Below are 239,166 nucleotides of genomic sequence, written 5' to 3'. Positions count from 1 at the left end.
AAAGGGAAAAGGAAAGGGAAAAGGAAAGGGAAAAGGAAAGGGAAAAGGAAAGGGAAAAGGAAAAAGGAAGGGAAGGAAAAGAAGAAGGAAGGGAAGGAGGGAAAGAAATAAAGGAAGGGAGGGAAGAAGGTAGAAAGCAAGGAAGAAAGAAAGAGGGAGAGGGGAAAAAAATCAACACAACAACAACAAAAAAAACAAAGAATAAGGATTACAAGAGAATATTATGAAAAGTTATATGCCAACAAACTGGACAAACTAGAAGAAATTGATAAATTCCTAGAAACATACAACCATCAAAACTGAATCAGAAAAAAAAGTAGAAAATGTGGACATACCAACTACCAACAATGTGATTTCATCTGTAATAAACAAACAAAAACCTCCCAACAAACAAAAGTTCAGAATCAGATGGCTTCACAGGTGAATTCTACCAAACATTTAAAGAAGAGTTAATACTTACTCTTCTCAAACTATTCCCCCCCCCCCAAAAAAAATAGGAGAGAAGGAAAAGCTTCCAAATTCATTCTATGCAGCCAGGATTACGCTGAAACCAAAAACAGATAAAGACACTACCAAAAAAGAGAACTACCGACCAATATCTCTGATGACCATAAATGCAAAAATTCTAGCAAACCGAAACCAACAATACATTAAAAAGTAAAGATCCTTCTTCATGATCAATTGGGATTTATTCCTGGATGCAAGTGTGGTTCAATATTTGCAAATCAATCAATATGATACATTACATCAACATCCTGTTGTTGGAAGGATAAAAAACAATCATTTCAGTAGATGCAGAAGCAGCATTTGACAAAGTACAACATCATTCAGGATTTAAAAAGAAAAACAAAAAACCTTCAACAAAGTAGGTTTAAAGGGAGCATACCTCAACATAATAAAGTTCAGATATGAAAAAGCCACAGCTAACATCTTACTTAATGGGGAAAAACTGAGAGCTTTTCCCCTAAGAGCAGAAACTAGGCAAGGGTGTCCACTCTCACCACTTTTATTCGTCATAGTACTAGAAGTCCTGGCCATAGCAATCAGAAAAGAGAAAGGAATAAAAGGCGTCCAGATTGGTAAGGAAGAAGTAAAACATTTACTATTTGCAGAAGACATGAGACTATATATAGAATACCCAAAGACTCCACCAAAAAGCTAGAACAGATGAATTCAGTGAAGTTGCAGGATACAAAAATCAATATACAGAAATTCATTGCATTTCTATATATTAATAATGAAGCACAGAAAGAGAAATTAAGAAAACACTCTCATTTACAATTGCACCAATACCTAAGAATTAACTTAACCAAGTACTTGAAAGACCTGTACTCTGAAAACTATAAAACACTGTTGAAAGAAATTTAAGAGGACACAAATGAATAGAAAGATATTCCATGCTCACGGACTGGGAGAACAAATATTGTTAAAGTGTCCATACTACCCAAAGCAACCTATAGATTTAATACAATCTTTTTCAAAATACGAATTGCATTTTTCATGGAATTAGAACAAATGATCCTAAAATATGTATGGAACCACAAAAGACCACAAATTGTCAAAGCTATCTTGAAAAAGAAAGAACAAAACTGGAGGTATCACAATTCCAGATTTCAAGATATACTACAAAATTGTAGTAAGCAAAACAGTATGGTACTGGCACAAAAATAGACAAATACATAAACAGAAAATAAAAGAAAGCCTGGAAATAAACCCACACTTATATGGCCAATTAATCTTTGACAAAGGAGGCAAGAATATGAAACTGAAAAAAGACAGTCTTTAACAAATAATATCAGGAAAAGCTGGTATTGGACAGCTACATGCCAATGAATGAAACTGGACCACTTTTTACACCATACACAAAAATAAACTCAAAATAGATTAGAGACCTAAATATGACTTCTCAAACTATTCTAAAAAAATAGAAATGGAAGGAAAACATCTACACTCATTCTACAAGGCCAGCACTACCCTGATTCCAAAAGCAAACAGAATCCACTAAAAAAAGGAATACAGGCCAATGTCCCTGATGAACACGAACACAAAAATTCTCAACAAAATACTAGAAAATCGAATCCAACAGTACATGAAAAGAATTATTCACCGCAATCAAGTGGGATTTATTTCGGGGTTGCAAGGGTGGTTCAGTACTTGCAAATTAATCAATGTGATATACCACATTAATAAAGGATAAGAAGCATATAATCCTCTCAATAAATATAGAAAAGAATTTGGCAAAGTACAGCAACCGTTCTTGAGAAAGTCTCTCAACAAAGTAGGGATAGAGGGAACATACCTCAACATCATAAAGGCCATGTATAAAAACCCACAGTTAATATCACCCTTAATCAGGATAAAATTGAGAGCTTTTCTTTATGGTCAGGAAAAAGACAGGTAGGTCTACCCTCACCACTGTTATTTCACATAGTACCGGAAGTTCTAGCCTCAGCAATCAGACAACAAAAAGAAATAAAAGTCATCCAAATCAGCAATGAATAAGTCAAACTTTCATTATTTACAGACAACATGATACTCTACATAGAAAATCCAAAAGGCTCTACCAAAAAATTGTTAGAATTGATATATGAAGTTGGTAAAGTCACAGGATGCAAAATCAATGTACAGATATCTGTTGCATTTCTGTACACAGATAATGAAGCAGCAGAAAAAGAAATCAAGGAATTAATCCCATTTATAATTGCACCAAAAATCATAAGATACCTAGGAATAAACCTAACCAAAGAATAAAAAGATCTGTACTCTGAAAACTATAGAACACTTATGAAAGATAATGAAGATGTTACAAAGAAATGGAAAAACATTCCATGCTTCATGGATTGGAAGAACAAATATTATTAAATTTTTATAGTCTAGAAAAATCTATATATTTAATGCAATCCCCATCAAAATACCACCAACACTTTTCATAGAACTAGAACAAACGATCCTAAAATTTGTATGGAACCATAAAAGACCCCAAATAGCCAAAGCAATCTTGGAAAAGCAGAGCAGAGGTGGAGGTATCACAATTCCAGACTTCAAGTTATATTACAGAGCTGTAGTGATCAAGACAGTATGGTACTGGCACAAAAAGACACATAGGTCAATAATGGAACTGAAACCCAGAAATGGACCCACAATAGTATGATCAACTAATCTTTGACAAAGCAGAAAACAATATCCAATAGGAAAAAGACAGTCTGTTCAACAAATGATGTTGGGCAAACTGGACAGCAACATGCAAAAGAATGAAACTGGACCACTTTTTTATACCATACAAAAAATAAATTCAAAATAAATGAGAGGCCTAAATGTGAGACAGGAAACCATCAAAATTCGAGGAACACAGGCAGTAACCTCTTTGACATTGGCCATAACAACTATTTTTTAAGTTTTAACTGTGACCCGTTACTTTTTAAAATTTTTTTTATTAACATATAATGTATTATTAGCCCCAGCGGTACAGGTCTGTGAATTGCCAGGTTTACACACTTCACAGCACTTCATCATAGCACACACCCTCCACAATGTCCATAAGAGGAACCCTCTTATACTGTTGGTGGAAATGCAGACTGGTACAGCCACTCTGGAAGACAGTATGGAGGTGCCTCAAAAAATTAAAAAATAGAACTACTCTAGTAATCCAGTAATTGTACTACTAGGTATTTACCCAAAGGTTACAAAAATACTGATTCAAAGGGATACATGTCACCTTGATATTTATATAGCAGCATTATCAACAATAGCCAAATTATGGAAAGAACCCAAATGTCCATCAGGTCATGAATGGATAGACAAGATGTGGTGTGTACACACACACACACACACACACACACACACACACACTCTGGAGTATTAGCCATCATTCAAATGACAAATGAAATTTTGTCATTTTCAAAGACATGGATAGAGCTAGAGAGTATTATGCTAAGTGAAATAAGCCAGTCAGAGAAAGACAACTACCATTATGATTTCACTCATATGTGGAATTTAAGGAACAAAACAGATGAACATTGAAGGGAAAAAAGAGAAAAAGAGACAAATCAAAAATAGACTCTTAACTATAGAGAACAAACTAAGTGCTGCTAGAAGGTAGGTGGGTAGGGATGGGTTAAAGGAGTGATGGGGCTTAAGGAGGGCACTTGTTGTGATGAGCACTGGGTGTTGTATATAAGTGACGAATCAATAAATTTTATACTTGAAAGGAAAAAAAAAACTGACCATAGAGAAATCCTCAATAAATCTCCAAAAGGAAGCAATATACATGAAATTAATTTCTAGTTTTTTTCATTGAAATTAAGGACAAAATGGAAAAAGAAAAGAAGAGAAAAAAGGAGAAAGAAAGAAAAACCAAGATCTATACATGGAATTTAGGGCACAAGGGAGAGAAGAGACAAGATATTTACTGAAATAAGATGATCTTTTACTACTGGAATCACACATAATAAGAATATTTTGAGTCATAACTCTTGCCTGACATTTGTAGAAAAGATAGGGGAAAACAACATTGTTGTTGGTCTATATTATTTGGTTGCATCATATTTCATAACATGGGCTTGATTTGCTATAAGTCCCATTATGTGTTCATGATTCAAAAATATAATTTCAGGTTCTATTGTATAAACAGGTGGATCATTGCAGGACCCTACAATATTGACAAATATCATTTCTCTGTATAGCAGTCAATATGAAGAGATAGTTCACATAAATGCGAAGACTAAAGAATCAACAGCAGATGTTGTTAATTACTACATAAAATGAAAATAAACATAGGAAATGAATTTGTATTTTTTAAAAAAGACCTAAATATGAGACCTGAAACCATAAAAATTCTAGAAGAGAACACAGGTAGTAATTTCTCTGACACAAGCTATACCAATATTTTTCTAGGTATTTCTCCTAAGGCAAAGGAAACAAAATCCAAAATAAACCATTGGGATTACATCAAAATGAACAGCTTCTGCACAGTCAAGGAAAAAAATCAAAACTCAAAGCCAAACTTCAAAATGGGAGAAGATATTTGCAAATAACATATCTCGTAAAGGGTTAGTATCCAGATTATATGAAAAATGTATACAACTAAACACCAAAAGAAAAAACAACAAATAATCAGTTAAGAAAATGAGCAAAAGACCTAAACAGATATTTCTCTAGAGAAGACATCCAGATGGCCAACAGATACATGAAAAGATGCTCAACATCATTCATTTTTCAGGGAAATGCAAATCAAAACCACAATGAGATATCACCTCACACCTGTCAGAATGACTAAAATGAAAAACAAGAAAAAACAAGTGTTGACATGGATGTGGAGAAAAAGAAACTGTCATGTACTGTTGGTGGAAATGCTAACTGGTACAGCCATTCTGGAAAACAGTCTGGAGGTTCTTCAAAATGTTAAAAATAGAATTACCATATGATCCAATAATTCCACTACTGGGTATTTACTCAAAGAATACAAAAACACTAATTTGAAAAGGTATATGCACCCCTATGTTTACTGCAGCATTATTTGCAATAGCCAAGATACAGAAGCAGCCCAAGTATCCACTGACTGTTGAGTGGATAAAGACGTGGTGTGTGTATATATGTACATACACATACACACACATGCACACACACCCCACATAGGAATGAGTTTGCATTTTAAAATGCATTATATATATACATAATGGAATATTACTCAGAATAAACAAATCTTGCCCTCTGAGACAACACAGAAGATATTAGGCCACGTGAAATAAGTCAGACACAAATACCATATGATTTCACTTTTATGTAGAGCCTAAAACAATAAAACAATAAGTTAACTAACAAAAAGCAGAAACAGATCCATAAATACAAAACAAGTGAAGAGGAGTGGGAGATATAGGCTCTCAGTTATAGAAAAAGTCACGGGGAGGGGTGCCAGACGGTAAAGCATCCAACTCTTGATTTTGGCTCCGGTCATGATCTCAGGGTTGTTGGATTGAGCCCTGTATGGGGCTCTGTGCTCAGCATGGAGTTTGCTGGAGATATTCTCTCTCCCCCTCTCCCCCTCCCCCTGCTCATTTATTCTCTCTCAAATAAATAAAATCTTTTTTTTTTAATATTTTATTTATTTATTTGACAGACAGAGATCACTAGTAAGCAGAGAGGCAGGAAGAGAGGGGGCGGGGAAGCAGGCTCCCTGCTGAGCAGAGAACCCGATGCGGGGCTCGGGGCTCGATCCCAAGACCCTGAGATCATGACCTGAACTGAAGGCAGTGGCTTAACCCACTGAGCCACACAGGTGCCCCTCAAATAAATAAAATCTTAAAGAGAAAGTCAGGATAAAATGCACAATATAAAGAATATAGTCAGTAATATAATAATAATAATATTGTATGGCGACAGATGGTAGCTACACCTAGGGTGAACACAGCATAACATATAGATTTGTTGAATCACTATGTTGTACACCTGAAACTAATGTAATATTCTATGTCAACAATACTTCAAAAATAACCTTAAAAATTAACTACTGCTTATATTTTTCTCAGGTACAAAAAAAATGTTATTAGCTAAATATGAAAATGTGGGGGAAAAAACAAAGGCATTCAGCAAAGGTAGTTTCCTCTCTACCTGAGATGAAATTTCAGTCTCAAGTGTACTTTGAGTCTTTTTTGGGTACACTGATGTGGAGAGCTCATTCTTAGATATAGTCAGTTCTACTATCCACTCAGAAATTATGTTAGTAATTGACACACCAATCTTATTTAAGCATAAGACATCTCTTTTACCTCTAACTGAAGCCTGCCTTGAGATATATGCTCTGGGGACAGAGTGGAGGCAGTGGTGAAGATTCTTCCTTCAAGGAGGAAAATACAGACTGTAAGAAAAGAAGTCTAGTTATCAGGGGAAAGAGTAGTAGTAAAGGAGAAAGAATAACTTTAAAGAGAGTACAGCTAGTCCTCAACTTACAATGGTTTGATTTTTGAGTTTATAGCAGTCATAAAGCAATACATGTTCAGTAGAAATTGTACCTCAAATTTTGAATTTTGATCTTTTCCCTGACTAGTGATATGCAATAGGATACCCTTTCATGATGCGAGACAGTAGCATGAGCTGCAGCTCCCGGTCAGCCATGAGATCACAAAGATAAAAAACAATTTTGTACCCACACAACCATTGGTTTTCACTTTTGGTACAATATTCATCACATGAGATATTCAATACTTTATTTATTTATTTATTTAATTTATTTGACAGAGAAAGAGAGATCGCAAGTAGGCAGAGAGGCAAGCAGAGGTGGGGGGGGGGGGGAAGCAGGCTTCCTGCTGAGTAGAGAGCCAGGTGCGGGCCTTGATTCCAGGTCCCTGAGATCATGACCTGAGCTGAAGGCAGAGGCTTAACCCACTGAGCCACCCAGGTGCCCCTCAATACTTTAAAATAAACTTTGAATTAAATGATTCTGCCCAGCTGTAGGCTAATATAAGTGTTCTCAACACTTAAGATAGGCTAGACTAAGCCATGATGTTCAGTAGGTTAAGTGTATTAAATACATTTTTATTTTAGGGTACTTTCTATTTATAGTGGATTTGTCAGGGTGTAACCCCATCGTAAGTCGAGGAAGATCTGTATTAATTTTTTTTTAAAGATTTTATTTATTCATTTGACAGACAGAGATCACAAGTAGGCAGAGAGGCAGGCAGAGAGAGAGCGGGGGAGGCAGGCTCCCCACTGAGCAGAGAGCCCGACTTGGGGCTCGATCCCAGGACCCTGAGATCATGACCTAAGCCGAAGGCAGAGGCTTTAACCCACTGAGCCACTAAGGTGCCCCGATCTGTATTAATTTAATGGCAAATGTCATGTGGCAGTATTAGGAGGTGCCGAAAAGGGAAAACTTTAATACATTTAGAGAGAGGATTTTAATTCCTTTTATTTGTAGTAGAATTGAAAAGGGATCTGTGAAACCAACAAGAATATCTTATTTTCCTCCACTAAAACTCTAAGCCCTCTATTACATACCTCAAACTGAAAAGGCCTCCTGTCATGAATTTTTATGTGTCTACTTAACTGGGCCATGGGACGTCCAAATATTTGGTCAAGTGCTTATTCTGGAAGTTTCTGTAAAGGTATTTTTAGATGAAATGAACATTTAAGTTGGTAGACTGTCCTTCCTAATAATGGTGAGCCTGAGTAGAACAAAAAGGCAGGCCTTCCTCTAAGTAACAGAATTCTTCCTGCCTGACTGCCCTTGTTTGAAGTGGTACATCAGCTTTCTTCCTGCTGTTGGACTCAAATGGAACCATCAGCTATTCTTCAGTCTTGAGGCTGCCTCTGGACAGGAACTATGCCATAAACTTCCCTAGTTCTCACTGGGGAGAATTTGGAATTAGACTGGAACTAAACCATTAGCTCCTTAGGTCTCTGCTTGCTGACTTACCAGGTGAATCTTGGGACTTGCCTGCCTCCATGATCACGTCAGCCAATTCCTTATAATAAATCTATCATCATCTCTCTATCTACCCATGCACACACACACACACACACACACACACACACACACACACACACACTGTTGCTTCTGTTTCTCTGAAGAACCCTGATTAGTATCTCCCTTCAGAGGAGCTTCCTTATTTTCTTTAGGGAAGTAGTTCCTTAAATCCTAAGCAGAGAAGCTTTCTGGAAATAAATAAGCACCAGTCATCCTACAATAAAATTAGGGGTGCATGGAAATGTTTTGCTGCAAGAATATTCATAATGATGCTGCTTATAATCATAGAGGAAAAAATATCCAATTGAGACAGATTAAAATATGATACTTCTCCCAAAAGGCATAGTATATGATGAAAATTTGTGGACACAGATGAGCACTCAAAATTACTAAGTGAGAAAAAGCAGATTATAAGAACAAGTCTGGAAATATTCCCATACACACTTAGGGAACATGTTGTATGTATCTTAAGAAAAAAAGAATGACCCAAAAAATCTTAAACCATTTTCAGCACACTGTGGTAGTGAGGTATGCAGAATCCAGGGTGTCCCTGATGTTTATACCCTTGTGTAGTTCCCTCCCCTTGAGAATGGGCATGACCTGTGTCTTGCTTCTAACCAACAGAACATCACAAAGGTGATGGAATATACATGTATGTGATTATATGATTAAGGTACATAAGATCACAGGTCTTGACACTTGGCTGGAGTCACTCACTCTCCTGCTGGCTTTGAAGAAGCAAGATGCCATGTTACAGGCTTCTTATGCTGAAAGGCCTGTACCTAAGGCAGGTACCTGAGGGAAACCTCTATCTGACAGCAAGAATCTGAAACTCTTGGTCCTAGAACTACAAACAACTAAGTTCTGCTGCCCAAAGCAGGTCAGTCCCCTGCTGAACCACACATAACACAGCTGTCCTAGCCAACACCTTGGCTACAACTTTGTGAGTTCCTTAGCAGAGGACCCAGCTAAGATGTGTGTGGACTCTTGGTTCACAGAAGGTATGGGGTAATAAATATGCATTGTTTGAGGCCACCAAGTTTGTGGTAATTCAGCAAAGAGAAATAATACAAGGAGTTTGAGCATTATTATTCTACAAGTGTTGTGTATATATTGAAGAATAAAACAAATGAGCATTTATATTGGTGTCACTGAAGACCAGGATTTTCTATGGGTAAAAAAGGAAATATAGGGGCACCTGGGTGGCTCAGTGGGTTAAGCCTCTGCCTTCGGCTCGGGTCATGATCTCAGGGTCCTGGGATCGAGCCCCGCATCGGGCTCTCTGCTCAGCGGTGAGCCTGCTTCCCTCTCTCTCTGCCTGCCTCTCTGCCTACCTGTGATCTCTCTCTCTGTCAAATGAATAAAAATTAAAAAAAAAAAAAAAAAAAAAAGGAAATATAGATGCAGAAAGAGATAAAACCCTTATAGTACTAAATTTGCATCAAAGTTGCTGAACTTGTAATGGATTTTATCTTCAAAAAATGTACTCCCTAGATCTGACTACTGAAAAGGCCCATAATTAACAATCCCTTGCCTCCTGATTGTGGTCTCTATTATTTCTCATGAAAAAGAGGTATGGATACTTGAAGAAATAAATGATTCCAAGGTTGGGGCAGGAACTGTACAGGACTGGCCTAGAGACCTTTATAATACCAGGGAAAATAAACTATTAAAAACAATGAGGACGGGGCGCCTGGGTGGCTCAGTGGGTTAAAGCCTCTGCATTTGGCTTAGGTCATGATCTCAGGGCCCTGGGATAGAGCCCTGCATTGGGCCCTCTGCTCAGCAGGGAGCCTGTTTCCTCCTCTCTCTCTGCCTGCCTCTCTGCCTGCTTGTGGTCTCTGTCAAATAAATAAATAAAATCTTAAAAAAAAATTAAAAAAAAAAACAAAACAATGAGGACATGTCAAAAGTATTAGTACCTGGAAAAACTGGTTGTTACCAGGAAGTAGTGAAATGTTCAAAGAAAGATTGGAACATACCAAACAGATACAGGAACCACCTTAAAGAATATCTTGCTAACCAACTGTGGGACAATTTGAGCTTCACAACAAATAATGATAGTAACACATTATAAACCACTGGATATAAGAAGAATCCAGACCCTGGGGCTAATAATACATCATATGTTTATAAAAAAAATAAAAAAATTTATTAAAAAAATAAGTAACAGAATAAAGAAAAATTAAAGAGGATATGTAATTCACAAACTGTAAATATAACATGAATCTGTTACATGTTATACTAATATCTAATATGACATATGTAATATAATAGGTATATTTATATACAATATAAAGAAAAATTATCAAGGGCCTATTTATTTTTGAAATTTCAGACAGGTTTAAGATTCTCTCACATATACCTTGCAAAAATTGCCAACTATTGTCACTATGTAACATACAAATCTTTGGAAAATGAACAGAAAACATTTTCTGTGTTTAAAAAAAAAAGAAGAAGAATCCAGAACTCATAGTGATATTAACTTATCAGTCAGGAGGAAGGTAAAATCCTTACAATAGATTGACAAGTGAGGAATATAGAAAGAATGACGGAGCTAAAAAAAAATATTCTACTTGGCAACAATTATAGTAGTAATTGGTTAAGGCAAGAAATATCAATGGATGCCATGTTTCTAATTACAAATTCCAACATGCAGATTCCCCCCCCCCCCCCCCAACCCAACAACACACATACACATCCAAGCAATTCTTGGATATCCAGTTCTTGAATACCAGCTGGGTGTCTTACAATTCAACTCAATTTAGACACTCTCTGTCTGGTGATGGTATCAGATCCCATAGGACCCACCCCTACAACCTTCGATGCCAATCCTAATTCCAGGATATCACCTGTGCTTCTTACTGACCTTCCATAGATTGGATGTTCCCACGATCCCCTCCTTGAGTTTCCTAGAGTGGCTCACAAAACTCAGAGAAACATTGTGCTTACCAGATCCCCAGTTAATTATAAAGGATATAACTTAGAGGGCACAGAGCTTCCAGACTCTCTCTGGCACACCACTCTCACCAAATCTTGACCTGTTCAACAACTTGGATGCTCTCCAAACCCTCTCCTTTGGGTTTTTATGGGGTATTATATAGCAAGTTTGGTTAAATCATTGGCCATTGATAGAACTCAAAATCCAGTCCCTCCCCATCCTGAGGTCAAGGAAGAATGGCTTAAAGTTTCAACCTTTTAATCCTGCAGTTGTCTCCTCTAGCAACCAGCTCCCTGTCCTTAGGTGCAGCCCAAAACTCACCTCATTAACATAACAAAAGACAGCTTTATTGCGCTCATCACTTAGGAAATTCCTAATGTTTTAGGAGCTCAGGTCCAGAAATGGGACAAAGATGTATTTATTATAAAGCACAATATCATAGATGCTAAAACTAGTAAATGAAAGTCTGATGAGGAATGGGATATCTACATAGATTCAAAGTATCTTCCCATTAACTATTAATTATTAATTAACTTTGAAATGGGGAAATTTGGCAGACACTCCACTAATCAAGTGATCAGGTTTTAAAATCCTGATATATTATACTGAGAAGACTACAACATCAATTCTGTAGTGTGTCTGCAAAAATGTAGAACTTGAATAAGAGAAAATATTCTACAGTCTACAAAGTAACTGGTTTATATTCTTCAACCATTTCAAGGTCATTAAAGACAAGGAAGTGAGACACTCCAGATGTAAGGAAACAGAAGAGCAGTGACAACTAAATACAAGGTGGGAACTGAACTGGAACCTGGACCAGAAAGTAAAAATGCTGTAAAGTGTATGATTGGGACAACGGAGACTACATGAACACAGAACTTTCAATGAAATCATAGTATTGCAATAATGCTAAACATCCCGATTTTGATCATTGTTGTGTAGTCTGGCAAACACATGACCTTGTTTATAGGATATATGCGCTAATGTACGTAGGGGTAAGAAGGCAGTATCTACAACCTCCTCTCGAGCGACTGGAAACACAGTCAGGCTTTTATCCTCCTTCTCCTTTGGGAAAGAAGACAGAAGACAGCTGGACAGTTGACAAAGCACGGTGGAGTTTCTTTTTATCAATTATTCCAGCTGATTAATTAAAAAGGAATGATAGACTGTCATCATTTGGAACCCCCAATGAAAGAAGAGGTAAGCCTTATTAAAAAGAAAACCACAGGCCCAAACTGGTGTCCCTTAGGCTAAGTCCAAAACCAGAGCTCAATATGTAAGCCAATCGCTGTTTCAATCTCCCCAGGAATATAGTCTCAAGAGGTCAATGGGGAATTTTCTGATGAATCTGCCTCATGGGCCCTCTCCATCCCCTAAAGGAAGAAGGGGTATAATCCACATTGTAAGACTCCACTAGCCTCCACCCCAATCCCTCCTAAATCCTCCCCACTGTTCCCAAGGGAAAATTCATCTTGCCTGGAAAAATCTTTTTCTTCTGCTAGTAATGTTCTTGCCCCACTCTCCTTATAAAAATCTTCTATTTTGTACATCTCTGAATTCCTTCCTACTTGCTAGATGGGATGCAGCCTGATTCATAAATCATTTAATAAAGCCAATTAGACCTTCAAATTTCCTCAGTTGAATTTTGTCTTTTAACGGATTTGGTGGCAGTATAAGGATCCAAAGTGAACTTCTAGCAGCATTTGGGGATGAGAAGACAGACACACATGGTACCTGGGAACCCTCTGAATTTGCTGTTTTTCTTGTCATTTCCAAGGGTAGTAGGTAAATTCCTCTCAGTTCTCAGCTGTGCTCTGTTGTATTAGAGCTCTCAATCTAATTGGCTTTTCTTTATAGGGCAGGTCAGCTTGTAGGGGCACACAGTGATACCCCAAGTTCAACTGACCTGGCATATTTGCCCAGAGCCCCGCATGGCTCTGCCCAGAGCTTCATTGAGTTGGTGGTTCTGCCCAAAGCCCAACGGAGCTGGTAGAAGGGTCTACCCAGAGCCAAGCCCCTACACTTTCAGACCACAATTCCCATAATGGAAAACCAAGTTTCCACAGGAATTGTTGGTGGTGCACCCAGGGTTTTCTTGTGGCCTCCAGGCCACAGGAACATCTCTAGGTTACTACTTACACATTAAGGTGGACATGTTTATTTGCTTTGTTGTGTATATAAAGGAGCAGGGATCTCAGAGGCCAAAAAGTTGCAAAAATTGGTAGGCATAATATCCTTCTTACTGGGGGAAAAACAGAGAGCTTTTCCCCTATGGTCAGGAACACAGCAGAGCTGTCCACTATCACTACTGCTATTCAACATAGTACTAGAAGTCCTAGCCTCAGCAAACAAACAACAAAAAGAAATAAAAGGCATCTGAATCAGCAAAGAAGTAGTCAAACTCTCACTCTTTGCAGATGATAGGATACTTTATGTGGAAAATCCAAAAGACTCTACTCCAAAACTGCTGGGACTCATACAGGAATTCAGTAAATGGTCAGAATATTAAGTCAATGCATAGAAATCAGTTGCATTTCTATACATCAACAGCAAGACAGAAGAAAGAGAAATTAAGGAGTCAATCCCATTTACAATTGCACCCAAAACCATAAGTTATCTAGAAATAAAACCTAACCAAAGAGGCAAAGATTCTGTACTCAGAAAACTATAAAGTATTCATGAAAGAAATTGAGGAAGACCCAAAGAAATGGAAAAATGTTCCATGCACTTGGATTGGTAGAATATTGTGAAAATGTCTATGCTACCTAAAGCAATCTACACATTTAATGCAATCCCTATAAAAATACCATCAACTTTTTTTTTCAAAGAAATGAAACAAATAATCCTAAAATTTATATGGAACCAGAAAAGACCCTGAATAGCCAGAGAATGTTGAAAAAGAACCAAAGTTGACAGCATCACAATTCTAGACTTCAAGCTCTATTACAAAGCTGTAATCATCAAGAGACACACAGACCAATGGAAGAGAATAGAGAGCCCAGAAATAGACCCTCAACTCTATGGTCAACTACTCCTCAACAAAGCAAGAAAGAACATCCAATGGAAAAAAGACAGTCTCTTCAACAAATGGTGTTGGGAAAATTGGATAGCCACATACAGAATAATGAAACTGGACCATTTCCTTACACCACACACAAAAATAGACTCAAAATGGGTGAAAGACCTCAGTGTGAGACAGGAATCCATGAGAATCCTTGAGGAGAACACAGGTACCAACTTCTTCGACCTCAGCTGCAGCAACTGCTTTCTAGAAACATTGCCAAAGGCAAGGGAAGCAAGGACAAAAATAAACTATTGGGATTTCACCAAGATAAAAAGCTTTCACACAGCAAAGGAAATAGCCAACAAAACCAAAAGACAACCAACAGGATGGGAGAAGATATTTGCAAATGACATATCAGATAAAAGGCTAGTATCCAAAATCTATAAAGAACTTATCAAGCTCAACACCCAATGAACAAATAATCCAATCAAGAAATGAGCAGAAGACATAAACAGACATTTCTGCAAAGAAAACAACCAAATGGCCAACAGACACATGAAAAAGTGCTCAACATCACTCAGCATCAGGGAAATACAAATCTAAACCACAGTGAAATACCATCTCACGCCAGTCAGAATGGCTAAAATTAACAAGTCAGGAAATGACAGATGTTGGCAAGGATGCGGAGAAAGGGGAACCCTCCTACACTGCTGGTGGGAATGCAAGCTAGTGCAGCTACTCTGGAAAACAGTATGGAGGTTCCTCAGTAAATTGAAAATAGAACTATCCTATGACCTAGCAATTGCACTACTAGGAATTTACCTTGAAGATACAAATGTAGTGATCCGAAGGGGCACGTGCACCCAAATGTTTATAGAAGCAATGTCCACAATAGCCAAACTACGGAAAGAACCTAGATGTCCATCAACCGATAATGGATAAAGGATACACAATGGAATACTATGCAGTCATTGAAGAAAAAAACCCGAAATCTTGACGTTTGCAATGAGGTGGACAGAACTAGAGAGTATAATGCTAAGCGAAATAAGTCAAAGACAATTATCACATGATCTCTCTGATATGAGGAATTTGAGAGGCAGGGCAGGGGGTCTTTGGGGGAAGGGAGGGAAAAAAATGAAACAAGATGGGACCAGGGAAGAAGACAAATCATAAGAGACTTAATTCTCGGGAAACAAATTGAGGGTTGCTGGGGAGTGGGGGAGGAGGGATAGAGTGGCTGGGTGATACACACTAGGGAGGGTATGTGCTATGGTGAGTGCTGTAAAATGTGTAAGCCTCATGATTCACAGACCTGTACCCCTGAAGCAAATAATACATTATATGTTAATAAAAAAAAGATTGGTAGGCATAGGTTGAGCATTTAAAGGCAACAGAACACTAGTTACATCAAGAAGAATCCCATGACAGGATAAATTGGTCATAGAATGGGTTAGATTGACATTAGGTCACCCACGAACCACAAGGAAATTTCCATGCAACAAGGTACACTATAAAACACACACAAAGCCCAACCCTGTGGCACATCTCTTTTAGGTATAGTCTGGCTCTGAGAAACCCACAGTCTTAGGTAACGGGATTTTTTTTTTTTTTTAATATCCTTGCAGTTAGCTAATGGAATTCTTAAATGCTAGAGTAATGCATGCCACCTTCCTACACACCTGCTTATTTTGTGTCTAAGAACTATAGTTCCAGAAATCTCAGTTATCTAGCAAAAACAGCAAAATCTCACTAAGCTTGTCTTGGGTCTTCTGGAACTCGGCTTGGTAACTGTCAGGTTGGGGGCTTCAAAATAAGGCCAGACAGAAATTGAGTTTCACTTCCTTTGCAAGTAGATATGGCTGAACAGAAATGTGGGTTAACTCCATTTGCATCTAGGGTTCTACCAAACTCCTCCCAGCCCTCAAGGGTATTACAGCCTAGAAATAGAATGGCCAGTATGGGGAACCGTTCCAATTAGATAAGATCATTTAAAAAATGCCCTTTAATGAAAGGGTTCCCAAATTAAACAGAATGGGATACCTGTTTTAATTGGCATGCAGAAGCCTCCAAAAGGTTTCAGAATCCCAAAGTAGTTCCACTGAAAGATTCATTACAAAAAGCTAACGAAAAAGAGACAATGGAAAAAAAAAAAAAAAAAAGAGGCAATGTGGCTCAACTAAGACTATAAAACTGATGTAATTCTGGGCGCCTGGGTGGCTCAGTGGGTTGAGCCTCTGCCTTCAGCTCAGGTTGTGATCTAGGGGTCCTGGGATTGAGTCGCGCATTGGGCTCTCTGGCTGGCAGGGAGCCTGCCCCCCACCCCAACCTGCGTCTCTGCCTACTTGTGATCTCTGTCGAATAAAATCTTAAAAAAAAAACTGATGTAATTCCTACCGCTCCCCTCTACCTTTGAGCATTCATCCTAGTTATCCTCTGTCTAAACTGTCTTTCCACTCTTAAGAGACTATTAAATAGTAACATTTAAAACTAAGACCATTCAAGGGCACCTGAGTGGCTCAGTCGGTTGGTTAAGCCTCTGCCTTTGGCTCGTCATGATCCCAGGGTCCTGGGATCTAGCCCCGCACTGGACTGCCTGCTCAGCGGGGACCTGCTTCTCCTTCTGCTGCTCCTCCTGCTTGTGTTCTCTCCTTCTCTTTCTCAAAAATTAATAAAATCTTTAAAAATAAACCCATTCAAGGGGCGCCTGGGTGGCTCAGTGGGTTAAAGCCTCTGCTTTCGGCTCAGGTCATGGTCTCAGGGTCCTGGGATCGAGCCCCACATCGGGCTCTCTGCTCAGCAGGGAGCCTGCTTCCTCCTCTCTCTCTCTGCCTGCCTCTCTGCCTACTTGTGATCTGTCTGTCAAATAAATAAATAAATAAATCTTTAAAAAATAAAAAATAAAAAATAAACCCATTCAAGACTACTGGAGATCCTCGTCAGGCATCTTTCACTCCTTGGTCAAAGTCTGAACTAAGGGTCTTGGTTAAAGAATTTCCTAAACCCAGAGAAGATCCTCAAGACTCTTTGTAAATAGATCCGTTCCTCAGCCCAGTCAAAAGATGGAAATAAAAATTCCCTTCACTCCTTCCTTCCCAAATCCAGACCCATTGGTTATTGATCCTTTATCTCCTAGAGATAACTATTTCCTTCTTGCTTGTATCATTTTATGTCCAAATGAAGTAGGAAAGTTGAAGGGACTCCATTTTAGAAAGGTCCCATCTCTGCTGTTTTTCCATTAGGCCCTATTCACTCATGTTCCATGTTTTGCCTCCGAACAAGCCAAAGAAGCTGTCTTCCCACTTCAAGGGGTGATGAGGGATAGAAGCAGAAAGATGTTCACCTTTAGCCTGGAAGGCTGACCTATAGCCTGCATCGTCCTGATAAGGACCAAAAGCAGGCTGGTTGCTACATTCGTAAGGGGTCTCATGACTGCCTGTACTTCTCAACAATAGTGAATATCGAGCTCAATGATGAGCACCAGAGAAATCCTGCAAAAGTAGAGTTATGAGTAGAAATTCAAAGAAAACATTTATGATCTAACACTCCCTTCATGTCCTCTCTCCTTTAAACATTAAGCGAATAAACAACCACCAGCTTCATAAAGTAAAAGTGTTGCTCTTTCTGCCCACGGGTCCTGTCCCTTAAATAAACTTACTAAAAGTTGCTCCGTAAAGTGTCTCAAGAATTCTTTCCTGTTGCCTCAATGATCCCGCAATAGGCAGAGGCCAGAAAGTTAATCACTGAGTTTTGTCCTAGGCCCCAAACACCTGAAAACACTTAAGAGCCAGAGCAGGGGTGCCTGGGTGGCTCAGTCATTAATCGTCTGCCTTCAGCTCAGGTCATGATGCCAGAGGCCTGGGATCCAGCCCAGCATGGGGCTTCTTGCTCAGTGGGAGCCTGCTTTTCCCTCTTCCACTTCCCTGACTTTTGTTCCCTCTCTCACTGCAGCTCTCTGTCAAATAAATAAAATCTTTAAGGAAAGAAGGAAGGGAAGAAGGAATGTGGGAGGAAGGAAGGAAGGAAGGAAAAAAGGAATGTGGGAGGAAGGAAGGAAGGAAGGGAGGGAGGAAGGAAGGGAGGGAGGGAAGAAGGGAGGGAGGGAGGAAGGGAGGGAGGGAGGAAGGTGGAAGAAGGAGAGAGGAAGAAGGGAGGAGGAAGAAGGGAGGAGGGAGGTGGGAGGAGGGAGGTGGGAGGAAGGAAGATGGAGGAAGAAAGAAGAAGAGCTAGATCCTAAACATGTCCCAGGACATTAGCTCCAAACAAACCTCAGCTGACGCTGGCATCAATACCTTGTCTTCGGTATTTTATGGAATAACACCTACTGTTTACCTGACACTTGCCTTTGCCTGGGCCCTACCCTGGGTTCCTGGAGGAACATGCACCCTAGACTCTCCTAATATAAACCCCTAGCAATGATGAGACTCGTTCTTCTCTCCTTTCTGAGTCTCCCAGATTCTGTCTACTATTATCTGTCACACTCTTCAGTAAGCTCCGTTTTCAGTTTCTCTGGCTCACATTTGATTTCTGTTCTGTGTAAAGCCAAGGAATGGTCCTGGCTGGTCCGTTTAGACCCTCCCTGGGTCCTGGGACTCAGCCTGCCCACACCACGAAGAATGTGGCTTGGCTTTCTGCCTGCCTGGGACATGCATGTTGTCAGTTCTTTCATTGCCTATGTTTGGGAGTGACTTTAAATCTTGTAAGGATAGTAACTTTTACTAAAATTAACAACTTTGAGCTAAATTTTGTCTATAAATTTGAGGTATATATTTCTAGTGAGGGATCACTGATTACACTGTAAGTAGTTCCAATTTTTGCAGCTGGTAAATCAGTTGATAAGTTAAAAAAAAGTCATGCAAGACACTGGTAAAATATGCAAAATAGGTATAAAGAAATTCTAAAGAAAGAAAGAAATAACCAACACCTAAACAGCCATCCTTACTCCCACATCAGGCTGTATCCATCACACATGTAAACACAACTACACAGAGCACCACACATAAACCATTTCCCTTTTGCTCACAATAGAAAGTACAGATGACTTGATGAGTACCACCAAACATTTCAGCAGATAATTTTCAACTTACCTCGGCATTCAGTGTCACATGCATAAAAAATACTCTAATTCTTCACAGGGGCTGCTAGTGCTCTAGGTTACATCTTCCTTAACATTGTTTCCTAGCTTCCATCTTATCAGAAGTTTGCATATCCAGGCATTTTCTGTGCTATAATTCATTACTTTGTTTTAATTTTTACAAAACATATTTCAATAGTGGCCCCCAAGACTGGTTATTTGACTTGACAATCCAAGCAAAAAACTGGTCTTGAAAATCTATTACTCATTTTTCTTTTAATTTATAAGTTTTGTTAAAGGAGAATAGATTACAGAGAAGGCAAGCAGTTTTTGCGCTATAATATTAAAAGCATTCTATGAGAAAGTAACTAGTACAACATGAATAGAAATATTTTAAAGAAAAATAGAGGGAGTGGAAAAACTAGCTATGCAGAAAACTTGTCATCTTATAATTGTTTTGCTTTTCAATGCCCATCATGTACAGGATTCTGTGATCAATCCCCGAAACAGAGTTCACAAAATCTGAATTAAGATTGGTCTGCAAAATACATTCTCCCCTGGCCTACCTTATTGGCTCTACAACAGAGCCTACACTTTTTTACATGTTTTACACCTGCGCGCACGCGCACGCGCGCACACACACACACACACACACACACACACACAGTTAAAATGGTAGTCTTTAGGAAGGCATCAGGGAACCATATGAATTTTAACTCCCTTACATCTATGTATTTCCATTGTGATGTTCTAATTTGCCCTAGAGAAAAAGTCTGCTTTCAGATCTGTAAAGAAATCTCAATGATTATGATTATAAATACAGCTTGGAATTTCTATCAGGTTTTTAACTAAAGGCATAGAAAATACATTGCACATGTAAGACTTTCTTTTAAGGAAAAAAAAAAAAAAAGGGTGAGTCTTGCTAGAAGGTGGCAGAGTAGGATCCTGAGCTCTCTTCCTCCCACAGACTCACCAAGGCAACAATTACAGTTGACCCTTGAACAACATAGGTTTGAATTGCATGGGTCCACTTCTATATGGTTTTTTAAAAATAGATGTGGTACGATACCATAAATCTTTCTTGTGATATCCTTAATAACGTTTTTTTCTCTAGGTTGTTTTATTGAAAGACTACAGTATATGATACATATAACATACAAAATATGCATTAATCATCTATTTACATTATTGTTAATGACCTGATACTGGCAGAGATCTTCCATAGCTAAAAGCATAAAGAGAAGGTCACATTAAGAGGGGGAAGAGAGGGGCATCTGGGTGGCTCAGTGGGTTAAAGCCTCTGCCTTCGGCTCAGGTCATGATCCCAGGGTCCTGGGATGGAGCCCCACATTGGGCTCTCTGCTCAGCAGGGAGCCTGCTCCCCCCTCTCTCTGCCTACTTGTGATCTCTGTCAAATAAATAAAATCTTAAAAAAAAAAAAAAAAAAAAAAAGAGGGGGAAGAGAGGAGAGACACAGTCGACAACCAAACCTTTGGTGTGGGAACCCATATGGTGAAAGAAAGCCCCTATCATCGGGCTTTGAAAATCCTCAGAACTTAACTCTGATGATCATAGAGGGCTACAGGAAACCAAATCTCTGCTCTTAAAGGGCCAGTGCACTGCATCAGGTGGCCCAAGGCTCATCAGTTTGAAAAGTGTTTGGGATATACATGAAGGAGTACTAATTTTAGGACATGTGTCAATGGGTCAGGGACCTACAGGAGCTTTCTCTGGGATGAGGCGCATCCTTTCAGTTTAGCTAGTCTGACACTTGCAGATACCAGTTTTGACACTCTCCATCTACCTTGCTAGCTCCACTTGCGTCATGCAGGTATTTTTCTGCAGAATTGCCCCAGCAGGTGCCTCCCCAAATCAGGTCTGGACCCACCACACTGCAGGTGGGTGGGGCAGTCTCTGTTGGAACCTGTGTCTCTCCAGAGCAACTACTGCCCTATCATACCGAGCAGGACTAGAGCCCCTCCAGAGCTACTTCTGGCCCCGAGAGTGGGGGAACTAGCTCCATCTACCAGCATACTGACAGTAATGATAGCTAGGCCTACCACTCAACCTTGCCAGAAGCTAGCCCAATCCACTAGTGCAACCTCAATAGCTGCAATGAAGACCTCATTCAGCTGCATCAGGAGCTAAACACACCCAACAGCATTCCTACAGTGACCGTAGCTAGCCTCTCAGTCAGTTGTACCACAGGCAAAAAATGCTCATCAATGCACCTGCAGCAAAGTTGGACACCATAGACAACCAGCCTGAGGACTAACTGTGCCCATGAGCACATGTGCAGCAGCTGCAGCCAGGCCATCCATTCAGCTGGGCTGGGATCAAGCCCTGAAGCCATACTTCACAGCTGGGCTAAGGGCTGGCCCTTCCCACCAGAGGACCAGTAGCAGTCATGACCCAGTCACAAGAGGAATGCACACATAGTCCACACAAGGGGTGCCTCTGGAACCCTTTGCGGACTAGCAGTGGGATTGCTACTGGGCCTCACAGGACATGTTCTACATAAGACCCCTACTTTCAAGACTAGAAGATAGCTGACCTACCTAATACATAGTAATGAATAGAGTGAGGCAAAATGAAGGGACAGAGGAATATGAACCATATGAAAGCAGACAAACCCCAGAAAAAGAGCCAAATGAATTGGAAATAACCAATCTACCTGATAGAGTTCAAAGTCACAGTCATTAGATGCTCACCAGACTTGATGAATTCAGTGAGAACTTCAACAAAGAGATAGAAAATATAAAAAAGAACTAGTGGGGCACCTGGGTGGCTCAGTGGGTTAAGCCTCTGCCTTCGGCTCAGGTCATGATCCCAGGGTCTTGGGATCGAGCCCCACATCGGGCTCTCTGCTCAGCGGGGAGCCTGCTTCTCCCTCTCTCTCTGCCTGTGTCTCTGCCTACTTGTGATCTGTCAAATAAATAAAAATCTTAAAAAAAATAAAAAATAAAAAAGAACTAGTAAGAGCTTAAGAATATAATAACAGATATGAAAAATACACTAGAAGGAATCAACAGCAGATTTGATGACGCAAAAGAATAGATCAGTGATCTGGAAGACAAGGTAGTGAAAAGCACCTAAGCTGAACAGAAAAAAGAACTCCAAAAAATGAGGACAGGTTAAGGAAGTTCTTAGAAAACAGCAAGCATAACAACATACACATTATAGGGATCCCAGAAGGAGAAGAGAGAAGGAGGCAGAAAACATATTAGAGGAAATAATAGTTGGACATTTCCCTCTCCTAAGGAAGGACACAGACATCCACGTTCAGGAAGCACAGAGAGCCCCAAATAAGAAGCCCAAGAAGACTAACAAGACACATAATAATTAAAATAGCAAAAATTAGAGATAAAGAGAAAATCTGAAAAGCTGCAAGAGAAGATCTAACAAGTACAAGGGAAAACCCATGGGGCTATCAGCTGATTTTTCAGCAGAAACATTGCAAGCCAAAAGAGAGTGGCACCATATAATCAAAGTACTGAAAGGGGTTAAAAATACAGCCAAGAATACTCTACATGGCGAGGTTATCGTTCAGGATTGAAAGAGTTTCCAGACAAACAAAAGTTAAAGGAGTTCCTCACTACTAAGCCTATCCTTATAAGAAATGTTAAAGGGGGGATTGGGAGGGAGACAAACCATAAGTGACTCTTAATCTCACAAAACAAACTGAGGGTTAATGGGGGGAGGGGAGTTGGGGGGGTGGGATTATGGACATTAGGGAGGGTGTGTGCTATGGTGAGTGCTGTGAAGTGTGTAAACCTGGCGATTCACAGACCTGTACCCCTGGGGATAAAAATATATTATATGTTTTAAAAAAATAAAATTAAAAAATAATGTTAAAGGGACTTCAAATGGAAAAGAAAAGGTCATAACTAGATATAAATTATAGAAGGAAAAATTTCACTGGTAAAAGCAAATATAGAGTGAAGATACTAGATCATTTATAAAGCTAGTAGAAAGGTTAAAAGAGAAAAGTGGTAAAATCAGTTATACCTACAAAAATTAGTGAAGAAATACCCAATATAATGAGATGTAAAATATGACATATATATAAAATGTGGGAGGGAAGGGAGTAAAACTGTGGTTCTTTTAGAATGTGTTTGAACTTCAGTGACCATCAACTTAACAGACGACTATATACATAGAGGTTATATACGAACCTCATGGTAACCACAAACCAAAAACCTATAATAGATACACAAAAATAAAGAGAAAGAAATCCAAGCACACTAAAGTAATTCTCTTCCCTGTGAAAGATGACTAAGGGGAAAGGAACAGAGAATAACTACAAAAACCATCAGAAAATGATAAACACAATGGCAATATGTACATACCTATCAATAATTACTTTAAAAGTAAACTGATTAAGTGCTCCAATCAAAAGACATAGGGTGAGTGAATAGATAAAAAGCAAGACTCATCTATATGCTGTCTATAAGACATCCTAAACTAAAATGATAAAGACTGAAAGTGAAAGGGTAGAAATAGGTATTTCATGCAAATAGAAAAAAAAAACCCTGGGGTAGCAATACTTAGACAAAATACACTTTAAAACAGATTGAAACAAAAAATAATCATGGCCATTTACATAATGATAAAAGGATCAATTTAACAAGAGGATATAACAATTGTAAATATCTATGCACCCAACACAGGGCACCTAAATACAAAAAGCAACTATTAACAAACATGAAGAAAGAAATGGGACAGTAATACAGTCAAAGTAGGAGACTTTAGCACACATCGATAGAAAGATCATCCAGACAGAAAGTTAATAAGGAAATAGTGGCTTTAAATGACACATTATATCAGATGGACTTAACAGATACAGAATATTCCATTCAAAAACAAAATACACATTCAAGTGCACATGGAATATTTTCCAAAATAGATGTCATTAGGCCACAAAATAAGTACCAGTAAATTTAAGAAGACTGTACATCATACCAAACATCTTTTTCAACCATAGTACTATGAAACTATAAATCAATTATAAGAAAAAAAAAAACTGGAAAAAACACAAAACACTTGGAGGCTAAACAGCATACTAGTATACAACTTAAGGGTCACTGAGGAAGTCAAAGAAGAAATCAAGGAATACTTGGAGAAAAATGAAATTGGAAAATACAAAATCTTTGTTCAAAATCTTTGAGACTTAGCAAAGAAGGAAGTTTATAGCAAGATGGGCTTACTTCAAGAAACAAGAAAAATATCGAATAAACAATCTAACTTTAGGGGCACCTGGGTGGCTCAGTGGTTAAAGCCTCTGCCTTCAGCTCAGAACATGATCCCAGGGTCCTGGGATCCAGCCCCGCATAGGGCTCTCTGCTCTGCAGGGAGCCTGCTTTCTCCACTCTCTCTGCCTGCCTCTCTGCTTACTCGTGATCTCTGTCAAATAAAAAAAATAAAATATTTTAAAACAAAACAATCTAACTTTACACCTAATGGAATTAGAGGCAAAAAAGCGTTAAGTCCAAAGATGGCAGAAGAAAGGAAATAGAAGTAGAGGAACAGGAAAAATAAATGAAATAGAAACTGGAAAAAAAAAAATAGAAAAGATCAATGAAACTAAGAGCTGGGTTCTTTGAAAAAATAAGCAAAACTGATAAGCTTTTAGCCAGACTTATTAAAAAAAAAAAATAAATAAAAGCCAAGACTCAGATCAGAAATGAAACAGAAGTTACAACTGATATCACAGAAATACAAAGGATTATAAAAGACTACAAGATGTTGTATACCAACAAATTAGATAAAGAAAATAAAAATTAAAAAAAAAAAAAAAAACAGATAAATTCCTAGAAACACACAATCTCCCAAAACTGAATCAGGAAGAAACAGAAAATCTGAACAGACCACTTACTAGTAATGAAATCGAAGCAGTAATAAAAAACTCCCAACAAACATAAGTCCAGGAGCAGATGGCTTCACGGTTGAGTTCTATCAAACATTTAAAGAGCTAATACCTATTCGTCTCAAACTATTCCAAAGAATATAAGAGAAAGGAAAGCTTCCAGTTCATGCTATGAGGACTGCATTACCCTAACACCAATATCAGACGGACACTACAAAAAAGGAAACCACAGACTAGTATTTCTGATGAACATAAATGCAAAAATCCTCAACAAGATATTACCAAATTGATCTCAATAGTACATTAAAGGATCATTCACATAATCAAGTGGGATTTAGCTCATTGATGCAAGGATGATTCTATACACATCAATGAATCCATGTGATACACCACATTAACAAAATTAAGGATTAAAACCATATGATTATCTCAATAGATGCAAGAAAAGCATTTGACAAAGTACAACATTATTCATGATTTTAAAAAAAAAAAAAAGTCTCAACAAAGTAGGTTTAGAGGGAGCATATCTCAATATAATGGAGGCCTTCTGTGAAAAACCCAAAGCTAACATCACAGGCAATTGTGAAAAAGTGAAAGCTTTTCTTCTAAGATCAGGTACAAGACAAGGGTGTCCACTCTCATCAATTTTATTCAATATAGAACTGGAAGTCCTAGCCACAGTCATCAGATAAGAAATAAAAGTCAGCCAGATTGGTAAGGAAGAAGTAAAACTGTCACTATTTCTAGAGGACGTCATATTATACATAGAAAACCCTAAAGACTACAGCAAAAACTCTTAGAAGTATAAATGAATTCAGGGAAGTCTCAGGATACAAAATCAATATACAGAAATCTGTTGCATTTCTACACACCAATAACAAAATAACAGAGAAATTAAGAAAACAATCCAATTTACAAATGTATCAAAAAGAATAATTTCCCTAGGAATAAAATTAAAGAGGTGGCATACCTGTAGTCTGAAAACTATAAGATATTGAGGAAAGAAATTAAAAACAATACCCAAAAAGGGAAAGATATACCATCCTCATGGGTTTTAAGAGTTAATATTGTTAAAATATCCATACTATTCAATGAAATCCATAAACTTAGAGTGATCTCTATCAAGATATTACTACTTGTAAGGATAGCTAAAATTGACAACACAAGAAACAGGTGTGGTGAGGATGCAGAGAAAGGGAAAAACCTCTTGCACTGTTAGTGGGAATGTCAACTGCTGCAGCCACTCTGGAGAATAGAATGGAGTTTCCTCAAATTGTTAAAAATAGAACTACTTTACGACCCAGGAATTGCATTACTAAGTATTTACCCAAAGGATACAAAAATACAGATTCAAAAGGATACATGCATCCTGATGTTTATGGCAGCATATCAATAACAAACTACAGAAAGAGCCCAAATGTCAATCAACTATTGAATGGATAAAGAACATGTGGTATATTTATATACAACACAATATTATTCAGCCATCAAAAAGAATGAGCTCTTGCCATTTGCAACAACATAGATGGAGCTAGAGTATATTATGCTAAGTGAAGTAAGCCAGACAGAGAAAGACAAATACCATATGCTCTCACTCGTAGGTGGAATTTAAGAAAGAAAACAGATGATCATATGGGAAGGGGAAAAAATAAGGAGAGAGGGAAATAAGCCATAAGAGATTGTTAGCTATAGAGAACAAACTGAGGGTTGACAGGGGAAGGTGTGTAGGCGGTGGGCTAAATGGGTGATGAGTATTAAGGAGGGCACCTGTTACGATGAGCACTGGGTGTTGTAAGTGAGGAATCACTGAATTCTACTCCAGAAACAATACTGCACTATATGTTACCTACCTAAAATTTTTGAGAAGTATTTTTTTCAAAGAACTAGAATACTAAAATTTATATGGAACCACAAAAGATCTCAAGTAGTAGCCAATGTTATCTTGAAAAAGAAGAACAAAACTGAAGACATCACAATCTCAGATTTCAAGTTATATTACAAAGCTGTAGTAATCAAAACAGTATGGTACTGGCACATAAATCAAGAAGAGAAAGCCCAGAAATAAACCCATACTTACATTGTCAATTAGTCTACGACAAAGGAGACATGAATGTATAATAGAGAAAAGATAGTCTATTCAATAAATAATACTGGGGAAACTGGACAACCACATGGAAAAGAATGGAACTAGGCAAACTCCTTATATCATACACCAAAATAAACTTAAAATGGATTAAATATCAAAACATAAAGGCTAAAACCATAAAACTCCTGAAAGAAAACATAGGCAGTAAACTCTTGGAAATTGACCTTAGCAATATTTTTCTGAATCATTCTCCTCAGTATGTGGAAACAAAGGAAAAAAAGTATTGGGACCGTATCAAACTAAAAAGCTTTTGCACAGCTTAGAAAACCATCAATAAAATGAAAAGGCAATGAACTGAATGGGAGAAGATATTTGTAAATGATATATCCAGTAAGAAGATAATATCCAAAATATATAAATAACAACTCAACTCTAAAAAACCAAATAACCCAATTAAAAAATTGGGAGATGAACTGAATAGACATTTTCCCCAAAGACATACTGATGGTCAACAGGCACATGAAAAGATGCCTGACATCACTAACCATCAGGGATACATAAATCAGAACCACCATGAAATATCACCTCACACCAGTCAGTATTGAAAAGTCAAGAATAACAAGTGTTGGTAAGGATATGGAGAAAAGAGAGCCCTTATAAACTATTGGTGGGATAGTAAACTGATCTAAATGTCTACTGATAAATGGATAAAGGAGAATTGGCATATGAACCCAGTGGAATATTACTCAGCCATAAAAAAGAATAAAATCTTGCCATTCAGGATAACATGGATAGACCTAGAGGGCATTATGCTAAGTGAAATAAATCAGACAAAGACAACATATACTTTATGTGTGGAATCTAAGAAACAAAATAAAACAAAAAGAAATTAGACTAAAAAAGTACAGAGAACAAATTGATGATTGCCAGAGGGGAGGTAGGTGACGGGATAGGTGAAGTGGATTAAGAGGTACAAACTTTCAGTTATAAAATAAATAAGTCTTGAGGATGAAAAGTACAACATAGGAAATATAGTCAATAATATTGTAATAACTTTGCATGGTGACAGACATTAAATACATTTGCCATGGTGAGCACTTAATAAAGTATATACCTGTTGAATCATTACATTGTACACGTGAAATTAACAGGTCAATTATACATCTATTAAAATTTTTTTTAAAGATTTTATTTATTTGACAGATCACAAGTAGGCAGAGAGGCAGGCAGAGAGAGAGGAGGAAGCAGGCTCCCCGCTGAGCAGAGAGCCTGATGCGGGGCTCGATCCCAGGACCCCGGGATCATGACCCGAGCCGAAGGCAGAGGTTTCAACCCACTGAGCCACCCAGGTGCCCCATATCTATTAAAATTTTTAAAAATAATTTTAAAAAATAAAATTTTTGAAAGAGAAAGAAAGAAGCATACTTAAAAAGGGAAAGATGAATGCTTTCATCCAAATTTCAATCATGTGGATTGGGTTTTTTTTTTAACTCGGGTATTCAGGAAGTGATATGCTTATTCATTTATTGGAAGAACAAACATTAAAAGATTAATATTTACCAGCTTCATTTAGAGATAATTTTTTCACCACTGATTCCTGAGGAGTAAGACATTCAGAGTTTTTATCAGAGGTTGAATCAAAGTCAAGTGTTAAGGCATTAAAATGATTTTCACAATGGTTATTCAAATCCTTGGTAGAGAAGTGCTCCCCTTTCCTGGTCTGTGATGCCCAGGATGTAGAATTCTGACAGCTCTCAGGTCTTGGCCTTGAGAGGTGTTCAGAACTTGTGAGTGGAACAGGATATGTGGCATTCTCGGGAGAGCGGAGATGAGAAATGGATGGGGTTCTTGGAGACCTTATTTGAGGAGATGTAATGATGGCATTGTCTCTCGCGGTACTGGAGAAGAAAGTGTTGGGCGAGGGAATAGGAGTGGTCGCCATGTTCTTCAGAACCTCTTCAATATCTTTCTCAGTGTTAATCTGTGGACTATCAAAATTGCTCGACTGGTATTTGAGAATCTGTCGAACTGGATCTGAAATGTCTTCTCTCTTTTGGATGGCTCTGATTTTTCTACAGATGCTTTCCACTGGGTTATGCCGCTTGTCAGTGACCTTCCTCACAGCGGCCATTGTTGATCTTCCTCCAATCATGCAGGTGAAGTGGCTAAAGTGCAGGCAGAAGTAGACATGTTGTTGTTTTTAAGTTAGCACTGTCCCAACAATAATCTAGCAATGCTATTTAGTCCTAAATCATCTGTGGACAGATTAAGAGGTCTTTAAACAATTGGTTTAAACAACTTTCCATGTGTTTAATTGGCACTCAAATTTCCTGAAAACAACCACAGCTAACACAAAGTATGTGCCATGTGCCAGGCATGGTACTATATTCTTTATATGTATCAACTCATTTCATTCTCAAAACAACCCTATGAAGTAGGCATTACTATTATCTCCATTTTGAGGTAAAGAGAAAATAAGACACACCCAAAGTCACCCCAGATAAGTGCTGGAGCCGGATTTGATCTCAGGCAGTCCTACTCGAGGCTGGACTCCTAACCATACTGCTTTTCATTTATAATAATATGTCACATATGATGGTGAGGGTGAAGTTGCTTACAGTTCCTGTTGGAGTACTGTTCTGGTTCTCATCTAATGAGAATTTACTATATATGCCTTGTGGAAAGAAGTCCAAAATTTTGCCTAGGCAAAGAGTTACAGTAGTTTGAATAGTTACAAATAGCTAGAGTGTTAGAGTTCGAAAGTGATGATTTTTAGGACCTTAAGATTTCCATTCATAGATCTTTCTTTAAAAATCCCCTCATAGAAGATGAACAAAAGGAAGAGAAATTTTAGAAGAACTATAATTGGAAGGGGTATTTGGAAATACTGGTATTTAGAAGAAGACACCCAAAAATCCTCACAATCTGGCTTCAATTTACTTCAAGAGGACAATGAAGCTCCTACCAGCAGAATCCTTTACTAATCAGTCATGATCATAACCTTTGTGTTGCCACTTGACAATACCCTCCTCTCCATATACTCAAGGGTTATTTTTCAACGCCAAGCCTAAAACACATTCCTCTATGGCAATTCTGGAATTGGTGTATACTCTTTGGAATCTATTCTTTCTGTTCTCTCCTAGGCTTTATAACTGCACTTCATGTTTGCCATTTAAACTTTGACTTCTATCCTTTGATTGTTTAAACTGTGTATGCATGTTGTTTCCTCAAAAGCAATTTTAATTCTTGTATTCAAAAACCATGATGTGATTTTTTTTTTCTAGGTACACAATACATTGTTACAAGCATCACTGGTAATCCGCAGTCATATAGGATATACACAAATACCAGGCTTGTAGACCTTTCCCCCAGCTCCCGCCAGTGTGGACCCTCAACTCCTCACAGCTACCACCTTTTCTGGAGAATTTCCCCTGGCCACATGGGAGATGTTCTTCATCTCTCCACTGGGAGGTAGGAAGTGATGTAGAGGGAATGACAGAAGAGAGCAAAAAGTCTTGTAAGACTGATTAGGTATCTACAAATGTTCTCAATATGAAAGAACTGGTTTTCCTTTCAAGAGTCAGAGAATGGAAGCACAGGTTGGGCATGAGGCTAATAGAAACCCTAAAACTGGAACTTCAAACTCTCAGATCCTGTCTACCCTCCTTCTTGGATACTAAGGTGGGAGGCTGTTCAAGCCCCAGGGAAAGGCTTTGCCTTGTGGGCATTTGTGACTGAGCCAGATTAATGTTTCTAGCATAGAAGACACGCATTTCTATTTGTTTTTCCAAGGCATTTTTCTCCTTTTATCATCTGTTTGCAAAACTTCCATGACTCACCTAAGTGACCACTCCATGGTTTATGAACTAAAGAGTACACTTAAGACCTTGGCTCTTCATGAGCTAATGAACATTCTCAAAAATTGATTTGTTTTGCTTTTTCTAATATAAAGCAGAACATCGGAGTTCAAAAAGATGTGATAAGGATTTTGAAATTTGGGCCACCTCCTCCATATATGGCCTGGAAACTTCTCCCGTCTATCCCATCCAAACCTCTTTTACAGTTTTAGATCTCAATAGAAGAGATTAGCTGCAATCTGCCATAACATTTAAAAACACAAGTCGAGGGGCGCCTGGGTGGTTCAGTGGGTTAAAGCCTCTGCCTTCGGCTCAGGTCATGATCTCGGGGTCCTGGGATCGAGCCCCGCATTGGGCTCTCTGCTCAGCAGGGTGCCTGCTTCCCTTCCTCTCTCTCTGCCTGCCTCTCTGCCTACTTGTGATCTCTGTCAAATAAATAAATAAAGTCGAACTTGCGCAATAACGATCTTTGAAAAAGTACTAACTGCAAATTAAAAACTGGAAGTTAGGGGGCACCTGGGTGGCTCAGTGGGTTAAAGCCTCTGCCTTCAGCTCGGGTCATGATCTCGGGGTCCTGGGATCGAGTCCCGCATCGGGCTCTCCGCTCTGCGGGGAGCCTGCTTCCTCCTCTCTCTCTCTCTCTCTGCCTGCCTCTCTGCCCACTTGTGATCTCTGTCAAATTAAAAAAAAAAAAAATAACTGGAAGTTAATTATATTTTCAGGGTCAGCTGCTTGGAATCTTTTTTTTTTTTTTTTTTTTTTTAAAGATTTATTTGAGAGAGAGGGCACACTCGTAAAAGGCAGAGGCAGAAGCAGACTCCCTGCCGAGCAGGGAGGCAGATGTGGGGCTCCATCCCAGGACCCAGAGATCATGACCTGAGCCGAAGGCAGATGCTTAACAGACTGAGCCACCCAGGCACCATTGGAGTCTCTTTTAAATGGATTTTCCTTTTTATTTCCCTCAGTTGATCGACTATTTACAGTGTAAAGATGGCACACTTGTAGAAATCCCAAAGGGAAGTGTTCATTTTTTAAGTTTATTATTTTTAGTAACCTCTACACCCAACGTGGGGTTCTAACTCACAACCCAGAGATCCAGAGTCACATGCTCTTCTGACTGAGTCAGCCAGATGCCCCAAGAAATGCTTTTTTAAAAAATTCTCTGAACCTCAGTTGTACTCCATATCACTCAGCCCTTTAGGCACTCAATATTTATTAAGTACCTAGAAAGTGCTAATACCTCTGCTCCAGAGAGTATCTACTCTCCTAAGGCCTGTAGTCTGCAGGAAGTTCAGATACAAACCAGTAAGCTACTGGGAATACACATTAAATCCAGGATGCCCAAGAAAATCTGAATTTCAGGGGTGCCTGAGTGGCTCAGTGGGTTAAGCCTCTGCCTTCAGCTCATGATCCCAGGGTCCTGGGATCAAGCCCCACATCAGGCTCCTTACTCAGTGGGGAGCCTGCTTATCCCTCTCCCTGCCTGCTACTCCCCTTGCTTGTGCTGTCAAAATCTTTTTTAAAAAAATCTGAATTTCAGATAAAGAGCTGATTTTTTTAATATAAGGAGGTCACAAAAGTTGCACAGGAAAAACTTATACTGGAAAATCATTTATCTGAAATTCAAATTTCACTGAGACTCTTGTATTTTTATTAGATAAATCTAGCAACCCTAAAGCCCAGAGATAACTCTATCATTACACACTGGGAAAGAAAAGCGCCAGGGGCTCTGGGAGCATATAATAGAGGGTTATCCTAGTTTGGGAGTGAGGATGGAAAAATTAAGGGCCTCTCTTTTGCATCACGCACCATGCATAATGCTATATTGTTTGCTAAGTCTGTAGTTATAAACAGAACACTGGGACTGCAAATCTGGGAATTTCCATTTAGATTCAATTCACTGAATGTAAAATAATGTTAGAGATTATCTAAACCAATTATTTCATGTGTTTTATTTCTCATTGATTGAACTACGCCTCATTGTTATTTCTAGAATCTGAGTCTCGTTATTGTTATTGCCTGAATTGCTTTAATATATACAGTAAACCTCTTTAGTCAACACTTTTCAACCACCTCCCTGATCCAAAGCAATGATTAAAAGCTTCTGAGGCCTGGAAACATCTATAAAACAATGTGATTTGTGGGGGCAGGGGGGCTGAGTGGCTCAGTTGGTTAAGTGTGTGCCTTTGGCTCGGGTCATGATCTTCAGGTCCCAGGATGGAGGCTCAGCAGGGAGTCTGCTTCTTCCTCTCCCTCTGCCCCTTCCCCGTGCTTGTGCTCTCTCTCTTAAATGGATAAAATCTTTAAAAAAATTTTTTTAAAAATGTGACTTCTTACCTAAAGTAAGTTTATTCATTAGATATTTAATTTTCACCAGTGATGTAACTGCAGAGTTCTAGGCATTTATACTCTGAGATTTAACAAAATCTTCTATATTTGTTCTGACTTCCTAAAGGAGTCAGAATAAATTCACTATGTATGTACAGTATAGAGAATATTTCATATTTTTTTAGGAATAGACAAACATAAGGGCATAATTTGTATTTTTCAATATCCATATTCTTCAATCACTAAAAAATAGTTGGATTTCTTTCCAAAAAAATAGAGATACAAAAGTAACATCCTTGAAAAAAGATTTGAGTTTAACTCAAAAGCTCTTTAGAAAGCCTCCTGAATCAAACTCTAATTCAAAAGATTATGTTGACAATGTAATTATCTTACCTTTACTAACCATTTAAGTATTTTCTCCCTTTACTAATAACTATTTCTTGAACATTAAACTTCCAAACTTTAGATGAGGTAGACATATCTTAATAATCATCCAATACTTAATTATGAAATTTGGACAAATATTTCACCCAAGTCCCAGTTGGAGATTTAAGGCAAAACTCTTAAGTAAAGGATGTAAAAAATTTTTTTACAAATATCTGTGTATGTATGTAGATAAACAAATTCCTTTTGCCAAAAGAGGCCTTCACTAACAGATGGCAGTAAACTCTTCATGGAGACCGAAGAAACAGTCACTGAGATGTTCCCAGGAAAGTCATCTTTAGTGAGCCTAGTACAAGGGCAGAACATGATTTTCGACTTGACCAGTAAATTTTATATGTGCCAAAATTTTACTGTTTTTAGTCTCTTTGTGACTAATATGTAGTGTGATAAAATAACACTTACTTTTTCTTGTCCTAAGATAGGTGACGGCAGCTGTTAGTCAAAATGATTTGCAAACCACAAGTCCCAGATTTAGTAATTGCTCAGCGAGTCTCATCAGCAAACCTGTTTGATTACTAATAAATGCAAGCTGGCACAGAACGGGACTCTCCCCTCCCACCATTCACTTAACCGTGTTATATTAAGCTCCTTGGCTGGGTCACACCAAACTTATTATAAACATCTCATACTGGAACAATTCCTGAAATAGCATAGTTACACATACGCTTCTGAAAACTCCCTGGGCTCTTTTGTTTGGCTTATCATATGAAGTCTGGTTTTCCTCTCAGAGACTCGGAGAGAACCTGAAATCTCTAAATGCAAGAATTCAGGTGATCCTCGGAGAGGGAGACAAACCACAAGAGACTCTTAATCTTAGGAAACAAACTGAGGGTTGCTGGGTAGTGGGGGGAAGGGATGGGTGACTGGGTTATGGACATTGGGGAGGGTATGTGCTATGGTGAGTGCTGTGAATTCTGTAAGACTGAGGATTCACAGACCTGTACTCCTGAAGCAAATAATACAATATATGTTAATAAAAATATTAAAAAAAGAAAAAACCTCAGGTGGTCCCATGTTCTTGGGGGTCTACAAAACCCCGTAACTGCTTTCCACTGACACACATGCCCAATGACTAAGGCTGGAAATGACAGTTCAGGAACTTAGGTATCTAAAAGGCCCCTTTGAAAACAATTTAGGGATTGGCTTGTGGTAAAAGCAGCATCTCTGGGGGGGGGGGGGGGGCCCGCTTTTTTTCCCCAAAAGTATGGGGGGTTTGGGGCTGGGGGTGAGGAGAAGACGGAGGCTACCCCTGGGATGGCTTTTCCCTGCTTAGAAAAGGACTTTCTTGGCCTTAAACGACTAAAGGGCAGCATCTGCCAAACTTTAGCTGTTTAGTTGGGGGAAAACTCACCACCTTATTTTCACTTTACCAGCACTCTAAGAACCGTCTTCCGAAAACAGACCGCAGAGCCGAGGCCCGCAGGATCAGGCGAGGGGCTGGAGCTAATCCTGCCTGGCTTTATGGGGCAAGCGCAGAGACGAGCTTCAGCTGGAGGAGAGCGAAGCCTGCGATCAGCGGCACCTGCCGTGTTGGTCCACGCCGAGATCTTGGGAATGGGAGGGGGAGGAGAGCCGGAGAGGAAGGGGGACCCCTGCTTGGGCCAGAGCGAGGCCATTTTGGTGCACTCCCCGCCGCGGTAATAACAAAATAAACATCACCCAGTACATACCGTCTGTAATCAGGATGGGAAAAAGTCACTTTCTAACTTAAATTCCCTACGTTTCTGTTGGGCCAAGTGCTGGACGGTTTCTAAAAACACTAAAGACATCCTCGTGACCTCTTAAGGGACCGTCTCCGGTTGGGCAGACGCAGTATGTCGACTACACAACGTGCAATAATTAAGCAAAGAAGTGCCCGAGCGGTACGTTCAACCCCGCGGAGGGCAGCACCGGGAGAGGCCCGCGGGAGCTGAGAAGTGTTTTCCAAGTAGGTGGACTCCGCGAACTGCCCGGCAGCCCTGGGTAAACAGAACCGCGAGGCAGGTGGGAGATTGTAGAAGACTGAAATGCCAAGTCTGCTTAGGGAAGATGCAGGCAGATTCAGACATGCAGGACATTTCTTTGTAAGGCCATTTCCCCTCCAAGGGGGAGGACAGACATCTTGAAAACAAAAACAGCTTCAGGGTTCTCCACATACAACGTGAAACATCCTAACTGGAACATTTTGTTCTCAAGCTGTCTGCTCTGCTTACTGCCCCCCTGGGCTTCTCTAGCCAGACCCTGCCGTCCCTGATCACATGCTTCACAGCCTGGAGCACGGGTGATTTCCTACTTCTCTTCTATTTTCTCTCTTCCTCACCCCGCCTGGGGGGTTCTGAAAATCTATTTTTGTGATATCTAGATTTTTATATTTACTCCTGTTCCTGTGGGTCATTTCTGTCCCCAGAGAAGTGGGTGACGTGTAGTAGTTCAGAGCTGGGGCTCTGGATTCAGATACCCTGAGTTCAAATCCCAGCTCTGCCCAATTGGTTTTGGGACCTCGGACAAGTTACTGAACTCCGTGTTTCAGTTTATTTGCAAAATCAGCAATGAATGACCTCCTAGGTTTGCCGTAGGGATGTAATGAGATAGCACATGTATGATGCACCTTCTGAAACTCCTTTAACGTATTCAAATATTAAATGTACTCTTGGGATGCCTGGGTGTCTCAATCCGTTGGGCGCCTGCCTTCAGCTCAGATCATGATCCTAGGGTCCCGGGATGGAGCCCCACATCAAGCTCCTTACTCAGCAGGGAGCCTGCTTCTCCCTCTGCCTGTTGCTACCCCTGCTTGTGCTCTCTCTCTCTCTGAAATAAATAAATAAAATCTTAAAAAAAAAAAAGTACTCTTAAACCACAAAAGAGTACCCAGAAAGAAATAACCAATTAACCCATTCCTTTCACTGACTTGCTCTGTTTAATTTCCCATAAAGTGGACTATCGTAACATCTATGCTTGTGACCGTCTTATCAATCCACAGATACCGAAACTAGCTACACCCAGAGAGATTTCCCTCCTAGTCATAAAGGAAGCCAGTGGTGGAGCCAAAAATAATATTAAAATTCTGAATCCACTAGACCATATCACCTGTCTGGCAAACTGTACTCTTACTTCCTGCTCCCGGAAGTGTATTACACCTGATGTTTCTCAAAGTAGTGAAAGGAAGAGCCTGAACCATAAATTCCAATGCATGTGCAATGAATTAGATGAATATATTGTTCCATTACTTATTTACTGTTTGCCTCATAGGATTCTAAGAGAATGTGCTCATATCGTGATCTCTGCTGTGGACAGCACAAGCTGGTGATGCCTGTGCCTGTCCCAAGGCAGCCAGAAACATTCAGTCTCCACCAAAACAGCTTCTCCCACCCAAACACGTGCTTTGTGAACAGAGGAGAGAGTAGAAAGGGATAAAATGCAGACTCAACAACAACAAACAACAACAAAACAAAACCAAGACTAGACTACGGGTTTTGAATACTCTAGAGAGAGTTGATGATAGCATGGTGTTTACTTGCCAAGTCATATCCCTTTAAGGCACGCTGACCAGGCTGGGCCCCTGATGTTGCCAGACCTGAAAGTAACTGCCTGTCTTGTATCCGAGAACCCCTGAGGGACGCTGCAAAGAAATGCAATCTTATTTATGTACATGAGAAAAAAAGAAAAGAAGAAAAAAATTTTTAAATAATGCATATCCCTTTTTTCTTCTTCTTCTTTTTTTTTAATTTATGAGAGAGACAGAGAACACAAGCAGGGGGGAGGGGCAGATGGAGAGGGAGAAGCAGGCTCCCCACTGAACAGGGAGCTGGTTGTGGGACTTGATCCCAGTCCCTTAACCGACTGAGCCACCCAGGCGCCCCGCATATCCCTTTCTAACTCAGTCTTTAATGTTGCTAGACAATAGCCAGAAGCTCGGTCTCTGAGATTAACTCTGCTTAATCCAAGCGACTCACTTTGTCCAAACAAAAGTAGATTGGAGGGGGTGGAAGAAGGGGGGGCACTATTAGAAGAAAGGAAAGAAAACTGTTTAAAGAAGACTCCTTCAGTATAGCCAAACATAACATGCATTTTATTTTTCAAAGCCCACTCTATGTAAAATGCACTATGTCTTATAATATACTCTGTAATGCTCTTATATTCTATGTGTCATCATCTTTAAATTTCTTTTAATTAAACTTTAGTAAACAATATCAACGTCTTCAGGAAGCCAACTTTCGTAAAGATACTATCCCGGAAAGAAAAGGATTAGAAAGTAAGTGATCTATGGGTCCCGTTCTGAAGTGAACATTTTGAAAAAAAAATTTGGCGATTCCTTTTTGGAGGGAAGTGGAAATAAAGCAAGGCTCTGAAGATACTACCAAGATGCATACTAGCTGAATGAAAATCATCTGCTGCATTTCCACATCTACCCAGATGCAGAGCAGGAGTAACAGTTCTCGCTTGGCTCTGTACTTCTGTACCTTCCGCTGGCTCTTGCTGGGGATGGTAATGGCTTCCTAAAGCCATCATGCCAACACCAGGGGGTGCTCCCTTCTTCCTATTGTTTCTCTTAACCCTGCCCACACCTTCATGGATGAAAATCTTTTCAGCCTCCCCTTTTAAGAAGAAAGTGCCGTCTGTTTGCTAAGGGACTTTGACTGATATAGGCGAAGAGATAATTTTGGTTTTCATATAAATTTCCAAAGCCCAGAATGGTTTTTATCCACATTACACAAAAGACACTTCCCTTTTTTTTTTTCTTTTTTTAAGAGTTTTTTGTTTATTTGAGAGAGAGTGGATGAGCTGGGGGTACCGGCAGGGGGAGAAGGAGAAGGACAAGCAGACTCTGCTGTGCAGGGACCCCGATATAGGACTCCATCCCAGGACCCTAGGATCATGACCTGAGCTGAAGGCAGAAGCTTAACTGACTGAGCCACCCAGGGGCTCCCATAGTACCTCTCTTAAAATATTTCGGATTTGTTTTTAAACTCTGTGTAGCCTTTTCTTTTGGTTGTGTACATATAGATAATTGAAAGAAGGAGATTTGACTAAAAGAAAAAAAAACAACTTCTTCAACCTTCTTTTTGAAAATTTTGGTAGCTATTGCCAAATCGGTTTCCATAGAGATTATATCAATTTATCATCTCGCCAACAATCTGTGCGCCTGCTTTGTTCCCTACATTCTTATCACACACAATGTGTTGATCTTTGCCAATCTTATAGGTGAAATATGGCATCACGCCATTTTAATTTGCATTTCTCTACTTATGACAGTTTCATGTGTTAAAAGCATTTATATTTCTATATTCTGTTTGTTTGTATTCCTTGGCCATTTGTCAACACGTGCTTGATTTTATAAATTTACAAAAGTTCTTTGTATATTAAGAAATTCATTTCTTTTTAACATGCATTAGCAATTTATTTGTACAATTGTCATTTCTATATTTGGTTTTTGCTAATTTTTGCCATGCAGACTTTTTTTTTTTAAATACAGTTAAATTTCAACTTTTCTGTGTGAATTCTGAGTTTGTGTTAACCTTAGGAAGGCCTTCCTGACTCCAAAATCACAAAAAAAAAATTTCCCATTTTTTTCATAGTAATTTCATGATTGAATACATTTGAATTGTGGTATCTAGGGAAATAGGATTTCACCTTCATTACTTTTCAAATGGCTACCAAATTTTTCTAGGAATTTAACCTACAGATATATTTACATATATTTACAAATATAAATATAAGACTGTATTTATTATATTATTTTGTTTGGAATGGTAAAATATTGAAAACAATCTTTTCATCCTTCAAAAAGATACTGGTTATATAAATCACAGTTCATTCACACATTAGAATAAAATACAGATGTTTAAAAGAAAGATATTTTATAAGTGCTAATATGGAATCCCAAAATTATGTAGTCAAGTTATAAATTGATTCTAAGATAAAGGACAGTACTTACATCCTTTTTTATTTTGATTAAATCATTTTGATTAAACACAAAACAAACATACACATAAATACAGAAGAAACTAGAGAAAATGATAACCTTGGAAAGTAAAAGTGGCAGTTTAAGGAAGGGGTAGAAGAGAGATTTAATTATTTATACCATATCTATGTAAAATATCATCATTTTAAATAAATACTAAAAAAAAAGAATAAAACAACAGACTTTTAAAACTCAAGTCATTATTTTTGGGTGGTTGATCCATTACCTTTTCATGTAGATTTGTAAGATATTGTCATTTACAGTGTTGAAACCTGCTGATTTTATATTTTTTAATTTTTTTTTTTAAGATTTTATTTATTTATTTGACAGGCAGAGATCAGAAGCAGGCAGATAGAGAAGTGGAAGCAGGCTCCCTGCTGGGCAGAGAGCCTGACATGGGGCTCGATTCCAGGACCCTGGGATCATGACCTGAGCCGAAGGCAGAGGCTTTAACCCACTGAGCTACCCGGGTGCCCCAGAAACCTGTGGATTTTAAAATCAGCAAAATTCTTTTTTAACATGTGTATGAAAATGTGGATCAGTAGCACCCTCTGCTGGTAATGAGCTGAAATTCAAGACCCGGATCATTAATAAACCTACCTAAGATTTCTCTTGTGCTCTACTTTGTGATTATTTTCGAGTGCTCAAATAGTATGTCATAAGAATGATAACATTTTATATCACAATTTTAAAAAATCACTGTCGGAATTTGCTAAAGTTAAAAAAAATCACACCTATTTGTAGTGGTCCATAATTCTAAAGTTTTAAGTAATGTGTGAGTGCAGAACTCCACTTTTCATATGGGAATATTGAGAATAAAATAAAAACTACTTTTAATAATAGTTATTACCAATTTGTATAAAAGTGAGCATGACTGTGTATGTTTGTCTTGTCAGTCTGTATATTTTCCTCATGTTCTCAGCATTATAATTAATTCATTTGACAAATATTGACGACTTTGTTTTCCAAGCATGTCTTAGTTCTGAGGACACACAATGAACAAAAAAGACAAACATCTTGCTTCATGGAACTTGCTTCCTACCAAAGGAGACATAAAGTTAACATAACTGACACAAATATACAGTATGTTACACTCTGATAAATACTGAACAAAAAAAAAAATAAAGGGAATATGATGAATGAGTTTGGAGAAAGGCTTGCAATTGTAGATAGTGAGCCATGGAAGAGCTCATTTTTTTTTTTAAATACAGTTAAATTTCAACTTTTCTGTGTGAATTCTGAGTTTGTGTTAACCTTAGGAAGGCCTTCCTGACTCCAAAATCACAAAAAAAAAATTTCCCATTTTTTTCATAGTAATTTCATGATTGAATACATTTGAATTGTGGTATCTAGGGAAATAGGATTTCACCTTCATTACTTTTCAAATGGCTACCAAATTTTTCTAGGAATTTAACCTACAGATATATTTACATATATTTACAAATATAAATATAAGACTGTATTTATTATATTATTTTGTTTGGAATGGTAAAATATTGAAAACAATCTTTTCATCCTTCAAAAAGATACTGGTTATATAAATCACAGTTCATTCACACATTAGAATAAAATACAGATGTTTAAAAGAAAGATATTTTATAAGTGCTAATATGGAATCCCAAAATTATGTAGTCAAGTTATAAATTGATTCTAAGATAAAGGACAGTACTTACATCCTTTTTTATTTTGATTAAATCATTTTGATTAAACACAAAACAAACATACACATAAATACAGAAGAAACTAGAGAAAATGATAACCTTGGAAAGTAAAAGTGGCAGTTTAAGGAAGGGGTAGAAGAGAGATTTAATTATTTATACCATATCTATGTAAAATATCATCATTTTAAATAAATACTAAAAAAAAAGAATAAAACAACAGACTTTTAAAACTCAAGTCATTATTTTTGGGTGGTTGATCCATTACCTTTTCATGTAGATTTGTAAGATATTGTCATTTACAGTGTTGAAACCTGCTGATTTTATATTTTTTAATTTTTTTTTTTAAGATTTTATTTATTTATTTGACAGGCAGAGATCAGAAGCAGGCAGATAGAGAAGTGGAAGCAGGCTCCCTGCTGGGCAGAGAGCCTGACATGGGGCTCGATTCCAGGACCCTGGGATCATGACCTGAGCCGAAGGCAGAGGCTTTAACCCACTGAGCTACCCGGGTGCCCCAGAAACCTGTGGATTTTAAAATCAGCAAAATTCTTTTTTAACATGTGTATGAAAATGTGGATCAGTAGCACCCTCTGCTGGTAATGAGCTGAAATTCAAGACCCGGATCATTAATAAACCTACCTAAGATTTCTCTTGTGCTCTACTTTGTGATTATTTTCGAGTGCTCAAATAGTATGTCATAAGAATGATAACATTTTATATCACAATTTTAAAAAATCACTGTCGGAATTTGCTAAAGTTAAAAAAAATCACACCTATTTGTAGTGGTCCATAATTCTAAAGTTTTAAGTAATGTGTGAGTGCAGAACTCCACTTTTCATATGGGAATATTGAGAATAAAATAAAAACTACTTTTAATAATAGTTATTACCAATTTGTATAAAAGTGAGCATGACTGTGTATGTTTGTCTTGTCAGTCTGTATATTTTCCTCATGTTCTCAGCATTATAATTAATTCATTTGACAAATATTGACGACTTTGTTTTCCAAGCATGTCTTAGTTCTGAGGACACACAATGAACAAAAAAGACAAACATCTTGCTTCATGGAACTTGCTTCCTACCAAAGGAGACATAAAGTTAACATAACTGACACAAATATACAGTATGTTACACTCTGATAAATACTGAACAAAAAAAAAAATAAAGGGAATATGATGAATGAGTTTGGAGAAAGGCTTGCAATTGTAGATAGTGAGCCATGGAAGAGCTCATCAGAAGGTTGACTTGAATAAAGACCTTTGGAAAGTGAAGGAGCTAGTCAGAGGAAATGCATCCAGGCAGAAGAGCAAGTACAAAGGTCCTGAGGCATAAATTTGCCTGGCAAATTAGGATTTCACAATTGTAGATAGTGAGCCATGGAAGAGCTCACCAGAAGGTTGACTTGAATAAAGACCTTTGGAAAGTGAAGGAGCTAGTCAGAGGAAATGCATCCAGGCAGAAGAGCAAGTACAAAGGTCCTGAGGCATAAATTTGCCTGGCAAATTAGGATTTCACCTTTCAACAGCAAGGAGGCCAGTGTGACTAAAGTGAAAAGAATAGAAAAGAATAGTAGGGAATGAGGTTAGAGCATCAGTGGAAGAGAAAAATTATGTAGGGCCTTAGGATTATAGAAGGACATTAACTTCTACTGAGTGAGATGGGAAGCCATTGGAAAGATTTTAAGGAGAGAGATAAGTGCTCTGAATAAATGTGTAAATTGTAAAGGGTCAAGTGTAGAAAGGGTGAGATTAATTAGATGTTTATAACAATAACCCAGGCGGAGAAATGACAATAAGGAACCATAGGTAGGCTTGAGTTTGTAAAATGGTGGAGGAATAGGAGACCATAGTTTTGTCTGGTCTAAGAAATTCAGCTAGACAGCTATCAAATCATTCTAAACACCTATGAACTCTATCAGAGATCTAAGAAAAGAATTTCTGCAATTCCACAAATAGAAAATCCACCACTTTCTGCAAGGTAGGTGTGGAGAATTGAATCAAAGGCAAAATATTGGAAGATAAACTGTGGGTTGCAGGAGTGTCTGGAAGCCAGCTATTGGAAAGTGATAAAGCAACAGAGTGCAAAATCAGATCTTTCAGAAATCTGCTGTAATGAGAGGTGTCCTGTCTGAAAGGCACTCAGGTGGCAAAGTGGGGCAGAATCCCAGCTGGGACAGTGTAATCTCAGGATCTCCGAGGTCACAGGAAGACCGGGGGTGCCTGAGCATGATGGAGTTTTCAGGCATTGGAGTGGGGAAGCTGGCTGCAATCAGTGAGCCTAGGAATGGGCTCTCAGTTTAGGGTTGCCATGTACCCCACACTGCAGCATGGTTGGGCAACTGCTCTCCAAGCAGGGGTCCAACAAGTGGAAGAACTGGTGAGACAACCCCTGCTCTGCCAGGAGGAGTGGTGTGGGTGTGCACCACGGGAGTGTGCAGGGTTTGGAGACTCGAAGTGGGTCCCATGCCTGAGATAGAAACACTGGGTCACTAGGCTGGGGGAGCATGCAGTGCTGATGGAGACCAGGGAGACATGGGGTCATGAACTGCTTTTCCTTCATTGACTGCTTTTCCTCTTTGGAGCACTGAGGAGTGGTGAGTGTGAACTTTTGACTCTAAGGCCAGAGATTGGGAGGCTGCCATTTTCATTCTCATCCTCTAAAGTGGCACAGAAAGCCTTCAGGGACCAAAAGCCACACAGAGGAATCCTGAGCCACTTACACTGAGCCAGGCCCCCTGGCAAGGGCAGTGCAGTTCCACCTGGGGCAAAGATACCTGAGAATCAACACAACAGGCCCCTCCCCCAGAAGCTCAACAAGAACTTACAACTAAAACCAAGTTTACCGACCACACAGAACTGCAAAACTCCAGGGCTAAGGGAAAATAGTATATAGAATTCATGGTTTTGTTCTCATAATTCTTTAGTCTTTTAATTTTAATTTTTTTCTCTTTCCTTTTCAACAAATTTCTTATTTTGTCAATTCTTTTTTTAAGAGTCTTTTTAATTTTTCATTTTTACAGTTACATTCTATCCTTTCATTGTACATAATTTTGTTTTTGTATATATAAAAGTTTTTCTTTCTTTATAATTTTGGAATGCAATTTCTTCTAACAGACAAAAGTACACCCAGAATCTAGTGTATTGCTCTGTTCTCATCACCGATCTGATTATATTCTCTATTCTTTAAAATCTTTCTTAATTTTCATCTTTATAGTTACATTCTATCTTTTCATTGTGTTTAATTTTACTTTTGCACACATAAATTATTCTTTCTTTACAATTTTGGGATCCAGTTTTCTAACAAACACCACAATACACACAGGATCCAGTGTATTGCTCTGTCCTATTCACCTGTCTGATTATATTCTCTCTCTCTCTTTAAATTTTTACTTATTTATTTATTTGGTTTGGGGTCTCTTCTGATTTGTTTAGTAGGGGTTGTTGTTGCCATTTCAGTATTTTGTTCTCTCGTTCATCCATTCTTCTCTGGACAAAATGACAAGATGGAAAAACTCGCCTCAAAAGAGAGAACAAGTGGCAGTACGGACTGCCAGGGACCTAATCAGTATGGACATAAGTAAGAGGTTAGAACTAGAGTTCAGAATAACAATAATAAAAATACTAGCTAGACTTGAAAAAAGCACAAGACAACACTAAAGAAGCCCTTTCTGGAGAAATAAAAGAACTAAAATCCAATCAAGTTGAAAAGGCTAATAATGAGGTATAATAAAAAATAGAGGCTCTAACATCTAGGATAAATGAGGTAGAAGAGAGAAGTAGTGATATAGAAGACAAAATGATGGAGAATAAAGAGGCTGAGGATGAGAGCTAAATGACTAGTGGATCATGAAGAAAGGATTCAAGAGATAAGTGATACTATAAAGAAAAACAATATCAGAATAATTGGGATCCCAGAAGAAGAAAAAAGAGAGTGTGCAGAAGGTATATTGAAGCAAATTATAGCAAAGAACTTCCCTAATCTGAGGAAGGAAACAGGCATTTAAGTCCAGGAGGCACAGAGAAAACCCCTCAAAAAAAAAAAAAAAAAGGCCAGAGATTGGCCTATACCTTGACATATAACAGTCAAGCTTGCCAATCTCAGAGACAAAGTAAAGACCCTGAAAGCACCTCGGGACAAGAGGTCCATAACCTACAAAGATAGAAACATTGGACTGGCAGCAGATCTATCCACAGAGAGCTGGCAGGCCAGGAAGGATTGGCATGATATATTCAGGGTACCAAATGAGAAAAATATGCAGCCAAGAATACTTTATACAACAAGGTTGTCATTCAAAATAGGAGAGATAAAAAGTTACCAGGACCAAAAAACAAAAAACAAAACAAAACAAAAAAAAAAAACAAAAAACTACAAGAATCTGATCACTAAACCAGCCTTGCAAAAAATATTAAAGGGGATCCTTTAAGTGAAGAAAGATAACAAAAGTAACATAGACCAGAAAGGAACAGAGATGATATACAGAAACAGTGACTTTATAGGTAATACGACGTCACTAAATTCATATCTTTTGACAGTTACTCTGAATGTAAATGGACTAAATCCCCAATCAAAAGACACAGGATATCAGATTGGATAAAAAAGCAAGACCAAAACCCATAAGATACCTAGAAATAAAACCTAACCAAAGAGGCAAAGATTCCGTACTCAGAAAACTACAGAACGCCCATGAAAGAAATTGAGGAAGACAGAAAGAAATGGAAAAATGTTCCATGCTCATGGATTGGAAGAACAAATATTATTAAAATGTCTATGCTACCTAAAGCAATCTACACAATCAATGCAATCCCTGTCAAAATACCATCAACTTTTTTCACTGCGCTGCAAAAAATAATCTTAAAATTTGTATGGAACCAGAAAAGATCCCAAATAGCCAAAAGAATGTTGAAAAAGAAAACCAAAGTGGTGCATCACAATTCTGGACTTCAAGCTCTATTACAAAGCTGTAATCATCAAGACAGTATGGTACTGGCACAAAAACAGACACACAGATCAATGGAACAGAATAGAGAATCCAGAAATACACCCTCAACTCTATGCTCAACTAATCTTCAATGAAGCAGGAAAGAATATCCAATGGAAAAAAGACAGTCTCTTCAACAAATGGCGTTGGAAAAAGTGGATAGCCACATGCAGAAGAATAAAACTGGATCAATTTCTTGTAGCATACACAAAAATAGACTCAAAATGGATGAAAGACCTAAATGTGAGACAGGAATCCATCAAAATCCTAGAGAACACAGGCGGCAACCTCTTTTGGCCTCAGCTGCAAGAACGTCTTGCTAAACATGTCTCCAAAGGCAAGGGAAACAAAGGCAAAAATAAACTTTTGGGGCTTCGTCAAGATAAAAACGTTTTGCACAGCAAAGAAAACAGTTGACAAAACCAAAAGACAACTGACAGAATGAGAGAAGATATTTGCAAATGTCTTATCAGATAAAGAAGGGCTAGTATCCAAAATCTATAAAAAAAACTTATCAAACTCGGGGCACGTGGGTGGCTCAGTGGGTTAAAGCCTCTGCTTTCGGCTCAGGTCATGATCCCAGGGTCCTGAGATCGAGCCCCACATCGGGCTCTCTGCTCTGCGGAGAGCCTGCTTCCTCCTCTCACTCCCTGCCTGCCTCTCTTGCCTACTTGTGACCTCTGTCTGTCAAATAAATAAATAAAATCTTTAAAAAATAAAAATAAAAAAAAAAAAACTTATCAAACTCAACATCCAAAGAACAAATAATTGAATCAAGAAATGGGCAGAAGACATGAAAAGACATTTCTCCAAAGAAGACATACAAATGGCCAACAGACGTATGAAAAAGTGCTCCACATCACTAAGCATCAGGGAAATACAAATCAAAACCACAATGAGATACCAGCAAACACTGGTCAGAATGGTTAAAATTAATAAGTGAGGAAACGAGAGATGTTGACAAGCAAGGAGAATGCTCTTACACTGTCTGTTGGTGGGAATGCAAGCTAGTGCAGCCACACTGGAAAATAGTATGGAGGTTCCTCAAAAGTTGAAAATAGAGCTACCGTATGACCCTGCAATTGCACTGCTAGGAATTTACCCCAAAGATACAAATGTAGTGATCCAAAAGGGCACCTGCACCCCAATGTTTATAGCATCAATGTCCACAATAGCCAAACCATGGAAAGAGCCCATCAACGGATGAATGGATAAAGAAGATGTGGAATATATATACAATGGAATATTACTCAGCCATCAAAAAATGAAATCTTGCCATTTGCAACAACATGGATGGAACTAGAGAGTATTTTGCTAAGTGAAATAAGTTAATCAGAGAAAGACAATTATCATATGATCTCACTGATAAGTGGAATTTAAGAAACAAAACAGAAGATCATATGGGAAGGGAGGGGAAAAATAGAACATGATGGAATCAGAGAGGGACAAACCATAAGAGACTCTTAATCATAGGAAACAACCTGAGGGTTGCTGGAGAGGATGGGGGTAGAGGAATGGTGTAACTGGGTAATGGGCATTAAGGAGGGCACGTGATATAATGAGCACTGGGTATTATATAAGACTGAAGAATCACTGAACTCCACCTCTGATAATACACTCTATGTTAATTAATTGAATTTAAATAAAAAACTAAACACAAAAAAAATTGTTGAATAATCTGTGAAAGAAAAGAAATCATAGATAGATAGATAGATAGATGATAGAGTTATGTGCTGCTAAAAAAGACACGATATACTGGTCGACCCAGACCTACTGTGGGGTACAAGAGTATCAGAAGAGTGAAGAATGACTTCAGGATTTTGGACTGAGCAACAGGAGGACTGTAGCTGTCATTAACTGAGATGGTTTAGAGGGAGGAAGGAATCTCAGAAGCTCAATTTCAGAATGTGGAGCTTGAGGTGTTACTAAATATTCAACTGGGGGTTGTCAAATAGGTGATGGGTGTATGGTTTGGATTATGGGGAGATCAATTACGGATTACGGCTCACAGGTATAAATATGGGCATCCTCAGTATCAAGGTGGCATGGAAATCTTCAGGTTCCATTGAGATAGCCAGCCAGTGAAGGTAAGCAGAAGGGAGAAGTCTGACCCCTGAGCCTCAACATGTGTCAACTTTTAACAGCCAGTGTGAGGAGAGGAAGTAGAGCCAACAAGAGACTGAAAAGGAGCACGGGAAAGGTGGAAGGCAGAGAATGGAAAATCCAGTGAGTGCGGTGTCCTGGAAGCGAAGTGGGGAAAGGATTTCAAAGAAGAGAAATAGCTAGGAAATGACCTTCGATTAACCATAAGGGAGGAAGATATTGGTGACTTGACAAGAGAAATTTCATTATGATGTGTTCCAAAGTAAATAGTAGGAGAAAAATTAGAGTGTCTGAATATGGACACTGCTTTTTTTTTTTTTTTTCTTTTAAAGACTTTATTTATTTGAGAGAGAGATCGAGAGAGCAGAAGCAGGAGGAGGGGCAGGGGGAGGAGAAGCAGACTCCCCATTGAGCAGGGAGCTGATGTGGGACTGGGAACATGACATGAGATGAAGGCAGAGGCTTAACTGACTGAGACACCCAGGCATACCTGGACACTGCTTTTTAAGCATTTGTTGTGACTTCTATACAACATTGTGTCTATAGTTAACAAGATGGTGTTGCGTACTTAAAAATACAGGAGGCTACCCTTGCCTGTGCCTGCCCCAGCCAGTGGTTCTCCACTCACCTGCATCCAGTGAGATGCACCATGCACGGAGGTGGGCATGGGCAGAGAATTGGTGACCAGCCTTGGACTGGGGCTGCTGTGCCTAGCGCTGCTCCTTCCTATGCAGATCTATTCAAACCAACACCTGCTGTAACACTTTCAAGGAACTCCTCCCAGAATACCTCGACTGTCATAAATCTAGCTAATACCACCACCGTGGCAACAGGGGGTGCTCTGCTGTCAACGGCCAGTCTCTGCGTGATCTCCTTCTTCCTTCTACATCTCTCTGTGAAGAGACTTGGACCAAGAAACATCTATACTTCTCCATCTTCTAAAGACAATCCAGTGTTGTCTAGACAACCTGTGACAAGGGAAAAACAGGTCTTCATCGAATCTGCTAATTCCATACCTTATTGTGTTGACACAGAAAATACGGAGGATCCCAAATCTGATTGGTTTGAAGAATATGTGAAGTGTTTACTGTCTAGGTGATGTCTTTTAAATCTACTGGAGTTTCATGTATAAGATGAAGAGACAACATCCAAGATTGATTAAGAGATGATTTCTTTAAATGTCACTTAAGGGGCGCCTGGGTGGCTCAGTGGGTTAAAGCCTCTGCTTTCGGCTCAGGTCATGATCCCAGGGTCCTGGAATCGAGCCCCACATCGGGCTCTCTGCTCAGCGGGGAGCCTGCTTCCTCCTCTCTCTCTGCCTGCCTCTCTGCCTACTTGTGATCTCTGTCTGTCAAATAAATAAAATCTTAAAAAAAAAATAAATAAAATAAATGTCACTTAAGAAGTATGGACATATAAAATTCTACCTTGAAAATGAGAATAGATTTTATCTTAGCTAGATATAAAGGATGGGATGTGAACAGTTCCTGTTTTCATTTGGTTCATTAAATCTTTAAGGCCAGGAAACAGGCAATACAAAAAGCTTCCATGATTCTATTTATATGTAAACTAGAAGAAATTTCCAGGTGTGCTGTAAATCCTCAATGCATTGCTTTAGCTGTCCCAATTTAATGCATATGTACTCCAGATAAAGTTCTACATTGTTAAAAAAAAAATAATAATAAAATAAAATAAAAGTTTTACAGTGTTAAGCTGTCACTGTTTCTTGGGAAATGAACTCTCTTCTCTGAGAATTGCATTTTTAAAAAAAATATTTATTTATTTATTTGACAGAGATCACAAGTAGGCAGAGAGGCAGGCAGAGAGAGAGGAGGAAGCAGGCTCCCCGCCAAGCAGAGAGCCCGATGTGCGGCTCGATCCCAGGACCCTGGGATCATGACCTGAGCCGAAGGCAAAGGCTTTAACCCACTGAGCCACCCAGGAGCCCCACTGAGAATGCATTTGATTTTTCCTATAGTAACTGACATGTGCCAGGACAATGATGGATTGGAATCTACCCTTGACTGAAGTACAAGGAATATATTTTGCTTGTATACTGATCACTTACTGCTATTCAACAAGAGGGCCAGATTCATTTAGCTAAACTGATTCCAAAGATTCGAAGTACACTGACCTCAAGGAATTTCAAAATGCTTTTTATTTCTGCAGATGTTGAATACTTTTTACAATTAAAAAAAAATGATCTTTTACAAAGGTAAAATTGACAAATCTTGAAATTATAAAGGCAAAACACGTGCAGGAACAAAATCTTAAATCAAGTATTCTGGAGTGAAGACTGGAAGCTTGCTTACATTAAATTCCAAAAAATTTTATGCTCTTTCTGTAAATATATGCTTTTTAAAACTCTGAATCAGAATAGCTACATTTGGAACACTTCCTGTTAGTTAATATTTTTAGATAGAACCTGGTCCTAAGTCTAAAGTTTGTTTGATTGTGGAAAGTAAATCTTTTCACAACTGCCTCGATGCATGGAAAGCTTTTTAAAAAAACACTAAAAGGACTTTTGTGTGCATAGTCATGCCCTGATGCTTAGATGTTCTAATCTCTTAATACAGCCACAGTAGTCTTGATAACCGAAGTCCTTTTTTCCCATGTTTAGGAACCAACACCAGAACAACCATATCCAACAGATGTCAAGTTACTGTGTGTGGGAATGAACATTCTGTTTTGTTTCACACCTGAAGGCTGTACATCTATTTTGGATCATATATTGTGTTTGTATAATTACGCTTTGATTCATAGTAACTTCTCACATTATAGAATTGCTCTGCATTGAACATAAACTATAAATAAAAAAGAAATTTCTGAAAGAGCAAAAAAAGAAAAAATACTGGAGGGTAGACTTCATGTAAAGTACTCTGATGACCCCCCTCCAAAAAAGGAGGGACCCCTGGGTGGCTCAATTGCTTAAGCTTTCAACTCTTGACCTCAGGGTTGTGAGTTTGAGCCCCACATTGGGTGTTAAAAATAAAATCTTTGAGGGCACCTGAATGGTACATTCAGTTAAGCCTCTGCCTTCGGCTCAGGTCATGATCCCAGGGTCTTGGGATGGAGACCTGCGTCAGGCTCCTTGCTCAGAGGGTCTGCCCACACACTCCCCTGCCCACCACTCCTTCTCTCTCTTTCTCAAATAAAATCTTTAAAAAAAAAATAAAGAAAAGGGATATAAGGAAATTTTTGAAGGTAATATATATGTTTATTATCTTGATTATGGTGATGGTATCACAGGTACATTCATGTGTCCAAACTCATCAAATTGTAAATATTAAATATGTGAAGTGTTTGTAATATTCACTATACATCAATAAGATGGCAAAAAAAGAAAAAGAAACGAAAAAGAAAGGAGTTTGCTATAAAAGGAAGAAAAGAAATGGACACCACCAGCAGGAGAAACAGAGTCAAGGGAGCTTTGGGCTTTGTTGTTTTTTATAGGGGAGAGAAATAACGGCACATCTGCACATTTATGGGAATGATCCAGTCCAGAGGGGGAAAATGAGACTGCAGAAGACAAAGCTGGGAATGGCATACCCGTCCCTTAGTCTGTGTCAGGGGATAAGACCTAGGTCCTGGGGACTCGGGCTTAGCTGGCTGCAGAGGCAGCCCATCCACAGGCCAAGGGAAGGCACCACATATGGGCACAGACACAGATGGGCAGGTACAGAGGAGAGATGGTGAATGTTCTCTTCTGATTGCCTCAGTGATCTCAGCAAAGCCAAAAAGGAGGGAGTATCTCCTCTTTGAGGAGAGAGGAGAAAGTCTAAAATAGCCTAGGAGAGAGCACGAGAGACTGCATTCGGGGAGCACAACGAGGGTCGTGACTTATCTAACAAGTACCACATGAGATGTGAGAAAGAGTGAGCAGAGTTGAGAGGGCTGTAAATCAGTGATGCAACAACGAACTAGGTAGGGAGACTGAACTAGGTAGGGCGAAAACACAGGGACCTAAGGATGGGCATGAGGGACAAGGCAGCTGGAGGAGGATCGGGGGTAGAAGATCCCGGTGGGGTCAGAGAATGGTGAAGGTGGGGGCTGGAAAGGATGAGCTCAAAAGTTAGATGACACTCAAGTACAGAATCCAGAGCCTGAGATATGACAGGGCTGAGGTGACTGGTAATGACAAGGCCAAGGGTACGGCCATGGCAGTCAGGGGCTATGGGAGAGTGTTCTAGTAACTATGTAAGCCCAGAGTGTATTTTCTTTTTCCAAAGGGAGGGCTCAGATGGCATTTAGTGACTTAGGTGCTCTGTGTATCTGCCTTGTGTATCCTTCCAAAAAAAAGCCCTTGAGTGGTTCAGGTTTCCAGATTATACACTAGAAAACCAGAGAACACACAGAAGACCTTTTTAAATGGAAGAAGCTATTTCATTCCTCCCAAATGTGCAATCATAAATACTTGAACTAGAGCCCTATTTTGTTTGCAGGGCAAACATGTTTTATTTCTCCTGCCTGGCAGGTAAGAATTAGTGTTAAGTTTGTGTTACATAAATATTGCACTCACTTTCTTGTTTTTATGTTATACAAAATGGAATCACTTATTCACCATGACTTTCCCCCCATAAAACGACTCATGAAGTAACTAGCACACAGAGTTGAATAATAAATTAAACACTCAATGTAAAACCGGGGCATGTTCTGCTTACCTAAATCAACAGATTTGGCTTTGACATGTTAAGGGAAAAATACCATTCTCAGACAAGAGATTCTGCTCTTGAAAATCAGTGAGCAGGTATGAAACTGTTACAAAGGTAGAATGATCCTGACCACTATAATATATGCCAGCTCTGAACAGGTCATAAGAGGAAGACATCATTACTGACATCTTTATTAAACCTGTTTCCTCCCTTTGTCCATCCATAGTCTACCATATCTTGCTGGGACAAAACTGGGCTAAATTTCCTGACACTCAACCAGGTGCTTTTTTCTTCTTTTTTTTTCTTTTTAAAATCAGCAATGACCACAGAGTGCTGAGATTTATTCTTTTCACTGATCGGGTCAGAAGGGGCTCACAGGGGCGCCTGGGTGGCTCAGTGGTTAAGCGTCTGCCTTCAGCTCAGGTCATGATCCCGGGGTCCTGGGATCCACCCCCACAGTGGGCTCCCTGCTTGCTTACTTCTCCTTCTTCTTCTCCCCATTTGTGTTCCTTCTCTCATTGTATCTATCTCTGTCAAATAAATAAATAAACAAATAAAATCTTTAAAAAAGAAAGAAAGAAAGAAAGGTGCTCACAGGGCACACACAGATTCCTTGGCATCTCTGCCAGGACAAGATGAGCCCAAAGTATGTCTGAGGTTCTGTGGACACCTGCAGGCGCCTGCTCACCTTACGTTATGCTAAATGCCAAACACAGGTGCGGAGAGGGCACTGTGGAAAAGAAAAAGAAAGCAAAATACCCTGTGACTTTATTACCATTTGTGAAAAATCACAGTAATATATTTTGTTTTATCTTGGAGGGAGCCTCTTTGGGTCAATCTGTTGATAAATTCTTTGCTTCTGAGTGAATCAGCTGAGATAGAAACGTTCATTTATTTGAACAAACAGACAGGGTCACAAAGAAACACTGGTGACCCTCTCTATCGTATCTATGACTTGGGCTTTCTTCCTCTCTTGAAAAACAACCCTCCTGCCCAAAGAGGCCGATTTCCTCAGAGTCTGCTTAGTTGCTTTTAGTGGGAGTCGGGTGGGTAATTTCATTCCTGTAGATTATGCTTAATAAGGTCAAATTAAGCCTTTCGTGAGCATTTTCAGCTTCTCGTTTTGCTCATGTTCTCACCATCCTGCCCATCAAGGCCTTCTGACTGCACTTGGCTCGTTCTTCCGCTCTAAGTAAACCCCAAGACCGGCAATGCAGCACAGCGCTACAGAGCAGGAACTCCGTACCTGGTTTGCCTAGGGCCTTCTCGAAACTCTGCCTCTTGGACAAGTGACTTAACCCCTCTATGACAGTTTCCTTATCTGAGCATACAACAGTACCAGTAAATAGGAAAATACACAGAAGACTGCCTCGCTCCTAAGAGGCATTCTGAAACTTAGTTATCTTATTGCCAAAAATATATCAGACACAATAGTAGTTTTCCTTAGTTTCTCTAGGTCTTAAACATTTTTATCAGTTATCTGTGGCTGGGAAGCAAATCACTCGGGGTTTAGAGGCCCAGATTGGTAAGCATTGATTATCTCATAGTTTCTGTGAGTCAGGAATCTAGGACCTTTAAACTAGGTAGTTTTACTTCCAAGACCACTCACCTGATTACTGACAGGCCTCAATCCCTCTCCACATGGGCCTCTGAATGGGGTTGACTCATAGCGTGGCAGTCGCCGTTCCCCAGGGTGAGCAATCCAAGAGAAAGAGAATCCCACACACGCATCCTGAGAGGAAGAGAGAGAGGCCAAAAATAGCATTAGTCTTTTAAACCTAATTTTGGAAGTGATGGTCCATCTCTTCCAACTTTATTCATTAGCACCAAGTCCCTAAATCGAGCCCACACTTAGGATAAGAGTACATAAAGACAAGAACCCCCGGGGATGGCCTACCATACCGCCGATTGTGAACTGATTTAGAAAGTGTCCCTAAAACCCACATAAGGCATTCAATAAGCTAATTTGCCAAGACCTGGTTGATGGAGGAGAGAGGATAGCAGAGAACCTGGCCTTTTGCAGACAGGGCTGATGACCACTGTGGGGTACCCACAAAACAGCACGTCAACTGATCACCCCTGGAGATACAACTTAAACAAATTGGCATGTATATAATATTAAGCCAACTACACTGAAGTTTTATTCTGTTCTGTTTTGTTTTGATTTTGGGGGGAGGGAGTGGGGCAGAGGGAGAGGAAGAGAGAATCCCAAGTAGCCTCCACACACAGCATGGAGCCCAACATGGGAGTCAATCTCACACGGTGAGATCAGGATCTGAGCTGAAATCAAAAGTCGGATGCTTAATTGACTGAGCCACCCAGGTGCTCCTGCACTGGAAGTTTTTTAAAATAAATTACAGACTTTAAAATACCCTCCTGTAAGATTTTCTGCAAGTCCTACCAAAGTCCTACATCTACAAAACCCCTTAATTTAAAAAAAATATGGCAATAAATAAAAGCATAAGGGAAAAAATCAAAAGCAAATGGTAGAGCTTACATATTTCTCTAACTTACGTGAGTCTCAAAATGGAAAATCCAGACAAGTGGAATGTCTGTGTTGAATCTCACTCACAAGCAGCTCAAAGCTTAAAGTATTTTGTTGACTTTATAAAGCTCCCTTTGGCAGTTTGAAAAGCTGGAGTGGCATTTCTGCTTCAGAGAGTTCTGAGGAGTCGGTCTTCCATCAGCTCTCAAATACAACTGAGGAAAAGGGAGGCATCCAAAACTGATAAAATGGGAGTAGCATGAAAATTTTCTATAAGTTTAAAAACAAAGTTTTAAGTAAACGAAAGCATATTATACATGCTCTAATCGCAAATATATGGAAAGAAAAGGCTGAGTAATAAAATTTTGCTTTTTTTTCTATTTCTATTATTTCCAAAACAAAACTAAATTGGTAGTATTATCATTGCTGTTTTACCAATGATGATGCTGAAGCACAGAGAGGTTAAGCAACTTGCCCAGGGTCACACAGCTCATAAATAGTATATCTGGGATTTGAAACCAGGCAGTCTAGCTCCAGTGTCAGCTCTTTTAGCCTCCCTCCTCTGCTGCCAAGGAAGAGAGTAACAGGAGGAAATGAAATCAGGGAATTCTACATGGAAGAGATGGCCTTTAAGCTAAGTACTTCCACAAGAACAGAATCCTGTGTAAGAGCCATTTCTTTTTTCCAAAATGGTAGGAAAATGTCTGCATCAAGAGAAGGCCCACATCATTAGTGTTTTCTAAAGTCACTACTGAGAGGGTTTATGGGAAATTTAGAAAGTTGGTGAATAGCAAGATAACAGATTACAGCCGTTTACCATTATTGTTCTGGACATTATCTTCTTCTGGAAGGGAATCCCAAGGTCTTAATCAATACAAATTCCTATTTGCTCCTCAGTTTCAGGAGATAAGAACTACTTTCATATTATATACACATCTGTGTCAGAAAGTAAGTAGCCAGATTTTTCTGATACCAGGCATCCTTTTTGTAATCAAATGCCGCACTGTCAAAGAGAACTTTCTGTGATGGTGAAATGTTCTGCATTTTGCTCTGTTCAAGACAGTTGCCACCAGCCACATGTGGTCATGAGACCCTTGAAATGTGGATCGTGGGACTGAAGACCTGATTTTTTTATCTTATTTTAATTAACTTAAATTTAAATTTCAACAGCCACATGTGGGCTGCATAGATAGTAATATGAATTCAAATTCTTCACAAACCTCTCTGGGGCGGCCTCAGGAAATGGGTGGTGTATAGACGGGTCTGTTGAGTTCTGAAGAACTGCAGCTTTGTGGGCTAATCTAACAGACAGGATTTGTTTCAAGACTGGAAATGGCTTTCCATAGCCATTTCCTCAAGTTCAGGAAATATAAAGTTGGAAGATAACTGAATTCCAACTTCCGAGCTTTCTAGAGTGAATTTTATTTATTTATTTGTTTTATTAACACATAATGTATTATTTGCCCCAGGGGTACAGGTCTGTGATTCATCAGTCTTACAAATTCACAACACTCACCATAGCACATACCCCCCCAGTGTCCATAACCCAGCCACCCTATCCCTACCCCCCACTCCCCAGCAGCCCTCAGTTTGTTTTGTGAGATTAAGAGTCTCTTATGGTTTGTCTCCCTCCCGATCCCATCTTGTTTCATTTCTACAGCGAATTTTAACTGCTCATTGACACTGAAAGTCCAACGTGGAAAAGCTCTATTGAGGGGCGCCTGGGTGGCTCAGTTGATTAAGTATCTGACTCTTGATTTTGTCTCAGGTCATAATCTCAGAGTCCTAAGATCAAGTCCCAGGTCAGGCCCAGACTCAGTGAGGAGTCTGCTTGAGATTCTCAGCCTTCCTCTCCCTCTGCCCCTCCCGCTGTTCTCTCTCTCTCAAATAAATAAATTATACACACATACACACACACACACGTATGATTATATGTATAATTATAAATATTATATATAGTTTTTATTTTTAAGATTTTATTTATTTGACAGACAGAGATCACAAGTAGGCAGAGGCAGGCAGAGAGAGAAGAGGAAGCAGGCTCCCTGCCGAGCAGAGAGCCCGATGTGGGGCTTGATCTCAGGACCCTGGGATCATGACCTGAGCTGAAGGCAGAGGCTTTAACCCACTGAGCCACCCAGGTGCCCCTATATATAGTTTTTTTTTAAAGCTCTATTTAGGAGCACACAGGTGGCTCAGTTGGTTAAGCAGCTGCTTTCAGCTTGGGTCATGATCCCAGGCTCCTGGGATGGAGTCCCATTTTGGGCTCCCTGCTCAGCGAGGAGCCTACCTCTTCCTCTCCCTTTGCCCCTCTGTGCTCCCCACCTGTGCTCTCTCTCTCTCTCAAATAAATGAATAAATCTTAAAAAAAAAAAAAACACACCTCTATTTAAAGCGTGTGTGTGTGTGTGTGTGTGTGTGCGCATGCACACACACACGTAGTTTAATAAACAATTTTTTGAAATGCGATAGCCATGTAAAATAGAGGACAAGTTGTACCTTAATTTTGAACTTTGGAGTTTGGAGGAGGTGTTCACTGGTGTGAAAAATGCATCATTTAAAGGTAACACGCTTGGTTCTGAGTGATCAGTCCACAGCTCAGGATCCGTCTGTGCTTGAAGCTGTCCTACTCGTGCAGAAACCACACGCAGGTGTGAGCATCTGGCTCCACTGTGCCTTTCTGAAGAGTCGTGTCTGTGCATTTACATATGGAAACACTGATTTTATTATAAATTACTTTCCCTTCGGCTTTTCTTTATCATGTGTGTTTGTTTAAATTACGTGTGTAGATAGATCACCTCATGTATGGGTTTCATTTTAGGACAGTAAAGGGAGCATCATTAAATATTTGCAATAAAAAGGATACCTTGGGTTTCGAGTCTCCAGAGCCTTTGCGCTGGCGTGTGCTGCTGGTTTTGGTGGTTCTCGTGTCAACACTTCAAGCACGCTGTCATCTTTGGAAACCCTCGCTGTCGGGCGGGCACGGCCTCCTTGGGAGTTTTCATTCACGTGGAGCTGTTGGTCAGTTTAGACCCTCTGTTTCTGCTCAGGGTACAAACTCTTGGGATGTGTGGGCATTTTGTAATGATATATGTATTCCCCACGACCCCCTAACTTTTCTGAAAGTCATCTTGTAGCCAGAGGAGATAATAAGTTTCATTGCCCACATTCAAGTACATATTTATGATCCAATTAGTCCAAGATTCATCTGAGGTGACAATGTTTAAGTTTTAATAACATATTCCTAAAGCTCATGTATCCTATGAGCTCTAAGTTTGATAAACACTGGTCTATCCAACTTTGACTGTAATCTTGATCACTGTTAATAAGAGAGATCTACATAATAGAGACCGGATAAATCTGTGAAGAAAAATAACTATGACTTGATTTTTGTTTATTATATCCCAATCAATATTCACATCATTTTAAACTATTTTTCTTTTTCTTCCTCCTTCCTTCCTTCCTTCTCTCCCTCCTTTCTTTCTCTCTCTTTCCTTCTCCTCCTCCTCTTCCCCCTCACCCTCCTCCTCCTCCGCTCCTCCTTTCTCCTCCTCCTTCTTCTTCCTCCTCCTTCTCCTTCCTCTTATTATTTTGATCTATGTCAGAAAGGATATTTTCCTTCTTTCCTTTCCCAGAGTCCAGTTTGTAGAGAACTTGGCCATTGTGGTTCTGCATGCCATCTTCCACTGACTACAAAATACTTCGGTCTCTCCTATGCTTCTTTGAATCAGCTTTATTCTCATGTTGGCTCCCTCATTCATGAATTAAATCAGTTTTTTGCTTCACGCTTATTCTATATTTGTGCAGGAGTCATGTTATTAGCTTTTGCAATCTATACTTGGAAAGTTTGGGAGGTCACGGAGACGTCCAAGTGGAGTCACTTGCTGGGACTAATTGAACTACCTTAGAATTGCACCACATGGGTTGCTTAAATGCAGTCATGTGTCAGTGGAATTTTCCTCTGCTGACTCTCTTCCTCTGTTTCCTTTTCTTCTTTCCATTCTGTATATTTGTTTTTTCTTTTCTTGGCCAAATCTGTTAATCTGTCCACATCTTGTGTAACTGGCATTTGGGGCCATTTCTCTTCTTTGCTGGGTCCAGGAACTAGTGGGTAAAGGACAACTGTATGCTGGAAATTTTTTTTTTTTAAAGATTTTGTTTATTTATTTGACAGAGAGAGATCACAAGCAGGCAGAGAGGCAGGCAGAGAGAGAGAGAGGAGGAAGCAGGTTATCCACGGAACAGAGAGCCCGATGCGGGGCTCGATCCCAGGACCCTGGGATCATGACCTGAGCCGAAGGCAGAGGCTTTAACCCACTGAGCCACCCAGGTGCCCCGTATGCTGGAAAATTTTTAACAATTGGTTCTTTGAGGTGGCCGATGCTGATTTTCCAGTGTCTACTGATTTTTGTGGTACAAATACTTCCGATATGGCCCATGATAAGCTAGCAGTGTGATGTCACCGAGCGCCAAGTTTACTAAGCACAATCCTGTAAGCCAGCTGCAGTACAAAGCTGGTCATACTCCTGAGTATATTTCCAAGTCATTGGAAAATAGTGGTTGGGCTACCTTCTAGCCTACAACATGGCCCAGGAAGTAGTGCGTAATGGACTTCAAAGCTGGTCAAGAGAGCACCCTGTGTATATGTGAGTCTGTGACACACATGGCTGATGATTTACTCCTCGTTATTGGCAGTAATTATTGTAACGAGAGTCTGGTTTTATCACCTGCTCCTTTGGTAATCTCTCTCATGAAGATGAGGATCAATTTTCTGTTGGGTGAAATGCGACAGACAGAGAATATGGTCTGTTAGCCTGCTTTGTTTCTCTGTTCATCTATTTGTGGGCACAAATCAATTAAGAAAGTATTTTACATCCACTGGGAAGGAGAATAACTCTTTGAGATCTAACCAAGGAGTTTTGTGTCTCTGTGTTGGCTTTTCACTTCTACCTGTGAATGAGAACTGAAAGTACAAATTCTCAGATGCCTGTGTGTCTATCATTGAGAATAGTCTAACTCTTTTTGATGAAAGCTGAAATATTAATAAATTTGATTATAAAGCATTAATAAATTAGAATATATGTCTTTAAAAATAGGATCTGGAGCAATTTCTTAAAAGATTCAATCTGCCAAAACTCAATTAGAAGAAATAATGATATGAACAGGCCTACATCTATTTTTTGTGAAAACTGAATAAATAATTAATAACCTTCCTACATCTAGATGGGTTCACTGGTAAATTCTAACAAACATTTAAGGAATAAATTATACTAATTTTCTACAATCTCTTTTGGAGGATAGAAACAGAGGGAGTACTTCCTAACTCATTCTATAAGGCCAGAATTACCCTACTACCAAAACCAAAGACATTACAAGAAAACTGTAAACCAATATCTCTTATGAAATAGATGCAAAAATCCTCAAAAAAATCAAATCAAATCCCAAAAAAGCCTAAAAAGAATTATATGCCACAACCAAGTGGTATTTATCCCAAGTATGTCAAGCTGGTACAATATTTGAAAACCAATTGATATAACCCATCATATCGACAGATGAAACAAGAAAAACCACATGATCATGTCAATAGAAGCATGAAAAATATTTGACAAAATCCAATTCCCATTCATAATAATAATAATAATAATAATAATAAAATCCTCTCAGGAAACTAGGAATAGAGGAGAACTTTCTCACCTTGATAAAGATCATCCTACAGATAATATTATAGTTAATGGTGAGAAACTTAAAGACTTCTCACCAAAATCAGGTACGAAGCAAGGATGTTGTCTCTCGCTATTCCTTTTCAACATTGTACTGGAAGATCTTGATAATACAGTAAGAAAAGAAAAAAAAGTTTTACGGATTGAGAAAGAAGATAAAATCGTCTTTGTTCACAGATGACATGATCATTTGTGTAGAAAATCCAAAAGCATCTACAAAAAAGTCCTGAAACTAAGTGATTATAAGCAAGGCTTCAGGATACAAGGTTAATATTAAAAAGTCAATTGCTTTGAACCAATGTATACCAGCAATGAACAAGTGGAATTGGTAATTTTAAAATGTAATGCCATTTATATTAGCAGCCCAAAATGAAGTACTGAGGTATAAAATTAACGAAATATATACGAGATCTACCTAAGGAAAACTACAAAACTCTGATGAAGAAAATCAAAGAAGAACTAAAAGCAGCGGTCCCCTCTTATCCACAGGGAATGCATTCCAAGGCCCCCCCAGTGGATGTCTCAGACCACAGATAGAACCAAACCCTACATATACTACATTTTTATTATATGATTATAACAATATGCTGTAATAAAAGTTATGTGAATGTACACTCTCTCAAAATACCTTATTGTATTTTACTCACCTTTCTTGTGATGACATCAGATGATAACATGCCTATATGATGAAATAAGTAAGATGAATATGAGGCATTGTAATGTAACATTAGGCCTCTGTTAACCTTGTTTTATATTTTAAACGTTTTTTTATTATGTTCAATTAGCCAACATATAGTACATAATTAGTTTTTGATGTTATTAACCTTGTTTTAATCAAAATTTTAGAGGTGTAGTAGCTCTGGGAGACGAGAAAGTCTAGTTCAGTTGTGTCAAAGGGCAGTATGCATACAGTGGCTTAGGCACTTACTAAAATGCAAATGTTGCAGCCTTACCCCCACACTTCCCTCCCAGCAGTTCTGACTCAGCAGATCTGGGATGCAGCCTTGGGTAAGCATCTTTATAAAGAGTCAAGGGTATAACTGTGTAAATGAATGGCTTCCTGAGAGTAAAAATAAAGATTATCCAGATCTTAGGGTGTTAGTCCTCATTTGAAGACCTAAGGAAATGACAAGATCTTAGAAGGAGAGAAACTTGTGAACCATATTAGGTCTTCAGGTGTTTTGAAATGGAAGGTCTGAGCAGGTGGTAAATGATAGTGTTGAGAAGCCATATAGGAGAGTGACTTGGACCTAACTTGATTTAGGATTACCAGTAAATTGGTTTGACTAAAGCAGAGAATATTTGGGCAGGGGTGATTAGTGAAAATTTGCTTTAGGTAATAGAAAACATCCTACAGAGTAAAAAAACAAAACAAACATTAGATGGGAGAAATTGAAGGCAATAATAATAGCTAATGTTTACTGAACACTTACTATGTGCTGGGAACATTCTAATTACTTTACATGTATTAGCTCTTTTGGTCCTCATGACAGCTGTAGGGTTCTTAATCCCCATTTCACAGGTAAGGAAAATAAGATCAAGACAGGTTAATATGTCCAGATGTCACACAGACACCAGTTAATGTCCAGCCAGGAGATGAAGTTTCAAAGTGAGGCATTCTAATGAGTGTTAAGAGCAAAAGACAAATTTGAGAAGTAGTAAAGAAAAAAAAATTACAGAAATTATAAATGATGAAATTGGTGGAGAGTGAAGGAAAGATACAATCTGAAGTTGACTGGCAATTGTTTGGGCTAATAGTTAAAGAGTACTGTTACTAAGAAAGATAGGAAATGCAAGAGGAGTCTATGAAGCATGCAACATATGGTAGGCCTGTGTGTGTGTGTGTGTGTGTGTGTATTGAGAAAAGGATTTGAGAGTAAATATAAGTTAATTATACATAAGATAAAAATTTCCAACTGAGTTGGAAATGCCTCTGGATCAAACACATGGGAATGTACATGGGAAATATGAGTAAAGTGTTCTTGAAGCAAGTGGCACAGCAGTATAGGTGTTGAAGGTAAGGAATGCTTTCAGTGGTAGTAATAAAATACCTGACCAATAGGGACAAGACAGTAAAGACACTGAATTATATCATAAAACAGAAGTTTTGAAGGTGGGCGATTCTGGATTTGACAAGGGGCCTCAACAGCACAGGCTCTCTCTCTGCTTTGCCATCTTCAATATATTGGTTTTTGATCTTGGGTTTGTCACTCATGGTTGCAGAATGGCTGTTGGCAGATCCTTGAAACATACATCTATAAACAAAATTTAAAATTGGAGAAGGGAATAGAACCAGTATGCTCTCCTTGCCTGATTTTTTTTTTTTGCTGTTTTCTGATTAGAAGGTACAATCATTCTTAGAAGCATTTAGATAGTCCCCTTAGGTCTTATTGACTAGAACTTGATTCCTTGGTCCTCCCTAGCTCAAGAGAGTATGGGAAAACAGGTATATTGAAAAGTAAAATGAGATTGTCATTGCTGCTTTAGATTAGTAATTATTCATCCCCCAGGACTAAGCATATTCTGTGCCCCCATTCTAGGAAAAAAATCAGGGTTTTGTTAGAAGAAGAAAGTTGGGGGAGGGAGGAGGAGGAAGGTCTTTGGGTAGTTAAATAACACTATCAGCTGAAGAGCAGATGAACTCACCTATGGAGAGCATTTAAAATCAATGGGAAAAAAGTTGAGGACAAAGGATGAAATCCTGAAGTATAACAATATCTAAAGAGTTATTAAGAGGTAGAAGAGGACACAATGGGATTGAAAAGGCATAATGTGAAAATGTCTGCTCTCAGTTGAGAACCAAGGGTCTCTACAGCAAGTCTTCAGGAAAGCCTGTAAGGGGACAATAGTAGTTGAAATGGATCTTGAAGATTAGATATCATTGAGGCAAGCAAGCTGGGGGAAAAGAAATTCCAAGTAGTGTTATGTAAAAGCAATGATGGAAGATTTCCAGTGTGTGTAGGCACACAGCATGCGCTCCAGTCTGGCTCACGTGAAGGCAAATGAATGCAAGTCACATTCATTTTTTTTTTTTTAAGATTTTATTTATGTATTTATTTGACAGAGAGAGACATCACAAGTAGACAAAGAGGCAGGCAGGGTGAGGGGGAAGCAGGCTCCCCACTGAACAGAGAGCCCGATGAGGGACTCGATCCCAGGACCGTGAGACCATGACCTGAACCAAAGGCAGAGGCTTAACCTACTGAGCCACCCAGGCACCCCTACATTCTTTTGAGTAGGGGGAAAATCAATCAGAATTGAGGGCTAGGAAGATTACTGATCACCTGTGTTGGGTGGATTGGGGCGAGGAGAAACTGAAGGCCATTGGAGAGGGATAACAGTAATTCGGGGGAGGCATAACAAAATGACTAAAGTAGGGCACGAGAGCGGGGACAGAACGGGAAGACTAGGAGAGCATGTGGAGATAGAATTGGGAAATCTTGGTGATAGTTGGGTGTGGGAGGCTCATAGCTTTCTCTCCTACTTTAAATGCTATTCATGAAGACATGAACTGTATTAAAGTTTGGAGCCTGGATGATTGGGAGGATGTTGATGGCATCAGCAGAAATAAGGAAGACAAGAGGATGAGCAGGTTGAAGAGGGAAGATTATGTGCTTGAACTTGGACCAGCTGGGCTTGAAGTAACAGTGATGAACCAGATATGGGCCTTTTTGGAAATGAAGTTCTGGAGATCAGGAAAAACATTAGAATTAGAGGCTTAGTTTTGTAAAATTATCAGACTAGATGTGACAGTTGAACTCACCTAGGGACAGAGCATAAATCAAGGAGATTTCAAGTCAGATACAGGTGGGATCACTATCTTGCCTAGAGCTAGAAAGCATGAGAAAAAAAAAAAAGTTGGGATTATAATAAAGGAAAAAGGACCTGCTAGACAGACTGGAGAAATTCAGAATAGCACAGTATCATGGAAGGAAAGGTTTCAAGGAGAGAGTGGCCAGAGTTATGAGTTAGTTTGGAAGGTACCCTGAGAAGCTATAGAGAACTAGTGGGAAGATTTACAACATCCTTTCAACATAGATGGAAACTAACTTCTTTATAAAGGATCTGGAAGAGGTGTGCCTTCTGACTCAGTTGGTAGAGCATGCAACTCTCAATCTTGGGGTTGTAAGTTTGAGCCCAACATTGGGTATAAGTATTATTTTAAAAGTATTATAAAAAAATAAAAATCTTTAAAAAAACAATCTGGAAGAAAGGTTCCATAAATTCTCCTGAGATTTTTTTTGTTTTGTTTTTAATTTTTTCAATTTTAAGTAAACTCAGTGCCACATGTGGGGTTTGAACTCATGATTCGAAGATCAAGAGTCATACACTCCACCAAGTAAGCCAGCTAGGCACCCCAGAATTTTTTCTTGGTTAATAAGTGATGCAGTTTCAATATTCTAGAGTATCTTTTGTTGTATCTTCACTTTACATCCTTATTACTCACAGAAAATGAACAGCTGATACTTATTCTATGGTGACTGGGGTTGAAGGATTTATAGGAGATACGTGGGGTATATAAGGAAGCCTCTAATGCTGGGCACTATACATGTATTAGCTCGTGTCTCTTAAAACATACTTCCAAATTAGCTATTCCTTTCCTTATATTAATAATTAAAAAAAAAACCTCAATCTGCATTTCAGAGAGATTAAATAACTTGCTAAAGTTTGTACATTACAAATCAGTGCAACTGGAGATACAAATTTATGTCTGGATCTAAACCTGTGTTTTCCCCTAATCTATGTCATTTGTTTGAAGATCACTTATTAAATAGCCCCTTGATCTTCTCTTAACTTAGTTTGGAGATTGCTGTAGGACTGGGCTTGGGTCTGATTTGAAGAAGAATCAAACTAAAAACAATGTGAAAGAGTTGTAAAAACATTAATCTTTTTTTCCTCTTTAGCCAGAAATAGTTTACCCAAAGATTAAGTTACTTAGTGGCAGTTACTTAGTGGCAATGACTACTTCTTCCATGGTCAGTGGGAAGTCTTTGGGTTTTTACCCTTTCCCTCCTGGGCTACCACCACTCCTGGGCATAAGGAATCACCCAACCAATCCAATAGGATTTTCTCCTATTTTTGATGAGGTAGCCAACTCTCTCTGATATAGTGAGTCTAATTTTACATGGGGATTAAGTTCTAGAATATATATATATATATATATATATATATATATATATTTATAGAATATATATTTTATATAATATTTTCATTTTATAGAACATATAAAAATTTTATAGAAATATATAAATTTTATAGAATATATAAAATTTTTATAGAATATATAAAATACATGTGTACATATATTTCATGTGCATATGAAATATAAAAAACATAAAACTTTGCAATATATTTCATTTTGAGAAATAAAGAGAGTAATGATTTTGTCCTCCTAATTTGTAAAGTAGAATTTTAGAGTAGAGCTCCCTCTATGCTTTTTGACAGAAAGCATCATTACGTTCTGTTCATTCTTTTCCCAAGTCCAAGGAACTAAGAACATTTCTGTTTCCCTTCCTCTAGATAAGATTTAATAAGATTCAGAAGAGAAATTATACAAGTAGTTGTTATATAATTTTCATAATGATTACAACAACAGACCTTGTTCATAACAATGATGACAAAATGGAGCTCTGGGGCTCTGAAGTCAATCTCAAAGTTAGTGTCTCTGGGGACTGTTAAAATTCTGTCTTCCGCAAGTGCAGTCCCAGGCACTGCCTACTGGTAAAGATATGGAATACTTCAAGTTTTGACAATTCAGCTGCCTTTAATATCTTTTAACTGTGACTTTCTTGAAGGGTAGTACTGCTGGCAGGTTACCAATCTTGGTTGAGGGGCACCTGGGAGGCTCAGTCAGTTGGGCATCTGCCTTAGGCTTGGGCCATTATCTCAGAGTCTTAGATGGAGCCCTGCATTGAGCTCTCTGCTCAGTAGGGAGTCTGCTTCTTCTTCTCTCCCTCTCCCCTGTTCATGCTTGCTCACTCTCTCTCTCTGCCTCCTTCTCTTTTGCTCTCAAATAAATAAATAAATTTTAAAAAACCAAAAAAGAACCCCCCAAAATCTTGGTTGATGATGACCTTCTTCATTTGGAAAAAAAAAAAAAAAAGCATTTTTGGTGTCTCAGAGGGAGGCTTTAGGAGCTTACATGTATCAGTGAGGGAGAATGTGGGACCCTCCTCTCAACATTGGAGGGCAGACATAGCCAGATCATTCTTATGTCCTTCTGCGGATGTTAAGTCCCTAATTCCTCTTTCACTTTAAGTTTCTCTTAAAGCTCTTTATACCCCCTTTCTCCCCTGTTGCTAACATTGAGTAAGGGACAGGCAGAGCTAGGTAGGGAGAGACAGGTAGGGGGCTACATGATCAGGCTCACAGAAATCTCAGAAATGCTGAGGCCTAATGAAACCAGAGATAAAGGAACATAACCAGACCACCTGGTTTGTCTTATTAAATATCAGAGGTAAGATATTCGAAGGCGAAGTAATCATGGTGCTATCAGTGGTGACACCAAGATCTAAGTTCCCTGGTCAATTTTCTATAAAAGCCTCACCGTAAAATCCCTCTGTGGCAACCCACTCGTGACCCTTCTCCCTCTAGAAAACTATCTTTCTGTTCTCACCTTCCCTTAATAAACTAACACTTCACCCTTTTCTGTCTGTGAGATTCATTTTTCAGCCACACAACATTTCTGGTTCATCCCACTTCATCCATTGGAAGATGAGGAATGTGGCCTCTGTCCTTATGTCCTGAGAGACTTATCTCCCTTGTTTAGCCCTCCTCTCTGATAAAACACAGAGCACCTCTTGGCCATGTAAGAGGGACCTGCTCGGCCACTGGTCTTAAAGACTCAACATGACAACTCAAGTGACAGGCTTCTGGGAACTACTCGGTCAAATCCCCCTTCCTTGTGGGAAGGGAGTGTTGGCCCCATCCTAACCAGCTCACTTATTCTCTTATCTTGTACTTTTTTTCTCAAATGGTTTCTCCTTTTCTCTGGGGATTCTGTGTCTGTACTTGGGCCTCATCTACTGATGGGTCATCAAGTATATAGGAGAAAGGAAGCTTGGGGGATTTACTGCCAAAAATAAGCCAAACATTTAATAGGGGTTTTGCTTACCAGAGCCTTGGTGTGAGCAAAATGAATGAGGGTTCCCTATGAGAACTCCCACCAGTTTGCACCCTTGACTATGGTTGAACTATCTAACATATTTCACTCGGTGCTAGTCCAGAGGAAGGTGGGAGCCGGGTGTAGGTCAGAGTGGCTATTCCTGCCAGCCAGACTTTCCGGCATCCTGGGGGTGTTAGGCCACTCTCTCTCTTTAGGTCAGATCACCAAAGGACGCCTTGGCTAGGGGACAGAGAGCTGATGTGCAGGGATGTTTTCATAGTCACCACTCTGTAACAGGTGTGGGGTAGTACCAGAATCGTGAGATGGGAAAGAGGCTCTCCTTCACAGGGACTCCTCTGGACTCTGTACAGCAAAATTGGGTAATTTCCCCTTGTAAAAATTTTCTATCATCTTCCATGGGCTAAAAACGGCAGGTTCTTCAAGGCAAAGTAAAATAAGGCGTGACCTTGGTGGCACGACCTCCAAGGCAGGTCTCTTCTTCGGTTCCTAAGGACCTTTGGGATGCCTTTTAATCCACTGGAAACTATTTGGATTGCAAAATTTAGGAAAGGACTGAGCTCTGGTAGCACTACATGGCCTCAGTGGGATCTATCAGTTAGATCTCTTCTGCAGAAAACAGGGTTTTACATCAGGACTCCGGCCTAAAGTCCTCTTGCAGAGTATGTCTGCCCAAATGTGTCTGGCTAAAAATGGCCTCTGACATATTAGGTGATAATTGCCCAAACAGGCTCCTCATAATAAACCCAGATTGCTGCAGGAAACACAGGCCCTCCCTAACTAAGGGGGCACTGACTCTCTCTTTCTCACTGTTCCTCCTAAAGGATGTGGGGGTTTCTCCCCCATTCATTTCCTGGGTTAATGGCTATAATTGGAACCAACTGTCTCTGATTAGTCTACCTCAGGATGGAGACGTTACAGAATATTCCCAGGCAGATGCCGAAATTCCCTTTCTGTTGGGGCATGTTTTCTGTTTTCTCCGGCTGGACAGACTGCCTAATTCCACTTGTTGTTGGAAAAACAAACCAACAAAAATCTGCGTCTGCTCATTTGTCCGCAGTGACAGGCTTTTGGGACCAGGAACATTCTCTCTCCGCCTTCCAGCAGCCCTCTGCCTCTTCTGCCTTCCCCTCCCCGTTTCTGCGACACCTTGGATGCACCTGCCTATACCACCCACCTCAGACTCCCCCACGAGGGGGTCTCAGGTAAAAAAGAACAATGGGGAACAAAATGACTTTTAACAGAGGATCCAGGTGGAATATAATTTGGTATTTAAGCTAACTTAAGTTCATTGGTTTAATGACAATAGATAGGTCTTTAAAGTTATCAGTATTAAATGTGAAACTTTTATTCTACCAAGATTTACTGAAGGTCAAATAAGCTCATGTTATCTCTGTTTCAGTTTGTTAGCAAAAAGATGACTTAAAATCATGGTTAATTGTCTGTCTTTAAGTTTTCATAGGTAATTGTTATGGTAGCTTTCAAAGTCTTTGGTAACCTGGAACTTTAAAATCAAGTTTTGCTTGGATGATAAGTAGGATTAAATTCACTGGACATTTAGGTCTTTTCCAAATAGGATAAAGTGCTAAAGCATTGATTACTGGACATAGGTTTTTGCTTTTGACTTATTATTGCAAAGACACTAAGGATGTTTGGGGCTGTTGGTAAACCTGCTTTTGTGCTTAACTAGTTCATAAATTTGCCACCTAAAGAGTTCAGGTATAACAGTTCACAGTTGGTTACTACTTAGTTTTCACTGGAGACTTAAGTTTCTAAGAGTTAAAATTCTGCTAAATGGAATTAAGGCTGATGGAAATAAGGGACGCAACTGTGTATGGAGAAAAGTAGGAGATATGTAAGAAAGATATAAGGAATGGGAGTGCATTTTTGTTGAAGGTAAAAGAAGGTAATTTTGTCCTAAATGCGATAGTTGTCTGGAAAGAAATGGCTTGGGATGAACGCAAACCTGAATGCAAAGGAAATTCGTAGAAGGTTTGTGAAGGGAATCTTTGGAAAGGAATTTTAGGTGTGATCAGGATGGATGAAGATTGAAGTAAATGGGATTTTTAAAAGCACATTGCTATAAGACTGAAAGTCTGCTTTCTCTCAATTAAAAAGACAAAGTTTTCCTGAACTGTTCATCTGTTCTTGATAAGAAAATGTAAAAAAATTGTTTTCCTCTTTTCTTTGTCCAGAAAACCCAGTTTCTATATTTTGCCTTTATTAGGTCTTTAATAATCCCTAATCCTATTTAGGCATGTGCTTTAAAATTTTCTAAGGTTTTGGGGTGCCTGGGTGGCTCAGTCAGTTAGATGAGTGTGTCTGTCTTTGGCTCAGGTCATGGTGTTAAAGAATTTTATTTCCTTTAGTGCCCATGGTTCTTGGTCACAGCACTTTGAACAATGAAGGGGTAGAGCAGATGAAGAGTGGTAGGCAGCAAAGCAAAGTTTACTGATGATACATTAGCCACCAGGGAAATTCAAATCAAAACCACATTGAGATACCACCTCACACCAGTTAGAATGGCCAAAATTAACAAGGCAAGAAAAAAATGTTGGAGAGGATGTGGAGGAAGGGGAACCCTCTTACACTGTTGGTGGGAATGCAACTTGGTGCAGCCAAGTTTGGAGAACAGTGTGGAGATTCCTCAAAAAATTAAAAATATAGCTGCCCCATGACCCGGCAATTGCACTACTGGTTATTTATCCCAAAGATACAGATGTAGAGAAAAAAGGGCCTTATGTACGCCAATGTTCATAGCAGCAATGGCCACAATCGCCAAACTGTGGTTAAGAGCCGAGATGCCCTGCAACAGACGAATGGACACAGATGTGGTCCATATATGCAATGGAATATTACTCAGCCATCCGAAATGATGAATACCCAATTTTTACATCAACATAGCTGGGACTGAAGGAGATTATGCTGAGTGAAATAAGTCAAGCAGAGAAAGTCAATTATATGGTTTCACTTACTTGTGGAACATAAGGAATAAAATGGAGGACATTAGGAGAAGGAAAGGAAAAGCAAAGGTGGGAAACTGGAGGGGGAGACGAACCATGAGGGACTGTGGACTCTGAAAAACATACTGAGGGTTTTAGAGGGGAGGGGGCTAGGTGGATGGGTGAGCCTGGTGATGGGTATTAAGGAGGGCACGGATTGCCTAGGGTGCTGGGTGTTATATGCAAACAATGAATCTTGCAACACTACATCAAAAACTAATGATGTATTGTATGGTGACTAACATAACACAGTGAAAAAAAAATTTTTGTTTATTTATATAAAAGCTTACTGATGATAGACATTGAGGAGGGCACAAGATGTAATGAGCACTGTGTATTGTATAAGACTGATGAATCACTGACCTCTACCTCAGAAACCAATAATACATTATATGTTAATTGAAATTAAATTAAAAAAAAAAGGAATTTACAAAAAAAAAAAAAAAAGTGAAGTTTATTGAGTTAAAGTACAAAGCTCCTAAAGGAGGATACCTGAGAGGGGTGCTGATTTTCTATTAAATCCAGGGGTTTTATGGGCTCTTTGCCATGGCCTGCTTTAATCTGATTAATCCCCATGTGCCTGTCACCCAATCAGATTTTTGTCTACGTGGGAATGGGTGGAGGGCTCCTTTCCAGGGTGGTGTAAGATCCCGTTAAGGGTGGTTTCCTCTTGGTGGTGGAGGGGGGCTTGTCTCTGCCTGCCTTTCTTCAGATTGGCCTTCATTCCTGGAATTGAGCTAGGCCTCGGGCTCCCTGTTCAGTAGGGAGTTGGCTTCCCCTCTCCCACTGCCTCCCCCATGTGCATGCCTGCCCATGAATGCATGTTCTCTCTCTCAAACAAGTAAATAAAATCTTAAAAAAAAAAAAAAAAAAAAAGCTTTCTAAAGTTTTAACAAACTTCCCCAAGATTTAAATTATAAATGAAGTCTTGTTAACTAATTAGGCTTGTTTATTTGGTATGTTGCCTTCTGGTATAAGGTCATCATCACTCAATATTTTGATTATTAAAGTGTTATGTGTCATCGAAATACCTGAATTTCCTTGTCAATTGTATTATAATGACCTCAGATACAAAGTCCATTTCTGAGATCATGTATAATTGTTCTTACTCCTTGCAAAATCTCATCTTCAAGGAGATGACTGAAAGGAATTTTAGGATAAATACAGGGATTCAATATCTTTAAGATCATAAAACTAAAATGCATAAGAATTTCCAGAATTAAAAGCTGCATTCAAAAAGAATGAGAATTAGTAACATGGGACTAAACGAACTAAAAAGATTATTATAGTTTTGTGACTCTTGCTTGAAACACTGCTGGATCTTTAATGTTCACTCTTCCAGATTAAGGAAACTTTCTCTTAAGATATCTATGACTTGGGGCGCCTGGGTGGCTCAGCGGGTTAAAGCCTCTGCCTTTGGCTCAGGTGATGATCTCAGGGTCCTGGGATCGAGCCCCGCGTCGGGCTCTCTGTTCAGCAGGGAGCCTGCTTCCCTTCCTCTCTCTGTGCCTGCCTCTCTGCCTACTTGTGATCTCTGTCTGTGAGATAAATAAAATCTTTAAGAAAAAAAAAAGATATCTATGACTTGTAGAAATATGATAAAGTATTCCTTTGTGAACAAATTCAAGCATTTAACTTTTCTCTCTACCTGAACCCTCTGAAATTTAAAAAGTCTCAGTAAGTATTCTTTCTTCCATGGCAATCATAGTCATTTACATAAGTTCAATCAATAATAATCTGTTCTCCCTGTAACAGGGCACCCTTGTAAATATTGGTTATTTTGCCAAGGCTTTGACTGAAATGTCATATTTGAGAGAGACATGAATAGATTCAGATATGACCAGACAGCTTTAGGGAACTAAGGTTGACTTTATGAAACATGGAGCCATAAATCCCCTTAGAAATGTCAGCCTAATCCCTTGCCTACAGAGCTCCCAGCAGCCTCATCAGGTGAGCAAAGAATGTCACTTCATGGCAGGTGTAGGAACATCAGGATATACTGGGGACTTTGTGAAGAATTCCCCCAAACCTACAGGTATTGCAGGCATGTCTGATGGCAAGTAATTGGCTTGGTTTCTGGCCTAGAGACTCTACTAGAAGTTCAATCTAGATTCCTTATAAAAGTTCCAGCAAAGCAGACTTACTTTCTTTCTTTTCTTTCTTTCTTTCTTTCTTTCTTTCTTTCTTTCTTTCTTTCTTTCTTTCTTTCTTTCTTTCTTTCTTTCTTTTTTGCAAAGCCAACTTTAAAAGAGCTACAGGGCTGGGGCACCTGGGTGGCTCAGTTAAGCCTCTGCCTTCAGCTAAGTCATGATCCCAGTTTCAATGGATCAGGAGTCTGCTTCTTCCTCTGCCCCTCCCCCTGCTCATGTTCTCCCTTTCTCTTTGTCTCTCTCAAATAAATAAATAAAATAAGATAAAAGCAAATCTATTTGGCCAATTGCTATTCTTGTTCAGCTTATGAAGTAGGCCAGGTTTTTTTAAACTGGACTTGTTTTGCAAGCAAATCAGTTCTGATTTGGCTATCTCTGATTAAACATGAGTAAATTTATGTTTCAATAACCCACCTTTGTGGATGTTAAATTCCAGTTCTGATTGTCTTTAAATGTTTGTTGTTTGCCTAAACTAGACAACTTGAGGTCAGCTTCAAAAAATTGCCCCAAAACTCTGTATAGACAGTTTTTGTGCCTGTTGCTCTATGGGCATGCAAGAGGATCCCTCAGCCTCCTTCAAGGACCCTTCCACTTATTTATGTGAAACAATTAAAGATCTCCAGTTCTTAACAAGGGCATGTAATCCCCTTATCAGGTAATCCATATGATAAATTTAACCATTTTATGGACTATAATCTAGCTCACCTAGGCCTTTAAATGTACTATCTTCACACCTGAAATTATTAATTTAACTCTAGGGATGTCCTTGACTCTTACTTGTTGATCCAACTGATCCACAGGATCAGATAATATGTTTTCAAATGTTTTCCTTTGAAAACATATTGTCTTCCAAAAAAGGCCACAAGTTCTCCCCATTTCATTAACTTAAATGACCAATCAGAGAAGCAAAATAAACTTTTCCATCCAATTAGCTGTTAGCACCCTACTAGATGCTGGTGAATAGAGACTTGTCCTACCTGCCTCCTGATTACGACAACATCATCCTCATGTCTGAAGGAGGAACCATAGCTTTTGCCTCCACCATCCAAGGAATTCCAGGCACGACAACAGATTTACAATTGAAATAACTGAAACAGTTTGCATCTTCTTAGTCGAGCCTTAAATGATACCTCACAGACATTAGATGCACTCAACGCAGAATTAAGTCAAGCCAGAGTGGGGCTTCTCCAGAACTGGGCCGCTATTGACTATCTACTATTGCTACATCATTTGGGGTGTGAGGAGGTTCCTCCCATGTGTTGTTTTAACATTACAGGTAACTCCTACAACGTGTCCCATTTCATAGAGGACATTTGTGATCAAGTGAGTAAGATACGGATGCCCATTGGTCTGTTTAACCGACTTGGTGATTGGGGATCCTTATCTAAGGGATGTGATCATAATTTTGAACCTACTACTTATTTTATGCACATCCTTTTGCATGTGGTGATGTATGTACCATTTGCTGTCCATCACGGCCCCTAGAGCCATACTGCAGGCCCCTGGACCGACCCATAAATAGATTCTAACTGCCACACAGCCGGCAGCCTCATTCAGTGGGAAGCAGCCAGAGCGGTCGTCCCATTCTCTAAAGGCAGTTAGGGTTACTACTGCAGAGGGGAGGAACGAGTAAGGGACAGGCTGGGCTAGGCAGAGAGAGATAGGTGGGGGCTACGCGCTCAGGCTTACAGAAATCCCAGAAATGCTGAGGTCTAATGAAACCAGAAGTAAGGGAACATAACCAGACCACCTGGTTTGTCTTAAATATCAGAGACAAGATATTTGAAGGAGAAGTAATCGTGGTGATATCTTGGTGGTAACAAGAAGATTTAAGTTCCTTGGTCAGATTTCTATAAGACTGACCATAAAAGCCCTCTGTGGCAAACCACTGGAGACCTCTCTCCCTCTAGAGAGCTTTCTTTCTGTTCTCACCTTCTCTTAATAAATGTCTTCACCCTTTTGTTTCTGTGAGATTCATTCTTCGGTTCTGCCAGATAAGAACCCTCTAACCCTGTAACAATATCAAAAGTATCCTTAGGAAATCATTGACAGGCATGCTCTAGAATTTACATATTAATCCATTCAGGTCTATTGCCCTATCATGCTCTTTTCCCTTACCATGTGTTATTTTCTTACAAAATTTACTACTTACTACTTGATTTTAAAAAATAACATTTTTTACGGAGATAGAATTCATGTATTATACAATTCATCTATTTAAAAGGTATTATACACTAGTTTTAAGTATATTCACAGAGTTGTGCAACCAGTACCACAATCTAATTTTAGAACATTTTAATCACCCCCAAAAGAAACTCTGTACCCATTAGCAATCACTCCTCATTATCCCCTTTCCCTAGATTGGCAACGACCATCTGTTTTCTGTCTCTGTGCATCTTTGTATTCTAGACATTTCAGAAGAATGGAACCGTACAATATGTGGTCATTTGTGACTGTCTTATTTCATTTCATGTAATGTTTTCAAGGTTAATGCATGTATGTCGGCATGTATCAGTAATTCATTTTTTTATTGCTAAATAATATTTCATTGTATAAATCTATTCATTAGTGCATGGACATTTTGCTACCTGAATAAATGTTTATTTTGTTTCCCACACTAAAATATGAATTTAATGTGCCTAAGAACATTTTTTTACCACTTACTTTATGCCTAGAATCTTGCCCAGCATTGGAAATGCAATGGGATCAATACATTAGTTGAATGATTTAATCATTCATTCGCCTAACCAACATTTGCATAGCGCCGTCCCCCCCATTTGTGTTCAACATTGGGATCTGTGTTCAAGAATCTCATAATCTCATGAAGTATCACCTGTGCAAACAAATACTTAAAAGAAAATGGATTTTAATAAAGGTATGAACAAAGCACAGTGCGTAGAAAAAAGGTTCAGTTTTGCTTGAGAGACTCAGCAAGGACTTTCTAGCAAAGACAGAAGGTTGCCAGAGTGAGCCATCAACCAGGACGGTATTTAGGCAACGCCGGGGAGCCTAACCTAGAAAAGTAGCAGTGCTGGAACTCTCGTGCAGTGGGGAGGCATCCTACAGAGGATGAACTGGGCCCGCAGGCAACGTTCAAATCAGAAATAATTCTATACACTCAAAGGATTCAGGATTCTTTTTCCAGATCCAGAAGAAACTGACAAAAATGGTGGCATCTGAGGATAGGCTGTATAAGTGAAACAGTGGGAGAAGGGAAGACTGGAAAAATTTAAAAACCAGACACATGTTCTTTCCATTGGAAAGCAGGTTTAAAATGTTCTGGCTTTTGATGATGGGAATCCACTGTACAATGCCGAGCAGCACGTGCGGGAAAGTTACTCTGGGGGCAGCGGGAAGCGAGGCGGGCAGGCAGCCGGCTAAGAAGGGAGTGGCAGTCAGGATCGCTTCCTCGCTCTCCTCGGCATCCCGACACTCGCAGGCAGTAACCGAGGGGTAACATGTGCAGACGTGTCGGAAACGCGGGCACCCCCGGAGCAGGCGGTGAGGGAGGCGGGAGCGGGCGCTGAGTCTGCCTCTCCGCGCTGGGAGAGACTCTGCCGTCCGGGGGCGGTCTGGGGGAAACACAGCCTCCTCACTCTTCCTGCTGATGCAATCTGCGAGAGAGCCCGCGATCTCGGCGGCGGGAGGGCCCGGCTGCAGTCCCGGCCGCCACGTGTCACCGCCGCCACCCCGCGCTGCCCTGGGCATCCATTCCCTCCGCCGCCGCCGCGCGCTCCAGCCGCCCGCGCACCCCGCCCGCGCACCCCGCCCGCGCCTGGGACGCAGCCGGCTCGCCCTCCGCGCGGTCGCAGCGGTCCCCACGGCCCACGGAACCATGAAGGTAACTGCTTCCGATTGGGGCTGTGTTTTACAAAAACGCGTGTATGCACTGAGCCCGCGAGTCCCCAGAGACACACAGTCGGCAGAAAGGGGACCGAAGACCACCGTGGTGTGTTTCCGCGCAAACGGTTTCCGTACCTTCTTTGTCCGTCCTCGCGGGTCGGGACCTTCCATTCTTTCCTTTTCAAACTTGCTCACAGGATGTGCCTCCTCAGGCTTTTTCACCGCGGCAGGGGTGAGCGGAGACGAAAGGCGGCTCGCAGCTCCCTGCCCTACCTGTTTCGAAGTTTGGAAAGGAAGAGGAAGCTTCTTTCAAAGGGCAAGAAGCACAGGAGGTGGGGGTTCGGGGGACGAGGTCTTGGGGTGTTTGTGGCGGCAAAGAGGGGTTTCCTGGTGGGTGTATGTGATGAAGGAGGGAGGTGCAGAGCCAGGGGATGAGGGTGGGACAAGGGAAGGAAAGCTGCCTCATCGCTATTAAAAGCAGAAGCCTCGTCTTTAGCTTGTGGAAATACAAGCTTCTACGAGCTACAAATCATATTAGCCTAAGGTCATTCTTTTATGAAACTGAGTGAGCCGCCCTAATGGGTTTTCATTCTTATGCTAATCAAGGGTAATTAGCCTAGCTGCCTATTCTGATGGTTTGGGTGTAGGAAAAACACCGGTGTCTTCCTGTTCCTGCACCTTGGAAAACTGCAATGACGTTAAAAACTGAAGAGCAGCTTTTTTTTTTTTTTTTTTTTTTTCTTTTTTAAAGGAAAGTAAAGGATGAGCTGGGAGCCCTGCCATCTAACTATCTTGGGAGGGGGCGCCTGGGCGGCTCAGGTCCCGATCCCCGGATCCTGGGATGGAGGACCGTGTGGGGCTTCCAGCTCATCGGGGAGCCTGCTTCTCCCTTTGCCCTCACCCCGCTGGTGCTCTCTCTCTCTCTCTCTCAAATAAATGAATAAAAATGTCTTGGGAGGAAGAGATATGCAACCTGAACTTTTAGGAGAAATAAACCCACGTTTACAGGTTTTGAAGGAGAAAGATTGAAATAATGGTTCTCAACTGCACTTTTCCATCCATCCCCATCCACAATTCCACTTACAAGAAATAATATGTAAATGGTGCGTCTCACCAAACAAAAATTTCTGCTAAGATTAATGGGGAACTGAGTGGAAACACTGTTTTTGTGTTGAAATGAGATCATGCAAATGTGCTGTGGTGAAAAATTTAGCAGCCTTTCCTTCCACAGTCAGATATTTTACTTCTGCCCTGCTCATTCCTGTCTAATTTCAAATGAAAAATACACTCTGGTCACATATAGGGTAGTGAGTAAAAGGAGAAAATTATGAGAATAAACACTCTTGCTTTTCCAGGTTTCCCTGTGCTATGTGGAGTTGTAGTTGATTATGCATTTTTGTAAATTCATGCTTACCTTAATGTGAGTCCAAAAACCCCTATCCCTTTTACAAGGTACTTTTTTTTTTTTTAACAAGGTACTTTTAACACAGGAAGTAGAAGATATCTTCAAGTAGTCTCGTATCTCTTTTCTGGTATTTCACTGAGATTGGGAATGAAAAGACTGTTTTCTAGGCATGATCTAAGAAGTACATGAGGTTCCTTTAAGTTCGTTGTTGCTATGACAAACACTTTTCTACTTTCCTTTCACCTATTATTATTTTTTTAGATGTTATTTGCACTTGGCACCAAAATAGGCTCTGTCCTTCGCACATTTTCCAGACATGGCTCCCTTCCCTGGGAGCATATATTTTAAGATGGACACATAAAGCATGGGCCACTGAATAAGAAAATTAGCATATACATTGAATAGAATGTATATAAGAATAATAAGTACATGTTATGATTGACTAAATTAATGTGGAGATTGAAAAGAGCCATATCTCTGAAGGAATAGAGACAAGAGAAGTCATTGTCACGGATGTATAGTTAAGTGAAGGAAGTGAGAGGGCTTGACAGGCAACAAGGGCAGGGAAGGCTGTTTGTGTGTGTGCAGAGGGCAGGACCTGGGGCCTGGCAGGGAGAGGGGTTTACTTTTCAGACACAGGATGTGGCCCCTCAGGCAAGGCTCAGGGATGCATGGCTAGTGCAGGAGGCATAACAAAAGGGCATTGGTAGAAACTGGTGCTGAGAAAAAAGGAAAAAGGGAGGGGAAAAAAAGACAAGAATTTAATTTGGACTTATATTTCATTTAGTGAGTTTCCATAATAGACCATTTCATTTGATTTTAGAACTACAGAGAGAAAGGAAAGAAAGAAAAATTTCCATTTGTATGCAAGAATTTCTCTTGCTCGTTGAACCCTGAGAAGGTCTAATGATTTGAAATGGGTTTAAAACCTTATGAAAGAAAGTTGAAAATAGTCATTTGATAATTATAGAGATTTATGCTAAGAATGAAAAACAAGTTGTGGTTTTCTTCAGTAGTTGTGTTGTAAGGGCCTGTTTAGCCAAGCTCCATCCTGACCCTGCCCACACACCCCCCCCCCCCACCTCTTTCTGGGAACTTACTTAAAAACAAGTCCTGGAAACCAGTTCCAGGTAACAAAGCCCAAACACAAGGGTGGGTCAGGCCAGGTGAAGGTATTCAATCAGTGGGAGTGCATACTGTCTCCCTAGCTACCAAGGAGTATGGGCCCCGCCCTTTGGGTGCCCTTTGGGCGCCAATTCTGACCAAGGTGATAGGCTAGTTCAAATATCTACTATAGGGTAAACTGTAATTCAATTGGTCACTTATGTGTGACCTAGCAGGACTGTGCAGCTTTCTCTGTGTTACAGTCTCATTGGTCACATGTGCATGGCCAGGCCCAACCACATGGCCTTTGCCCTTAAAAGCTAGTCTGTAAAGAGGAGAGAGGTCGCCTATTTGCAAGGGATGGCCCTGGCCAGTCAGTTTGATTCTGGATGCTTAGCGCGAAATAAAGCTTTGCTTGACCTTCGCTTTGTATCAGTCTCGCTCCTTTGACCATGGACCCAACAGTGTATTTTCCCATTGTTTTCATAAATTTAGATTTTATCCCTTATTTCAGGTCAAAACTTTGAGTTCTGTAGGGGATGAAAAGTAACTTTCCCTCTACCCTTCTAGGATCTTGGCTGAGACTCCCTTGTAATAAAACACAGATTAACAGGAGAAAAACAAACAAACGTTTAACAACATGTGTACCTTCTATATACATCTAGGAAAAGTAACTTCCCAAAATGGCCCAAGCTACCATCTTAAATATCATCTTCAGCTAAAGACAAAGGAAAGACGTTGGAGGTGTGGTGAGAGGGGGAGCCAGCCTGGGAAGTTTTCAGGCAAAGCCGAGTAAGTAAGGAATGGTTGCAGATTTAAATCAGTACCTTCTCCATTGATGTGTTTTGACATTTAGTTATCCTTCTTTTCAGAGAAGACATACCCTGTACAGGGGTGGGAGTCTCCCTGAAAAATGGAGGTTTCCCTTACAAATGTAGATTTCCTTCAAATTCCACTTTGTTTTCAGAGATTGCCCTGTGTCTGACACCTCTCAAAAATAACCAGTCCAAAATAATTATTATGCCAAAGAGGCATATTTTTGGCATGGCATATTCTACTCCCCTTAAGCTTCTTATTTCTAATATTAAGATACAAACCAGTGAAGAGTTCGATAGTAGTGTTATTAACCTGAGAAGCCTGGGCTTGGGAGTAACAGTTTCTGTGCATCAATGAAAACTTGTTTCTAAACTGTCCATCTTTAGTGTTTGGGTTGTATCTTTTGAGGTTTCATGTTGTCTGCTTCTTCAAATGACCTCTTCTCAGTGGGTGTAGGAAGATGGAAATTAAGAGCTTTCTTTTTCTCCCTTTAGGCTTGGCAACCACAATTCCTATAGATGACAGGTGCCACCCTAGGGAAACCCAGTGGAATGTTCATCCTTCTGCCTAAGCGGATTTGGTTATCATATGATGGAGAGACTCTAGGAACTTCTATGATAGACATTATTATCTGAGGCATCATCTACTTTCTGTATAGTACTATAATTCTTGCTGAGCACAGGAGGAAACTGTCTGGTCTGCTCACTTTCCAGTTGTAAATGTGGGCAGTCTGTGTGTAACTTTATTCCCTCAACAGCTGTCCAAATGCTTTAAACACTGATGGGCTTTCCGAGCCTCTGTAGCCCATTTGGTAATACATGTCTGTGTCCTTTCCGCTAATGCCTCTGACATTGCATTTTGCTTAAATCAACTGAGATATAAATGTGAGGTGCAACTCAGGTTTTGTAAGTGTTTCAAAATTAAGCATTTGGGATGCTCTGATTTACAAATTGACTTTGCAAATATTTGCAAACATTTTAATCCTAAAATCTAGTCAGGTTCACCCCAGCAATAGTGAATGCAGAGCCAAAAGCAGAATCTATAACATCAGATTCAAGTGCCAGTTGGACCTAGGCTTCTTTTTTTTTTTTTTAAGATTTTATTTATTTGACAGACAGAGATCACAAGTAGGCAGAGAGGCAGGCAGAGAGAGAGGAGGAAGCAGCCTCCCTGCTGAGCAGAGAGCCCGATGCGGGACTCGATCCCAGGACCTTGAGATCATGAACTGAGCTGAAGGCAGAGGCTTTAACCCACTGAGCTACCCAGGCACCCTGAGCATTTTTATTTTAAAGATAACTTAGAAATCAGATCACCATATTAATACAGCATAGCCCATCACATAAATGTTTTTCTCTTGTCATACTGGCTGTGCTTTTTTTGTGAGAGAAGCTATTTTGCAAAAACATTTCTTGTGTTTGGTGATTACTGGGAGAGAGAAAATCTTAAAAAGATATTCATGCTCCCCAACAATACAGGAAAAAAGTCAAAGAGAAAGAAAAGGGAAGAAAAGTAAAAAAAAAAAAAAAAAAAAAAAAAAAAGGAAATTTTAGTACCACAAGCAATAATCCAGAGAAGTTGTACTGGAAAACACATGATTCTTTGTCATTGAAAAATTGTCAAATACTTATGAAATCCAGCTAGTTCCCTTAACAGTTGTCATGTCGTTCATCTAAAAAGAAACAGTTTATTAGATCTTTATTTTGATAGGTAGATCTGAATATTTGATCAACTGCATTTATAGTCTATCCTAATCCAAGAAATGCTTTTACTATTTTAACTGTAGGTGGTTATTTGTCTTAGGAAGCACTAAGAAGCCTAGGTTGTAATTAGAACATTCAAATCTGTCTGACTCCTCGTAAGTTTAGACAGAAGGAGCACCTGTTGGGATGTTCTAGGCCAAACATGCCACAGATATCTCTTGCATGACCAAAAAGCTCTCCACACAGTTTGGGCATGAGGACAAGGATGGATTTGCACAGGGTGATGGCTGAGCAGCTGTTAGCATTCACCACCATTACAGTAAAGGATGATTTTGCCTAGTACATTTTATTGTAGCTGATTCAGATTCACAGTTATATTGTTTTGATTTTAGCACTAGATATTAATTCAGGAATCTGAAATCACAGTAAATGTTAATTTGAACTTTGAAGATAAAAAGTAGAGTTAAAATGGAGCCATAGAATTTATGGTGGAAACATAATGCATTCCTCTGGGATTCCATGGTTTTCAACGCTGTGAATGTTAGGTCTACTTGCGAGTTTAGTGCTGGCATTTATAGAAGAAATGCCATCAACGCTTGAAGAAGGACTTCTTTGCTTTAGTAAGATAATGATGCTTAATATTTCTAGATGCCATATAAATTACATAACATTGAATTGTAACCTCAGGACATTTGTGTTTTGCATTGCAACTATTATTAACCTCATTTTACAGACAAGAAAAATAACGATCAGAATACTAGAATCACTTAAGATCACAAAGAGCAAGGGTGCCTGGGTGGCTCCTGCCTTTGGCTCAGGTCGTGATCCCGAGTCCTGGAATTAAGACCCCTGTCGGGCATCTGGCTCTGTGGGGAGTCTGCTTCTCCCTCTGACCTTTTCCCCTCTCATGCTCTCTCTCTCTCTCTCTCTTTCAAATAAATAAATAAAATCTTTTTTAAAAATCACAAATAGCAGAGCATAAAAGAAACTAGATATTTTGAGTCCCAGTCCAACATGCTATCCACTTTACCAGTGCTTCTAGGATCTCTTGGGTCTGATATCATGTTGGAAATCTTATGAAAAGTATAAACAGTCTCTCCAGCAAAACATACAAATGCACATAGGCATACAATTTTGCATCTCGTTATTTGTTATTGAACCAGGACAGTGGAGTCCATATAGCATGGGAAACTGAGGGAAAATACTGAAATGATCTAGTTATTTAGAGCACTAGAGACCTATTGGCTCTTGCCTCTGTAGTGAGCCGAAGTATGAGTATATATACATATGTGTGTGTGTGTGTGTGTGTGTGTGTGTACGCATTTATATATATATAAACACCTTTGAATATTGAAAAACCCCAAATAATCATCTGCCTATAGCTCAAACAGAAAGGCAGTTTCCTTGTTTTTTAGCAGCATGTGAGTTATCAGTTTCTTATGTTTTATTTCATAAAGATCTAAGGTGTATAGTGTAGGAAAGGAATACAAATTTTTTCCAATACCCTCTTAGGTTCTGTACCTGAGGGCATGCAAATTAGACTAACAAAAGACAGATTAACAAGAGAAGAACAAGTTTATGAGCTCCTGTAGCATACATGCACATGAGAGAAATTCAGTGATGAGTAACTCAAAAGGGTGGTTAGGACTTGCACTTATACAGCATCTTAATGAAGAATGATAAACTTGTAGAAAAGTAACAAGGGGGGCGCCTGGGTGGCTCAGTGGGTTAAGCCGCTGCCTTCGGCTCAGGTCATGATCTCAGGGTCCTGGGATTGAGTCCCGCATCGGGCTCTCTGCTCAGCAGGGAGCCTGCTTCCCTCTCTCTCTCTCTCTCTCTCTGCCTGCCTCTCTGTCTACTTGTGATCTCTGTCAAATAAATAAATAAAATCTTTAAAAAAAAAAAAGTAACAAGGATAGGGGCATAGGTTTTAGGCTTCCAAGTGCCATCAAACTGGGGGCAGGTGAATACCTTGGGGGAATCGAAGGAAGTAAGGATTGTTTGTGCAGGTCCATCTCACTGCTGACTTTCTGTCTTAATGCTGTAAAATTTTTCTCAGAAGTATCTGCTTTTAGTCAGAGAAGGGAAGCTCCAGGAAGGCTTTTTTTCTGCATCTCTTGGATCTCAATTGCTGTTAGCTCAAGGTAATCCTTATGTCAAAGGGGCATATTTTGGTCTCATAGGATTCATAGAATAGAACTTGATTTATAGAATCTGCATCCTAATAGCTTTGGTCTCAATCTAGTTTTGAAGTGTGTGCATGGTTGTTTGGTTAAACAGGGTTAATACATAATTTTTTAGTAGAGTTTAATAGTTTTGGGTGCCTTGTTTTCCTATTTCTTAGATATAATTCCTTACCTGTTAGTGCCTGTCAAAGGGGCAGGCCTACAAATCCATGTTCCTACCAGGTGACCCCACCTCAGCCACAGCTGATGTAAGAAGGGTGTATATTTGACCCAGTGTCAACCATCTCTTACTTCTTATTCTCTCGTCTCCCCACTCAATGATATCCTACCCTGTGGATTCTCTTTTCTCTGTACCTATATGTTTTCTCTTTCCCATTGCTAATGGGTTGATTTATGCTCTCGTTGCTTCTTGCTTGAGTTACTTCTGGCTTCTCAACTGGTCTCAAGCTAATTTTCCTACGGCACTATTTTAATTATGTCATTTGTTCTCTCAGAATACCTCTATGACTTGCCTATTGTCTACTGAATTTAGCTTCTAATCTGTTCTCCCATCACTTTTCCATCTGTGCACTCCTTTATTCATAATGGGGGATTTGCTGTAGCTCAGAATGAGCTCTTACATTTCCACATACTCCTTCCTAACCCCTTTCTCCCCATTTATGCCTCTCCATGTCTGTCCCTCCGGTGCACCCCTCCCTATGTGGCTCACTCCCCAGGCACTTTTTGAGCACGGTGACTATTTTCATAGAAAAATGAACACGGATGGAAGGTGAAAAGGTAAGAGTAGTGCCACATTTTGAAGTTAGGATATCTCATATCATACAGACACTGATCACACCCTGCAGTCTCTCTGCACTCACCCTTCCTCTCCTCTGGCCTGAATCTTGCCCCATTGTTGCTGCTTTACAGGTAGTAGCTGAGTTAAATCATCTATGACTTCTAGGCTTCATAGGTCAGATTAATTGTGCTTTTTACCTCTTCCTTTTCAAACAGCAGCTGCATCTTTCCATATCTGGATTTGTTTGGAGTCAAGCTTTAACTGACTCCCAAAAGATAAAGGTCTATAAACACATAGAGAACAGTAAGTATTTACGTGTTTTAATGCCTATTGCCAAACTCCTTTTTTACAGAACGTCAGTGGTGAAACTGTGTAGATTGCAAATAGACTGTAAGTGTAAACAGACTATAAATATTTCTGGGGAAATGAATAGCAGTATGAACTGAAGACCACAAAATTCCTAACAAATAAACCCAGCAATGCCACTCGGCTAAATCACTAGTTTTCATATTTCGGCAGTTTGTAATGGGAAACTCCCCTGTCATATCCCAAGGAACTGACTTAGAATATAGAACAGAGTCATGTGTCTGGGAATGTTAACCAATTCCAATACTGTTTAACATGTTCTTTTTTGTTGTTGCGAACAATGCAGTTCTTAAGCAATCTAATTAATGCATACACTGACAAACAAATCCAACAAAAGAGGCACTTAGAGGCAGTGTTCATTGAATACTGGAATTTTGAAAGAAAAAAATCTATTAGGTCATGTTCAGCATTTACTTCTGCCAAAGAAGGATTGTTCTTTCAAGTTTATTTTTCTAGCTTTCAATTCTATTCCACTTAAATACCTCGACAACCAAGACTTTTCAAATCTTCTGTGGACAGTTCTCCTGCCTAGTATATTCGCTGTGTAAAGTTTCCTGATAATTAACATATTTCTTTTTCCTTTTGGTTATACACATCCACCATTTATGCTTGGCTCTGCTGACTCATTTGCCACAAGTCTTTAAGCTTTTTTAAAAGATATCATATAACATTATGTATGCTTTCATTGCTTGGTTTTAAGATACAACGTCGTTTTTGTTTTTTTTTTTTTTAAGATTTTTTTAAAGATTTTTTTAAAGATTTTAAAGATTTAAAGATTTTTTTTAAAGATTTTTAAAGATTTTTTTAAAAGATTTTAAAGATTTAAAGATTTTTTAAAGATTTTTTTAAAGATTTAAAGATTAAAGATTTTTTTTAAAGATTTTAAAGATTTTTTTTAAAGATTTTTAAAGATTTAAAGGTTTAAAGATAAACCCACATATTGACCAGATGTATTTGAGAGAGAGAGAGAGAGAGTGCGAGCGAGCGCACCTGGTGGGGAGGGAGGGGCAGAGCATGACGTTGGGCTTGATCTCATGACCCTGAGATCATGACCTGAGCCAAAACAGAGTTGTACACTCAACTGACTAAGCCACCCAGATGCTCCATAAAGTCCAATGTTATTAACTAAACTGGCATTTCTTTTCAGTAACATTAGTTAGGAATGTCAGTCATTCTGTGAATATGTAGATAAAGGGCGTCAGTGAGTTTTATGTGCATTAATAATTTCATGCCTCTTAACATTAACGTCATCAGTATTGGTCAACCAGGCTCCTTCTTTCCTCTTGACCAATGTTCCGAGAACATTATTTACAGGAACCCATTAGTCTACCACTTTCTGTTAAAAGACAACATAGAAACTGGGATGGAGGGGTCATTTGCAACTGTATAAACTTAATTACATAAGATAATTTTTAGTATGAAATTATGAGTTATTATTAACCCACTTATTTTTTGAAATATCTGTTTAAAACATTATTTGTAGGGACACCTGGGTGGCTCAGTGGGTTAAGCCTCTGCCTTCAGCTCAGGTCATGATCCCAGGGTCCTGGGATAAATAAAAAATAAATAAATAAAATAAGATATTATTTGTAATATTTAATATTTGAAATAATACAGCTTAGAGATCATTCTTTGTCTGTAGGATCACACAATTGGTATCTTAAATTCAAGTAAAATTTATTACATACCTTAACTGATATATAATGTTACATTTATTTCTTATTTATCTATTTAGTTGACAATAAATATGAACAAAAGCAAAAAAAAATTTTTTTTTAAAGATTTTATGTATTTATTTGACAGAGAGAGAGGGATCACAAGTAGGCAGAGAGGCAGGCAGAGAGAGGGTGGGAAGCAGGCTCTCCACTGAGCAGAGAGCCTGATGTGGGGCTCGATCCCAGGACCCTGAGATCATGACCCGAACTGAAGGCAGAGGATTTAACCCACTGAGCCACCCAGGCGCCCCAACAGCAAAAATTTTTTAAAAAGTATTGATATCCTTTTCCACCCTATATTAGTTTAATTTAACTTAAATTATCTATTTAAATGATCTATTTAAGCTAAATTAAACTGTATAAACTGCTTTAGGATTGAAATATTTGGTTAATATGTTAATATATTTATATGATATGTTTTAGGACTTATGTGATTCACTAGCTTAATTGAGAGCCTTAAGTAATTTTGGTATAACAAGGAAAGTAAGAATTCTGTCTTTTCTACTGAGGAAAAATTTTCCAGTGAACACAGAGGAAAAACATGATTTTACTTTTAAAATAATTTGATGGGGGCGCCTGGGTGGCTCAGTGGGTTAAGCCTCTGCCTTCGGCTCGGGTCATGATCTCAGGGTTCTGGGATCGAGCCCCGCATCGGGCTCTCTGTTCTGCAGTGAGCCTGCTTCCTCCTCTCTCTGCCTGCCTCTCTGTCTGCTTGTGATCTCTCTCTCTGTGTCAAATAAATAAATAAAATCTTTAAAAAAAATAATAAAATAAAATAATTTGATGATCCATCCTTTGGGATAAATATAATCAAAATGTTTTACTAAAGGATGGATCATTAGATTATTTTAAAAGTAAGATGAGGGGCGCTGTGTGGCTCAGTTGGTTAAATGTTTGACTCTTGATTTCGACTTGGGCCATGATCTTGAGGTTGTGGGTCAAGCCTTGCATTGGGCTTCATGCTCAGTACAGAGTCTGCCCAAGATTCTCTCCCTCTCCCTCTACCCTTACCTTCCCCACTATATGCATGCTTCCTCCCTTTCTCTCTCAAAATAAATAAATAAATAAATAAATAAATAAAAGATCATATTTTTCTTCTATGTTTGCTGGAAAATTTATTTTATTTTATTTACATTCAGTTAATTAACATAGAGTGTATTATTAGTTTCAGAGGTGGAGTTCAGTGATTCATCAGTTGCATATAACACCCAGTGCTCCTTACATCATGTGCCTGCATGAAATAGATTTAATGGTTCAACATCATTATTAATATTTAGTTTAATTGGAAATGCCTTGTATTTCCTTGTAAACATTGTGAAATGATGTATGAACAAGAGTATTTATTGCAGCAATGTTTGTAATAACTAAAGATTAGAACTCACCCACATATTGACCAGATGTAAAAAAGAATGAGGTAAAAAAAAAAAAAATCAGTGGAGAGAAGAATAAGCAGGCTCTCTATATATACAAGAGGAAAATCTCCGTGAGACTTTTCACTGTACATGTTTACGTATTTGATTTTTGACATGAGTTCATTATATTCAAAATAGAAATGAAAAAAAGAAATGGAAATGCCTTGTAGTGGACTTGACTCAAAAGCCATTCTCAAGAAAATCTGAAATTTTGGGAAATTCAGAAATACTGGGTAATTCAGCATAATTCAGTTAAGACCAAGGATATATATCTTAACAAAATTTCAAACTTGTATTTAATTTTAATTAACTGAAAATGCTTTATTGAGAAGGCAGGTTAAATACAGCATGCACACCCGATTTTACAGGACCTGTTATATCAAGAGTACACAAACTTTTTCAAACCTAAAATTTGTGTAATAGGGACAAGCAAACAATGATTGATTTGAGTTTCATTTGATTAAATACTTACATAACTCTTATTAAGGCTATTAGGCTTTGTACTGGGTTAATGGGCAAATGGAGATAATTCGAGCATTATGTTTACTCTTGAGAAATAACTATGCAGGGAGAGAAATGTATAAAAACAAATGCAATAAAGAATAACGGTTGCCACAAAGAAGTCTGCAGAAGGTACAGACGTGCTTAACAGTGATGAGTCAGAGGAATCAGGGAAGGCTGTCCAATGGAGAGGAAGTTTGAGCAGAACCACGAAAGAAGGCTAGATGGACAAGGAAGGGAGCGCATCTCAGGCCAATACATGTTCCACTTGTATCCAACCCCAGCTTTCCAGAAGTGGATTCAACCACGATTGACTTACCATAGAAGAATGTGAGGAAACATATGTCCAGCCTCCTGCCAGACCACTGGTAAACACAGAGAGCCCTGAGGACATCCTCCAACACCCTCCAGGGAACAAACTGTTGGAACTCATAACATTGGCAACCTGGCCACTAGTGACATGCGTCCTGTTACACCTTTTTCACAGTGCCCACATCCACCTTCACTCTTTCTTGGTGCTCTTTGTTTTCTGTCTTGACTCAAGCCTCACTGGACCCTCCCACTCAAATTTGTCCATAATACCCTTTGCAACTCAACATTAGTTGCAATCACCTTCCCTAAATATAATCCTGCTCCTCCTGGCCTTAGGTAAGGTCACTTCCCTACCAACCTCTAGTGGATGTTGCTCAATTTCTCTACCTTCTGCTCTCAGAATTAGAGGGATGCTGATCTCCTTTCCTGTGCCCAATACTGTTTCCATGTCAGGCTCCTCCTGGAAAACCTCTCTCTGCTACTCACACCATCAGTCTGTGATACCCGATCTCTTCCCTGTAACTATCACTGAAAGACGGCCTGGTCAATTTGCCCCCGTTGCTCACTGAAGATTTTAGCCTTGGTTCCTGCTTCTCTCTTAGAACTACTTTAATTTCTCATCTCCTTGAACCTGCTACACTCCCCAGATGTCACCCACACCTATGGCCATACCCTGGACTTTTGGATCACACTAAATTACAAGTCCTGTGGGTTATTTTTGTCCAAGATATAGCTGACATTTTTACAAATCTCTCCATTTTAGCTGCCGTATGCCCAGTTCGAGCCACTGTCTTCTCTTCACTGAGTATGTTTTCACACACCTCCATCTCCCACCCCTAATCTGTTCTCCATAGAGTGGAGTAATGACATTGCTCATCTGCTTAGAAAAATTCCTGAGCCCCTACCTTATGTTTTGAATAAAACTCAAGGTTTCTGCTATGCTTTAGAAGTCCCAGAGGAATCTAGCTCCTCTCTCTTTGTAGCCTCACCTTGTTACCGTTGTGGCCACCTCCTGTCATCCCCCCAAATTTCTCGTCGAGGCCTTTGCCCTTGCTGATGCCTCCACTCAGAAGGTTCTCCTCCTACTCCTCATCTAGCTAGCATCTTATCGCTCTGCCAGCCTCAGATTGAATGTTGCTACCTCAGAGAGACCCTCAGGACCCCCTGTGATTCCCAGGCTTTCAGAGCACTAACTGCAATCTACAATTAGTCAGTGGCATGATTACTATTGTGGTTTTGGGACTGATGTCTGACTCTCCCTCTGGGTCATACATTTCTTGAAAGAAGGGAACATATTGCTTTTTACTACCATTCAACTATATGTATTCTGCTTCCTGGCCCATTATACATGGTTGGTGAGTGTGGTAGGCTGCAGAATGGCCCCTCAAAGATGTTCATGTCCAAATCCCCAGAAACTTCTCATTATAAAGGAGATATTGCGGATGTGATTAAGTTACGGGTCTTGAGATGAGGAGGTTATCCTTAATTAGCTGGGTGGGCCCAATGTAATCACATTGGGTCTTTACAAGAGGCAGCAGGATGGTCCTGGTCAGAGGGAGATATGGTAATAGAAGGAGAGGGGTGTGTGGGGTGGGGTGGGGTGGAGAGAGAGAGGGAGTTAGATTTGCATATGCTTCACTGCTTGCTTTGACCATGGGGGAGGAAGGGGCCATGGACCAAGGAAAGGAAGTGGCTCCTATGGCTTCTCAAGGTTGGAAAAAGCCAGAAAATAGATTCTCACCTGACATCTTCCAGAAGGAATGCAGCCCTGCTAACACTTTGACCTAGAACTTGTGACCTCTGAAACTGTAACATAATAAATTTCTGTTCTTTTAAGCCACAAAATTTGCAATAATTTGTTACAGCAACAATAGGAAATTTATCCAGATTTTGGTACCTGGAAGTGGGGTGCTGCTATAACAAGTATCTAAAGATGTGGATGAGGTTTTGAATTGACCATTGGGCACAGAACAGAAGAACTTTGAGGAGCATGATGGGGAAAAAAAAAAAGCCTAGATTGCCTTGAAATGGATTGCTGGTAAAAATATGGAAATTAAAAGTACTGCTGCTAAGGACGTAGAAGGAAGTGAGGGACATGGTAGAGAAAGTGCAGAGGATCTTACAGAATATCTAAAAAGTCATGGACTATTGGCAGAAACATGGGTATTAAAGCATTGCTGATGAGGGTCCAGAAAACCTTGAGGAACATGTTCATGGAAACCAGAGGACAGGGGATCCTTGTTATATCGTGGAAGAAAGCTTAATGGAATCATGTATTACAGTTATGTGGAAAAAAGAACTTGTATGTGATGAAGTTGGATATGTAGTTGAGATTTTCCAAACAAAATATTGACTTTTCTTCTTTTTTAAGATTTTATTTCTTTGAGAGAGTGAGCACGTGCGCACATGAGCAGGGGGAGGGGCAGAGGAAGAAGCAGACTCCCCACTGAGCAGGGAGCCCAATGCAGGCCTCTCTGCTGGAACTCCAAGATTATGACCTGAGCCAAAGGCAGACACTTAACCGATGAAGCCATTCGGGTCCCCCCAAATACTGGCTTTTAAGCAAAATATTTACCTCCTTGCTACCTCAGATACTGTAAAGCATTTATTAAACAAATAATTTAAGAGTGCCCACCATATAAGCATCAGGCACTGCTGAAGGTCTTGAAGCCATGAGGATGAAGAGTTGGCAAAGTCACTGCCCTCGTGGCCCTTGCAGGTAAGTCATGTGCAGTGGTAGTTATAGACTGGGGTCACACTGCCTGTGTGGCCTGGCTTTGCTCTTGAATGACCTCTGTCGGGTTATTTATGCCTCAGTTTCTCCATTTAAAAAATGGTGGTAATAATAGTACCTACCTCATAGAGATGCTGTGAGGATTATATAAAATAACAAGTCTAAGTGCCTGATCCAAAATGAGTTTTACTTAAATATCACACTGTACCCTCATAGAGTACCCAATACTTCAGTTAGTGGTGTCATAGGAAGAAAATAAGATGAAATTATGTTAAAGTGACAGAGTGGAGGGGAAGCTGGGACTAATTCCTACTGGCTGGTCAGGGGAATCTTCCCAGAGAAGGTGAACTCTGAGCCAAGAACTGAGTACCCTCCCCCCCCCACACACACACAAACTATAGGGCGATCTTGAGGTAGAGTGTCCCATAGAAGGAGTAACAAATGACACTTCCTGGGTTCTTAGACTTCTCTATTAGTTTGATATTAGACCTCCATGACGGATCCTCTAATTTTTTTAAAGTTTTATTTATTTATTTGTGAGAAAGAGAGAGATGAATCCCAAGCAGGGGAGGAGGGGCAGAGGGAGAGGGAGTCTTAAGCAGACTCCTAGCTGAGCACAGAGCCTAATGTGGGGCTTGATCTCACCACCCTAAGATCATGACCTGAGCTGAAACCAGGAGTCAGATGCTTAACTGACTGCACCATGGAGACCCCAGTACTGACAGGTACCTCCCCATTCCAAACAGACATGTTGGGTATACGCAAAAGAATCTTCTAAACAGTAGCAAAACCAATTCTGCAATCTTTAGCTCCTTACTTGCCTCTAATTTATATTTAAAAGAAGTTTGGGGGTGTCTGTGTGGCTCAGTCGTTAGGTGGCTGCCTTAGGCTCTGGTCAGGATCCCAGGGTCCTGGGATCAAGCCCCACATTGGCCTCCCTGCTCAGTAGGAAGCCTGCTTCTCCCTCTACCACTCCCCCTGCTTGTGTTCCTTCTCTCGCTGTCTCTCTCTCTGTGATAAATAAATAAAATCTTTAAAAAATAATAAAATAAAAAGTCTGGAGAGGAGTGCCTGGGTGGCCCAGTTGGGTAAGTGTCTGCCTTCCCTTCAAGTCATGATCCCAGAGGTCCTGGGATCCAGCCCGGAATCAGGCTCCCTGCTCAGCAGGGAGTCATCTTCTCCCTCTGCCTCTGCCTGCTGTCCTCTCTCTCTCTCTCTCTCTCCTCCCACCTCCAGTCTCTTTCTCTCTCTCTCCCTCAAATAAATAAAACCTTTAAAAAAGGGGGAAAAAGAAGTCTGGAGATTGAGCAGGCAAGGAAGAAGAGTATTAGCTGGGGAAAAAAAACAAACAAACAAACAAAAAAACCTGTTACCTAAGCAAATGTGCTTGCCATTTCCCCTTTTCTACCCCAGAGGAGGGAGGGGTGGTTTTTCCATCTTTCCAACACAATACTCTCCAAACACTTTGTGAGGAGATTCGTAGGTTCCTTTGCCTTAAGGGTATGGAGTGGAGCCTGGAGACTCTTGAGAGCACGGGATTTGTGTTCCCTGGTCTATTGGTGTCGAGGGCAATACCAGCCTCTGACTCTCACCTGGGACAGTCCAGGCTGGCTGCTGCTGCCTCTCTCTACAGAGAGTCAAGTAAGGATTTGCCATGGGGTGCCTGGGTGGCTCAGAGGGTTAAACCTCTTACTTCGGCTCAGGTCATGATCCCAGAGTCCTGGGATCGAGCCCCATGTCGGGCTCTCTGCTCAGTGGGGAGCCTGCTTCCCCCTCTCTCTCTGCCTACTTGTGATCTCTCTCTGTCAAATAAATAAATAAAATCTTAAAAAAAAAAAAAGATATCTGAAAGTGACTGGAAACATAACTGGGTCAACCTGATCTCCTCATTAGGGAGGTAGATTCAAAAGTGGGTTTGAAGGGCAGGCATGAGAGAAAAGTAAAACTCTCCCTCATTGCACTCTGTTAATGCTGTTCAGTAAATGGTTGTACTGATTTTCATCAAAACTCCTTGCTCCTGCCACATCTTTTAAAATCCCTGGTGCCTCTCTTCTGGGTGTTTCTGAGATTCTGTGAGAGAAATCAGCTTTTCAGTCGCATTTCCTTCATTGAGCAGTGTGGTTCAAGTTTCTACACAATTATTTATTTGTCCATGATCACCTTAAAAAATATTGCTGTTTCGATGAGTTTCTGGAAAGATGTGGAGAAGGCGCATTTGTTCAGTCTACCACGCTTAATTGGAATCCCAAGCAAATGTTTTAAGGAGAAATGGTAACATTTTCGGTCATTTCAGTACTGCTACTTATTTGTCTATATAGATCACCTTGAACTCTCTTCTTTTTTTCCCCCACAATGGGATTTTTGGTCATTTTGTCATCATCAAAGAGCTGAAATTTAACTAAAAATGAATGCCTGTTGTTTCAGAGAAGAATTTTAATAAGAGGATGAAGATTATAACTTAGAGTTGAAATGGATGGGGTTTGGAGACTGCATGTGGTTTTGATTATTCTGTCTCACATTTTACAGATGAGTGAGAAGTTTTTGTTTATATGCGTAACTATATACATTTTATATACATTGTATTTATATATTTGGACTCTTGGACACTTGTGTCTGGCTTTCTCTGACCTTTATCCCATGGGCCTTTTCCCTTTGCTGATTTTGCTGTGTGTTCTTGTTTATCCTGTAATAATTCTGAGCTGTGGGCATGGAGTCCTGTGAGTCAGCAGGTCACCAAACCTCTTCCAATTTTCTCCTCCATAAAATAGGATTTATAGTAATCCTATCTACCTTATAGTGTTGTGAGTATAAAATGTATGTGGAACTAAGAGCCTGATGGAGGATACATCTGATAGAGGGTGGTTGTTATTATGGAGTGTGTTAACCATTCGTTAAAGAGCATCTTGTGTTTGTTGGTGTATGCTCATGCCTTTTGTCAGGTGACAGTGACCTACAAATGAATTAACTCTCAAATCTTTGATGACTCATTCGATGGGAACAGCAGGTTCACAAGCCAGTTTATAAGGATTCCTGCTTCTTTCACTAAAATGTGTGTGTGTGTTCACTACCTCACAAGTATTAAATAATTTGGAACTTATTTTATGGTCTGAATGTATCCCTCCCCCCCCAAAAAAAGTCACATGCTGAATGTCACCCCCAAAGGGTATGGTATTAGGAAGTGGGGCTTTTGGGAAATGACTAATCCTTCATGACTAGGATTAATGCCTTACCAAAGAGGCTGTAGACAGATCCCTTGCCCCTTCCACCATGTGAGGACACTGAGAAGTCTGTAACACAGAAGAGGGCCCTCACCAACCAGGACGGCATTGTGCTTCTGGATTTCCAGACTCGAGAACTGTGCAAAAGAAATTTCTGTTGTTTATAAGCTCTCGGTCTGTGTATTCTGTTCTAGCAGCCCAGATGGACTAAGACACTTTTCCCTTGTTTTCCGCCCTCTTCTCTTCATGCTTTCCTGTGATGTGTCCCTGGCAGTCTGCACAGTAAACACATTCATGGCAGAAGGTTATGAAGTGGGGAAAGCACATGGAGTGGATTTTGACAGAAACTCTGGAGGTTCTCTAGTTGTGACTAATAGGAACTATTAGAACAAAATGTACCAAAGATAAAGCATAAATCCACTCCTTCTACAATTATATTTCTCTTCTTTTTAAACATTTTATTTATTTACTTAGAGAGAGAAAGAGCACGAGTTGGGGGAGGAGCAGAGGCAGAGGGAGAAGCAGGCTTCTGGTTGAGCAGGGAGCCTGATGCAGGACTCAATCCCAGGACCCTGGGATCAAGACCTGAGCCAAAGGCAGATGCTTAACCCACTGGGTCACCCAGGTGCCCCTATAGTTGTATTTCTTACAAAGTTTGTCCATTGGCTGTGTTGAGGTGGAGGGAATGCTTCTGAATATCTCATTAAATAGACCAAAGATCTGTCAGGGAGGTGATAGCTCTTCGGATAAAGAAAGCAAAGCACTGAGAAGGCTTCGGGGCTGGGATGGAGCATACCTCGATGCCACAAGGACCAGACTGCGTGACAGCTGACAGAGTACAAATTAGACTCCAGGCAGAATCCCAGGGGCGACTGGCTCTGTGGTTCCAGATTTAGAACAGCCTTGTACTCAAGGAGTCCTCCGTTCTTGAGAACTGTGCATTCATGCCTGCGTATGTAAACACCATGCGGGGAGACTGGAGGCTTCATAGTGAAACCTGGCCTGCCCCCCTTGTCTGCCAGCCATTGGGGCAGCGCCCAGAATCGCCCCATTCACTGTCTGCTCCTTTTTTTTCTGTGTCAGGCCCCAGAGGGCTGGAATATACTCCAGAAGGGCACCTTTCTTCCAGTTCCTCCTGCTCCAACCTGTGTCATACATTCTCAGGAGGATGATAGCACCTTTGACTTCTTGAATCCAGTGCCTTAAAAAGACTCCCCATTGCCCGTAGAATAATAAGGCATAGATGTTCCTTAATAATCCTCACACGACCTGCCCCAAATAATTCTCATTAATCTCTTTTATCTTCTACGTCACGCAGTTTCCTGTGACTAAACCATACTTCCTCTGTACGGCTGTCTGCTTTAAAGAGCTGTGTGGTGATGCTGCATTGCACTGTAGACCTGTTATAGGCTATTTTATTTGGCCAGAAATAATTTATGACCAATAGGCTGTTATTCTGATGTTTTGAAGTAGCTGGAATCACCACAACAAAAAACACCAGGTAAACATAAAACACACAGATGCTAACACTTTTAAAACTGTCTCTTCTTTATGACAGAAGATAGATTGGTAGAGAGAAGTGCAGTTCTTTACTGTTGAGCCTGTTTTTACACAACAGGTGATTGCAGCATTTTAAAGTCATAACTTCTGCTTTTACTTTCATTCAAATGCACAAGCTGAATTGCTATTTAGAAGCTATCTGTGGTGGGATGCCTGGGTGGCTCAGTGGGTTAAAGCCTCTGCCTTCAGCTCAGGTCATGATCTCAGGATCCTAGGATCGAGTCCCACATCCAGCTCCTTGCTCAGCAGGGAGCCTGCTTCTCTCTTTGCCTCTGCCTGCCCCTCTGCCTGCTTGTTCTCTCTCTCTCCCTGACAAATAAATAAATAAAATCTTAAAAAAAAAAAAGAATAAAAGCCATCTGTGGCAAAACTTTTGCATATTAGAAGCCTTAGGATATGTCTGTTTTGTAAATTGAGACTGTCATCTATTGGGCTTATTACTTATACTGGGGAGAAAAATGTTTGCCATCATCATTAGTGAGAAAGAGCTTCCATACCAATTTTTTAAAGTAGAGAAATAAGTTAACCAGACTTTTTTGAGGAGGTGAGTTTTAAGTCACTTGAGGACTATACCAGATCCAAACAGTAAAGGATTTCCAGTAGAAGATTACTCCAGTAATCTGAAGAAAGGCAAACAAAGAAACAAACAAAAATACTGGCTCTCCTAGTACAATGGAAGAAGGTCTGGCCACACTGAGTGGTTGGTTCGCCAAGAGGATTTATGGAGCATCTAAGGTCAAACCACCACTTCTCAGCCAGGCAGCAGGGTTTTCAGGAAACCATGCCACAAGGTTTGGTTTATAGACAAGTGAAGTATCTATGGAGCCTTTCTTCTCTCTAAAATTATAAATAATTCCAGTTTCACAGATGCCAAATTTTCTCTAAATCCTTTCAGATTCATACTGATGAATCTTCACCGTAATTATTAATTATAACTACCATTAATTGAGAATTCACTGGGTGCTGGCATGGGCTTTGCGTGAATTTCTCATTCAGTGTTCATGAATAGCATTTCACAAATGGAGAAACTGAGGCACAGAGAGGTGCAGTAACTAGACCCAGCTTGCCAAACTATGAAATCTGGCAATGTCACCCCAGACTCTATGTGCTTCACTGCTGTATTATAGGGTCTCTTTATAAGCTTGGTAACCTTCCGTTAGAATGAAGAAACAACTGTGACATACTCTATTCAATGGTTTGCAAAATGCTCTAGCTTACATAGTTCATTTTTACCTCTGCAGGGAAGGTATCTGAGGTTCAAAGATACAAACGTGAGGTTTAGAGACATCAAGGTCACATCTCTACTAGATAAGGGAGCTGGAGCTTGAAACAAAGTCTTGTAATGAACTCAGAACTCATGGCTTAGTAAGACTCAGAAAAAAGTTCCAAGGGGACTACACAGAAACTAGAGGGGATTAGCAAAATATCTTATTAATAGATACAGGCAGTTTTAGCAAGGAGGGTTCAGTATATCTATGACACAGAGCCTGAACATATCACCTCATTGAAAATCTGTTTTTTGATTCTTCTATGCCTAATACAATAGAGTTTATATAGGTACCAGTTTTCTGTTCTCCCTCTCCCTCTCTCCCTGTGTGTGTGTGTGTGTGTGTGTGTGTGTGTAATATATCAGTTTATAATATATCAATTTTTTTGGATTACCACAATAAGTTTAGCTGACATCCATCATATCAATTTTTACTTTAAATAAAAAACATGGTGGATTTATATATTCAAGCAGTTTATTCAGAAAATATTTTTTGAGGTTCGCACATTGGCCTGGTTATGTATTAAGTATTGGAAATCCAAAAGACCGGCGTCTGGGTGGCTCAGTTGTTAAGTGTCTGCCTTTGGGCTCAGGTCATGATCTCACAGTCCCGGGATCGAGCCCCCACATCAGGCTCCTTGCTCAGCGGGGCGTCTGCTCCCTCTCCCTTTTCCCCCCCCTCCCGACCCCACTTACGCTCTCTCTCTCTCCCCCCAATAAATAAAATCTTAAAAGAAAAAAGAAAGAAAAGCAGAAAGAAAGAAAGAAAAAAGAAAGACACAATGAAGTCGGTGCCCAGCAAACAAGCAGGGCAGTAATCTAGCATTACAACTGCTCTAGCAAGTATAAGGCTAAACTAGCATCTCCAACCTCCAATCACAGCCCTGGGGATGCAGGAGGACTTCCTGAAGCAGTATGCAAGTTAGGAAGCTAATCAATTTCCAGGTTCCTAACCTTTAAGTCTTTCCCAGTTCCATCCTGCAGGAACACATTCAAGGAGGAAGCATCTTGCTGGTTCTCTTTGCTACCTCCCATTACATAACAGCCCTTCTCCGAGTCTACAAAGAAGAAGCTTTTCTTTCATTCACTCTGAATTGTCTGGCAAGCCACCAGAACATAAAGAAATCGATGGATCACGTTATAGTGTCAGAAAAACCTTGTCTAATCAAGTCACCATAAAGCCACTGCCAGGCTTCCTGTCTGTCTTACCGCTGCTTCTCTCCCACTCGGGGTGAAGGATGGCATTAGAAACCAGAAGTTTTGGTGTGCGTTGACATAGTCTCCATTCAGACTATGTTAAAGATGGAAGCAGCAGGGGCAATGCCATTTTGTTTAAAAATCTTGCCTCTTCTGTGCCTTGACTCTGGTTTGTGAATCATCAAGGCTGGAGAGGAACGCTGAAGAGGGCGGTCCTTATTTCATCCAGGTGACAGACGCATGGCAGGCCTCCAGGCTTTATCTCTCCATGTTAAAATTAGAGTATTTGAGGTTTATTTAAAAAAACAGATCAGGAATGACAAATCTGTGGGTTGTGCCCTTGTACTACTGTCATGGTAGACTCTCTTCCCATCTGTGTCTCTGTCGCATATTTAGAATGTTCTCAAAGGGGTATTAAATACTCTGTTTACTTCTGATGGAGAATAGCATATCTAAGAGCAAAAGAGACGTAGCTAAGAGAAGTTAGTATTTTATGTTTTCTTGAAGATGTGTTACACTCACAGGAAAAGCATTTTTTCTTTCTTTTTATATTTTTTAAAGATGTTGTGTATTTATTTGACAGAGACCACAAGCAGGGGAGCTGCAGGGTGAGGGGAAGGGAGAAACGGCTCCCCACTGAGGAGGGAGCCTGACAGGGGGCTCGATCCCAGGACTCTGGGATCATGACCTGAGCCGAAGGCAGACACTTAACCGACTGAGCCACCCAGGTGCCCCAGGAAAAGCATTTCCATTAACTTTTTCCAAAAGATTAGTGTATCCCCAAATACCACATTTTCCTTTGTGCTTATCTTTTGCTCAGTGTCAATCATCAACCACATCTCATTCCTCCCCCTATTTACCACATAATTAAACCAATTTATCTTAGTGGTCATATATTGTGGGTTCCGCTGTAAATAATGCACTTAACAACCATGAATAAAACTTAATACATCTGGGTTGTAGCCCAGAGCCTTTTCTTCTTGCTGTTAATTTCCTCCAAGTAGATTAACCTGGACTCTTAGCAACACAACAGCTACTTATGGGCTGGTGTAAAACAAAATGTTCTCTAAAGCAATCCAGGATATAATACTCTGGATTTTAAAAAACCAGTCTCATTTAATTAGGATTAATTTCTCCCTCTCAGAGTTCATATGTGATTCTATTTTGGTAAAAAGCAAAATTAAAAGCTTACTTATTTCCAGATGTGAAATGCTATTTCTAGTCTAGATTCTATCTGGAATCCTCAGGTGTCTGTTCCTCTTCGTCCATCTGTCACTTCTGTTTAGGGTACTACACGATGACCCAGAGTTTGCCATACTCAGGGTTTCTTCTGTGTGCAGAGGAAAATGGGAAGTGCAAATGAGGGTGAGAGGAAGGTCAGGAAGGGAGAGATGAAGAAAGAATCTCAAGGGACAGCTGCAGAAGGTGCAGATCCCCACACGTAGACTGAGCTCAGCACTTGAATGGCCTTAAACCTGTTTCAGCTTTAACAATAGATTTTACTTGGGCAATATTTGCCCATTCTGGTGTAACTTATGTGACTCTAGTGCTTAACAGCTGCTGTTGAAGCTAGTGTTCTTACTCAGTTCTGTAGTGTTAGAATATCCTTTGTTGAAGATGTGAATGAAGTGTGCATGTGCATCGACTGTTGAATTCACTTTTGTGCCATTTTTGTAAATACAATAGTTTTGCACAACCTCTCACAAATGTCTGTATTAATTTCACATATTAAAAAGTAGATGATGTGCCAACCAGAAGCACAAGAGTTCCTACACAAAACTCTGTATGTCATTAGAGCTTTTCTATAGTAAGAGTAGTTTACAATCTTGGGCTTATAGAATACCAAACAAATCTTTGCTTAGTCTGTCATAGACTTAAGCTTTTTCATTTGTTATTAATATCTATGACATTCAGTGGCCTTGTGCAGATATGATATGTTGCTTAGGCATATCTTTGTCCTATGCAGAACATTTCATTTTGACTTTTATGAAAATTGCAATTCATGTAATTTATATAAACTTTTTTAATGTAGAAACTTTTTACTTCCACAGTCAATTTGGGGACACTAGAATAAAAGGCTTCGATACTCTGCCAAAAAAAAAAAAAAAAAAAAAAAAGTGTGTGCGCCCAGGTTCTGTAACAAAGAACACTGTGTGCTGGAAGCTTTGGTTATATGTGAGTTTTCTTTACTAGGTCAGAAAAATTGCTTGTATTGAACTCACATGGGTTGACCTGGGCACCCAGTGCTCCGCCTCGGTATCAGTTGATCACTGTGTCCTGAGCTTTCCTCGGGGAGCGGAGGGGCAGCTTCACCTCTCCCAAGGGGCTACCTGTGCAGCCTTCTGCATTTGCCCTCTATGAGCAGGCTGTGGTTGTGGCACTTGATGTGAACTCGGTTAAGAAGATTTACAGATTATGCCAGCCAGTATTAATTGATAATCCTTGCAAAAAGGAAAACTGGCCTTAAAAGATATCTGCAAACAAAACAAACACAAACAAAAAATTAAAAGCATAAAATCAGAATAAAGAAAATATTGGAAACGTAAAAACAAGGATCTAACAAAAATAAGACAGCCAATATTTTTTCAGTTATTACAAGTTCTCCATTTTTCATGTTCCAAGATAAAAATATTAATAATTTAGGGGTGCCTGGGTGGCTCCATTGTTAAGCCTCTACCTTTGGCTCAGGTCATGATCCCAGGGTCCTGGGATCAAGTCCCGCATCAGGCTCCCTGTTCAGCGGGAAGCCTGCTTCTCCTTCTCCCACTCCCCCTGCTTGTGTTCCCTCTTTCATTGTCTCTCTCTGTCAAATAAATAAATAAAAATCTTTAAAAATATATATTATGATTTAATCAGAACTGATAGCAGTGGGCCATAGATTTTTGGCGTCATCAAGACTGTTTAAGAGGGATTTATATCTACTGTCATTAATGATTACTTGGGTCTTGTGCATATTGGGCCTTTAGCCAAGGATGGTATAAGAAAACAACCGTAACTTGGAAGACATTTTAAAATGTGAATTACTTCATGATTATGTCATCTTTTTTACTACTATTTGTGTGTATGACTTATAATGTATTAAGTTATTTTCATAAATAACTAAGCAAACATGTTAGACTTGTATGCTGCTTTGGTTAACATTGCTGTGTAACCAAACAACCCAAGGTATTGTGGCTTAAAACAGCAATGTACTATTATCTTTCATGATCTGTGGGTCATCTGGGTTCAGCAAGGTACTTTTAACCTGGGGTTTCTTACGTGGTTTCAGTCAGAATTCTGGAAGCTCTGCGGGGCTGGATGTTCAAGATAGAACTCATGTGGCTGGCAGTGGATGTTGAATGTTGGCTGGGAGCTCATCTAGTTTTTTGTGAGCCCACACATGGTCTCTCCACGAGATTCGAGCTTTATACAGAATGGTGTCTGGATTCCAAATGGGGGAGACACAAATGCCTTCCAAGAGGAAGGAAGCGGAAGCTGCCAGGTCAATGAAAGTATGCCCCTAAAAATGGAACAGTGTTACTTCTACATTTGTGCCATATTCTGCTGCTCAGCGGGGAGCCTGCTTCTCTCTCTCTCTCTGCCTGCCTCTCTGCCTACTTGTGATCTCTGTCTGTCAAATAAAAAAAAAGGGGGGGGAGGGAAAATAAGCCACCCCATGATGGGGTTGGGCAGAAGAGTATATATAACGGAAGATAATATTATGGCCATCCTTGAAAAATACAGCCTGCCATAAATGCTAACGTTTTTCCTGATGGGGTGTATAATCATAACATTTGGACTACTGGAATAACTCAGAATTATAGGTAAGATCACATACTTTGTGGTCAAACCGACTTCACCTAGAGTTCTCCGATCTTTGGGAAATTTAGCTGACCTCTCTGAAAATTGAGAAAATAGAATCTATGGGGTGGGGTGGGGACACTTTTGAATATTAGATAAGAAAATGTATACCCAAAGTGCCCAGAATATCATAACTGGCTGGATTAGTAGCAGATATTATTATGGTTTTGAGTTGGGGAGTGACTGGTTTAGAAAAAGCTTTTCAGAGCAAGCGCTCAGATGATAGCTTGGAGGATGTATCAGATAGAGAAGGTGGAAGATCAAGGATGGGGCCAAGGGGACCACTGGGGAGACCACCATCAGGTGAGGACCATCAGGGAAGGAGAGAAGCAGGAGAAGAAATGTGCAGGCAGAAGTCTCAGTGTGAATTGGTGACTCACTGAATGGGGTGAGAAAGGGAAGGGAAACATTTAGAGCTACGCTTTTTTGCTTCTGAGATTGAGGTTTCCTAGACAGTAAGTAAATTTTATTAAGAATCTGGTCTCATAAAATCATCAAGTCCTAATGGAACATCATTGTGTGAAAGTCATATTTTTTGGTTTTTGTTTTGTAAATCAATTCCTTTTATTGGTAAAATTATTGTTTAAAGTAGAAAGCATGACATTAAAGATGTCATATCATTATATTTCAAATAAAGTTAGCTGTTATGGGTTGAATTGGGTCCCCCCCAAACGATATGCTGAAATCCTAAACTACCTGTGAATGTGATCTTATTTGAAAATAGGGTCTTTTCAGATGTAATCAAGTTAGAGTGAAGTAAAGCTAAAATAGGAGGGGCCCTTAATCCACTATGACTTGTGTCCTTATGAGAATAGGGAAATAGAGACACCTGTAATCTCCCCTCAGAGACTGAAGTGCTGCGGCTGTGCACCAAGCAACACCTGGGGTTACCAGAAGCTGGAAGGGAGGGAGGGGAGGATTTTCCACTGCAGGTTTTAAAGGAAGCCAGGCCCTGCCCACACCTAGCCCCCAGAACCCCAAGACAGTGTGCATGTGTTTAAAGATTTATTTATTTATTTTAGGACGGGAGGGGCAGAGGGAAAGGGAGAGAGACACTCAAGCAGACTCTGCACTGAGTGTGGAGCCTAATTTGGGCCTCCATCTTTCAACTGGAAAGATCATGGCTGGAGCTGAATCCAGGAGTCCGATGCTTAACCAACTGAGCCACCCAGGTGCCCCCTTATCTGTGGTTTTAAGCCAGCCAGTTTATGGTACTTTGTTACCATAGCCCTAAGAAACAGATATAGTAACTATCTATATATACTACAATGTTGTATTCATTTTACTTGGTTAAAGGGGCATGGCATTAAATAAGCCCAACTAATCCTTTTGTCAAGATTTCTTTCCCATTCGCCTTTCCAGAGATGTGAGGTGGGGCTTTCTCAGGACAGCTAAAAGCTGTGACTCGTCTCTCTGTGCCTTCCAAATTGCAAGCAGAAACTTGTAAATCATAGGTATGCAATTTGAGAACCAAACTGGGCCTTTTAAAAATATTTCATTAAAAACAAAAAGAAACAGGGGAGCCTGGGTGACTCCGTGGGTTAAGCCTCTGCCTTCGGCTCAAGTCATGATCTCAGGGTCCTGGGATCAAGCCCCACATCTGGCTCTCTGCTCAGCAGGGAGCCTGCTTCCCCCCACTCTCTGCCTGCCTCTCTGCCTACTTGTGATCTCTGTCAAATAAATAAAATCTTAAAAAAAAAAAAAAGAAAGAAAGAAAGAAACAATGAGGGTGCCTAGGTGGCTTGGTCAGTTGAGCATTGACTCTTGGTTTTAGCTTAGGTCATGATCTCAGGATCATGAGACCAAGCCCAGAATCAGGCTCTGCATTCAGTGCAGAGTCTACTTGGGGTTCTCTCTCTCTCTCTCCTCCCTCCCCCACCATACTCTGTCTCTCGAAAATAAATAGATAAGTCTTTGGGTAAAAATCCCTCAAACGGCTAAATACATATTTTTAAGGTTCCCCCCCATATAATATTGTTCTGATCATTAATATATCTAATCAAAGAGCTACCTTTAAGTGACAAAGAATCATGATTTTTAAAAATTAAAAGTAGAAATGTAACAGTAGCTAATGCTTATTGAGCAATACCAAGATGCTAAGTATTGCTGGGTCCTTTATACATATCTTCATGCTGAATCTCATCACTGCCTTATTCCTCTGATTTTACACGTGAGACTCAAAATAGGTAATTTGCCAAAGGTCATACAGCTGATAATTGATAGAGGCAGGGTACCAACCCTCCACTAGGACCAAATACATGACAATACTAAAGTCTCCACTGAGACGAGAGCCACATGTGGCTAGTAAAATATAAAAGAAAATTAATTAAAATTAAACAAAATTAAAAATTCAGTACCTTGGGCACACTAACCACGTTTCAATGCTCTGTAGCCCCATATGGCTTGGTATATGTAGAAAACATTTTCATCATTGTAGAAAGTTCTGTTAGGGAGCCCTGGTCCAATCCCTTAACAGCATACATTGAAAACCCAGTTAAGGGGAGAGAAGGAATAGCAGAAGGAAGAGGACAGAGGAAAGAGAAAGATTTAGAGTGAGGGAGAGACTTTTAGTGAAGAAAGAAGCCTACGGTATAGGAGTCCAGTGGGCTCTGAGGACATTTTTAGTCTGTTATATTGTAAATGTCGGCAGTGGAAATTCCAAAGCATATTAAAATATACTTTAAAAATTAGAGAGCTACAATATAACAGATAAATCTCAACTGTGTGCCTGGCATTGAGTGAGGGAGGACTTCTAGGTTGACAAATAGGCATAAGTTACCATCATAAAAATTAGAGCAACAATAATCAAATAATTAAAGTATAGCAGTTATTTTGAAGTGGAAAAAATTCTATGGAAATAAATAGCAGAAGAGCCCATGGTAACCTTGATAGGGTTCAGGGGTGCCTCTCTGAGGACAAAGTGCCATATAAACTGAGAAAGGATTAGACAACCATCCAATGGCAGGGGGGCTTTTTAAGGCAGATGGCCAGCTGCAAGAAGGCCTGGTGTGAAGAAGGACTCAAATAGTTAAATGTGTGGCTGGAGAGAGGGAGAGCAGCAAAAGGTGAGCCAGGGAGTTAGTTGGGGCAGGAATCATAATTTGGGATGGGTGGGAGAGCTTGTTAAAATATTTGTCATAAGAGTGATGAGTGGGTATTTTTTAGCCTACAAGGGATATGTTCAGATTTGCATCTGGAGAGGATTTCTGTACATGCTAAGGATGCTTTAAAAGGAAGCAAAGTTGAAGAATGGGGAGGCTACTTGGAAGCTGTTTGGTACTGGGATGGCAGAAATATGTCTGGAGAAATGGCGACTGTCAGGATATTTGGAGCTAGAATGTATAGATATTGGCAATCACTTGGTTGTGTTTGAAGGACAACCTTCAGGTTTCTAGTTAGGGCAACTGCCTTGGGTAGGAGTCTGCAACCTACAGCCAACTGGCCAATCTGCTCTGTCTTATTTTTGTAAATACAGTTTTATGGGAAACCAGCCATGCCCATTCTTTTACATACTGCCCATGGCTGCTTTGAAATACATTGACAGATCTGAGTAATTGCAGCAAAGACCCCATAGCCCTAAAGGCTAAAGTATTTACTATCTGGCCCTTTAAGAAAATGCCAACTGAGATAAATGATCATTATTTTCATTTATTGAGGTATTAACACTTACTGAACAATGTTCTAAATAATTTTCATATGGTATGTATGTTATGATACTCCATCCCAACTGGCAAACATGAAGTGTTGCTGTTGTCCCATTTACAGAGACACGGATGTGACATTTTCACTCATACCCATAGCAGCAGTTACCACCTCCATGCCACGGACTCCTCAAATGTTGACTCCTAAACCAGACCTCTCATCTGAACTTCAGACAAGTATATCTCCAACAGCCAGTCTCAGAGATGGCCCAAAACTCAGTATGCCCCAAACCAGATTCCTGCTTATCCCCTCAAACCACATCGTCTTTCAGTGTACCATTTTTCTTAGTGAATATCACCAACCAGAAGAGCAAGCCAGAATTGAAGGAGCCTTTCTTGGCACTTCTCTCTCCCTGTTCCTTCTCTTGTCCATTCTATTGAAAGATTGCTGAAATCTGGCTGCTTCTTTTCATCTGAGTCACCTACCACCTGCCAAGTCCATCTTATTAATAGGATCATCATTTATGTGGGTTCTGTAATAGCTTTCTTATAAACCCATTTCACTTCACCAATCTTCAAACTGCAGCCAGAGTGTGCTTTCTATCCTGTCCACTTCTACCTCCATTCCTCACCTAATCTAACCTTTCCATGGCTTTGCTTGTTCTTAGGATTCCTATCAGTTTTTATTGTGTTTTCATGTTGTTTCACTGTTTTTGATTTACTCTACAGATAATGGATAGGAAAGCAAAAAATCATTTTTTTTAAAGATTTTATTTATTTATTTGACAGGCAGAGATCACAAGTAGGCAGAGAGGCAGGCAGAGAGGGAGAGTGGAAAGCAGACTCTGCCAAACAGAGAGCCCGATGCAGGGCTTGATCCCAGGACTCGGGGATCATGACCTGAGCTGAAGGCAGAGGCTTAACCCACTGAGCCACCCAGGTGCCCCGCAAAAATCATTCTTGTCAATAAATTCTGAATAATAATTCAGAATAAATAAATAATAATAAATTCAGAAATAAATTCTGAGGGTGAAGGTTCAGTTAATTTATCTTCTCAATTGTGGAAGAAGCTAGTTTCATATCCATTACAAATTGATGTCACTGTTTCTGACTCAGAAATGTGTCTGTTCTTCGAGTAAGTTTTAACATCTGCCTGGTAACTTCATTACAGGAATTAATACAAGACTACAGACTATAATACAAGTTCATTTTATATGTATGTGACAGTCATGCTTTTACCTTTATCAGGGAAATTATCCTTTAACTCTATGAGGCACTATGCGTGGTTGGCTGTCGGCCAATGCTCCCAGCCTCCCCCCGAACTCTGTGCTTTCTCCACTCCAGCCCTGGCTCTCTTTAGTTTCCTGTAAGCACCATGTTCCTTCTCCCCTCAGAGAGGTCCTTTCCTGGAATTCACTTTCACCCCAGATGTTTTTTCATCCCTTCTTGTAGTAAATATGTTTTATCTGCCAGGTCTCTAATTAAGAATCCCTGGCTGGAAAGCCTTTCCAGACCTTTCCAAGCGGGATACATTCCATTATTAGAGGCTGGTAAAACACAGGTGGAGCTTGTTACTTTTGCAGTTTTACATTGTAGAATTTATTGATGCTTTCCAACAAAGTAACATTTTTCTAGATGGCTGCAGGCATTGCATGATAATGGGATGGAGGTAGGCTCACACTGCATCCCAGCACTTAGCCCAGAGCCTTTGCTTTCACAAATGTTAACTACAAAATAAATATCTTATATTTTTGGCTGTAAATACTGCTCAGGAGAGCGGTGGACTGACAAAATATGTTTTTGGGAGCCATTACCACATAGGGTCAGCCATGAAAATGCACAGGAAGCATGGGGCACCTGGGTGACTCAGTGGGTTAAAGCCGCTGCCTTTGGATCAGGTCATGATCCCAGGGTCCTGGGATCGAGCCCCACATCAGCCCCACATGGAGCTCTCTGCTCGCCAGGGAGCCTGCTGCCCCCCCCCCCCGCCTCTGCCTGCCTCTCTGCCTACTTATGATCTCTCTCTCTGTCAAATAAATAAATTTTAAAAAGAAAGAAAGAAAATGCACAGGAAGCAAAACCATTGGGCTGAGCAAAATGAAGGCTATTAGGAGCCTTGTTCAGGTGAATGACTGGACAGGAATCCAACTGCAGCCACTTGAAGTGGGAAGAAGTAGAAGCAGTTAATACAGATGCCCTTGCGCAGTTTGGCTCTGACAAGATGAGAGGTACAAGTGGCACTGTGGTAATTCTTTAATAACCTCATTCTTGTATTATATATGCTTTCTTGACTGAAAAGCAAGGATTTACAAGTAATATGTAAAATAGCAAGAAAACTGGAGCTGTGTAGTATCTACCTTTAAAACAATTAGACTTTTAATGCTCCTCTGGTGTAGTCAGTTAAATCAAGCTTTTGAATGCAAATCAATTGTTAATTCTTCAGCCGAGGGTTCCTTATTTTTAGGCATGGGGACAAGGTTGGAAAATGGCAGCCTTAGAGTTTAGTCTGTACTTTCTATTTTTAATTTGATTTTAAATTTCTTCAAAGAGACTGGTTTCCAGGGATCTGTGACCTGCCTGGGCTATCTGGTCTTTGGAGCTTCATAAGAGGCTTTTCTATGCCTTTTATGAAAGGAAAGGAGGAAGGGAAAAATGAATGTCTTCTGAGTTGATAAGATTAGAGCTATATTGTCGAGAAGGCTGTATGAAATCAATTCTAAAACCAGACCAGATTTAACCGCACTTACCCAGAATAAATGGCCCTCCTCCTTTCCAAGAACAAATCAGCCTAAGTCACCACTTCCTATTAGTTCTGAAGCCCAGAAAAGCTCGTAACTTAGGCTGACGTTGCCCTAAGAGAACACAGCAGAGGAGGCAGTAGCTTCCTTTTCCCTTTCAAAGGTCGCTTTATCAACTCTCTTTATAAATATTGCGCTCACGGGCTTACATCAGAAAGCTCGAATCGATTGGGGAGCTCTCCACAGTCTATTTTTGCCTGAAAACGCTGAATAGGGTGGGTCTAAGTAGCACTGGGGCAGAAAGAGCTCGTAGAGATATGACTGAGCCTGGGAGCCCTGCTACACCCCGCAACAAATCCACTCGAGTAGGTGGTGCAAAGAAATTGAAAACCCAGACTGACGTTTTCCCTCATCAGTTTGCGCGTGCGGGTGGGTGGCAGATGAGAGCAGTGCCCGGCTGCCAGTCCTGGGCCGCAAACTGCCTTTAGTCGGTTTGTGCAAGGAAACTCTCCCCTAATGTAAATTAATTTCCCCCAAGGTGGCCTTCGCCTTGGCCGAGGGGCGTTTCCGGGCCGCTTACCCAGGGGTTGTTTGGTAAATAAGGACGCTCATGAAGTGCCTGCATTTGGAAAGGCGCTCGCCTGCGGCGCGCATTCCGGCGCCCCAGCCCGGGACCAGGTGGAGGGGACGAAGGCTTTGGTTTTCCCCACTGAACGGCGAGAAGGACCCGACGGGTGGAGGCTCCTCCTCCAGGGATGCTGGAGGGACTGCGTCGTTCCCTGCGCCTCGCCCTGGCGCGGGGCCCCCGGCTGTGGCAGCCCGCGCCGCGCAGTCCGTGCGCCGGGGCTTGGCTGCGCCGCCCGCTTTCGCGTCCAGCCGCGCGCTGCGTGCCGCCGCCGCTCTCCGCAGCCCCGCGCTCCCGGAGGCTCCCCATGGCCAGCCCGACCTGCGCCGCTGCGACCCTCGCCCGTCAGGTACCTGAACCCGGGCGTTTGTGGAAGGGGGGCGGAATGGACCCGGGGTCTCCGAAGCCAGCCAGCCTGGTCGGGCGCAGTGCTGGCGTTTCCTGCATCATCCTGCTTCGCCGCGCATCGCCGTCGTCTCCACCCAGCCGTTTCATCCTTCCCCAACCCTAAGCGAAATCTAGACCTCCAGCCCGCAAACTCCGCTTTGGAGAGGCCCCTGCCCGCCAAGTCTAACGGCCAGCCGGTGACCCGCTCTGGAGCGCGGCGCGGACAGCCACCGGGAACGCGAGGGTCGCCATGGAAGCCGCTTTGGGGGAGGAGGGGGAAGCGGAATTTCTGGGTGGCCAGAACTGACAGCCACATCCTCCGTGCTTTCACCACCCCCAAATATTTTGACTGCAGCCTTCTGCCTCCTTGGATCCCTCCCTTTCCCCCCCTCTCTCACGTAGCTATTTAGCAGATTAGGATTTTTTATTTTTTTCTTTTCTTTTTAAAGGTCTGCACCGTTCCCCAATTCATCCCACTTCTATTGTGTTCTTAAGTATCTTTTTTATATTACTGCCTAATTCCCTGAGGTTTTGTCCTTAACCTGTGAGGTTTGGTGTCCACGCGCCTGCATTGCAGGACCCTGTCCTTGGAGAAAATGGTTCATTCTCGTCCTCATCCCTTTTCCAGTCTAGCTATTGTGCGCGAGTGATTGACAAGACCACGAGGCTGAGCGCGCCCAGGAGATTTTTCTATAAATGGCTTAAAACCCTAGTCTAGACTATTTACTCAGATATAAGGGGGGACAATTACCTTCTTGTTCTTTGCTGGTGAGCCCTGGCTCTGTAGGGCGACCCTGGAATTTAACCGGTTGCCCTAAGCCAGCGGTGGAGGACGAAAACAGCTGCGTCGTCCGGAAGGGTAGAAAGTGAAGGACAACACTCCCAGGACGCTCTCCTTTGGGGCTGGTGCCTGGGTGCTTGAGCCTCCTTTCCCTGTTTGCTCCGGTACCTGAGCGGAGCCCGCGGTGGGATGGTAAGCGATCCTGATTACCCCAGGCCGCAGTTACCCACCAGGCTTTACTTAATGAATTTAATTCTTCTTTAAGGACTGCAATAACGGATGCTCCCCAGAATGTACTGGAGAAGCGGGATCAAAGGAGGTGGTGGGGACTTTCAGGGTAAGTTATTTGCCAGAGGTTAAGTGAAACAGCAATCAACTGAATAAATCTATTTCTTATTGAGATTTGGGCAATTTTCACCTGTGGGTTATATAGTATTTTAGGTATGCTGCCATACATTTTAAATTCCATTCTTGGGGGGGGGTATCATTTGGGGAGCAGTAATATCTTCACACCTAAAATTACCAGGCAGTTAATTGTTTATTTCATTTCATGAGTCATAACTTTTTCTTGGAAAACGATTAATTTGTAAATATTCACCTAGAGGTTTATCTGATCGTATAAATAAGTGTAACCCTTCACTAGTGGAAAAAGTTACATTTACCATTTTTCTCTTTAAAGCAACACCTAACATTTTACAGTAAATGTGTTGTACTTCCTTACTTTCTTTATGAATTACGGGGTTTATATATTAAGTAATCTCATATAACTTCCCAGGCGACTAATGAGGAGAAAATGAGAATCTTGTAAAAGCACTTTGAAAATCATAAAAATTCAAAGATAGGGTGTATTATTATTTTCTCTATGAATCATTATCTCCACCCCACCCCACAGCTTTCCACCAACCAGGGAGGGTTTTTCTCCTCTTTATGTCTCCCTCTACTCTCCTGCCTATTTCAGTCACTGTCAATTGTCATCCGTAGCACAGAGCGTCCTAATGATCTCACATCCTGGCAGGGTTCAGAGAGGGAGTGGAAACTTGACTCATTAATTTCCCACACACCCAGCTCTTACTATGTGGTAGGCATTGGAAATCTGAGGATAAATTCAAGATAAGGTCTGTGCTCTCAGGATTAAAAATGATAATAAGAGATAGATGATAGATAAGAATATAGTAATTTCCTTACTAGGATAAGTTTTTGAGTTTTATTTGTCCATAATATTCCTAGTCCTTTAAAAATAATATCCTCTATAGCCTTTTTTTAATATTACTTTTTTTTTTAAAGATTCTATTTATTAATTTGACAGAGATCAGAAGTAGGCAGAGAGGCAGGTAGAGAGAGAGAGGAGGAAGCAGGCTCCCCACGGAGCAGAGAGCCCGATGCAGGGCTCGATCCCAGGACCCCGGGATCATGACCTGAGCCGAAGGCAGAGGCTTTAACCCACTGAGCCACCCAGGTGCCCCTCCTCTATAGCCTTATAGCTGATCTAGTCTACTCATCTAGTTTATGAAGGCCAAGTTCAGATACACTCTGGGGACTTAGATATTGAGATATGGATTCTAGAAAGAATGAAATAAAACAGACTATTTGATAATCTCTCAGGGTTATTTTATAGAGTAGTTATATTCCTCAAAGGGTATATAGACGAATGTGATTTTTTCCCAAAAGGCCTTTATATTTTTATACATAGAGAATTTTTATGAAGTTAAAATTAATTCATAGTGTTAGGGTCCCTGGGTGGCGCAGTCCGTTGAGCGTTGGACTCAGGTCCTGATCATGGTGGTGGTTGGGGATAAGGGTCCATGAGCCTGCACTGGGCTAGAGCTCAGCGAGGAATCCATCCGCTGGAGTTTCTTCCTCTCTCTCTCTCTCTCTCTCTCTCACATAAATCTTTTGAAAAATTAGTTCTTAATATAAATAATCTATTTGTTGAATTTAGATTTCTGTATATTAGGTTTTAGTTAAAGGGGGAGTGTACTGACATTCTCCACTTGTATTTACATATTAAAATGTGCTGTAATGGTGATTGTATTCACAGTGCATATGTAATGAGGCAAAGGAAAAATGAAATTGATAATTTTGGGGGGAAATGGTGGGTTTTATAGGACCATTGTTGCTTTTGACAAAAAGCAAAGTTTTTTTTCCTTTATTTTCTCCATTTGTATTTTTAAGTTGCCTTTTGAGTTTCTCATTGAATTTTCATACTGCATCCCTTCCCCCATCTTGATACAGTCCTTTTAAAGTGAGGTTGCAGTTTCCCAACAAGGCCCAAAATTGAGATGCCTTATTACTGGAGAATCCTACAGAATCTTTCTATGGACTTGAGAGCCTTCTGTGTTTCAAAGAGACCAGCTGTCTGTTTCTTCCACTTTCCCCTCCTCAGTAGCTCTCCACAGAGTGTGACACTCTAAATCTGCAATTCTCCCCTTTCTACATTTCTATTAGACTAGATTTGATCTTCTTAAGGATTTATCTGTTTATTTGAGAGAGAGCATGAGCCAGCAAGCTGGGTGAGGGGCAGAGAGAATCCATAAGCAGAACACCACCTGCCCCACTCAATCGACTGAGCCACCCAGGCACCCCTCTATTAGATTTTAAAAGAATATCTCCAATGAACTTAGCACCTAAGGCTTTCCAAATAGAGTAAGAGAATTGCACTTACTGTAGAACAAAGTTATGCATTTTCTGATACACTTGTAATGCAGAGATAGCTTTTAAACATTTATGTATTGTGTCCAGTGCAGAGAAGTACAGATATGAATTTGAGTGGTGAACAAGAGATGTGGCCTGAATGCTGGCTAACACAAGCCCTCGGGTACAACCAGGTCACATCAGCCTGCTCCAGGCTTCCCCATTTCAGAGCAGATGGTAGCCAAGCATGAATTTTGAGTTCGGAAGTTGCTGTTTTTAATATGCTTTGTTTTTGTCAATTATTTCTTGTCGTTTCACAATCCAGTCATTGTGGTCTTCCAGATTCTTCCACAAGCATATGGCCAGAAACATCCTGACTTTGAAGTTATCAGAGAACATGGAGCATCAGAAGGTGACAGGTTAATTATGTAGAAGAAAGTGTCGTTTTACAAATACTGTTATTTTTATCCATCTTTGGAAAGCAAATGCAGAAAAAGGTTTCTAAACAGTGATTGAAAACTGTTTGCAAAATGTGTTTCTTGTATGCCAAACAAAGATTTTTTTCCCCCTTAGAACTAGATTTCACATCTACTCCAAACCAGTCACAAACCTTCAGCTAATATTGGTTATTTTTGAATTTCATTCAGTTTACTGGTTGTTTTGATTTAATATTCTTAGGTAATTTCTCTTGGAGCTCAGGTTAAAAGCTGTTAGTTTTAGGTTCTAGAATTAGAGAAGTTTTGTTTTCCTTTTTGTTTTGGGGGGTTTTTTTGGTTTGTTTTTTGTTTGTTTGTTTGTTGTGGGTTTTTTTGAGAGAGCACATGCACATTGGGGAAGGGTTGCCTAGGTGGGCAAAGAGAGAGGGGGGAGAGAAAATCTTAAACCGGCTCCACACTCAGCCTGGAGCCCTCTATGGGGATCCATCACATGATCTCAAGATCACGACCGGAGCCAAATCAAGAGTCAGATGTTTAACTGAGTCACCCAGGCCTCCCAGAAATTGTTTAAAATGACAGACATTAGACTTCTTGATGAAATTCTGAAGGCACTCAGTTGTGTATTACTTTGAAAAACTGCATATAGGGCAATCCTTATTTACAAATTAGAAAATCAGAGCGTTGCTATTCCTATCGCTAATAAGTCACATCTTACAAAAGGATGTAGTAGCTTACTAAAATAGAATACCTGGTAATTTAATCATTTGTACTCAATTTCCAGGAGCTTAACTAGTAGTATCAAGTTATAATTAAAAGAACATTAAGTCCAGCATAAAAACACCTTTATCTTTGCCATTAATTAACTTGATCTCACAGGGTCAGTGGATCCCTGTGAGTGGTGAGTAGTCCTAGAGGTATTTTAAGGACAGTTCAGAAAAGTAAAAATTATGTACTGGGCTACTGGACCATGATCATTCTTAAAGTTGGTTCTTTAAGGATTTTCATTAACAAAAGGGTCTTTTATGAAATACAGCAAGTACACAAGATTTTTATAAAAACTACAGCAGTCTGTTTTGTTGAGAGATCTTAAACCATGAAGATCAATCCATGTTTAGCAAAAAAAAAAAAAAAATTTTAAGATTTTATTTATTTATTTGACAGAGATCACAAGTAGGCAGAGAGGCAGGCAGAGAGAGAGGCAGAAGCAGGCTCCCCACGGAGCAGAGAGCCCGATGCAGGGCTTGATCCCAGAACCCTGAGATCATGACCTGAGCCGAAGGCAGAGGCTTAACCCACTGAGCCACCCAGGTGCCCCAATGTTTAGCAAAATTTAGAATACAATTCTTAGCACATATTTGATGTGTGTAATAGTTACTGTGCTAAACGAGAGTCCAGCATAATCTAAAGAAATGACTCCCTTTTCCAGTTGTTCAAATTAACTAAAAGATTTTATAGAGCCAAACCAAACATTCTGGGGGTTGGGATGTCTATATAGAGGGCTTGTCTGAGCAACTGCTAGGCAGTTGGAAAAGCTGAGGATACCACCAGACTGCTGGGCCAGATGGGGCATTACATACTTCCTGCAGGAGGAAGTTTCCACACTTCCTCCAGGAGGAGGAAAGGAGTGTGATAAACTGGCTACACCATATGTCTGGTGTGATAGGTGGAGGAAATGATAGGGAAGAAAAAAAGAGGTGATGGTGGGAAAGCATCTTTGGCAAGTTTAGTCCTTCCATGTTAAACAGAGGCATGTAGACAAGAATGCTTAAGAACTGGTCAGCATTCAGCCGCTGGGTCAGTGTGTACCCCTAGTACAGCCCACCCATGTTCCTTATTGACTTGATGTTCCTTGATGCTGTTTGCAGTTCTCTGACCTGCCTTGCTAGCCTCCCTTGCAGCTAGATAGTTAGTGTGACACATGTCTGACCAATAAGGCATTTGGGAATTCCTGGGGAAATTTTGCTCTTGCGATTAGAGGGAACAGACTTGGCTGCTGTTATCCTTTTCCTCCCCTATCTTTGGACCTTGAAAATCATGAAAGCTGAAGCTACAGCTATAATGAGCTTTCTTTTGATTCTGAGGAGAAGGCTCAGAAAATCAAAGGGCCTTGAGATGCTGGGCTACCGCCAGGCTTGGCTCCTCCAGACTGATGTGAGAAAACCAACTCCTCTTTCTGTGCTTGACTTACTTGCAACTGAACGCATTGCTGAGTGATAAGTAGATGGTTAATACAGGACATGAGTGAGAGGTAGAATTGATAAAAGAAGTTAGTGCCATACTTGGGGTACTTGATTTTGCAGCTAAATTTGATTTGGACTTATCTGTAGTCATTCAGCTACTCATGGACACTGAAGATGGTGATCAAGCATGTGATTATGTTCCGAGATGACAGGGAAGCGATACAGGATAGTTGCTACTGAGGGGATGGTAGAAATTGAGAAATCAGACCTATTAAAGAGATTCTTGAAAGTACACGTGTCTCAGTTACTGATGGAGAAGCTGAGGGCTGGGAGAATGTTGTTGAGAATGGTATATTATCTTGAAAGTAATGAAGATGTAAAGGAAAACATGCACAATGGATTTTTATTGGAGGTCATGTCTGGGAAGTGGGAACATGGTGGCCAGGGAAATATTGGAAATGTTAGTGATTTGTTTATTTTTTGAATGTTGGGAATTTTAAACTTTTCATTTTTCTTCGCTTTACAGTAGAATTTAAAAATAAACATGCATTCCTCTTATAAGATGAATTAAGGATTAAGAAGGAAAGACGTAGAATGTAATATATCAGAAATAGGGATCAAGCTTTGGCAGAAACATGTGGCCTATTTTAGATACATTCAGTTTGAGATAACTAAGGTCCTGTGATTATGAAATAATGTATGGCTTTTGGTAAGATTTCACAAATGAGACTTGAATCTCGTAAGTGGTTCTCAGCCTTTCCAGTGCCTTGGAATCTCCTGGAGAGCCTTCAGTGAAAATTGATGTGAAGTCCCACTCCTGAGTTTCTTTCATTTTTTTCCTGGAGTTTTTGTGCATCTTGGCTACAGCATGGGCAGTGGCATTTCCTTAAACAAACAAACGAAAAAACAAAAAACAAAAAACTTCCCAGGTGAACCAATTCAGCAGCCAGTGTTGGAAACCATTGTTCCTCGCTGTTGCTGAAATCTTCAAGGGAAATAGTGTAGAATGGTTCTGAGCCCTGAGTGACCAGTTAGAATGTTGTGGGTAAGTTTGAATGAACAACCAGCCACTCCCCTGCCCTTTCCCTGTGAGGTTCTCGTTCAGTTCTGGAATGGAGTGTGCTTTAGTGTTTCTAAAAAGCTTCGTATTTAAATCCAATGTATAGCCAGGGCCAAGGATCTCTGATGCAGAGGAGGAAATGTAGAGGCTTAAGGAAAAAACTCAGTGTTACCCGGATTTTTGTATTTTGCCACTGTCAAACTATCTTTCTCCCTATTCCTGTTTTGCTCCTTCATATTTTTAAAAAATTAAGAAAGAATGGTAGCCATACCTCTAGTATTATCCCTGATGGCTACTTCAAATTGCCTGGAGTAAAGGTAAACTGGGGTTGTTTTAATTGTTAGCAGCCTCTTTGGTAAAGGTTCCTGGGGAAATAAGGAAGGTGAGGTACAGTTGTTTTTTTTTTTTTTTTCAAAGCTTATTTATGAAAGAGCATGTGTGCAAGTGGGGAGTGGGGAAGAGGGAGAGAGAGAATCCTCAAGCAGATTCCTTGCAGATCCCAATGTGGGGCTCGATCCCAGGACCTCAACCGAAATCATGACCTGAGCCAAAATCCAGTCAGACACTCAACTGACGGAGCCACCTAGGTGCCCAAGACAGGGTACACTCTTAATTGCACGGAGTCAGAACCCATGGAGAACTGGAATGTTGGTCAGTATAGCATGAAGTAACTAGTTTTCTTGGCCCAGAGCTTTCTGCTGTTCCAGCAGCCACAGTGCCTCTGTGACATCTTCCGCCACTCCATTTTCCCCACATTTCCTGAATTCCCGCCACACTGAGCCTTCCCGGTTCTTTGAACATGCCAAGTCTATTCCCCTCTCAAGGCCTGGGCCCTTGCTTCCTCTGCCTCACACACTTAGCCTCTAGATATCTACATGGCCTACCTTCTTTTTTCATTCAAGTCTCTGCTCAAAGGACACCTCATCAGAGAGGTCATTCCCAACCCTTCCACTAAAAATGCGTTTTTCTTCCCCACACTATCCTTTTAAGCAGCTTTCATTTTCTTCACAGCACTAATCACCTCCTTACCTCTCTTTATCCACTTAATTCTTTTTTTTTTTTTTTAAAGATTTTATTTATTTATTTGACAGAGAGAGATCACAAGCAGGCAGAGAGGCAGGCAGAGAGAGAGGAGGAAGCAGGCTCCCTGCTGAGCAGAGAGTCCGATGCGGGGCTCGATCCCAGGACCCTGAGATCATGACCTGAGCCGAAGGCAGCGGCTTAACCCACTGAGCCACCCAGGCGCCCCTCCACTTAATTCTTTATACTGTTTCCCTGCACTAAGAGAACAGGACTTTACTTGTTTTCCTCCCAGAGATTCCTTTGGGCCTGTAACAATGGGTACACAGTAGCTCAGCAGATAATAGGTTGGGTGAGTAATACTTGCTCACAGCGGCTGCTTCCTGTCTGTCCATCGCTGACGTTGAATTTGCTGAGGAGGAGGGACTGAGCCACAGGCATGTTTGCATCTCTTGTGCTTGCTTAGTGCAGTGCCTGAACCATTGTGCTTGTGCAGTCAGTGTTCATTGAGTGAATAAAAAGGCAAAATACTAAGAATAATAAAGCAGATATGGAAGAAAGAGCAAGGGAAGGAAAAATAAAAAAGCTGTTTGATATGAGGCCATAGTCTTGTTTTTAAATATTATGTAGATTGTTATTGATACAGAGTATATATTCCATGGCCTATTGGTTTCATGGCAGGTGGTTATTTATTGGAGAGCTTAGAAATCCTGAAAGCTGTGAGGATCATGTATAGTTGATTTCTTGTTGATTAGCTCATGGGAGAATAGGTTAGCTAATGAAAGAAATAACAGGGAAGGTGATCTTTATTTTACTTTTGAAGAACCATACAAAGTATTCGTTCTGTCATTAGGGGGAAAGTCTGAGGTCTGTTGCCTTTGCAATATCGAAGACATACCCCAAATTCAGCAAGCAGGAAAAACTCACATCTTCTACTCACACTCTCACTTTTCCATCTTTACCGACTCTCACCTTTCTGTTCTGGGTCTTACTATTTTCCCCTGTTACTGAGAAATTTTTATTAGTAGTTTTAATAGGTGAAAATTTGTATTGTTTATGTAACTCTAGTGATATGGTTACAGATTTTTCTTAGCCCAAGGCTAAGAAAAGCCACTAAAAAGGCCCACTAAAGCCAAGTCCCGAGTGCTTCGTTGTGCAAGAGCACTGTGAAACCATTCATGTAATGAAATGTTTATGTTAGAATTTCACTCATTTTAAACCCTGGCCATCTTCTGCGCATGAGCCTGTCATCCCTCAGGGAGTACCTGAAATCAGCCGAAAATTATTTTCAGCATTTAAGATGTACTGTATTGTGTGTGTGAGGCACTGTGCTAGGGTTAGAGATTTCACTGGAATATCTACTCAGTTCTTGTCCAAACAGTCTAGAGGGACTGGCAAACTTTTTAAGGGGTCGAATAATAAATAGTTAGGCTTGAGGACCATAACGTTTCTGTCATTATTCATGGACGATGCCATCGTTAAAGCTAAAAGAACGGTGTGACTATATTCCAATAAAACTTTTATTTACAAAATAGACCAGAAGGCTGCATTTAGCCTTTTGGTGAAATTTGCCCAATATCCTATTTGGGGGATGAGGTCTAGAGGATAAAGGGAGAGAAACGGGATTCAGGGAACAAAATAATTGAGCTGGAGTGTATCCCTTTAAATAAATTCTTTTTCTGCACTCAATAAAGGGTTTTAAGTTAATTTACTTACTTGGATTAAATAGTGGTAAAAGAAAGTCCATTTGCCTCCAAATTTGGCATTTTATTGGCATATTCCAAAGTAACATTACTAAATCTGAAAATTACAGTAATATGTTATCTTTAGTGCCTTAGGCTTCCCTGTAATGTGAGCTTTTTTGTTGTTTTAGAATACATTCAGCTGAATATTATTATAAAAATAAAACTGATTATCATTCATAATATATCAAGTGACTGAGGCATGTGTAAGGCAGTGAATTAGAAGCGATTGGATTTTTTTTTTTTTTTTTTAAGAGCATGTGCATGAGGCAGGGAAGGGGAAAGGGAGAGAGGGAATCTTAAACAGGCCCCATGCCCAACCTGGAGCTGGCACGGGGCTCAATCTCATGACCCCGAGATCATAACCCAAGCTGAAATCAAGAGTCAGAGGCTTAACCGACTGAGCCACCCAGGTGCCCCTGGATCATCTTAATATAAGGATAAGAGCTGATGATCTAAAGGGAACTTCTGTACTTGATTTTGGGGGGCAGTGAGTACTCTTATGGAGTTTGACCTTCCTTACAACCTGTTAACAAGTTGAACCTGTCCCTGGTTAATATTATTTTTACTGATCAAAATGCTCCTTCCCCTATGGTTTGTTGGCTGTCTACGGCTGATGTGAGGATAGAGATGGTACTGTGATCGGGGTGTGTGTGTTTGGCCATTTGTAATGCGCAAGCTTGGCTTTGTGGGGAGTTGTTGTAATGGTTCTGTGTGAAGTTGTTTCCTATTACTCTTATTTTTCTTGCTTTCAATAAGAGGTCTTTTGTTCACTGTTTCCTCAACATAGAATAGAGGATTTATATCTTGGTGTACATTTGCTACTTCTCTGTTTTCAAAGAGGAAAACATTTGTTTCATTCTCTTCCTTTCTTCTCTGATGTACCCAGGGGGGTTTGAAGGCTTGTGCCAAGAATTCTTTGAGGGAGCTGGAGTACAACCATCACTAAGAGATTCTATTCTTAATGACTTTAATTTTAGTTTAACAAATCATTATGAGTATTGCTATCATTATTCTAGAAGACACCCCTTCCCTCATTCCTGAGTGCTTGATAGAAGTCCTGTGGTGAGAACAAGGAAGGCATGTGTTCTTTTTCCATCATTTTACCTGTTCTGCTATTTTGTCCCTGTTTCTAAATATCACTGGTCTTTATTTATTAGTCTGTGTACAGTAGAGATTTTAAATAGCAAGCCAGATTCTGAATGCCAACAAGATTTGTTTGGCTCACGTAGTGTTGTTAAATTTCTGAGTTAGTTGCCAGCATTTAAAAGTCAAATGATTTCACTTTTTCGTAGCCAGTGACCTAAATTTTGTCTTTTCACCCTCTGTATTATGCAGCCAGGGGATGTCCAGTAACTTTTCTTTAATGGTGCCGATTTTTCTTCCTCAGGCGAAAGATCTAATAATCACACCAGCCTCCATTTTAAAGGAAAAACCAGACCCGAGTACTCTGGTTTTTGGAACTGTGTTCACGGATCACATGTTGACGGTGGAGTGGTCCTCACAGTGTGGATGGGAGAAACCACGTATCAAGCCTCTTCAGAACCTGTCCTTGCACCCTGGCTCCTCAGCTTTCCACTACGCCGTGGAGGTAAGTACAAGGCAATCAGTGATGGTGATGTGCTAGGTCTTCGCTGTGAGTACGAAGTTGCTCTTCTGGATAAACTAGCTTTGGGGCAGGATGGGCTTTATCAGATTAACTCGAGGAAATCATAAATGTCTTCAAAACTTTTTCCATAGACAGTTGGACTGAAGGTAAGTCTTATCTTTCAGATCGTCTTGAACTTTTCTTTATATCAATAAAAAAATCATTTGCAGCAAATGCAAGGATGGTAGATAAGACAATTCGCACTCAAGGGCGCCTGGGTGGCTCAGTGGGTTAAGCCTCTGCCTTGGCTCAGGTCATGGTCTCAGGGTCCTGGGATCCAGTCCCGCATCGGGTTCTCTGTTCAGCAGAGAACCTGCTTTTCTTCCTCTCTCTCTGCCTGCCTCTCTGCCTACTTGTGATCTCTCTCTTCCTCTGTCAAATAAATAAATAAAATCTTAAAAAAAAAAAAGTTCGCACTCAAAAATCCAGGACTGTTAACATTTTAGTGAGTCCCTTGTCAGATTTCCTAATGACTCCGGTGTCATTGAATACAGTATTACAGTTCGGTCTTAGGGCTTCCTGCATGTTTTTAGGACCAGCATTAACATGTAGGTATACGTGTTAAGAGCCTTCGGGCACGAGTGAAATAATTATAAGCATAAAATGCTAAATATGTTGAGAATACGTTCTCTAGTCCTTGTTAGGATGCACCCTAAGATCCACAATACACTCCTCATTCCCTTCACCTGCATTTTATTTTCCTTGTTTTCAATGTGTTGGACATCTTTCCCAGAATATTGGGGTACTGGAAATAAGCAGTGACCTACCTATTAAGGGAGTAAAAATAGTAGATATTCCCAACAATAATGGTAAAATTACTCGTGGTTATTAAACTCCGGCAATGTGCTCTGCACCTTATGTGGGTCATTTCATTTAATTATTTTAAGTGAGAAAACAGTTAAAGCATTTAGGTTCTATAGTCAGACTTCCTGGCTCAGATGCCGTCTCTGTTGCTCCATAGGGAGCTCTATGACTTGGGAAGCTTATTTAAAATCACTTTGTGCTTCCAATTTCTTTACTTAGAAAATTGAGGTAGGGATAATACTTACCTCAGAGTGCTATTAGGAGGATAAGGTAAGGTAATTTGTTTAAGCATATACAGCCGTTGTTGGTGCATAATGAGAGCCCGGCTGTTAGCTATTGTTGTTAACCCTTAAAGCAGCCTTCTCTTTTATATTCTCAGGTTCAGAAAAGTGAAGTTTCTCAGCCAAGATAACACAGTATTATGGGAGGAGACAGGGTTCCAATGCTGAGTATTACTCCCTGTGACATCATTCCTAAACATAGACACTAAAATTATGAAGAGGCCTGTCCAATTAACGTGTTTAAAATTATAAACTTGGGGGCGCCTGGGTGGCTTAGTGGGTTAAGCCTCTGCCTTCTGCTCAGGTCATGGTCTCAGGGTCCTGGGATCAAGTCCCGCATTGGGCTCTCTGCTCAGCAGGGAGCCTGCTTCCCCCTCTCTCTCTCTGCCTGCCTCTCTGCCTACTTGTGATCTCTCTCTCTGTCAAATAAAATCTTAAAAATAAAATAAAATAAAACAAAATTATAAACTTGAATAATTTGGAAACCTGTTCGATGCCCAGATGTCTTCACAGGATGTTGTGTCTTTAGTTTCCATCCCCAGCTCTGTGTCCTCACTGTATCAACTTGGATGAACTCTTTCGTTATTTGCTCCAAGCCTCAGTCTCTTCAACTATAAAATAAGAGTGGTAGTCTCGCCTTTGCCTGTGTCACAGGGTATAATAAAGGGAAGTGCCTAAAAAATTGAAAGAAGGAATATGGCAAATCTTAGGGCAGTGGTCTCAAACGTAGCACATGTCCTTTCCTCAGAGTTTTTGATTTACACCAAATTCCCATGCCATGTTTATGCCCGCCACTCCAGGGACCACACTTTGAGAACTGGAAGTACATGAGAAAGGATTAATGTGATTTTTTTTTTTTTTTAAAGATTTTATTTATTCTTTGACAGAGAAACACATATCAAGAGAGTGAACACAAGCAGGGACAGTGGGAGAGGGAGAAGCAGGATCCCTGCTGAGCAAGGAGCCCGATGCGGGGCTAAATCCCAGGACCCTGGGATCTTGACCAGAGCTGAAGGCAGATGCCTAATGACTGAGCCACCCAGGCACCCCAGGATTAAAGTGATTTTTGAAAGCTAAAAGCAATATTGAGGGCCACTGGCTTTTGAAAACTTGTTGGAAATCTAATTAGTTAGAATGCTAGTTTGCTTGGTTTTACCAATTTAGATTTTTGTGACCAGGATAGTTTAAAAAATTTTGTTTAATTAATATTATCCTTTGTTAAGTAAAAATTGAAAACTTTCCTACATTCTTTTTTTTAAATTTTTTAAAAAATTTTATTTATTTATCCAACAGAGATCACAAGTAAGCAGAGAGGCAGGCCGGGCCGTGGTGGGGAGTAGGTTCCCTGCTGAGCAGAGAGCCTGGATGCGGGGCTTAATCCTAGGACCCTGGGATCATGACCTGAGCCGAAGGCAGAGGTTTTAATCTACTGAGCCACCTAGGTGCCCCAAAAGTTTCTACATTCTTACTGTTTCACTTACAATATGGATACAAGAAGTATTTTGCATGAACTGGATCATATATTACATCAGTTGTCGATTGCAGTGTAACAGATTAATGGCTTAAAGCAGAAATCATCATTTTCTTTTTCTCTTCCATGCTTCTGGAGGTTGAATAGGATGGTGTAAGGGGTTCTCGCTTGGGGTCTCACACGTAGTTTCTGTCAGATAGTGACTGGGGTTGGAGTCCATTTGCCTGGGTGGGGAAAATCAGAAGGATGGGGGTGAGAGCTGAGGCTCTGCCCGCATCCCTCTTTCTCCATGTGGTCTCGAGTATGGTGGCTTCAGAATAGACTCGGTACATGGCACCATGGGCTCTAAGCTGTGTGTCTCAAGACACCGAGCCCACATGGAAGCTCTAGTTCTTTTTATGTCCTAACCCCCAAATCACACAGTGTGACTTCTGTCATAACTATTACCGTGGCCATCATAAAGACCTGCTTATATTCAAAAGAAGGGGATCCACCTTTCTTGACGAGGAACATCGAGGTTCTAGAAGAGCAGGTAGGACTGAAACTATTGTGTGACTGTTTTTGGAAATACAGCCTGTGACATGTATCAGTGATAAATGGGGAGGTAGAGGAATGCATTTAGTTTGCTTTTTGTAGATTGGGCTTTTAGGTTTAGTAGACAAAAATATTAGGAAATTGTCATAGGGATTTAGAAAGTGTGATTGCCTTGCACAGAGAAACTGAATCCTGGAATTTTCTGAGGCATATTCATTTGATTTCCTATTTTTACTTGCCTGTGCAGTGGATGTTGAGTGTCTACTCAGTTCCCTGGGAGTGCAGTGTGCTTAGGACAGGATGGCGAGCAAACTGCCCTCAGTATGTGCTTTTTTTAATCTTTTAACCCCCACTAACAGGCAGATAGTTTATCACAAAAATTTTCTTCCCAAATGTGTTTGAAACATTCATGTTTTAGGCTTTTTCACAGGTCTGCTCTTTCTCTTATACTGACCCACTTATGGACACTACATTATTGGACACTACCCAGTTTTTAAGTTCAATAATAGTTGTATTGTTTTAACTCCAAAGTGAATATGAACAGTCTTCTTAAAAGTTGTTCTCCTCCTTTCATAAACCCTATTGATTTTAGTGTCCATTTTATCTTGAGATCTCCAACTACATGTGGTTTTTATTAATTATGAAAGTATTCTTTATTTTTATTTTTTAAAGATTTTATTTATTTGATAGAGCACAAGCAGGGGGAGTCGCAGGCAGAGGGAGAGGGAGAAACAGACTCCCTGCTGAGCATTGAGCCAGGTGTGGGGCTCCATCTGGGACCTCTGGGACCCTGGGATCATGACCTAACCCAAAGGCAGGTGCTTAACTGACTGAGCCACCCAGGTGCCCCAAGAAAGTATTTTTTAATAGATACATATGTGAAGATTTCAAATAGCAAAATAAGAACCATGACTAGAGAACTTGGATAAAATAGGAAACTTGATAATAGTTCATTTTCAGGTTTAGATAGTCAAAACATAATTTGACAAAAAGTGGGTAACATATGTACTATTATTTAATGAATACTTACAAATGAGTGCTTTAGATTGTATATATCTCTAACACTATAGTTTTGCCTCTTTTTGAAATTGGGTGTCAATGGAAATGTGTGTGTGTGTGTGTGTGTGTGTGTGTGTGTGTGTTCGTGCACACACACACTAGTATTATTTGAGCTCAATATTATGTAAGAACTATTCATCCAGGACCAACGTGAGCATCAGTGGGGTCTGGGACAAAAGTGCAAATAGAGACCCGGTGGTTCACCCACTCTCTCTGCCTGTCCTGGCTCCATCCTGTGCCACAAGAAGCCTCACACACATATGTGTAGATACCTATACCATGTGCGAATAGATGACCCTTGGCCATCCGTTGGTCTTAAGCTTGGGCACACCCCTGGTGGCTACCTGTTTTCAGTAGGGTGAGCCTAAGGAGAGTCATTCAGGCTCTGAAAATGGGATCAGGGCCATTTGGGCAGGGAATTAAGGGAAGTGGGTCCTTGGAGCCTGGTCTAAAAAAATGGAATTCAGGATTTAGGTGACTGCTTGCGCCAAGGAAAGGTCATATCACAGCTGGAGGAAGGCAGAGGTGAGAGGCTGTCTAAAGTGGGCTCAGGGCAGAGGCCCAAGTTGCTTGGGTCCAAGTGTGGTAGGGACCACATTCAGGTACTCCTGTAACAACAGTATGCCATTATGTGAATATATTCAGTCTATTTTTTTTTTTTAAGATTTTATCCATTTATTTGACACAGAGAGAGAGATCACAAGTAGGCACAGAGGCAGGCAGACAGAGGGGGGAAGCAGGCTCCCTGCTGAGCAGAGAGCCCAATGCAGGGCTCGATCCCAGGACCCTGAGATCATGACCTGAGCAGAAGGCAGAGGCTTAACCCACTGAGCCACCCAGGCGCCCCTATTCAGTCTATTTTTGATGGACATTTGGGCGTTTTTTTTGTACGAACATCCCTATATATAGTATGCTGGTGTACTTGTTTGCAAGTTTCTTTAAGCCGTTCTCAAAGTGTGGTTCACAGGCCCCCTAGGCCCCCTTTCAAGGGGTTGCCAAAGTTAAAACACTTCACATTAATACCAAGACTGTGTTTTTCTTTTTCATTGTGTGTTGACATTTACAGTAAGACTGACACCAGCTTCTGCTAGTTAACCATTTTACTCTTTACTACCAAGTGTGAATGTATAATGTCAGCTTTGCTGAAGAATGTTCTTGGTGAAGTGGTAATAATTATTTTATTAAATTTTGAGTAAATGGCATTTTAATCTGTGTGATGCAATAGCATCTTTGCCTCAAGCACTTCTACATCCTTAAATACTACAGTTACCTCAAGGAATAGTAGTTGTGTGATCCACACGTATGTGTGTGTGCCGTGCACGCTCATGTTGTGAGCGGAATCGGCTCCTTTTTTCACCCAGAACCAGTTTACTTGAAAGGACAAAGTATAGTTATTCAGACTTGGGCATTTGCAGGTGTCTTCTTGAAAATGAACAAAATGAGTCTGCAACTTCAAGCAAAACAGAGGACTGTATTTGTTGCCATTGATCAAATTCTAGCTTGCTTTTTTTTTTTTTTTTTTAAGATTTCATTTATTTATTTGACAGACAGAGATCACAAGTATGCAGGCAGAGAGAGGGGGGGAAGCCAGCTCCCCACCAAGCAGAGAGCCTGATGCGGGGCTTGATCCCAGGACCCCGAGACCATGACCTGAGCCAAAGGCAGAGGCCCAACCCACTGAGCCACCCAGGTGCCCTTCAAATTCTAGCTTTCAAGTAAAAATTAGGATTTTGGAAAATTTGTATCCACCACCACTAGCTTGAGCCTTTCCACTACTAAAGAATTTTTGGATGATGTTAGTGGTAATATTAACAGATTTTTTAAAATATGTTTTATGGAAAAGGTGTTAACCTTTGGAAGATCTCCATAACTTGAACCAACATTTTCCAAATAACCATTGTGTGACATTACAAATTTATGCATGAGTTAAGATCCATTCAGAATGCAAGACAGACTGTGATGGCTTCTGATGTGTCAGTTTGGCTAGTCTGAACTGCAACCCCCAGAATCTGACTTTTAGTCTCTTTTTAGTTAGAATACCGACAAGACATTCCTTTGAGTGTTGGAGGATAGAGGGAGGCATGACCATTTCATGGCATACACATAACCTTCTTCTAAGTATTCAGTCAAGTACTGATCTAGGTGCGGTGGTGAAGGAATTTTGTAGATGTGATTGAAGTCCCTAATCAGTTGACTTAAAATTACTCAAAAGGGAAATTATCCTGGGTGAACCTGAGGACACATAGCTAGACCCAGCTTTCTTTTCCTCTGTCTCTCCCTTTCTGATTGCCGCTGGTGGGTCAGCTGCCACTCATGCCTGCAGGTCCCAGCCTGTTTGTCATCTTCTGTCCCCGATGGCCTTTCTTACAGATTTCGGACTTGCTTAGCCAGCCACCACATTCGCATTGCCCAATTTCTTACAACAAATCTGGTAATAACATAGGTATCTCCTGTTCTGCTTCTTTTGTTGAACTCTGATACACTATTTTAATAAATTAACAGGGTATAAAAACTTCATTGATAGGGCTTCAAATTCCTCACTGCAACTAATCTTCAAGGAACCACCACTTGTCAACTTTTTTTTTTTAATCTTTTTTTTTTTAATATTTTATTTATTTATTTGACAGAGAGAGAGAGATCACAAGTAGGCAGAGAGGAGGTAGAGGGAAGCAGGCTCCCCGCCGAGCAGAGAGCCCGATGCGGGGCTCGATCCCAGGACCCTAGGATCATGACCTGAGCCGAAGGCAGAGGCTTAACCCACTGAGCCACCCAGTCGCACCACTTGTCAACTTTTGAAGTAGGATCAGAGAACAGCAGCGACAGTTACCTGAAAAGGCTATCAAAAATACTTCTCCCTTTCTCAACCACGCATCTGTGTGATTTGGGGATTTTCTTTGTGTACTTCAACCAAAACAATATACTGCAAGAGCAAAAGCAGGTTATAAGAATCCAGTTGTCTGGGGTGCCTGGGTGGCTCAGTGGGTTAAGCCTCTGCCTTCGGCTCAGGTCATGGTCTCAGGGTCCTGGGATCGAGCCCAACATCGGGCTCTCTGCTCAGCGGGGTGCCTGCTTCCCTTCCTCTCTCTCTCTGCCTGCCTCTCTGCCTACTTGTGATCTCTGTCTGTCAAATAACTAAATAAAATCTTTAAAAAAAAAAAAAAAAAGAATCCAGTTGTCTTTCATTAAGTCACCCATGAAAGATTTGTAATAATGAAAAACTGTCACACTTAACAATAATCTTTTTGGAAAATATAGGTAGTCTTCATTAAAATATGTTAACATGTCATGGTTTATTACCTGTTAAATTTAATAGTTCACTTCTAATTTCTAATATGGTAATTATAGAATAACAGCACATAAAAAGCTTTTGGGGGTCTTTATAAGTTTTAAAAGTTTGTACTTGATCTTAGCCAAAAGGCAGAGAAGTGATAATAATTTTTAAAAGTTTAAAGACATCCTGATGCCAAAAGATTTGACAAATACTGGTTAAGGATATACTGAGGAATAGCACTGCCAGTCATCAGATGTATCTTTAATTTTACAAGAAAAGGGAAACTATTTTCTGTAGTGGTTTTAACCATTTTATACCCACAAGCCATGAATAAGCATTTTTATTGTTCCAAAACCTGGCCAACTCCTAATATAATCAATTTTAAAATTTTAGCTACTTTCGTGTAATGGCATCTCATTATTGTGATATTAATTTCCAGTACTCTAAGAGGTTGAACACCTTTTCATAGGGTTACTGAGCAATTGGATATCTCCTATTTAGAGTGCCTGTTCAGGTCTTTTGCTCACTTTTCTATTGTCTTTTTGATTTGTGGAAGTACTTTGAGTATTTTAGGTATCTTCTTCTAAGGTCTCTTACTCTTTTTGTAATTTTTTGATGACAAGAAGTATATTTAAATCTTAAGTGGAATTTATAAATCCTTGCTTTATATTTGGTAGTTTGGGGATCTTGTCTAAAGATTCTTTTCCTACCTTCAGATCATAATGGCATCTTTCTCTGTTATTGATTTTGTCTTTCACAGGAGGGTCTTTACTCCTAGAAGCTGGTTTTTATGTAAGTAGGGGTCCAATTTGGTTTTTTCTCCCAGTGGATACCCTGCTGAATAGCACCATTTAAAAGGGACTGTTCTTTGGGGCACCTGGCTGGTATAGACGGTTAAGGGACCGACTCTTGGTTTCGGCTCAGATGGGTGATCTGAGCGTCGTAAGATCAAGGACGGTGTCGGGTTCCATGCTCAGTGCAGATTGGGATTCTGTCTCCCTCTCCCTCTCTCCCTGCTCCCACACATAAATAAATAAATCTTTTTTTTTTTTTTTTTTTTAAAGTACTGCTCTTTTTTCTCTCCTTTTTTCCCTGCCTCCTCTATCACATTTGGGTCTGCTTCTGGATCTCCATTTTCATTGCATTGTCTATCTGGATCTCTCTTCTGTTCTGTGGTTTTACTTGTCCATCTGCACAAATATCACACTGTCTTAATTTCCAGTTCATTGAGTCTTGATGTCCGCCTAGGACAAGTCCTGTTTTCCCTTTCAGGAGTGCTTTGTATCTTCTCAGCCATTTGCTTTTCCATATCACTCTTAAACTCAGTTTATCAAGTCAGTCAACTTTTGTAATTTAGTTTGTTCAAAGAAAATAAAATGCCCTGACCTGATTTTCATTTGGATTACATTGAGTATATAAATCAGTTTGGGAGAATCAGTATCTTTATGATATTGAGTCTTTGGATCCATGAGTGTGCAGTAGCTTTCTACATTTAGTTAGGCCTCTAATGACTTGATAAAGTTTTATGTTGTCCTTATGGATCTTCTCTTCTTTTAGGCCCTCCCCACCCCCAAATAGTCCTCTCTTAAGTCTATCATAAATAGTGTTTTTATTTTCTGTTACATAGGAACATAATTTTGCATTTGGTTACCTTGCCTAACTAAATAATTTCAAAGGAGGATGTTGGTTTTTCTGGATTTTCTACATATTTAATCTTATCTATGTTTCATAATCTGTGACAGTTTTTTTTTTCTTTTCAAACCAATGCTTTTTACATGATTATTTATTTGATATATTTGCCTTATTACGCTTGTATAGTATTGAATTAAAGTAGTCACAGCAAGCAATTTGTGATGTTCCCACTCTGAAAAGGAAGGCTTTAAATTTTATCATTAAGCACAATATTTGCTGCAAGTTCATTGTAGATATTCTTTATCACTTACCAAAGGGTCCTTCTTAGTTATCTGGGAAACTTAGAAAAAAAAAATCTCAAAAGAATGTTCAGTTTTATCAGTTGCATTTACCACATCTAATGAGATGATCATATTGCTTTTTTCTTCATCAAGGCTATGAATATAATGAATCTCATTAATTGATTTTTCTAAATGTTAAATCAACCTCTGTTCCTGAGATAAGTCCAACGTTGTCATGCTGTGTTATCCCTTAGTATATTTTGCATCTGTGCTGCTTAATGAGAGTATCATATAATTTTTACATATACTTGAACCCACATCAGGTGCCTACAATTTTAAAATTAAAGTGAAGTAAATGAAGCAATTAGAACCCTATGAAGTCACTTTCTTTAACCTCTGGTAAAATTTAATTTAAAACTAATTTTGTATCTACTGATTTTGTTTTATATTTACTAATTAAAATTTATTAATTTTGGGGAGCCTGGGCAGTTCAGTGGGTTAAGCCTCTGCCTTCAGCTCAGGTCGTGGTCTTAGGGTCCTGGGATCGAGCCCCACATCGGGCTCTCTGCTCAGCAGGGAGCCTGCTTCCTCCTCTCTCTCTGCCTGCCTCTCTGCCTACTTGTGATCTCTGTCAAATAAATAAATAAAAATTTAAAAAATAAAATAAAATTTATTAATTTTCTTAAAATTAAATAAAATTTAATTTTGTTTTATATTTACTAACAATATAACCTCACCAGCTTTACTTTAGAAAGAATTTGTATGACATTTTGCTAGCTATGTCTTTTTGCTTCAGGTATGTTTCAGATGTTCTCAACTGAGTCCAAAATCTGACAACCTTCTCTTTTAACTGAAGCTTTACCCCTGTTCCATTTAATAAGTTAAATATTTGCCCTTAAATCTAATCTAGTGCTTTGAAATTGTGCTATATGATTTAGATTTCTTTTATCACGTGAGCTGAGCTTTAAGACTATAAGCTTCTAAGGGCCCAGCTGTCCTTCAGTTCAATAAATTTTCTAAATTCCATTATTTTTCTTCTTTGACTCATGCTTTATTTAGTGATGAGTTTCTTCCTTTACAAAATGTTGACATTTTGTCATCCTATTTCCAATCCTGATTTCTGGTTTCTGGTTGGAAAATGTGTGAAAAGAGCATGCATTTTGCAGGTGCTATGTGCAGGGTTCTCTCTGTCCACTAGCTTAGTTTGTTGTTCCTGTTGTTCACATTAGCCGTATCTTTGCCAAGTTTCAGCCTGTTTGTTCTATCAGTTATCTAAAGAACCGGTGCTAAGATTTCCCACTAAAATTATTGATTTTTCTATTTTCTCTGTGTTTATTCATATGCAGCTACTTCAGAGTCTTTTTAACATCTCTGCCCAGTGGTTCTTCTGGCCTTGGCATTTTGAGAAAGTGCCCCGCCCCTACCATGGGATGGCCTTGAGTTGCTGGGCTTCCGTGATTTGGGGGACTAAACCAGCCCAGGTCACATCTAGATTACCTACAATCCAGAGTTTGAATGAGCCAGATTAAATGAAAGGAGGCACATGTGTTTAGGGCGGCAAGAGTGGGTTCTTTGCGTCCATGTTCATTAACTGGGCAGTTAGCCCACGTTGTGTGATTGGTGACGTGTTCTCCCCACCTCCATGGAGGTGTTATTTGGCAGTATGGCTCCTGCAAAGGAAAGGGTAACTTTGAATTCCTATCAGATTTTGGTACGAAAAGAGTTTGTTTTTAGTCCAGTTCCAATAACCAGCCTGTCAACTGTTGTCTTGTCTAGATTTAGAAATCTTTGGTCAACGTCGAGAGCTTGGCATGATGAAGAAGATGAGTGCCCATAGAAAAGCCAGTCTTTTTTTTTTTTTTTTTTTTTAATTTGACAGACAGAGATCACAAGTAGGCAGAGAGGCAGGCAGAGAGAGAGAGATTGGAGGAAGCAACCTCCTTGCTGAGCAGAGAGCCCGATGCAGGGCTCGATTCCAGGACCCAGGGATCACGACCTGAGCCAAAGGCAGAGGCTTTAACCCACTGAGCCACCCAGGTGCCCCAGAAAGCCAGTCTTTTGAACACAGAGATTGTTTTCATTTTGTTATCCCCTAAGATTTATTTCTCCTATTATCTTTAGTTGTTTGAAGGACTGAAGGCATTTCGAGGAGTAGATAATAAAATTCGACTCTTTCGGCCAGACCTCAACATAGATAGAATGCACCGATCTGCTGTGAGGGCCACTCTGCCGGTACGTAAATTTAGGAGTTTCTTTTGTGTTTCTCCAGATGTGATGAGTCACTGTGATTTTACCACAAAACAAATCCTTTCTGAATACAGTTGACCCTTGAGCAAAATCCCTCCAAAACTTAACCAAGTGCCTACTGTTGACTAGGAAGCCTTTCCAAAACATACACAGTTGATTAACACATATTTTATATGTTATACGTATTGTAGACTTGATTCTTGTAACAAAGTAAGCTGTAGAAAAGGAAGTGTGATTAAGGAAATCACATGGGAGAGAAAATTCGTTTATAGAAACTATATATTAAAAAAAAAATCCACATGCAAATGGACCTATGCAGTTCAGATCCATGTTGTTCAAGGTTCAATTATAGTTAGATCAATATTCAGTACAAACCATGAGAACTCTTAAGGTACGTCTCATCTACTTTGTAATGAATGAGGTAAAAATACAAGGGGATAACTAATACCACTTGGCAGTTCCACGATCTGTTTCTTCATAAATGTTCATGGGGGGTTGGAAGAAAAATATACCTCAAACTAAAATAAATATGAGGATCCTATGAAATTATAATATGTGAAATGGGAAATAGGGTGTGCCACACAGGTATTTTAGGAGTATTTTTGCCCAATTGCTTGGGACACTAGCAAGTTTGCAGTGATTTAATTATTTTGATATTTTAGCCCAAGCTTTCTTTTTTATTAAGAAAATGATATCAAAATGGATTGTTATGGCCATTGGTGACTATCTATAACATCGTTAAACAGCAGAATTCATTATATGGTGGGTTGGATTTAGATCCTATGGCTCACATCTAGGTAAGAGGTGTCATCAATTACTGCCCTTCCCTGATATGTGACCAGGTTGCCTTTCTGAACTGTAGGAGTCTTTTTCTTCTTTTGCAAATTTTGCATACCTAACTTTCAGGAGCCCAGCCCAAGCTGTGCTTTGAAGAAGCCCAAGTAACTACTCCATTTTAGCCAGGATCTTCCTTCTCCTCCCTATTTTTGTAACCTATGCTTCACTCACCTCCTTCAGGGGCTATAATATAATGCCAGAAGGGAAATGAAGGTACATTCTTTGGACTAGTTTCACTCTTGTGCCACTACAGACAAATTACCAGGAAATACTTTAAAGCGGGGGCAGAAAGAAAGGGAATTAATATCTGTTGGACCTCAGCTCTGCCATAAACTGTGTTATATGGTTTTACATTCCTTCTCTGTTTAATCATAACAGTAACCCTCCAGAAGGTATGTGTTTAAAAAAAAAAAAAAAAAAGTATGTGTTGTGCGTTTTAGTAGCACCTTTGTACCTAGAAGAAAACTCAAGCCTCAAGAGCTTAAATGATTGGCCTAAAGTCACAGAGTAAAGGGACAGGGCAAGAAATTGGGTGCAAGATTTTTTAATTCCTAGTCAAGTTCTGTTGTCACTGAATCTTCAGTGACTTAGAGTGACGATATGTCCTGTATGATTGGCAATCCTGAATTCTATATCCTTAAGCTGCGATTGCTGTTCTAAGTTCTCATTTAAGTAGGCAGTTCTTAATGTCATGAGTTCTACTTAGATATGTATTTCTGAGTCATTTCAACCCTGGATAACCCATGACCTACATCTCTGAAAGTATGTTTCTTTGCCCTGTTAAGTGAGTAGAAACTAACTTATTTTATAAACTGTCACCCATCTAATATATGAAAACATTTTCCTCCTTAGAAATAAACTCTTTGCCTTTGCCCATTTTTCTCTTGGGTTATCTGTGTCTTTCTTACTCATTTTCAGAATATCTTAACAGATTCAACTTATGATACTTGGTTAGTTATGGGTTATGAGTAACTTCACCCAATTTGTTGCTTCTTAGCACAGAGTCTGCTTAAGGACTCCCTCTCTCTCTGCCCCACCCTGCCACTCTAGTGCGTGCTGTGCTATTTCAAATAAATAAATAAATCTTTTTTTTTTCCTTAAGATTTTATTTATCCATTTGACAGAGAGATCGCAAGTAGGCGCAGGGGTAGGGGGAAGCGGGCTCACTGCCAAGCGGAGAGCCCGATGTGGGGCTTGATCCCAGGACCCTGAGATCATGACCTGAGCCGAAGGCAGAAGCTTAACCCACTGAGCCACTCAGGCGTCCCTAAATAAATAATTTTTTTTTTAAAGATTGTATTTATTTATTTATCTGACAGATCACAAGTAGACAGAGATGCAGGCAGAGAGAGAGGGAGAAGCAGGCTTCCCACTGAACAGAGAGCCTGATGCAGGGCTCGATCCCAGGACCCTGAGCTCATGACCTGAGCTAAAGGCAGAGGCTTAACCCTCTGAGCCACCCAGGCACCCCTAAATACATAAATCTTAAAGAAAAAAAAAAGCAAAACTCTTTTTTACCTTAAGGTGACAGAGGTATTTTTTGATTTTTACTTTATAAAAGTCTTAATGTTTTATCACATTTAAATGTATAATCCAACTATAATTGATATTTGCTATGGTAAGAGATAGAGATCCACTATTTTATCTCCTCCATGAAGATAATCCATCATCCCATCACAATTTTGGAGAAAAAAATCAGGAAAAAAATTGGTTTTATTATTACTTCTTTTTTTTTTTTTTTAAACATTCTAAAGCTTTCATGAGGATCATTTCTTATAACTACAATGTAGGATAATCTCACTCTTCATTATGTTTTCCATTCCTTCAGGTATTTGACAAGGAAGAGCTTTTAGAGTGTATTAAAGAGCTTGTGAAATTGGATCAAGAATGGGTCCCCTATTCAACATCTGCTAGTCTGTATATTCGTCCCACGTTCATCGGAACTGAGGTACAAACTGACTCCCTGTTTCCGGGTGGGCAACTTATCATTGTTTCTTCATGTGAGAAACTTCTAGGATATAGTTTGATAGCCCCCAATAACATAAATAACTCCTTTCTCCTGATTATCAAGACCAGGTGTCAGCAAACATTTTCTTTAAAGGGCCAGAGGGTAAATATTTCAGGTTTGTGGGCCATATAGTTTCTGTCGCAACGACTCAATTCCAACATTGAGGTACAGAAGCAGCCATAGTTACCAATGTAGATGAGTCAAGGAATGAGCAATGAGCAAGGCTATTTGTCTTCCCTTACTCAAGATTCACCAATATTTCCTTATATTTTCCTGAGTTTCCTCAGAGTAATTCTTCAGTGTAATGTCTCTTCTCTTGGCAGCAGTTCTCCAAGGTGGAAGTGGTAATGATTTTGAAATTTGGAGGAGGGAGAGCTGCTGCTTTTTATTTTCATTTTCCTGAAGTCTTGGGATTACCAAGGAATGGGAGTAGAAGTCCCTCTTCCCCCACAGGAAATGTTGAAAATGAAGTTCACAATGGGTGTTAGGGAAGGACCGTGAGAGCTAGAGTCGTAGCTTTATACATCAGGATGATAAGATCTGCTGGTAGGTCGCAGTCTACTGGTTGGTGCTCTTGCAAAAGGAGGACGTGCCTGGAGAAGCTAAGCCACTTGCGTGGGTGTCCTGTAAAGACCCTATTACTTGTCTCCTTCCTCTTCTAGGCAGCTGTGGTCTTATGGAGAGTGGGTGGTATGGAGGGATAATGGAGGGGGGAAGACTGAGTGTGGGTAGCAAATGAAGGGGCTGTGGCATATGGAGATTTTTAGGAATAGGGAGAAGATGGCGCTCTTTTGCTGTAGTCTAGACATTCTGCTCTCTACTAGGTAATTATATGCTTACCAGTTTCTCTATTCTGACATCTGAATGCCAGAAGTATGGAAATATATAAGGCCATGGAAAAAATACCTAAGTGGTATTATGAATCCAGACAATGAATTTCATGAAGTGCAGTCTCCCTAACAAATTTGGAAGAATTGGGACAATTACAAAAGTTATCTACTCCTTATGTCTCTTACATTTTAGTATTAATAAAGTTTATTTTTAATTTTCTATTTTATTTACATATTTTATTTTTAGTGTTTATATTTTAGGATAGGAAGAAATAGTTTTTAAAAGTCTGTTGAAACATTGTTACTACTCTGGAAGCACTGTCTTGTGTTTATTCTGAAGTACTTTCCCACTCTAAGATCTGATTCTTCTATTCTGAGTTTGTTGAAAGTTTTGTTATGAATGGATGTTAGGTATTGTTGATGGCTTTTTCTAAATGTCTTGACAGAATTATATGTTTTTGTCCTTTATTCTAAATTATATTTGTTATATTCAGTTTTTTGGTGTTAAAACAACCTTGTGTTCCTGGACTAAATCCTACTTGGCTACCATGAATAATTCATATTAAATCTTGTATTCAGTTTGCAAGCATTTTGTTAAGAATTTTTGTCAATGCTCCTAAAAGGTATTGGTCTATAGTTTCCTAGTGTATTTTGTTCTGTGATTTAGTAAATTGTTCAGAGTCCCAGAATCCTATAATCTAGAGTTAGACAAGTTTATAAACCTGATTTTATAGTCTAGCCTGTTGTCACAATTATCCTATTGGTGGTCTTCAACTTTTTGCATTTGAATCACCCAAGTTTGTTTGTTTGACTGATGATTGATTGATTGACTGGGGAGGGAGAGGGAGAAACACAATCTTAACCAGGCTCTACCCCAAGTTGGAGCCTGACACAGGGCTCCGTCTCTCAATCCTGAGATCATTACCTGAGCCAACATCAAGTCAGATGCTTAACTGACTACTGACAGCCATCTGGGTGCCCCCACTCTGGTTTGTTTGTTTCATTTATTTTTTTATTTTTTAAAGATTTTATTTATTTGACTCAGAGTGATCACAAGTAGGCAGAGAGGCAGAGAGAGGGGGGGGGGAAGCAGACTCCCTGCTGAGCAGAGAGCCCGATGTGGGCCTTGATCCCAGGACCCTGAGATCATGACCTGAGCTGAAGGCAGAGGCTTAACCCACTGAGACACCCAGGCACCCCCAGGTATTTTTTTAAATACACATCTTGACCCCAGTCCACAGAGATACTCACTGAGTAGATCAGAATGGTGTTTCTGATGGTGGGCGGAATTTAGGAACCTCAGTGACAAAAGCCCGGCCAAGAAGTTCTCTCCCAGTAGACTATCAACTTAGCTATTTGATCATGCTTTGGACCCCAGAATCAAGAATTTTTCAAAATCTGCTTTACAAGTGTAAGTTAAGAATTGAAGGAAATAACTGCTATCATGTGTAAGTCAACATTATTTATATTTGGTTGGTATATTTATACATATATTTATATCAATATTTACATTATAAATATAAATATGTTTATAAATACATATAAATATATATACAGGCAGAAAAGACAATCACCTATAATTCAGAAATGAGCATAATACAAATAATGTTCAGTAAAGCATTGGATTTAAACATTTGTACACCACACAGATGTCTTACAGTCTAGTCTGGTAAATTAGCACACACTGACTTTTCATGGTGGATGCATTTGGTAAGTGAGGTGCTGGCTCGAGGATTAGGCCCAGTGGCTTCCAGTCCACTGGGACTCTTTCATCAGGGATGGCTAACTTTTGCTGGCCTTTTTATGTTGCTTGATTTCATGATGGCTCTGCTTTGTCACTGGCTTCACAGAATAATTGCAGGCTTACCTCTGTATCGGTTATCTGATGTTTTGGTCTTGTCTTCTGCTGGCTAACATCCACATTATTTTTGTTTCCAGTTCTTTTCATGGTTAGATGAATTGATTAAGTGGGTCTTCAATCCAGGAGGTGTTTTGACTTCTTTGAATGAGCAAATAAATATATGTTGGGGTGATTTATTAAGTGATCTCACCCTGCTTTGATCTCATGTGCCCAGTGTCTAGTCCTGGGTGTGGGACCCCCCTGTGAGTGTCGAATAGTCCGTGTTCTACAACCCACTCATCTGTATTGAGCTTCAGCCCAGAGCCAAATAATTTAAGTCTGTGGAGCCAAGATCAGAGACCCTGCATTTAAGCAAACGTTCCAGGGATTTCTTTACTACTTTCAAGAGTATCACCATCTCAAGCCTTGGGAAAGAATTAAGTATATGGCTAGCAGTCTTTAAAGCTTTATTTGCTCCTGGGATTGCCAACTGGCACCAGGTAGAAATATTTACATCTTTGAAAGCTCAACTTCGTCCCAAGGGCACGGTGTCATTTTCACTTTCAGGGGCCATGATACAACAGTCCAGTGTTAATTATTCCTTCTTATGCCCAGTTTGATTCGGCAGCAGCCATGTGATAAGAGAGTGGTTCTCCTATCAGCTTACGAATTTCATTATGTTTGCAAAGTGTTCTGCTTCTTCACATGTTTATCATTAACTGACCCTTCATTTTTACTGACTTACATAGGTAATATCTACGTATGAATGTTTTTGTGCAGTTCTTCATATGTCTTCCAGACTTATTCGATAATAATTGATTCCATTACTAAAAGCCTGTTAGATTTAGGATTATGATAAACAGAATAGTATTTTATTGGGACATTTATAATTATCTATTAGTATATAACTACTGGGTAGAACTTGCCAGTAAAATATACCAGGCTGCCTATGAGTAGAAATTTTTTTAAAAAATTTTTTCCCATAAAATTCACATTACTAAACAAAATGCTGAACATTAATACATAAACCTCTTGGGAAAAAATTTAGAGAGTAAAATCATTCACGTTACCAAAAGATTTCTCATTAAAAAAGGAATTTGAACATCCCTTTACTATCTTCTAAAATGTTTTTTTATAGGTAGTTAAAAACTTAAACAGAAACTAAAAGCTGGAGTGCCTCAGACTACTGCTGATTATGTGTCAATTGGAAATTAAGATAAAATCTGAAAGCCTACTATTTAAATAAAGAACATTTACATGAACAATTTCTAGATTTTCATTTTATCAGACAAGAAGTTAAAATTACATGGCTATCAGAATCAGTATGGGATACCGAGCAGCCTTACCTCTAAAGAAGCTGGGTTTTGCTGATTTTAACATCTATTTTATCCAGCTTCACTCTGTTTAGTAACTCCAAGCAGGTACAGCTATATGAACGTACAAACAGACACAGGCTTTATTTCCTTAGTGATTCTAATAAGTGTACAAGTGCTTTGACCACAGTCTATAACAAAATAGGCACAACCATGAATTCTGAAATCCCGTGTGATCATGCTGTTCAGCCTTTCACATTTCCAGTTTTTCTCAGTGTCCTCTCATCCCACTGGAGATGATTGGAGAGGTGACAGAGTGAGGCTGCACTGGATAGTAGCAGGGCTGAGGATCCGTGTCACGGAGAAGAATCAAGTTTGATGGTGGAGGCACAGCCCACTCGGCCCCTTTGACCAGGTCCCAGGCTGAGGCCACAGATCTGCAAGCCACCAGCAGATTTGGCTTTTTCAGCTGTTCTCCTAGACAGACTGTCTTTGGCTCATGCAGAAGGCGAGGAATCCCTCATATTCAGTTAACTCGTACTTTTTTTTTTTTTCTTAAATATATATATTCAAAGATTTTATTTATTTATTTGACAGAGACAGAGAGAGAGCACAAGTAGGCAGAGCGGCAGACAGAGGGAGAGGCAGACGCAGACTCCATGCTAAGCAGAGAGACGGATGCAGGGCTCCCTGGGATCATGACTGAGCCATCCAGGCACCCCTTAACTCCTACCTCTACATTCAGAGTGCCCTTACATAAATCTCTGGAGCTGAGCCCCACTAGAGAAGCAGTCTGCTTTGGTTAATTGCAGCCTCAGACGCCCAGAATACAATCTGAACAGTGCAGAGCATTTTCAGTCCCTTCACATAAACAGTTTCCCCATTCACAACTTCTGGAAATCTTTCAGAATGACATTTTCATTAGCGCTCCCATTTATAAAACTCCTGCTGCCAAAGGGTCCAACCCTTCATTTCCGGTTCACTGCATGGGCTGCTTAAGGACATAAATTTCATAGACATGTCTTTCTTTTCCTTTTATCACCTTGTAAAATCTTCATATTACACATGTAATGTAACCTATAATCGTAACTGTTCCCGTGAAAAGAATTCCCTTTATTCACTGCCCTTACTTATGCATATATATATTGTATCTTACCATCATTTCTCTTTACAATTAGCCTCTATAAATGAAAGAATGTGAACAGATTTTAAAACTAAGGGGCACCTGGGTGGCTCAGTGGGTTGAGCCTCTGCCTTCGGCTCAGGTCATGATCTCATGGTCCTGGGATCGAGCCCCACGTCGGGCTTTCTGCTCAGCGGGGAGTCTGCTTCCTCTCCTCTGTCTCTCTGCCTGCCTCTCTGCCTACTCGAGATCTCTCTCTGTCAAATAAATAAATAAAATCTTAAAAAAAAAAAAAACTACCTGCCCCACCTGTGCCAGGTCCCTTACTGGGATTCCATTTCCCTGTCACCTGATCCAATACTGCAGCGAGAAGTTTGACAACATAGAACCCAGGGAATTCTTGAGTTAGTGTTTCCCAGCAAGATGCCCTTGGCCCATCTTACTTTCCCAGTCCGGGAAAGTTCTGCTGCTTTTCAGGGAAGTCCTAATTCTTTTTGATGAAATGCAGTCACTTGTTGGACACTGTCACCAACCCCTGCCATTATGAAGCTCTCCTAAGTCTCAGGCACGGTGCTTGGTGCTTTCTGTGCACTGGCAAACCCTGTGAATAGGAGCTCCTCGTGGCATTTCAGAGATGAGGAAACTGAGTCCCAAAGCAATGAAATAAGAAGCCTGCGTGCTCAGCCTCTCTGCCATGGAGCTGGGTCTAGGGAAACAGTGCTGAGCAAACGAGACATTTCTGCTCTCTGGGAAATCCGTGTCTGGTGCAGCAGTCACTTTTCATAATAGAAACTCATGAAATGACTGTGTACTGCTAGAGGGAGGTCTGTGCTGTGGAGAAACAGGGTGTAGCTCAATAACAGTAGTTAGTGTGGAAATATAATGGATGGGGCTACTAAGGTCTTTCCTGTCTTGTTCTCATATCAGTCCACCTTTGTGTCCATTTCCTTTCTTTCTCTGAGCCAGCAGCTTTCCTGCTCTTAATTACATTTGACCTAATCACTCCAGATATTATAATGTGTTATATATTCTGTATTATATAACACACACTATCACACAAAACACACCTGTGTTATATAACACACTTCTACGATCTTACGTTCAGTTACCATACTTCCAAGTTGAGGGATATCAGTTTTCACATGCAAATTTGCCATTCTGTTTCTAGGATTTTATTTTTATTTAAAAAAAATTTTTAGGGATACCTGGTTGGCTCAGTCAGTTAAGCTTCTGCCTTCAGCTCAGGTCATGATCCCAGGGTCCTGGGATCAAGTCCCCACATCAGGTTCCTTGTTCAGCAGGGAGCCTGCTTCTCCCTCCGCCAGCCACTCCCCCTGCTTGTGTTCTCCTGCTCTCTCTCTCTCTGTCTCTGATAGGTAGATAGATAGATAGATAGATAGATAGATAGATAGACAGACTTTTTTAATTCAGATAAAACTCTCAGGCATCGGGGCACCTGGGTGGCTCAGTGGGTTAAGCCTCTGCTTTCAGCTCAGGTCATGATCCCAGGGTCCTGGGATCGAGTCCCGCGTCAGCCTCTCTGCTCACAGGGAGCCTGCTTTCCCCCTTCTCTCTCTGCCTGCCTCTCTGTCTACTTGTGATCTCTGTCTGTCAAATAAATAAATAAAATCTTTAAAAAAAAAAAACTCTCAGGCATCATGCGTAATGATCCAATTCTTGCATATATTGCAAATTGATCACCACAGTAAGTCTGGTGAACAACCATCACCATACATAGTTTAAAAATTTTTTTTCTTATGATGAGAACTTGAAAGATTTACTCTCTTAGCAACTTTCATATGTACAATACAGTGTTATTAACTATAGTCACCATGCTGTTTGTTACAACCCCAGGATTTAGTTATTTTATACCTGGAAGTTTGTACATTTTGATCTTCTTTACCCATTTCTCCCACCCCCTTCCCCTGCCTCTGGTAACCACCAATCTGTTCTCTGCATCTACAAGCTTGTTTTATGTGTTTTCATTTTTGTTTTAGATTTTGAATATAAATGAGATCATGTATTTCGTTGCACATTGTGCCCTCAGGGACCATCCATGTTGTTGCAAGGCTGCATTCCTTCTTTATTCATGGTAAAGTAGTATTCCATTGTATCTATAGACCACATTTTCTTTCTTTCTTTCTTTTTAATTTTATTTTTTCAGTGTTCCAAGATACACTGTTTATGCACCATACCCAGTGCTCCATGCGGTCCGTGCATGCCCTCCTTAATACCCACCACCAGGCTCACCCATCCACCCGCTCCCCCTCCTCTCTAAAACCCTCAGTTTCTTTCTCAGAGCCCACAGTCTCTCATGGTTCTTCTCCTCTGATTTCCCCCAATTCACTTTTCCTTTCCTTCTCCTAATGTCCTCCATGTTATTCTTTATGTTCCACAAGTAAGCGAAACCATATGATAATTGACTTTCTCTGCTTGACTTATTTCACTCAGCCTCATCTCCTCTAGTCCCACCCATGTTAATACAAAAGTTGGGTATTCATCCTTTCTGATGGCTGAGTAATATTCCATTGTATGTATGGACCACATCTGTATCCATTCATCTGTTGAAGGGCATCTTGGTTCTTTCCACAGTTTGGCAACTGTGGCCATTGCTGCTATGAACATTGGGGTACAGATGGCCCTTCTTTTCACTACATCTGTATCTCTGGGGTAAATACCCAGTAGTGCAATTGCAGGGTCATAGGATAGCTCTATTTTTAATTTCTTACGGAATCCCCACACTGTTTTTCAAAGTGGCTGTACCAACTTGCATTCCCACCAACAGTTTAAGAGGGTTCCCCTTTCTCCACATCCTCTCCAACACTTGTTTCCTGCCTTGTTAATTTTCGCCATTCTAACTGGTGTAAGGTGGTATCTCAATGTGGTTTTGATTTTAATCTCCCTGATGGCTTATGATGAACATTTTTTCATGTGTCTGCTAGCCATTTGTATGTCTTCTTTGGAGAAGTGTCTGTTCATGGTTTCTGCCCATTTTTTGATTACCTGTTTTTTTGGGTGTTGAGTTTGATGAGTTCTTTATAGATCTTGGATATCAGCCCTTTGTCTGTGGTGCTATTTACAAATATCTTCTCCCATTCTGTGGGTTGCCTCTTAGTTTTGTTGTTTCCTTTGCTGTGCAGAAGCTTTTTATCTTGATGAAGTCCCAAAAGTTCCTTTTCACTTTTGTTTCCTTTGCCTTGGAGACAGTAGACCACATTTTTTTTATCCATTCATCCTTCAGTGGACACTAACTTGGCTATTGTAAATCCTGTGCAGTAAGCCCAGAGTTGCATTTATCTTTTGGAGTTAGTGTTTTTGTTTTCCTTGGATAAGGACCCAGAAGTGGAATTGCTGGATCATATGGTATTTCTATTTTTAATTTGCCTGGGAGTCTCCATACTGTTTTCCAGAGAGACTGCACCAATTTAATTGCCTACCAGCAGTGCACAAGGGTATATTTCTGGGATGTTAAAGGAGCTATTTGGGGGAGGGAAAACTATCTGGTAACAAACTCAAATAGTACCAAAGGCATGTAAAAGTAAGGAAGCTTCCTTTCACTCTCATTCTGATCCACAGTTCCACCGTTTGCCTCCTTCCAAACAATTCCTGTGACCACCTTTTCTTATATCCTTCTAGATGCCCATATTCTTACCTCTACCTGCATACATGTGTCTGTACATTAACTGTTAGCCTCTTTTTTTCAAAACTGGCAATAATTCTTTGCTCAGGTTCCCAGACTCAAAGATTTTTACACACACATTCACACACACACAGTTTAAAGAAAAGAATTAAATATGAAAATTTATGCACTTAACTCCCAGTTAACATTAGAATATGATTAGTACAGTTGGGATTAGAAAGTGACTAGTACAATTGAAACCTTTTGTATATCTTTCTCTGTTGATTTCCCTTCCCTCCCTAGAATCAATTAACCATGTTGTGCCATGTAGTTCTTTCTTTATTCTCTCCTCCTTTTACCTCCTGCCCCCAAATACAGGATTGTCTTATTATGGATGGGTAATTGGCATGTTTCTAACTTTTGGCTCTTATAAACAAAGCTGCTGGGCACATCCTTGTATGTGTCTTATAATTGACCTTTGTACTTGCATCTCTTTGGTATTTACTTAGGAGTTAAATTGAATAGAAGGATATATGTGTTTTGCTTTACTAGATATTGCAAAACAGAGTTCCAGATTGTTTTTACCAGTTTATTCTCCCACCAACAATGTATGAAAATTCTATTTGCTTCATATCCTTGCTGACACCGGTAGTATTGTGTTAATTTTATCCACTCTGATATATGAGTCTTACCTTCTTGTAGTTTTTAATTTTTATTTCCCTGAGGGCAAATTATGTTGAGTACCTTTTCATATGTTTATTGTGTATTGAAAATCCTTTTAGGAAATATCTTTGCCAGTCCTTTGCCATTAAAAAATTCATTTGTCTTTTCAATTTTTTTAGAGTCTTTGTATATGCTAGGTGTAAATTCTTTGTCAGAGATACATTTCACAAGTAGTAACTTTCCGTTCTGTGACACATCCTTTGTCAGATCAATGTATTGCAAATAGTGTTCTAATCTGTGGCTTGTTTTTTCGGCTAGTCTTGCTTTTTCACTCTCTTACTGGTATCTTTTAGAAAACATCAGTACTGGGTCACCTGGGTGGCTCGGTCAGTTAAGCGTCTGACCCTTAATTTCAGCTCGGGTCATGACATCAGGGTCGTGGGATTGAGCCCCACATCGGGTTCTGTGCTTGGCACAGAGTCTCTTTGAGATTCTGTCTCTGCCCCTCCCCCACTGTATAAAATAAATCTTTTTTTAAAAATGTTTCTTTGTAATGTAATTAAATTTATTTTTTTCTGTATATTTTGTGGCTTCTGTGTGTTTTAAATTCTTCCTTACTCCACGGTCATACTTCTGTTTTAGAGTTGTGCTTTTCCCTTTAGATGAAATCCATTTGGAAATGAACTTTGTATGAGGGAGTCAATTTTATTTTTCTCCATATGGATACCACGTTATTCTGTTACTGTTTATTGAGTGGTCTATCCTTTCTTCCCTGGTAGACAGTGCCAGATGTTCAATATTAAGTCTCCATAGAAGAAGACTATTTTTGGCTCCCCAGCTGTACCTTCTCTCTCTCTCTCTCTCTCTATGTATGTGTGTATATATATATACATATATATGTATATATATATATATATATACATATATATGTATATATATATATATATATATATATATTTGTGTTTTTGTCTGTCTCTTTTTTATTTAAATGGCAGCCATACTATGAACAATTTTGTTTGTATTATTGTTTTTGCATTTACAATTTGTCTTAGAGATTCTTCCACATCAGTACGTACAGATTTATCTCTGTTTTACCCATTTTCTTAGCTGTAAGGTATTCCTTCATACATATGTATCTTTTAATTGAATACAGGATGTCATAAATTATAAGTTACCCATTATTTTATGCACTGAAATGGAAAAAACATTGCTAAACTATGATGTAGTACTCTACTGACAATCCTGACTCACTCATGAATTAATCATACCAGCCTTTTATTATTATTTTTTTAATGTGTGTTTTCAGAGGACATCTGCAATTCTTCCTGCCATCGTTTGCACTGCTTGGCTTGTGATAGGCATTTTTATTTTTGCATGTAGCTTAATAACAGAAACTAACACAGCTTTATCTTCATATGGATTTCTTCCTCCCAGAGGTTCCATGAGAAGACTGGATGTTGCTTTGCAGGAAAATATTCAGTTGCATTTTTTCAGTGTTACTACAAATGTTTGTTTGACTGATATCAAATATATGTCCAGCTCTTGTCTTTGCACTTTCTGTTCAGTGATTTCTCTTTTCAATGCCAAGTCATATTGTAACTTTTTAAAGACATTTTAAATGGCAAACTCAGCATGTATGGCATCACCAATGCCCATAAGCCATTGGAAGTACCATCAGTATGAATAGCTAATTCCAAGTCTGGTAATGCCAGCTTTCCCATGAGTGCTACTTAGCCAATAGCAATTGTAAAATGCTGAGTCTGGATTTCAGACATGTTAAATGTGAGAAAAAATTGATATCTTAGAATCAATGAAATATGGTAGCATAATTTATGCAAAGAGTGTCCTGTTCATCACCCATTATGTTGATAGAACAAACATAAGAAGTATTATTAGTAAATTGAATAAAATGAGACCGTTAAATTTGGGAATCTTAAAAATGCAGGCTTTCTACAAGGAATTTTTATGTTGTAGACAAATCCCCTAGTTCACATGAAGACATATATTCAAGGATATTTATTGCAACTCCCAAATTTTCTGACAGATTGGATGTGAATGTGAAAGGAGAAAGGTCAAGTTTTCCTTTAGGCCAGAGCAACTGAATAGTGACAATTTGTTGGGATGCGGAAGAGTGAGGGAAAAGGTTTTTCTTCCGTATTTGTTGGAGCAATGATGGGTAGACTCTAGAGTTCAGTTTCGGGCATGGTAACTTAAGCTTGAGTTATCAAGTAAGTGGGCAGATCTACAAGTCTGAAATTTGGGGGAGAGTTTGGGATTTAAGTAATACCTTCTTAGTGTTTAACATATAATGCCTTTAGAGTCAAGGGAATATGTGAAGTTATTAAGAGAAGAAATCTAGATACTAGTGAAAAGAAGGTGAGGACTAAGCCCTGCAGCATTAAGAAGAAGGGGAGATAAAAAGGAATCAGCTAAGAAATCTGAGAAGTAACAGCCTGTAAAGTGGAAAGAAAAACAAGAAGTCTTGGTATACCAGAAGCCAAGTAAAGCACATGGAAATAATGATCAGTTGTGGTAGATCCTGCCCACAGGACCAGAGACATGAGGCCCAAGAATTGACTATTGGATTTGGCAACATGAAGGTCCTTGGCGAGATGGTTGTCCTGGAGTGGGACATGTGGTAAAGGGAATGTGTTTGTTTTTGATGGGAGCTACTACTACATATTTCTAAGCTGATGGAATGATCCAGAGGAAAGAGAAAATTGACTGTTACAAAACTAAAAAGATTTCCCAGGCTCTACTTCTTCATGGTTCTACTTCTGAGGGTGACGGTTCAGGCAGGCAGTGATGTGTGACTAGATGAAGGGGACAGAAGTAGAGCACATCCATTTCTCTGCTTCACGGCATCACACAATGTCCCACAGGATTTCTGCATACTTGCCATTATAACCTCCTCTCTCCCCTTTCTCTTTTGAATCTATAACATTCTGACTTTTGACTACCCCCCCCCACCCCCACCAACTCCCACTGAAATATGCTTGTCAAGATCACCAAGGACCTTCACATTGCCACAGCCAGTAGTCAGTTCTTGGGGCTCCCTTGAGTGTACCGTTCAGCTCACTCAGGATCTCACTTGGTCGGCTGGGTTGAGACTTGCCTATTGGGGGAGCATCTTCATTGCCAATGTCAACTCCCTGTATTGGTCTGAGTGTCTCTCTATTCCAGGCCCATTGTGTCCTTGGCCCAGTCAACTGAACCAAATTAGATGGAATCACAAAGTCAAAGTCTGAGTGCTGAGGCTAGGTAGTGAGGAGATCCTGGTTTTGAGGCCATTTTTGATACAAGAAAAATGCTCCTGTAGCATTTTCCTGTCCTCTAAAGAAAGGGGTCAGCAAACTTTTCCTATGAAGTCAGGTAGATACTCATGTTTGCCTTTGTGGTACAGAACCTCAGTAGACAACCCATAAATGCATGAATGCATGTATTCCAATAAGACTTTAAAAAACAGGAAGCGGGCTGAAGTTTGCTGACCCCTGATCTAGTCATTTCAAAAAGGGAAATGAAGCATGGTGTTTCTAAGAATGACTCATTCTGGCTCTTCCTGGGTACTTCCCTATCAAGTTTTCTTGACCACTTGTTTGTAATAATCCATGCTAAAATTTCTGTTTAGGGTTGATTTCAGATATGCCAAGCTGTATATATATACCGGATGCTGGTATAATAATCCTGTCTTTTCCCCAAGTGCTCATTTGCCACAATTCCAACACTGAGTGTTGAGTGTAGTTTCCGTGGTCCCATCTACAGTCCTCCTAATGTCGCCTTCAGGCTTTGCGTTTTGGTAAATACTGAATTTATTTACCACTATTACTGTTAGAAATGAGTAGGTATAAAAACAAAAATAATTGCTGTTTGTTGGATGGTTGAAAAAGAGGAGGCTCTGGGTGCTTTCCACAGTTTATCTAATTTACCCCTTATATTGATGCTGTAAGCAGTCATTATGACTGCGTTTATATAACCTTAGACAGGTAGTTGTTCTTTTTTCCTTATCCTAAGTTTTCTTTTAACTATGTGCTTTCTGAATTTTAAGGTCATTCTTATTTAAAAACTACAGAAGAGTGCTATCCTTTCTTTTTGTCAATGTTGAATATATACTGTCTTTTATAGCAAGCCTCAGAATATTCTGGACTTTAGCCTCCCTCATGGTATTCTTTGAATGTCCACATACGAATTCGGTTAGTTTAGGAAATAAGGCAGGGGACAAAGGAACATTTTCTCTGTGGTATCAATGCAACATAGGAGGTTTAGTATCTTTTTTTTTTTTTTTAATCAAAGTAATTCAGATTTGGCAAATAAGTTATCTAGGTTGTTTTCACAGCTCCTCTCTGTAAACAACTTCTTATAATGTAGTAAACCTGGTATAACAAGGCACAGTATTCTGTGTAGGGGACGGAGATGGCCTTGCACATCACTGATTGTGCAGATTAACAAGAGGTAGAGAATTACAGAAACATTTGTAAGCAAGTGTAATGGACATTTTATCTAAATGCACAGAAGTGCAGGGTGCTGTGATCGCATGTAACACGAGTACCTGACTTTGTAAAGAGGGCTCATTTTCTGAAATGACATTTAAGTTGAGATTGGAGGGTTTATATTACTTAGGAAGGAGAGGGGATGTCTTAGTGGGCTGCCGTGACAGAATACCATGGAGTGAATGTCTTAAACACTAGAATTTATTTTCTCATAGTTCTGGAGGCTGAAAGGTTAAGATCAAACTGCCATCAGGGTTAGTTTCTGGTAACGGTCTCCCCATCGAGGTCTACCTCACTATGTCCTCACAGAGCCTTCTGTGTGTGAGGGGGGAGTGGGTTGGGGATCGAGTGGAGAACTCGTGCTCTAATGTCTCTTCCACTTCTTAGAAGGACACCAGCCCTGTTGAATTAGGACCTCACCATTTTGACTTTGTTTGACTTTAATGACCTCCTTAAAAGCTTTAGCTCCAGAAGTAGTCACATTGGGGTTGGGGCTTAAAATTGGAGGTAGACACATTTCAGTCCATAACAGGGAGAAGGAGAGTGGTCCAGGGGGAGTAGTTTAGGAAGACATTGTAGAGGCAGGAAAGTGAGGGGGTTTGAGCATGAGGTACGTAGAGTGTGAGGGCCATGCTGAAGGCTGAGATAGAAACAAGAGATGCCTTGACTTGAACTCTTTCCAGAGTAAGAAATCTTGGGTACTTCTTGTTTTAAACTTTGATATTACAAAAAGAGGTCTGGATTAAGAGTAGAAGATCTAGAGCTTAATAATTGAGACCTTGGGCAAATTGTTTGGAGCCTCAGTTTCTTCAACATAAAAATAGAAATTAAAACCCTTAACTTCCTGGCTTATTGGATTAGATGAGGCAATAACTGAAATGTCTTAGAAACCAAAAGCTATACAATTATTGAGGATTTTTTAATCATTCACCAAACCAACTCATTTTTCCTACAAAAACTACATGAATTTATTATCCCTCTGGTTTTTTTTTTTTGTTTTTTTTTTTTTAATATTTTATTCATTCAACAGAGAGAGATCACAAGTAGACGGAGAGGCAGGCAGAGAGAGAGAGAGAGGAGGAAGCAGGCTTCCTGCTAAGCAGAGAGCCCGACGTGGGACTCGATCCCAGGACCCTGAGATCATGACCTGAGCCGAAGGCAGCGGCTTAACCCACTGAGCCACCCAGGCGCCCTATCCCTCTGTTTTGTAACTCACACACTGAAGGCCTTACCTGGACCCCTAGTCCTCTCCATATCTCTTCTAGTGCCTCTAAGCCCAATATTCTTCACTGTTTTCCCCTCTAAAACAAATTATGCTCTTTTTAGAATTTAAAAAAGAAAAAAGTCATGACACTGTTTTTGAAAAATGTTCTTGTTATTCCCAATTATCTTATTTTTTTTCTGTCCTGTGTTCGTCTTAAACAAATGCTTAAACAGAATTATTCTCAAGCCTCCACACGGCTGCTGTGCTTCTCAGCCCCTGGGACATTTTCTGCCATCGTTCACATAACCTCTGAAATTCTGCCTTTTTATATACTAATTTTCTGACTGACTCAGAAGTGGTGATTTTCCCTGGAATTGGTCACTTTATTTTCCATCACACCCAAGGGGCTTGTTATTTTGTGCAGAATATATATGTACTTAATACTTTTGTATATGTGTTTGTGAGGTATAATATAAAGATGAGTATTTTTTCATACACCTCAGAATTTCAACTTAAGTCAATGTGGTCCCTTGAGAAGTGACATACTTCGCATCCATGAGATTTTATATTCCTCATTTCCCATGGCTTTTATTTTTTTTTAAGCCCTCAATTCCTTATATATTGAAATAATCTGGAAATTAGAAAAAAGAATAAAAAATGTTCATAAGGAAATGAGACTTATTGAAACAGTTTCACAGCTTATCAGATGTTCTTATTTTCTCTTTATTTATGTGGCTTTTGCTTTATTCAAACGGAAGCCCGACCAGGTCATTATAGATGTATGTTTCTTAGCATTTAATGAATATTATGGAAGAAATTGCTATTAATTGTAGTGGTAGCACAGAATTTAAATTGCTTTCCAGAATAGAAGGGAGAATTAAGACAAACAGATAATGGTTCCTAAGGCTAGAAACAGATAGTCGCCAAGCTCCCTTCCTAATGCAGTTACCTATTTATTTTCAGTCTTGAAACAGTGTGGCCATTTGCAGTAAAGTCACAGAGTTCTTTTCATGAGAAGACGATCAATATAAGTAATCATTTAAGGATGAAGGTGACCAAGCTGTGATCAACACTAGTACTTGAAGTACTTGTAAAAAAACAAAAAAACAAAAAAACAAAAAACCATGAGTTGGCTTTGCTTAAATTTCAGAAAATAAAATATTAGTACACATAAACACATTATCTCTCAGCATTGAAAACTTCTCATCTATAATTTACCTCCTTGCTAAGAATAAAAGTGTTACTTAAAGGTTTATTGATTTTTTTTTTTCCCAGAAAGAGATTTCATGCCTAAGATTATTCCATTTTTCCATCTGTGCTCTCTATACCACCACCTAGTGGAGGAAATGCAAGTTTACTGTCAATTAAAGTCAGGAAGAAAATGAGTAAGATGAAATTTATCCCACATTTCCATGATGATGAGGTATTGCTTCTAGTATAACGCAGGTTGTGAAAAATACATGAGTTAAGAGTGATAAAATTTCAGACATTTGTGTGGTTTTTAATAAAATGCTTATCAGTTTGTCCACGAATAAGCTATTTTATTCAGAAACTTAGAGGATAGATAAATTACTGAGGTTTTGTGCTGCAGATTGGATTTCCAAGTTGTGTTGGGAAGTTTCTCTTTATTACTCAAGAGGAGGGTCCAAAACCTTTTCTTTTTAAGTATTAAGCTTCAAAGCTCCTCTGACATGAATGTATCATTGTAATTTACTTAACCTGATAGGTGCATAAAAGTGTGGAGAGAAGTTAGTCAATTTTTATCAAAGCTGGGAAGAAAGACAGGTATGTATTATTATTCTGAAGTTTTGGGGGACAAATAAAGCTTTAAGGCTCTTCCCTCATTACTGGTAGGGGAATCCTGTTCAGTCCCAACTAAGAACAAATCCAAGCAAGTGAAAAACCAAAACCCATTGTTGCTTGCTGACTCTGGCCATCCAAGCCTTTCTCGGTCTCATGTTCACATGGAATACAAATGGAATCATCTTCCCACTTTTTTTTTTTTTTTTTTAAAGATTTCATTCATCCATTTGACAGACAGAGATCACAAGTAGGCAGAGAGACAGGCAGAGAGAGAAGAAGGGAAGCAGGCTCCCTGCCGAGCAGAGAGCCCGATGCGGGGCTCGATCCCAGGACCGCGGGATCATGACCTGAGCTGAAGGCAGAGGCTTTAACCCACTGAGCCACCCAGGTGCCCCTCATCTTCCCACTTTCTGAGGGTTACATGCCTTTTGGAGGACATCAGTGTGCACGTATACAAATACATTTTTTATGCCCATGAATATTTTACTTACCCGAGTTTTGATGATCTGGGCATAAGTAGTGAGTGGGGGCTTTGGGAGGGAGACAGAATAAAATTCAGAAAAAAAAAATACCTCCAGACCCACTTTAGTCAGTTCATCAAGCAAACAAAATGGTCACACACGGTCAGCTGGAGTTGAGTCCCTTCTTAATTCTTACCATGACAGACTCTTAACCACCATCTAGGCAGACACCACTCTGCTGAAGAACAGACGTAGCATTTTTTTATCCTGAGACTGTCAATGTAATAGTCCTGGGCTCGTTTTCTTATTCCCAATGGTCTTGAATCACATAGAATAGAGCAGCAGCCTCTTTTGCCTTTATAATACATAACCTCAAAGCTTTCAGTCTTTCCATTTTCCTCCTTAGTAAACAACTGAATAATTACTTATAATTGTTTTGCGCTGGAGACAACATAGTTTTGCGTGGTTGGCTTATGCTTTCCCAGTGTTTGTGGGGAAAGACCATGTTCTATCTTTGTCATTCATGACTCATGTTCCTCAGTCCTTCATCCTCTGGCTTTTTGGGGAATCTCGATCTCATCTAGTATCTTCGCCTGCTGTGAAGCTCCACTCTTGCCGTCTCCTGTCTGTGACCATGGGGTATAGTAATGGCACACTCACCTATACCCACCACCTGTCCCCCCCACCCGCCCTGGCATGTCTTGAAGCTGTTAGTAATCTGTGAACACAGAAGGGGAAGTTAGAAAAGCAAATATTGCATTTCCTCTCTAGAGACAAAAATCATGTCTGGGTTCTTCCCTTTTTCAATTCTCAGTCAATGCAAGGTGTTATAAAGCTGGTTGTCAAAAACATATTTCTCCTCTCAAAGCCCTCCTCACAAAAAGTTGTGATAAATTTCTTTTTCCCCTAAAACCGTAACTCAGAAGGCAAAGCAAAATGGATCCTTCCTCAGCACTCCGGCCTTTGTGTTTGTTCTTAAAGGACCATCTGGCTTTGTGTAACTCAACTTGAGAAGTAACAGCCCCCGTGCTCAGACAGCCCCTCTGGGAGAGAGTTACAGATCTGTTCTAGACTTTAAGACTGGTGTCTCCATTTACATTAACAGTTGTGTGTACTTTTACTCCATCACAGCCTTCTCTTGGAGTCAAGAAGCCTACCAAAGCCCTGCTCTTTGTAATCTTGAGCCCAGTGGGGCCTTATTTTTCAAGTGGAACCTTTAAGCCGGTGTCCCTTTGGGCCAATCCGAAGTACGTGAGAGCCTGGAAAGGTGGGACTGGGGACTGCAAGATGGGAGGGTAAGTGAATCTGTTTCTGATGAAAGTTAAGAGTCCCTCACAACCTTTCAATTATCACCATCTCAAATCAGTCCAAGTACATATGTTAATATTCAAATTGAAATGCCCTTTTTCTGTTTTGTGTTTATTCTTCAGTGTTAAATTGTGCTAGTTCAGGGACACCTGGGTGGCTCAGTTGGTTAAGCATCTGCCTTCGCCTCGGGTCATGATCTCAGGGTCCTGGGATTGAGCCCCATGTCTGGTTCCCCACTCAGCGGAAAGTCGACTTCTCCCTCTCCCTCTACTGCTCCCCCTGCTTGTGCTCTCTCTCTCTCTCAAATAAAATCTTTAAAAAAAAATTGCGCTCATTCAAAGGATCACCTGTGACCCTTTATAAGGGAGAACCACCGAGTGTTATACAGCAGCAAGAACTAAGATAAGTAAATTGGGAATAACACGAATGCTTTGAATTCACTGCCCCTGGAGGCTGGTGCTCTAGCTGCCGGCAGAAAGGTGGCCTGAGAGAGCATCTGCTGCTGGGGCCGAGGCTCTCCGCCGGCTCCAAGGAGTCCTGTCTGGGGAAGGTGCCCGCTTCACTCAAGTGCTGTCTTCATTGCCACAGATTGTAGCCGTACCTGCTGCCAGCTGGCTGAGGGACAGCCCTGCTTTGGCTCTGTCAGGCCAGTCTCATTGGCCATATGTAGCTGGCTGGAAATAAAAGAGCATTTGAAAAGTGTTAGACAATTTCAGGGGTGGACTTGGCCATGAGCAGAGAATGCCCCTCTGGGTGAGCCTGAATAGCCAGATTCACCCGGGGGCTCTTCCTTTGTGTACATTGAGGCAGCAGTAGGCCTGGGAGGTGACGCTGTGGTGACTTCCGGGCTTAGGGAAAACATGCAGACTCAGGGAGACCTGGGAGTGTCTGGCGATGTATGGCTAGGATATGAGAGAGATGTTGACAGCTGGGTTTGAACCCTCTGTTGTCCCTCTGTATTTTTTTTTTTTTTTCCTTTTCTACCAAAAAGAAAAAAAAAAGGTTAGAAAATTCTGGGTCCTGTCCTCCCTGCATTTTTAGCAGCTGCATTCTCTCAGTAGCTAGAGAAATCCTAACGATGTCCATTAAACCAAGAAGTCCCTTTTTTTTCCTTTTAGCATGGAGCACTCCTCCCTGATGGTGGGCTATGCTAGTCAGGTTGAAACAACTTCTTTTGGCTGTTTTCTTGATGTCTTTTTCACCTGTTCAGACTTCTTCACACGGCATAGACACCCCTGACACCACATGTATCACTTTGTGAGAACCTCCCCTAGAGTTCACCTTATAGTAAATCCGTCTTTGATGAAGAGGTCCTAATAAGCTCCTTTTTCCTCTTTGAATCTTGCTTTCTAGCTCCCCCTACCTGCCCAGGATAAAGGTAACATGGGAATGTTGAGAGTTACAGGAAAATTTAGTTTTAGTGTTGGGGACAGTTTGTAACTTTTTATAAAGATGATATAATGCAGTATGAACAGAATACATGATCACTAGAGGCCAATTAAAAAACTGTTCTTCTCTGTACAGCACGAAGAGTGAGCCCTACTGTTACTATGGGCTTCAGTTAATATTAGCGAATCAGTATTGGCTCATCAGTCCTAACAAGTATATACGAATGTGAGAGGTTAACAGGGGAAACTGAAGTGGGAGAGAAGACACGGGGGAACTCTTTTTGCTCACTTTCTCTGTAAACCTAAAACTGCTATAAAAAATAAAGTCTCTTATAAAAAAAAATTAATACTTGGACTCATTAGGCTCAGGTGGGCCATGATCCGTGGAAGTTGGCATGAAACCTCTTAGAGAAGAGAATATTGCGTCTTATAAATAAAGCAGGAATGACAAGTGAGAAGGCGGTAACCCAAAGGGGGGTCTTTTAACCAAAGACGTGCAAGGGAAACACAGGATTCTTCATTTAGTATCAACCTATTTAGTTGGCAAAGACATTTGGCAGCCCCCTTAGATTTTATTATTGCTTCTTTTTCTAAACCAATTAATTCAACAATTACCTTCCAAGTTTTTTAGCACCTCTGTAGTTAGTTGACATTTATTAAATAGCTATTGGTTTTCCTCAGCTTGAGAAAATTTCTGCCTTCCCAGTTAACCTAAGGAAGAGAAGGATTTTTTTAAAGATTTTATTTATTTATCTGACAGAGAGAGAGAGACAGTAAGAGAGGGAACACAAGCAGGGGGAGTAGGAGAGGGAGAAGCCAAGCAGGGAGTCCGATGGCGGGACTTGATCCCAGGACCCTGGGATCATGACCCAAGCCGAAGGCAGACACTTAACAATTGAACGACCCAGGCGCCCTGGATTTTCCTTTTATTCTAAGATTATTCCACTTCTTTGAAGCCTTCAGAGATAATGTTATTCTTTTATATCTAAATATGCATAAATGAGAGAAGTCATACAATGGCACGCAGCTGAAGGAAAGCTCTAGCACCATGGTTCTCACCTTGGTTACAGATTAAAATCAGCTTTACCAACTACTCCTCTCTGGGTTCCATGGTTAGAGCCTAAGTAAGCATCGGATTTTTTTTAAATTTTATTTAAATTCAAGTTAGTTAACATATAGTGTATTACTGGTTTCAGGGGTAGAATTCAGTGATTCATCAGTTGCATATAACACCCTGTGCTCATTTTGTCAAGTGCCCTCCTTAACATCCATCACCCAATTACCACATATCCCCCCACACCTCCCCTCCAGCAACCCTCAGTTTGTTCTCTATAGTTAAGACTCTCTTAGGGTTCGTTTTCCTCTCCAAAATCTTGTTTTATTTTTCCTTCCCTTCCCCTATGTTCATCAGCTTTGTTTCTTAAATTCCACATAAGACTGAAATCATATGGTATTAGTCTTTCTCTGACTGACTTATTTCACTTAGTGTAATACCTTCTAGTTCCACCCATGTCATTGTAAATAGCAAGATTTTGTTCTTTTTGATGGCTGTGTAATATTCCTGTGTGTGATTGAGGATCTTCTTTATCCTCAATCAGTGGATATCTAGGCTCTTTCCATAATTTGGCTATTGTGGATATTGCTGCTGTAAACACTCGTGTGCATGTGCCCCTTCAAATCACTATTTTTGTATTCTTTGGATAAATACCTAGTAGTGTAATTGCTGGATTATAGGGTAGTTCTATGAGCATCGGAATTTTTTAATGTGAAAACAAAGTTGAGAAACACTGAGTTAGAAGAAGGTCTTTCATCATTGGAGCATCTTTATTCCTGATTTCTTAGTTTCCTTGTTAATATGGAAAGAATTGGCCCTGCCCCCACTCTAAATTAATTAGCTAATTAATTAATTTTTACTCTTATTCTGTATTTGAATACAAGCTTTGAAGTCAGTTAGACCTGGCTTAAAAACCTTACAGTCTTGAGCTATTACTTAACTGGTTTCAGCCTCCTTGTTTCTTCATTTATAAAGTTAGGACAGTAATACCCAGCTTACCTGTGAGGCTGAAGCAGGGCACTATGAAGTGCCTAGGACCATGTGGTTGGCTTGTAGAAAGCTGCCAATAAGTGTGGTGCTATAACCTGGCAGTGAACAGCATGGGCTTGGCACTCAGAGATATCTGAGAATCCTACGCTTGTATCTGTGTGATCCTATATTACTAAGTACCCTCTTCCTATAAGTCCTCCAAAGTATAATAAAGTCTAGTGTTGTTTTAAGATGTTTCATTGAAATAATGGACTTAAGTACTCAGTACCCTGCCTGGCAAGTACTAAGTATCCTCTTAGCAGACAATAGTTGATATTATGAGGCTTGCTTGCTTTCTCATTTCATCTCCTGGACCCTGCCTTAGGAGCAGTCTCTTGGATTTCACACAATAGAATTTACTCTTTTGGACAGATGTATTTAATCTATCTTCTCCCAGATTTTTATTCTGGGAGAAGATAGATTATGTACAGTTAAAATTTTTCTGTATAGACAGTTGTCCAAATTTTTCATTTTTCTCTTTCTCCCAAGGACATGTGTTTCTTTCTTTCTTTTTTTTTTTTTTTTAAAGAATTTATTTATTTATTTGACAGAGATCACAAGTAGGCAGAGAGAGAGGAAGGGAAGCAGGCTCCCCACTGAGCGGAGAGCCCCGATGCGAGGCTCGATCCCAGGATCCTGGGATCATGACCTGAGACAAAGGCAGAGGTTTTAACCAGCTGAGCCACCCAAGTGCCCCAGGACATGTGTTTCTTTTCTGAATATTGGTGGCATGTGGGAGGGAATCCAAATATATTATCAAAATATTAATGACCCTGTGGATATTAATAATCCAGTTTACACCTGAGAGAGATTTTGAGGAAGAACTCGGTTAAGGAAAAATACCATCTATAGAATATAGTAATCAATCAACCAAATAAGCACCAAACAAATAAAAACCCTTTTTCTTTCAGTGTATAGAAATGGTTGAGGTCCTTAATTCTCTTTCTTGTCCAAGTAGCTTCATGATGCTAAGGAACCATGGTTTTAATTCAGCTAACATTCTCAAAAGTGTGCATGTGTGTTTTTTTAGAAACTTCTTGAAAAGGCTAGTTACTCATGCTATGAAAATTCTCATTTTAACGAAGAACATTTTTTTTTTAAGATTTTATTTATTTATTTGACAGACAGAGATCACAAGTAGGCAGAGAGGCAAGCAGAGAGAGAGGAAGGGAAGCAGGCTTCCAGCTGAGCAGAGAGTCCGAAGCAGGGCTCGATCCCAGGACCCCAGGATCATGACCTGAGCTGAAGGCAGAGGCTTTAACCACTGAGCCACCCAGGCACCCCAACGAAGAACATTTTATGAGAGAAATCATTAAAGTCTCAGTGGCTGTGTCTATGAACTAGGCAAAAGTCAATTGAAATAGAGGAGTGTTTTGGGTTTTTTTTAGGATTTTATTTATTTATTTGGCAGACAGAGATCACAAGTAGGCAGAGAGGCAGGCAGAGAAAGAGGGAAGCAGGCTCCCCACTGAGCAGGGAGCCCGATGCGGGGCTGGATCCCAGGACACTGGGATCATGACCTGAGCCGAAGGCAGAGGCTTTAACCTGCTGAGCCACCCAGGTGCCCCGAGGAGTTATTTTTTTTTTAAAGATTTATTTATTTGTTTGTTTATTTGAGAGAGAGAAAGAGAACATGGAGTGGGGTGAGGAGGTAGACAGTAAGAGGGAGAAGCAGACTCCCTGCTGAGATCTGGGCCTCCAGGATCAGGACGGGAGCCAAAGGCAGTCACTTAACCAACTGAGCCACCCAGGTGCCCTAAATGAGTTATTTTTTTGGAAAAACTTGATTTTATTAGGCTGTAAGAGGCTCACATGAGCTGTTTCTTAGCTTTTATTGTTATTGCTTCATTTTTTCCAAATAGCCCATGCAGTGTATAAAGTATTCTTATTTGCCAGATGAATCCATTAAGGCAAAAATATGAACTGACTCACTTAAGTGCACACGTAGCCAAACAGTAGAAGTTCAAGAGCTGTACTGAAGTCCACTGGCCCCAAACCCATGCTCTTTCTAGTGGACTCCTGCTGAAGTCTCATTTATCTTCCATTATTGAAAAGTATTCATAATTTTAACTCCACTGTTGCTTATTTACCATTAATTCTGAATCCGGGTGGTCCAGCTTTTTATGGTCATCAAACAAAACCTCCTATATAAAGAATTGTATCCTCTCTAGATTGGCTGATAATTTTCATTTTATTATCTGCATTTTGAAGTTCTCTTTTTTTTTTTGAGATTTATTTATTTTGGGGTGCCTGGGTGGCTCGGTGGGTTAAAGCCTCTGCCTTAGGCTTGGGTCATGATCCCAGGGTCCTGGAATCAAGCCCCGCATCGGGCTCTCTGCTCAGCGGGGAGCCTGCTTCCCTTTCTCTCTCTCTGCCTGCCTCTCTGCCCACTTGTGATCTCTGTCTGTCAAATAAATAAAATTAAAAAAAAAAGATTTATTTATTTTAGCAAGACAGAGAGTGAGCACGAACAGTGGGAGAGGTGAAGGGGGAGAGAATCCCAAGCAGACTCTGCACTGGGTTTGGAGCCCCTTGTGGGGCTTGATCCCGTGACCCTGAGATTACAAGATAACGACCTGTGCCAAAATCAAGAGTCAGATGCTCAACTGACTAGGTCAACTAGGTGCCCCATTTTGAAACTCTTTTAATGAATCTTACCTGACCTTGATGTGAATAAATTCATGACCCATGTAGCCATATAATGTAAGGCCTATTTCCCATAGTTTTTCTAGAATGTTTTAGTTATTAGTCAATATTCTTGGAGTTGCAAGTCAGAAAACCAACTCAGGGGGTGCCTGGCTCGCTCAGTCAGTGAAACGTGTGACTCTTGATCTTGGGCTTGTGGGTTCAAGCCTCACAGTGGGTGTAGAGATTACTTAAAAATAAAAAATTAAAAATTAAAGAAACAGACTCAAACCATCTTAAGCGGGAAATGAATTGAGGGGCTCATGTATGTAGGATGGCAGCGGTGGACCCACTAGGGGCTCAGATCATTGTTGCCAAGTCTCTTTTGCCCTTGTGTATGTCCTACTCACCCGCTATCCTTCTACCCAGTCTGTTGCTCTCTCTCGCCCTTCCCTTCTGGTTCTCTCTCCCTCCATCTCTTGTGGTAGCTTCTGCCTGTACGTTAGCCTCGGGCTCTCCTATTTCAGATGCCTTCTCCTGTGAAGGGTAGTGATCGTGAATACAATAGATGCCAGGCTTATGTCAGAGCAAACAGGCTGCCATTACCCCCAAAGGGTAAAATAACATCTTTCAGTTTCCCTACATTAAAATGAATGAGTGAATCACTCAAAGAAGGGCTTCTATGAGCAGCTACATGCCCACCCTTTAATTCAGTTGTGTAGGGCAAGGTATAATGACTTCCAATCAACCCAAGCAGAATGACTTGGCTCCAAAGGAGGGCCCAAAGAAAATATAGTGGGATGAAAATGGCAGACAGCCACAGTGAATGGGGCTCTAGTGCTTAACTGATACTTTTAATTAGACATTTTGATCCCAACCAAATGTAAAAGAGGCACTTTAAAAGGCCTAGGTGGGTATTTTGTGGACGCTGACGTTAATGCTTTGTAGTAGTTATTGTAGTATTTTGTTTCCACGTGCTTGGGGTGGGCGCCATAATCCAACGGTGGGTTTAGGTTTCCTTTCCAAGCCCTCAAACTTGTTTGCTAATATCCTGTGAAAACCGAGGAAAGTGAATTATACAACCAGGGGCTTAGGGAGGCAAGCAAACATCATATTTATTTGAGGACTCTTATGTTTTATCTAAAACATTCATCCGCATGTTGTAATATACTCCATAATTTAGTCTGTCTAATGAGTTTCCTTTAATGTTATGCAGTTAACTAGAGAATATACATGCACACACATATAAAGGGCATGGTGCACTGACTACATCCATATACAAATTAAAGATCTGAGGATTTTAGTAGGGAAGATAGCATAAGAAGGGTGGTATATTCACAGTCAATATGTTTTCTCTTTCTGAAAAGGAATTACGGCTCATCCCTTTTTGCCCAATGTGAAGCCGCGGATCACGGCTGTCAGCAGGTTCTGTGGCTCTATGGAGAAGATAATCAGATAACTGAAGTTGGAACTATGAATCTTTTTCTTTACTGGATAAATGAAGATGGAGGTAATTCACTCCGATTTCAGCTCTTTGCAATTTGTCAATCATTTTAAATGAGGCTGGAGAAAAAAGAACGAGGACCTTAGAATAAGGAATAAGTAGCATGAGCCAAAAGGCTAAGAACTACTGTGCTTTTGTTGTTCAAGTAGAAATGAGTGTAAATTCACAGAACTGAGAAAAGTTTTGTTTTGGGGTTTGGGCTCTAGATGTGCTTATTATGGAGATGTCAACTTAAGGAATTTAAATCTCCATGATTTGAAGATGTGTTGCCTTATTCCCTCTGCTGTCTTCTTACCCATTTTCCTATCCAAAATCCCTTGCATCAGTCTCAGATCAGTTCAGTGGCCATTCATCATATGCTATAGGCTGAAAATGCTGTAGTTATAAGCATAGTCTGCTGATTCTACTGATAGGACATTTAGTGTATTTTCTTGCTAAAAGTCATGTAACAGTTGTTGCCCTTTCTGTATATTTTGATAATATATCAGAAATCTTCCAGGTTTACTCTGGAGCTCAATTTGATTAAAACACACTATTTTTAAGGGCATATTGGTCCATTTTGGGAATTGTACTTAGATCCTGGTTCATTCAAGACTTAATATGTGCTACTATAAAAATCTGTATTTCTTCATTGCTTTAAATATCCTGAATGCTCAGTATCTTTCTTTTCTATTTTTTCGGTTAGTTGGCAGAGACCATAGGGGTTTAGCAAAATGTTGACAATGTCTATGGTATTGGATGAAATGACCAATAATGGGGGACAATACATATATATGCATTTGTTTCCATTAGAATTTTAATAGTCTTAAAAGTTTAAAAACATCTTTTTAGGCTTGTTTAAGTTCTTAGGCTGTTCATTTCACAGTAGTAAGTATAGAGACTAGAGATAAAAGTTTCCAAATACTTGTAAAGTCTGAGTATTCATTTCAATTAAAATTTTAAGTGAACTTTTTCTTTTAAAGTAGCTACAGTAACTTCTATTGCTCTTTTGGGTTTTGGCTACTTATAGAGGAAAATGGTGATTCAGATGTGGCTGACTTCAGAGCTATGCACTAATTTGAGCATTAGTTGCAGAGACTAATAGATGAGCCTTATATTCCAGTCAGTTGTAGAATAAACAGGTGTGGTGAGTACACCTTGTCCTTGGGTTGGCCGTTGGTAATCCTTGGCATTTGAAAAGCCAGATGCAGATCATGCTGATTCTTCCATTTCTGTTCTTTGTACTTGGCACTGTTTAGAAACAAAATTTATACTGGAATATTTGTGATTTCTAAATTTGGGTCATTACAAATGACATATATTGAAAGCTATGCTTGAAAGATGACAGCCAGTGTTACACTCTGTATTTAGGAGAAAATATATTGATTCAAGTCCTTTCTATCTGCCGACTCCTACCTCCAAACCTCCTTCCCCCCAAAAAACCACACAACCCTAAAAAAAAAAAAAAGCAATTATATCATACAGAAGTGGTAACATCATTATTTATGGATGGGAGATGTCAGGATTTAAGTTCAGTCTGAATCAGAACTACACAATTTAAAACAGAAACACCAGAAACTTGTCCTGGTGAAAAATTACCCGTTATCCAAACAACAATCATGAACCATTTCCACTATGACTTTTAAAGGTCAGAATAGACATGAGTGAATTTGCCTTTTGGCTCTTAGAAAATATATCAGACCTTAGGAATTAACTGTTATGGTTGCCTGAGATGGCTTTAGTTTTAATGCTTTTTCAACGTGTGGGTGTTCACCTAACAGAGCAAATAAAATTTGAAATAAGGAGAAAAGAAGTACAATAAATGTTTGGACAATACCATGAGAGAAGTCAATAGAATGTCAAGAATAACCTTTGGGCTAAAAACAAAAGAAGACACTAAAGGAACTCTATAGTACCTTTGATTTATACCGTGCGACTTTTGGAAAATTCAAAGAATAATGGGTTGAAAATCAACAAAATAATATTGATTTTCACAAACTTTACCCCTCGGAGGTCTGAGTGGAGTCCTTTCAGTAAAAACCTGCCATCTTTCTATGAGCACACTCACTGCCCCTTTTGGACAAGACGGCTGCCCCAGAAAGGTATACCAAGTAAATAATCTGTCCTCAGAGCACAGTGCTGTGAACTGTAGCTATCCGTGGTACTGGGCCTGTAACTCATGTGATTTTGATTCTAGTAACAGTGACCCTGCGAGCAAGATCACATAGCACTGATTCTCTGCCTCACTGTGTTGCTGAGTAATTTACCAAACATGCTTACTGTTCACAGCTGGAACAAACCATTTTACCTTGCTCTGGTCTCTGGAGCTACCCTGAAAATAAGACCCAGTTGTGTGGCTGAGTTTAGAGTTAGTTGGGAGAATGATCATGGCAGTGAATGTTTGATATTGCTCGGTCTGCGTGGGCCCCATGAGCCTTCTCAGACATCAGGTATTTGTAGACTTTGTTTGTGGAGCCCTCCTCCCTCAGGTGTGTGCATGGCTTGCTCCCTGCTCTCCAGTCATTGCCCACATATCCCTTTCTCAGTTAGGCTTTCCTCAAGCATCTTAATAAATGGCAGGTTCCCTCCCCTATCACTCCTGGCATTTCCCTTTGCCTTCCCTCTTTTCTTTCCTTTTTTTTTTTTTTCTCCATAGTCTCCTATATATTTAACATAATACTTGTTTGCCTCTACCTATTAGAAAGTAAACAGGAATTATATCCGTTCTGTTCACTGCTATACGCACGGTGCACAGATAAGACAACTGCAGAGTGTAGGCCCTCAGTATATTATTTGTTGAATAAATAATCCTTGTGCTGACAGTGTTTGGGCACTACAAACCCTATACAAACTATAATTTAAAAAAATAATGAATTTTTTATTAGAAATTGACTTTGGGATGTCACAGATGACATCTGCCGTTACTGCTTCTAAATTCTTCATCTCCTACCAATTATTTCTTTGTCAAAAACAAGTTGTATTTGTAGGCTCTGTTTTCCTCATGTTGGGCAATCTGGAGCCAGTTCTGGCTCTTGTAAGCATGTTTGTGGTTGCCGAGGAAAATGAATATTTCTCACCCAAATGTTGTCGTGTCATCATCTCTGTCTGGCAACCAGAGAAACAGATGTTCTGTGCCTTGACCTTAGGCTAGTGGTTGCAGTTTTGGGTGTTAAGTATATTTCACAGAACTGCACTTGCCCATCCAAGGCCTCTGTTTTTATTTAACTTTATGTAGTCTTAGAGCTCAGCAAGCTTTAGGAAAGGTCCAGTTCGGAGGCGCTGGAAGTGTGTTTGTCTCTCGGTGTGGGGTCTGCGCGCACGTGCACACACACACACACACACACACACACACAGATCCCCACATTTATGTGTCCAGCTAGCTAGCTATCGCAACACACAGGTTTATTTTGAGATCAACACTTCTAAACATGACAAAAAGTAGCCCTAAGACCATTGCCAAGAACAAATTTTCTCCTTTCCAGAAAGTGGTTTTCAGCAGATGATTTTTAGAAACAAACTTCCAAAAAATCATACTGCTGTCTCCTAGGAAAAAAGGGTTATTCATTCATTCATTTATTTATTTTTTAATGCGGAAACACTTATTACGTACCACACTGGGCCAGGCACAGCACCAAGTTCGGGGGACACAGGCATGAATGTAGGGTTTTGGTCTTTCAGACAGCTTGTTTGTTGGGGACGTCTGGGGGAACCACAGGGGAGTAGGGGAGCCCCAACCACAGGATACTAAAAGAAAAGACAGTGGCCCCAGTGTTGGGACACGTAAGCTCTGATCCTGACTCTCCCCCGGTGTCACCAATCTTGCAAGTCATTTATGTTTAGAGAGCCTCTGTCTTTTTCTGGAAAGTAAGGATTGCATGAGGTGATTTCTGAAGTCCTTTTTAGCTACTTAAACTGGCTTGGGGGAACTTACGGATACCACTGTGATTTCTCCAGTTCTTGCTACCTGGCGATCCTTTCAAGCATACGCTGTTTATTGCTCTGCAAGTAAATGATAAGCAGCACATCTGTTACAAGGTTCAACATCTTTATAGAGTGATGATTTAAGGCTTAAATTTCCCCCCTAGATTAGACTCCTGGGTGCCAGATGTGGGGAGGAGAAGGGGAAGTTGAGTACCAGACTTTTCCTGTAAGGAGAGCTTGTGCGGTTGTCGGATCCCGCTGATTCTCGTAGACAGATCATCATACCGGCCCCCGTGTTGGTTAGTAATGCATGTGATCCTTCTCACAGTACAACAGTGTCTCAGCCTTGGCACTCCATGAATCACCCTTGGACTTATGTTTTGATCTTTTGGATTTCTTGTTTTCCTCTCTCTTTTTCTTTGTTAGCCACATCCATGCTTGAGCCTACCCTGAGCGTATTAACATTTGAGTCATAGAGGTGTGAAGTCAGTATCTCTCCCTCTTTGATGTGGATACTCCTCCAGGTTTGAAAATCATTATAGATAGGGATATCTCTAAAGGGCAGTGTAGAAACGGTGACCAACCTGAAGAGGCATACGTACTTACTGTCCTCCACGGGAGTCTCAGATGGTTTGGTAATGATCAGTGTTCCTGTATCCGATCTAGCTGCACGATCCTAATCACTAACCAGCGTTAATCCACGGAGGTAAATTTTGACTTCAGAAGGTTCCTCTTACTGTTTGGTAGTGGAACATCTTCTCAGTTTTTACTAGGCAAGGATACATTGAAGATGATTTGATGAGTGGCTTTACTTCCTTTTTCTTCCTCCTCCTCTTTTTTTTTTTTTTTTTTTTTTTAATAAAGATTTACCTGGAGTGTGAATTGATTTGGAAAGTTAGGTAATGCAGACCAGTAACATCATCTTCATGTTTATCATCAGCAAAGTTGCGAGAAACCGTTTTTTTTTAAGTGGCTGTTAATATAAGGCATGGCTAATGTTGTTCAAGTTTGAAAATATTCCAATTTCTAATTGACAGAAGAAGAACTGGCAACTCCTCCACTAGATGGCATCATTCTTCCAGGAGTGACGAGGCAGAGCATTCTGGACCTGGCACACAAGTGGGTGGGTGACTTTGACAGGAACAACTTCATAAGCATGAAACAAAAATCAATCGAAATAAGCCGAGCTTCGTGTCGAAATAATATTCTGTCGTTCCATCCAGTGTTATCTAATCTTTAAGTCTGAACTTGAGCGGAAATAACTCTTCCAGATGGACTGTCTTGGCAACAGCGCTAAATAAGTATTGTTTGTAGGAAGGGTGGAGAGAAAGCAGTTTGGCGAGTTATCCTAGTGAGGAAGTCTTCTAGTACTAATCTCACACTCTTTGCCAGGTGTCTCCTCCCAGCTCACCTGGTTTATATTCCACGTGCTACCATTTTGCCCGTCCCGAACTTCTCAAATCTGAGTGTGTTGTTTCTAGCCTGCAGTGATTTCTAGTTCTCCCCTGCCTCTGTTTATTCCAATGTAACCCTGCTAGTCAGAGAAATTAAAGAATTTTACTGACATATAAATGTTTACTAACATCACATTATTAGTTTGGCTGCCTTTTTTCTCCTTCCTTCCTGCCCCCCTGTCCTCCCCAATTCACATACATGCTTATTTTAAAGTCAAAACACTCAAGCGAATGTAGTTGTTTTCAGTAGAGCTTCTCATCCATGTGACACAGGCAAGCACGTTAAGCCATTTGGTATTGAAATGACATTTATAACATACTCAAGATGAATGTTGGAAGAGTTGGTTATCTGGCAAAGGTTCTTGGATGGAACTTTTGACCCATGTGTTGCAGTGGTCTCCAAGGGACATGGAAAGACTTTGAGCGCACTGTGGTCAAACAGTATTAATAGCACAAATGTTTAGAAACGCACGTATTATCTAGGAGAGGACTAGCATAGTTTCTCTGGAAAAGGCTTTGGAAGTAAAGGAAATGTGCTATAAATAATTCTACAAAACTCTGAAGTAGACAAGACCCAACTACCACATGCTGGCTGGCACATTGGGCATGACATTTGCAAACTGTTGGTGTAATTTCAAGCAGCTTGCCCTGTCCTAAATATGTTTGCAGTTGGAAAGATGCATTTTCGAAGCTCAGTAATTTTTGTTTTATTAAAGAAAAAAAATCAACCACGTACAGAAGGTTTGATGACAAGCTGCAAGTGGAAATGCTTTCCCACACTAATGATTTGCTAGCTCGAAAAATAGGTCATTATGGAGGAAGTTTTTCCTTGACTCCTCAGCTGTAATTTATTTTAAAAGCTATTTGAAAACAGTGAGACATAAATGCCAAGAGGCATGTGGGGGGTTACCATTACTTGCCAGACAGGGGAAATTGTCCAAAGATAAGTAAGGGTGAGCAGAGTAAAAACAATTCTGTTTATTTACAAGAGATTTTTTTTCTTTTCCAGAACACAGAGCTCATCTTGTTTTCAGTTAACTTGGCTGATTTTCTGGAATTTATTTATTTATTTATTTACCTTTGAACGACATAATTGCAATTGCAGACTGAGATAAATTGAAACTTGCAAAAAGCCATATTTCTATTGCAGACATATTTTCCTACCCTTTCAAATCATACTTACAGCATGATACCTTCTTCTTCTAATGTTTTAAATCTTGCCAAGGGCTGTGATTTTCATTTTTATCGTGGATCTGTAAGTCTTAAAAAATACTCTCATCTTATTAAAAAAGAAAGCAACAGAGAATTTTTTTTTTAAATAAGATGAGACAGGCTTTGAACTTTAACCATTAACATAAAAGAATGAGAATGAAACAGATTGAAGAATGAGTATTAAACAGATCGTTTAAGCAGATAGCTTAAAAACATCAGATTGTTTTTTTCATTTCCTATCTTCAAGCAAATAAAAGTTCAAATGGTTCGGCAGAAGCTGATGAGGTTATACCAATAATTCAGTGATGAAATCTGACCTAAGGAGATACTAAAGACAGGAAGAGGATTTCTGCTATAAAGTCAACTAAATCAGTGAATTTAGGAAGAAAGGAAATATACAGTGTAATTTCTCAAAGTCCAAATATACTTTCTATGTTTTAAAATAATGAAATATTTCAGATAGTGAAACTCAGTCTATGTTTTTACTCCATGAAAGACCCAGTAGAGATAGGAGGAAATTTGGAGCCAGTCAGATTGGACCTGAGTTCAAGTTCAGTTTCTTCCATTTAAGTAACTGTGTGAATTTAGAGATGTTATCTAGCCTCTCCTTGAACCTAAGTTTCCTCATCCATGAAATGGGGATGATAATACCCCCCTCAAAAGTGAGAGAATTTAGCACAAAATGGGTGCTCAATAAATGGTAGCTGTAATTATTAATATTATATGATACATTCTTTTATGCTAAATAGGGTTCAAGACACTCTTAACATACAGCGCACCCTAATTAGCTTTGGGTGTGCCTTATCTTGTGAGACTTCAGGCTTGACAACAAATAAAAGGCTAAGAAACCTGGCCTGTATTAGCATATACTATGTATTTTATAGTGATCGTCTTATTTTATTCTCTCTGATCATCTCATTTAGAAATGCTGTGACCTCAAGTAGGTAGCTCAACACCTCCATGTGTTTACATGGTGGTGGTGCTCCCCTCAGCTTTCCCTCACAGGACAAGTCTCACATTTGAGTTTAGTCAGAATATAGTGTAGGAAGGTAAGTACCACTAGGGTTTTTTTTTTTTGGGGGGGGGGGGTGGGTTTTGCATACCTTTTCCTTGAAAATACTAATGTTTTTATTTTTTATATTCCAAACAGGGTGAATTTAAGGTGTCAGAGAGGTACCTCACTATGGATGACTTGACAACAGCCCTGGAGGGGAACCGGGTGAGGGAGATGTTTGGCTCTGGTACAGCCTGCGTTGTTTGCCCAGTTTCTGATATACTGTACAAGGGTGAGGTAAGACTATTTCTTCACCTCCTGTCATTTCCAAGCATTTGCTTATAATTTAATCCTTTAAATGTGTAAATGAAATGCTAGTTGGACCCAAGATGCAAAGGATTTTTTTTTTTTTTTAATATGACTTGGCAGTTTGTCCCAAGAAACCTGTATTACCAAATTACTTACTCTCATCTTTCCAGTGATCTTGTGTGCGCTCCAATCTTGGGGGGAGTAAGCTTTGTCCTCAGACAAGTATCACATCTGCCTTATGTCGGTGTAGGGATTGGAGATGTGCCAGCAAGTTTCCACTCTTATTTCTTTGTAATAGCTCACTAAGAAAGTTCTACGGGTAGTTAGGTTTCAATTTCTGGCTTCCAAAAGGACTTCCAAACTACTGGAGTAGTAATGGGAAATTCATTTGAATGATCAACTCCTACATTTATTATTATTATCATCGCTGTTGTTGTCATTCCTACTCAGACTATTTTATGAAAAATTTTCATTTGGCAAAGTTGGCACACATGATAAAATCCTCCAAAAGGAATTCATTTGTTTAGTTGGAAAAAATTTTCTCTTCCCAATAAATTTAGTCTGATTTAGTATGTGGTATTTCCATTCTTGGGGGGGATTGTGGGTTTTGGGGTTTGGGGATTTTTTTTTGTTTTGGGTTTTTTTGCTTCCCCTTTAGGACAAAGCGCTGATATTTTTTTAAATTTTTAAAAGATTTTATTTATTTGAGAGAGAGAGAGAACATAAGCAGGGTGAGGGGTAGAGATAGAAGCAGACTACCTACTGAGCAGGGAGCCTGATGTGGGGCTCAATCCCAGGACTCCAGGATCATGGCTAGAGTTGAAGGCAAACACTTAACCGACTGAGCCACCCAGGCACCCTGAGCTCTGATATTTAACATCATCATCTTATAGCTTAAATGCATGTGGGTATTATTCTTAAGTGTGAATTGGCTTAAATTAATCATATTAAAAATAAATTAATAAATAAAAATAAATTTGGTTTTTAAATTTAGCGTAATTATTTTTCCTTAAAAGAAAAGTGATTTTCTTTTCTGATTTTAATGGTGGCTGCATCATTGCTTGAAATTTTCAAACTTGATTGTGAGGAATGACTTTTGACATGATTCCATCTATAGATTAATCGTTTCAATGGAGAAGAATTATGTATCAATACTTAAACTGATTATAAAGCTACTGTTTCACATTTCATTATGGTAGTATCTGGGTACATGTATCATTGGCCTGCTTTTTTAATAAACTAAAGTTGTCATTAAGTCAGATTTTTTTTTTAAGTCCAATTATTTCACCTCTAGAAATAAGAAGTTGATAAAGTTCAATGCATTTTTAATAGGTTTGTGTCCAAGGGCATTCATAGCTAACAGGTACATCTAATTATCCTGTTATCCCAAAGAGTATAAGAAGAAAAGTGACAGCATGGGCTCTGTGTGTTAAAATCAGACTATCAAAAGCCTGTAAGCCAGTAAGGGCAGGAATGGGCATGACTCAAATATAAATTAGGAGCATGAAATCTCTCAGCACCCAACGTAACCATGCTGTCCAGCATTGTGGAGGTTGTGGCCCTTGGAGGTCTGACCTTGAACAGACATAGGTTTAGTCTTTTGTGAAGGCATAGACTTGCTTCAATTTATGTTCCCGCAATGATTTGCTTTAATTTGTGGCAAAATATTTTTGAATTCTCATCCCCTGCCAGAAGGGTTAGGTGAGGAGGCCAATCATTCATCCTCCAGGTTCTCAGAATCCTGAAAGGAATAGGATTCTTTATGTCTCCCCACTATTTTCAGTTCCCCTAGTTTCTCTTTGGTTCCTCACATCAGCCTAAAGACTGGCATATAAACCAGTTGTGCCCTAAAATCCCTTGGTACACAAGAAACAACCTGTCATTGGCTAGTTTGTTTTTATTCTAATTCAGAATAAAAAAGAGTCTTTGGCATAAGGAGCTAGTCACGTTATCATGGTGCCATTCCTTATCTCAGTGGATATTGGATACAGTAGAATTGCTGAGTGTCTTACTTACTGGCATCGTCCACATGCATATCCTCAAGTTATACTGCATGTGGTTTTTTTTCGTAGACCATACACATCCCAACTATGGAGAATGGCCCAAAGCTTGCAAGTCGGATCTTGGACAAATTGACAGATATTCAGGTAAGGGCTTTCTCTTAAAATGTCATCTTATTTCAACCAGAGCTTAAAGCCATATCATGTATCAGTGGGGAGAAGAGAGTAGCAAGCACTGCCATTTGGGGTTAACAAATTAAGTTTATAGAATTAAAGCACAGAAGAAAACAATCACCTGTGCTTCCAATGCTGAAATATAACCATTGTTAATTTTCAATGTCTCAACTTTCAGTATTTTGTGTTTATATACTTTTAGATAATTTTCCTGACAAAATAGGGTCATACATGATTTTGTCACCTGCTCTTTTTTTTCACCTAGTAAATCATTTGCTTTTTCATATCAATAAATTTCTCAATTCCTTGTATAAAATGTAATTGAATTCCACTATATGGATGCACCACAACTTTTAAAGAGGTATTATTATTGGACATTTATGCTGTTGACAGTTTTTAACTGTTATGAACAGTGCGGTCTTTGATCATTTCCTTAGGATAAGTACTTGAGATTTTAACTGTTGGGTCAAAGAGTATGTGTGTGTGTGTGTGTGTGTGTGTGTGTGTGTGTATTTTTAATACTGTTAACCTTGTTCTGTTTATGTTTTTCTGAGCAACAGTTTACAGTAGTGTCTCATTAGATAGTTAAGCCTATTTCCAGGCAGGCATATCAAGTACCAGGTAGTGAATGCTGGGTCATATAAAAGAGACTTTTCTATAATTTGCAAACACCTTACAAGTTGTTGACGATTTCTCTTGAGCCCAGATATCATCACTGCCACTCACTGAACATAGCCAGGGGAAGCTGAGATTTATACTGAAATGTGAAATAAAGTTTGGTAATTTGGGTGACAGTTGGCAGTGCCAGGGCTTCAGCAAAAAAGTTGGTTGGCAAAGTAGCAGACCTCTCCAGAGTGAGGTCCTAGGATAGTGATAAAAATGGTATTTTTGGAAGACTTACTCAGCAACATTTATGCAAAATTAATAATATTAAAAGTTTTTGAATTAATGAACTATCGCTCTTCCCCTCTTCCGTGAAGGCTATTAAAAGGAATCTTCCATAAATGAAATAAAGGAATTTCTTAATATTAGGAGACATATAATTTACTGAGTTGTTTTTTACTCTTGTATATAGAGATAATTTGGAAGGAATTAAGTACAAATTTAATGAAAAATACTTGGATGTTTTAGCTTTTTTTTTACAGTTATCTGAGTAAATCTGATGAAAGTAGTAAGCTATTAGTGTTTTCATCAAATAAAAAACATAAGTAGAACAATAAAGTTTATAATTGGCTAGACTACGGAAGCATTTATCCACAACAGAAGTTGAAAGACTTTTAAGAGGGGAGGTAGTATCGCTATGGTGATAAGAAAAGATTACTTTGGAAAATTTTCTGGAACAAGTTGTATATAAGACAATGTTTCATTCTACTGAGGTTAATACACAAAACAAGAGATTTCAGAGTCACCTCTTAGAGATGATATGGGATACGAAAAGTTACTTAATTTGATTTGGTTTAACGGATTATAAGAAAAGGAAAAGAAGTTGACTAGGATGAGGGGGAAATCAAGCTGTATTAAATTTGAATCGGAAGAAAGAGCTAAGTAGAGGTGTTTGATGGACGTAATCATGAAGCTTTGGCTAAGGCAGGCAAAAGTGGAAGTGTGTGTCATCCCCAGTGAGATCATGACAAAATATATGCATCCAACCCCTAAAGTATAAGGAAGAGAGAAGCCCAAAGACATATTTTGGGGGCAAGATGACAAGCCATTACAAAAGTTCTCAGAGGATTTTTAAAGTAAGATTAGGACTGAAATGAATGCTCTAATTCATTCAGTAAATACATGTGTGGAGCAAACATTATGCAAGAGGCTGTTGTAGGTACTGGTGATGTAATAGTGATAAAAGGGATAAAAAAAAATTAGAGATGTCTAAGCTATAGAAAGACAAAATAAATATTCAGCTTAAATGGGAAACCACATGAATATGTTTAAAAATAAAAGATATATATGAAGTATATGAAGGAGAGAATGAGAAGAAACAACATTTTCCTCTTACCTGCATATATTCTCTATAATACCTGTGGCTAAGAAGAAATTAATAGGGGCACCTGCGTGGCTCAGTCATTAAGCGTCTGCCTTCAGCTCAGGTCATGATCCCGGGGTCCTAAGATCGAGCCCCGCATCAGGCTCCTAGATCAGTGAGAAGCCTGCTTCTCCCTCTCCCACTCCCTCTCCCCTGGTTTATGTTCCCTCTCTCACTGTCTCTCTCTCTGTCAAATAAATAAATAAAATCTTAAAGAAGAAATTAATAATTTCTCTTTTTATCCTAGGTAGTAAAGTATAATGGTAATAACACTGAAAATTAATGATACACTCAGAGCTCCTTAGGAACAAGGAAAGAAAGGGATAGTCACAGGATACATGAAGTAATACAATGATTCTAAATTAAACCACAAACCAGAAGGACCAACTCTCCTCCAAATTGTTATGTATACTACAAAGGACCATCCATTCAGAACCTAAAACCACATCCTTTTTCAATTATTTTATGCCTGTGAGCATGGAACCTAAAGTTTCAAAAGTATCCTCTTATAAGATGGCAAATTGGTGCTGTCAACGAAGCTACGGGTATCTGTTTCTCTCCAAGAAAAATAACTTAAGTGATTCTTAAGGAGAAAAGCATAGAATTGCTTCATGTTTTACTTTTGATCTCTTTGACATTACATGGAAACGTGGCCATTTCCTACAAAGTGCTCTGGTAAATTGAAGAAGAGGAGAAAAACAACAACCAAAAAACCCTCAAGATTCTTGCCACTGTGACCTGGGGGGGAAATTCTTCTTAACCACAGATTTGCTTTTCATTTAACTTGTGTATTTCTGTATCTGAGTAAGAACTTCTGAGGTTAAGCATTCATTGCATTTGGCTAATTTTCCATATAATTCCATGGGTTTTAGATTGCCCTACAAATACCTCTTGTGAGAGGAGCATTTCAAATGACAGTCTCTTTTTTTCTTTTTTTAAGCAACAAACAAAAACACTTTTGTGTTACTTATTTTTTTAATCTTGAAATCTATATATTTTTTTAATTTTTTATTTTTTTTAAGTGTTCCAAGATTCATTGTTTATGCACCACACCCAGTGCTCCATGCAATATGTTCTCTCCTTAATACCTACCATCAGGCCCTCCCAACTACCCGCTCCAAAACCCTCAGTTTGTTTCTCAGTGTTCACAGTCTCTCATGGTTTGTCTCATGGTACTTAACCAGACTTAAACTTGGAGAACATGAGCCATATTGCCAATATTTCTTTTCTCTCCCATGCCTCTTGGCTAGTCTGATTTCTCACCATCATATTCACCTATGTGCCTGACATTTGGGGTCTTCTCTCTTCTCCAATATGCTCTGCTCTCTGCTGCTTCTTCCCGCCTTCCTCTACCTTCTACAATCTGCCCACTTGAGAAGTTATTGGTTGTCCTTCAAGACACATCTCCTTGAGGAACCTTTAAAATCTCTTTGAACAACATCCCTCTGCCCCAGTACAAACACCTATTCATCCATTCAAATGTTACTTCTTCCTCCAGCTTCCATAGCACCTGGAATGATCACATATGGCCTTTAAATTATATTTAACTAGTCACACACTTGTCTTTGTTCCAGGTTGTTTCAATGTAAGCACCGTTTTATTTCCTTCTCGTAACCCCGATATTCAGTGCAGGGCCTGGGCTACAGTACGAACTCAGGGATGCTTCAGGCATCGATGAATAAAGGAATGAACAAGTGAGAGATATACCAGACAAATACTGAAGAACAGAAATGTGTTGCTCTTGTATGTCAACACATTCTGAGGAGAGGTGGGAGGAAGGTCTTGATTGACGTCGAATTACTTTATTTTTTTTTTTTAAGATTTTATGTATTTATTTGACAGAGAGAGAGAGAGAGAGATCAAGTAGGCAGGCAGGCAGAGAGAGAGGAAGCAGGCTCCCTGCTGAGCAGACAGCCCGATGCGGGGCTTGATCCCAGGACCCTGAGATCATGACCTGAACCGAAGTCAGAGGCCTAACCCACTGAGCCACCCAGGTTCCCCTCGAATTACTTTTTCAAGCGAACTTTCAGAGGCCCTGATTTTAGATTTTTTTTTAAGTGAAATACACATACCACAACCGCTATCAGGATCAGACAAAAGCTGGATACTGGGTCTTAGGTATCAGGACGGTGTGTTCGCGTAACTACTAGTGCTGCTCTTGAGGGTTTAGGAGGTGGGGAGTAGTGATTGCAAAGACTTGAGAGGTGAAGTCCTAAGTAGGTTAGGAAGAGGAAAGCCCAGTGAGATAGGAACAGGCTCTGTATTGATCGGAGGCCACCAGATGGAACTTCTTTCAAAAATCTGTTTTCCCCACTAGCGGCTACAGCTTTGTGGAATAAGTGACCAGTAGTGGTCTTGCATTTTTCTTGTTTTCAGTGGAACAGCGTGATAGTTTTTAGTTCCATCCCCATCACTTGCCCTTGCTGATGTCCTGAGTTGTCCTCCTCTTTGTGTGCAGACTAAGCAAACAGGGCCAGATTGCCTTGATGACTCATCCCTTGACCAGCTTCCCAGCCCCTCCTTGTTCCCGAATACACACTTCTCCATGTTCCAGGATTACAGAGCTTTGCAGGCCACTGAACAGGATTTAGAACAAGAATAGCAAATTGTTACCTGGGGGGTAGCCCCCATTATATTTTCATTGGCATCGCAGAGAGTAAATGCATGACACCTAGATCGCCCTTTCAAGTTCCTCAGAACTTTCTGCTGAAGGTAAAAGGCATTTTAGCAAAGGCCATGTACAATTATTTGCCATATGTACGTTGAATGGGAAGGAACGAATGTGTTGTTAGTTGTGTTTTGGTGTAGTGTTCTTCCTGGAATTCATGAAAGGTGAAATTTCTGCACATCACATAGTTAGGCTCAGAGTGTCACCCCCCCAGGCTCAGTCTGATTCGCCATGTTGCTTTAACTTCATCTTGGATTCCAGTGAACAAAGTCAAGTCAGTGTGACTTAGAGTAGACCTGACAAATGTTCAAGGTGTGGGCCTGTACTGTGGTTTTATAATCACCCTGACGATGCAATAAGGACAACCTCGCCCAGGCAGGCATGTGTTCTTTCCCCCTCTCTGGACACCTACTTCTGAGAAAAGAAGATAATTTCTATTTATTTTTTTTTAAAGATTTTATTTATTTATTTGACAGAGAGAGATCACAAGTAGGCAGAGAGGCAGGCAGAGAGAGAGGGGGAAGCAGGCTCCCCGCCAAGCAGAGAGCCTGATGCGGGGCTTGATCCCAGGACCCTGAGATCATGACCTGAGCCGAAGGCAGAGGCTTAACCCACTGAGCCACCCAGGCGCCCCAAGATAATTTCTATTTCTACAAAAATTTGTCTCCTCTGCTTTTGACTTATTTTGCCTTCAAAAATTAAATTGAATAATTTATCATCCAAATGAAAAGTTTGATTGCTAACTGCCTAGGTGTAGATATTACAAATGACCTGTATTATCACCTCTCTTGGATGCATCTCAGAATGCTGTAATTTACATAAAAGCATAAATTACAGGAGGCAAGGGGTAAATCTTAATATGATTATGTAGGTTCTTGGAGTGATATGACCTATGACTCATTGTAATCAAAATTGATTTTTGACTGTTTATAAAACTAAAACAACTAATTGGAAGCAAGTTTACTTTAACTGATGAGATTCAAGATGAAATTATGGTGGGCATGAATCACGGTAATACAGATCTGCTAAAGTGTCAATATGATGACACTCAATTGTTATTAATGGCGTAAGTGTCTAATGTATTAATTGGAATCCAAGTACAAGAAATAAAACATATTTTGATCCTAGCTTAAATCATGTTGGCACCATTTATCAATCAAGCAGAATTTGGGAATGTTTTATCCAGCATTCATCATGAATCAGCAGTTCATAGTGGGAAGCCACACTCTTTAAGCAACTCTTTCTCATAGGGATTCAGCAAGTCACTTAGAGTCATTGGGCTTCCTTCATTCTTCTTTTTCTGTAAACCAGAAGGTTGTAAGTAGACCCATTCTTGGCTTCCAAGATTTTTACCGACAAATTCTGCTCTTTAAGGTCTCTAAAGGTCTTCAAGAGGAGCATAGCACATAGAGTGTGTAACATAGAAGAAATAGCATTAAACAGAGGCAAGAGCCCTGGGCTTATGATTTAGAGTTTTCTAGAGCCATTTTAATGTCCTTATATGTAAAATGAGAACATTGGCTTAAAAGTTCATTGCTCTTCACACTTGATATTTTTTTAAGACTTTATTTTTATTTATTTATTTGTGAGAGAGGGAGAGAGAGAGGGAGTGTGAGTGGGGGACGAGCAGAGGGAGAAGGACACACAGACTCGTGCACTGAGCACAGAGCTACGCAGGGCTCAGTCCCACAACCCTGAGATTGTGACCTGAGCTGAAATCAAGAGTCAGACCCTTAACTGACTGAACCACCCAGCACCCCCACACTTGATTTTTAAGCAGCAGGATTTTCTACAAAAGAAATCTTTCCTGGAATCCCAATATACAAAGCCAATCAAAGTGGAATTGTTCTGAAGTAAAAATCCAGAGCCCTGCTTATTTGACTCATCCCCTGCATTTTATTTATTTATTTTTTTAAAAAAAGTTTCACTTTTGAGTGATCTCTACAACCAACATGAGGCTTAAGACCCCAAGATCAAGAATCACATGCTCTACAGACTGAGCCAGGTGCCCCAAATCCCCTACACTTTAGAGGATCATTAAAGTTCTTCCCAATTCAGAACTTCAAATGTTTTGTATGAATTTCAACTGAAGTTATATTAGGACTGAAAGGCCAGTTCATGTGAAAAGGGGACATCATGTGAGTGATTTAGGCAAGCACGTGGTGGCAGACATAATGGCATGCTACTCTGGGTGGTAGGGGAGAGATGCTCCAAGTCCGTCTCCACACACGTGGCTGTGTGAACATGTGGCGGGAATTCCAGAGAGTAGCCAAGAACACATAATTGGTGTGAGAGAGACCTTTGGCTAGAGTCCGGGCTCTACCATTTACTAATTGCCTGAGTAGGTTTTTTAATCTCCCTAATACAGTTTTCTTATCCATAAAATGAGATTGATAGTGGCACCTACTCTCTGCACTTGCCATGAGCATAAATTTAGTATTAGGTCTATAAAGCTCTTGGCACCATTGCCTTTCCAGGCAGTACTTGCTCAAAGAGTGAGAGTTCATTTACACGCAGGGATGTTGAAATGAATGAATGAAGGAAAGAACAAATGAATCAAAACTAGCTTTCTACTTCTGACATCTGGAATATCTTCATTTTAATTCAGTTTTAAGTATATGAAAATTCAGGTTTGCGAAAGCGAATCACTTGCTAATGCAAATAATCAAATTCTGATTACAATGTAGTTCCATAACTTTTGAAGGAATCAGAAAAATTGGGATGCTAACATAACACAAACAACTTTAATTTAGAGAACAGAGCTGCTGTTCAGTGCCACAGGGCTTGTCCAAATAATATTTTTCTCCGTGAACACAAAACACTCTTGAGAAAGGGGCTTTTAGAGCAGTGACTCTCAATCTTAGCATCAGAATCACCTAGAAGTGTTGGCTGAAGCCTGGTTGCTGGGACCCACCCCCAGACTTTTCTGAGTCAGTGAAGTCTGAGCTTGGGTTTGAGAATTTGCATTTGAAACAAGTTTCCTGGTGATACTGATGCTCCTGGTCTGGGGGATACACTTGGAGCATCACTTCTTCAGAGTAAAGAGGACAGTAATTAAATTTAACTCAGTTACTTTATTTGGACAGCAGAAGCTAAATATGGAATGGCAATAAAAAGACATTACTTCAAGACCTATACCAGCTATAAGTTCTGAGTTTAACCGTAATTTAAAAATTTGTGATTCTTTCCACATATTTGATGCTTTCTCTCTAATCCTATTTTTAATGTGAATATGCTTTTAATGTTCAAAACAGGAGCATACCTGTTGTACAATGTTGGTGGTATTAATGAATTTACAAGCGATTTCTGCACTGTTAGCTTTTGCACTTAAACGTGTTTTCTTGCTTTTTTGTTATAGTACGGAAGAGAAGAGAGCGACTGGACAATCATAGTGTCCTGAATGGAAAATACAGGATATCATCTGTGTGCTGTTGAGACAGACTGTTGCAACTGAATTACGACAGATTTCTTTAGTTACCTGTTTTTAGTTGTGCATAGTGTAGTTTGTATTGTCGGTGTTACCTGGGTGATTGTTTCCTCATGCTAGAGAAGACGAATTGCAATCAAGAGCTATTTTGTAAACTTGGTAGCAGAAGCTTACTTTACCTTCTCTTGGAAAGATGATCATGTAAGCCATATAGCATAGAATTTTCCTCAATAATTGTAGTGCCTCCCTTAATACTTTACTCAGATACACAGGTGTTTGTTTATTCCTTAGCATAAGTTACATTTTCCTCAACCAAATGAGTTTGTGTTTGAAAACTGATCTGAGTAAATTTCATGGGTAATATTTCCTATGATGTATCTTCATCTTCAGAAAATGGTTCGGTTGTGTTTTGTTTTGTTTTTCATAATTAAGACTTTGAAAAACTGGTTCTCTGCCCTCCACATTTTTTTTGCAGCCCCCCCGCAATGTCCGTCTCAAGGTAAATCTCTCCCCTTCTTCCTTCTTCCTGATGTTGTCACAGTCTGCTCCAAGTTCTACTTGTGCAGCGGCAAGACCTGTGCACATTTCCACCATTGCCCTTTCTGCAGTGTGTTATAATTGGCTGTTTGTCAGGCTTCAGTACAAGACGGAGGGTCTTGTGTCTGAGAGATCTTTGTGGTCCCCTGCCTGGCACATAATAGATACTCATTAAATAATGAATAACATTTAGCTTCTATAGAAGTGTACCACCTTTGTTTCTATATTATGAAACCTCTTTATTAGAATTCATGGTTGATTCTGACATTGTGCACACATACCTCATATTTTCTTTATTTTCCAGGGACTACTAAGTCATTAGAGATACTCAAAGACATAGCTTGTTGGAGGGCTTATTTCGTATTTGAAAACTGTCTTGAAATTGAAATAACAGCTCCAGCGAGGTCTTGCTATCATACCAACCAAATGGAAATGACATTTGTTAGGTGTTAAGTACAAAATAAATCCTCATCTCTAGCTTTTCGGTAGAAAGCAAAGAGGTATACTTTGCTTTTTTAGGTGTTCATTTCTCTTGAATGGGGATTGGATCATCACGTGATTAGGGTGCAGGGAGAGCAATTCTAGATGTTATTTTCCTCATTTAGGAGTTGTGAGTTAGAATTGATTCCTGGTTTATCTAGGGGAAAGTCAGATCTAGCTAGAAAACATTTACCCTTGGAAGGTCAACTCTCAGACATTATATTTTGGTTTCCCTCAGTTCCAATAACTTTCATCTTGCTGATCATATTTCATTCTCTTTTCAGAGGAAGGGGAAAAAAAAACATTCTAAAAGTTTGATGTGTTAGAAAAATTTCCTTAAGGCATTTAGCAGCACATAGCAAGTGGGGCTTTGATTCTTTTCCAAGACTTTTGGCCATAGGGTCCTTTTAGATAGGAATGGTAAAATGAAAATTAGGAAAGTATAAGATAAAAAGGAATAGTAAAAATATCTTTTGGGGGGCTTTTAATTGGTGAACTGAAATCTTGGAAGAGTCTGTTCTTTTCAGGCCTCAAGGACTTTAACTGTCCTCTACACACATTCACCAAATTCTAAGGGTATGCATTTGCCTTGGCTAAATCCTGTGACCTCGTTTTTAACTGAGTAGTCCAGAAAAGACTTAAAGGTAATTCTAACCTGTCAAGTAGCACTTAATAACTAGACTCACATTTCTATGACAAACGGAAATCATTTGTTTGCCATAAATACATTTTATACTTTGCATCTCTAAATTTAGTATGGCAACACATGTCCGTCGTAGAAGTTAGAGAACAATATGTCTTGACATTATGTCTCTATAATTTCTTTCATCAAACCTTAAGAGCATTTTAAGCCCTTTCTACCAGATGGAGTGAAAACGAAGGATATACATTTTAAAAAACTGGAGGTCTCCTAAAACAGAGAACACAATCTGCCATTCTCTTTTAAGTAATAAGACAGAAAATTGACCTTGACACTAACTTGTTAAATAGATTTAAAAGGAACATCTGCACATCTTTTTTCCTTGTGCACTATTTGTTTAATTGCAGTGGATTAATACAGCAAGAGTGACACATTATAACTAGGCAATTATCCATTCTTCAAGACTTAGTTATCCTAACACTAATTGATCATTTATGGCGTAAGATAGTCTAGCATTAGGAACATGTGAGGCTAATCTGCTCAAAAAGATCAACAAATTAATATTGTTGCTGATATTTGCATAATTGGCTGCAATTATTTAATGTTTAATTGGGTTGATCAAATGAGATTCAACAATTCACATGTGCATGAATATAAACAGAACTGGTGGCACTTAGAATGATAATGATTAACTTATTTTGCATGTTCTCTTCCTCCCACTTTTTTTTTTTTTTCAGTTTTTACATTTCAGACCAAGTTTGTCAGCTTTTTCCTAAACACATGGGTAGAAACCAGGATTTTAAAATGAAGTGTTCAGACATAAACAAAACTTGGGCATTTCCTAAAGAGACTTGCTGTTAGAAATGTTCTTGGTTACAGTGATTTATTAAGGATTCCATTCATGACGCACCCAAAGAACCAGCCACTGCAAGGGTATGCAGCTCACTCTCTGGGACCTGCAACCAGCAGGAATGAATACACTAATCCCTATTTTTACCTTTGCTTTCAAAAACGCAAAGGAAGGAAAAAAGGGAAAGAAATAAGAGAAAACTTGTTAGGTAATCATGGGTTTTGTTTTGTTTTTGTTTTGTTTGGTAAACACCCTGTATTCTTTTCTTGAAATATTACCATTTAAAAAAAAAAAAAAAAAAGGTCACCCACTGTGGCAGCACGATAGCACAGCGTAACACCACCTACATGACATGCAGAGTCAATGCTCCCAGAGTTAGGAGAAGCCTAGGTTAGATGCCATAAATCATCTTCTTCATTGTATCCATTTTTTTGCTTGACGTGATTGTACCTAAACAAGGGGTCTCGCTTTCCTCACATCAGCACTCTTGAACGCTTGAGGCCATTAGTGAGTGTATTTTGGTCGGAAGAATGGTAGGAGCCTCTTCATTAAGATGGTAGGATCAGCTCCCTCCACTTTAGGGGAGATGTGCTATAAAATCAACCACCAGAACAAGTTTATGCTCCCCATTCCCACTCAGCGCTCAGTCACTGTGTTCTTTTTCCTTACAAAATTCCTGTTTGAAAGTATACGTTCAGTTTACCATTATGATTGGGAAAATGTATTTTAAGCAGAAAATGACAATGCTTCTCCACTTTATCTTTTCTAAAACATTTAGGGCAATCAGGATTCATTAGAGGGACTAAAGCGAAGGGCTTTAGAGAAACATTGTAAGCATCCCCTATTTCATGTTCTGATGCTAAATGTGATCAAACAACTCTTTGTAATGTGGGATTTTTTTCTTATGTGGCTATGCAGAAGCTTAAGTTATAAATAGTAATGCTCACAAATAGTTTTAGTGGACACTTTATGACAGCTGTCACTTTGTTTTACCACAACTAGAATTTGTTCACCTGTTTTCCAGATATCTCCCCCCAAAGGAGACAAAGAGTACCAGCTATTTGATAAGCATTACTTATGACAAACATCATAAACATTATAGTTCATTTGGTCAATTAATTAGATAAATGTTGTGTACCCACAAATTTGAATCTAACGTAACTAGCAATAGGGATTAGGAAGTTAGTTTTAGAAAATAAATAGTACATAAACACTGTATTCATGGAGTTGATACTCTACTACTTAAGCAAATTTTTAGATAAAAAAAGAAAATTAATGCAGTTAGATAGTAAGGAGATGACAGCCAGAACACATCTCTCATCAAGAAATCACAATGAACATTTTCATCTCATTTTTTTAAAGGAAATTTGTCCCTATTTTCATTCCTTCCTTCCTTCTAGTGTGAAACTACTCAGTAGGGTTAGTATTTAGAGGTTATTTAGCCACTGTCTACATGGTGTGGATTCCCTCTTGGTTTACTGCTTACTGCCAATCTACCTAGTGCCTTTGTTAACTACTTTCCTTGGAGCAGTGTTAACCTATCATAGTTCATCTAACAAAAGATCACCTTAAATTAGAGCATCCTTTCTTGTCTTAAACTCAAAGTCTGGTATTACTGAAATAAAATATTCCTAGGATGTGTTTTTCTGGAAAATATCTATAATGAATCAAACTGTTTAGAGTGTTAGCTTGAAAATGATGGATCCAGCTACTCAGAAAAATCACAGGTGGAAGAGTAATATAACAATGATTTTTCATGGTTTGAGGTTTTAAAAGAAAGACCATTTAAGGTATTGCAATGAGATTATCGTATTCGTCATTGCCAAAACACCCTTGAAGAAATTCAAAGGTAGAAGAAAGTGATTTTTCTCTTCCGCATACATACTCTATGACAAGACTTCTCAGATATTAATTTGGGGAGGCTTGATTTTAAAAAGTCAACAAGATATAATAGCATTTGTGGGTAAATAATTCCCTGGGATTAGATATAAGTAAATATATTTGGGTTAGTGAATGGTAAAGGCATGAAATTCAGTATTAGAAATGAACCAGTCTTTAAAATCTGGTGAGTAAAATGACAGAAGTCTTAAGCAATTGTATTCTGTCTGGAGCTATATTTTTTCCTACCACCATAGACCTTGTTAATAAGGCCTGAAACTTGGGTTGCACAATGTCCAGTTTCCAGAATCCACTGGTGGGACGGTAAGAATTGACGATAAGCTGTGGTATGAGAATGAATTGAAATACGGTTTCATTGATGGATTTCTCTGCACATCCATTTCACAATGGCTAGGTTGTCTGTTACTAAATTATGGGGAAAGAAACTTTTTAAATTAGAGATGTCAGAAGAAGAACTCAAGGTAGAGGAAGGAATGCGGGGTGGGGGATCAAACTTGCTTCTGTGTTGTCCAGAGAATCTTTTCCTCATTCTGCCAGCCATAGGCACCTTCAGCTTTCAACATAGGTGCCAAATACAAATAGTGCCAATGAGGAAGGGGCTAAATAGAGTGGCCAGTTCCTCAGACATTAGAATTAGGCCTTGATCTTGAGGTAATAATCTGATGGTCTTGTTACATGGAAACCACTTCACTACAAATTTAGCTAAGACTTTATTGTATAATTGCAACCGTCTGTAAGATCTATTGTGTCATTTCTTCAACAATTTAAGATTTGTGAAGCTTCTTGAGGCTGAAAAAATAAGTACAAGGAGTAGATTGTGCCTTTTGCCCTGCCCCCCTCCCCTCTCCCCCCCCCTTAAAAATACAATTTACCACCATCCCATTTTCCTTGGTGAAGGTTAACTGATTTGGAAATCAGTTGAATATTGACATTTAGTTTTAAATTAAAATCATGTTGCAGTTTCCCCAAGTTGATTTCACAGTGGTCATTAAAGTCATTCTCAGGGTTAACGCAGGAATGCAAGTATCTGCCTCAATTTTTACTTCATTGATAACTTTTTGAAGAGTGCAGGAATTCTCTCAACTGTATGGCTGTGTAAGTAGATTTTGAATGAACTCTTACGAATAAGCTAGCTAATCTGGATGTATCTATAAATTCTGCAGATGTTTCCCTGGTGACCTCTGAGAATGAATGATGGTTCTGTAGTGGACTCAAGTAGCTAATAAACAGAGCCTAACCCACTGTTGTGAAGAATTTGCACTTGCTTGATAGTGGTGGCTGAGAGAAAATAAGTAGTTTGAGGAAGTAGTTTTTAAATCAGATTTTACAGATAGAAACAGGAGTGTATCAGCTTAACTATGGAATTTTTAGAATGTGTTGTCGTGCGTCTAAATCTAATTGCAATGAAAACGCCCAGCCTTTCAGTCTCTCGAATTTCTCTAGTTGTGTAGTAATTCTTGAAATCCTCTTTAAGGAAAATCAAGGAGAACGCTTTGTAAAGAAGGCTTGGCCTTCTGGAAGAACTGTTTACAGGTTATGTGAAAGGACTTAAACTCATTGAAAGTGTAGTGGAAATGTGGAGAACAATGTGGGTAAAGGAAACTACCTCACTCTTTGAAGGTTTTGTAGAAGCACAATTAAACCTCCTAAAATGGCTTTGTCACATATGAACCATCTGGTGTGAAAGAGCTCTATATTTGTAGTGTCTAAAGGACCTGGGATAATTGTATTTTGCTGGCAATAGACACATTCTTTATTGTTTGCAGATTCCTCATCAAATCTTTAATTACACACTTGTTTCTGCCATCAATAAAACAACTTAAAAGAATCCTGTTTGTGTAGTCTCTTGAAATCAGCATTTGTTGGATGCATGAAACATAGCGCTTAATTACCATTTCCGTGATGTTCCAAGGCTTTTGGTCATGGGATGTAAATGTAGTGTATTTTTAAACCAAAATGGCATTGAGAGTGGGAGAAGAATTGAGCACACCAGAAAGACCCAAAACCATACACCTGGAGAGAATTTAAATAGATCTGTTTTCAAATATCTGATAGAAATACAATGGGCTTTTAAGAATTGTCCTTTCCTCTGAGTATGGGTCTGTCTTTAGTAAAGTTTAGCTTTGTCTTAACTTTTACATGGAATAAGGGGAATAGATCGCTTCTTCCTATTCACCACCCTAATGAATCTACCTCAGTGATACAACACACCCGTAAGTGGCTCACTAGCCTTGGAATTAAAAAACACAGTATAAAGTGAAAGGCATTCCATCAAAACTCAAGGAACATTGATGATGCATCCTTTTAGTCAAACTGGACCCATATAAACTGCCCTGAAATGCATATATCTGAGAGAATGAAGCCAAATGCGTTCTGAGGGTCCCATATACTTATTTTTTTTTTGTCATTTGTCCCAGTGATTGCCAAGTACAGCAAAACCCAAGGTTTTTCATCAAGTTACTATAGGCTGACTTAAAAGTGTCAGTGCTCAGTGACCCTCTTCTCCCAACCTTGTCAACCTGTGAACATATTAGCCTTTTTCAAGGATTACATGCAGAGTGTGGAAGGTCCAGGTGAAGGTTATTAGTCAAGTCCTCCTACAGCATCAATGCTCAAATCCCACAAGAGTGACAAAGATAGATCTGTCGTTCCTGAGGGTGATGGCATACATTCACTGGAGCTTATAGGATTTATCAGTTGAGACAGCAGTCTCCTTCAGGGGACAAAGTGTCTCTTCCACATCAGTTTACTAACAAGCCAAAAAAAAACAAAAAAAAGGCTTGGAGGAACAGGGATTTTTCAATCTTCATAATTATTTTTCTGCTAAGCTGATTCAATTTGATTGTAAGCATATTTTTAAAATCAAGCGTCTCGAGTCCATGACATGGCCTACCATAGTTGCCATCATACCATGATGACTTCTCTTTAGATGAAATGTGCTGTTGTAGCCTGACTTCATTTATAATGGAGATGACTTGCAGGATCACAGTCTTGTAACCAAAAGACCCACAGCCAAGACGGAGACGCTTCTTATGTGTATGTTAGAACAATCACCGGGCTTACTCTCTAGTTATGTCTGTATGCAACCGGGACCATGTTGACTGAAATCCATGGTCGTTCTCTCCGAAGTCACTAAGTCTCTGTGGTCACTACATCAATAGGATTTTTCTATGAGAGTAACCGAGAAAAAATTTCAGGTTACAAGAATCAGGCAGAAAGTATCCCAAGTACAGTGTAGCTATTTTTAAGTGGAACTGATTCAATTGTGAAGAGCCATTAAACTGCATTTGTTTTATATTTTGTTTTTAAAGATTTATTTATTTGAGAGAGAGAGAGAGAGCAGGGGCAAGGGGAGAGGGAGAGGGAATCCCAAGCCTGACTTGGGGCTCCATCCCAGCATCTTGGGATCATGACCTGAGCAGAAGCCCAGAGTTGGATGCGCAACAGATTAAGCCACCCCAGTTTCCCTAAACTGTATTTGCTTTAAAGATAGCCACAATAATCTAGTAAACATTTCTTAATATTCATGATAATGATAAACAGAAGCAGGGGTGGATACTTCTAATCTCTGTCTTCTTTCAAACCATGGCTAGAGGTAACAAAACCTCTTTCTTTTTTTTAAAGACTTTATTTATTTATTTGACAAGAGAGAGAGCACAAGCAGGGGGAGAAGCAGGCTCCCCGCTGAGCAGGGAGCCCAATTCGGGACTTTATCTCAGGACCCTGGGATCATGACCTGAGCCAAAGTCTGACACCTAAGGGGCTGAGCCACCCAGGCACCCCAGGAGTTTCCTCTTCTAAAAAAGAAAACCATGTGTTGTATTATTCCCTTTTGACACAGGTATCTAATCCAAGGCATGCCTGGCATTCAGAAAATCATTACTCGAGTGAGACGTCAACATTAGCCTGCTCTAATTGCAAACGGTGCTTAGGAGAAAGTAAGAATTTCAGGACAAGTGACGTTGCGCAATCCAAACTAACTAAATGAGGGCAGATATCACAAGTGAAATTTCAGACATCAGTGAGGGAAATAAAATATTGTTAGTTTAGCATTTCTGGCCTGAATTTGTGCCCGGAGAATGCAATGTGGCCACAAGTAGATGGGAAGAACTCCCTTTCTGGTATAATTCTGGCATAATTGGGGGATGGGATTATTTTGACAGGTAGATAGCCTTCTCATGATAAAAATCAGCCTCATAGATTTTTCTAGCTGTATGGCTACAGAGATCATCACAAGAGTCATCTGGACCCTGCTGACTTTACACAGCAGGGCAACCAGGCTCAATCCCACACTTACCGATGCTTTTAACTGCCGCACTTAATTTACCAGTCATCTTTTATAGTCATTTGGACTTTTATTTCCCTATCTTCCCAATGTATTAAAGTTATATTTTGCAAGACAGTCTCTGTAAACTCCTGAATAAAGAGAATAAATAGGTCCACTTCTCCAGTGAGATTTGACAAGGCAATTTAAAAGGCATTAAGAAGCCAAATGAGGTTAAGTGATGGGGGTGGGGATCATGCAAAATAGCTCCCCACCAGCTTGGTTGCTCTCACAGAGGAGAAGTTGATTTCATATTTCGTATGAGAAGGAGCAGTATTTTTCTTGGGCTTGCTTTTGTCATAATCGTGAAGTTAACGTTTGCTTTTTTTGCAAGGGTATCCCCACCTTCCAACCCCTAAGTCTAAAGCAAACTTTCTTTAATGACACTAGTCCTGCTCCTCCTGATACTATTTCACCATTATTCTTGCAAATCACTTGAAGCCATAGCCTTTAGTCAAGTGTATGAAGGCTGCAGACAGCTCTGCCTTTAAGCCTCCCCTTTCATCTAGGCGGCTGTGAGAACTTGTAATTATTTATGCCAGGGTTTGCCCCTCCCACTTGACTAGTAACTCTTCAACGGATTACAACTCATTCTCCTATCTTCCTAGAGAACAAAATCTTTAATCAGACATAAGCAGGATGTACTAAGCATCCTGCATCTTGCCTCCCGTCCAGTAGGCAGCTTCACACCTTCCTTCCTCAAAGCACCACTTAGCTCCAAGATTGAAGACTTCTTGTCTGAGGGCTAAATCTCACCCAATTCCCGAGTTCATTGGGAATAGGTCTGATAGTGCATTCACGACCGAGGTTCAGGGTTATGAAATCAGCTTTGCTGCCCTAATCCCAGCATCTGGTGTCCCTTGGAGGAGCCCCTGATCCCAGCCAACTTTCCTCCTAACTCTCCACCTGTGTGTCCATTCATCCTGGTGAACTGGATTTCCACCCTGGTATGGTTCTTCTCTGTTGTAGTCACCTTGTTCACAGCCTCAGCCTCTTTGACCAGGCCCAGCTATCATCTCAAACCTGGACTTTTGTCTTTTCCCATCCCAACACAGATGGATGAATCCAGTTTCCATAGGGACTGACACCTTTGGAACAAAATCACTGCCTCCTGGCTCAATTATGGTTATTGCTGGACCCCGTCAACACGACTCTTTGTTATGAAAAATGGCCTTGATTCACCCTGAGTTTGCCATAACCCCTCAGGCATGGTGATTTGGGCTGATCCCTACTTCCTCCATAGGCTAGAGGCTTGCTTGGCCCTGCTTTGTCTGCCAGCTTGCTCTTGAGGTCTCAACTTGCAAAAGCTCCTTTCTTGCCCTGAAGAGACATAACCATTTAGCATTGAAAATCATCCTAGCTTCCTGTTGCCTGGGCTTAATTTAATCTAATTTAATTTAATTTTTTCAGAGAGTGTCTTGTAAAATCTAAAATAGCAACTGCCAGATGAGTTTAGAAGTTATCTAAAGCCTTGCTACTCAAAAGCAAGAGCATCATTACCAGACCACCAGCAGCATCAGCATTTCCTTGGCCCTTGCTGGAAACACAGACTCTTGGGGGCCTGTGTGGCTCAGTCGTTAATCTTCTGCCTTCAGCTCAGGTCATGATCCCAGGGTCCTGAGATCAAGGCCCACATTGGGCTCTCTGCTCAGTGGGAAGCCTGCTTCCCTCTCCTACTTCCCTTGCTTGTGTTCCTTCTCTTGCTGTGTCTCTCTCTGTCAAATAAATAAGATCTTAAAAAAAAAAAAAATGCAGGCTCTCAGGACTTTCCACAGACCTATGGAATCAGAAGCTACATTTTAACAAAATGATCATCTGCTCATTCAAATCCGAAAGCCCCAATCGAAACCCTTCTCAGGGAACACAGCCACATCAAATGGAGGTACTACTAAGAAATCATTGTGAGGTTAGAAACAAGACTCGTTTAACAGGCAGAATCAATTTTATAAAAAAGACATTCATTCTGAAGAAGGGATTTTTTTCCATCCCTGTACTCAAGGTAGCCTTGAGTTTGCTCAAAACCCAACATATGCAGGTCTGATTATGAAATGTGCCTCCCAAATTGCTAATTCCTTCTGACTTTTTTCCTGGCACTTCCTTTCTGTCTCGGCCTCAAGTGAGTAAATTATCATGGTGGTCTCTGTGAAAATTACCGCACAGGAAACAACAGGAGACTCTTAATTACTGAATTCCTGCACACTATTTATTCTTTATATTTAGAGCCATTGGAGAGCCTGTGGGCATATATACACAATTAAAAAGATAAACAAGATTCCCAGCCAAGTTGCAGCTGTTCTTAACTTTCTTGGAATACTAAGCTAGATAAGTGCTTCCTTTTATATGAAGGTAAGTTCTCTGCCAGTGACGGTTGGCTGATAACCTGAGGGACTCAAGGGTTCTTGCGAGGGACCACAGGTACAGTGCTTGGCCCGAGTGAGCCTAGGGAGTTATCTTTCCCAGTTCTGAGTCTAGGTTTCCTAGAATCCTCAATTAGGATGTTGAGAATCAAGTCAGTTAGGGTTAGCTCTTACCAGAAACGTGATTCCTTGTTATATTTGTAGACCAGAAGTAATTCTTAGATTGGGCTGGACTGCATCTAAATCAGCAAGATATAAGGAATTTATTCCTTTATAACTATCGCCAGAACAGGAAAAGCAGCTGGCCCTTTTTGGAGATCATTCTAGTGTCTAAAGTGTTAAGATTTTTTTTTTCTCTCAAGTCTAAGTCCTTTTGGATGCCAAAGACATTTTCGTATTCTATCTACAGACAGGCATCTACAAACTGGAGAAAATCTAAGTTTCCCCATATAACATCCTTCCATATGATATAAGATTATTATTCAGCTAACAAGCATTTTTGCTTCCCAAGGTGAGATTCTAACTTTCCTCTTTGGATCTCATTTTTGCTCTTCAACTTTTGTGCCTATTCTATGAAGCATCTGGAAGCTCTCTGCTTCTTTCCCCTTCAGTCTCTGCACCTGGACAATGAGCTTTAGTAATGTTCTTGTCAGCTGCGAGGATGCAGTTCTTTTAAGTGGCGTTCCTCTTGTATTCCTGATATGATGCTGCTCTTCCCACATTGCTTTCCTTCTTCTAGAAAACCAAGTGCAGTTACTTCTTCAGTGACTTTTTCATTTTGGTCTTGGTGGTTATCCTAATCATTGTTCATTAGCATCCTTGTTTAAGATACTTCCCCTAGTTTGCCCATAAATATCATTTTGAGGTGTACTTCTAACTCAGGGATGTTCTTTTGTCACGAAGATGAAATTTAATGCCACCAGTGACTAAACAAAAAGGAAACTCAAGGAAGTTGTTTAATGCTGGGCACAGACTGAAGTCAAGAGTTCTGGATCTGAGGGTCTTACTCCCGTGTCCTCCACCAGCTCCACTGGCTACATGATCTCAAACAGATTAACTCTTTTAAAAAGAAGGGCTTCCACTAGTGGACGCCTAAAGTCCCTTCTTGCTCTAAGCCTCCTCAATTCTGAGAAATCTGTCATTGAAGGACTCGGTCTTTGCCATGATCTTTTCCATCCCTTCCCTTCTTCTTAATTTCCCTATTTTAAGAGCTTCCTTGTTTAAGAAATGAGTCTTAGGAGAGACTCTGAAGGTAATGATTTACTTAAAAGAAAACTCTTAAGAAATACACAAAACCCAAACCTTAAAGACATGAATACTTTATCATTCTTGCATCCACATCACAACTTCAATAAGAGAGTTATTACCATGAAAGTTTAATCTTCTGGATATCGTCTCATCTATAGCAATTCCCTCTCTAACCCTAGGAGGTCCCCTCTCTTTAAGATCGTCACATAGTTTTTAATGTAAGGTTAAGTCATAATGTTACTCCTACAAGAAATAGTATATTCAAGCCTAATCTCTAATAATAAAATAAATAGGTTGTATATACATGTAGAAGATGGAAAACATGTGGGGAGCAAGGTACGATACTTACGTTTTGTCCTCTGCATATCAACAAATGGATTTCCCCTGTTGCTGACACTTTATTTACGTACATAGGACTCTACCAACAGTACTAATTCCAGGAAAAGTATTGTTTTTAAACAAAGTGATTGGGTTTTGTTTAGTTTTGTTTAAAAAAAAAAAGTCATTTTTAGTGTCTTTCACAAAAAGGCCTAGGGTCGTTTACGAAAAGGACAAATATAATGCCATTATTTAAAAATTAATTACAAAGGAGAAAACAAGTTTAAAGGCAAATATGAGGGGTGCCTGTGTGGCTCAGTTGGTTAAGTGACTGCCTTCGGCTCAGGTCGTGATCCTGGAGTTCTGGAATCAAGTCCTGCATCGGGCTCCCTGCTCAGCAGGGAGCCTGCTTCTCCCCCTCCCTCTGTTGCTCTGCCTGCTTGTGCTCTCTCACTCTCTCTGTCAAATAAATAAATAAAATCTTTAAAAAGAATAAAGGCAAATATGAAAATGTATTAGCTCTTGGGACTAATCCAAAGTGACCTGATTCTGTGCAAAATCAACAGATTCTAACTGATTTACAACTGGAAACACACCAAAGCTTCAGAGGAAGACAAAGAGTTTTTTAGTTCCTAAAACAATCAAAGTTCTCATAAAGGACAACCAAGTATGCTTATAAGAGATACAGTTTTAATCACCTTCCTTGAGTTACAGTGACTATAACAAATAGAGAACCACAAAGCAATTCATTGGCCGACTTGCTTCCTCATATGACATTAGAGCTTATCCTAGACCTTCAGGGTCACTCACATGTAGTTGAAACACTCAATGCTAAATTCTCAAAGGTCACCAAAGTGCATTGTGTTCTTAAACTCCTATGTGTCAGTAAAAGTAAATAGGCAGTACGGTAATAATTAGAACCATTCACAAATATTCTGGTTTTCTTCCTTCTGGGTCGTTGTTAAGACTGCAATTTCCTACCCCACTGAAATTAAACTTGGTCAGTGACTTGCTTCAGCCAATAAAATGTGAGTGGAAGTGACACGTGTCACCTCTGAGTGGAAGCATTTAATTGGTGGTGCCCAACTGCAAACTTCCTTTTTCCTACTTCGGTGATTTTGGGATCATGGGTTAGCATGTGGCCTCTGTCATCCTGGCTCCCCGAGAGACCAAAGTAAGCAGAGACCCCTGCTGACCCATGTTGGACATGTTGCAGGAATGAGAAGTAAACCTGGATGGAGACACTGAGATCTGAGGGTTGTATATTATCATAGGTCAACAACCTCCCTCTTCGTTGTTATAGAATAAAGAAATCCCTTAAAATACATTTATTTGATTATTCTGTTAAGTTAGGTTTTATTTCTTGAGGCTAGGTATGCCCCTTTCTTCCCACTGATGAGTGCCGAAAAGGCTGCTTACAGTGTCTATAAAGGGATATATATCACCACCTGTTTAGCCATAAATATGACTTACTCCTTGTTTCCTATGAAAATAATCCACGCATGAACACTGCATGAAAATGACTCCAGCAATACACACTGACACTTTGGGAAGATCTCATGACTAGTCCCATGGGAACTAGTTGACTAGTTAAAGGAGAATAGCAGATCACTAAATCCCAAATCTAGAGGGTCAAGTGACAGCAAAGTCAGAGAGAAGGAAGTTGGCTGTGTCAGCCTCTAAGATACCCGGCATCTGCCATTGACATAGACTGCTTCCTGCACTCTTTCTTAGAGGCACCGAACACTTTTCGGTGATAAAAGAAAGTGGGGGAGAAGGTATTCACATAAAGCATTTTTAATTATCTGTTAATTGGATGAAATGGCAATTAAAGTGCCTAAAGGCCATATGCATATTCATAGATTGTCTTCAAAGGGTACAATTACCAAAGACGATGAAACAGATTATGAGTTAATATTGGATTGTGATTTGGGGCGGAGGAAGGTGAGGCATGTTTGGATCTCTTCCTCCAAATAGCTGCTAAGATTAATTTGTCTCTCTGGTTTTATATGATATGGTGCGGTGGTAAGATTTGCCTGAGAGCATAGCATGTTTGTCAAAGGAACAAGTTCCAGACTGGGTAGTCACTGGCAATTGTCCTGATTGCTGTGTGCGTACGATCCTCTTGAAGTGCAGGAAAAATAGCTTACTCCATATAAAAGTTTAGATAATATTTTCCGTGATGTTCCTATCTGATAGTATTTCCACCAGAAATAAGTATTTCTGCTTGTGGTAAGGATTAAATATAATATTCCCTTTGTGGATTTCGACAGGAACGTAAAAACAGTATTTTTTAAAGCAGTAGCAAAATTTTCTTTCAGAGCTCCAAAAAGAGTATGGAAAAGAGATCTGGGGATACCGTGGTGAAATCCTCCCTCTGCCCTGAGGAATATTTTGACATTTAAATTGAATGTTCAAGTGACAATGCAGGAAGCAGAAGTTCAAATTCCACAGGGCCCAGGAATGGATGGGAATTGCAGACACTTTATTCTGTCTGCCCTTGTTCTGCTCAGCTGGTGAGGTTGGAGCAGGGAGAAGATGGAGAAGGGGAAAAAAGCTACCCGTATTCCCAGGACACTCTCTAAGTGCTTGAGCTTTTGTCACTATTTTCCCGCCACTTCAGATAACGTAAGACAGCTGGTGAAATAAACATGATCAGTGAACACAGTTTGGAGACTTCTAACAATAAAGTATTTTCACTTACTTTGTTGAGTCCATCGGTAAGAGCCACTGACTTTCTAAAAACTGTATTTTAAATTAATAAACTTTCTTTTTTAGATCTGTATTGAGTTTACAAAAAAATTAAGGTCCAAAGAGTTCCCAGGTACTTCTTCCTCCCCTCAGTCTCCCATTATTAATATGTCGCTGTAGTGTGGTGCATTTGTTACAACTGATGAACCAATATTGATACATTTTTATGAACTCAAGTCTATACTTGGTGTTCACGTTCTGTGTTGTATGGTTTTATGGGTTTGACAAGTGCATAATATCATGTATCTACCATATAGTATTATACGGAATACGTTCACCGTCCTAAAAATCCCCTGTGAGGGACAGTGGCTGTATGGCTATTTTAGAAGCATATTCCCCTTGGAACAGTCTAGTTCCACCAGGCTATATATTTTGTACCAAGAAGTGCTCTTTAATTATGAGACACGTGGCATGACAGTCAAGTACACTGGCCCTGCTCTGCCACTGCTGAGTCATTTAGCCTTTCTCATCTGTGAAATGGGAATAAGAACTGTACTTAATGGGTATTGAATGAGATTATACAGGCAGAGGACTTAGAATGGTGCCCAGCAGATAGCAGGCACTCCACACGTTTTAGCTGAAATGACTATTTAAAAATGAATATAGGTACACAACCAACACACACACACACACACACACACACACACACACGTACAAGCTAAGGTAGGAAAATATGAATAAACTCAGTGGGATTTAATCAATATCCTAGTTGTGATAGAATCCTCTAGTTTTGTAACATAGTATTTATGACTGGGAGAAATTTTTTACATACTACATATAAAAAATACACTATGTGACTCTACAATCATCTACAATAATAATAATATTATTATTATTATTTCAGTTTAGGCTAATTAAACCAGGGACGGGGGGGGGGTGGTGGTGTTGGAGGTGTTGCCGAAGATCAATGAGGATGTTAAGAGATAAAGCAACAGCTATGTGGGATGATAGATCACACTCTGGCTGGGAGCCAAAACTGTCTGTCAAGACCTTTGGGAAAAGTTGGAGAAATTTAAATATGGAATGGGAATTAAATGCTCTTAGGGAATGTTCTTCTTTATTTTTGTTAGGCGTGGTCTAGGTATTGTGGTTATAGAAGGGGGAAAAATGAATTTAGTTCCTCAACTCTCCATGGCCTTATGCTACAGTCTGTGACAAGCTGATTATCAGGAAACCTCCTAACACAACTCTTCACTTTAGGGTTATAACCACAGCCACACTTGCGGTGTCTGCTCGAATTTTCTAGGAGAGAAACTCAATAAGCCACAGCAGATCATTATTTTGCCCAAGACCTAAGCCTTCAGATACAGCAAACAAAAAGTCTTTCTCTAAGAGGGTGACCAGCTCTCCAGGACACATTCTCAACAAGGGATTATTAATCATACATCATGTACAGGCTTTCTCCCAAAATGAACTACCCAGATATGAAACAGAACAACAGGCTCTTACTGAGCCTTCGGCTTCCTTGAATTTAAATGCCACCGATGTATTGCCAACAGGAGACATGAATGAGTAATTATTGCTCAACACAGCCTTGGCCTGCGTATTTTAGACAGCTTCCTTTTGACTTGACTTTAGCAGAGGCGTTTCATGTCCCTGTTTGTAAAACACTTTGTTCACACCAACAGCTCTATCTTGGGAGTTTCTTCATTGTCCAAGTTTCTAGTTCTTGCAATTCATGCAAGCTTTTCCAAGTACAGAAGTTTGCAAAGTTTTTGGAAGTAGGAAGTTTTCACCTACTGAAGATACTCACACTGTTTAGAAGTTTCAGATAACGAACTGCTCTAGGTCTGCTTCAAAGAACTGTGAAAGCACATGCATTTTTTTCATTAAACAGCTTTTGTCAACCGGCTCCTCTTTCCTTGATCATTTCTGACAAAGTTACCAGCATGAACATGCTTGTGGTATTCCTGCAACTGTTACATTAAACCAAAATTTTAAGGGTCCTTTGAATTCAAATGTAAGAATAAGCTCCTGTGAAGTTTGTTCACTGAGTGTGTGTGTGTGTGTGTGTGTGTGTTTCTATTCCCATTTTTTAAATTATAATATATGTTTTTAAATGTATGCTTTGCAGATCAGATATTTATGATAAGTACCATCCCCCTTGTTGTCCCAGTAGTAGCTCTGAACTCTCATGGAGTCACTTTTAATAGAGTAAATGAAACAGTTAAAGCACAGGCAAGTAACCTGAGCCACTGTATTTAGTTTTTCTCTTGGTTGGTATTGTTTCTTTCATCAGCTTTAAGTATATATCATGGGTTTTTCCTCCTTTATTCACAATGATAAAATTGTCTCATGCATTAAAATTGTTTTAATTGGGACGCCTGGGTGGCTTAGTCGGTTAAGCCTCTGCCTTCGGCTCAGGTCATGATCCCAGGGTCCTGGGATCAAGTCCCACATCGGGCTCCTTGCTCAGTGGGGAGCCTGCCTCCCACTCTGCCTGCTTGTGCTTTCTCTCTCTCTCTCTGACAAATAAATAAATAAAATCTTTTTAAAAAATAAAAATAAAATAAAATAAAATAAAATTGTTTTTCTTTTCTTTTCTTTTTTTTCCCCCCATCCTGAGAATGGGGATGTCTTCGTTTAGGTGATAGTTTAACCATCACAATTTTCCTTTTTGTAACAAAAAGTGGGGAGAGTAGGGAGTTGTAAGCAAGTAATTTCCAAGTCCTTTTTGGATTCCATGTTCAACTCAGTGTTAGTCCAGAATAATACCCAGAAAATGATCACATCTAATTATCTGTTTAAAAATTATAATTTCTATCTTCCAAACTACCTTTCTCAACTTGAAATGTCCCAGTTGGTTTAGCTTTCCCCAGATTTAAATTTTTCCTGGCACCAAGTTAAATTTGTTTTGGTAAATTGTAACTTGCTTTACCTTGAAACTCATTGGAGCTTGAAGGCAAATATTTTCCGGTAAATAAAATATCATTTTTCCTATGAGTAAGTGGGCATGGAACATTACTTTGAGAGAGGGAAAAGGTACAACTTACAATTATATTAAGTCAAAAAAGATTTTAACAAATTGCCAAATGATAGCACTAGTTCTGCTAAGAAAAATATGGTTCTTTAAGGTAAATCTATCTTCGGAAGATGAAAATGAGGAAAATAGCACTATAGTTTACTCTTAGATCCTTTCCTTGAAGGCACTTAATTTGAGTGGTTTCCCTACACACACACACACACACACACACACACACACACACACACCCTCTCCTATAGTATCACTTAGACACTAAATATCTGGATTAAAATGTATGAATAGACAGACAGATGATAGATAGATATAACCTAGTAGAGTGTCATTTATAGTTTTAAAATTATGGACCAAGGCAGTTACTCCTCCATATAAACAAACAAATAAATATTTTAAAAATATATAAACTGGTTTGTTTCTCTTCCTTCAATATTGATCCTTATGACTTTAATTGAAATCCTTGCTCTCATTTATCCTTTGCAATAGCTGTATGGCAGTTGGTCATACATGAGGGTCCCTCATCATGAAGTGTCACTTAGGTACCCCTCCCCCCACTAAGTGTTCCTAGATTTGTTTAGTTTGATTTTGGATGTAAGCTCCCAAAAGCTTGTACTTTTCAGCATGGTCCTAAAAAGTACCTTGTTTACCCCAGCTATAGCTTATCTCACAGCTCAATATTTTGGGTTTTTTAAAGCCCAAAATAAAAGCCCAATATAACAGAGTAACTTTGTTCTCTTCAGAGAGCAAAATCTGTCCTCATACAAAATCAGGCCTTTAGTAGAGAAATAGGCATTCTTCAATGTGAAGAAGATGATGAACAATTTCATGGAGTTTCTGTGCCTTCCTCCCATAAGAGTCTAAATTAATATTTTGAAGACTTACCAGGTAACTCTGTTATTTTCACTTTTATCTTGTCCTTACTTTGGCTTTTCCAAAATAATCTAATTTTTGTGGCTTGAGTAGCTTGAGTATACATTTCCTGATAAAACACACTTTCCAACTCCTACTCATTTCACTTGACATTTAAAACTTGTCTTATCTCCAGTTATTAGAGTGGTCCTCACTGATTTTGGCTGCCAGAATCACTCAGCGTTATTCTTTACATCAGAATTTGCATAAGGTTTTTTGTTGCTGTTGTTGAAGTAGACACAAATTACTTTTTTTACTTTCAAAAAGCCATGTAAGCCTTTTCTTCCTCTCTTAAATTAGGTTTGAGGTCTGACTTGTTTCTACCCAATACAAAGGAATATTGCTCCTGCTGTATATTTTCATGGCTCCTAATCAGTGACTTACCTCAACATCCTTTTTCTACATTTCAAGCCCTACTACTCCTTGACAATAAGTCCCTGAGAATTCTTACAGTCTAGTAAACAGAATAGATGTCTTTTCTTCAAGAAACTAATAATTGTATACAAGAAAGAAGGCTAGGGAAAGTCAGATATTTCCTGAGCTTGGGAATGTTGGGAATGGGTAGAATTAATTTGGGAATGCTTCTTTATTTCAGTTTAGGCTAATTAAACCAGGGACGGGGGGGGGGTGGTGGTGTTGGAGGTGTTGCCGAAGATCAATGAGGATGTTAAGAGATAAAGCAACAGCTATGTGGGATGATAGATCACACTCTGGCTGGGAGCCAAAACTGTCTGTCAAGACCTTTGGGAAAAGTTGGAGAAATTTAAATATGGAATGGGAATTAAATGCTCTTAGGGAATGTTCTTCTTTATTTTTGTTAGGCGTGGTCTAGGTATTGTGGTTATAGAAGGGGGAAAAATGAATTTAGTTCCTCAACTCTCCATGGCCTTATGCTACAGTCTGTGACAAGCTGATTATCAGGAAACCTCCTAACACAACTCTTCACTTTAGGGTTATAACCACAGCCACACTTGCGGTGTCTGCTCGAATTTTCTAGGAGAGAAACTCAATAAGCCACAGCAGATCATTATTTTGCCCAAGACCTAAGCCTTCAGATACAGCAAACAAAAAGTCTTTCTCTAAGAGGGTGACCAGCTCTCCAGGACACATTCTCAACAAGGGATTATTAATCATACATCATGTACAGGCTTTCTCCCAAAATGAACTACCCAGATATGAAACAGAACAACAGGCTCTTACTGAGCCTTCGGCTTCCTTGAATTTAAATGCCACCGATGTATTGCCAACAGGAGACATGAATGAGTAATTATTGCTCAACACAGCCTTGGCCTGCGTATTTTAGACAGCTTCCTTTTGACTTGACTTTAGCAGAGGCGTTTCATGTCCCTGTTTGTAAAACACTTTGTTCACACCAACAGCTCTATCTTGGGAGTTTCTTCATTGTCCAAGTTTCTAGTTCTTGCAATTCATGCAAGCTTTTCCAAGTACAGAAGTTTGCAAAGTTTTTGGAAGTAGGAAGTTTTCACCTACTGAAGATACTCACACTGTTTAGAAGTTTCAGATAACGAACTGCTCTAGGTCTGCTTCAAAGAACTGTGAAAGCACATGCATTTTTTTCATTAAACAGCTTTTGTCAACCGGCTCCTCTTTCCTTGATCATTTCTGACAAAGTTACCAGCATGAACATGCTTGTGGTATTCCTGCAACTGTTACATTAAACCAAAATTTTAAGGGTCCTTTGAATTCAAATGTAAGAATAAGCTCCTGTGAAGTTTGTTCACTGAGTGTGTGTGTGTGTGTGTGTGTGTGTTTCTATTCCCATTTTTTAAATTATAATATATGTTTTTAAATGTATGCTTTGCAGATCAGATATTTATGATAAGTACCATCCCCCTTGTTGTCCCAGTAGTAGCTCTGAACTCTCATGGAGTCACTTTTAATAGAGTAAATGAAACAGTTAAAGCACAGGCAAGTAACCTGAGCCACTGTATTTAGTTTTTCTCTTGGTTGGTATTGTTTCTTTCATCAGCTTTAAGTATATATCATGGGTTTTTCCTCCTTTATTCACAATGATAAAATTGTCTCATGCATTAAAATTGTTTTAATTGGGACGCCTGGGTGGCTTAGTCGGTTAAGCCTCTGCCTTCGGCTCAGGTCATGATCCCAGGGTCCTGGGATCAAGTCCCACATCGGGCTCCTTGCTCAGTGGGGAGCCTGCCTCCCACTCTGCCTGCTTGTGCTTTCTCTCTCTCTCTCTGACAAATAAATAAATAAAATCTTTTTAAAAAATAAAAATAAAATAAAATAAAATAAAATTGTTTTTCTTTTCTTTTCTTTTTTTTCCCCCCATCCTGAGAATGGGGATGTCTTCGTTTAGGTGATAGTTTAACCATCACAATTTTCCTTTTTGTAACAAAAAGTGGGGAGAGTAGGGAGTTGTAAGCAAGTAATTTCCAAGTCCTTTTTGGATTCCATGTTCAACTCAGTGTTAGTCCAGAATAATACCCAGAAAATGATCACATCTAATTATCTGTTTAAAAATTATAATTTCTATCTTCCAAACTACCTTTCTCAACTTGAAATGTCCCAGTTGGTTTAGCTTTCCCCAGATTTAAATTTTTCCTGGCACCAAGTTAAATTTGTTTTGGTAAATTGTAACTTGCTTTACCTTGAAACTCATTGGAGCTTGAAGGCAAATATTTTCCGGTAAATAAAATATCATTTTTCCTATGAGTAAGTGGGCATGGAACATTACTTTGAGAGAGGGAAAAGGTACAACTTACAATTATATTAAGTCAAAAAAGATTTTAACAAATTGCCAAATGATAGCACTAGTTCTGCTAAGAAAAATATGGTTCTTTAAGGTAAATCTATCTTCGGAAGATGAAAATGAGGAAAATAGCACTATAGTTTACTCTTAGATCCTTTCCTTGAAGGCACTTAATTTGAGTGGTTTCCCTACACACACACACACACACACACACACACACACACACACACACCCTCTCCTATAGTATCACTTAGACACTAAATATCTGGATTAAAATGTATGAATAGACAGACAGATGATAGATAGATATAACCTAGTAGAGTGTCATTTATAGTTTTAAAATTATGGACCAAGGCAGTTACTCCTCCATATAAACAAACAAATAAATATTTTAAAAATATATAAACTGGTTTGTTTCTCTTCCTTCAATATTGATCCTTATGACTTTAATTGAAATCCTTGCTCTCATTTATCCTTTGCAATAGCTGTATGGCAGTTGGTCATACATGAGGGTCCCTCATCATGAAGTGTCACTTAGGTACCCCTCCCCCCACTAAGTGTTCCTAGATTTGTTTAGTTTGATTTTGGATGTAAGCTCCCAAAAGCTTGTACTTTTCAGCATGGTCCTAAAAAGTACCTTGTTTACCCCAGCTATAGCTTATCTCACAGCTCAATATTTTGGGTTTTTTAAAGCCCAAAATAAAAGCCCAATATAACAGAGTAACTTTGTTCTCTTCAGAGAGCAAAATCTGTCCTCATACAAAATCAGGCCTTTAGTAGAGAAATAGGCATTCTTCAATGTGAAGAAGATGATGAACAATTTCATGGAGTTTCTGTGCCTTCCTCCCATAAGAGTCTAAATTAATATTTTGAAGACTTACCAGGTAACTCTGTTATTTTCACTTTTATCTTGTCCTTACTTTGGCTTTTCCAAAATAATCTAATTTTTGTGGCTTGAGTAGCTTGAGTATACATTTCCTGATAAAACACACTTTCCAACTCCTACTCATTTCACTTGACATTTAAAACTTGTCTTATCTCCAGTTATTAGAGTGGTCCTCACTGATTTTGGCTGCCAGAATCACTCAGCGTTATTCTTTACATCAGAATTTGCATAAGGTTTTTTGTTGCTGTTGTTGAAGTAGACACAAATTACTTTTTTTACTTTCAAAAAGCCATGTAAGCCTTTTCTTCCTCTCTTAAATTAGGTTTGAGGTCTGACTTGTTTCTACCCAATACAAAGGAATATTGCTCCTGCTGTATATTTTCATGGCTCCTAATCAGTGACTTACCTCAACATCCTTTTTCTACATTTCAAGCCCTACTACTCCTTGACAATAAGTCCCTGAGAATTCTTACAGTCTAGTAAACAGAATAGATGTCTTTTCTTCAAGAAACTAATAATTGTATACAAGAAAGAAGGCTAGGGAAAGTCAGATATTTCCTGAGCTTGGGAATGTTGGGAATGGGTAGAATTAATTTGGGAATGCTTCTTAGATTATGTGGCTTCTCTACTGTAGTAGAGAAGGAATATATAGGAATGTATATGTAGGAATGTAGGAATGTAGGAATACATAGATTATGTGGCTTCTCTACTGTAGTAGAGAAGGAATATATAGGAATGTATATGTAGGAATGTAGGAATATAGTTGGACATATAACTTCCCAGAGATTTCTCACTTCCTCATACCATTAGAATACTTCTTTAGCCAGTTTTCTGTATTTATCAATTTTGACTTTCCAGCCCTACTATGACACTGGAGGGAACAGATATGATTATAGCTGTGCAGTGCATACAGGGACCCTCTACTTAAAAGATGTGCATATTTTTTTCCTCTTTTGGGAAAAGCAGAGAGGTTCAGAAGATGTAGTTTTATCAGTGTGATTTGGTAAGTTTATGTGAGTTGAGACGGACTCTATTCTTCCTAGGTTTGAATGAGAGGTGATTAAGACAAAGGAACTGAACATCTGAGCAGCAGATGTTCTACGTGAAATTCTCAGCAGTAAACCAGGGAACACAGAAGGTGTCACATGCGACACACAGAGGCGGTGTGAATGAACAAATGGGCCAGGGTGGGCAGAGGAGAGATGAAGCAACAGGTAACAAAGAGGCAGGGCCAAGTGTGGGAGGAGAACATTTCCATAAAGTGGTTGATGGATTGTGAAGAGGAGGCACTTTTTATTTTTATTTAATTTAGGGTCTGTGTAGGTGCTAACCTAATTACTGTTTACTTCCATGCAAAATGAGAGTACATCCTTGCACAGAATGTTTGCCTAATATCCATAAGTCACAAGTTTTGTGGATAAATATTCCCAACAGAAAGTATTTTCTCTAGTGGGTTTTCACTGAGGCACTGTTAGAGATATTTGGGGGTTCACTTATAAAATTCAAATATTCTGTCTTTGGCATTCTTCTCTTCCTGCGTCTCCTAAGGCCCATACCGTTTTCTTGAATTGTTTTTGAGTACCCTTTGCATACCAGGTAGCAGACAAGTCCAGAGCTTATCAGCGTATTAGCTCTGTCCTCATGGCCTTAATTTTGCCTCATTTTTTTTTATGAGTAACTGGTTTATGAGGGAGTTTTAGAAGTATTTTAATTAAATACCAAGAGCATTGATTAATTTCTAGAGGCAGAAAAATGGGACCTATTTGACTATTCTTAAGGAAAGATTAAGGATGGTTTGGTTTTTCCTTTTGTATGGTTTTTATTTTTGTCTATACTTTGCAATATATACAGGGAATTTGTCATTTCTCAAGAGGATTTAATTGCCAATTAACTTGATTGCCAATTTAACATGGCTTTGTGAATTCTGGGTATATTTCTAAAATGTACATGGTACTATATATCGGTAAGTACATCAGTCCTCTTCCAAAGGGGATGAGATATCATCTAACTTGATTTTGTTTAGAATATGGGCCAGAGACAGACAAGGGTTTGGACTTACTTTAAAAAGTCATGGTATAATGTCTCTCTCATTTCCAAGCATGACTGTTTTGGTGTGTATTTGTGTAATGATGGTGCAGAGTGGATAAGGCATAGGGGAGTGAGTTATGTTGGTACCAATTACACATGGTCAAAAATCATCAACTCATATCTCAAGTGGCCCGAGGCAATGTTGCTATAACATTTTCTCAAAATGGACTTCTCTTTGCCTGAGAAGAGTAAAATAATATAGTGTAAGTTAGCTGAGGAAATTACTCTGTGCTCATGAGCCCTGAGAGAAATCAGGTCATCTTCTCACTACAGAAATCAGGTAGTAAACCCTTATGAAACTTAGTATGGTATTTCTTGCTTTTCAATTATTTTCTTGCCAGACTTTTGTGGCATTCATGTGTGTGGTAGGGAATGTGTAAATATCCAGCTGTGGCAAATTCTGGGCTCTTAGTAGCCTGGTAAGAATCAGCAGGAGGAGAGAACACAGTGGGTGACTAAGCAGAGTCAGAGACAGTGAAATATGGGAAACAGACATGGGTACACTAGGTTGTGTGTTAGCAATCAGCCTCACCACTGTCTGCTTTTAAATTCTTCTCCTGCAAGGGAGAACTCTGAAAATACAATTCTCAGAACCCCTTTCCAATATGTTTTTAAGTTAGGTTCTGCTAAATGACAGACATTTATATGAGATTTGAAGGGTGCAGAAAGGAGAGCCATTATTCTCCTGTGGCAGCTGAGATCAACCATGGTGGCTTCTGGGATCCTCCTAGGAGTTACCCACAGCTAAGTGAACAAGCACGAATTCAAACTCAGGAATGGAACCCTTGGAATGGAGCCCTTGGTTTTTGTTTGTTTTGAGAGCAAGCAAGAGAGTGAGAGAGAGAACATGGGCAGGCGGAAGAGTAAGGCAGAGGGAGAAGCAGACCCCCTGCTGAACAGGGAGTTGGTCGCAGGATTCCGTCCCAGGACCCCAGGATTATGACCCCAGCTGAAGGCAGATGCTTAACTAACTGAGCTGCCAAGGCGCCCTGGGGACCCTTGTTTTTAGCCACTCTCTGTAGTGACTGCTGCACAGGGGAGATGGGATGCTACTCTGCTCTCTTTGAGTGCACCTGTGTTTTCTTTTCTTTTTACCAAATCCTCGGGCCAAGTTTCTATCATCCTGTAACTGTAAACCTTTAACCTTTTTTGATTACCACCATTTATCACATCAACCTATAACACGATCTACTTTATGAGATACCCAAAGAGGTACATTATTTGTAGAATTTATCCAATAGCCTGAGCTTAAAGAGCTTGTACTGGATAGCTTTATTAGCACTTCCCAAACCTCCTCCTGCATCACAATCCCTGGAGCACATTTCAACAATAAATATTCCCACATCTTATATCAGACCAACTGAATGAGAGTTTTTGTGGTTGGAACCTGGACATCTGCATTTTCAACAGGCACCCCCCCAGATGATAATCATGCATTCAGGTAGGTATGATCTCCAAACTGTGATCTGAAGAAACTCAGGTTTCAACAGGGGAGAAATTTATTAGATGAAGTTCTCCAAGCCTACTTCAACACACCAACTCATTTTTAGCTTGGTTATAAATTGAGGTTCCACTGGATTTTATTTGCTGAAAGAGTTCCACTGCTTTTTCTTTTCTTTTTTTTTTCTTCCAAATAGCTCTCCTCGATTGTATATATTTTGCTGTCTAATTTCTCAGCAGCCGCATGAAGTTCCAAATGCTTTTCTTTTGCAGCTCACCAGGACACTTTTTCCATTTTGCATTCCATCTCCTCCTGATTCTCATAGACAACTAGAATTGAGCTGTAAATACTCTCAATTAGACATACACTCCTCTACTTTTCCCTCAGCACTGAAATCATTGCTTGCATATAATTACAAAATAGAAACACTAAAAAAAAAAAAAACCTCTGTCATTTTCTTTGAACAGATTTCCATATATCTATGTGACCTTGTTTGTTTGTCATTTATATTAATATATTCTGAAAGCAAAAGAAGTATTTAATTTGCTTGACATAATATTCATGATCTGAGCCAGGTGTACTTAAAAGCTGCGATCACTATGTTAAAGTAATTGTTTCTGCCATTTAATGAAACTGTTACGTTTTATCCTCCCTTGTTGAATGACTATGGACTGTACCCCCAAGATTCTATGTTGTTACTCTAAGGAATTAAGGAGGAGAAGAGACTGAATAATACCAAATACCAATTCCTAATGATGGCCAGAGGTGTATTTCAAAGCACAGACCAATAACATCACGTTCATATACAATGCGCAGGATATTTCAGAATTTTTGCCTAAAAATTATACAAACTCCAAATAAAATATGTACTATTTTGAAACTATAATGCGTATTTGTATCACTTTCATCTCTATCTATATGTCTCTGAGAAAACTGCAGACACCCTAAAGTATTTTAACTTCTCCAATGTTGCACCTGTTGCCACCCTCCCTTTCTCTGTGCACCAAACCTATGCCTCGTACCTGACATCTGTGAAATGTTATGCAAAGCACTTAACATGCATCGCCTCAAACTATCCTCAATATAAAGACGGGATGTAGCTATCATGTCTGTTCCCATTGTACAGATAAGGAAGCTGAGGCCTAAAGATGTTAAGAAACTTTCTCCAGACCACACTGCTAGGAAGCAAAGGAAGTTGGATGTCCAGTCCAGTTTCTAACATGTCTACCAGGATGCTATTTGGCCCAGCCCTCTAGAGAAAGGAATGTCAAAGGTTGGCTCACCAATCATTAGCTGAATCTCTTTTCTCCTCTTTTTCCTTTTTCCTCCTTTCGAAGTTCAGGAGGAGTCATGCTCTGTGGGGCAAGCACTATCTCTATCACTTTGGCAGATATAAGTACTTGGGAGATATATCAGTTATGTTAACTCTACAAGCTTCAGGTCTTCTGAAAAAATGGGCACACCACTCTGCAGTGGCGTATTGAAGATTACATGAAATAATACATATGGCCGTGCTATACCTGGGGGCTCACCAATGCACGTGCAATAGATGCCAGCTTGTCTTCCTGCCTCCCTTCTTCTTTTTGTCTTTGTTATTAGCTCTGCAACACTAACACACAGACGCAAAAACCCTAAGCGGCTTTTTATTCTATGTTCGTTGACTCTCCATGACTGGAAGTATCTCAGAAATGAATGACTCCTTGACTGAAAGTTGTGACTAGAATTCCAGGCATCTGGGCAACTGGCTTAACCATTTAATTCCTCTCCACTCTCCAATTCTATGATTCCATGGCAAATAACTGAGCAAAACATGTCATTTTATTTTTTATTGAGGTATAGTTGACAACACGGTGTTGCATTAGTCTCAGGTATAGAGCATATGGATTCAACAATTCCATATGTTACGCTACACTCTCCACAAGTGTAGCTAGGATCCATCACCATACAGTACTATTAAATACCATTTACTATATTCCCTATATTGCCTTTTATCCTCCTCACTTATTTATCCCATAGCTGGAAGCCCATACCTCCCTTCACCTCCCTTCCCTCCCCTTCACCCATTTTGCACATTCCCCATCCTCCCCCCTTCTGACACCTTCAGTTTGTTCTGGGTCTGTTTCTGCTTCCTGTTTGTTCATTTCTTTTTTACATTCCACATATACATGAAATCATATGGTATTTGTCTTTGACTTATTTCACTTACTACTATACCCTGTAGGTCCATCCATGTTGTCACAAATGGCATTTTATATTTCACTTTCCATTTTTAAAAATTTCCTTAAAAATCTTTTTTTTTAAATACTGGGAGGGAGGGAGAAAAAAGAAAGCAGCCCTGTACCGGCCCTATTCGGCGGTAGCTTCCCGTTCCATGGCTTAAGAAAGACTGAGGGAAAATAAGGTATTTGGAAAAGACCCAGTGTAGCTGCTTTGTATGTTGCGTCGGGTAGAGGGGTGAAGGCAAGTCTGAAGGTCCCTCACACCCTCCATCTTGCCTCCGACTTTGTCCGGGAACCGGGGGCGGGGAAGGCGCCGTTTGTGTTCCCGCTTGGAGGGATTGCCGAGGGCCACGCAGGGGGAGGGCGAGAGGGGCAGGAAGAGCTACCCCACTCCCCCCCACCCCCGCCCCCGCGAAGGTGGCAAGCAGCAGCCTGTGGCGGTCTGGTCGCCTGGACTCTGCTCTGAGGCCGTCTGCGGGCAAACTCCCGGTAGGAGACTTCAGATGGGATTTTATTCTTAATTTTTAAAAAAGATTTTATTTATTTATTTGAGAGGGAGAGAGACAGCGCAAGCCAGAGAGGAGAGGCAGAGGGAGAGGGAGAAGCAGGCTTCCTGCCCAGTAGGGAGGCCTGTGCAGGGCTGGATCCCAGGACCCTGAGATCAAGGCCGGAGCCGAAGGCAGACGCAAAACTGACCCAGCCACTCAGGAGTCCCTTCTTCTTCTTATTTTTTTTTTTTTTTTTATAAATTTACTTAGAGAGAGAGAGAGCGCGTGCGCACAGGGGCGCGCGCGTGGGGAAGGGGTTGAAGGAGAGGGAGAGTGAGTTTCAAGCCGACTCCGTGCAGCGTGGGGACAGGGTGGGGGTGGGGGGCCTCTATGGCACCACCTGAGCCCAAACCAAGAGTTGTCGCTTAGCCAACTGTGCCACCCAGGCGCCCCTCCTCCAGCACTTTTATTGTCATTTAGGGCTTTGGCTTTCTTCCCTGGATTCTTTGTATCTCCCCAGTGGCAGGACAGGAGAACTTGGGGGATCGCTGGGGAAGTATTTAAGAACTAGAACCTGAAGCTGTTTTTATCACTTCTCACATTTCATCACCCAGAATGTAGTCCCATAATCACTGCTACCTGTAGAAGAGGCAGAGGGAAATGTAATCCAGCTGTGAGTCCGGGAGGCAGGGGAAACAGATTTTGCTGAATATCCAGCAGTTTTTGCCATAGGTTATTTCCAGCTTTTTGCTGTTGTAAACATCTGTGAGATGAACACCACTTTATTTCAGTCTTGGTTCATATTCTTAAACTTTTTCTTAGATTACATTATTTGCAGTGGAGATTTTGGGTCAAAGACGTATTTAAGACGTGTTTTAGCATTTGATATAGTCAGCTGCCCTTCTGAGAAGCTGGATTAATTTGCTGTACATTAAAATTACTTAGGGAGCTTAGGGGGCTTTTAAAAATCCCAATGCCCAGGTTGCATTGCAGGGCAATCAAAGAATTTCTGGGGGTGGGAGCTGGACATGAATGTTTTTTAAAAAATCTCCAGGTGGTTCCAGTGAATAGCAAAGTTTGGGAACCACTGCCTTAGGGATTTCAGAGAAGAACATTTAAGTTGCCTACATGGCTGACAGAATGCGGGTCTGGGACCAACAATAACAGGACCATCACATGTCAGAAAATCAGACTTTTAGCTTGCATAAGCCTATTATTTGGAGTCTCAGTTATATCCACTAAACTCACATATTAACTAATAAACATGGGTCCCTGTCATTGAAACTGATGGTATTTAACAGAAAAAGAGAGAATCTTTTATTCCCACTAGTGTTATATAACTGAGATAATTTCTCCATATTCATGTCATCAAGTATGCTGTTTAGAATCCTGTCAATTAGACATGAGCATTAGTTTCTTCAGCTGTAAAATGGTATCTGTCCTACAGGATTGATGTCATTATGAAGTTAGATGGTTGTGAACATTATTTATAAATTATAATTTCTGTGTGCATTCTAGTTATTTTGCAGATCTGAGAGACCTTGAAGTTACATTAGTTTTCAAGTCCTTTTAAAAACTCAGTGCCTTTGTTTTATTACCAAATTTGAGGAATTATAAAAAGAAACTGCTATATTTCCAAATGTCCATTCTTCCTATCCCAATGTGAGGAACATCAAGCACATTCCAGAGTGAATGTGGCTAGAACAAACTATTTTCTAGGTATTTTCTTCCTGCCAGAAATCTTGAAGTGATCAGCACTAGTTATAAATCAGTGAGGACCATGAACAGTGTTGTTGGCCAAAAGCTGTATTCTATTTCCAGTGGCCACCAGGGTCTCTAGTGGGAGAAGGAATGGGTTTAAGATGGAGCATGTCTCCTGAGCATTCCTCTAGCACCTGAATTTTGCTTCTTCCAGATTAGTCATGAAATGCCAGCAGCATCCTGAGTGTCCACCAGCTCATGTGTCTCTATTACTGTTATAAACATAATAAAACCAGATGCTCAGTATTCATCATCAAAGTTGTCTATCAGCTATAAATAGCATTACTATAGAAAATAAATAATAATCACAAGTGGCATTGCAGTATTGTAAGGTAGATTAGATGGGAAAGTTATCTGTACATTCTGAAGGAGACATCCTAAGCAGAACCCCTCAACAGAACAGAGATCATTGAAAATTAGTGACATTTTTTGAAAGTGTTAATATTTATAGATGTGTGTTTGTCTCTGTGTACACACATGCACTGGTGACCAGATCAAAGGGTGGGATGGAGTGAAAGGCAAAGGTTAGGTGTTGGAAGAACAGATGAAATAAGGAATGACCCTTCCCCTAAGGAATATTAAACTTAGTTGGAATGTTCTAAAAAGATTGCCATTTTAAGAATGCCTACCTAATAAGCATTAGTAAGAGAAAATGAACAATTATAGCCTGGGTTCATAAATGCTAAAATGATAACAGTGACAAATGTTGCAAACATTAGAATGCGGCCTTCCTCCCCTCTGCCCCCAATATAAATAGTAGTGTATCACTGCCAACATAATGACTCCACTGAAAGGCATAAGACTTAAATTTTGGATGTTTGCACAAGGATTTAATTAATGCTCTATCAAGCCTTGTGGTAAATAGAATAATGGCCCCCCAAAGGAGACTGGGTCCTATTACCTGGAACCTGTGAATATATTATTTTGCATTAAAAAATGGAGAATTTGCAGGTGTTGTTAAGGTTAAGGACCTTCAAGTATGGAGATTATTGGGGATAGATTGGGTGGGTGCCTCCAGCTTACTCACGTGAGTCCTTAAAAGCAGAGCATGTTTCCAGTTTAAAGTCAGAATCATAGGCTGATGTGACTACAAAAGAATGGTCAGAAAGAATGGAAGAATGCTGGCATTGATGAGGAAGGAAGAGAGTTATGAGCCAAGGAATGTTGCTGCTTCGAAAAGCTCTATCCCTTACAATCTAGAAATGACAACAAAATGGGGAGATTCTCCCTTATGAAGAAATATTATCCTGCTAATCCATTGATTTTTATCCCAGTGAGACCTGTTGCAGACTCCTAACCTACAAAACACAGAGATTAACTTTGCGTTGTTTTAAGCCAATGCATTTATGATAATCTGTTACAGTAGTAATAGAAAACTTAAACCCTCTTTTTAAGAATCCTACCTCCAGAATGCTTTTCCCCTCTATTTATCATACAGTTGTTTTGCTCTTGAGCAATAGATGGTGCTAAGTATCCATGTTTCCAGGGTTGTCAGCCAGCTCCTCCAATTTAAAATAATTAGGACCACATGATAACAGTTGAAACAGTTACTTATGAAAGTCTACAAATCACATTGTTTCACATTCAGAAAACCTTCAGCAGAGTAGGCAGGAACACCAGGATGTTGGAGACTTGGTTGCTATTATTCAAAAATAACTACTTATTAAAAACCCAAAGAACAATGGGATATTTTCTCTTTGCCACATCCCCTTGCTTACATCCCCTTAAGAATATTAAGATGTGAACTCCACTCCCACCCCCACCCCCCCGCGCGCTCTCAAAAAGCGAGCACCCTGAGGCCACAGAGTATATGAAAGTGAATTTGAGATTAGGAACTACAAGGACAAGATGTCTACAAAAGGAGTTATGTGACTGTTCATTTTTTCATCTGTGGTGTGGTACAACACCTAAGAAAAGGCCGTGAAAGATGCCATTCAAATTTTTTCTCACAAATTATTGCACTTAAATGTATTAGTGCTGACTCTGAACAAATGCAACATCATTTATATTTAGTTCCTAGTGAATGAGATTATATCTGTTTGACTGTTTTTTGATAGACTAAAGTACGGGTATATATAGATTTTTGATATTTGGTTATTACAATTTTTAAAAGCGTGATCTGTGCTATGATACTATTTTGGACCACAATTCTATATTCAATTCTCTTCAGTCTAATTGGAAGCAACGGGTGGTTGACATATTGGGTTTGATGACAAGTGTTGTATAATCTAGCTTATCGCCACTAAAGGAAACCCTTTATAAGAGGGAGAGAGGGTGCATTCTGGGGTGTTTAGGGAGCTATGTGTTTGGAAAAGATTTAGGAGCACTCGATGATCTCAGTGTCAATACAATCACTACTTTCATCCCTTTCCTTTTCTAAATAGTAAATTAAATATACTTATTTTCTGAAGATAAGCAAACACATCCCTGATGGATGAATATCCTTCGACTGAGAGTGAAAACAGGAAATACATTCTCTCTCAGAAAAACCACACACTCATGGGACCTGAACGTTGAATGCTCTGAAATTCTGAGACCATCGACCAGCAACAGATAATGACAGAAATGTCAAGGGGACAACATATAATGTCAAGGAGACATCTCATTTCTGTTTAGGTAAATAACTTCTTAATCTTCTCTAAGCACAGTTCAAGACTTTATCTATTTGAAAGTCTCCTCCATCACTCAAGAACCAGTCCCAGGAAGGCTTCTCTATTTTAGGTAAAACTGAGATGCCAAGGGAAAGACAGTATATTTGCACAGTGACTAACTACCCCAAGCCACTCTTTTTTCTGAGTACTACTGTTTTCTGCTTGGGCTCTTGAATTAACAAAATTAAAGAAATGTTTAAAGGGATTAAATCAGGTAATTGGAAAGAAATAGAAGTCATCAAGGGTAATGCAAATGAAAATATTCTTTAAAAATTAAAGTTAATTTTTAAAAATCTAAGGATGAAAAGAAAAGAGGGAAGAAAAAAAAATAAGGAAGGGGGAAGCCAGAGTTGTGATTTCCAGTTGAGGAGCCAGGGAATTGGCAGTAGTTTTAACTTTCAGCAGTGTCATAAAACATAAGAACAGAGGCACCCGGGTGGCTCAGTGGGTTAAGCCTCTGCCTTCAGCTCAGGTCATGATCTCAGGGTCCTGGGATCAAGCCCCGCATGGGGCTCTCTGCCCAGCGGGGAGTGTGCTTCCTCCTCTCTCTCTGCCTGCCTTTCTGCCTACTTGTGATCTCTCTCTCTGTCAAATAAATAAATAACATCTTTTTAAAAAATAAAACATAAGAACTTTTTATTATAAATCCAATGTCATGGGCAAAAGATTCTCACAACCTAATATTAGGAATTTATAGAAATTATTCACATTGTATTTATATACTTCAGGAATGGGGTGAATGATTGTGTGTGGCAAGGAGGGGTGGCCTAGCTTGGGTGGGGCTGCGGGTACAGAGATAAGAAGGTGGATGTTGAGGCTGGTGGCCAAGAGAGGTTTTAATAATCAGTTTCGGCTAAGACTGACTTAAATGACCAGCAGAGGGACTCCAAAGTTCACTCATTGAACTGTACTACAGGCAAGAACCGCTTTAGAAGATTTGGATTTATGAATATATCATGCCAAATAGTTAAAATATAGATGAAATACAGCAATAGGTATTAGTCATTAATTCAGAGGAAGGAACTCAGATGCTTAAAATTGAGAACTTTCAAAGACCATCAGTGGGGATGACCCTAGTAATTGATATGAAAGATTTGTTAAATAGCTAAATTTAGTCCATGTTCCCTGCTAACAATTTAAGACACTGGTGGGCAGGCAGTGTTTTATTTCACTACATTTCCAGTGTCTCTATTCTGCCAGAAGGTGTTGCTATAATATAGCTGGGCTTGGAGGACAAAGTAATGTGGAATGAAATGTGGTCAGACTGGATAAAAATGTAAACCATATAAGTATATAGAATTCAGGCACAAAGATATCCATTATATGGGGAAAAGAGGGCTTTACTGTAGTATGTGTCCCCACTATAAATAGCTCGGCAAAATGTAAACATGAAATATTTCCCTAGTGATATTTGCAGCCGTATAAACAGTAGCCCTACTTTTCTTTTCATTAACTCTCATTTCTTAATAAAGGGACTTCTGTAGGGTGAAATTTGGGGCAAAAATAGCAATGATCTGTAACTTTTTTGTAACAGGGTATAGCATACATGGAATAAAAACGGGAATTTAAAACCAGCAGGGTTTTTTTTTTTTTTTTTTTTTTAACAAACACAGCTTTGCTTTAATGTATAAAGTCCCATATGTTACAGAAACAAGCACAGTGGGTGCATGAAGGAAGACAAATTAACAAAGGATTGAAGAAACTGGAATACAGTCCTCTTTAAAAAAAAAAGTTAGGATTTCTTCCAATATTGGTAAACAAAACTCAAACGGAATACTCCTTCTAAAAATCTCATGCAGTCAAAACTGATTTTTTAAAGTTTTAAAACTGATTATTAAAATAGATGTCTTTTAACTGAGTTAAAATGTATTCTTACTCAGACTTAATCCAGAAAATATTAATTTTGCTCTCAAAATTCAGACCACTGCAACTAATTTCTTTTATGAAGACATTTATGCCATGCAAGGCAAAATAAGTCAAGTATTTTAAATATGGAACTGCAGTTAACCCCAAGTTAACTCAGCAAACACACCAAAAATAAACTAAGACACACAGATAATCCAGCCTCTTGTGAAAGACTAGATATCAACTTTCCTCCCCTCTGACTTTTTTTTTAACCAAATTGGTAAAAATGGATCAATGGCATTTGTTGTGAATGTCCTGTCCACCTTGTTTTGCTCAATTTATACTCTGCTTCTATTGAAATTTGGTCAGTGTATGATTCTGTGCAGAAAGTTTCCCTGAACCCGAGGGCCAGGCAAGGTACCTTGTCTGTATCACAGGGCACCCTGCACCTAATTCCACCATTGCACTTATTGTGTTAAAAGAGAGGCCAGGCCTTATTGGTCTAATGGTTACTTAGCACCGTGCCTATAAGTTGGATAAATGTCTATGGGACTGAACTGAAATGAATTAAGACTAGATAGTCCTAAAATAGTTCTTCAGCCGTAAGTTTTGGGTTTCGTTCAATCCCAATTGTAATGGCCCCTACAGAGCTCTGTGGGAAATTGAGAATCCTGTTCCTTAAAAAGAAGCATGACAGACGCTACAGGGGTAGGCCTGGTTAGGAAGGTCTGCATCCAGATGTGTTTGAACATCGTACTGTGAATCAAGGGGCTACCCAAGAGTTTAGCAGGGTTGTGTCTAGGGTTTGGGATTTCCTTACTGATTTCTTCTTTACGGGGGACTAGAGAGGAGGGAAACAATCAGGACCAATCACCAGGTTTTCAAGTTCTGAGAGTTCTGTGAAAGAACTGTGGAAGTGCAAAATACATTCTGAGAAGAAATTTATTATGTTTTTAAATCTTAGGTATGTAAGTGACAGGAGATATAGGGTGGTACTCACATTATGAACGTAATTCAAGAATGGTAGGCAAAATACCCATAAAATCGCCATAACACTTTTTGGAAGACTGAAATGAAGTAATTATGAGACTTTAGTATAATATCTTTTTCTAATCAAAATCAGAGATGTCATTTATTATTTTAAATGTTTTACTTTTTCCTTTTTTTTTTTTTTTTTTTGGTCTAAGGTACATTAGTTTTCCTTCTTGTATGGCTATATTTGAGCATCTTTATTTTTTTTAATTGAGGTTTAATTGACATACAACATTATATTAGTTTCAATACAAATAATGGTTCAATATATGTATATATTGCAAAATAGTCAGCACAATATGGTGAGCCTCTTGTTTTTTTATCATCGCCTCTGATGTATAATGGACTCTTGATTAATACAGAAAAAGTTTTAGCCCAATTCTAAGTCATAAAGCATTTTAAAAGGTGATATTTATTTCTTTTTCATAAGTAGCCATTTTCTATTTTATATGAATGAGTTAAAAATTATTGAATTATTGTATATTCTCATGATAGCTTTGGTTGACCCAAAAAGAAACTCAATAGTGGAATTGAGTCTATTTGGGAAGAAACAAACTGCTTATTTTAAGGTTATTTCCTAACTATTTCTAGGCATTTAAGTAGTGGTGAACTAATAATCTGAACAATAAGGAAGCAATATTTCCCTCCATGTCAAGATTGGATCCTTAAACTGAGGCAGCAGTCAAAGGAACAGCTTTTTTATATATGAAAGACATTAGCAACAGCTAAGTCTATGCAGTGCATAGTGAGACGCAGTTTTATTGTATCTTTATTTATTTGAGACCTATATTTAGCAATTAAGATTGTGATATCTGGTGGAACACTATGTATTTATTAAATTAAGTAAAGAACAAAAACCTAAAGATTAAGGCAGATCTGCACCTAACCTTATATTAGGCAGTCGTGAATTATGTGTTCATCAATTACATACTGAATGCCTACTCTGTGCCAGGCACTGTTCCAGGCCTCTGTGATACATGTGTAAGCCAGACAAAGAAACCAGACTTTGTGGAGCTCACGTTCTAGCAGAGGAGTTGGGGGTAGAAGCCCAAGTGGCAGGAGCTGGGTGAGCCACAGGGAGGGAAATAGGAAATAAGGTCAAAGGTGTTTGTGGGGGCCTGATCATGTGGGCCTTATAGGCCATTGTAAGTATTTTGATATAATTTTGAGCAAGATGAGAGCATGGGAAAGCTTGAGCAGAGGAGTGATGTGATCTGGCTGCTGTATAGAATATAAACAGCAGCAGGCTTGTTAGGAGGCTGTTAGTAATCCAGATGAGAGGTCCTGATGGCTTGGACCAGTGTGATAGCTGTGGAGATGGTAAGAAGTGTTTGCATTCTGGGGGTGCCTGGGTGGCTCAGTTGGTTAAGCGTCCGATGCTAGATTTCAGCTCAGGTCATGACCTCAGGGTTGTGAGATCGAGCCCTGTACTGGGCTCCACGATGAGTGCACAGGCTGCTTAAGCTTCTCTCTCTCCCTCTCCCACTACTCCCCATCCCTGCTTGTGCACACTCTCCCTCTCTCATTAAAAAAAAAAAAAAAAAAAAAGTTTGCATTCTGGATGTATTTTGAAGGCAGAGCTAATAGGATTTCCTGCCAAATTAGATAAGATCTGAGAGAGATAGAGAGTTAAGGGTAATGCTAAGGTTTTCATCCTGAACAGCTGGAATAGAAGGAACATGTTGAGGGGGAAGGAAAGAGTTGATGACAATAAGTACAAACAACTCTTCTGAGTGGTGTTAGTAAAGAAAGAAGCAAAGAAATGGCATGCTAATCACAGGCAGGAGAACATTATTTTGGATGGGTGAAATAACAGCATGTTGATAGGTCCATGGGGATGATACAGTAGGGAGGGAAATTTTAATGATGCAGGAGAAGGGGGAGAATTTCTGCAGTAATGTCCTTAGTAGGATAGAGGGACTGGGATCCAGTGTCCCAGTGGAGGGTTGACTTTAATAGGAGAGTAGACAGTGCCTCTATGGTGACTGGCAGGAAGGCAGCAGATGTAACTGAGCCAGGACTAGAACTCAAATAGAGGTCTGTCAGACTTGGAGCTCGAGCTTTATCCACTATGCTATAAGAAAGGAAGAAAAAAAGTAGAGCTAATCATGGCATTGAACTACTTGCTCAGATGATTTATGTACCCTTCATAATCAGAGAAACACAGAGCAGCATCAGGATGTGTTGGAAAGCATAGGCGTAAGACCTCATCTGCCCCTCCATTGGGTGTGTGATTTATCATTTGTAAGGTGAGGATAATATTACCTGTGGCACCCTTATTCCAGGCTTGTTTTGAGAATCAAATGAAACTATGTACGGGAAAGTGCTCCAAGTTGTAAAGAACTGTACAAATCATGCTCTGATATTCAAGGGTATTAACTGTCCCATGTCCTTTGCACTTCCTTTTCCCTCTGCCTGGAATTTTCTTTCCCTGTATCTCCCTTCATTTTATCCTTCTTATTTTAGTTTAGAGAGTCTTTGACCACACTAAGGTCTTCTTCCTAGATCCCGCACTGACTTAGTCATTTTCTTTCTTTCTTTTTTTTTTTTTTAAGATTTTATTTTTTTTTATTTGACAGACAGAGATCACAAGTAGGCAGAGAGGCAGGCAGAGAGAGAGGGGAAAGCAGGCTCCCCCTGATGCGGGGCTCGATCCCAGGACCCTGGGATCATGACCTGAGCCAAAGGCAGAGGCTTTAACCCACTGAGCCACCCAGGCGCCCCCGATTTAGTCATTTTCTATCCTGTTCTTATATTTTAGTGTAAAATATAACACTCATCCATATTTTAAATCATCTTATATAATTATTTGTTTTATGTATCTGTGTATATTGTCTTTCCCTGCTGAAACCTAGACTCCAGAGAAGGACGTTCTTGTTCACCACTTTTTCCCCCGAGCCTAGAATGGTGCTTTGCACATAGTGAGTCCTCAGGACATACCTATTTGAGTGAATGATTGAACAGTATCATTCCAGTTGGAGATAACTTTCCAAAATAAAGTATCAATTTAAAGGAAACACTGAAGAGTTGTTACCATTTTAAGTTTCATTATTTAGCTGCACAGCAACAACGAATGACTCCAATTTGGTGTAAGCTTCCAAAATAGTTTCCTGACAGTTCTATACTGTGATTTCCCTCCAGGAGAAGAATCTTTTTTGATGTGCTTAACAACTGTATTAATTCCTCACTGTGACGAACATGAGAGAGTTGTAGCAAATTGTGCGTCTTAGGAAATATTCAATAAATATTAAGCAAAGAAAGGAGAGCTGTCTCTTATCTTAATAGAATTTGAATCTCCTTTCTTAGAGCATGTTAATGCCCTTTAGTTGTTTTACTTGATTATATGCTAAGTTGTAAGAGAATGGGATATGTACTCACAAGGGAGGTATACTCAGAGTCTGGGCCCAAGACACAGTGGGCTATCTCCTATCTGAAAGTGCTTTCAGAGATAGTCTTTGGACTTCCTACTCTTTACCCAGAGTTCATGTGATTGTGTATGACTTTTACCATCTGTGTGAATGATATTTTCAAGAATGGGAGGATTATATGCTGTGGTCATTTAGGCTTTGCTTTCAAAGATCCAGTTTTTTGTTTTTTGTTTTTTTGTGGTGGGGCTAGTATGTACTACGACATATCAGAAATGGCTGCAGAAAGATTAACACACAGCTCGTGCTAATGGATAGACAGGTAAGTAAGGTAGGAATTGACCAGGACATTTAATAATAGATAACTGTCCAGGGATAAATATGAATTGTGAAAGGACGGTGGTCTAGCTTTTACCCTAATGTTTCTTTACTTCTTATGTTAATTAATGTTGTGTGACTTGTGGTTACTTTTTAAGCAGAAAAAAAAAATTTCTTATTCCAAATACTGTAGATACCTTGCATGCCTTTATTTCTTCTCTTCCACCCTTCCTCTTTCCTTTCCTTCCTTCATTCCTTCTTTTTTTCCTTCTTCCCTCTCTTCTAGTCTTTCTCAATTGCTCTTTCTGCATAATGAGGCCTTTCAAGGAACCTATAGTCCATTCTTCCTAGAACTTGCCAAAGAAGGAATAAATCTAAAGTAATAGAAAGCTCACTTTGCCTACATTTCTGTTAGAAAGGGATTTCCATCATCTGTTTTCTTCTCTGTGTGAGCATCAGAGCCCTGTGTGTGGCTGCAGAGATAAGCACTGTGAGTTATGCCGTGGAGTAGACTCTGTCCATGATGATGGCCCATCAAGCAGCCATGTGAGCAAAAATCCATCATTTTCCTTTTCTTTCCTACCTAGGACATCAGAGTCTAAAAAGGTAGAAATTCTCATTGAATTATCTTAGTTTACCGGAAGATATTTGCAGGGAAGTCCGTGTGGACTTGAAGCAATGAAAACCAAGTTCACTTTCTCTTGGAACTATAAAATACAACTGCCTCATCGTCCATCATCCATATTTCTCACCCTTCGTACAGCCTGTGTGAACCCTGTCTCTCAGGTTATAACTGTTTTCCCACTTTCCTTACTAGACTATGGGTATCTTAGTTGCTTTTGAATTCCAAGGGCATACATAAGGCGGATCACGTACCAGGTGGTGAGTAAGTGTTTGAGCAATGAATGGATCAGTGAATCAATGAATGAATTACATTGGAGTATTGAATTGTGTTCAATTCCATGCTTTTCTTCCTTCCTGTCTTTCTTTCTATCATACTTTCTTGCCTTTTTTTTTTTTTTTTTTAAAGCTCAGGCTGTCCCTATGCCTTAAGATCGCATAGCCTTTGCTGCTTCCTCCGTGGCTTGACCTGGAAAACTCTGTACTGCCCTGTAGCAGAGGGTGGAACGTGAAAGATGCAAGTTACAGACCCATTCACATCAAGAAGGCTTCCAAGAAACGTAGGTGTATGACCACCAACACTTAGTTAAAAATTCTAGAAACTTACAAGTACAGTTACATAGAACCTTATTATTTTCAAATTGCTTTTACTCACAAAGAAAAGGGTTTAAGTTCATGTGTATGGCAGTATGAACGACGTATTCTTGTGGAAACACTGTGTTAGCTCCTGATGACTTCCTCTTCATTTTAAAGAGGAAAAAGTAAAGTCAAAACAATTTAAGTAATTCTTCCTGGACCAATCAGTTGTAGTTGATGCCAAGGACGCTTGGTTTTTGGTGATGGAGTCAAATTGTTAGAACAAGGAATGGGCGTGATTCAGTCGAGTTTACCATGTCACCATTTCTGTTTCATCCTCTGGGTTGCAGAAGGGTCATTACTTGGACACTGCATGAAACCTGGGCATGCTCAAAGAAACTGGTGGATGAATGGCAGTAGTAAGGCTATGCTTTTTCTTGTCATTAAATCTCAGTTTGGGTACAGACTCTGCATTTTAAAAGAGAAGAGGGCAAAAACAGATCTAAGACTAATTTGTAACAAAGTCACAGAACACACACAATATGTTCATAACTGGACCATGAATGTGTTGCCGGGTCTTGGCAACAGGAGGCCAATCTGTTTCACTACTAGATCTTTCACGTTCAGAGGATGTAGGGGTGGACACATCACTGGCCATATAAGGAATAAAAGTAATGATGTTAAATTTTTAAAAGAGAATATATTGTAAACTGTGACTTCCTCATTGCTTTTGATAGAGGGTTTTGTTTACTTATCACCCCTGTGCAAACAAAACAAAATCCAAGCCAGTGAGGATGAGGAGGGAAGTCTTGCATGAACAGTACAGCTTTTCTTGAACTTCAGTAGGGCAAAGCAATCTGGATCTCTCCACCAAAATCAGTACGTCTTTCTCATAAAATTTAGAGAAGACCCTAATTCATTCAATGCAGATTACAAGATTAATTGAAGAATGATGAATCGTAGAATCTGGCACAGTACATCCTGGGGAATAGCTTAATGAGTATAAATTGAAATTCTATCGCATGACTAAGAGTTAAAAGTCAGCTGCTAATATCTGTTTATTTTCCTCCTTTTTTCAATTTTACCTCGAAATAACAGCAAAAATGTTTATATCCACCTTTTCCAAGGACAAATGATCAGTAAGGGGAAGAGTGTTCAAATATATATATTTCCCCAGTTTGGATATAAGTACTTTTTATCTTTAGGAAAGCCTTAATTATGGTCGTGGTTTTTTAAGCAATGGTTTCTGAAGTCCTCTAGGGCAGCATACCCTGTGTACCAGAGACTTAATCAGATTTGCAGGGAAGATAATCTTATGTTAATGTGGCTCATATAGCCACAGTTATCCAGGTTACTGAATGAGACTTCCCTTTTCTTCTGCCTGAGAAGTAGGGCAGATTGTCTTTGTTACATGGCTCCCCTTGATTACATGGTGAGTGGGGTAACTAAGTGAGCTAAACACTTAAACATCCCCTAAGCCCCATCTGCTGAAATACAGTTTTATGGACCTTGGCAGTGACATTCACTTACAGTCAACTCCTGATTGGTCATGTGAGTGGGGAGTATTGATGATTAATGTGAGAATTATTTTATTTTTCCCCACTCAATTTCCTTTTTTTAATTAAAGGTTTTATTTTTATTTATTTATTTGTCAGATAGAGACAGAGAGCACAAGGTGGGGGTTGAAGGGGGAATGGCAGAAGGAGACTGAGAAGCAGGCTCCCCGCTGAGCAAGGAGCATGATGTGGGCTCCATCCCAGGGCCCAGGGATCATGATCTGAGTTGAAGGCAGATGCTTAACTGACCGAGCCACCCCGGTGCCCCTCCACTCAAGACCCTTAATCAGAGAGAAGAATATATTGAATTCTAGAGCATGATCCAAAATAGAGAAAACATTTTTGACACTTTTTTTTTTTTTTGCTTAGTACATGAGAACTGTGCTTTTCAGTCTGTCATATATCTGTTGGCAGTTTAATATCTAAACAAATATTTAGTTCATTGTAAAGTGCAAATGCAGTTAAAGTCCATTCCAACCAGATAGCTCTCCTTAAGTCCAAAAGCAGAGCCTGAGACAAGGATTTGGACTAGTTTATTTGGTAGGCAAGAGAGTAGGAAGACAGGAAGGAGAAAAGCTGCTTGCTCCTCAGAATTATTTCTCTGAAGGACAGGGAGCTGGGGCACTTAGCCCTTGTTAGTTGCAGATTTTTCCCAAGGGCATTAACTTCCCTGCACTTGTGGGTCTGCCTTGCTTGCAGCTTGATCAAGCTTCTGAGGCTTGGGAAAGGGCTTGAGACATAAAAATGAGAGAGAGATATGGTGGGCCTTTAGGCCAGGATGCCTTTAGCTTGCATGAGGACTGTCCTTCATTGTTGCAGGTGAAATCCAAGGTGATGTCAGAGGATATGTTGTGAAACAGCAAAAGTGTGTACTTCATCCTCCTGTGTAGAATTTTTTGAGCCATAGTTTAAAAATAAAATACTTTTTAACTTATTTTTCTCAATGAATGTTCTAGTAAAATTGGTGCACCAGGGAGCATGTTTATCATGTGGTGTTGAATAGTAGTGACATACCTATTTAGAAGCCCAGCAGTAAATGCTAATTTGGGAATCATGGTAGGAGATACACAACTTGTCTAGGTGGGGACGGGCAGCCCTCTGTGGCTTCAAAAGAAAAGAAGGTTGCTTCGCACTTCTTTTTCATCTGTTCCTGTAGCTTCTCCAGATTTCATTAATCTCTCTGTGTTAGCTCCTACTGTAGAATGGAGTCATTATATTTTCTTTATGTAGTAGTCACAGAACTCCGAGGTGCTTGAGACACAACTGTGCATCACACAGCTCATAGAACAGCAGAAGATTGGCCCACACTTTAATGGCCCATACTTTAATTCCAAGCCCAGTCCCTTTTCTGTTAACTAGAGCAATCCCAGAGAGGCAAATATTGGTTGAAAGTTGTGTCTAGATGCATATCTGTTAGATCAAATAGCGTGTTACATACATTACAATTTATTGACTGGCTGCAGAGCTATGCTAAGAAAAAAGAACCAAGGGTACCGGGGTGGCTCAGTTAGTTATGCATCTGCCTGGGATTAGGTCATGATCCTGGAGTCCCAGGATCGAGTCCTACATCAGGCTTCCTGCTTAGGGGCACTCTGCTTCTTCCTCTGACCCTCCCCTCTCTTGTGCTCTCTCTCAAATAAATAAATAAAATCTTTAAACAAACAAACAAACAAACAAAAAGGATAAAGAACCCAGGAAATGAGTCCAAAGAAAGGAGTTGGGTCTGATTTCTATCACTTAAGGGCAGGAGAAAAAACATTTGCTGAGTACTTGCTCTACAGAAAGCATTAGCCCAAGTCTTTTATATACAGTTGATTCTGGTTATCTGCAGCAGTTAAATTTTATAAAGTTTCTGTGAACATTGAATTTGTGAAAATTGAATAATTGTTCCTAGGGGAAATACAAGGTTAGGTTCCTATAAGCCTCAGGTCACAATATTTTTGTCAATTGGTAAATATATAACCTTGTTTTATGTATGTTTCTGTTTAAAGATGTCTTATTTAATATACATCATTGATCCACTAATATGGAACTCATGGCCAACAGCACTATAACTCATGCCCGAATGAAGCTTATCTAACACATGTATTTTCTCGAGAGGCACATCAGAGCCTTCCTGTGTTTAGGAACACTAGACGTCACTTTAGCACTACACTTGGGTGGGAGGGAGTTATAAATGGTGAAATCACCAACAAAAACCACATCAATGCAAAAAACAATGGCATTAAATAGGCCATGAAAAGGACACTTGTTTACAGTAAGAGAGCTAAAAGGGAGAAAGCAGAGCATTGCTGTTTTGGGTCTCAGCTGGGAACACATGCTTCAGGTGACTTACAATTTGTGTTGCTCTGTGCATGTCTGTAAAGGATCACAGAAGCACCATGAGTATTGATTTTGGCGTTATAAATACATTTTAATGAGTAGGGAAAGTCACAAATAATGAAGATTCACAAATAGTGAACCCACAAATGATGAGGATCGATTATGCTCATCTCATTTAATCTTTACAAAAACTCTGAATATTATATTGCCTTTCCCCAGGTTTATAGGAGAATAAAGTCCATTAATTAGCCCCAACACAAAGCTACTGTGTGGACAATGGGAATATTATACCTATTGTATGTTTTCTTTAAGCTCAAATAGTTCAATATGTATCTTAAAGATAGTGTCTCTTTCAAAAACATAAGCACAATCCTACTGTCATACCTAAAGTACCTGGCAGTTCCTTATTATACAAAAAAAAATGAGTGTTAAAATTTCTCTAATTGTTTTATAAATCATTTTTACAGTTGGCTTGTTTGAGTCAGGATCCAGTAGGGTCCACATGTTGTTTGGAAGATGTGTCTCTTACTTGTCTTTTATCCCATGAGTTCTGCCTCTTTCTTTTTTTCCCCCTGCCTTGCAATTTAGTAATGGAAAAAGTGTTATTTTTCTATTTCCATTTTTTCACTAATAGCCGCATCGCTCATAAAAGACTGGAGGCTCAACTTCAGTAATTATGAAAGATCCTAACATAGTTAACATGCACACCTATTTTCTGATTTGCTGTCTGTTTTCAGCTTTCCATTCTACTCTTATTGCCCCTTCATTAAGCTTCTTTCAATCCATTTATATTTTTCCATCTTATTATATTGCATGTATTATTGTAAACCAGCTCAAAAAAATTTTTTTGCACGTGTGAGGATATTCCTATCAGTATATTGTATACAAAAACTGAGTGCTTCTCTTTTTCTATTCTGCTTATTCTATATTGCTGAGTTTTATTTTCCCCCAGACCTGTGGTAAACAGGTATGCTAATAGTATTTGCTATACTCTCAGAGTTGCATTGCAGAGAAAGGAGGTGATATATGGGCCTGACACACATAATTAAATAATAAATGCTTGCTGAATGAATGTGTAAATGAATGATTAAATACAATTGCTTCTGAAACTGTAAAAATGCTATATAAATGTTAAAAATTATAAATGACTGAATGAAACAGCCTGAATAGAGGAAAGAGAATTCTCTCTCAGGCAAAGATTTTTATTGCTCACTTGTAAAGCTAACTTTATTAATAAAGTGGATTATTTAAGGCTTTGGTTTCTTTCCTCTCTCTTTCTACCTCTCTGGCCATTTCCCTGCCCATTAGTACCAACAGGAGAGGATGAGCAGAGAAAGGAGGTGAAAGGTCAGCTTGATTTGACTTTTTGTTTGAGGACCCAGAAGTTGTATCAGGGAAGATGTATAAATGTATTGAGATTGTTTGTTGTTGTTCTTGTTGAATTTCAATTATTTATTTATTTTTGTCCTAGACACTAAAATGTAAACTCCATGAAGGCAGGAATTTTATCATTTTGTTTACTGCTCTATTCCCTTACCTAAAATAGGACCTAATTAATGATGCATAATAAATATTTGTTAAATAAATACCCATATATCACTGTTGCATTGACTAGAATTAGACCTGGTTCTTAAATGCTGTCTTAGCCAGTCCAGGCTGCTATAACAAAATCCCATAGATTGGGTGGCTTAAACAAAATACATTTATTTCTCACAGTTCTGGAGTCTGGGAAGTCCAAGATGAAGGTATGGCAGATTCAGTGTCTAGTGAGAGTCTCTCCTTCCTGATTTGCAGATGGCCATCTTCTCATTGTAACAGTATATGGTAGGGAGCAGAGAGAGGAACAAACTCTTGTGTCTCTTCTTATCAGGGCACTAATCCCATTCATGAGGGCTCCACCCTCATGACCTAATTACCCCCCAAGGGTCTCATCTTCTAATACCATCACATTGGGTGATAGGATTTCGATATATAAATTTGGGGGAGACACAAACATCCAGTCCATATCAAATGCAATGGACAGGCTAGTCACAGTGTCAGTCAAGTCTACCTTCCCTGCTAAGAGAAATGGTCACATCCATGGTTCTGTCTACTGAGAAAGATGGTTTGAACTTTTTCTTAAGCAGGGATGGCCATCTTTTATGCCTTAGATCTCATCTATCTTCCATCTGGACAATCCAGAGATAGGTACCTGAACCAAAATTAGCCAAATACATGGGATTGCTTGCCAGTGACACATGAAATGGTGGTCTGGCACAAAATTTCTGCCTAAAGGAGACTGATGGTAGGCAAACCATGAAGGACAAAGAAAAACTAAAACTTTCAGTAAATCAGTTTTGTGTATGCAGAAGCCATGCAGAAATGGAGCCATGATATAGGGGGGAAAACAACATTTGTTCTGGGGTGACAATTTAGGTTGGTAATGACAAGTGGAGGAAGTAAAGGCAGAGAAAGGTTGAGTGAATTACAGCGAGGCTTTGATAAACCTCTGTGCTTTAGAGGGGGTCTTGCGTCAGATTCCCTGGAAACAGACTCTGAGATGATTTGTGTATAGGAGGTTTACTGAGGGCAGTTCTCTGGGAGATCATCTGTAAGGGAGAAAGGAAAGCAGTGTTAAGGAGAGAGAGAGGATGAGAGAGAGAGACTGAACTGAGATGCAGTGGCATCAGGGCCCCTTTGGATCCAATGGAAGCTCTGGAGCTGGGATGGCCCATCAAAGTTATGCCCAAGTGAGGTAGGAGGAAGAGCCTTTGATCCCTCCCATAGACCAGTCCTTGCCTGGGGGCTGCTTCCTAAGAGGCTGTGTAACCTTGAATAAGGTGGCTCCTTTTGCCAAGGGTGATTCCTGGAGAGGGACTCTATCAGCGATCAGCCACCAATGCAGAAGGTGTGGGGAATGAGAACCTCAGTCCTAAAAGGGGAGCCTGGGCAGTGAATGCTGCTATCCGCAGTAGGAAGTGATAAGATAATTTAATTTTTAGAGCTAAGACCCTTTTTGTTTTTAAATTATGCCTTCATCTCTGTGAAGCCCAGGCACATGATTGTTTTTGGATCCCCCAAAGATTCAGTTTTTGAATGTACGTATCCATACAACATCTCCTCCCATTTCTGAAGGTAACTTATCTCTTACCTAACATAAGGAGAGTATCCAATCTATTAAGCTGTATGGGGAAGAGCATGGACATTAAAGGCTTAAGGCTGGAAGAATACAATTAATCATCTTTAATATTAATAAACCCACTAATGTTAAATCAATATTGAACTTTCCTATTTATGAATGAATTCGCTGAAATCTATGAATCTGGTACCTACATAATGGATATTGATTCTTTCTTTATGAGAATTTCAGAGTGTGGAGTATCCATGAGGGCAAGGTTTGGATTAATTTCTGTGAGTAAAAGAGATCATTCTGAGACAGTTGCCAACTCCCTGAAGGTACACAGGGACTGAAGCAACAACATAATTTTAGGAGAGGGCTGTCAGCATGGCTTCTTGGCATATGGATGACCTTTGGATCCGGGAAGGCCCAGCCAGACATGACTTCTGGCTCTGCCACTCTGTTACCTTGGGTGAGCCCCCGAACTTCTGGAAGTCCCCAGTCTTCGTTTCTAAAATCGAGATCACAATCCATTACTTCAAGCACTGTTGTGAGAGCTAAATGAAATCACATGTAAGTCTCCCAAGATAGTGGCCCCCTTGTTGTAGCCAGTCTCTACATGGCAGCCATTGTTTTGTGTTTCTTGCTGTCAGTCCTTACTGACTGCCTGGAATCCTGATTCATCTTGTTAGTGGTTGAATACAGTTAAAAATCATGGAATTGATTCTTGTCCTACAACCAGATTCCAGGGACTTTAGAGTTGCCTTGGGAATATATAGTGGGAGGGGACTAGGACTGAACTAGTCTTGACTTAAGCCATAGCCTTCCTGTAAATCAAACCCAGCCCAGGAATTCCCTTGTCTGGAGCCATCTCTTAACCAGTGGATCAGACTGAGGGCCTCTGCCAATGGGTCAACTACAGGAGGATTTGGCTAATTTGGCATCATGTATGGCATATGGTAGGTGTTTGATACATATGGGCTCTCCTTTCGCTCTCTTAGTACAGGTACATTTCTTGAACTCTTCAGAATCCCAGGAAGATGCCTTGAAATTTCACTGAACTCACAGAGAGTTCTTCAAAGCAGGATACCAGTGATTGATGGAAATTCCATAAATCCTCGGCTTCTAAAGTTTCCCTGCTGGGCCCTCCAGGTGCTAAATTATTACAGTCCCATAGTCAGAGCTAGATTTCATGGAGTGGGAACTTCTGTCGCAAGTTCGGCTCCAGGGAATAATATTTCTGGTTTTAGGTCAGTCCTGTAACAAAAACTGCAACACCCCCAGCGGAATGTGGTGGCAAACAGCGGCACCCTGGGGGGCCATTCCAACTGCCTGCTTTCAGGTCTGTGGTCTCCAAGCACAAAAAATAATCCTGAATTAGATGTGTTCTTATAATCTAGGGAAGGCCTTTAAAAAATGTTGGAACAAATAGTGTCCCAAATTGGTTCCGTAATTAAGGTATGCAGAGCTCGGCTTCAAAGATCCCTTACGTCTGTTTTAAGGGATGCTGTTAGTGAGCAGATAATTGTATATAGTAGCTGTAGAGCCATTAGAGGAGCTTAATCTACACAGAAAGCTTTGGATATTAGGTGCTTCTGGGACATCGCTTCTACAGTAATGTCTCATCTGCAGATATTACCCCAAATGTGCACTTTTCTCCATTACATTTTATTTTTTAAAGCCAGAGAGTTTGCATTTGGGTACAGTTTTGTAACAGGATGAATAGGTACCCAAAAGATACTTCGATTGCTACAAAAGGTAAAAACATAATGAGAAAACTAATAAAGATTGCAAGGATACAGTTCTCCTGACCTGCTAAACTTGTGTGTGGAGTGGAGAAGCAGTCCCAGGACGGCCCCAGAGAGGGCACATTATATTTGGTTTGGAGCCAACCACGTGTCAGCCACTGTTTTAGGGACCATATCTTATCCTCGAGAATTCAGGACTGTAGGAGGTGCAAAATTCAAAATGAATCTAGGAGTTTTGTTTTTGCTAAGGGTTTTGGTGGAGAACAGATTAAACAAACATGGGACTATGGCTAAGAAAAAAAGATTGAGGACAGATATTCCTTCTGGACAGTCAGCTTCCTGTTTGTGTCAACCAAAAGTCTTTCTCCCCGATTTGTAATAAATATACTCTTGTAAGTAATAATTCTCAGACATCTGGGGAGTAAAACCAAACCACCTCAAACGGTGACAGGTTTAATGAGAAGAAGAATCCACATTCCTTGCTCAGCCGCTTTAAGTAGTATAGGAATTATTATTATTATTATTATTGTTGTTGTTAATTATTATTTTTAGTGCCTGCTCACGTCCAAGTTCCCCTCACCCTCAACGCACATACACACTTTCAACTTTTACGGTCTAATCTCTTGCATAACGGGCCACATACAAAGACTTGGTTAAAAAAACCCTCCTCCCAGCCTGTTGCAATATTTATAAAGCCCTTGGCTTTTTAACACACTGTGAGAAGGGCTTAGTAAAACAAAGGGCATCACAATTTATTGTTTTAAGATTATTGATTCAATAAATTAACAATAATTTCCATGAAGGGTAGGAACCCCGGTGCCATAAAAGTTTATTTATTCCTACTTTAACTAGCATTGATTAGAGTATTCAAATCATGCCAGTGCTCTATAATCACTCTTTATAGGTGAAATGCCCTCTGCTGTGCAGGAGACAGTAAAATAAACATTCAACCAGAAGTGACAATGGCTCCTTTAAAAACCAGAAACACTAGATTTTTTTTTTTTTTTTCAAGAGGGAAGGAACAGCTCAGAGTGCTTTTAGCATGTGCTGTGTGCATGTTGGGTCCTGCTCCCTGATCAGTTTGCAAGGACATAGTTTTAAGAGGGTATTGCCATTATTAGCAAGCAGGTAGGATCTGAATGGTGACATTCATAGCCCCTCCTTCCCACCGGCAGATTGTATTGTGGTTGCTGTTGGGCATTAAAGCATCATTCTATATGGCGTTCAACATCTAGGTGGTTTTTTTGTTTGTTTGTTTGTTTCCATGCAAGTATTGTTTCAGCTCTTTTATTCCTGAAGCAGTGACTAACCATGCAGGGGGACTTGGTGAGGGCATTGTAAAACTGCTAATAACTTGAACAAACAGGCACTGCCTTTTATTCCACAGCCACAGGGCAGACTAGTTTGCAATAACTATATGAATAGATGAGAACAGTGGGCAGGCTCACTCCTCAGGCACCATAGACCTGCACTTGGGTTTCTCCTGTCCTCAGGAACAGCTCTTCTTCGTAGCCCGCCGATAGGACAGGGTCAGGTTTCCCTTTCACAGAGTCACCCATGCTGTTTCTCTCCTTTCTTTGACATCTGTTTAACGTGTTTTATTTTTGAACTTTCATGCTATATTTTCCTCTGGAATTTCTTTTCTTTTCCACCAACAAGAAATCTCTTACTGCAATATGATTTAGAACTGGGCAGTGGCAGTAATTAATACAATGAAACGAAATAAAATACAATAAAGCTCTTAGTAACCAAAGGCTTATGATTTACATAGGCTTTCAATGATGGTTGGTGTTAAATTGTTTCTCAGAATGCAACTCAGGAATTTGAAGTTGTCAGATTAACTGCTGTATTTACTGGTCTGTTTGATTAGGTGAGCATAGTTTATATTCCCTCTTGGAAACCTAAATAGCAACCATTTCCTACCAAAACAGCACTGAGAACAAAGGCCCCATTCACAGGGCAGTGGGCATTGCTCTATAGGCCTTTGTATCTGAAACAACATGGTTACTAAGGACTTCGAAAGGAAAAGGTGCAACTAATTTTTTAAATGTACATGTAATAGGCAGAAAAAGAATCACATAGCACAGCAAACAAATATATTCTATCAAAAATGAATGGAGTGTCTTTTCTACTTCTGGCCTTGTCTCCAAGGCTGTAATAAAAAAGTATTGTGGTCATTTTTGAAGGACAACAGAAAAGCAACATTGGCAGGAGTAATCTGGTCTCATCATTTTAAACACTCCCAGGATTGATTAACATAATTGCAGTCTATAACCATCTCTTTGAGAACCTTCCATAGACCAGGCTCTGTAGTGGACATTGGGGGCATAAAAGCCAGTAAATTCCCTCTCTTCCTTTCTCCTTAGCCCTGTAGCTTACATTCTAGAATTTGGACAGTATTATGACATTGATTATTTCAGTGACAAAGATGGGGATAGAAGGATGGCTTCTTGGGGATGATGACCCCTAAGCTGAGTCCTAAAGTCGGGGGTTGGGACAGCAATTCCAGGTAAAGGTGACTACACCAGCAAAGGTTGGGGAATATAAGATTCTCTACAGGAAGGTTTCTTCAGGAAGCTACAAGAGATTCCTGATACTGAATCATCAGTACTAGGTTAGGACTGAAAGAAGATGAAGAGGAAGGAGAAAGCTGGATCCACATGTGTGTTAAATAGTTTGGAACGGATCCTGTAGGAGACTGTGAGCTTTTGAAAGGTACAGAGGAAGATAAAGCTGGCCAGTCTGTACAGTTTCAACTCCGAATTGATTAGTCAGTCAGTTGTATGTTTAGGGTCCCAAAGCGAATCCCATCACACTGATAATATATATTCTCTTGACCCACCTTTCCTACCCCTCAGAGAGTCATTGTCTACAGTGTTTGAATGCACCAGATAGCCACTCAATATTTCACTTGTCTTGGAAAGTTAATGTATAATGTATTGAGAGAAGTCATTTGTCATCCACAAAGGTACACACCAATCATTCAAAAGGATAAATATGTGATAACTCCAAGTCCTTAGCATTTGGAGAATGTAGCTGTGTGGTGTTTAAAGGAGACTCAGAAGCATCCCTCAAGGTCATAGGGGTAATGCAAATTTGCATAATGAAAGTTTTCAAAAATTTGTTAAACACATCCTAGCCTCCTCCATTTCAGCTGCCATATTCTGGGTGTTATTTTCCCTTTCAGCTGCATCGAGATGAAGGAGATATTTGAGCAAAGCAAATGGTCTTATGCTACCTATATTGGAAAAACACATTTCCTTTACATATCTGCTATGTCATTCAGATGTAAAATATTTAACTTTTGATCCCAGACTGATCACACCAGCTAGTCTAGTGGCTTGGCATGACAGCTGGGTGCATTTTCCAAGATTCCCAAGTTTTTAACCTCTTGAGTTGAATCGTGCCTCTATAACAGGAGAACTACACAAAGGGTGGAATGGAAAATTGGTCTATTGATAGGGATGGACTCAATTGACCTCTGTCTCATAGTACTCACCACTTCTGTGAGGGTAAGAATCATCCCAGGGGCTCATTAAGTATGCAGATTATTAGACATGCCCTCTGTAAGTTTTGGTTTAGTGGGTCTGGTTTTGGGTTCAGGAATCTGTTTTTGTCAAGCACTCCAGGTGTTCCTGATCTTCAGGGAACTTTGGGAAACATTGCAAAAATGATTAAGTAAATCGAGCAAAACAGCATTCTTCAGCTCACCATATATTATTTAAGCTCTAAGAGGAATGCTGTAATATAGAACCTTACTGAGCATCAAAATAATGAGGAAATAGTTGGGGTTGCACATTCTATAATTTTGTAAGCCACTTTAGTAGGAGGAATGACGACAATATAAAAAGCAACTGTGCCAAATTTTTTATTGGGTCTCCAGATTGCTTTACTAAAGTAAGCACCGCCAATTAGGTTGGGATAAAAAAGTTGTGGGTCAGGCTATATTTTCCTCTCATTACAAAGTGAAATAAATTTGTTATTGGTACTGTACTTAAGAAAAATAAATCCTTTGTTCCTTCCAAATATACTTTATTACAAGCTTATGACAATGAAGGTCCTCTTTTGGGTCTGTGGTACCCATCATGGAATCTTCCTTACTTATGCCATCTCTCCAGACAATCCTATAAAAATCAAATTCATTTAAGGCAGAAAAACATGCTTTCCAGGAATGGTTTTCAAACTGTTGGGATTCTAGCCACTGGACATTTTGCCCAAACCTCAGTATATAAATGAGTAGAAGCAGCTATGTTTTCAGCAGGGGCTGGAGAAGTGGGGGGCTGGGAGAGGTCTCCATTGTCTTCCCACCTCTAAAATCAGCACTTTACAAATGCACCAGCGTCCCATGGTAGGAGAGGAGAGGTCAAGGAGAGGAAACAAAGAGTTGATGTTACATGAAAAAGTACATTTTGGTAGCTTTTGACACACCTTCACAGGGCAGAACAGAATTTGGAAAAGGGTGGTAGCTTTGGTTCACTCAGTCAGCACAGTGCCTACCACATGCCAGATACTAAGGAAAGGTCTGTTGTAACGCATTGCTGTCATATGCTATCAGAGAAATTTTCAAAGTTTATCCTTTCGAAAAGAATGATTACGACTTTAGTAAAGCACCTAGGATCTGTGGATGGAAATGGAAGGGAATGTTTCTGCTCAATTAATAAAATGTGCATGCACTTTCAGAATCATGTCCCACCAGTAACAGTGATAACCTGACTTGGTGTGTGGGCAGCCTCTGGTGTGCAGCAAGATGGACTGGGATTAGAAGGCAGGGCTGTTTCTGTTTAACTTGCTTTTCACAGGGATGCCTGCAGGTGGGCACTCAACAAAAGCTGCCAGTCTAAGCATCCAGAGATGTGGTTGTGATCAGTCATCATATTATTAAATTATTCATCTCATATTAAGTGACCACAATTTCAACATTGGCTTCTCTTGATAGATGTACAATTCATATAGACCATTGGAACTATATTCAGGGCGTGCTGTGATTTCATTTGCAGTGCCACTCATAGTGGAAAAAATATGCCACACTTTTTTAAGCAAACAGGCTTCTTTTCACAGTGGATAGAGAATGCTGTTAAACAGAGGAAACACAATATCCCTTTTCATAGCAAGAGATCAAATGTCTGCAGAAGAGTTTAATTTATACTTCTCCATGTGCCAGAACCCAGTCTGAGACATAGCAGCATTTCAGTACTTTCAATCAGGTCATAGTTTCCACCCTGAATGACTTCATCCCTTTTAAAATAGAATAAATGGAATTCCACATTATACTATGGGTAGGGATTATAGGAAATTAAAAGACATATAGTGCTCAGCACACTGAATAATTGTGACATTGAGCTGGGAAAATAACACTTAGGCAGCAAGTCCTTCTTGGGTGTTAGTTGTTAGATTTTGCTCCAGCTTTCCAGGAGAGCGGAAGAGAAGTATTGCAGTGTGGGCCAAGGAGGAAATTCTGTGCTGTGCTTGCTCGGAGTTGTTCCTTTTGAAAATACCTGTGAGCATTCAGTTAGATCAGAGGTGGGACTTGACTTCATTGTCCACCAGCCCTGCTGCCTGACTCTCTTCTGGATTTAGTTTTTTGGTTTTAGCGCTTTGGTGATGGGGACGATGCTGAGTGAAAGTGAACGGCCTGCATCTGGGGTTGGATGCAGTTCAAGAGGGTGGGAGGAGTCCTGCTCGGCCGAAAGGGAGCTCTGACGCTAACGTATGAGCGTGTGCTCTGCGAACGCCCTAAAATGTAATTATCCTAGATGAGCTGAGTTGTTATTATAAAAACTAGAATTTGTTGGTTCACACAGAAACTCCCTAGAAGAAAAAGCTATGATGGTTGAAAGTAAGAGGCAGGCAGAGTCCTCTCTGGAGGACTTTTTCTTCACAACGTACTTTTTGGCTGACTTTTGACCTTATTTAATAGGGTTCCGTAAGTGAAGTAATCTGATGTGTTTCCTGAACAAACGAGTATATGCACCAGACCCGCCTGACACGGGTATATTACACATAAGCCTTCTGTTGATGAGTGATGAAAATACAATATTTTCATTCTGTTGTGCTCTCTTTACAATCACGTTTGTGGCATTAAATGGTTGCGGTGTTGAGATTTGCACGCCTTTTAAAAAGAGCCCAGTGAGCAGTACTTCCCTTTGGGAAGATTACTGCTGGAAGAATGGGGGTTCTGAGAGAGAGTGAGCACAAATCCATTGCAGGTGAGCTAGCACAATTTAATCACATAATATATTTATAATACATCCCTAGGAATTCATGTTTGCTTTGAATCTGCCTACCAGATAGGCCACAAGGAGGTAGAAATGACTTACAGTGGTTTCTAGTACCTAGAGCTGAGTGTATGCTATGCTTCTGTTCACACATAATCGACAACAAAGGAGGGGGTGCAGCTGCTCAAAAAAGAGTTGAAGAGAGGGCGATGTACAGGTGGGAGTTTTTAAATCTTGACACACTGATAAGATTTCAACGCGGCTTCAAAGCTCATTCAGGAAAATGACCTACATTGCCAGTATTTCTTTGAAAATCCTAATCTGTTGCTAAAACAGAGCAAACCGAGTTCTCTTTTGTGAACTTGAGTAAACACATTCTTCATCACCATCAAAGATGTGGCAAGAAGAGGGAAGGACCTGCCTTTGTGATTCAAGAGTCCTCAACAAGTATTCTGTGAATATTTGTGGGTACAGTCATATCTTTCAAAGAACAACCCAAACCAAATACTTTTGGTAATCTCCAGGCTTTTAATATGTGACAAAGCAGGGAATGGGTTCAGGAGTGTTATTTGGAGCTTTTCTGTGCGTGTAGTACCAGATCAATAGCTACACTTGCTCTTCTGGGGCACCTGCTTATGGAAGGAGTTCAGAATATTGGAGAAATAAGCATTACACAAACAGATGGGGAAACTAAAGCAATGAAAAGCTCTTGACCTGGCCAGAGTCAATATGCATGGTCAATAGAGGAGTGGGGAGCAGAGAGCTTGCATTGTGGAGTTCTTTGTTAGAATCCCATTTACAGACTCCGAAGCCTTTGAGTTGGTGAGAAGGGTGATCAGGGTGAGTTTTAAGGCCAGAGAGACTAATGTGTTCCACCTCAGAGAACAGGATCTCTCCACTTACCCATATTACAGTCATTCTTACTCTTCGTGAAAGTTTGAAACAGGAAAAATGAGCCTCAGTCTTATTAGCAGTGTTTGTGGTACTCTTAAGTAATGGGAAGCAAATTGAAAATGGGTTGGCAGTGGAAACAGTGTAAGTCAGAGTTCCCCAGAGAAACAGAATGAATGAGAGAGAGAGAGAGAGAGAGAGAGAGAGAGAGTGAGAGTGTGTGTGTGTGTGTGTGTGTGTGTGTGTGTATGTCAAGAGAAAGAGATTTGTTTTCAGAAATATGTTCATGCCAGGTCGCCTGGGTGGCTCAGTGGGTTAAAGCCTCTGCCTTCGGGTCAGGTCATGATCCCAGCATCCTGGGATCAAGTCCCCCATTGGGCTCTCTGCTCGGCAGGGAGCCTGTTTCCCCCCTCTCTCTGCTTGCTTCTCTGCCTACTTGTGATCTCTCTCTGTGTCAAATAAATTTAAA

At 39.7% G+C, this 239,166-nt stretch overlaps 2 protein-coding genes and 1 long non-coding RNA gene across 8 annotated transcripts in view; 1 reads left to right on the top strand and 2 right to left on the bottom strand.

The window, feature by feature from the left end:
* The window catches only part of LOC111159960 (lymphoid-restricted membrane protein), a 79,038-nt gene extending 49,338 nt beyond the window's left edge, over nt 1-29,700 (bottom strand). The window contains exon 1 of the mRNA XM_022522678.1: nt 28,981-29,700. Coding sequence (XP_022378386.1) covers nt 28,981-29,581 — 601 coding nt within the window. The 5' untranslated portion in view covers nt 29,582-29,700. The remainder of the gene's footprint in view (nt 1-28,980) is intronic.
* Nucleotides 29,701-55,920: 26,220 nt separating this feature from the next.
* Nucleotides 55,921-58,834, bottom strand: LOC111159990. The gene is made up of 3 exons (XR_002641446.1): nt 58,744-58,834; nt 58,377-58,571; nt 55,921-56,092 (listed from the first exon to the last, which is right to left on the bottom strand). It is a non-coding gene; the product is annotated as an uncharacterized LOC111159990 (long non-coding RNA).
* Nucleotides 58,835-77,637: 18,803 nt separating this feature from the next.
* LOC111159981 (branched chain amino acid transaminase 1) lies at nt 77,638-184,272 on the top strand. Of its 6 annotated transcripts, none has more exons than XM_022522709.1 (11): nt 77,638-77,713; nt 112,264-112,335; nt 122,459-122,659; nt 134,171-134,281; nt 136,962-137,081; nt 155,616-155,779; nt 163,256-163,398; nt 168,330-168,415; nt 171,109-171,249; nt 173,334-173,408; nt 181,488-184,272. In XM_022522709.1, the coding sequence occupies exons 1-11, from the start codon at nt 77,708-77,710 to the stop codon at nt 181,527-181,529; spliced, it is 1,161 nt and encodes a 386-aa protein (XP_022378417.1). In that variant the 5' UTR covers nt 77,638-77,707; the 3' UTR covers nt 181,530-184,272. The 6 variants fall into 6 exon arrangements, with proteins under 6 accessions (XP_022378417.1, XP_022378420.1, XP_022378421.1 ...); XM_022522708.1 differs by lacking the exon at nt 77,638-77,713 and adding an exon at nt 111,123-111,179; XM_022522710.1 differs by lacking the exon at nt 77,638-77,713 and adding an exon at nt 111,866-112,190.
* The last annotated feature ends 54,894 nt before the right edge of the window (nt 184,273-239,166 follow it).

The sequence above is a fragment of the Enhydra lutris genome, unplaced genomic scaffold (genome assembly GCF_002288905.1).
Source record: "Enhydra lutris kenyoni isolate GAN:26980312 unplaced genomic scaffold, ASM228890v2 scaffoldscaffold72, whole genome shotgun sequence".
In the NCBI taxonomy this organism is placed as follows: Eukaryota; Metazoa; Chordata; class Mammalia; order Carnivora; family Mustelidae; genus Enhydra; species Enhydra lutris.
The sequence above is the reverse complement of the archived record's forward strand: the minus strand, read 5'-3'. Positions and strand labels throughout refer to the sequence as shown.

Excerpts from the sequence above, each read along its gene's own strand:
- LOC111159981 (XM_022522708.1), top strand. The coding sequence starts at position 111,138 with ATGGCCAGCCCGACCTGCGCCGCTGCGACCCTCGCCCGTCAG. Across the intron at positions 155,780-163,255 it reads GGGGACTGCAAGATGGGAGG|GAATTACGGCTCATCCCTTT; the intron begins GTAAGTGAATCT and ends CTTTCTGAAAAG. Across the intron at positions 173,409-181,487 it reads ACAAATTGACAGATATTCAG|TACGGAAGAGAAGAGAGCGA; the intron begins GTAAGGGCTTTC and ends TTTTTGTTATAG.